Source organism: Meles meles, chromosome 13, assembly GCF_922984935.1.
Source record: "Meles meles chromosome 13, mMelMel3.1 paternal haplotype, whole genome shotgun sequence".
Classification (NCBI taxonomy): domain Eukaryota; kingdom Metazoa; phylum Chordata; class Mammalia; order Carnivora; family Mustelidae; genus Meles; species Meles meles.
The window spans coordinates 50,611,364-50,899,721 of record NC_060078.1 but is presented as its reverse complement, the minus strand read 5'-3'; the positions used below and the strand labels follow the sequence as shown (position 1 = coordinate 50,899,721).

Below are 288,358 nucleotides of genomic sequence, written 5' to 3'. Positions count from 1 at the left end.
TCTTGACCTCAGCTTTGCAAGCAGGTTAGTTTTAAAAACATTTTCTGATTGACAGAAACATTTTGCTGGAAAGTAATACAATTAAGGCATACCCTGGAAACCAATTTAAAGCTGATTCTGCCAAATTAACCTTTCTTGACAAGCTGACAGGTCACCCCAGGAAAATAACCAGTAAATCTGACTTTTTTTAAGCTGAATTCTCAAAGATGGAATTGGCTACCTCTTCTACCAAATTTCTTCCTTTGTTTTAATATCATATTAACTTACTGTCAATAAAAATGAAATACTTTATTTCCCAAATCCTCATCTTAAAATGGTTCCTCTTACACTCCAGTGGGTAACATTTCCAGTTTCTGAGACTTTTGAAGGGTTTACATGGCTCATATCATTTTGCTTGGGATTTTTGTTTTCTCTAGAATTGAAGGAGAAGTGAATTGGATTGACCAGTAAAAGATTAAGCATTTCTGGAATTTGATAAGTTTGCACACAGTATTTGCCATCTAATCTTGATAACCCAAATAATTTAGCTGTGAACATAAATATGTAAATACATCTGCCTACATGTATAAGCAACTAATCTTCCACCAAGAACTAAATATGGTACATGGGTATTCATGTATTCATTCACTCAAAAAACATTTCCTTGGGCATCAAATATGTACCCAGTGTTCCTTTTTATTTTAAAAACAAAAAGATGAAAAACAAGCAATGCTGTCCTCAAGGAGCTTACTGTCTAGAGCCAAAAGATGATCAAACAACAATCAGATCCAGTAGGTAGGAAACAGAAGAGCAACTTGTCCAGGCTTCACTGCAGTGCTCTTTGACTGCACATTAATTCAGAGTAGGGGGACAAGGGCACCGTTCATTCTAGACCAAAACACTAGCTCACAGTGTGAGACATCACACCCAGAGACACTACTTTTAGGTCTGACCTGTGGAAAAAAAATAGCTTTGATTATGTTTAGTCCTGTCTCAGTTTTTCCCTGTCTCCATTCCTAGTTCCCATACAAAACTAGCCCTCTATTCCCACGTGGCCTTAATTAGAAATACTAATAATAACTAAAATTTATTACTGTCTGGCAGGTACTGCACTATAGTCCTGACATCCGGTTGTGCCTTGCATCCTAAGGGCAACTACCAGATAGTGCTATGATCCTCAGGTCATATATAAGGAAAGAGGAAAGAGAAAAGCTAAATAATTTGCACGACGACTTTGGTCCCGGTAGTCTCCTCAGAGCCCAGTGACTCCCAACTCCTTATTTCCAGGAATCTGAAGTACTAAATCATTTCTCTGACTGAGCTGCTGGTTTATGGTATCTTACTCTCCCCCTCACCCCTATCCCCAAAATCAATTTTCATTCTAAAGAAGCACTTCAATCATTGTGTTGCAATATCAGGCATTGTGGAATGATACAAAAATTAGCTGGGGAAAGAGGAACAGATCCTGACACTGCCCCTCAAAAAACATCAAATAGTCATCTAACTTGAACCTTTTTCCAGTTGTATTGAGATATAGTTGACACACATCATGGTATAAGTTTAAGATAAAAATAAAAAATTTTTAAAAAATTCTTTATCATAACTCAGGATCTCCTCTCTTAACAAATTAGTTAATACACAAAAATATCATCCCTCAGTGTTGATCACACTCACCAGCTGTACATCACATCCCTAGTACTTATTCATAGGTGGAAGGTTGTACCTTTTGGCCACCTTCCTGCAATTCCCCTACCCCCAACCTGCATGACTGGTACTTTTTTTTTCATTCTAGTATAGTTAACATGCAGTGTTATATTAGTTTCAAGTGTACAGTATAGTGATTCAAAAATTCTATACGTTACTCAGTGCTCATCATGATAAATGTATTCTTTTTTAAAAAAAGATTCATTTATTTATTTGAGAGAGAGAGAACATGCAAGTAGGCAGAGGGGCAGAGGGAAAGGGAAAGAGAGAATCTCTAGCAGACTCCCCACTGAGCGTGGAGCCCAACACGGCAGTTGATCCCACAGCCCTGAGATCATGACCTGAGCCAAAATCAAGAGTCAGACACTTAAACAGATGAGCCACATAGATGCCCCTCATTGTGATAAGTGTACTCTTAACCCCCTTCGCCTATTTCACCCATCCTCCCACCACCTCCCCTCTGGTAGCCATCAGTTCTCTATAGTTAAGAATCTTGTATCTTGGAGGTTTTTTTCTTTGTTCATTTGTTTTGTTTCTTAAATTCCACAGATGGGAGACTTAGCTGGGAAGATGGCAGAGTAGGAGGACCCTAAGCTCACTTCATCCCATGGATATAACTAGCTATGCTCACATTGAGGTAAATAACCCAGAAAATGACCCAAATATTGGAAGAACAAACTTCACAGCTAAATGTAGAGAAGAGGCCACATCAAGAGGGTAGGAAGGGTAGAGATGTGGTGGAGAGCTAAAAAGGACTGAGGGACTGTCTGTGAGATGGAGGGACTCACAGGTGAGGAAAGGAGTAAGAAATAGACTATTATACCAGTAACCAAACAAGGAAGACCAATACCCATAACATTTGGCTTTGAAAATCAGAGGGACTGAATTTCAGATGGTTACTAGAGGAGTGGTGGGTGGGAAGATGACTGCAATAGGTAAAGGGAATTAAGAGTACACTTATCTTGATGAACACTAAGGAATATGTTGAATTGTTGAATCACTATATTGTACACCTGAAACTAAAATAACACTGTATGTTAACTACACTGAAATTAAAATTTTAAAATAATTTTTAAAATACCACATGAGTGAAATCAATTATAATTGTCTTTCTCTGACTGACTTATTTCACTTAGCATAATATTCTCTAGATCCATCCATGGTGTTGTATTTGGCAAGATTTCATTCTTTCTTGTGGCTGAATAATATTCCACTGTGTGTGTGTTTGTGTATGTGTATACATCACATCTTTATCCAGTCATCTATCAAGGGACACTTGGGCTGCTTCTATAATTTGGCTATTATAAATAATGCTAAATAAACATAGAGGTCCATATACATTTTTGAATTAGTGTTTTCAAATTCTTTAGGTAAATACCCAAATAGCAGAATTACTGAATCATATGGTAGTTCTATTTTTTAATTTTTTGAGGAACCTCCACACTGTCTTCCCCAGGACTATACCAGTTTGCATTCCCACCAATAATGCAAGAGGGTTCCTTTTTCTCCATATCCTTGCCAATACTTGCTTCTTGTGTGTTGATTTTAGCCATTGTGACACGTGTGAGGTGCTATCTTATTGTGATTTTGATTTGCAATCATGGTAAGAGATGTTGAGCATCTTTCTTGCGTCTGTTGGCCATCTGTATGTCCTCTGTGTAGAAGTGTCTGTTCATGTCTTCTGCCCATGTTAAATTGGATTATTTGCTTTTTTGGGTGTTGAGTCATGTAAGTTCTTTATGTATTTTGGATACTAACCCTTTATCAGATATGTCATTTGCAAATATCTTCTCCCATTCAGTAGGTGGCCTTTTAGTTTTATTTCCTTTGCTGTGCAGAAGCTTTTTATTTTGATGTTGTCCTAATAGTTTATTTTTGCTTTTATTTCCCTTGTCTCAGGAGGCATGTCTGAGAAAACATTGCTACAGCCAATGTCAGAGAAATTGCTGCCTGTCCTCTCTTCTAGAATTTTTATGGTTTCAGGGCTCAGAGTCAGGTTTTTAATCCATTTTGAGTTTATTTTTGTATATGGTGAAAGAAAATGGTTCAGTTTCTTTCCTTCCTTCCTTTCTTTTTTTTCCATGTAGCTGCCCAGTTTTCCCAACACCATTTGTTGAAGAGACTTTTTCACATTGTATATTCTTTCCTTCTTTGTCAAAGATTAATTGACCATATAATTGTGAGTTTATTTCTGGGTCTCTATTCTGTTCTATTGATCTATGTGTCCATTTTTGTGCAAATTACATACTGTTTTAATTACTACAGCTTTGTAGAATAACTTGAAATCTGGGATTGTGATACTTTCAAGTTTTTTCTTTTTCAAGATTGCTTTGGCTTTGTGGTGTCTTTTGTGGTTCCAAACAAATATCAGAATTGTTTGTTCAAGTTCTGTTGGTATTTTGATAGGGACTGCATTAAATCTTTAGATTGCTTTAGGTATTATCAACATTTTAATAATATGCTCTTCCAATGCATGAGCCTGGAATATCTTTCCATGGGGGGGGCATGACTGATATTTTTAAGAAGCAAGAAGCTGAGCAAATTTAGCCTTAGATCAATGTGCAAATGACTCACATCACAATCAACAAGAGATGCCAAAGTCTGTTCCTGACTCACTCCAAACTCTCTTGAGAGCTGTGTGGAAGGCTCCAGACACTCTAGCATAAACCTAATAATCTCAGCAATTACTGTGCACATGAGTAGCATGAGTCATCCTGGCTCATGCAAGATGAAAGGACTGAGGTAACAGCCACATTTTTAAGGCACTTTCAGCTCTTTTTTTCAAGCAAAATTTTTGTTTTTTATTGGTGGTGTTTTAGAGTTTGGTGGGAGGGGGTGTTTTGTTTTTACCATCATTGTATTTCTTTCCAGGTTAAAAGGGTAGTTATTACAAAATCCATCCCAAAGATGAAGAATCTCAGGACCAGCTAAACCTTACCCAGTATCATGTGATTATCAAATGCCAGAGCCTGTCTCTTGATAAGAACATCTCTCCCCTGGGGTGCCTGGATGGCTCAGTGGGTTAAGCCTCTGCCTTTGGCTCAGGTCATGATCTCAGGGTCTAGGATCAAGCCCCACATCAGGTGCTCTGCTCAGTAGGGAGCCTGCTTCCCCCTCTCTCTGCCTGCCTCTCTGCCTACTTGTGATCTCTCTGTGTGTGTCAAATAAATAAATAAAATCTTTTAAAAAAGAAAAAGAAAAAAAAAGAACATCTCTACCCTGTAAGGTGCTTTCCTCCTTGTGAACTGTTTCTGATCCTTCAAAACACAACTCAAATGAAATATCCTCTAAGAGCACCCTACCCCAGGAAGAAATAGTCACTCTCTTCTGTGTCCTCCCAAATCTGGAGAAATAGTGGCTCAGGTATAGTTGTTCTGGTAGGAGGGGCCTTTTATACACCCAAAGTGCTTAGTATAGTTTCTGTGTGTGTGAGTGTGTCTCTGTGTGTGTGTGTTGGCCTCATTTTATTAACTAATTCATTATTGATATGGTACTTTCATTATGCTTTTCTTTTTTATTCAGGTATACTTTATATACAAAGAAATTCATTGATCTTGAGTATAAAGAGCAATAAAATCTGATAAAAAAATTCATTCTATCAAGATATGGAATTTTTCCAACATCCTGGAAAGGTCCCTCTTGTTCCTTTCCACTCAATTTCATTCTCTATCCCCCCCAGCCAAGCGACAACTAATATTCTGAAATTTTACCTCCATAGATTAGTTTCACCTGCTATGAGCTTCATATGAATCAAATCATACAGTAAATGCTGTATGAAATACTGTATGTAAAAGCATACCAGCTTTTCTCCTAGACATGTTTTCAGAATTCATCCACTGGTGTGCTGTAACTGGCTTATATTGGTCCACAAGAGCTGACTGCCAAATTTTAAGAACTGGTTGGCTGTTAAAAACAACTATTATTAAAAACTAAATTGTATAAACTTACAATTAAGTAGATTATATTTAAAAACAAAGACAATAGTTAAAATGCATTATTCCCTAATCTTTTACTACATTTCTCTATTATCTATTCTCTCAAGGTTCTTGAGGTCCTCTCTGTGTAATGGTGTGCTGCTGTGCATTTCTTCCCAGTTCTGCGTTCAGTGTCATCACATTGGTAGCTTGAGATTGGCCATGGCAGGAATAATTACACCATGAAAATTGGCAAACACCGCAAATACAAACTTTTTTTGACTTGGAGAACCAATTAAGCACTTACAAGCACATCACTAGAAAAACCTATGTTGCTACAGGCATCAATAGTTCATTCCTCTTTATTGCTAAATAGTACTCTATTGTACATTTATGTCACAATCCATTTTTACTGTTGATGGATATTTGTATTGTTTCTACTTTTGTGCGAAGAAAGCAGCTTTGAACACCCTTGTCTAAGAATTTTTAATTAGCTTATTCCTATTTATTTTGCAGTTCCCATTTTATTTTGTTTTGTGTTTGCATTGCTTTGGAGATTTGAAGAGTAGGTGGTGTTTGACTTTATAAGTAACTGGCCATTCTGTTGCCAGAGAGGTTGTGCCATGTTTCAATTCCATCAACAATACACTAGAGTCTCAGGTGTTGCACATTCTTAGTTACATCAGTATTGTTTCTGCTATTCTGCTAGGTGTGTAATATATTCTACTGGGGTTTCAACATTCCCTGATGACTAATAATGTGGAGAAACATTTCATGTGTTTATTGGCCATTTGTGTATCTTTTATTGTGAGGCTTCTGATCAAGATTTTTGCTGCTTTTAAATTGAGTTTTGGATCTTATTAATATTGAGTAAGAGTTCTTTATACATTCTCCATAGAAGCCTTTTTTCCGATATATGTTTTGGGAATATTTTCTCCCCATCTTTGGCATGCCTAACTTATTATTCATGATGTCTTTTGATAAGCAGAATCTTTTAATTTTACTGAGTTCAATTTATCAATTTTCTTCTTTATGGATTCTGCTTTCTGTGACTTATCCAGGAAATCAATGCTTACTGGAAATTTATGAAGATTTTCTCCTCTGCTTACTTCTAGGAGTTTTATGGATTTTTCTTTTAGATGGTGTGTGATCCATCTTGAATTAATTTTTGTGTATGATGTGAGTGAGGTAGGGGACAAGATTCATTTTTTCCTTATAGATTTTTTTTCTAGCACTACTTTTCCCATTTAATTCCTTAGTATCTTTGTTAGAAATTATTTGATTATATTAATGTATGTCTACTTATGGTTTCTACCTATTCCTTCATCTATTTGCCCATCCTTACAACAATATTATTACACTGTCATTATTGCTGTATATTTTAAAGATTATTAATTGATTGGTTGGTTGGTTGAGAGAAGGGAGAGGGGCTGAAGAAGAGAGAGAGAAATTCTCAAGCACTGAACATGGAGCCCAACTCGGGGCTCAGTCTCACCACCCTGAGATCATGACCTGAGCTGAAATCAAGAGTTGAACACTTAACCAGCTGAACAACCCAGTATTTTATAGTGAGTTTTGAAATGACTTTTTTTTTTCTGTTTTCTGTTTTCAAGATTAGTTTGTTTATCCTAGGTCTTTTGCATTTCTGTATATTTTTTAGAATCAGCTTGTTAATTCTAAAACAAAAAGCCTGCTGAAATTTTAATTGAGATGGCATTGAATCTACAGATCAATTTGGAGAGAATTATCATCTTAACAATATTGTGTCTTGTGACGTGTAAACATATTATATCTCTCCTTTAATGAAAAAGGACTTCTTTAAAATCTGTCTGCAATCTTTTGTAGTTTTCAGCAGAAAATTCTACACAGTTTTTGCTAAATTTATTCCTAAATATTTTTATGCCATTGCAAATGTTGTGTGTGTTTTTAATTTCACTTTCCAATTGTTTACTGCCAGTATAAAGAAATACAGTTAATTATATAATAATTTTGTATTCTGTGACCTAGTTAAATTCATTTACTGATTCCAAATTTCTTTCTATGGGCATGATCATGTCAAATATGAATAAAGCAGTTTTACTTATTTTCCAGTCTGTATCCCCTCTATTCATTTACATGCCTCATTATACCAACAAGAACCTTCAGAACAGTATAGAAAAGACATGGTAGGAGTGGGTGTCCTTGCATTATCCCCAATCCTAAAGGGTACATATTCATTCATTAATAAGTATGAGGTTAGTTGTAGGCATTTAATAGATGCTTATTATCAGACTCAGGAAGTTTCCTTATATTTATATTTTGCTGAGAAGTTTTATCTTGAGTGGATATTGAGGATTACCAAATGTCTATTCCATTCGTATGTTGGTACAACCACTATGGAAACCATGTAGAGATTTCTCAAAAAATTTGAAAATATAACTGCCAAATGATCCAGCAATCCCTTGTCTGAGTATTTATCAGAAGGAAATGAGATCGCAATCTCAAAAAGTTATCTGCCTGCCTGTGTTCATTGCAGCATTATTCATAGTAGCAAGACAGGGAAACTGTGTAAGTGTCCATCTACAAATGAATGGATAAACTCCATTGTGTTTTTTCCTTTTTCTGGAACCCCAGTTATATTTATGTTACACAGCCTGATATTGGCTCATAGGCCACCAACACTTTTTCATTTTTTTTTTAAGATTTTATTTAGTTATTGAGAGAGAGCACCAACAGGAGGAGGGGAAGAAGGACAGGGACAGAGAGAAGCAGGCTCCCCTCTTAACAGGGAGCCCAATGTGGAGATTGACTCTAGGACCCCAGGATCATGACCTGAGCAGAAGGCAGACACTTAACCAGCTGAGCCACATAGGCACCCCACCTTTTTCATTTTTTAAGCCTTGCTCCCCTTGTCCGTGTTTATACCTTTTTTGTGGACCATTTGTGAAGTTCTCCAATCTTCTCTTTTTCAGTGTCTGACTAGACACTAGACTTCTGTTAAGTCATTCCAGGGACTTTTTCATTTTGCATACATTTTTCAAAATGAGATTTCTATTTCGTTCTTTTTTATAATTTTTATTTTTCTCTTGAGATTCCAGTCTACTTTTAATGTTCTTCTATTCCTTTAAGACTTTGCACATATTTATAACAGCCACTTGAGGGGTGCATGGGTGGCTCTGTTGGTTGAGTGTCCAACTCTTGGTTTTGACTCAGGTCATAATCTCAGGCTCCTGGGATCAAGTCCTACATCAGGCTCTGTGCTCAACGCAGTCTGCTTGTCCCTCTCCCTCATCTTCACCTCCTCCCCCTCCCTCATGCTCGCTCAAATAAATAAAATCTTAAAAAACAAAATAATAGCCACTTTAAATTCTTGGCTGCTAATTCCAGCATATCTTTCACTTCTGTTCTGTGTGTATTAGATGATCTTTTTCCTGATATTTTTCCTTGTGTTTCTGCCTTTCTACAGGTCTACTACTTTTTATCGTAAGGTATATATTGTGGGTGCTACTTTATTGAGGGTCAACACTTTGTTGTTCTCCCGTCAGTGGTCTTGAGTTTCATTCTGGCATGCAGTTAATTCACTGACTGGTCAGATTTACCTTATTGAGACTTACTTTAGGCTTTGCAAAGGAATACCCAAAACAGTCCTTTGTATGGCAAGAGTTGCCCTTTTCTTAAGATATGGCCTTCCTGGGTTCTTAGTGACATGTCTGGAATGCTTTGCAAGGCCTCCCACTCCAGCCTTCCAGAGCTCCAGTATCTCCCAGCACCATACAACCTCTGCAATTTCTAGTCAACTCGAAGACCTTTAGGAGCAACTTTTTGCCAGGTCTCATGGAGTCTTGCCTTGCATATGCACAGCTTAAAATTTTCCCAAAGGCTGAAGAGAACCTCTCACAGATTTTTGGACGTCCTTTTCTATTTCCTCTTTTCAAGCACCCCACCCAGCAAATTCCAGTCATCCACCAGCACCAGACTCAGATATGCTCCATTCAGGGACACTATAGAGCTCCTTATGGATTGGAAAGTGCCCCTCGGGAAAAAGCTGAGGTGAATGGGAAGCTTACCTCATACATTTCGCTATTCTCAAGAATCTACCCCTGTGGTGGTAAACTATTGGCTCATATTATTTTGATCATTTTATATTTTTTAATGACAGAAGGATAAATCTTCTACCTGTTATTCTGTCATGGCCAGAACAGGAAGTAGGTATCATCTGACCTTTTGAGAATCAGTTCAAGATTCTCCCTATCTCTATTCCCCTGATAAACTGTGGTTCCCACACTCTCTATTGTACATAATGGTTTATGTCACATTTATACATTATCTCTCCCTCTACCTCTTATACTGTGAGCCCCTGGTGAAAGTGGATATTGATTAGCATTTTATGGAAAAGAGTAAGCATTCAGTAATGTACTATGATAATTTTTAAAATAAATTGGATAAGTACTTTCTGCTTAAATTATGGCATCCCTACTTATGGAATTAACATAAGTGTTCTTACATGAAAATTCTTTGAACTGGCTGACAAAAATGATGGGGGAAAAGTCTGGAGACTGGACATCAAGGTTTACACAAAGGGCCACAGATACCGCCCTCAGTCTGAGGGTATAATGCCCAGGTAACAGCAAACTTGCTGTCAGGCAGGAAGGAGTTGAGGGAGGCTGGGCTCTGCTCTGGGACTCTGGTACTGAATGGCTGGAGGGAGAGGAAATTTGCTTTCATTTAAGGCAGAGGGAGCTTTCAAAGTTGCTCTGACCCAACCCGTGAGAACACTTTCACACTATTTATTGGAAATAATAGTGACACTGAAACAGCAAGTAAATCTGTCACATAAACTTCGGCACTAAAGACTCCTGAGTCAGACTTTGCCCAACTTCTAATACTTGTCTAGCACTTAGCACTTGCTAAGAAGGTTGTGGTTGAATAAATGAATGAGGGACTTAACAAAGAAATATTTAAACCTGGCTTCCAGAAATGAGGACCTCTGTTCAAGCAATAACCACCTCTTCCCTTCGAAGGCGATCTTAGAGTCCCCAGAGTGCTTTCCTGGGCAGGATCACCTGTTCTGCGGGGAGAACCAAGTGACCTGCCTCAGAACAATGAGAAACAACCTTTATTAGACAGCACTGTTCAATTCGGAATTGAACAAAATCTAGTGAACTCAGGGAGGATCCATAGGAGAGCAATTTAAAAAGGGTTTAAACAGACTTTCTGAGGAAAGGTTTTAAGAATAAAGATTATTTCAGCTAGAAGAATGAGAGGTGACTATAAATATTCAAACAATGAAAGAATATCCTATGAACAATGGTAGTTAGCCATGAGCTGGTTTCACCAAAGATAGAAAAAGAGAGAGCTGACAGCTTTTAAGAAGGAGATATTTCCATTAAACCTAAGGAAGAAATGGGAAGAACTGAGGTTTGGAACTAATAAGAATAATCTGGCGCATACCAACTTAAGGAATCTGTGTTTACATGATGTAGATGTTTTACAAAATGACGTAGATGTTTTAAGTCAGAAGAATTGTTGGTTATTTTTTAGAATGTTTTTCAGGTCCCAGTTGTACGTATGTGGAAATTTCTTCGCAATGTAAGGCAATATTTGGACATGAGACTTCCAAGGTTGAGGCTGTCATATAATGAAGTTGCATTTTCCTTGTGTACCAGAAGGTGACCACCCTCAGGAGACACTCGCCTTATTCTAATTTCCATTTTATCGTGCATAATAACACTGTGGCGATGTCAGTTGAGTCTCTCCCATGAAATTCATGAGCATCAGACTAGCGAGCCTCTAGCTGTCTGTGTATTTGTTGTGCTCGGAGAAAGATACAGTTATCTACCTTCCCACGAAAACATATTCTACTGAAAAGTGCCTCTCAAGTAGTTGCTAAGAAACAGATTTGACGGGGGCAATGAAAACAAGAACAAGTGATTTCACACTGGAGAGGGAGGCAGCACATTCCAATCAATGAAATCTAGGAAAAGGGTAACAGTTCAGACTGACTTAGCACTGGGCAGGCCGAACTTTGGAAAAGATTAGCCAAGTCTTTTACATCTCATCCAGATGTTCTGAAACACAAACATGTTGGCCAGTAATTTAAGAGCAGCTTAAAATAAAAAAGTCTGGGAGACAAAACACCTGCCAGGTTTTAACAAGGTTCCGAGTGCTCTGAAGGTTTAAATGAGGAAGTGATAGCAGAAAATTCTGTAAGGCCTGAGTGGTTAGGAGGCTTTGCCGCAGAGTCAGTGCATGGATACTCCCTGAGGAGTGCTGGCATGTTGTCAGGGTGTGAGCAAGGCTGGAGGCTTATAAGGATTTTCATCGTGATATAAGAATACCAAAGGCTTTATGTGGGGACCAGAGAGCTTTTCATGTGGCTGAATTCATGGTGCATGTAATTATTGGGAGCTACAGAGACAAATTGGAAGCAGACACAGGAAGCCTTCACTTGTCCCCTCTTCTCCCCATCTCCTCCACCCCTCCCCAAACTCATTTGCAGCTTCAGAAAACAGAACAATGGGGAATACAAAATACTCTTGGGAAAAATACAAATACAAAATACAAAATACTCTTGGACGTCCCACAAAAGAACTTCTATAAGGCCAGTTACCTGGATGTGGGAATCTCAAATGCCCACCTCCCTTGGGGCTGGTCCAAGCTGTGTGGGGAGCTTAACTGTCGGCTTAGAGTGCTGCTCCCGGGAATGGGAGAAGCTTGATGGGGTGGGGTGGTGGGCCCCAACACTTAATTACTTAGTGTGTGTCTACATATCAACACAAAAAATTGTGTTTATTTAAAATACATGCTGAACCTATACAGTATGCTCAATGCCATGCTGTGAAGTTGAAGCAGGAGGCGTCTGAGTTCAGGGACACCACTACCAGTGTAGTGGAAGAAATGGAAACACACGACTAAAATAGTTAACCCATTGCCACGCGAGAATTGTCTCCCCCTGTGCTCTGGGCACTCCTGGGTAGTCTTTTGGAGCAAGAAAGTCCAGAACTGTGGAAGGTAATTTGGAAATGAATGCTCAGCCCCTGAACTCAGAATCAGGTCTCAAGGTCCTCTTTAACAGTCACTGCCATAGAGGGGTGCCTGGGTGGCTCCATCCGTTAAGTGTCTGACTCTTGATCTCGGCTCAGGTCTTGATCTCAGGGTCATGAGTTCAAGCCCTGAGTTGGTCTCCAAGCAAGACATTGGAACCTACTTAACAAAAAAAAGTCATTGTCATAAAAACACCCTCAACATTCAAATATAGGGATCAGCATTTCATCTAAATGATGGAATATTGCAGTTTTTAAACACTTTAAGTTTCATCTATTTTTTACTCATCTATATTGTGTGTATATATATATGTATGTGTGCGTAGATACATTTTTAATGGACAGGAGAACTGTTCAAGAATATAAAGTAGGAAAAATTATAACAATAAAAATTATATATGTGTATATAACAGTTATTTGGAGTCCGTCTCAGCCTGTAGCTAGTGATGCCATCATGTGGAAATCCCTATGGGCACTCACCTGGGCCTATACTACTCTCTGGGAGCCCCACATAGCCAGTGATGGGCCCGGACCAGTCCTCTGGTTCTTATTTATGATTCCAAGTCAAGTTCAGCATTAACCATCAGAAAACTTTGAAAAACCAAGGTCTATTACTCACAAATTTTGAAGGGGGCACATGGCATGCCTAGGACCACCCATGAAGACCTCTCAGAAAGCATGGGGGGAAGCTGGGGTTCTGCCTTTATTGAGGTCCGTGATGTGGTGCCTCCAGAAGGGAAAGGCAAGCAGCTGGATCTTTTCCCTTTCCCAAATTTCTAGATATAGTTGACTCATTGTGTCGTTCTACCACAGCCAGTGGAGGTCCAGAAGGCCTGCCCAAGTTTTCAGTGGCTGCCAGTGGGCTTAGTTGCTCCGGGCCCCTGTGTTCCTGCTTCCCTCCACCCTCATATTTATGTTACTTGTTTTGGTCTAGAAATGAAATTAACGTCTGTTCACAACCCCCCACCAAAATATCCATTCACGCAATGCATCCAAAGCCTCCCTCCACATCCAGATTCCCCAGCATTTCTGAATCCCTTGTGTCAGAGGACAACAAACCCCCATAGCTCTGTCTCCTCCCTCCTTCCTGTATCAAGAGACAAGATGTTCTCCCATGCTGGATCCAGAAAATGTATCTGTTTATTTTTTTCTGTGGGGGGGAAAAACAGAAAAAGAAAAAAGAATTTCACCCCCAAGAGGAATTCTGATGCCAGCTGTTACTTTAATTTAAAAAAAAAAATTGAACATATTACACACTAAAATGCAAACAGAGGAATTCCGAGGTCCCCAGACTGCGGACAATTATTTTCTTTGTGATTGTCTGTATTTTCCAAATGTTCTGTATATATATATATATATTTTTTTTCAAATAAAAGACCCAAAAGAAAAATGGTGTTATTGTTGAAAGCACTCTCTTCTGAAGAGGATGTGGAGACCCCTATGGGGGAGGCAAGCCAGGGGGCCGCCTCAGGGGGTGCTCCTTGGGGGCCGGTGAGTCGGCCCAGCAGGCCCTCCCCACACACCCCCCTCCGTGGGATGCCCTATTAGCACTCTCAGCTCTCCAGGGTCTGTTAAAGCAGCCCCGGCAAAGGTCCCCCCTTGCACCCCTTGGAAAGAGGGTAAATGATCTTGACTCAGCCTCCTCCTTCCCTGCTCACCCCTGCTGACAGGAAAAGAGAGACTGTGGCATTCTGGGGTACAAGCCTCTGCCAGGAAGGAGGTCCTGGCTGCAGGGAGGGTGCAGAACAAGGGAGCCACTCCCTAACAGGCAGCTCGAACCTCCTGGATTCATTAACCTTAGTTCTAATGAGTGCAGCTCCAGCGTTTTGCTGCCGCTCGTCATCACAGCTGCTTAATTGCCTGAACAGAGCAGTTTGCCTATTTGGGGCTACAAATTAAAAGGTCGTTTCAGTTTGTGTGTTTCCTAAATTTTAATTTAATTTGCAGCATTAATCCTTTCCAAGATTCACTAGCACAGAGGCCCGCCGTTTGCCAAAGCAAGCAGCCCCACCTCGGGCCTCCCCACCGCTCTTGCTCTGCAGCCCAGAGGAGCCCCAAATCTGTTAGGAAGGGGGAGATACACTCTAGCAGAGCTGGGAGAAATCTCTTTCCTGGAGAGGCCTACTTTGGGGAGATATCTCCCACCCCATCACTCACACCCAACACCAGCCTCCATGAGGGCCTGCTGGTGCTGCTCTTGACCTCCCAAGGCTCATCTCTTCTCTTAGCTCTCCTCACTTGATCACGGCCTCCTAATACTGCTCTCTGCACATTCACTGTTTGCACCAAACCTCTGCTCCAACTGGGAAAGGAGTGGAGGTAACCCCGTTCCCTGAACACCCCCTGAACTTTACTAGCCTCTGAGACTTGGCTCTCCTTAGGCTCCGCCGTTACCTTGCAAGCAGCCACTGAAACGCCTCCTCCTTGGTCAGCCTGTCTCAAGCTCCAGCTCTTTAATAAAGATTGCCTCACTGTTCCAAGGCTGGTCACTGTCTGATGCCTTGATGACTCATCCAAGGCCATCTCACAGCTCATCTTCCTGATGGCACTGACTCTCAGCTCCCCCACTTTCAGATACCATTACAGTGAGGGTTAGGATTTCAATATAAGAATGAGGGGATGGGGGGGTGGGGGTTCAAACATTCAACCCTAGCAGTATCTAGGACTCAAAGGGTAGGATTGCTAAGCACTGGTTTGGTGCTCAACACTGTCTCCAGTGGAGGAAAATGTGCTGTCTCCTAATTATTACCACACATTTGTTGGCTTAAAAGAGAAATTTATTCTCTCAAAATTCTGGAGGCCATAAGTCCAAAATAAAGGCATCTACAAAGCCACCCTCCCTCTGGAGGCCTTGGGGAAGAATGCCCCCTGCCTCTTCCAGCTGCTGGCGGCTCCAGCGTTCCTTGTCCTGTGGCTGCCTCTCTTGAGTCTTGGCCTGTCTTCATGTGGCCTTCTTGCCTGTGTGTGTCTGACTCTTCTCATTCCCTGTCACTTTAGTGGACACTGTCGTTGGGTTTAGGACCACCCGAAATCCAGAATGATCTAATCTGAAGATTCCGTCAGTTTAATTGCATCCACAAAGACCCTATCTCCAAATAGTCACATTCATGGGCACTCAGGGTTAGGACCCAGATACATCTTTTAGGAGTCACATTTCCACCCCTGGCAGAATGGCCTCTCACCTGGCTGATCTTCTACTTTGAAGCAACACAGAGAAGATTGTGCAAAAGACATTAAATCCCCGATAACCCAAGAAAGAGGGTACCTCCTGCTCTGGAAGTGACCCTGGAAAACCCACACTACAGACAGAGCCTGGTTTGTTTTTCAGCTCCACCAGCACCCTGAGGCTCAGAGCAGGGAGCTAGAAAACGATGGCAGCATTTCCCTTGAATTCTCTGGAGTTAACAGAGATAAGAGGGAGAGAGATGAAGGTTGAGCAAACAGAGTGTAAAGATTTCTTCCCATTCACTCTCCCCTCTTCACTTCCGCCCCAACCACACAAACATCACCGGAACAGAGACCAAGGCAGAGTAACTGGTAGGTAAATATTTGACAGATGAATGCATAGATGAATTTGTAAACACGTTGATGGTTCTTTTAAAGCCATGAATTTCTCTAACATGTAATCAGATGCAAAAGAAGCAACAAGGCAGATAATTCAATTTAATTTGACCAGTATTTAGTAAATGCCTACTTTGTCTTCTGAAGTTAGGATTGAAGGGAGACACGACAAATATGAGAACTTAGTCCAGTGATGGTGGTGGAGCTGGTGATAACACCATCCGTTAGTATTCATTCATTAATTCATCCATCCATCCATTCATTTATTCATTCTTCACATGGGCCAGGCAATGTCCTTGATGCAGAGTTGTTATCAAAAACATTTTGACAAATGTGTGCATCTTTATTAATGCATTACAAAATAAGATCTAATAATTACCATGATTTCAAAGTAGCAGGAAGCATAAATGATACTTGGAGAAACATGCAGCAACTGTGATATAATATGACTACATCTATGGTGCAACTGTTGCTAAAAAAGCCACAGGTTCTGCTCCTCCTCGGTCTGTTGCTGCATTTGTAACTGCAGGAAATGCTGAATTTTAGTCAGAAGTTAACAGAAATAAAGAGGTAGTTTTCCCATCCAGGCTTACAAAGACTTGATTATTGTGAGCTCCTGAGTTTAAAGTCACAGGTACAACCACAACAGCAGAGACTGAACTCTGTCTGCTGCAGCTTGGGGCAGGTGCCCCCATTGGCCTGCCGGGGCCATCCCTATGACATTTTGAAGCGTTGTATCAACAAATGGAGGTGGAGGGGGCAGGCTGAAAGACAGATACCCTATGTCTATTACACTGGAAAATTGCTTACACTGAGCAAAGACTCGGTTGATCACACACGTGTAATTCATTCCATTACTGTTAACAACCTAAATGTGGCTTCAGGCTGGAATATAATAAGAAATCAGGATACATGGCAAAATGTGTTCATTCCCTCTTCTCAACTAAGTACAGGGACAAATGCATCTTAGAAACAATTAAAATCAGCAGGATGGAATGTGAGGATGAATTACTCAAATGCAATTAATAGTTATTAATAATTAATAACCATTCCACCCACACACTAGGATTCTACCTTTATTGTTAATAAGCTAAGGACTCAAGGGTTACATATTTCTCTGCATGAATTTGTTCATTTCTTCTCAAGCATTCAGAAATTAATCTCGAATTAGCCTTCCCTGTGATTGAGTCTCCAGGGGAGATGCTTATTCTCTCATAACATTTCCCAACATGATCCTAATACACCCCCAGAGTCATTTCCACCACTTCACCACACCCACTTACGTTCCAGAGAAGTAGAAGGTCTTGCCTTCTCCCAATTCGAGGGGATAGAGTTATGCTAAAAATTATTCATTGTTTACCTGAAGTTCTAATTTAATTGGGTATACTCTATTTTTATTTACAAAATATGGCAACACTACCCGGATCACAGTTCATACTTTCAAAGGTCCTTGTCCTTGTCACACTATCCTTATCCTTAGGATGCACTCCATTGTCCCCTTGGCAAATTCAATCTTCAAGAACCACCTCAAACACATTTTCTCTGTAAAACCTTCCCTATTTTCCTCAGGTAGATCATCCTGAGATATTTTCTTCTATCTATTAAAGACTTAAACAGTGAATGGGCTACCGGTCTCCCCCACTGACTGTAAGCTTTTTGAGGGCACCACTGGGTCTGCGTATCTTTGTATCTTCATGCCTTGTATGCAGTAGATACTTAATAAGTGTTGAAGGAATGAATTAATGAATTTCTTTGTAAAGGAACCACTGCTGTTTTGTTTTGTTTTGTTTTTTTGACAGCCTTCCTACTCCTATTTCCCCCTCGCCACACTGCTTCCTGTCCTTCAAAGAGTATTTTTCAAATCCCAGGCCATTCCTTAGTAAGAATAAAAATTAGAGGACAAAACCAGCATGAAATAGAATAGAGTGGAGGAGATTAAAGGGGGTGGTGTGTAGCACCCTATGGAAGCTAAACCTTGTTGAACTTGAGTTTCAGGTGTCTGTGTGAATGTGAGTATGTGTGTACTAGGTTTTGACATGAATGTATTTCTTACTGTAACTGATGGCCAAGATAGTAGGAGAGTCCTGTTGGGAACATCAGGATTAGCTGTGAGTCTCTGTTAACATTTCTTGTGATTTCTTGGCACTCCCTTCAAACATCTTTGATGGCTCCCCATCTCCTACATTGGAGACCTTCTATGATCTGGCTCAACCTCCTGCTTAGCATTCTTTTCCCACAACCAACTCCACAAACCATCCACTCCAGAGAAATGCCTATTGCACACCCATCCCACCCCTCTGAACGGACAAGATACACTCTTTCCTCCAAAGTCTGTTAACTTTCTTCCCCAGTGAGCTCACCCCTTACAACTGCCCCTCAGAACAATGTATTACTTAAAATATAACCCCCGGGAAATTTTACCAGTTACCAAGCACATTTAGATACAGCCTTAAGAAAAACAGATACTGGGGCGCCTGGGTGGCTCAGTGGGTCAAACCACTGCCTTTGGCTCAGGTCATGATCTCAGGGTCCTGGGATTGAGTCCCGCATCAGGCTCTCTGCCCAGCAGGGAGCCTGCTTTCCTCTCTCTCTCTCTCTCTCTCTCTCTCTCTGCCTGCCTCTCTGCCTACTTGTGATCTCTCTGTGTCAAATAAATAAATAAAATCTTTAAAAAAAAAGAAGAAAGAAAGAAAGAAGAAAAACAGATATTGCAACAGGCCTCTGGGGGAGAGGACAATATAAGACATTGAAGTTGAGCAGCTGGGGATGCCCGGCTCGCTCAGGGCGGAATGCCACCTGCTTCCTTTGCCTGCTTCCTTTTTCCGTTATCTCCCCTTGCCCCCCAGAGAGCACCTGTGGCTACAGGTGAGTGTGCTTGTTCAATTATAAACTTTATACTGCTTGTACAGACAGATTTTGCCCTCCTTCTTGTTTATCTACAAGGCATATGACTAACGTTTGACCTTCATCGGCTCTTCTGTGGGCTATTGTTTCTATCGAATAAAGCGAGACTGAGGAGTTGCTCGGCCTTTTCGACTGTCATCCCCTGCTCCCTTTCTCCTGCAGCTGACTTGTTTGTGCCTCATTCTTCTCCCGTTCACCGACTGGAAGCGGCAACCCCTGCCATCCCTTAATGGCCTCTCTTCACTGTTTTATTTTTCACAGAATTAGCCCTGCTTCCTTGGACTTCCAATCCAAAGCAAACTCCTGCCTTCCTTCAACCTTCTACAAAATCACCTAAAACAAACCAAATCCTCTAATACATCCTTTCTAATTCCCTCTTACTGAGAAGCCCCTCCATTCCTTATGGCGTGCCCACTCGGTTCCACTACTGACTGATGTGTTCCTGGTGGTCTTGGGCTAGACGCATTGCCAGTGACTCATACTGGTAAGTACAAACCTAATGTTTGCTGTAAAATACTCTTAGGATTTTTGTACCACCACGATTCTTAGCTTTTCATGTGGTGAAAATTATCTGAATTGTGTGGTGAATGTTGTTTGCACAGAGTAAGAAGTCAGTTGTGTACACAGGTTAGGTTACATAGGCCAGGTTGGCGTGAAGAGTGTCAGGCCAGCTGCAACATGAAAGTTCTTTTAATTGGCTAAGACTTGTTCTCACCCACACACCAATGACAAATAGCTCAAAATTCCGGCCCCATTACTCCATGACTAATGTCAATAAGCCACAGAAACCTGAAGCCACCAAATATACTTTTTCGTGTTCTTGGAAAACTACTTCAAAGCCTTTTGGAGAAGGATGCAGTGTATAAATATATTTCAAAATAAATAATGCTGCACAGTTGTGTTGCACCTCATAGATTCTGAAGTTCTCTGACATCAGTTTCTTTCTGGTGACATCCCATCCCACCAGTCATGACTAAAAGTGGCTTATGTAACATTTGTGCTCATCGCGAAATGAATGCACATGAGCCCAGGAAACAAATGTTTCCTTTTCCAAAAACTCCTACACATAATTCACAAATGCCAAAAATCAATTTATAAGCATATATGTAATCTGTTCAATCTACTCAAATAAATTCTAAATTTCTTTCAGTATCTCCCCTCCTCTCAATAGTCTAGTGCATAGTAGAGATTTAAGAAATAAATTGAGGGATGCCTGGGTGGCTCAGTCAGTTAAGTGTCTGCCTTTGGCTCAGGTCATGATCTCAGGGTCCTGGCATTGAGCCCTGAATCTGGCATCCTGCTCAGCAGGGCGTCTGCTTCTCTCTCTCTCTGTCCCTCCCTACCACTTGTTCTCTCAAATAGTAAAATCTTAGAAAAATTTAAAAATAAAAAAATAAATCGATACTTATTTAAAAATCAGGTGCTAAGTATCTACTACATACACATCCTTACTTGATTTTCAGAGCTGGGTGCCAACAAGTTTCATATGAGGAAATTAAAATTAAGCAACATTTCTGTAATATTCTGAATTGTGTGCCCCCAGTCCCAGATTCATATGTTGAAGTCCTAACATCCAGTGTGAGTAAATTTGGTAACTGGGCCTTTAAGAATGTGATTAGGGATGAATGAGGTCATAAGGGTGGATCCTGATCCTCCAAGACTAGTGTCTTTCTAAGAAGAGGAAGAGACACTAGATCTACTTCTCTCTCTCACACACCCTCTCTCTCTCTCTCCACACACAGAAGAAAGCCAGGTAAGGACACAGTGAGAAAGGAGCCATCTGCAAGCCAGGAAGAGAGGTCTCACCAGAAGCCAACCTTAATGGTACCCTAATCTTGGACTTCAAGCCTCCAGCACTCTGAGAAAATAGATCTCTGTTGTTTAAGCCACTAGTCATCGGTATTCTGGTCAGCAACCCAAAAAGACTCACACAAATTCCAAAATCAAACAGATAATAAACAGTGAAGATGGCATTCAAAATCAAATTTCTAGACACCAAATCTAGCGTTCTTTCTAATGCACCGTGCAAAAGTGTGTCCTAAATGTTTCAGATCTGACTTTAGACCAAGTTCTGAACTTCCTGGGAGCTCAGAGAGGTAAAATGAAACGTGTCTACTCGGTACATAGCTCAAGTACAGTGGTTAACTATTTTCCCTAGAAGTGACAAGGGGCTGGGGCTGTAGCTCAGACTGCTGAGTTCCAGCTGGCCTGGCCTCAGAGAGTTCCCCCAACACTTACTCTTACTTTCATTTTAACTTGACCATGTGGCAGCAGTTCTGAGGCCAGAGGCTGTAGCATGGACAAGCAGGGGTGCAAGATTTGTTCAGTGTCAGGATCTACCCCAGACTTTCTTCTGCTTTTCTTTTATACTTTCCTCATTGGGAAGGGACCTGAGTCTGGAGATAGACTTGACCAGCCAAAATCGACACTTGGTCATCAGGGTGAACCCCTCCTCTCCTTTACTTTTATTTTAGCTCTTATAAATAAGAACCAAAGAACTGGATATTCTGCTCTTCTCTTTTTACTTTGCATTTCCTTATGTAGCCAACGAGCTAATTCCCTAGAAGTTACATCCATCATTTCTAATTTCCATTGGTAACTTTTTAAGGTTTTATATTTATTTATGAGATAAGAGTGGGAGCAGGGGAAGGAGCAGAGGGAGAGGGACAAGCATACTCTGAGCTGATCTGGGAGCCTGACATGGGGCTCAATCTCACAGCTCTGAGATCATGGCCTGAGCCAAAACCAAGAGCCAGATGTTTAAGCAATGGATCCACCCAGGTGCCCCTCCATTGGTAACTTCAACTTCCTGTAACTGAAGAGAGCTGCCATTCTGTGATATGGATGACCATGCATGCCATCCAGAAATCAAAAGTCAAGATCCTTTGTCCTCCCAAACTACATGTTTCAGTAAGTTAAGATCATTCTACTGAATACCACTTCTCCTGACATTACTTGCTATTTGCCCAAATGGGAGGTTTGAGGGTACAGTTCTTCAAGAGTGCCAAGTCTCCCTCCAGCTTCTGACACCACCTGCAAAGATAGAGTCCAACTACAAAGTTAGAGGGCGTGATTTCCATGACTTTCCTCACTTCTGACACCGACTGCAAGTTCAGGAGGTTCCCAAAACCACCCTCAGTCTTGTTCATACATTCAAAGGACTCACAGAACTGACTGAAAGTTGTTATAGTCATGGTTATAGTTTTTTACTGAGAAAGAATACAGATGAAAATTAGCCAAAGAGACACATAGGGAAGAGTCTAGAAGGTTTCCAAACACAAAGCTTCCATTGCCCTATCCCCATCACCAGTGTGTAACTATACACATGGAGCATGGCCAGGGAAATTCACCTAGTCTTCAGTGTCTGGAGTTTTTATGGGGGCTTCCTATGAAGGTATTATTGATTGGCCATGGAGTTGAACTCAGCATTCAGCTCTTTCCCCTACCCCAGGGGTAGGGCTGACTAATATCAAGGGGCTCACCAGGAGTCACTGGCCATTATAAAAAAAAAAGACATCCCTGTCACTTGGAAAATTCCAAGAGTTTAGAGTTTGCCTCCCAGGAAACAGAGACCAAAGACACACCTCTCTTTGAGCAAGGCAAGTTCTTTACTACACATTTTTCACCTGCTTGTGCCTCACAGATATGCCTTACAAAGGTGGTTACAGTGAAAAGTAAAAACAGTAGTTACACTCAGAGTGTATTAACTGCCAATGTACACTTATTTTTGTCTAATTCTCAAAACCCAACAAAGTTGGTTTTAGTCCCATTTTACAAATAAGAAAATTGAGGCTAAGAAAAGTTGTCCCCAAAAATGAAAAGTTGCCCAAAGTTTTAGAGAGGGAAACTAACAGATTTGACTATGGTGACCCGCCATACCCTTTGGACTATTACAACCATGTTCCCAATTACCTTCACTCATTCATTCTATTAAACATGTACTTTCTGTCTGCTATGTACCAGGAACTGTTCTAGGTGCTGGAGATACAGCCAAGAACAAAACAGACAAAACTCACTGCCCAAATGGAGTAGATATTCTAATGGGAGGGAAATAGAAAATTAGCAAATAAGCAAAATAGATAGTACTTTGAATGGTGATACTACTATGGAAAAAATAAAGCAACATGTACACTTTGTTTTGATCTTTAAACATATCAACTATAACAAGACATCTCTGAGACACATGGGAAATTTGCATATAAATTGGTGTATGTGATACGATTAATTTAATCAGACTTAATGATGGCATGATGTCTGTTCCAAAAAATGGGTATTTTCTATTAAAAATATAAACTGATGTATTTATGGATAAGATTGCAAAAATGTTGATAATAATTGATGTTGGATGATAAATATGTGAAGGGCCTTTATACTAATATTTCTAATTTGGGGTATGCTTAAAAATTTGCCTAACACAGTTTAAAAAATAAAAAAGAAAGAAATTGATGGAAGGGAGTGGCAGATAGGTCTTGCTACACACCTTGCAAGACCAAATAGGTGTATCGGAGAAGACCCGAGAAGGTGACACTGAAACAAATGCTTGAAGGAGGGTGGGGAGGGGGCAATGTGGATCTCTAGGGAAAGAACATTCCAAGCAGAAATAGGGAGCTAGTGCAGAGCACTGATGTAGGTTTCAGGGTGCCTGGCAGGACATGTCCAAGGAAGAAGTCCAACTGCTGGAAAGCAATGAGTGATAAAAGTAGAAGGTGGCACCATATGGTTAACGGAGATGGGATGGGTGGAGAGGAAAGAAATGCTGGGCCATATCCAACAAAGAATTCATACCCAAAATATATAAAGAATACCTACAAACCCATAAAAAAAAAAAATGCAGGCAACCCAACAGAAAATGGGCAGAGGACTTGAACTAGCATTTCACAGAAAAGAAAATGGCCAGTGAGCATATGCAAAGGTGCTCTACTTCATTACTCATCAGGGAAATGCAAATTAAAACCACAATGCTACACCACCACGTACCCACAGAAAGGTTAAAATTAAAAGGCAGGCAACACTAGAAGTTAGTACTGATGCGCGTGTAAATTGGTACAAATCGCGGTGCGTACTGAAACTGAAGGTACGCATACCTTTTAGGCAATCAGTTCCATTTCTCAGTATTATCCAACAGAAAACCATGTAAATGTTCACCAAAGACTGGAATGAGAATGTTCAAAGCAGCACCATTCTTAACACCCGACAACTATGGACGACCCAAACGCCCAGGAACAGCAAAATGGAGAAACTAGGGGGTGACTCCATGGCATTTAGAATAACAAAGTCAACCACATAGATGAATCTCACAAAAACTGAGCAAAGGAAGCAGACACAAAGAATACTGTGATTCCCTTTATGTAAAGTTCGAAAACAGGCAAAACTAATCTATGCTGTCAGAAGACAGATCGTGGGTCACGACTGTGGAGAAAGTGACTGGAAAGGAGGATGGGGGTTAAGGATGGACTGGTGACGTCCTGTTTCCTAACCTGGATGCTAGTTAAGTATGCGTGTTCGATGTGTGGACAGCCACCAGGCCGCACACTGATGATGCGTGCACTTTTCTGTGTATTATGCTTCAGTAAAATGATTTTTAAAAATCACTCGGGGCATCTTGGTTCCCCCCTCCTCCTGGTGAGCCATGATAGGTCCTCCATGCAGACTCCCCTCTCCCCCATCCCACACTGAGTGAGAGCAACACCAAGCATGGGGATTGTTGCCTGAAAAAGAAAGAAGACATGCCTTCTCAGCTCACAGCTACAACCTCTATGGTTCTACACGCTGAAACTGGCATGGTGAGTTCTCTGGCTCCTGGGTGAGGATCTACTCCAAAGAAACAGGGCAAAACTGTAAATGAGAAATGAAAATATGAGGACAGTCTCTTCCCCTCAGCATCACGAATGTTGATGAGGAGACTTACTGTATTTTATCCAATAGAACATTCTTACAGAGGATCACGATGACAGTTAAGTTGTGGTGTCATTCTGAATCAGTTGTTCAGAGTTTTACAGAAAGAGAGATTGAATATTTTAAGTGTAGATGTTATGAACTCTTTAAAAGCCAAAAATTATTACAGCTTTTCAAACTAGACTTGAAAAGCCCACTGAGGCATCCTGCAGGTTTTAATTTCTAATATGGTAAATATTGATCTCTGTAACCTACATAAACAAAAAGTTCTTTGGGTTCTCAATTTTTTTTTTAAAAGAGTAAAGGATCTTGAGATCAAAAAAGGGAGAAAATCACTGTGGATGATCCTCTGTCACACTAGGTCCATTTATTCCTATGACCTCGTACTATTGTTCTAGAACTCCAACAACCAAAGGAATCTCTGGCTGTGCCTAGACTACCATTCTTCAACCTCGGGAAGCTGCTTTTCAGTGACCTGAAGGATTTTAACCAAGGTTAGCTTGTTTCCTCCATGGCACTTTGGTCTATTTTGGTTGTTGGGTTGTTTTTCCTCTATTCTTTTTCTCATTTTTATTTTTACTTTTATCATTTTTTATTGTTTTTCACTCAATTATATTTTAGTTTGTTGATACTTGCTTTTTGTCTAGCACAGTATTTTGATTCCATTACAAAGATCAGTTCCTCAGGTGAACTTTGAACTGATTTTCTTTTGAGGTGATTCGGACCAAGCCTCTCCCCAGCGTTTCCCAAATGTAAGCCGACCTTACATGTAAGCACAGCCGCGAGGCTACGAGACTGCGGGGTCTCTCAGCCACCTCTGCTGAGGGCAGACTCACTGGTTCTGACAATGGTCTCCCGGAGGCCACTGGCAAGCATGGCTCAGCTGTGGGGAGGCTGGCCCAGCACCTCCTGCCCGGGGAAGCGGTGGCCGTGAAGGTCACTGATGAGATGCCACAGAGCTCCTCCTGCCTCCAGTGACTTCCCACAAAGCAGGAATCATGAAGGCGCTGAAGGATGATCCCAACATAGGGAAATACTGGAGGAGCCGAGACTGAGGAAGCTCCTGGCCTCGTGAGGAAGGGTGCTGGCTGAGGGGGGGCTCCGAATACCTAGTGGCTCCCAGTGGCAGGAAAGGGAAGAGGCTGAGGCAAGTTCCATCAGACGGTGTCCTCTGTGCAAACCGTCAGCAGAGGCATGCTGTCCATCGAGACCTGAAGGCAGAAAACCTGCTCTTGGAAGCTGGCAGGAACATCACGATTGCAAACTCTGACTTCGGCGACAAATTCGCCTTTTCCAACAAGACTGACACTATCTGTGGCGGTGCCGCTGGGCTGCCCCCAGCTCTCCCAGGGGAGAACCGGAGGGGGGAGTCCACACTCTCCCTTTTGAGGGACAGACCTTCCAGGAGCTGTGGGGCTGGGTAACAAGCAGAATATAGCCTGTTAGGGTCCGTGATCAAAGGAACGAGACTGATAAAAAGCGAAGGTCAAGCAAAGCTTTATTTTGTGCCAAGCATCAAGAATCAAACCGACCCGTCTCTTACAAAGGGGCGACCCCTCCCAGCCTCACAGACTTAACTTTTATAGAAGTGGTTGAGCCTGGCTATACACAGGTGGTCAGTGAGATTACAATACACAGAGAAAACTGCACAGTCATGCTAGGTCAGCAACACAGAGAAAACTGCACAGTCATGCTAGGTCACACACGGGTGGCCAGTTGAATTTCAATTTACCCTAGTAGATATATGCATGCCCCACTGATTGGATGTCTCCACCTGGCCTGACCCGCCCTTGTATCTGGGCTTTGCAAGTAAGTTCCTCTGGGAGGAGCAGGGTCCATCTAAGTTCACCGCATAAACACAAAATGGCTCCCTCCGGCTAAGTAAGCCCTTACACAGCCCATTCCATTCTCGCCCATGGAACGTGGAAATCTGCGTGAGAAGCTGCTCATTCCCATCCCAGCAAGAGAGGCAGGTTGAGGATGCTGAGGCTCCATGGATTGCTGTGGGTCATGACCCCAAGAACCCGAAGGCCATCCTGGAGCCAGTCTGCGAATACAAGGACCTTGGGCAGACTGCATGGGGGGGGGGGGGGGGGGGCTCAAGTTACACATGTAAGGAGAGATCCAGGACTCACATGCCAGAAAGGCAATGAGGCATCGGCCACACACCTGCTCCTGGGTTTAAGAGACCCGAGGGCGCGGCACTCCCTGAAGCCTGGGCCTTCAGCTGACCCACCCCTGGCAGCTCCCCTCCCCGCCGACCCCTCTCCCCCAGGCGGCACCGTGTATCTGCCAACCGCAAGCCTCTCCCACCGGAACTGCTACTCCAGGGCGGCTTCCGAGGAGGCCCTGCTTAACGCCTGGGGGACCGCAGAGCCCCTGTGCTCGCCAGGCCCCTGCCGGCCTGAGGGGAAGGCCCTGCTGTCCCCGCTGCCATCACCAGCCTCTCCAGCTCCACAGATCCGGGTAGGAATCCCTCACTGTGGGGCAGAGCCAGCCTTGGCCAGGCCTCCAGGCATAAGGGCAAAGGCAGCCGGCGCTGGTGCACGGCCCCTGCTTCTGCCAGCGCCCCGGGGCCCCTGAACCAGTAACCCAACGCCGCTCAGGCCACTGGACTTGTGAGGAGCCATGACAGCCCAGAACAGCCCCCGACACCCACAGGGTCCCGGGGCCTCCCCCCTACCCACCCTGCGAGAGCGGTGGAGCCCTGCGTGTCCATCGGGAGCGCCCCCTGCCGGCAGCCTGCCAGAACCGGCAATTCCGCGCAGGGCGAGACCCGGCCTCTTCCTGCGGCGAGGGCGCGGCCCACAGCTTCCCCAGGAGCATCTTCGGGCAGTTCCAGTTCACAGCCACAGGCGGAATCTCTGTCCCACGGTCGCCGGGAGGAGCCTGCATGACCCTGAGGGCAAAGGCCGAGGGACGGCACCCGCGCTCCGGGGCCGCCGAGGGGAAGAACTGCCCGCGGACGCGCGGCAGGTGGAGGACGGAGGAGACAGCTCCGCGGATCCCCGCGCTGCTGCTGGAGGCGGCCGCCGCTCCACCCAACAGCGGCCCATGCCTCCGCGACTTTCCGGGGACGGGAGAGGACGGCCACACCGCCGCCGGCGACGCTGCTCCCGCCGGCCCTGTAGGGGGACAGACACAGTGCCAGGGAGAGCACACGAGGCGGCGCGAGCCTCACCTCACAGCGTTTGGCAGGGGCTCCAGCAGCCAGGGCGGGGGGAAGCTTCCCGCTGCGCAGGGAAGGGTCGCGGCTGCGGGCTGGAGGCTGTAGGGACCAGCAGCCACCTCTCCTCCCTGCTCCACCGCGAGCTGCGGGGCCTCCCCAGGCCCACTTCCACTCCTACCCTTTCTCTGCGTCTTTCCTCCCGGCAAACCAGAAGCCGGTCCTGCCCGGACCTCAGGCCCCTGGGCGGGTGGGCTGGTCCGGCTCTGGGGCGGCAGAGGTGTGGCTGGGGCGCTCTGGCCACCTTCCACCCCCAGCCCTCTGCCCCCCTCCTTCCCCAGAGCCGGACACTTCACCACAAGGTGCTGTGAGAGGGACCCCAGCCTGTGTCATCACCCCCCCCCCCCCCACAGCCCTCCAGGGCTTGAGTGCTGAGGGGACTGACTGCAGGGCTCCGCTGAGGTCCGTTGGACTGTCTCCCTCCTGACAGGAACACGGAGCATTCTCCACAATAGCTGAGACTTTGTCTGGAAGGATCCACTGCCCATCACCCTCTTTACCTTGGTTTGCTCTGATGTGGACGCTCTCTAGTACCACCACAGTGACCTCGTCTGGCCCCACCCTCCTACCTAATCAGTCTGTCTCCCTGGCTGTCCCTTCCTGACAACATGGTCCATCCTTGGGCTGGGGGACAAGCAGGGCAAAGTGGCTCCCTGTCTGCCGGCCTCACTGCTGGTGTAGGAATTGTTGGTTATGGGTGTTGGCTGGTGTTAGCTGCTGCATACCTCACTTTATTTCTCTGGGTTTCTGTTCTTGAGAAATAAGGCTCAGCTCTTGGGCTTCTCTTCCCTCTACTGACTGTTCCTGCCCTGTGGAACTGTCCAGATGCTCCAATGGGTCCAGGAGGGCATGGCATGGCTCCTGAAGGGGGTAGGGCCAGGGGCACCCCAACTAGCCCCAGACACCCACCCCTAGCATCCTGACTGCACTTAATTTCTCCTCAGGATCAAACACATAGTAAAAAGAATGTTTGGGTGGGGAGATGGGAAACTTTAAGCCTCTGTAAGACTTTGAATCTGAGAGGAATGGGGAGACATTGGAATTTTCACAGAGAATTGACATAAGCTGACTGATTTGTTGTTCGGTTGTTGTTTTTTTTTAAGGGGGCAGGGGAAAGGCAGAGGGAGAGAGAGACTTGTAAGCAGGCTCCAGGCCCAGTGCAGAGCCTGATGTGGGGCTCGATCTCACAACCCTGAGATCATAACCTGAGCTGAAATCAAGAGTTGTTCGCTTAACCGACCGAGCCACCCAGGTGCTCCAAGCTGACTGACGTCTTAACAGGATCCCTGTGTTGGGAAAGTATTTAGGGGACCAGGAGGGAAGTAGGGAAACACCAGGAAATACTGCCATCATCAAGGGGAGTGGTGACGGTGGACGGGACCAGGGTCATGTGGGGAAAGGTGAGGAGGAGGGCATCCCTGTGGCTGGCAGCTTGTACCTGTGGGATTAGCCGGCAGGGTGTGATTTCCAAGGGGCTTCCGGCCTGGCTCTCTCTGCCTCCCAGGCCCAGTGTGGCCTTGTGTCCTCTTCTATCTCTTCTCTCAGACCCCCTCTTCCAGCTAATTATCAGAAGATCCAAGTAGCAGAAGCCAAAAGAAGTCATCTAAAATGCATATTAAGAAGTATAGAGCGAAAGGAGAGGTAACACAGAGAAAGAGAAGGCCCTCAGTTCATGGTCTCTGCTGTAAGCAACAGACACCAACTCGAATTAATCTCAACAGGAAAGGAATTTATAATAATGATCTTGGGTAGATTGCCGCCTTGCCAATGTGCATGGAGAGCCAGGTTTCATGGAGCCCAGGGTCGGTGCCCATGACCAGCTGACCCAGCTCTTCGAGGGCGGGCAGCCCCACCTCCAGCAGCGAGCTAAAGACTCTACAGCTTGCCCCATCCAACTCTCCAGCCCTGCACCCTACATCCATCCCACCCCAGCCTGGCTGTCACCACTGCTCTAAGAACTCAATCCAAGTGGAGGCTCCCAGTCCCTACCTCTCTGGGTTATGGGCTCCTGCTTTCAGGTCTATGCGAATCACCTAACCATGGGATAGCTGCAAGGGAATCTGGGGCAGCAAGCGTTTGTCATGTCATCACCCCATGGGGGAGGCAGCCTCTGCATCCCACTATGACCAGTAAGGCGGGGGACATACCAAACATACAACGGGCTGCAGATACAAGCAGACTTCAAGGAAGACACACATAAATGTACATAAGAAAAAGGATATCAGATGGGGACCAGCAAATGTTCTAGGATTATAAATGCCAGACTTGGTTTCGTCCTGTGGCTCTAATCCACACTACCAGAAGGAAAATCCAAGAGCAAAATTATTAAAATGTTCCCATTCTTTTAGTAAGGGATTTAGCCTTCTGAAAAAATTACCTTAATTGATTACATTCATTTGGATATTTGTTTGAATATTATTGACATGATAAAATTTCTATTTTAAAAATGTTTGCATGAGGTGCCTTAGTCGATTGAGAGCAACCAGCTCTTGGTTTCAGCTCAGGTCATGATCTCAGGGTTGTGAAGTTGAGCCCTGGTCAGGCTCTGTGCTCAGGGTGGGGGGAGTCTGTCTGGGATTCTCCCCCTCTGCTCCTCCCCCGGCTCACACATTTTCTCTAAAACTACAAAAAAAAAAATTGCGTGATATAAATGTACCTATATATGCATACAGATACCTATATACATAGATAGAGGGCACAGGCACATCAGAACCCTGACAACACCTTTTAAATACCCACCTTAATCTAACTAGAACTGAAATGAATAAACTCTCAGAATTCCCAGGTATTCAAAAAAATTAATTACCTTTTGGGTTTCAGTTAGTTTGATATGAGTTTCTGTCACTTGTACCCAAGAGATTCTAGAATAAAAAATATATGTAATTACTATTGTAAGTAAATATTACTAATACTTAACTTTTGTTGATTCTATTTAGACTACAGACATAAAGGGACTTATATGAGAGCACTTTAAGTAAATGTAATAAAAACAGGTGATTATATATAGATTTTTATAAACCTCATATCTAGAGCTATGACAAATTTTTTATTTTAAAATTTCCCATTGTTCTTAAAGTCTCATTTTTCCTAATGCATGTAGGTGGGTCACAAGCTTGTTTAACAAAAAGAAGAAAGAGGTCCTGATGTATTTTGAAAAAAAGTATTTTTAAGTTCCAAGCAAGACAGATTCTATTATTCCTGGAAAGGAACTTGTTTTGACATAGATTTAATATCAGTGTGTGAAAGAACAGATGTAAAAACTTAAGCTATTTATAACATATGTGGGGAAAATGAGGAAGATTAGACTGGTGATTTAAATAAATACAGTCATGGCATAAAATTAAGACTCAGCTAAGTATCTGAGTCTAGCACTGCTGCCCTCTGATCCTCAACACACACACACACACACACACACACACAGCAAAATAGTGACTTTGCTTTAAGGGCTGTAGGACACTAGATGAAGCTTAAATAATGCATTAAAATGTAAGAATTTTGAGAGACTTTCCACAATCCAAAAAAATGAACAAGGACACCTACCTCCACTCCCTCTTAAAACTCCACTGAAATAAGAGTAAAGGGGTTGGATTAAAAGGTCAAGCCACAGGGTGCCTGGGTGGCTCAGTGGGTTAAGCTGCTGCCTTCGGCTCAGGTCATGATCTCGGGGTCCTGGGATCGAGTCCCGCATCGGGCTCTCTGCTCAGCAGGGAGCCTGCTTCCCTCTCTCTCTCTCTGCCTGCCTCTCTATCTACTTGTGATCTCTCTCTGTCAAATAAATAAAATCTTTAAAAAAAAAAAAAAAGGTCAAGCCACAAGGATAAATAGAAGTGGCAGAGAGACAAGAACAATGACATTGGGGAAGCAAGTCTGCAGATGTAGGTGGAGTGACTCCATAGCTAACATGAGCAAGCCAAAGCCCAAGCCTCTCCCCACCCGCCCACACCTGCTCTGGGGCAACAGAGCTCCTATGAGCAAACTCCTTCCTGCCCCAGGCCCCTCTCAAGGTCTGAACTGGAGGCATCAGGGACCCTGGGGGTGGGGGAATATAGCACACGGGTGAAAAGTTCAGGGCCGTCCCTGAAGTGTGAATACAGAGCTGTTAGAAGCTCCTTTCCACTCCCACTGGCAGAAGACTGGAGCTTTACTCTCTGGAGATGTTCATCTACAGAAACTCTGGATTTCAGGGCCTCAGGCCCCCCATGCAGGCAGTAAGCTGTGCTGAAAAACAGGGGATCAAGTGAGTGTCTGCCCACCGGACAGTGGGACCCCCTGGCTCCCTGGTCCACTGGGCTCCCTGAACCCTGCTGGCTAATTCAGGGTGCTGCATTCAGACTGCCTCAGACTTCCTTTACCTTCTTCTTTCTTATTATGTTTAATTCCTACAATGAGGTGATACATACACACACACACAAACACAATGGAGGAAACGAAATATTTCCAATCTATAATCCTATATCCAGCCAAACTATCAACCAATTATGAGGATAGATTGAAGGATGAACCCAACATGTAAATTTATCTCCTAGAGGAGCCTTCTGAAAGATGTATTCTATCAAAATGAAGGGAAAATATGGGGGAGGGGTGAGCCATGAGGTCTCAAAAAATAGAGGAGCCAATACATGAGAGAAATGAATAGAATTTTTAGGATGAAGGTAAAGGGAGATGTCAAGACCTAGAAAATAAGGAGACTGGAGAAAGTGAAACCAGGACTCCTGGAGTGATGGGCACCTCCAGCAGGACCAGCTTATCCATGAAGCATGACAGACACAGGACCATGATATGTTTAGGGATTTACAAAAATGTATTCTTTTCCGTTTCCTGAAAATCAAGAGAAAAATATAACTGTGGACATCCAACCTGGATTATATTCATCTTTATACCAATGCAGTATAAACTGTAATTTTTATTATTTTTTATGGAAGAAAATTATTTTTTATGGATTGCAATGGCAAAATTGCCTAAGACCTACAAAAGTCATCATGTGGCCCTGACCTCCCAGGAAAAGAAAAGAAACTGGATAGCTTTATTTGAACACGTGGCAAGGTGATTTAGGCAGAATGGGTTAGTGATAGGTAAACAGAAAAAACTAAGTGAAGAAAAATCAAGACAACACACAGTAAAGGGAAAACAAAGTCTATAAGAAAGGAGATGTAACTGTAATACATACAAGATCAACATGAATAATACATTGTCAAAAAAAACACTGAAAGCTGATGTAATAAAAAATATAGCTCTAGGTCAGGAAGACAGGAGGAGGTGAGGGCCCAGTGATAAGAGCGCCAATTCGTCATCTTCTCTAGTAGGAAGGAAATAGAAAATAAATGTTAAAATTAATAGTGTTAGAGACATATTTTAGAAATGCAAAGGTACATGATAGAAGAAACGGTTAAAAGAGGTGAAAGTCAGTGCCTTTGGAATGAGAATCAAGGGTGGTGAAGGTCAGAACTGGATGCTGACTTGCTTTATACCACTTACAGAACTCTGACTTTGTGAAGGAGAACGTGAGTTATTTTAATGAAATTTAAGATGAAAGGAACTATACCCATTGCTGTATGTTAATATTCTTACTTGAAATTTCTATTTGTCTAAGTATTTATGTATTAAATTTTTAAAGCTTAAGACATGCAAAAATGACTGAATTGAACATTCATTCGAATACTTAGAAGCCATAAAAGACATGCTCACGGGATATTACATATTCAAGTCTGTGAAGCCAAAGTGAAATTCTAATATGATTGAGATGAGCACAAATACTACAAATAGACAAGAATGCCTGATTATGAGGAAAAGTGAAAAAGGCTAAATCTAATCAAACAGAAATGCCAAAAACAGTCCATATGTTCGTAAGGCAGAATATAAGATAGGTTATAAATCTGAGGTCTCCATGATGAGGCACTGAGGTAGGGGCTAAACGAGAGAATACCGTAACATTTTATTAATAGCTATTATGATCTGCTAAAATGGCATGTTTAAAAAAAGCCTTGAAGATACTTGAATATCTATTCCTAAAAATTACCAGGCCCCCATTCAGAATGTTTTCCATGGATTTTTAAAATTCCTAACAACTTTCCAACAGCACATCCATAGCACAAGGCAGTGCTGTCTACTCCTCCATGGATGGTTGAGCTGTGTGGTTTTGAAAAAGGAAAAAAAGAGAAAATGGCAAAGATACTCTTAACCAAAACAAAATTAAAGAAAATGATTCTCTCAGACATGAATCAAAAACTTAGAAATGCATAAAATAGTGTTTTAAAAAGTCCATGTCAGCTCGGAGAAGTAGGAGGAAAACCTTATATAAGTAGGAGGTAGGAGTAGGAGGAAAGTAGGAGAAAAACCTTATAGAAGTAGGAGGAAAACCTTCTGCTGACCATAGCATACTGAAGACAACAAGCATCCAGGAGCAGCAGAGTCGTGATAAAGGCATCGGTGAGCAGTGAGGCCCAAGCTGACATGTTTCAGACCATGCGTCCTACAGCCCCTACAGCATGTGAGGCACTTTGGGACTTCCCAGGGACTGGCCTGAGCTTAGAGGTCTGGGACATCCTCAAATACTCCACAGAATATTTAAACATGGTCTTCCCTAATAAAATTTTTAAAGCTAGATTGTGAAAGCAAGTTGTTCATATACCTTCTCAGGCCACACCCTCTTCCTTGAGAATCTGAGGTTGGATAAATAATTGGTAGATCTATCATTTATTATGTGCTTATTAGGGACCTCTGAGGCTTAGAACTAAAGTGTTTCAATCGTTTTAACAGTTTAAACTGTTGTGAACTAAACAGACACTATGCCTACCTTCCCTGAGTTTCTGGTCTGTTAACTTATAGAATGAGAGCTTGCACAGAATGGAAGGAGATGGGGGGAAAAGTCCAGACTGAGAAGGGAGAGGAGGAGAAAAAAACCACTGTTCCGGCCTCTGGAAGTAGTCATGTGAAAGGAAAAGGAGAACTTGCAGAGAAATCACGGGAACAGCATCTCCGGCTTTAAGAATGGGACACAGGGGGTGCCTGGGTGGCTCAGTGGTTTAAGCCGCTGCCTTCAGCTCAGGTCATGATCCCAGAGTCCTGGGATCGAGTCCCGCATGGGGCTCTCTGCTCGGGCTCTCTGCTCGGGCTCTCTGCTCGGGCTCTCTGCTCGGCAGGGAGCCTGCTTCCCTCTCACTCTCTCTGCCTGCCTCTCTGCCTACTTGTGATCTCTGTCAAATAAATAAATAAAATCTTTAAAAAAAAAAAAAAGAATGGGACACAGGTGGGAGCTGGTGAAGAAGCCCATGGAAAGCTATTGTGTCTGCCACAGAGCCTGGGATTGAGCCTGGGGTTGCTGTTGGTCACCAGCGCAGGCAGGAGGAGAAAAGGGCTGGTGGCAAAACAGAGGAGGGCGAGGACAAGCTAGAACCCTAGACCAGCACACGCGCTGCCCCTTACTGCCTCTAGGCACTACTTGCGGGGAATAATGGCGGCTGCTTCACTTCCACATCCAGATCTGGCCCAGGTAGCTCTTTTGGCCAACTCTACCATGGAACCATAAAGGCAATGTAGCTCCAGCTTAAGCCAGTTTGACACAATACAAACCCAGCACTGTCCTATCCCTTCTCAAATTGGAATCCTACTCACCTCTTTTAATCATATTTAACTTTGAATACAAAGTCTGGCTTCCACCTAACATGGTGCAAACTATTCCAGGTACAACTGAAAACACCCTAACCCTCTCCCCAAAAGACAATATGAAGTTCCCATATGTCACTTTCTCTTTGGAGAATGCCCATTCGTTTCTTGCTAAATGACACTCCCCTTTTAATAGCCTGAGAGAAACTCTGAACTACTACTAACACACTCCATGGCCGCTAGTAGGAGACTGGGAAGGTTAAAAAGAGGAGGAGGAGGAGGAGCTCCAGGAGCAGTGGGAGATGTTGAAGCCCCAGGAAAGATTTCTACGCTACAACTCACAAGTTTTCTTTCAAGAACTTTAGCCTAATGAAATTACCATGAATGAGTAACTTATAGTGGTTTTTAAAAATGGAAATAACCCAAACACCCAACAGTAAGGGGGTTGGTTAAGTAAATTATTGTACTTCCAACTGATAAAATCATAATGCAACCACTAAAAATAATGTTTTTTAAAATACTGAATGGCAAAGAATTCCATTATTAAGTTGGAATAAAAACAGACACCTAAATTCTATTCACGGTATGAGCACATTTATGTAAAATTATGTACGCAAAGGAAAATGAGATTGAAAGTACTAACAGGTACCTATATTGAACTGACATAATCACAAGAAGTCACTGATAATAATTTACAGAAAGGAATTTACTGTGAGGAAAAAATAAACAAACTGAAGAAAATATTTGCAAAACATAACAGATAATCTTTTTAATATATATCCAATTTTTTCAAATCAATAAGGATTAACAAACCAATAGAAAAATGACATTTAGAAAAGGAAACAAAACATTTTTAAACATATAGTGTTCGATCCTACTCATAGTAAGAAAAAAACCAAATTGTGGGCTCCCTAAGTGGCTCAGTCCATTAAGCGGCTGCCTTCGGCTCAGGTCATGAGCCAGAGGTCCTGGGATCAAAGTCCTGCATTGGGTTCTAGGCTCAGTGGGGACCCTGCTTCTCCCTCTTCCTCTACACCTTTGCTCTTGCGTGCTCTCTCTCTCAAATAAAATTTTAAAAAAAGAAAGAAAAAAGAAAAAAAAAACAATTGAAACCAAATCCAAGTACCATTTTTCAATCTGTAGCCTTGGCAAAGAGCAGAAAGTTTAACACATTGAGTTGTCAAGAGTATAGGAAAACAGACACTCTGATACATTGCTGGTGGGAGTAAAAATTGCTAAAACCTCCCTGAAGGGAAATAAGCAACTCAAAATTTTGAATGCATGTGTCTTTGAATGCAACAATTTTACATAAAGGAATTTATCCCACAGTTATACTCAATCATGTGGCAGTGACATACATAGAAGGACATGTACTGTGGTATTTTTCATAATAGGTAAAAACCAGAAACAACTGAGCAACTGGTTAAACTATGGCACAGCCATAGGATAGAATACTCTGTGATGGTTAAAAATAGTAAGGTACCTCTTAACATGTTTACATGGAAAAATCGCCAAGACACATTACACGAAAAATTCAGTGTATGTAATGGTGTGATCGAACCCTACTATTTTGTAAAAATAAAAGATGTGTGTATGCATATGTGTATATGTGTATAATCTGTGTAAACTCCCACACGCCTGTGTGGGCATAGACCGTCTCTGGAATGATACAATAAAATAACTGATAAATTTCTTCCCTATAATGTTGAGGGCAGGGTAGAGAAGCTCCCAATAGCTAATTAATTCTTGTTCTTTACCTCCAACTGGCCCTTTCTTTCATTTCTTCACTTCCAAAAGGTACTACCACTTATCGCACTGATTATGTCCAAAAAAGTGGGTATCAGGTTTGTTTCTTCTCATCACCCACCCATCCCCATTAAATCACTCATCAAATATGGTTAATTTTATCTCCAAAACATATCTCAGTTTTGTCTACTCCTATGGCAGAAGATGCTGGTTGTCCCTAGTGTTTGTTGTTCCCTTTGTTCTTAGTCACAGAATCCTGGCTTTTCAACTGGTCCTGTAGTTGCTCAGAATAATTATCTTATGTCTCAAACTCTTCTTGCAACCATATGGGACCATGTGACTAAATTTTGTTAAAAGAGCTGTAACGAAAATTGTCATGTGTAAATCTAGAAATGCCCTCAAAGAGAAGGGATATACCCATTTCCTCCCTTCCTCATTCATGTTGGCTGGAATGAAAACATCACAGGAGTTAGAACAGCCATCTTGTACCAGGAGATGGAAGTCATATGTTGACAAACAAGATGAAGGGTTCTAGTGGCTGCTATTTGTGAAGCCACCAATCTAACTCTAGGCTATGTTCAGACTTTAATTATGTAAGAGAAACAAATGCATATCTTCCCAAGCCACCCTAATATGGGACTTTCAGTCACAGTTACTCCTAATCCCACATGACAAAAGGTCTCTTCATTTCAACCATAAACCCCTTGGTCCAAGCCCCATACATCTCACCTGAGCTACTACAATAGCATCCTGACCATTCCAGCTACATCCAGTCTTGACCTCTCTCTCCACTCAATTCTACACACTCCAACCAAAGCTGTCTTACAGAAATATACACATGATTAAATCACTCCTTTGTTTAGAGTGCTTTAATGAATTCCCATTGGTTTTAGGACAAGTTTGAAATTTCCAAGGGGACCTATTCCATCTTACATTGTCTGACCTATTAAACTTTTAGCTCATCCCTTGCCACTTTCCCTTCTCATTCTCTGGGCCTCAATCACATTAAAGTTGCACATATCCTGTACTCTCTACTGTTGTGTTCATCTTAAATCTTTTCTCCTGAGTCCCCACTGGCTAATCCCTAATAATCTTTCAGGTCATCAATAAAATATAACTTCCCCTGGAATTATAGTGAAAAGTCATTACTGTACTTCCTCATGATATCTTGTACTTTTCATTATAGCCCCAATCTCATTTCCACCTACATAAGTATTTGTGCAATTATTCATTTAATGTAGAGGTTTCAGATGGTGTGCCTACAATGTATTCCATGGCCTACAGCATTGTTGTGGTGTTTTTCATTAAATTTAAAGAACTTTAGTCAATATATTCTCTTTGGGTTTGCCACAGGTTCTACCAATTCATGTCATTTCATCAACTCGGGTCCCTTTCTTGTGGCTTCTAGGCTTTTGTACCTTAACCTATTTCCCTCACTAGATTGGAAACTCCATTAGGGTAAAGATGATGCCTATCTTGGGGAACCTGGGTGGCTCAGTTGTTAAGTGTCTGCCTTCAGCTCAGGTCATCATCACAGGATCCTGGGATGGAGCCCCACCTCAGGCTCCCTGCTCATCAGGAAGCCTGCATCTCCCCCTCCTACTCCCCCTGCTTGTCTTTCCTCTCTCGCTGTCTCTCTCTCTGTCAAATAAATAAATGAAATCTTTTTTTAAAAAAGATGATTCCTATCTCCCACAATATTCTATGCCCCCCCATCTTAATATGCTTGGGACATATTCAGGTGCTGTAGAAATCCTTGTCTAATAAATGAAAGTAATAAATGATATGTTCTTGCCACCATTATTAGGGGCTTTTTTCTTTAAGTTTTTTTAAAATCAGATACAATAGGGAGGCAAATAGGGAGAAGAACCCATTTGGTAATTATTGCAAGCCAAATTTTGAAAAATTTAGCACAAGATTCTGACCTATAAGGCAAACTTTCACCTTCTTTTCTACTATTAAACTAAACAGAAAGTAAAATTATCTGTTTACATTTTTGAAAGTTTTAAGATGAAGTTTTGAAACAAAAACATTTCATCTGGACCAATCTAAATTCTACTTTCAAAGAGTTAGCCACCTCACTGTCAGCGACCCTGATTCCCTGTTGGCTTTTTAAACGCAAGATGCTCCAAAGTGTATGTCTCTGTAGTCTGTCTTTACCAATGGCAACACCAAAAATAAATCCAGATCACACTGCTGAAAATTCTTATCATATCAAACATATAGTATATTAGTATAACTTAGGAATGTCTAATTTCTGTCAATAATTAAAAATAAAGATACAAAATAACCATCCCTGTTCTGTCCAGATGTTTAATTTTTATCTTATATTTCCTCATCCCTCAAAACGGCCCAAGTTTTCTCCTACATGAGGTTATGAAAGCCTTAAGACTCTTCTAAAGCCCTCGGCTGCTTATATTTTGAGACAGAGCATGGAGCTGATTCACTTCTAAAAATTAAATTCCAGGTTCCCTACCCCTAGTACATCATTATACATCATTATACACTTCACTGCTTTGAAAATTACTTCTTACATCTTCACACTCACACATTTTGTTTCACCTGATGAAGACTACAATCTTCTTAATGTGTCTATGCATTTCAGAGTTATCTAAACTCTAGATGAAAATACTAGAATCCTTTTTGAAATTTTACCTGTACCAAAGGAATAAAAAAGACAGAGAGAGAAAAAAATCAGCTAATCTTCAAATGTAATGTTCAAAATAGAAATTTAAAATAGAATATAGTTTCTTTAACAAAGATCTGGATGGAAAATGTTTCCATAAGCAAAATAAATTTCTGTTATTAAAACAAAGGGATGTTAATGAAAGCCAATCACACACTTGGCAAAACTGATGTCTTGAAGGTTTTTTTTAATCAGTATAATATCTCGCCAAGTATGAAAACCAAAACATCAGACCACTAATTTTGTTCTATGATTATTCAAGTAGCTAAATGGTTTGGTCCAACATTATATATTTTCCTATTTTTCTTCCTTGGCCTCCTACTTATTATTCTTAGTTGAATTGATTTGAAGACCAAAAGCAATCATCTTCTCTAACTTGAGCTCTCCATTTTAAAATATCTCTATTGGCCTTTTCCTTCAATTCATTGGAAAGACAAATCACATTGTCTCAAAGTTATGAATTGTGTGCTGCTGTGGCTATTTCTTTTTTGCTGAGAGCGATCTGTCCAATAACCCTGTGCCCTTCAAAAAATGAGTTTCCACAAATTCAAAGTTCTCTAAATTACCCTCACAACAGTTTGTTGTGATAAGTTTTCCATGTTTCCATTAAACGTCTCAGAAAATCCAAAATTATTTGACTCCATCATTGACACAGTCCCTGATAATAGTAATAACCACTAGTATGTGTTGAGCACTTATTCTCCTGCAGGTGCAGAGTTAAGCAGTTTATATGCATAATCTCATTTTATCTTCCAAATAACCCACTATTCGTCAAGATTTTTTTGGTTGCAAGTAGCAAAAATCCAACTCAAAAATGTTTACATGTAAGTAAAAAAAAGAATAAGCTTGTCTTGGAGTGTAGTTGGCTAAAGATGTGGCTGGATCCACATCCTCAGGACACTGTTCTCTCAGCTCTTTCACTCTAAATTGCTTTATTCTCAAACTATCCCTATGTTATCATGAGATGAATGCCATTATCCCCAAGCTTACATCCTATCAACAGAACAGCTTGCTATGATCTGGCTTGTGGACACACTCTCCCCTCCCACCCTGGCAAATTCATATGTTGAAGCCCTAACCCACAATGTGACTGTGTCTGGAGAGAAGACCTTCGAAGGTAACTAAGATTAAGTGAGGTCATCAGGGTAGAGCTCTAATCTGATGGAATTGGTGTCCTTAAAAGAAGAGATGCAAGAGAGGTCTTCTATCATGCGAGCAGGCAGAGAGAAGGCAGCCACCAACAAGCCAGGAAGAAAGGTCTCACCAAAAATGTACCATCCTGGTACCTTGATCTTGCACTTTCAGCCTCCAGATATATGAAAAATAAATTATAGAAGGGTTTTCCCCAAAACCTCAGCAAAGTCCCAGAACTGATTCTGATTGGTCTTCTTCAGGTCACATGTCCACCACTGAACCAATCACTCTGGACAGAGTTTTTATTATCTGGCCTTGATCCCCTGCAGACCCTTTGAGCTGGTATGTGAGATTAGTCTTACTTGAACTATTTGGGAAAGTTAAGGAGTGATTATTCCTGAAGAAAATTATTACCAAAAGAAGGAGAAAGTGATACAAAGAAAAACAAAATGGGAGCAGATAACTTCCAAACATTATGGAGAAGGTACTGTTTATCTCTCTCTTTTTCAAAGATTTTATTGACTTATTAAAAGTGAGAGAGCATGAGCAGGAGGCGGAGCAGAGGGAGAGGAACAGGCAGACTCCCCATGGAGCACAGAGCCCAACCTGGGGCTCAATCCCACAACCTGAGCCAAAATCAAGAGTCGGACACTTAACCGATAGAGCCAACCAGGGACCATGTATCTTATTTCTGTAAGAGTAAACAGGTTGAGCAAAGTCAAGTGCTGAAAGACTTGCTGAAAGGTCCATGGATGGACCTCGGGCTCTTAAAACTCTGAACTCTGAGTCACTGTATTATTTAACCTTGATGATGAAGACTTTAGGCTATGCTATTTCCACCCTCTTCATGACCAATGTGTCCCACTTCCCTTTATCATAGGGAAATTTGACGGAATGCTAAGTGAGTGATATGCCTCTTTCTCTGCAATTTTTATCATAACTTGAAAAAAAAAAAAACCTCCAGCTAAAATGAAAACAAGAAATGATAATTTTCTGGATTGGATCAATGGCCCACTCAGCCCAAGAGCATCTTCAGCAATACATTTGGAATGTGATTTGCCTCTGTTTACAGTCTTACTAGGAACATCATTTTCCAAGCACTTCAGTGTCCTTTGAATCATAACTCTTGTACCTATTTTTTTAAGATTTTATTTATTTATTTGACAGAGACAGAGAGATCACAAGTAGGCAGAGAGGCAGGCAGAGAGAGAGGGAAGCAGGCTCCCTGCTGAGCAGAGAGCCCAATGCAGGGCTCCATCCTAGACCCTGAATCAGGACCTGGGCTGAAGGCAGAGGTTTTAACCCACTGAGTCTCCTGGGCACCCCTATTTTTAATCTAATAATATTTCTCTTGGCTTACTCTCCATCACAGGAAGTAGTACTGCCCTTTATTTATCCTAAGCATGCTTCACTTAAACTGCAAAGAAGGTGGCTCTCTCTTGCGTTCAGGACTTGGTGAAACCAACTCTAATGATACCTAGACCAGACTGTTGACCTTAAAGATTTGCAAGAGTTGTACCTCCCCATGGACATCTCCTCTTTCCTAGGCTAGATCTTGGGCAGTTGAGTTTATCCTCAGGAAGCATACTTCCTGTGACATCTTTCCTGAAAAATTGCATTTGGCATTTGAATGTGGCTCCTAATTGATTAAAGGAGAAGAAGCCTCAAGTCAAGGCTTCAGTTGAGGTGAGGACGAGGCCATCTCAGTGTCTCCAGTCCAGATCATTAGGAACAGAAATCATTGAGGGGAGGAGGGAATGAAGAAGAAGCAGCGAAGTGGTTGGTAAGAGTAGATGGTTGAGGGGGTTCTCATCCATTGGATTCATCATAAAGCTAGAGTCCACAGCAACCATGCACGTCTAGAGCATGCATGAAAACCCTTCAGACTGTTTAGTTATGAACATTGTCAAGGTCTATTATAACCACAAGGGCAAAGGTCTCTAGTGAGGCCATCAGAAATGTACTCATTGTAGGAAAATGTTATGGAAGTACAAAAAGAAAAGAACGCTTGCTAAGAGTAACTAAATTGTTGAGTGTCAGTCGGCCCGGCAGATAGGTGACTGGTTTCCCAGAACAAGACTTTGTTCCATTAATGTTTACCAGAAAAATTACTTAAACATTTTATCAGGAATATTAGTTTCTTCCTTGAACAGAGGTTGCAAATGACTCCATGTAAAAAGGTTTCTTCCCACACCAAGTTTGAGGCAAGTTCTCTTTAATAGTAGTCAGAGTGTTTAAAAGTAATGACCATCGGATTCTACATGACAGTGTTAAAAACTGGAAGCTGTGTAGCAGATTGGCTCTGAATGTGGGTTTTGCCCATAGACCTGGGCATTCAACCTTAAACCTTAGTTTATTCGTGTAAAATGAGGGTGATCATAACTATCTTCTTGGGGAGGTAATATTTATAAATACTATTTCAATCTTGTCATTTTCTCTGAATTATTACAATTGATCACTTTTATATTAATCACTTTTATAGTTATAATAAATAATCATATTTATTATTATTATAAAATTTTCTTGGCAGCCAGGACCTATGTTCCACTTACCATGGCCCCTTTCAAGGCCCTGGGTAACTCCTAAAAATATGGGGAAAATTTAGGCAGCGAAATCTTCAGAAATACTGAACACTGAGTTCCCCAGACTATATGAAGGAGGCAATTCTGAATGAAGTTTTCACATGCAAAAGTGGGCAGAGGATTTGAACAGACATTTTTCCAAAGAAGACAGGGAGACAACCAACAGATGGAAATCAAAACCACAATGGAATCACCTCACAGTTGTTAGAGTGGCAGTTCTGAAAAAGACAAGAGAAGAGTGTTGGTGACGATGGGGAGAAAAGGGAACCTTGAGCACTGTTAGGAACGCAAGCTGGTGTAGCCACTATGGAAACAGTATGGTGGTTCCTCAAAAAATTAAAAATGGAATTACCCGACAATCTGGCAATCCCAATTCTGGATATGTATCTGAAGGAAATGAAATCACTATCTCACAGAGATATCTGCACCCTATGTTTATTGCAGCATTACTCTTAATAGCCAAGACGCAGAAGCAACTTAAGTCTCCACTGATGGATGAAATGAATGGATAAAAAAATGTGGAGTATATGCATAATGGAATATTATCCAGCCATAAAAAGAAGAAAATCCTGCCATTTGCAATAATATGGATAGACTTCGAAGGCATTATGCTAAGTGAAATAAGTCAGAGAAAAATATTGGATGTTTTCACTTACATGTGGAATCTAAAAAATTTCATTTATGTGTGGAACTCATAAAAACAGAGGGTAGAAGGGTACTTGGCAGGGGCTCCATTCAGGGAAAATGGGAAGATACTAGCCATTGGGTATAAACTACGTTCTAAGATGAATAAATTCCAGGTGATCTAATGTACAACTTGGCTGGCTATAGTTAACAATACTATATTATATACTTGAAATTTACTAAGAGTTCATCTCAAATTTTCTCACTATCAAAAAATGGTAATTATGGGAAGCGACAGAGATGTGAACTACTTTACTGTGGTTATCATTTCATAATACACATATGTATCAAATATCTCACTGTATGACTGTATGCCTTTAATTTACATACCGTGCAGCATCCCCTTCTGGCAAGTACAAGAACGGCCCCTGGGGAGGAGCACTGGAGCAGAGTTGGGGGGGGCTCCCTTCACCCAGGAAGTGCTCCCTTCACCCAGGAAGTACTATGATCCAGACTCCCAAAGCTGCCAAACAACAAACCCAGAAGAGCTTTGAAGTAGCCACTGACTGCCTTGCCAGGTGCTGAGCCTTGTGCCTGTAACTACAAAGGTTAAGTCTAGGGAAGTCACATCTAGGAGAGGAAAGTGGTACACTGGATATGCAGGCAGGTGTGCAAAATGGAATGCTCTAGATTTCTCTTAAGTTGAAGGGAAATTTTCAATAAGATTAAAATGTACAAAATGTTCACATTGTTCAAAACTTCAAAAGTGTTTCAAAACCATCTTTCCTTACTCCTTCACACATTTCCCTTCCCAACTCCCCTGCGGTGGCCACTTTGGTGGGGGCTCTTTCTCCACCTTCCCTTAGGTCCATTCACTGCTTCATTTTAAAAGTTGATTGAAATGGGAGGGTGACAGCAGAAGAATGAACCACTTCCCATGTGACTTCAGGTATTGGTGGCTTTCCTGCAATGGGAAAGTTTGGAATGGGAACTGTTCCCAGTACTCTCCAGCTTATGTTAGTTGACAAGCCTGTATCTACCTGCTTCCAGGCCTCAGACCCCTGGCAAAAGGATCTTAACCTGCCCATCAGCTTGGCTAACGCTTAGGCCTTCTGACTCGAGGCCCCTGACAATATTGGGGTCCATTATCAAAGGAATGAGACTGAGACAAAGTGAAAGTTATGCAAAGCTTTATTCTATGCCAAGCATTAGAAGTCAGACTGACTGGCCAGGGCCGCGTCCAAAGAGAGTGACCCCGTCCTGATCTCTCAGGCTGGTTTTATAGGGCATAACCGCAGACCCAAGGTACGTGGCTTCATTTATTTAGGCGTTTACTCCCAGAATCGATACCCAGAACTGATACCAGGAACTACTGGGGTGTTTATTCCCAGAATGAAGTCCGTGGATGTAAACAACAATATGGCTACCTAGGCAATATGGAGTTGCTCTGGCTAAGCAAGCCCTAATAGTTAAGCAGGTTTTAACATTAAATCGGCCCGAACAGACAAGCCTCCCTTTTCTTAGAGCATAAACATTGGAAAATTTGCAGTTGTAAATTCTTTCTCTGACTCTGAAATAAACATCTTCTACAACCCAGGAATCTTTCTCAAGGACCTGGAGCCAGCTCTTTGAAATGTAATCACCAAGAAAGATAGGGCCCCTATCTCCCAGGCTCTGTGAGTGGGTAGGAGCCTAACTTCAATAAGCATCAATTAGCAAATACAAATGGCTTAATCGCACTGACCAACCTCCCCCCAACCTCCTCCAGTATTTTCCCCCTTGCTCACCTCAGTGCTTAAAGTCCTGGCGTTTTTGTTTCAGGGAAGGAGAGTTCACCCTCTCCCCTGGTGTATACTGTTGACCCCTGTGCAATAGTCCTGAACAAAGTCTCCCTTGCCTGTGTAATTCCATCCAGAGCAATATTTCTTTGACAATCCCTTCTCTTTTAAATAGACTTCCTGTTCTTGAGGCTCTGGATACTGCCTCTTCTCAGAAGACCAACAGAAGTCTCACAGTGAAGTTTCTCAGCTACTCCTTCATAACTTAACAGCAACAGGCAGGGAGATGGGCTGGAGTTCCTTCTTTGTGAGCAGAGAATGTGCAGAACAGATTCTAAATTGCATTATGCCTGCAAGGATGCACTCTTCCTTTATTTCTGTCCATCCAAAATGTCCCAGTTACTGAAAGCGTTATTCTGTGTATGTGCAGGAATGAATTTCCTATGTTCTTGTATCCTATCAGCTGAAATCTTGCAAAGAGACAGCATGAAAGGGAGGAAGGCATACCTGGTTCTGGTCCTGAGTCTGACTCTAACTAGCTGGCTAGGTCTTAGGAAAACTCTCACCTTTCTCTGGATATTTTTTTCTTTATCAGAGTCATGAAGTAAAATGAGACCAAGGATTCTCCATCGTTTTGTTAACCTATGCCCCACTAATTCCAGGTCAAATAACCTCACTCCTCCCTCCCCCCATGAGAGGAACCAAAGCCAATATTCTCTGAGGATAGTTATACAGTCACAAGGAGGGCCCCCTGTTGCTGTATTTATCATCTTCTGTGTGTTTACACATTACAGCGGTAGAGCCGAGAATAAATTTAATTGCTATCATTTCTAAGCCCAAGAAAAACAGTAATTCCATTAGTGGTTGCAATTTGTAAGATTTCATTGGCATACATGTTATTGCTTCAGTAAATCTAAAACATAGGCATATTTTTAAATTATAGTAGCATCATGTGTAATAATGGGAAGGGAGTGATTAAGAGAAATAAGAGATGTGAAATGAATCCAGTGCCAGAGATCTCATACTTATCCATGAACCTAGAGTTTGAGTAAACTATCTAGCAGGGGTGTGAGTGGGGGATAAATGTTCACACTCTCTTCCCCTCCTCCAACAATTCCAACACTGGTCCTGCATTTCTCCCCAACTCCCCACCGACCTCCCACTTCTGTGCTTCATTATGCAGATGGTAAGAATGGTAAGAAATCAGCAGGAAAGCCTAGATTTCCATAAGAAAAGCAAAAGTTAATAATGAGAGAAAAGAAGAGTCAGAAGAGATGGAGAGAAATGAAACTTGTCCTGGAAGAGCATTTAGGGTTGGGAGTTGAGAGAAAGAGTTTTTGGAAGCAACATCTGTTCCTGAGGAACATATTTTCTTTAAGTAGGCTGTATGCCCAGCATGGAGCCCAACACAGGGCTTGAGCCCACAACCTTGAGATATAGACCTAAGCCAAGCCAAGATGGACCTTCCTAGACCTCTCAACCACATATGGAGACAAAGATTCTCTCCTTGACCAAACTATTTGGGCACCTCTGAGCTCTTTTTCTAACCTTGGGCATATCCTCAAGAGCCCAATTTTAGCAAGAATCTTGCTAAGTCCGATTTTGAGAACCTCCCACCCTCTACATTTGATCATTCTCAATATCGAATAAGATTCTTCATCCGCCACCATTTCCTTCTGGCCAGCCTTCACTAAGAATCCCACCAGGCTGATTTAGCCAGAACCACCCCCAACACTTGATGGTTGCTCTTAATTTTCCACCCACCAGGGCTCCAACCCCCCCCCCCCACAATACACACTGTTCCTTACCTATAAATTCCTACCTTTCCTTGTTGTATTAGAGGAGTTCAGCCCAATCTCTCCCTTTTACAGTGAAACCCTACTGCATTAGTGCCTATACCTACCTCAGTAGTCCTGAATAAGGTCTGCCTTACTGTTTTAACAAGTGTCATGGATAATTTTTTCCTGAACAATGGTCAGAGGATCTCAAAGATCAGATCTGGTCATTTTGAGGTCTGCTTGTGATTAAATGTGAATATGTACCAGGATATTTGGTCTGAAACTTGCTTCCATAATCTACTAGGAAGTTGCAATCAGGAGCATATAAACCTCACCAGTTTCGAATATTAAAAACTACAGACATTTGCCAGAAAGAACCCAATGGTTGTACTGAGGAAAGTAGTTTGGGTCCCTTCACAACATCCATCTCAGTGATGATGCAGACTGAGGGTCAAAATCTCAAAGATCTTTCCAGCTGCAGCTTTCCACAATTTTGCAGTTTACCTAAATTGGGCACAACATCCACTTCCCATGCCTAGAAGCAGGCATGATATATAATCATGAAAGTGCTCCAAATCTTTCAATCTTCATTTTGATATTGATCTTTTCCATCAAGAGCAGATGAAGAAACTGACTAGGTTTTTCCAAAGCCAGGAATCCCTATCTTCAAAGGTGCTACTAAGTAGTGAAGGGGTAACTGATGTTAGCAGTCACTGGGACTCAACAATACAGCCCCCAGGACACAGAAGTGGATTTGTTCGCTCACCTCCCTATCCAAAGAGGCTTCCCCCTGGAGTCCTGCCGCCTGAGTGGAAGTATTGTTTGAAGAATGAGGTTGGTCCGCTGCCTTCCTCCTTGCTTGTCTGGATTGAAAGCCTCTTGCTGATGCCTCATCCCGCTCTTTCAGTGAAGGGTCCTTTCTCCAGCAGCAGGAGTTCTGCCCCTGCTGGAGAAAACCAGCTGGTGACAAGGAAATGGGATTTTAAACTCTCTTTGGGACCTGGCACTGAGAGGTGGAGGTGTCTACATGAACCCTCAGTCATGTTTCCATGGAAACAAAGCAGTTTGGACCTGCAGTGTTAGCATTAACCAGCACTGCTCCACAGACAAGCTCCCTCCCTCTTTTAATTCAATTTAAACCAATATTTCATTGAACACCGACTATGGGCCAAGCACTGAGCTGCTGCAAGGACAAAAAAGAACATAACAGACATAGTCTTTGTTCTCATGAAACTCCAGTCTGGCAGCCTGGAGTGTGTTCCGAAAGTTCCAAGATACAATCAGAACATAAACGGAGCCAATTGAGCCATTCCTTGAGGCATATAATATGAAACTCAAAAGATGAGTAGGAGTAATAGAACTTTGTAAATATATGCATATACATATGTTGAAGATATATATTTTCAATTTTTTTCACTGCTGGGGTGAATGGTCAAAAACATTTGAAGAACATTGTCCCAGAGCAAATGATCCCCAAACCTCACTATGCATTAGAATTCCTCAAGGTGCTTACTAAAAGGACAGATTCCCTGTCCTTGCCTATAATATTTATGTTCAGTAGATTTGGAGTGAGGTCCAGGAAACTGTTTAGTAAACACTCCAGGTGATTTTGATGAATCCTGCTCTGCAGATCAGTCCCCTACAAAGCTGATTTATTTCCTCAGCCCTAAGTCCCAAAGGAGGCTTTTATCCATGGCTAGCCCACATTATAATTCAGGGTAAAGAGGGAATTTTTGGTTGGTTTGTTTCTGTGGGTTTGCAGCATTTGATTATTTTGCTTATCATTATACAAAGTGGCCTCAGTAACTGCTCCAATTTCTGGGTTTTCCCAATATTTAACTAGTTCTACTTTGTGTCTCTGGGGGCTTACTTTAAGCAGTTAACCACCGACCTGGACTTCCCTTACCCCTGACCTTAGCCTATAGCTCCACAGTCCATTGAAGCTGTCTCTTTCTCAGTGATTTGTCTTCGTCTTTTCCAGTAGGATGACCAGCTATCCCAGTTAGTCCAAGATAAAAAGGTTTACAGGAACTCAGATTTCCATTAATATATTTGAGAAAAGAATAGGTATGCCAGAATGAGCCAGTCATCCTAGCAGGAAGCTTGGCTTTCAATAAACAGGGTATTTGAAGAATCAGAATGGTGGGCCTAGTTCATGCTGCCTGGCAGGGATAGTCTCTTTAACCTAACCACTTCTAAGCCTTCTTTGTTTTCATCCATCTAATTTCCACCTAGATCCATGGAAACAGGAACAAGAACAAGGCTATCAACTAGAATTTAAAAACCACTTGTCAATGTTAGCTGCTGGCTGCCTGCAGAGACTTGAAAATGCCAAGTTTTACGGGAGCCTCACACTGTTTGGAAGGGAGAAGAACTACTCCACCAGTGTCCATGTTCCTCAGTGTTGCCAGTCAACCCCATCAGATGCATCTCTTTCTGGCTCTAGGTAACTAGGAGCAGTGTGTTTCCAGTCCCGTGGCTTGAAGGATTGTCGTGGACCCAAATGACTGGCCTCCTACAGAGTGACTCCATTCCTTGTAATCTGTGTTAAAGCAAGAGTTAGAAAGAGGGTTCTGTGTGAAATCCCTCTCCCTCCAAGTTGAGTCTAGCCCCTGCAGCCCCAGGCTTGCTAGATTACCTAGAAGGAGAGTATTACTTTCTGCTCAGAGAGGAAGAAATGAGCTAATCTACGATCCGTGTGTTAGGACCTGCCATAGCTATTTCAAAGCCTAATCTCCCTTCGTCCTGGACTCATCCCTAGGGAGAAGGCACCCGCAATCCTCTGTGAGAACGGAGGAACTCGATGCACAGAGACTTTGCATCGTCCCTGTTATGCAGCTAGAAGATACGGAGCAGAGAGCCAACCAGCGTTCTCTGAGCAGCGGCTTCTCCCACACCTGCCACTCTCTGCTTCCCCCCACCAGGTTCTCTGCTCCTTTCCCATGTTCAGTTTAATTACCATGGGGCAAGCAAGCAGGGAGCTTTTTAAAACCCAGATCTTGAGAATGGAAGCTCCCAGATCTCTTGCGTCTGAGCAGCACCTGGGTTCTTAGGCAGCTGGAAAACATGCAGCCACTCTCTCAGCTTTGCCTCCCAAGGAGCGACCCATTTGGGTCCTGTTTCCTGGCACTGGCGGGGACTCAACACTTCCTTTCTCAAGCGTGATCTTCCCCTTGCCGAATCCCAGTCTCCTCCCAGGCCTCCCAGCTGCTCTCCTAGCTGTTTCAGCTGCTGGATGTTTCCAGAGGGCTCTAAAATGTTCCTCTGTACCTGAGGTTATTCACATGAAGAGTCCCATCCATTGCGCCCCTGCTTTTGATAAGGCTTAAGAAAAACTGGTGTTTCTATTAGATTGACTGGTGTATGGAAAAGCTGGTTGGCCTATCTGTGGTCCACAAGCCATGCATTATTCACCAGGCCCTAGAGCTTAGTCAGGAATCAATCTATGCAACTCCACAAAATACGACACCCATAAGCTTTCCCTGCCTTTTCCATAAGGCAGAGCTTTGGTCCAACTCTGAAATGTAGGGTTCACCCTCTCTAAGGAGCTCATCCTCTTCCTGCCAGAGGCCAAACTCAGATACCAACTAGGAAACTTGGAAAAAGTCCCCATTTCCACCTCAGATGTTCCATCTTCCTCTTCCCCAAAAAGCGGAGACATAATGCCAATGGCATTTTCAGGAGGAGCTCCTGAGTATCTGGTTATTGCCCCAGTTAAGTAGGAAAATTTCACTTTACTCATAATTGCGGTTATAATAACATGCATGTCCAAGCTCTTTATTTCAACTGTCTCTTTTGTGTCTAGGTTAGGTGTTGGACTTTATAATGCGATGGACAGCAGAGACTTTTCAGATTCTTACACTGGGAGAACCATGTAGAAGAGAAACAAGAAAAATTCATACCGGCAAAATAGAAGAGAAACTACTACTTTGGATCTCTTTGTTTATGGACAGTACTCTCTGTGATGATATATTACACCTAATCTAACTTGTAATTCACACTGTTCAACACTCTAAAAAGCAACCTGGCCTCCCCTCCTCCAATACTGGGGGGCAAAGGGTGGGGGAATAATAGCGTCAAATTACAAATTCACTATAAATTATCTGTTGTTCTTTTTATCTTGGGTGTATTTTTATTCAAGCTGATTATGGTAGCAGAAGAAGTTTCAAAGAATATTCAAACAAAGATGTTTCAAAGAATTTTCAAAGAAAATATAAAAATATTTCAAAGAACATAATAGAGATTGCTTCCTCAGATCCATCATATCTCTCTTAAATAATGTCATTTCGGACAGCACCCAACCCAGAGCAAAGGTTCTCTTCGAACTGACCTAAAATCAGAAGATATTCACTATATATTGTTAAATAAAAAAGCGAGGTACAAAGCAGTATTATTTTCTTCTCTTTTGTTGAAGAAAAATATATAGACATAGAAGAACAGTCCAAAGGGTATCCTCAAACTTGCCCCCAGACCACCTACCACAAGACCAAAATCTGTAAGTCCATTCAAGGACCTCTTCTCTCCTGCCCCTGCAGTGTTTCTCTGTGGTCTTCATTCTCCCTCATTACAACTCAGTGAGTCCTATTCTGTTTGGCAACAGGTGTGTGGCCGGGGGCATTCTCCTGGGGGGTAGTGACAGAGTGGGCAAATGCAGTCCCAGACCACTCTGCGGCTCAATAACTAAATCCTTGAATAAATCACTCCCTTTTTCTGGACCTCCTTTCTCACCTGAAAAACCGAACAGCAGATGTGACTTAGGCAGTCATAATTAATCTATATGCAAGCATAAAATTCACTTTATTTTTATAAATTTTTCTTCCAGGCCATTCTCACAAATGACAATACTATAGATTTCAGCCAATCCAAAAAACTTGGCCCAATCTAGTAATTTTCTATCATTTTGAGTTTAAAATATCACTTAAGTAATGTCATCATTACCGTCAGTCACCACACACTGCTAAGGTCCTGAGTTACAGCAGCAGACTCCTAACAGTCTTACTTCCAGAGGCCCTCACACCTGACTCCTGCCCCATAGTCTCATCTCCTGGGGGACAATCTGATCATCTAAATGCATCGAGGTGATGAAGTCATTCATCAGATTCTTGTTATTCCTCTACTCATTTCCTCCCACCCAGTGAGGTGTCCCGGGTGGCTCTACAGAGACAGTCCTGTTTCCTCCCCAATCAAACCCTGTGAGTGGCCCTGGACTGACCTACTGACCACACAGGCCTAAGTGTTGATAAAAGTTGACAAAATGCTCCCTGCTTTCCACTCACTCCCCAGCTTGCTCAGGACCCACAGAGAGCCTCAAGTGCACCTGCCCTGCCATGCAGTGGGACTGGGCTGTCCTCTTCCCCTCTTCCCTCAGCTATGCTCCCACACGATTCCCCCCTACCCAGTCTGCATTCCTGGGGTTCACAACATGGAACAAGCACCAGCCCATAACCTCCAGAGGATTTTCTTGGACCACCCCTAACCCCCAGGCCCAGCGGCTGCCTCCTCCCAAAAAAGGAAGAAAAGAGACCAAGAACCTTGAGTGAAGACTTGACCTCTGCTTACTTCACAAAGCCGCTCCCTTCCTTCCAGCATCTTTCTATCTTCTTCTCTGGCAGGACAGAAAGACAAACCAGCTGAGGTCCCCACAATCATCTTTGCCTCTGTTCCCCACCTGGGATGTCCCTCGAGATTCCAAGGCAGAACCCTAGGGTCACAGAACCCGGCTTGAAAAACCTCCTCTGCTAACATTACAAAAGGAGCCCTGAGACTTCCTGAAGTGGCACTGTGTGTGCCCATCTTTTTTCTTCTGGCCGGAGACAGGAGCCAGCTCCACGGTCCCCGATCTGGACTCTCCTCTCTGCGGGAACATGGCTGGGGCCTCGGAGCTGAGGCGAGTGTCTGCATGGTGTGGTGAGAGCGTGAGCACATGTGTCCTGAGTTGCAGTGAGTGGAGAGCATTCCCTCACCACCATCTTATGTGAGGCTCTAGTTAGGGAAATTTGCCATCCTGCCATGCTCTCCAGCGAGAGATGGGAATGACAATAACAGTGGAAGGAGAAGGGAGTGGGTGGCTCTGTGTTACTTCCATCTGCAGAACTGAGAAAAATGAGTCGTGTGCATCAGGTGAGAGCTGCTGGCACAGCTGTGGCTTAACGGCGACAGAAGCCGTGGGACTGACAAGGAAGGGAAGTAAGTCTCACCTGGCCGGGAGGGAGAGAGCCAGAGACTAATCAGCTGCACAGTGATGAAGTTTGACCAAACCATAGAGTGCAAGCTGGCTGTACGAGTGGGCTCAGCATCAACATCTTCTCTTCGAACTGACCTAAAATCAGAAGATATTCACTATATATTGTTAAATAAAAAAGCGAGGTACAAAGCAGTATTATTTTCTTCTCTTTTGTTGAAGAAAAATATATAGACATAGAAGAACAGTCCAAAGGGTATCACAGATGTTCATTCCCCACCCACCCACCCCAGAAATAGATTTGATATTACATAATATATAATATAAATATGATTTTATGTATACTTTTCATTTACTTTTTTAAAACTTGCATATATTTAAACTTTCTGTACTAACAGAAATTACAAAACAAACCATGAATAAAAACATGTTTTTTAAAAACCAAAACCAAATAAATAACTGGCCTTTTAGAGCCAGGTCAAAGAGTTGGCATTTGTTTAAATATGCACCGGAGAGTTTTCAATAGCAGAGAGAAAAGGATGCAGTGGGCTCAAAGCCCTTGCTGGGAGCCTTAGGGTGGCAAAGAAGAACTTTTGCTAAGTTGTGCAAAATATTAGAGAAAAGGGAGGGAGAGACTTGGGAACAGAAAAGGGCAGTGAGGTAGACAAGGGACGAGCAGAGCTTAGTTGAGCCATTAGGCATGGCAGGGAAAGAAGGGAGAAAAGTCAGGGACTCCTGCAGAATAAGAAATGGCAAAATCTGCTAATAGCCTCAGCACGTGCTTGGGTGAAAATGAGACTAATGTCCAAAATGACCTACATCAGACAACAGCTGACCTGGGGACACATCGTGCTGTGGGAGGAAGCTGCATCTCAGGAACACCGTTCTGGGAAGAACACATGTTATGACTTCATCATCCGACACTCAGCAAAGGCAGAGGTTCTTATACATAGTAATGTCAGCTGAAAGGATTCAGAGATAAAAACAAATAGAGGAATTATGTTTTAGAGAATCCATTGAAAGGACATAAGTAGTGATGAAAGCAGATGGGAAGGAACAGGAATTGTGAGCTGGAGCGATACTCACTGAGGTCTTTTTTAAAGTCGGAAGCAGTAACATGCCTGTCACCTAGCAGATCCCAATAAACGCAGATGTGGTTCCTTGTACACACGGTTTATCTCTCTTACTCAGGAGGTCCTTCTATGGTTTCCTCTTATTCTCCCTCCAGAGTGTCTGCCAGGTACATTGCCTCATCAGTAGTAAGTGCTCAACAACGTCTGCCGGAGAAATAAACGGAGGGAGTTAATAATTCTATTTTGTACTTCTTAATGCCATCTTTATTGAAAATGATACTTGTTTCTCCTTATCTCTGCAGCCTCTGCCACTATAACTAGGGAAGGACAGGTGGGATCAGACACCAATGGGATCCTCACTCTCTGTGAAATGATTCGCTTGGACACCCAGACTGTCCCAGGTAGAAAGGATTTTAGAAATCAAGTCCTGCAGTTTGGAAGCTGTGCTCACTTCTACCACCTTGTGGTGGGGAGTGACCCACACTCCACTCCAATCAGCAACACAGCTTTTATCTGTTTTGTATCGTGGGCTTTCTAATAAAATTTCATTTGTGCAGTTTTTGAAACTAAGCAAAATCTGAAAACCACACACTCGGAAACCCTTTCATTTCACAGGGAGACAACAGCTGAAAGATGGAGAGCTGTGGGACACCTGGGTGGCTCAGTTGGTTAAGTGTCTGTCTCAGCTCAGATCATGATCCCAGAATCCTGGGATCAAGCCCTGCGTCTATTTAAAAGCCAAAAGATGTATCATATTGAATTTTTAAAAATGTACTTTTATATATTTTATTACTTTTAAACAACACCAAAAGGCTAAAATTAAGATGATTCAGGGGCACCTGGGTGGCTCAGTCTATAAAGCTTCTGACTCTTGGTTTCAGCTCAGGTTGTGAGCTAAGGATGGTGAGATCAAGTCCTGCACAGGGCTCCAAGCTCAGCTTAGAATCTGCTTAAGACTCTCTCTCCCTCTGCCCTTCCCCCTTGTTGTCTTTCTCACTGTCTCAAATAAATAAATCTTTTAAAAAATAAATGAACATTTTAAAATGATTCGGCTCCCTGCTCAGCAGTGAGTCTGTTTATCCCTCTCCCTCTGACTATTGCTCCCCCTGGTTGTGCTCCTTGCTCTCTAATAAATAAATAAAATCCTCAAAAAAAAAAAAAAAGATGTAGAGCTGTGGCTAGAAACCAGTTCTTTAGACACTTTGTCCAAAATTCTTCCTCGCACATCAAATAGCCCCTAACTTGGGGTATGTGTTTCAAGTCACTTCCACGTAGAGTTGCCAGATAAAACACCTGATGTCTATTAAATCTGAATATCAGATAAACAAAAAAATTGTTTCGTATGTCTCAAATACAGCTGCACTTGTCCAGTTGTCCAAACACCAGGCTCCATAAATGCTTCATCTTAGAAGCTGCTGCAGCACCTGGGCCCTCAGTGTTTTGCTATCAGGAGCCTATTACTTAACTCTCAGTTTGAAAGACAAAAACCCAGCCCATAAAGCATACTCTCCAAGAGCTATTCCAGATGGAGCCAGGATCCAGCAGCCATCACCACAATAGCCCTGGCCACTCATTGAGGTAAAACGAGGACCTTCCCACGGTAAGTGGAAGGTGTGACCTGTCAGGGTTACCCCAAAGACCACGCCCTGTTCCTGTTCACAGTTCAGTAGGTCAAGTGGCTGTGCCCATCTGGGCAGAGGAAAAGAATGTGTGCATGTAAGGGAGTTGTCACATCTGCACTGCTGACTTTTGAGGCCAGTTGATCAATCAAACCATAAATCATCAGTCGCTTTCTTGTCTCAGGGATCAAATCAGATTTCTTCCAAGGCAAACTAGTATTTCTTCATTTCTGGTTCCATCCCATTATAAGCTCCACTACAAACTGCTTTTGTCAAACATACTGCTGGACATGGAGGTGAGTGAAGGAAGCTCCCATCCTTGAGGGGCCCGCAGTCTAGAAAGGCAGGCAAGTGTGAAACATACTGTGTAGTATGTGAAGCGCTACAGTGAGGGGAAATAAGCGTGAACCACTATGAGTGCAGGAGGGCCATGGGAGAAAACCCGAAGTCAGACAAAGATGAAATGATGAGGTGGAGTCACAGGGATGGGACAGTAGGATCAAAGGCTCAGAGGCATGAAATGCCATAATAGTGTGTTCAAAAAACCATGAATAGGTTGGTGTTGCTTGAGGGCAAAATTTAAGATGATGAAAAAAAATTGATGAGGTTAGAAATCTAAGCTAACTCTATAACATAAAATAGAAAACTACTAGGAAAGCTTGAGGCAGAAAAGCAGCACAGTCCGAGGTTTTGGAGAAAGCTGACTGGAGGCCGGCTGGGAAGGGATGGCGGTGGAGTGCAGGGCAAGGGGGGCACTGAACAAAGTCTGGCATCGAAGAGTAATGCATGGACCACGTGGAAGATGGAGACAGTCTCACGAGGCTAACAAGGAAGGGAGAGGATCTGGACTTGAGAAATACTTACAAGGCCAAACAGGCTAGATGTGGCTGGTTGTGAATGAATGGTCAGAGGGAAAGGACAGAACAAAGCCCGGTTTTCTAGCCTGGGTGACCAAGTGGGTAAAATTTCTGTCAACAGAGACATAAAGTTCCCCTAATCTCAGATAACACCCTGTGTCCATCCCTTTGTCCTCACGGAATGAAATATGTCCTTATCGTGTGCGTCTTTGTCCCAGGGCAGCCTGTCCCTCTGAGAACGTAGGGGCAGAACCACATCAGGTGCCCCGGCCCTCACATCACTGGTGCTGGTGCCCAGTCAGCGCGCAATAAATATTTGTCAAGAAGAAAGACAAATACCAAATACTGCACAGTTTCACAAGTATGTAGAATGTTAAAAAATAAATAAATTTAAAAATTTTTAAACTTGATTTCCTAGAGAGGATAGAAAAGTGGTTGCCAGAGATGGGGGAAATGGGTGGAAATAGGGGGTTGGGGAGTAACTGGAAAAGGATACAGACCTTCGGATGGAGGATAAGCTAGGTCTGAGGGTCTAATGTACCTCATGGTGACCACATTACACACTGTAATGTATAACTGAAAGTTGCTAGGACAGTAGAACTTAAATGTTCTCACACACAAAAACAGGTAAGCATGTGAGGTGATAGGTGTGTACACAGACCAAATCATGTATACACAGACCAAATCATCATGTTGTACACCTTAAATAGCTTGCACCTTTGTCAATTATATGTTTAAAAAGCTGAATAAATAAATGCCAAAAATTACAATTGTGAAAGGGAATATACAAGAAAAAAAGACACAAATAAATTGCCTTCTGGACAGTGAGTCCGAAACGACTGTGCAAAAAGCCAGTGTGGATAACTGGGAAGCAGCAGAAACAAGTCTGAATCTTGGAGGCAGAATAGTCTAGAGATAAAATGTGAGAGATACCAGCTAGTGATAAAAGCATGAAAGTGAGAAGAGCATCAGGAGTGGACCCCAATGAAATTCAACTTTTTTTTTTCACTTTTTTTTTAAATTTTATTTTTTTTTATTTGTTTATTTACAGCATAACAGTGTTCATTGTTTTGGCATCACACCCAGTGCTCCATGCAGTACATGCCCTCCCTATTACCCACCACCTGGTTCCTCAACCTCCCACCCCCCCACCCCCGCCCCTTCAAAACCCTCTGGTTGTTTTTCAGAGTCCATAGTCTCTCATGGTTCATCTCCCCTTCCATTTTCCCTCAACTCCCTCTCCTCTCCATCTCCCCATGTCCTCCATGTTCTTTGTTATGCTCCACAAATAAGTGAAACCATATGATACTTGACTGTCTCTGCTTGACTTATTTCACTCAGCATAATGTCTTCCAGTCCCGTCCATGTTGCTACAAAAGTTGGGTGTTCATCCTTTCTGATGGAGGCATAATATTCCATTGTGTATATGTACCACATCTTCCTTATCCATTTGGCCGTTGAAGGGCATCTTGGTTCTTTCCACAGTTTGGCGACCGTGGCCATTGCTGCTATAAACATTGGGGTACAGATGGCCCTTCTTTTCACTACATCTGTACCTTGGGGTAAATACCCAGTAGTGCAATTGCAGGGTCATAGGGAAGCTCTATTCTTAATTTCTTCAGGAATCTCCACACTGTTCTCCAAAGTGGCTGCACTAACTTGCATTCCCACCAACAGTGTAAGAGGGTTCCCCTTTCTCCACATCCTCTCCAACACACGTTGTTTCCTGTCTTGCTAATTTTGGCCATTCTAACTGGTGTCAGGTGGTATCTCAATGTGGTTTTAATTTGAATCTCCCTGATGGCTAGTGTTGATGAACATTTTTTCATGTGTCTGATAGCCATTTGTATGTCTTCATTGGAGAAGTGTCTGTTCATATCTTCTGCCCATTTTTTGATATGATTATCTGTTTTGTGTGTGTTGAGTTTGAGAAGTTCTTTATAGATCCTGGATATCAACCTTTTGTCTGTACTGTCATTTGCAAATATCTTCTCCCATTCCATGGGTTGCCTTTTTGTTTTGTTGACTGTTTCCTTTGCTGTGCAGAAGCTTTTGATCTTGATGAAGTCCCAAAAGTTCATTTTCGCTTTTGTTTCCTTGGCCTTTGGAGACGTATCTTGAAAGAAGTTGCTGTGGCTGATATCGAAGCGGTTACTGCCTATGTTCTCCTCTAGGATTCTGATAGATTCCTGTCTCACGTTGAGGTCTTTTATCCATTTTGAGTTTATCTTTGTGTACGGTGTAAGAGAATGGTCGAGTTTCATTCTTCTACATATCGCTGTCCAGTTTTCCCAGCACCATTTATTGAAGAGACTGTCTTTTTTCCATTGTATATTTTTTCCTGTTTTGTCGAAGATTATTTCACCATAGAGTTGAGGATCCATATCTGGGCTCTCCACTCTGTTCCACTGGTCTATGTGTCTGTTTTTATGCCAGTACCACGCTGTCTTGGTGATCACAGCTTTGTAGTAAAGCTTGAAATCAGGTAACGTGATGCCTCCAGGTTTGTTTTTGTTTTTCAATATTTCCTTAGCAATTCGGGGTCTCTTTAAAGGGGTTTACTTCCTCCCACTTTGTAGTGAATTACCTTTGCCTTCTAGAAATGCACCAACTCCGCCCCCTCAGAGCTGACGTGTGACACAACTCAGGAACACGTTCCTAGGTTGTGACACAGGGAGGGTTCACCTATGCCTTTATGACCTTCCCAAGGCAACATCACATGCCTATTTTTCCAACTCTGTTCTCCTGGGTTCTTTAAACAGCCTCTGAATTCTGTGAAATTCTCCTCCATGAAATCCTCCTATGGACCACAGGTTAGCAACCATCTTCAATATTCTAGCCTGTGAATCTCAATCTGCCATTCTGCTTAATCAAAGTGTAGAACACTTAATGTTTTACCAGTTCTTTTTCCAAATATGTATCTTTGTCATCTACCTTAAAGATGAAATTAACTGTGTTGATGTAAACACCTGTTGTTTATTACTCATTGGTGTATTGTTTCTATCCTGTTGACTGTGTGTTCAGCCACAGCAGGATTCTGTGTGCTTTGACCTAGGGTGTACCCTGAGGAAACCACAGGCTATGTCGAGCAAGGTGAGGGGACATCATGGACGTTCCGGCATCAGTCTGTTGAAACCACCCTATAGCCACGTGATATGTCAAACTATGCATTTTGGCTTGGAAAATGTGGTTAGGGCAGGAGTGCTTTGTAGATTGTGTGGTATTTACAATCAGGCATTTGACATAAACTTTTTAGGAATAACCAAAAAAGGATGTTGAGCTTCTAAATTCTTAGCTTTGTCAAAAGCCTATGGAGTTTCTTTAGAAAGATTAGGAAGATAATAACTAGAAAGGAAAATGTCTAATGTCAATATGGTAAATATACATTTATGTCTATGGGCCAATATAATTTTCAGTGATGGATCACTTAAGAATAAATTCATCTGGGGTGCCTGGGTGGCTCAGTGGGTTAAGCCGCTGCCTTCGGCTCAGGTCATGATCTCAGGGTCCTGGGATCGAGTTCCCCATCGGGCTCTCTCTGCTCAGCAGGGAGCCTGCTTCCCTTTCTCTGCCTGCCTCTCTATCTACTTGTGATCTCTCTCTGTCAAATAAATAAATAAATCTTAAAAAAAAAGAATAAATTCATCTACAAATCACAAGAAGCCTCCCTTTCCCACATAAGTTCAGAGACAGGCAGTCCTTGTTAGCACAGGAGCTGCCCACTGTGACCCAGGTTCCTCCTGCCCATCCTCTCTGCCATCCTTAGTTTATACTCACTTGTCCTCACACTTGTCGTCTTAGGGATGGTGATTGCTGGTTGGTCCACCTCCAAGGTTCATGTCCCTAAGAAGACGGGGGAAATGGGTAGAGTCAAGGAAGAACAGGAACTTGTTTTAGTCAGGAAGAGAAGCCCTCCCCAGTGACTTTCACCTACCTTTCACTGACCAGCTCCGGCTACAAGAGGACAGAGATCAAGTTTGTAGCTTGTATAGCTTCCATGGCAGAACCTGGTCGGAGGTGGGAGAAATCAAAACTAGAAACTGTCAATCAGGTATTTCAGACAAAAAATTAAGTCTAAGTCACATTATTAGATCTACCTATTTCCTAAAATCTTGTGAGCATATCTTAATCTAATTTTCACGTGCCGATGTTGATTTCTATTTGCATAATCCTTAAGGTGATCTTACATCAAAATTTTCCATTCTATATAAGCAATATTACCCTCCTTTTTTATATGGTCTACTTTATCGAATGAGCTAGGAAAAGGATTAAAAATATTTCCAGATGCGCGAACCATAAGAGACTATGGACTCTGAAAAACAATGTGAGGGTTTTGAAGGGGTGGGGGTGGGAGGTTGGGGGAACCAGGTGATGGGTAATAGGGAGGGCACGTATTGCATGGAGCACTGGGTGTTGTGCAAAAACAATGAATACTGTTACGCTGAAAAAAATTAATTAATTGATTAAAAAAAAATATTTCCAGATGCTAGCTCAGGTAATTGGGCGAATAGGATATATTTTTACTTACATGTTATTTTTTAAATTGGTTCCTGGAATTTCCACCAGCGGTGCCAAGAATATCTGTGGTCAGAAAGCAACAGTATCATGGATAATTTTACCTATCTTGCCACATGTTTGCCCTGCTTGGTCCATGACATAAATTGGAATTGGTACAGATGTAAAGTCATAGAATGGGTTTTGTGTGTGTAGAGCCTTTTCCGCAGAGAAGTGCTTTGTCTCCATCTGGCGGACAACCTTGTCTTTGCAATGTCGGTGGTGGTTCTCAGGCCTGGCTGCACCTCAGGATCCCCAGTGATGCTTGTAAACAATCTGGATCCCCAGGACACTCTCCAGACCATTTCAATCAGATCTGGGAAAGGATACAGGCAGCAGCACTTCTGTTTTTCTAAGATGCATAATTCTAATATGCAATTAGGATGAAGATCCGCTGAGTTAGAAGCTGCTCTAAATTGGTGATGATACTAGAGAATCAGCCCTCCAGCAAGATTGCCACAAAGGAAAAAGGGCAATCTATGCAGGTAAATTCTAGAATGTTCCTGAGGCCTTTCTCCACGTTCAAGAGGGGAACTCAGCAAGTTGATGCTAAGAATATAAGAAAGCTAAATTTAAATTACTTCCTGCATGACTCCCTCTATGAGACAGTGTGCTAAGCAAATACATAATAAGACCTCTCCGTGGGCAAAACTCAGTCTCAATCTGATTTTAATTATTTAGGTGTTTACAAAAATTTTTTACACATTTTTCCCATTTAATTCTCTTAAGAACCTATGAAGGTAGGTAGTCCTTCTTCCTATGCGTGTTGGCACTCATCTAGCAACAGAAAGCCCTAGCACAATATCACTGATGAATATGGATGCTAAGATTCTCAACAAGATCCTAGCAAACAGGATCCAGCAGCACATTAAAAAGATTATCCACCATGACCAGGTGGGATTCATCCCTGGGTTGCAAGGATGGTTCAACATTCGCAAATCAATCAACGTGATAGAACAAATCAATAAGAGAAGAGAGAAGAACCACATGGTCCTCTCAATTGATGCAGAAAAAGCATTTGACAAAATCCAGAATCCGTTCCTGATTAAATCGCTTCAAAGTATAGGGATAGAGGGAACATTCCTGAACTTCATAAAATCTATCTATGAAAGACCCACAGAAAATATCATCCTCAATGGGAAAAAGCTTGCAGCCTTCCCGTTGAGATCAGGAACACGACAAAGATGCCCACTCTCACCACTCTTGTTCAACATAGTATTAGAAGTCCTAGCAACGGCAATCAGACAACAAAGAGAAATAAAAGGTATCCAAATTGGCAATGAAGAAGTCAAACTCTCTCTCTTCACAGATGACATGATTCTTTATATGGAAAACCCCAAAGACTCCACCCCCAAACCACTAGAGCTCATACAGCAATTCAGTAACGTGGCAGGATACAAAGTCAATGTACAGAAATCAGTGGCTTTCTTATACACTAACAATGAAAATACAGAAAGGGAAATTAGAGAATCGATTCCATTTACTATAGCACCAAGAACCATAAGATACCTGGGAATAAACCTAACCAAAGAGGTAAAGGACCTGTACTCGAGGAACTACAGAACACTCATGAAAGAAATTGAAGAAGACACAAAAAGATGGAAGACCGTCCCATGCTCTTGGATTGGAAGAATAAACATTGTTAAAATGTCTATACTGCCTAGAGCAATCTATACTTTTAATGCCATTCCGATCAAAATTCCACCGGTATTTTTCAAAGAGCTGGAGCAAATAATCCTAAAATTTGTATGGAATCAGAAGAGAACCCGAATTGCTAAGGAAATGTTGAAAACAAAAACAAACCTGGCGGCATCACGTTACCCGATTTCAAGTTTTACTACAAAGCTGTGATCATCAAGACAGCGTGGTACTGGCATAAAAACAGGCACATAGACCAGTGGAACAGAGTGGAGAGCCCAGATATGGACCCTCAACTCTATGGTCAAATAATCTTCGACAAAACAGGAAAAAATATTCAATGGAAAAAAGACAGTCTCTTCAATAAATGGTGCTGGGAAAACTGGACAGCGATATGTAGAAGAATGAAACTCGACCATTCTCTTACACCGTACACAAAGATAAACTCAAAATGGATAAAAGACCTCAACGTGAGACAGGAATCTATCAGAATCCTAGAGGAGAACATAGGCAGTAACCTCTTTGATATCAGCCACAGCAACTTCTTTCAAGATACGTCTCCAAAGGCCAAGGAAACAAAAGCGAAAATGAACTTTTGGGACTTCATCAAGATCAAAAGCTTCTGCACAGCAAAGGAAACAGTCAACAAAACAAAGAGGCAGCCCACGGAATGAGAGAAGATATTTGGAAAATGACAGTACAGACAAAAGGTTGATATTCAGGATCTATAAAGAACTTCTCAAACTCAACACACACAAAACAGATAATCACATCAAAAAATGGGCAGAAGATATGAAGACACTTCTCCAATGAAGACATACAAATGGCTATCAGACACATGAACAAATGCTCATCATCACTAGCCATCAGAGAGATTCAAATTAAAACCACATTGAGATACCACCTGACACCAGTTAGAATGGCCAAAATTAGCAAGACAGGAAACAACGTGTGTTGGAGAGGATGTGGAGAAAGGGGAACCCTCTTACACTGTTGATGGGAATGCAAATTGGTGCAGCCACTTTGGAGAACAGTGTGGAGATTCCTGAAGAAATTAAGAATAGAGCTTCCCTATGACCCTGCAATTGCACTACTGGGTATTTACCCCAAAGATACAGATGTAGTGAAAAGAAGGGCCATCTGTACCCCAATGTTTATAGCAGCAATGGCCACGGTCGCCAAACTGTGGAAAGAACCAAGATGCCCTTCAACGGCCAAATGGATAAGGAAGATGTGGTACATATACACGATGGAGTATTACGCCTCCATCAGAAAGGATGAATACCCAACTTTTGTAGCAACATGGACGGGACTGGAAGACATTATGCTGAGTGAAATAAGTCAAGCAGAGACAGTCAAGTATCATATGGTTTCACTTATTTGTGGAGCATAACAAAGAACATGGAGGACATGGGGAGATGGAGAGGAGAAGGGAGTTGTGGGAAATTGGAAGGGGAGATGAACCATGAGAGACTATGGACTCTGAAAAACAACCTGAGGGTTCTGAAGGGGCAGGGGGTGGGAGGTTGGGGAACCAGGTGGAGGGTAATAGAGAGGACACGTATTGCATGGAGCACTGGGTGTGGTGCAAAACAATGAGTACTGTTACGCTGAAAATAAATTAATTAATTAAAAAAAAAAAGAGGGGAGGAGTCAAGATGGCGGAGAAGTAGCAGCCTGAGACTACATCAGGTAGCAGGAGATCAGCTCGATAGCTTATCTAAACATTGCAAACACCTACAAATCCAACGGGAGAGCGAAGAGAAGAAGAACAGCAACTCTAGAAACAGAAAATCAACCACTTTCTGAAAGGTAGGACTGGCGGAGAAGTGAATCTAAAACGACGGGAAGATAGACCGCGGGGGGAGGGGCCGGCTCCCGGCAAGCGGCGGAGGAACGGAGCACAAAATCAGGACTTTTAAAAGTCTGTTCCACTGAGGGACATTGCTCCAGGGGCTAAACCGGGGTGAAGCCCACGCGGGGCCAGCGTGGCCCCAGGCCCCGCAGGGTCACAGAAGGATCGGGGGAGTCGGAGTGTCAGAGAGCTCGCAGGTATCAGAACGGAGAAGCCGGCTGCAGAGACAGAGCCGAGGACTGAACTCTCAGCTCGGGGTTACCTTGAACTGGTCGCGGGCTGCGTGAGCTCGGAGCGCGGCTAGAGGCTGGGGATACGGGAGTGATTGGGTGCTGTCCTCTGGGGGCGCACTGAGGAGTGGGGCCCCAGGCTCTCGGCTCCTCCGGGCCGGAGACTGGGAGGTCACCATTTTCATTCCCGTGTTCCGGAACTCTACGGAAAGCGTTCAGGGAACAGAAGCTCCCAAAAGTGAACCCGAGCAGATTACTTAGTCCGGCCACCGGTAAGGGCGGTGCAATCCCGCCTCGGGCAAAGACACTTGAGAGTCACTACAACAGGCCCCTCCCCCAGAAGATCAACAAAATATCCAGCCAGGACGAAGTTCATCTATCAAGGAGAAAGCAGATTCAATTCCTAAGACAGCAGAGCAATTCCAGAGGAGGAGAAAGCAAAGCACAGAACTCATGGCTTTCTCCCCATGATTCTTTAGTCTTGCGGCTACTTCAATTTTTTTTTCTTTTTTCAATTTTTTTTTCTTTTTTCAATTTTTTTTCTTTTTTCTTTTTTCTTCTTCTGCTAAATTTTTTAAAACTTTTACCCTTTTCTTTTTTAACATTTTTTGACTAGTTCATCTAAATATATATATTTTTTTTCTTTTTTATATTTTTTTATTTGTTTTATTTTTAAAATTTTTTTCTTTTGTTTTTTTTCAGAACCTGTTTTTATCCCCTTTCTCCCCCCCACAATTTGGGGTCTCTTCTGATTTGGTTACAGCGCATTTTTCCGGGGTCTTTGCCACCCTTTTAGTAGTTTATTTGCTCCTTCATGTCCTCTTATCTGGACAAAATGACAAGGTGGAAAAAATCACCACAAACAAAAGAACAAGAGACAGTACCGAAGGCTAGGGACCTAATCAACACAGACATGGGTAATATGTCAGATCAAGAGTTCAGAATGACGATTCTGAACATTCTAGCCGGGCTCGAAAAAGGCATGGAAGATATTAGAGAAACCCTCTCTGGAGATATTAAAGCCCTTTCTGGAGAAATTAAAGAACTAAAATCTAACCAAGTTGAAATCAAAAAAGCTATTAATGAGGTGCAATCAAAAATGGAGGCTCTCACTGCTAGGATAAATGAGGCAGAAGAAAGAATTAGTGATATAGAAGACCAAATGACAGAGAATAAGGAAGCCGAGCAAAAGAGGGACAAACAGCTACTGGACCATGAAGGGAGAATTCGAGAGATAAGTGACACCATAAGACGAAACAACATTAGAATAATTGGGATTCCAGAAGAAGAAGAAACAGAGAGGGGAGCAGAAGGTCTATTGGAGAGAATCATTGGAGAGAATTTCCCTAATATGGCAAAGGGAACAAACATCAAAATCCAGGAGATGCAGAGAACCCCCCTCAAAGTCAACAAGAATAGGTCCACACCCCGTCACCTAATAGTAAAATTGACAAGTCTTAGTGACAAAGAGAAAATCCTGAAAGCAGCCCGAGAAAAGAAGTCTGTAACATACAATGGTAAAAATATTAGATTGGCGGCAGACTTATCCACAGAGACCTGGCAGGCCAGAAAGAGCTGACATGATATATTCAGAGCACTCAACGAGAAAAACATGCAGCCAAGAATACTCTATCCAGCTAGGCTATCATTGAAAATAGAAGGAGAGATCAAAAGCTTCCAGGACAAACAAAAACTGAAAGAATTTGCAAACACCAAACCAGCTCTACAGGAAATATTGAAAGGGGTCCTCTAAGCAAAGAGAGAGCCTAAAAGTAGTAGATCAGAAAGGTACAGAGACAATATACAGTAACAGTCACCTTACAGGCTAATAATGGCACTAAATTCATATCTCTCAATAGTTACCCTGAATGTTAATGGGCTAAATGCCCCAATCAAAAGACACTAGGTATCAGAATGGATAAAAAAACAAAACCCATCAGTATGTTGCCTACAAGAAACTCATTTTAGACGCGAAGACACCTCCAGATTTAAAGTGAGGGGGTGGAAAACAATTTACCATGCTAATGGGCATCAGAAGAAAGCTGGGGTGGCAATCCTTATATCAGATCAATTAGATTTTAAGCCAAAGACTATAATAAGAGATGAGGAAGGACACTATATCCTACTCAAAGGGTCTGTCCAACAAGAAGATCTAACAATTTTAAATATCTATGCCCCTAACGTGGGAGCAGCCAACTATATCAACCAATTAATAACAAAATCAAAGAAACACATCAATAATAATACAATAATAGTAGGGAACTTGAACACTCCCCTCACTGAAATGGACAGATCATCCAAGCCAAAGATCAACAAGGAAATAAAGGCCTTAAATGACACACTGGACCAGATGGACATCACAGATCTATTCAGAACATTTCATCCCAAAGCAACAGAATACACATTCTTCTCTAGTGCACATGGAACCTTCTCCAGAATAGATCACATCCTGGGTCACAAATCAGGTCTCAACCGGTATCAAAAGATTAGGATTATTCCCTGCATATTTTCAGACCACAATGCTCTGAAGCTAGAACTCAATCACAAGAGGAAAGCTGGAAAGAACCCAAATACATGGAGACTAAACAGCATCCTTCTAAAGAATGAATGGGTTAACCAGGAAATTAAAGAAGAATTGAAAAAATTCATGGAAACAAATGATAATGAAAACACAACAGTTCAAAATCTGTGGGACACAGCAAAGGCAGTCCTGAGAGGAAAATATATAGCGGTACAAGCCTTTCTCAAGAAACAAGAAAGGTCTCAAGTACACAACCTAACCCTACGCGTAAAGGAGCTGGAGAAAGAACAAGAAAGAAACCCTAAACCCAGCAGGAGAAGAGAAATCATAAAGATCAGAGCAGAAATCAACGAAATAGAAACCAAAAAAACAATAGAAGAAATCAATGAAACTAGGAGCTGGTTCTTTGAAAGAATCAATAAGATTGATAAACCCCTGGCCAGACTCATCAAAAAGAAAAGAGAAAGGACCCAAATAAATAAAATCATGAATGAAAGAGGAGAGATCACAACTAACACCAAAGAAATACAGACAATTATAAGAACATACTATGAGCAACTCTACGCCAACAAATTGGACAATCTGGAAGAAATGGATGCATTCCTAGAGACATATAAACTACCACAACTGAACCAGGAAGAAATAGAAAACCTGAACAGGCCCATAACCAGTAAGGAGATTGAAACAGTCATCAAAAATCTCCAAACAAACAAAAGCCCAGGGCCAGACGGCTTCCCAGGGGAATTCTACCAAACATTTAAAGATGAACTAATTCCTATTCTCCTGAAACTGTTCCAAAAAATAGAAATGGAAGGAAAACTTCCAAACTCATTTTATGAGGCCAGCATCACCTTGATCCCAAAACCAGACAAGGATCCCACCAAAAAAGAGAACTACAGACCAATATCCTTGATGAACACAGACGCAAAAATTCTCGCCAAAATACTAGCCAATAGGATTCAACAGTACATTAAAAGGATTATTCACCACGATCAAGTGGGATTTATTCCAGGGCTGCAGGGTTGGTTCAACATCCGCAAATCAATCAATGTGATAGAACACATTAATAAAAGAAAGAACAAGAACCATATGATACTCTCAATAGATGCTGAAAAAGCATTTGATGCTGTACTTCAGCATCCCTTCCTGATCAAAACTCTTCAAAGTGTGGGGATAGAGGGCACATACCTCAATATTATCAAAGCCATCTATGAAAAACCCACCGCAAATATCATTCTCAATGGAGAAAAACTGAAAGCTTTTCTGTTAAGGTCAGGAACACGGCAGGGATGTCCATTATCACCACTGCTATTCAACATAGTACTAGAAGTCCTAGCCTCAGCAATCAGAAAACAAAAAGAAATTAAAGGCATCCAAATTGGTAAAGAAGAAGTCAAACTATCACTCTTCGCAGATGATATGATACTTACTATATGTGGAAAACCCAAAAGACTCCACTCCAAAACTGCTAGAACTTGTACAGGAATTCAGTAAAGTGTCAGGATATCAAATCAATGCACAGAAATCAGTTGCATTTCTGTACACCAACAACACGACTGAAGAAAGAGAAATTAAGGAGTCAATCCCATTTACAATGGTACCCAAAACTATAAGATACCTAGGAATAAACCTAACCAAAGAGACTAAGAATCTATACACAGAAAATTATAAAGTACTCATGAAAGAAATTGAGGAAGACACAAAAAAATGGAAAAATGTTCCATGCTCCTGGATTGGAAGAATAAATATTGTGAAAATGTCTATGCTACCTAAAGCAATCTACACATTTAATGCAATCCCTATCAAAATCCCATCCATTTTTTTCAAAGAAATGGAACAAATAATCCTAAAATTTATATGGAACCAGAAAAGACCTCGAATAGCCAAACGAATATTGAAAAAGAAAGCCAAAGTTGGTGGCATCACAATTCCGGACTTCAAGCTCTATTACAAAGCTGTCATCATCAAGACAGCATGGTACTGGCACAAAAACAGACACATAGATCAATGGAACAGAATAGAGAGCCCAGAAATAGATCCTCAACTCTATGGTCAATAATCTTCGACAAAGCAGGAAAGAATGTCCAATGGAAAAAAGACAGCCTCTTCAATAAATGGTGCTGGGAAAATTGGACAGCCACATGCAGAAAAATGAAATTGGACCACTTCCTTACACCACACACGAAAATAGACTCCAAATGGATGAAGGACCTCAATGTGAGAAAGGAATCCATCAAAATCCTTGAGGAAAATGCAGGCAAGAACCTCTTCGACCTCAGCCGTAGCAACATCTTCCTAGGAACAACGGCAAAGGCAAGGGAAGCAAGGGCAAAAATGAACTATTGGGATTTCATCAAGATCAAAAGCTTTTGCACAGCAAAGGAAACAGTTCACAAAACCAAAAGACAACTGACAGAATGGGAGAAGATATTTGCAAACGACATATCAGATAAAGGGCTAGTATCCAAAATCTATAAGGAACTTAGCAAACTCAACACCCAAAGAACAAACAATCCAATCAAGAAATGGGCAGAGGACATGAACAGACATTTCTGCAAAGAAGACATCCAGATGGCCAACAGACACATGAAAAAGTGCTCCACGTCACTCGGCATCAGGGAAATACAAATCAAAACCACAATGAGATATCACCTCACACCAGTCAGAATGGCTAAAATTAACAAGTCAGGAAATGACAGATGCTGGAGAGGATGCGGAGAAAGGGGAACCCTCCTCCACTGTTGGTGGGAATGCAAGCTGGTGCAACCACTCTGGAAAACAGCATGGAGGTTCCTCAAAATGTTGAAAATAGAACTACCCTATGACCCAGCAATTGCACTACTGGGTATTTACCCTAAAGATACAAACATAGTGATCCGAAGGGGCACGTGTACCCGAATGTTTACAGCAGCAATGTCTACAATAGCCAGACTATGGAATGTCCATCAACAGATGAATGGATAAAGAAGATGTGGTATATATACACAATGGAATACTATGCAGCCATCAAAAGAAATGAAATCTTGCCATTTGCGACGACGTGGATGGAACTAGAGCGTATCATGCTTAGTGAAATAAGTCAATCGGAGAAAGACAACTATCATATGATCTCCCTGATATGAGGACATGGAGAAGCAACATGGGGGGGGGGGGGGCGTAGGGGTATAGGAGAAGAATAAATGAAACAAGATGGGATTGGGAGGGAGACAAACCATAAATGACTCTTAATCTCACAAAACAAACTGGGGGTTGCTGGAGGGAGGTGGGATTGGGAGAGGGGGAGCGGGCTATGGACATTGGGGAGGGGAGGCGAACCATAAGAGACTATGGACTCTGAAAAACAACCTGAGGGTTTTGAAGGGTCAGGGGTGGGAGGTTGGGGGAACAGATGGTGGGTAATGGGGAGGGCACGTTTTGCATGGAGCACTGGGTGTTGTGCAAAAAGAATGAATACTGTTACGCTGAAAAAATAAATAAAATGGAAAAAAAAAAAAAAAACAAACAAAAAAAAAGAAAGCCCTAGCATATCCTAGGTGCCCACTCAAACCCTGCTTTTCCCTTCATCATCTCTCATTAAAACTTTAACTCAACTAAACACTGTATTGTATAATTGATATTTCCTACTAGAACTTAAATTTGCTAACCAAAAAAACGCGGGGGGTAAGTATGTGAGGTGATGGATATGTTAATTAACTTGATGGCTGGGCATCCTTTCACTATGTATACATATATCAAGTCATCACTTTGTACAGTTTAAATATCACAATTCTGTCAATTAGATCTCAGTAAAGCTGAAAAAAAATATCTGAGTAAAGACTAGGTAAGTATTCTGTGTAATATTCCTATTCATGCAAGTTTTCTGTAATCTTGAAATTTACAAATGCAAAGTTTTTTGAAAATATTTTTTAGAAACTGACTTTATAAGATCTTCCTCAGCTTCCTTTTTTTTTCAACTGATTAGATTTTACTTCATGTGCACTTGATGATCTTGAAAGGAAAATATATCAAAGGCACATATACACTTACAGTTCTTATTCAACATGTAGCATGGAAAAATACATCTTATTTATTGCTTTTTACACATTCCAGAAGATATCCAAATGAAGATAGTTTCAAACTGGTCACCCTCTTTAAGTGCTTCTCAAATTGATTCCCACTTACTCATCATGTCCTCTGATCCCATCTCCTGACCCCAGCCTCAAAGCAATCACTATAGTTTTTTTTTTCCACTTTTTAAAAATTTCTTTTCAGCGTAACAGTATTCATTGTTTTGCACTGCACCCGGTGCTCCATGCAATACGTACCCTATTACCCTCCACCTGGTTCCCCCAACCTCCCCCCCACCCCTTCAAAACCCTCAGGTTGTTTTTCAGAGTCCATAGTCTCTCATGGTTCATCTCCCCTTCCAATTTCCCACAACTCCCTTCTCTCCATCTCCCCATGTCCTCCATGTTCTTTGTTATGCTCCACAAATAAGTGAAACCATATGATACTTGACTGTCTCTGCTTGACTTATTTCACTCAGCATAATGTCTTCCAGTCCCGTCCATGTTGCTACAAAAGTTGGGTATTCATCCTTTCTGATGGAGGCGTAATACTCCATCGTGTATATGTACCACATCTTCCTTATCCATTTGGCCGTTGAAGGGCATCTTGGTTCTTTCCACAGTTTGGCGACCGTGGCCATTGCTGCTATAAACATTGGGGTACAGATGGCCCTTCTTTTCACTACATCTGTATCTTTGGGGTAAATACCCAGTAGTGCAATTGCAGGGTCATAGGGAAGCTCTATTCTTAATTTCTTCAGGAATCTCCACACTGTTCTCCAAAGTGGCTGCACCAATTTGCATTCCCATCAACAGTGTAAGAGGGTTCCCCTTTCTCCACATCCTCTCCAACACACGTTGTTTCCTGTCTTGCTAATTTTGGCCATTCTAACTGGTGTCAGGTGGTATCTCAATGTGGTTTTAATTTGAATCTCTCTGATGGCTAGTGATGATGAGCATTTGTTCATGTGTCTGATAGCCATTTGTATGTCTTCATTGGAGAAGTGTCTGTTCATATCTTCTGCCCATTTTTTGATGTGATTATCTGTTTTGTGTGTGCTGAGTTTGAGAAGTTCTTTATAGATCCTGAATATCAACCTTTTGTCTGTACTGTCATTTTCCAAATATCTTCTCCCATTCCGTGGGTTGCCTCTTTGTTTTGTTGACTGTTTCCTTTGCTGTGCAGAAGCTTTTGATCTTGATGAAGTCCCAAAAGTTCATTTTCGCTTTTGTTTCCTTGGCCTTTGGAGACGTATCTTGAAAGAAGTTGCTGTGGCTGATACCGAAGCGGTTACTGCCTATGTTCTCCTCTAGGATTCTGATAGATTCCTGTCTCACGTTGAGGTCTTTTATCCATTTTGAGTTTATCTTTGTGTACGGTGTAAGAGAATGGTCGAGTTTCATTCTTCTACATATCGCTGTCCAGTTTTCCCAGCACCATTTATTGAAGAGACTGTCTTTTGCAATCACTACAGTTTTGCCTCTACTTCCGTCTTTGTCTTTCCATGATAACCAATGTCGTCTTTTCGTATGTATATTGACCACTGCTTGTATCTTCTTTCGTCAAGAATCTGTTCAAGTCTTCTTTTACCAGACTTTTATTGGGCTGGTTGTGCTCACATTACATTTTTATACAATCTTGTATTTCTCCCTATCAGTGGCTCATGTACATTGTGTTGTCTTCCTCACAATTTTTAAGACTTGTGTTGATTTTTCTTTCAAAATTTTATTGTTGGTTTTCAGTAGTTTGACTATGATCTTCTGAGGTGTAGTCTTCTTTGGATTTCTTTATTGGGGTTTATATCTATCAAAGCCAGTGTTTCTTCATAAAACTTGTAAAATGACCATTTTTTGCAAGTATATTTTTCTGGCCTATTTTCATTTTTTATCCTTATGAATCTCCAATTACATGTCAATCCATTTGATATTGTTCTATAGGACCCTGAGGCTCTGTTCTTTCTTCAACCTCTTTTCTCCCAGTTTGGGCAATTTAAATTGATCTGTTTTTAAGTTCTCTGACACTTTCTTCTGACATTTCCGCTGCTAAATCTATCTAGTATCTCTCTCATTTCATTTATTTTACTTTTCTGTTGTAACAACTCCATTTTATTTTTTATACGTTCCATTTCTCTGCTGAGATTCCTTATGTCCATAGTCATTAAGATGACATTTCCTTCGAATCCCTGAACATACACTTAAGAGTTGCCTTAAAGTTTTTTGCAAAACTCAACATGTGCCATGTCAAGGTTTGTTTTGACTCTGTATCACACATTATAAGAGATACGTTATAGAGAATCTGTATTGTATCTTCCTTTGAAGGGTGTTGATTTTTGTTCCATGAGGCATTCTGATTACTGACTACTTTCAACTTTATGTAGGTTTGGTTTTATACTTCGTTAGCATGAATCTTTGGAAAGCACGAGCTATTTCTCAAGCCCTTCTAATTTGGTAAACTCTGCCTCCCTCACAAATCTCATTGAGGCTTGATTTCAGTCTATATTTAGGGATACTCATTTATACTCTGAGAGCTGAAACAAGAAGGCCATGTTACTTGTTCAACCTAGCTGGGAACATGTATGTTGGGCAACTCAAATTTTTTGCCACTCTGCACATGTCTGAGAATGACTACAAAAGTACCTACAGCACTGAGAATTACATTTTCCCAAGTAAGCAAATCTGCAAATGTAATCCATGAGTGAAGATCAACTGTGTATCTATTTTTAGCATAATGAAACTAGGTAACATAATAAAAACATATTAGTGCTTAAAAAGTTTTAATGAACTATTGTGATGGAAATTTTCCCTAAACATGGTGTGTCTTAAACAAGACACTAACGATAACTTGTTTCCGTGACTCAAGGTCATCATTATAATAAACAATAATAAAATCCAAAGAAACCTTTAAGGTTTTACACATATAAATGTATACTCTTAGATTTAAAAGCCCCAGTTGTCAATAATTCTTGAGGTTGCTGCTTTGGTTTTTGCCAGTTACTTTTTTCTTTTTTTTTTTTTTTTAAATCAAAGCTCAATAAACCTTAGCTGTATGATCTTATGAAAAGTAAATTTTATGGGTCTCAGTTTTCTTATCTATAATATTAAGAAGATGCATTTCTTAGGTCCCTCTAGATCTAAAATTCTATCTTTTCTAGCTAGCTGTGTCTTTTCAGCCTCTAGATGCTTCTTTTCTTTCTGATTCTGATCTTCTGTGTTCCCAAAAAATAGGAAAGCCAAACTCTATTTGCTCACTAACAAAAGACATTCTAATTAAAGACTTGAGATCTTTTCTAAATTATGTGCCCACAAATTCTGGCAACTAGGAGACCTGTACACACTTACTCCTGGATCTTAGCTATACTCCAAACAGACACATAAAATCGGTTGTATTTCCTAACAAATGAAGTCAAAACAATTCATAAGACACTGTTAAATAGAGTAATCCAAATATCTGACCTATGATATGTGTAAAAAAACAAAACAAAACAAAAAACAGCATCCTTCCTAGGATCTTCACTGATCCTATGCCTAGGATAAAAGGAAAATGAACAGAGTTTTTATATAGCATAATGTATAAACTTGTCAAATCACTAAGTTGTATACCTGAAACTAATGTAACATTGTGTGTCAACTAGACTTAAAAAAAGAGAAAGAAAAAGGAACTATTATAAAAAGTCTTAGAAAAGTAGACAAATGGTGCTGTTGGTTTATTGTCTTTATTGAATTAAAATTATACTATGTATAAAATAGCAATGTATACACAGGAATTAATCATCATAATATATACAATTATCTTTGAAAAGTCAGGACTCAAGTTACAATGATTATGAACATAAAACCTGCATTAAAACATTTTCCATAAATGATTTATTTAGCTGTTTTAGCTCGGAGTCGTCGTTTGAGAATCTGATGATCACTTTCCTTTACTTTATGGTCCATCAAAATCTGAAATTAACAATTTCATATTTTTATAAATAAAAGGTTATTTATAATTTAGTAAGATCTATTCATGTGCTTAATAATTGAAATAACAGGTACAATGTTTTTGTCCCTTTAGACTATAAGTATACTAATCTATTAAAAAGCATTATCTAAAGTAAGATTTTGTAATGATTCTTCCAACACTACCTAACATAGGATTAAAATAATCTACACCCTATACTGAATTCAGGACATTTATAACTTGAAGTAATTACTGAAATATTTGGAGGCAAGTGCCTCAAATATTTTTAAGAAAAAATCTTTCATAGCAACAAATACAAAAATTCCCCCTTATCTGTGGGGCCAATATTACGAGACCCCCAGTAGATGCCTAAAACCAAGGACAGTATGAAAACCTATGTTTATTGTTTTTTCCTATATATACATAACTATGATACAGTGTAACTTATGAGTTAGGCACATTATTATATTAACAACAATCACTAATAAAATAATTATAACAACATACTACAGTAGGTTATGTCAATGTTGTATGTCTCTTCTAAGTATTTTATCTACTGTACTCTCCCATCTTCTTATGATGATGAGAAATGAGAAAAATGCCTATGTGATGAGATGAAGTAAGGTGAATGACGTGGAGGCACTGTGACACAGCGCTCGGCTATTACTGACCTTCTGAAATATATCAGAAGGAGGATCCTCTGCTTTCAGACCATGAAGACCACAGGACACTGAAACCATGGAGTGCAAAACCAAGGATAAGAAGGGACTACTGTAGTGCTTGCTTCAGCAGCACATATACTAAGAAGGGACTACTGTATATAACTTAGAAGAGTAGAAAGAGCATTATATTGCAACTAAGAAAAGAAAGAACTTTGGTCAAGGGAAGAAATTATGCACTAATCAGACAGACAGTGAAAAGTGACCAAGAGAATAGTATTTCCTATTGACCCTAATTCTTCACCACCTGCCTTCCAGTGTCTGGTATCTGACATATACTGTTGCAGAAGTTCTCTGCCCTGATTTCTCTGAGCCACTTCCTGTTGAAGGCTTCTCCTTAAATTACTTTTCTACCATCCCTTTCATCCACTAGGCAAATGCAAGCATGATGGAAAATTAGAACTTTCCCTGTAATAGCACAGATTGTTCTGAGTGAAGAGAATGAGTCATCAAGTCAGGATGACAAACTACAGTCTTTTCTTAAAAAACCCGGAAGGCTTAGAGGAAAGGTGGGAGGAAATGACTGAATGTCAATTCTATATTTTTACCAGGCCCACTTAGGCCAGATTTGTACAACTCTTGTAATAAAGTTAACAAAAAAAAAATAGCTGTTAGACGCAAATAAATGACTGAAAAGTGCTAATTCTATTGATGGGATTAAAATTTCTCTGATTAATTTACAAATGTAAATAGGTGACACTTGTATACATTAATGAGCACTTATAATTATTATAAATTTAACACATCAAATAGCAAAAGTATAACATTTAAAGCATATTCCAAGAGATCTGATCTAAAGAATAAAAATTCAAACCATTATAAAATTCAGATTGTTATGAATACTCCCAATTAAAAAGAACATGAATAGTTTTATTTTTAAGAAAACCAAAAACAGTAGCTTACCACTTGCCCAGATATATCAATAGGAGATGAAATTTCATTTGTGTATAATTTCCGTTTGGCCCGTTTTGGTCGAGACATATTTCCTTTACTTACTTCTACATTTGAGAGCTTTGAAGAGCTCATTGTTTCAATTATCTTCTTTGCTGTGAAGGAAAAAATGAAACAAGATGGAATCGGGAGGGAGACAAACCATAAGAGACTCTTCATCTCATAAAACAAACTGAGGGTTGCTGGGGGGTGGGGTGGTTAGAGAGATACGTTGGCTGGGTTATGGACACTGGGGAGGGTATCTGCTATGGTGAATGCTGTGAAATGTGTAAGCCTGGTGATTCATAGACCTGTACCCCTGGGGCAAATAATACATTAAATGTTAATTTAAAAAAATAAAAAAATCTTGTTTGGATCAAAAAAAAATGTGTGTGTATACGTGTGTGTGTATGTGTGTGTGTGTATAATTTAAATCCTGAAACAAATAACTTTCTAACTGAAAAGGTATGATCCTTAATAAAGAAAAACATACCAAATTAAAGAGAAAAAGCACTGTGAAAGGACATGACTAGTCAACTCACAAAGAAAAAAATTAACTGTCTCATAAACACATGAATAATGATGAACAGCAAAAAGAAAAAAGCAAATAAAATCATTTGACTAATGTCAAAACAGGTCTGGTAAATTAAGAGTACAGCCAATAAAACTCAGGTGTTTTTAATTACTTGGAAAGGCTTATGCTGTTATGCAAAAAAGCCTGGACCATGCAGCAGTATGCATATGTAAAGATATCCACAATAAATATTAAGTGAAAGTAGTTTAGAATTGTGAGCCCTTTGCTTATCACTAATACACACATACACACACACATAGAGTAAATCAAATTCTTAATAGTTGATTACTTCTGGGAAGTGGAATAAAAATTTTCAATTCTTACTTTGTACATTTGTCTTTCAACAGGTACATATCAATTTTAAAAGAAAACATATTTCCGGGTGCCTGGGTGGCTCAGTGGGTTAAAGCCTCTGCCTCCAGCTCAGGTCATGGTCCCAGGGTCCTGGGATCGAGCCCTGCATCGGGCTCTCTGCTCAGCAGGGAGCCTGCTTCCTCCTCTCTCTGCCTGCCACTCTACCTACTTGTGATCTCTGTCTAATCAATAAATAAATCTTTAAAAAAAAGTAAACATATTTCCATCTGGGAAACCTCCTGGGTAGAAAATCCTTGTACATATAATATCAAGTATATTTTTTTTAATAGAAAAAACATTGAAGGAAATATGCTAAATTGAAAGTCTACTTGTAAAGTGTTAATTTGTCCTTGAAAGACCTGAGCTGCCCAATGTCAGAGAAGCCAATTAAGTCAATAAGCCACAATGAAAGTAACACTTAAACCTTTAACCACTTACTGCAATAATAGAATAAGCAAGAAGCAAAACATGAGAAAGTGCCAACTCCCACCCCCACCTTCCAGTCTTTCCCCACGTGTGGTCCAGGTCAGGAAGATCAGCACAGAACTGGGGGGGGGGGGGGGGGTCACCCCCTGCCGAGGGAGCACTGAACAAAAAGCTCCTGCACTGCTTTTAGGGATCTTGGGAGTGGAGGCCAGAGGAAGGGCTAAGAATGGAAAAGTAAAGTCAGAGGAGAAAGTGTCTTCAAGATTCCCTCCCCTTTCCTGGCATTATTTAGGTCTTAGGCATAAGTGCCTGAGGAATTTCTCTGCTGAAGGGCCCTGGTAAAGAGGCTCTCAATGAAGGCACCTTGGCTAGAACTACAGATATGGATCAGGGCATTGCTGGCCAGGGTCCTGAGTCCTTGACTCTAAGTCCTTTCAGAAACTGCTCTCCTTTGCTGTGGGGAGGGCAGTTTTCCCCATGAGGCCTAACAGGTAAAGCCTTTGTAACTGCCTATGGTCAGCCTAAAAAGATTTTGGCCAGCACCACCAAACTCCTCATTACAGTGTGCCAGCCCAATACTAAGAGCTGAGAATGGGAACCATACAGACTCACTGCACTCATGAAGCTTATACTGTAGTGCAAAAAGTAAGAAAACAAAAATCATAGCTTAACTAATTCAATTTGCACTTTGAAAAGATCACGGGCGGCCACGCACTGGATGGACAGGAGATAGGTAAGAGGAAAAAGTTGGAAAACCAGTGAATGAAGGAATGAAATAACGGTGATTATCAAGAACAGATTTTTAAAATTAATATGTTTTTTCCCCTACATTTCCAAGTGATCAACAACAGACACAGTGTAGTTATAATGCAAAATAGGGGTATCTTCTACTCCTAGAAACAATTTTTTAAAAATCCACACTAGGGGCACCTGGTTGGTCCAGTCAGAAAAGCATTTGACTCTAGATCTCCGGGTTGTGAGTTCAAGCCCCATGCTGGGTACAGAGATTAAATAAATAAACTTAACAAAAGAACAAACAAACAACAATAACAACAACAGCAAAAACAACAGGCGCCCCGGGTAGCTCAGTCCTTGTGTCTGCCTTCAGCTCAGGTCATGATCCCAGGATCCTGGGATTAAGCCCTGCATTGGGTTCCCTGCTAAACTGGAAGCCTGCTTCTCCCTCTCCCACTCCTCTCTTCTGTCTCTCTGTCAAATAAATAAATGAAATGAAAAAAAAAGACTCACACCAGGTATACAGGAAGGGAAGAGGTTATAGAGCTGAGTCAACCAAATAAGGAAGTCGATTACCGTATGGGTACTTTCCAGTCCTTGAAAACCTATTTTCTTTTACTGTGTAAGTGCTAATCAATATAATTTAAATAAAATACTTATGGATCTAAAATAACAAGTCCTGCCTCTCCACATTCAGACATTTAACAGTTTGCTGTTTGTCCCTTCTATGTTTATACTAATTACGCCTTTTTAAAAAGTACGTATTTTTTGAAAAATATATACAAATGGGGTCTGGTAAGTCTGAAGTTCCCAAGCTGTACTAAGACTAAAGCCAAGTCACAAGAGCATCTTGAAATATTTTAAATATTCAAAGAAAACAGTGACACACAATAGCTCAAGATAATTCATAGTTTCAAATGATAACATATTACATTCCTTTTAATGATGATGTATCTTTGCAACCCTGATTTTCAGAAGCTGAGTTTTCAGTGGTTGTTTGGCCTTAGCACTAATGGATAAAATATTAGGTGTTTCTCTGGGTATAGGGGAACAATGAAAACAAAAACAAAATCACTCACTGAGACATTAAGGGCACTGTGAATGAAGAAAGTTTAGGGACCTCTGTGTTAAGTTTTTACAGAAAGTGTTTTTATACTTCTACTATCCCCTGCTTTAGTTCCTTTCCTTCCCCATTCTCCTCACTTCTAGTCTCTAATTTATCCAAGTGCTACTACTGAGGCAATCTCCTGAAAATCTACTCTACCGCTTGCCCCTTTCCCCAATGCTCTCTCCACACTCTCTATGTCAGATGTGTACTGTTACCCCAAAATGCCTGCATATGCCCTACAATCTCCTGGTACTGTGCCTCTGTTAAAGCTGTTCCCCTCCAGCAGATGTGTGTAAATATACATGTATGTTTTTGTTTATGTATATGTGTACAGAAAAAGTATAGATCTTAGTATGTGTTTATACACAGGTAGTTAATATGGTTAATGTTATATTATAAAGAAAAAAGCATGAAGCAACTAAACCCAATAGATATTTACAAAAATACATATTTTTGATATATATGAATCGATAATGTTTGTCAATGCATAGAAAAAATACTATAAGAATATATACCATAATATAGTGGTTACCTCTAGAGAGTATAATCCTGCCAGGATTTCAATACCCAAGTTAATCCCATCTCTTCCAAAAATTAAAATTTTCCCTTAGCCTCTGAATCAAAATAGCTCTCTTCCCTCCAATACTACCACAACACTTTGTTTGAACCCTGTAAGTACATTAAGTAAGCTGCTTTGAATTAATTTAATCCTTGAACAACACAGAGCTTTGGGGTGCTGACCCCTGCATAATGTCAAAAATCTGAGTTCAACTTTCGACTCTCCAAAAACTTAACTACTCATAGCCTACTGTTGATCACAACTCTTACTGATTAACACACATTTTGTATGTATTATATATTGAATTCTAACAATAAACTAGAGAAAACAAAATGTTATTGAGAAAATCTTAAGTAAGAGAAAATACATTTACAGTGTACTTATCAAAAACATCCGTGGGGCACCTGTGTGACTCAGTCAGTTAGGCCTTTGAGAATTTTTTTTTTTTTTTTTTTTTTTTTTAAAGATTTTATTTATTTATTTGACAGCGAGAGAGAGATCACAAGTAGGCAGAGGGAGAGAGAGAGGGAAGCAGGCTCCCTGCTGAGCAGAGATCCCGATATGGGACTCGATCCCAGGACTCTGAGATCATGACCTGAGCCGAAGGCAGCGGCTTAACCCACTGAGCCACCCAGGCGCCCGGCCTTTGAGAATTTTGATTTTGGCTCAGGTCATGATTTCAGGGCTGAGAGATTAAGCCTTCTGTCGGGCTCCGTGCTGGACATGGAGCCTGCTTGGGAATTTCTTTCCCTCTCCTCTGCCCCCACCTCTAAAAACAAAAGAAAACAAAAACCATCCACATATATGTGGACCTGTGCTGTTCAAACCCCTGTTGTTCAAGACTCAACTGTACTCACATATTGTTCTTTCTCTTCCACTCCAGTGAACGTCTAAGCATCACATCCTCTCATACTCTCCCACAGTAATCGAAATAAGACAATGTCTATTCGAACTATGGTAATCACTGTTGTTGAGTTTACACACCAGATGGATATTAGAAAACATCTAACATAAAAGGTCATTTAGTTTTCTGCAAACCTTTTGATTGAAGAATTGTTGGAGAATGTTGTAAGAAGTCTCCAAATTTCTGTAATGTTCCTTCTTTTTTCTTAGGGGTCACATTTGTACTGACTGTGGATGCCTGACTCCGCAAAGAGTACGTTTTCTTGGATGACAGATGTGTGGAAACCTAAAAAAGCAAACATTTTTTGTTACTGTCAATGAGAAATGTTAGAAGGAAACAGTTGTAACCATAGCTGAATCAAAAGAGGCCACAAATTCGCAGGCAAGGAACTCAGGATTAAATATATGAGGAGAGGATAAAAGAACCAAAGCAGAGCAAGATGGGTGTGACAGGCTGACCCAGAAGTATTGAAGGGCCTGCTGCTGGCCCAATGCTAAAGGTTATATTCCAAGCCAAATTAGATGAATAAGAAATGGAATATAAATGAGTTATAACTGGACAAAAGTGGATTTCTGAGTAACTACTGATCAACTTTGACGTTTTTATTTTTATATTCTACTTTATAAATATAAGTTAAGAAAATGGTCAATTCTGAACACATTAAAAGACAAACCTTTTGTTCCTTTTTGACAGAAGAATTTCTACGCTCAGAAACAGGAGACTTCAGATTAGGTCTGGGTGTAGCATTCTTCTTATTTTCACATTTCACCAAGTCCTAAAATTCATGAATTTCAGCACTAGTTAATTCCTAACAATATTTTCTTTGTCTAGGCTTTAAAAAAGATGATTTTTTTTCTTTTAAAGATTTTATTTATTTGACAGAGAGAGAGAGATCCATAAGTAGGCAGAGCATCAGGCAGAGAGAGGGGGGAAGCAGGCTCCCGGCTGAGCAGAGAGCCAATGGGGGCTCAATCCCAGGAGCCTGAGATCATGACCTGAGCTGAAGGCAGAGGCTTAACCCAGTGAGCCACCCAGGTGTCCCAAGATGATGGTTTTTAACCAGGGGTGATTTTGACCCTAGGAGACACTAACAATGTCTGGAGATATTCTGGGTTGTCATTGCTGGGGTAGGAAGGTGTTTACTGGCAACTAGTAGTAGAGGCCACGAATGCTCCTAAATACCCTTATAAATGCATAGGAGAGCCTTCCAAAACAGAGGTGTATAAACCCAATATCAATCATGCTGAACTTGAGAAACCCTGACCGAAGGTATGACTTTTTCTCCCAACTTTATTGAGGTATTATTGACATATAACATAAGTAAGTTTAAGATGTACAATGTGAGGATTTAATATACACATATATGGGAACATGACTGAAGGTATGAATTTTTCACACACATCATAAATAATGAAATCACATAAGCTAAATAGGAAATAGTAGAAGGGATACCATCTTTTATTTGAACCCCATTTCTAAAATATAGCAATACCTCTACTCTTTCCCCAACTCCCACATCATGCAGAGTCTCTATGTTTAAGAACTCTTATTGAAATCTGGCAGCATAAAAAACAAAAGAGAACAAGAACAAGTAAAAATCTTCAGTATAAGCACAGGCAAAATGTTAAAATCAAGAAATATAATCTATCTTCCCTACTAAATAAGTATGACATATTACTTTTTTTCTCCCACATAACTTCTCTTAGGACAAAGTCTCTTGTAGTATATTAACTGAATCAAACTCACACAAATAGTTGTACCAAAGACTATAAACATAAAAGGGAAAAAAAAAAGGCAAGAAAAGAAACAAAGAAAAGCTTATGACTGAACCTCAGAATTCAAGTTACAAAGCAGAGTCATAAGGGTAATAAGAAGCAGACTTCCTGAAAGGGGAAAGACAGATGGCATCAATGGGAAACAAATGCACAGTAGTAATGCATCATACTTGCAGTGTGCAATGAAGAGGGCTCTAGAGTCTTCACTGGGTTAGAACATACACAGCACTACACAAGTGGTTGTCATGAGGACCTTACAACACTCAGTTTACTAGAGCAGTGAAGAGCTAGTAAAATCAGGAAAAACCTTAAGTTTCTACATGATTTATCTACACCAATCTGGATATCTATTCTGAAAAACACTTGGGGAGTATATATCAACAGTAAAATGAATAAAATAATGGGTTTTCAAATCCCTGCATACACAACCAATTTTTCCTTTTCCCTTGAAAAAAATGAATCAAGGAAAAGTCAAAATAGAACATAATGAAATTAAAATACTATTTTAATGTTATCTAAAATTTATTAAATATAAATTAAATAAATATTGAATAAAAGTTAAATAAGGCTCTGCTAAACAAGCACTGAAGTATTCTAGGTATAGCAAGAAAGATGCTAAATAAATTTCATTTGGGAAATTTATAACCTGACAGAGAGCCTCAGGAGTATGGTTAATATTATTTCTGCTCTTCCACCAGCTTGAAAATATACTACTCTTTAAAGAGGTAGGAAAAAAAAAAGTTGAAGAAAAAGTTATTGTGCTAGAGAGTTTATAATTAGTTTTAAATTTAAAACAAGTTACTTTTTAAAATAAATATTACCATTTATTATGAATCCACCACATGTGGAAAAAAAGCTAAGCGTTTTAAACATATTATCTCTAATCCTTTATTTCCAAAAGGAGTAAACTGAGAATGAGAAAGTTTATGTGACCAGCCAAACCTGCTTGACTAGGATACAGCAGAAGATCTGCTAACCCTACAATCAGAGAGCTACAGTACAAAGTAGTAAAGAGTTTGTATCCTACCACTAAACAGACACCCACATTTTAATATACCAGCTGAGAGAAAAAGTCTCTCTTCCAAAATCTACTATAACCATAGGGAATTAGATTTTAGTTAAATAACAAAGATTATACTCGAGCAATTTAGCCATTTGGTTTCTGTAATTTACCAACCCTTTTCTCTCTCACTGGAGGGAAAAGTCACTAAGTTTGAACAGGACTGGTATACTGAAATAGCTTTCCACTGAAATCCACCATCAATCAACCTATCACAGCTTCAATGAAACAAAGGTTAAGTTTTAATAACCCTAAGCTTTTTGTTTAAGGACTATTCAACTACAATAATAATCTTTTTTTTTTTTTTTTTCAAGATTTTATTTATTTGACACAGAGAGAGAGACAGCGAGAGAGGGAACACAAGCAGGGGGAGTGAGAGAGGGAGAGGCAAGCTTCCTACTGAGCAGGAAGCCCATTGCGGGGCTTGATCCCATGACCCTGGGATCATGACCTGAGCCGAAAGTAGCTGCTTAACGATGAAATCATCCAGGTGCCCCACAATAATATTCTTATGGAGTATAAAATATGCCACAAATTATTATTTTGGTCTCCAATAACAGTGCTTATGAACAAAAGGGCAGTATAAAAGTTTAATTATGTATAATAACTAAGCTTAAGTTTTGCTTGTTAAATTTACTCATTAGTTAAGTACTTACCTCCTCCATTTCATTACTCTTCCTCTTCCGGGCCTTGGGAATCTTAACAGTCACGGGTAAAGTGCAACCAGGGTGTTTCACTGCCACTTTGTTTGGCCGTAATGGTGTAAACTGAATCTCTAACTCAGGTTTTGGAAATCGAGTGGTTTGATTATTTTCTGTTGACACTTCACAAGAGTCAAGAACTACAGATCCATCCTACAACAGAATTAAAAAGAAAAACAAATCTTATTTGCAGAATATGAATTCATGAATCTCAAAGAATTAACTCTTTCAAATATCTATCAGAGACAATGAATTGGAAAAGATTAAAACAGTGCTGGGTCAAAATTAACCACAGCAAGGACAGAAAGATGAAGTTATGATCTACCCGCTCCAGGTTTATACATGATATGTTAAAATCCAAGGAAACAGATTAGTATCTCCCAAATTTATATGATCACAAGGAAAATTTAGACAATTTGTTTAAAAGATTCTTGGACCCTATCACAAACCTACTAAATCAGCAATCTCCTAGGAAAGAGTCTAGGATTTTTAATAAGCACCCTAGTTAAGGTAGATTAAATTGGCTTCTAATTCTTTGTTACTCTTCCCATTGAGAAATGGGAGTCTCATTCCCCTTCCTTGAATCTGAGCGGTTCTTAAAGACTTCCATGGCCAACAGGATGTGGTAGAAATAACATCATCGTTCTGAGGCTCAATCATAAGAAGCCTATAACTTCCATCCTGTCCTCTTTTTTCACTCCCTCTTCAAAATGCCTCATTCAGAATGCAGCCATTGTGCTGTGAGAAGCCCAAGCCACAGGGAGAGGCCATATATATCCAGCTGAACTCCCAGAATCAACTATTAGCTCTATGAATGAATCATTTTAGACTTTAAGCAAAACAGAGCATATTGATTTCATAAAGGCAAGAAAAATATACAAACCAGCATAACAAGACATTCCCTAGAATACACAATAACTTTTGGAATTCGTAGTAAGAATTGGAATCAGGAGGTTTAGGACATAAATTTATATATACATATATATAGTTGTATAAACATACATAAATTTATATATAAATTTATAAATAAATGTTCCATATATAACTGCCTTTGCAATCAAGATTAATCTTGTTTAGGAATTAACTTCAAACTTTTCTTCAAATGATAGGATCTTAGTCTCTAAGGCCAATGCTAATTATCTGAAATTCCACCAAAAACTATCAAAGAAAGGGCAAGAGAAAAGAAATCGCTCCTGCTATTTCTCCAGCTTAAGATACCCCTCTCTTCCTATTCATAGCTCGATAAAATCTATTCACCTCAAGACTGACTATGATGTTACCTTCTCAAATCCACATCCACAACCACTCAGGCAAAATTCATCATATCCTCCTCTCAGGCAAAGTTCCTTCTTAGCACTCTTCATGACTCTTAGCCCACAAGATAAAGTCAAACAAGCAGTCATTTAGGCATCTGTCTTACTAGATTCTTTACTCCTTGAGGATGGCAATCATGCCTTATGTTTGTACTCTCAATATTTAGCAATGTTTCCAACCAACACTGAAAACTTGCAAATGTGTTTAAAAAACAAATGCAAAAAAGGAATTTTGTCTTCAAAACTTTAAGTGACATAAAATTTTTATCTATTTCATATGTAATCTAAGACTCTATCTATTATCCAAAGTGATTCATAGAACCACTACAGATTAAGGAAAGTCACCGTGAATTACTGAGATATGGTGACAAAGTTATTAAATGGGTACAATTAAAAAAAAAAATACTGAATAGAATGCATATTAAAAGAACATCTTATGAGGACATAATCCATGTTTTATCTTTTGTAGGATTTTCTGACCACCAAGTTTGTTTATAATAACAGATCTGTTGTTTGCAATAAGTATCATTTTGAGAAGAGATTAATAAGTTTGGGGATCTAATCTTCCAAAAGAATTTCACTTCTCAAAAGGCTTTAGGTTTTCCTTCCCAAAGCCAAGAGCACATACACCTAACTGCACAGCAAGATACTTACAACAACTGATTAAACTTGCAAGTGTTATTTACTAATTAACAGTCATTGTAAAGAGGGTAAAAAGTGGACTGTGTTACCAAATGCCCACCTCTACCTCATTCCTAGAAACTTCAAAACTTGTTGATTGAGGTTCCATTTCAACTCTGTCAGGATCCATTGAACTCTTATGTGTAGGCTTGATATCGACAGTTTGTTCTTCCTAAGAAATATTAAAACAAGCCATTGTAACCAAATATGTATTAAAGCACTTCACCTAAAGAACAGAAAATCAAGATTTGGGTGGATTAAATCATGGAAGTAATGAAAGACTTCCTCCTCTCACTCTCAGAGACTTAGGAAAGGCTGGGAAACTTGCCAGCCTCTGGGCCTGATTGAAAGAGAAATCTAAAAGACAACTTTCAATTTTCAAAATTTTAAGTGTATTCTCTCATTTTACTTTCATCCAACTCTCTAAGCTACATTTGGCAAGAATCATCATTCCTACTTTCGAGATGAGGAAACCGAAACCTAGAGATGTAAAATCACATGGCCAAGGTCTGTATTAAGTTGGAAGTGCTGGAACCCCAGCAACCGCTTTGACACCATTCCAAAAAACTTGAGGAGTCTTGAGAATGCAACTACAGTATCAGAGTAGAAAAGACCATATTGATAACTAAACTTTTTCTTGCTGCACACCTCATCCCTTTTTCTCAGTCATAGGGTATGTTCTATTCCTATACTCTATTTAAGGGATCTATAAAGAAGTATCAGATTATATTTTTAAACTTGATAAATTCCACCATTCCACCTTGATAAACTTGATAAATTCCACAATTCCACCACTTGAAAAATTCTGCCTTCTCACAACTGCCATCAAAAGCAGAAGTCATTTATGTTCCTTATGTCACCTACCCAAATAAAAAAGGTTGTACCGAATCCACAATATGGAACAACTAGCACGTATTGACATTCACTGTGGTAAAAACTGTTGCTATTTTCCAAATGTTCTCAATTTTCACAACTCTATTAGGAAGACATTACTATCTCTGTTTAGAGAAGTTCAGATGTAATAAGTAATTTTCCCAAAGATCCTGAAACCACAGTGACAGCAACACACACCTAGTTTTTCTGTTTCTAGTCTGTGCTGTTTATACCACGTGCTACTACCTCTTTTTTTTTAGCAGTCTTCCCTCTTAGAATCATGAAGTCTTTTGTTGTGACAGACAGGCACATACATTTATCTTCCTATTGTCTGGAGGCAGCAGATTTTTAAGCATTGATCATGTATTTTGAAAAGACTAGCTTCAGATGTACCCTGATTTGATTATACCAGGAAGTAGCTATCTCTGAAATGCAATCCTCTCTCCATGCAGGGTTCCCAACCCTGATGTAATATTACAAAAGTAACTCCTGAATGACTCACCATCGTGAGTCACTATCAAAACAATTCATATCTTTATATAGTCAACTATATAGTTGTTAGGGTGGCCCAAATATTTAAATATTACCAAGGGTTCAGGTTGAATCACATTTCCACATTTGAGAGGTAGATGAGGGACTAAATCACAAATTGTTTATTTTCTAATTACACTACCTGAAAGATATGACCAAAATATTTGAGGAAGTACTATTTCTCAGTTGGTCACTGGCAAATCAATCATAATGATAAAACTCTGAAAAATGACATACATAATACTACCCAAATAACTTTTCCAACTCTGATTCCTCTGTGATCTATTGAAACTTATTTTTTTATCTCCTGAGAGTTAATCAATTAAATAATTGTGAAAAATTCCTGTGTTCAATTTAAAAAAAAGGCATTGAGAGATAAGGGTAAGATTCTACTCACTATTTCAGGAGGCTCCAACGTTATCTTTCTTAATTGTTCAATTTCATTATCTTTCTGGATATTACTGGAGATCAGTTCCTTCAGCTGTACTTCTAAAGCTGCAACCAGTTGATCCCGTTCTTCTCGCCACTTCTGAAGATTCTCATCTTTCTCTGCTAGTTGTGCTGTAAGTATTTCCTAACCAGAAAATAAAGAAAACATTATGAAAGTAAGAATTTTTTGAAATTTTTACTAGAAATAACACAACTATGAATAAGACATGTAACAAACTACATAGTTAAGGCTAGATAAAATATTTACTTGTAAAACAAAATACACGATGCCTTTACATATTGACTGCCCACATGCTGTATTTATCCTTATCCCACCCTCATTCCAAAAATCAGCTTATTGGTCACTTTTTCAAAAAGCAATTATGGTTTTTAAACTAATGCTAGCATTTCCCCCAGTATTTTGGAAATGAGAGGGTAAAATTACAGTCAAGCAAATGACAAAACTAATAGGAACAAACAACAGAGAAATGAAAATTTGAAATACCATTTTCAATGAGTTCTAAAACCATGAAATAGTGGGGAATTAAAGAAAATATGCATGAGAAGCCACAAAACACTGCTGAAAGAAAAATACATCAATAAATGGAGAGATAATTTGTGCTCAATGATCAAAAGACTCCATATTGTTAAGATGTCAGTTTTTCCTAAATAGATCTATAGAGTCAAAACAATCTCAGTCAAAATCCAGGCAGGCGAGAGTGCAAGTGTATGGAAATGGGAAGGCTCACCATAAAAGTTATATGAAAATGCAAACGATCTAGGATAGTCAAAATTATGTTGAAAATGAAGAACAAAGTAGGAACAAATACACTGTCATTTCAAGCCTACTATAATAATCAATTATAACAATCAAGACAATCCTACCAATACTGGTAGGAGCAGAGATCAGTGGAACAGAAAAGAAGGTCTACATGCTCATAGTCAATTGACATTCTACAGTAACACCAAAATAAGCCAGTGGAGGAAAGGACAGTCTTTTCAATAAAGAATGCTGGAACAAGAGCCAAATGAAAAAAAAAAAAAAGAACTCCAATCCCAATCTCATACCATATACAAAAAGTAATCCTTGGACAAAAGTGCCAGAGTAGTGGGAAAGGTTTTTTGTCAGTAAGTATTACCAGGAAAATTAGTAATCCACATTAAAAAATTAATCTTGATGCCTAACCCACTCCAACACAAAACTCAATAGTAGAATCAAAATACGAAAGGTAAAAACCTATACAAGAAAAGTATAAGAGAACACCTTCATTTCTTTGGGGTTAATAAGGAAAAGATCAGGAAAATGAACTAAAATATATTTAAGAACTCATATTCATAAAAAGGCATTAAGGGAATAAAAAGTAAACTAGAAACTGAAAAAAGGTACTTGCAACACATGACAAGAATAGGAGGGTTCCTATCCAGAAAGTATAAGAAACTCCTACATATCAACTAGAAAAAGCCAGATAGTCCAAGAGGAAAAAGGTACAGGGCCCTATAATCTTCAACCTCATTAATACTCAGGGAAAAGCATATTAAAACCATAAAAAATGACCAATAACACCACGTTTTTGAAAATATACAGCAACTCTAATACTAATTAGAGTATAAATGGGTATAACTACTCTGAAAACCAATCTGACATTCTACCAGAGTTCGACACACATATACCCTATCATCCAACATTTCTATTCTTAGCTAATTATGCAAGAGAAATGCACACACATGTGACTGAGAGAAATGTATAAAAATGTTTATAGGAGAATTTACACATAATATCTCAAAGCAGAAAATAATTCACATATCCTCAGTATTAAAATGAAGAGGCCAGGGGCGCCTGGGTGGCTCAGTGGGTTAAGCCTCTGCCTTTAGACCAGGTCATGATCTCAGGGTCCTGGGATCGAGCCCCGCATCGGGCTCCCAGCTCAGCAGGGAGCCTGCTTCTCCCCTCTCTCTCTGCCTGCCTCTCTGCCTACTTGTGATCTCTCTATCAAATAAATAAATAAAATCTTTAAAAAAAAAAAAAAAAGAAGAGGCCATGGTATATTCATACATTGCAATGTTCAGTAATGAAAATGGACTAATTCCAGCTATATGTGACATGAGTAATTCTCACAAACATAACGCTGGAAGAAGCCAGGTACAAACAAATGCATTCTGCATAATTCCATTTACATAAAAGTCAAAACTGGCCAAAACTAAAGTACAACCTTAAGACAGAATATTTATTACCATTGGGAAAGAAATAGAAGAGGAGCCCCCTGGGGGGGGCTGGTAATGTTCTATTTCTTGAAATGGGTGGTACTTAAGTAGACATTGACTTTACAACAGTTCACGGAATTATCATTAGTTTTATTTACTGTGATCTACTGCATTACATGTGACAATTTTATAAATTAACAATGTATACCTTAATATGGCAGGACATACATCCTAGGTATGACTGCAAAGAAATATATGGGAGAAAGAAGGAAGCTAGCTTTCTCTAGGATTAAAAACTGAAAGTAGGTTTTGGGGCACTTAGGGGCTCAGTCAGTTAAGCTTCCAACTCTTGATATTGGTTTGGGTCATGAGGCTACTCGTGGGGTGTAGAGCCTCCTTCAGATTCTCTTTCTCCCTCTTTGCCCATTCCTCCCTCCCTGCCCCTCAATCATGCTCTCTAGCTCTTAAAAAGAAAAACAAAACAACTTAATGTAGGTTTACTTGCTAGCACTGCTGCCAGAGGGATCATTGACTGGGAAAAGAAAATAGCTCTAATACTGGTTTAGTGCTGGAGTGACGGACAGTGCCAACAGTTCCTATTCCACTTCCTGCCTCTTACTATTGCCTAGGAAAGTATGATGGGCTGTGGGACAGGAGCAGAGAACTAGTAGCAACCTTTCCTGTTAAGACAAATGCAGCATCAGAGAATCATGCTCAACGCATTTTCTGAAGATATACTCAATCACATGGAATTGGGACATGAAATATATTGCCATTTCAGAGCTGTAGTAATGACAAGTTATTAGTCTTCTATGGTTTAGCTTATGACAAAAAGAGTTAAGACTCTAAGGAAATGACAACTAGGGATCACCTGGGTCGCTCAGTTAAGCATCTGACTTTGGCTTAGGTCATGGTCCTGGGGTCCTCGGATCGAGCCCCACATTGGGCTCTCTGTTCAGCGGGGATTCTGCTTCTCCCTCTCCTTCTGTCCCTCTCCCCAGCTAAAGCTCTCTTTCTCTTTAGCTCTCTCTCAAGTAAATAAATAAAATCTTAAAAAAACAAAAAACAAAAACAAAAACAAGACAACAAATGTAATGTAGTATTATAGATGAGACCCTGGACCCAGAAAAAGATAATAGTGGTAAAATCCATGAAATTCTAATATGGTCCACAATTTAGCGAACAGAAATACAATAATGTTAATTTGTTGATTTTGATCATTGTACTATTGTGATGTGAGGTGCTAACATCAGGAGAAGTTAGTGGTAAGCACACAGGAACTCTGAATTAGTTTGGCAACTTTTCTGTAAATAAAATGATTTCAAAATAAAAAGATAAAATTATTTTTAAAAATCAGGGGGAAAATCACCCTTAACTTAATGAAAATTAATATCTTGGTTTTAAAGGGAAACTCAGCTATTATCTGTAAAATTCTGTCATAAACAAACAAAAATAACCAGCAACGACAATGTGATACTGCCAAGTTACTACTGAAAGGAGAAAATCAGCTTTTCATCTAAAGATAGTGTCAATATGTTGCACAATAGCTTTCCTAAGACCAACAATACCTTTTAACTTCTTTTTTCTGTTGGCAACATATGGTGTCAAACAGACTAAGCAGTCAATTAAAACAGGAGAGGAAAAACAAGCTAAGAATTGCTATTAAGAGCTATAGCTACTCAAGATAAAAAATGAGGGGTATTTCTACCTATCGTCTTCAAGAAACTATTAAGTTGACTTTTTTTTTTTTTTTAGATTTATTTTAGGGGTGCCTGGGTGGCTCAGTGGATTGAGCCTCTGCCTTCGGCTCAGGTCATGATCCCAGCGTCCTGGGATCGAGCTCCGCACCGGGCTCCCTGCTCAGTGGAGAGCCTGCATCCCCCGTCTCTCTCTGCCTGCCTCTCTGCCTACTTGTGATCTCTTTCCATCAAATAAATAAATAAAAATCTTTAAAAAAAATTTTTTTTAATTTATTTTAGAAACAGAAAAGAGCACAAGCTGGGAGGGAGGGAGGGAGAGGGAGAGAGAATCTCAAGCAGACTCCATATTTACTGTGGACACTAACAAAGGGCTCAATCTCATGACCCCAAGACCATAATCTGAGCCAAAACCAAGGGTCAGATGCTCAACCAACTGAGCCATCCAGGCACCCATAATTGACTTTTTAATTAAAAGTCCTGATAAAATCAGCTTATGAGGCACCTGGGTGGTTCAGTGGGTTAAAGCCTCTGCCTTCAGCTCAGATCATGATCCCAGGGTCCTGGGATCGAGCCCCACATCGGGCTCTCTGCTCAGTAGTGAGCCTGCTTCCCCCTCTTTCTCCGCCTGCCTCTCTGCCTACTTGTGATCTCTATCTGTCAAATAAATAAATAAAATCTTTTTAAAAAAATCAGCTTATGAGATAACATACACCATATTAATAGAATCTACAGTTCACAATGCAAAATTTTATAAGAGTTCACCCTGTAGAAATCAAAAGAAAGAGATGTTTAAGCTCTGCATCTAGATACTAAGATGTAATTAGGCATTTTCCCAACTTCCTAATGGACTGAAGAAAGTTAAAATAAAAACGTAAGTGAACTTCAAAATTGGGACAGAAAAGTCATCTTACAAACAGACTGTCTTTTTTTTTTTTTTTAAGATTTTATTTATTTACTTGACAGACAGAGATCACAAGTAGGAAGAGAGGCAGGCAGAGAGAGAGGAGGAAGCAGGCTCCCCGCGGAGCAAAGAGCCCGATGTGGGGCTCGATCCCAGGACCCTGGGACCATGACCTGAGCCGAAGGCAGAGGCTTTAACCCACTGAGCCACCCAGGCGCCCCTCAAACAGACTATCTTTTAAAAGAGCGAGAATATCAGGCAACCATGTAAAGACTGGTAAAAATCTCAGGGATAAACTTAACAAATGAACGAAGCTGGAATTACATCAAAGATAAAGTATAATTGTTACCAACCACTTCATTTTTTTGTTTTAAATAACGCTCTCTGTCTTCAGCATATTTTTTCACCTCTTTGTTTCGAAGATTCTCAGCTTCTTTTGCCTGAGTGATAAGCATCACTTTTTCTTCTAGCCATTTCTTTCTATCGGCTTTATATTTATGTTCACATTCCTATGTATATAAAAATAATACAAGTAACTATCACATGCTTAAATAATACTTAAGCAACAGTCAACAAATTTATTTTTAAAACATATCCTGTAACATCACTTTTTTACCTTTTTGAAAATTAAAAATAAGTGTTTTTCCTTAAACAATGATAAGATCAGAGTTTATTTTGGATTATAAAATGAATACTGCTTGTTTCCTTTTCTCAATGGACTTTCTTTTATAAGCCATTTAAGGACTCTCCTTCATCAGTGACTTTAAGAACAAATAAACAACTTCTATTTCTGAAACAGTTATAAAGACCTAAGTCTTCTTAATGCCAGAAAAGAAAAAGCCCTGGTTTGTGATGGTCATTTCTAATTGTATGGTTTTAAAAATAATATATTTCTGGGTAGAAGGGATGCCAAGTAAAAAATAACTTGTGCAACAGGACATTCATGAATCTGAGGAACACTGGGAATGGCTAGAGGATATAGCTGATCAGTAATTTCCATTCCAGAATTACAAAGTTTATAATCTATGTGATTAATCATTTGAGAAGAACATAAAATAAACCAATGCTCCTTAATATGAACATTTCCAATATAGCTAATATTTTTTCATAAATAATGGAGTATTTACTTTGTTCTATCTGCTTTGGGATTTTCCCAATAGAAAGGGTAAATTCTAGAATATATAATTAATAGTTAACAAAAAAAGTATTTTTTTTGGTTCAGTATCTGATTACATATAGCATGAATTTAAGAAAATAATTTAGATGCAGCCAACTTTTTAAAATCACTATTATGCTTTCTTCAATTTCAAAACTAGTTCCTTTTAATAAAACATATAAAATTTTAAGTGGTATTTGGTAAACCCCATTAAAAAATATTTTCTCCAAATGTTGTATTCTACACAGTATTTAGAATTGAACATAGAAAAAATACAAATGCAAAACAGAATATCCTTTATATAATACAGTTTCAAGTATATTCCAGTGTCCAGATACACAACTATATTCTTTTCCAAATTTATACAAAATACTCTTCCTAACAGTCCTCTTTTCCATAGCAGAATTTGAAAACTAAGAAGTTTAAGGAGTAGAAAAATAGGTACAAACATATAAGAGGTAGTGATTCAAGAATTAAATACATAGAATATAAAAGAGAAGACCCAACCACTGTATTTTCATTGGTACTAATGGTGGTTTGTATCTTGGGAATTTCCAACCCCATGTCACAATGTATACTGAAAAATTATACCTATATGTTAACATTTCCCAGGTATTGTTTCCCCCATATTTAAATTAATTTTAAAATATTTGCTGAATTCTCCTCTCATAAGAAATACCATGGCTAGATAAATACATACATCAAATCGTACCTGTAACTCATCCTGAAGCTTACTGAGCTTTTCACTAAGTATATCTGTGTTATCCTCAAGTTCTTTGTTTGATCTTTGATTACTTTTGGCTTCCAGATCGTTGCACTTTTTCTTCCATTTTTCCAATTCTAATTTGAAAACATAAAATTATTTTTTAAAGCACATGCAAAAGTTATACCATATAGAGATACATACAGCATTAAGATACAGACAAGAATCAGTAGAGCCCAGAAGAAAAACATAAACACAGATAGAACTGAGACAATTCCAAGGGCTGCACTTTGAAGAGTTCTTATAAAATTCCCAGAGAAGAGTAAGTATGAAGACCTCTTAGGAGCTCACTGAACAGTGTTCAGAGTATACAGTATAAACACATCTCAATCTTCATTATATAGGAAAATTCAAATGGTTCTCAAAAATCAAAAAAACTGTGATGATATTCTGAAGGATGGAATCAGAGTATTTACCAAGATAAACATACAAGATGATACTAAGAAGCTGGACAGAGCTGAAACTCAGTTGAATATTCGTTTTTAATGTCTGGGAAACATTGTAAGTTACCATCTGGTTATTATGAAAGTATCCTTATTCTTTTTTTACTACATATGATTTTACTTAGATAAAACAATTTTCACCACACTGGAAAATAGCAAGTGATAGGACACTCCAAAAACACACCAATACTTTTTCACTATGAATTATTAAAAATACTAAACAACTTGAGCCACCTGGGTGGCTCAGTCATTAAGCATCTGCCTTCAGTTTAGGTCATGATCCCAGAGTCCTGGGATGGAGCCCCACATCAGGCTCCCTGGTGGGCGGAGAGCCTGCTTCTCCCTCTCCCACTCCTCCTGCTGTGTTCTCTCTCTCACTGTGTCTCTGTCAAATAAATAAATAAAATCTTAAAAAAAAAAATACTAAACAACTTTTGAAAAGGAAAGAAATCTAGGGAAATACAGAAAATGGCAAGTAGGTCTAGAGATATGTAAGCAGTCTTGTTTTACCTGTGGCCAGTCTTTCAGCTTCCTCTAACTTAGCCTCGAGCACTTGCTCCTGTTCCACCTGAGTTTGTTCCTGTTCTTGCAGGGTCATTCGCATGTCTTCAATTATTTTTTCTTTAACATTTAGATCTAAAAATTCAGGGAGAACATTTTAGAAGCTACTAACATCTATATCTAGATACCTGACTTTTCTTGAGTTCTTCTAAAATTAAAATACACTTTTATTAACCATAATAGAATCTGCGTCCCATGCAGACAGAAGCTTTGTCTTGTTCACTGTGGCACCTCAAAGGCTAGAACAGTACTGGCAGATATGAAGCACCAAACAAGTATGTGTTGTACAGAGAGATACCTGAATGATTGCAAGGATGGATGGATGGAGAAAAACAATCTCTTCAGATAACATTAACACTTTTTTTATAATATTAAACTTGTAATACTAATAAACACAAATATTGGGATTTAGAAAGAATGTTATTTGACAAAACATTTATTTTCAGTATTAATACTCTCAAACCAAAAGCAAAATGTTTACCTCCTAAAAACAAAAAGGGCTCAATCTCAATTTGACTTTTCTTTTTTAATCTCAAGTAATTATGTGTTCTACAAAAATTTCCAAAGCCAAAAATCTACTTCTAGTATTTTTAAAACCAGCTCTTCAGAAATGACTGTGCTACTAGCTTTACCAAAATTGTCTCTGGCCCTTAAAAATGACTACCATAATGACTTATAAGCAATTTCATTTTAATGCTGTCTACTAGAAAGAGGCAAAAAGGAAAGATTATTTTATTGCCTCTGGTGATGGCCAGGTTTATAGCAGAGCACATTTCAGACACCTAACCAAAACTATTACTGGTGTCAGTGGTAATAAATCTAAAAATGCATGTAATTCAACCTCAGGTCACTAAATATTAAAAATAACAAAAATCCCCAAAACTGCCTTCCTCAAGGTGTACATAAATAGCAAACTTAAGAAAATAATAAAGACAAATTGAATAAAGGAATAAGAAAAATTTATATGAGTTATTTTCATTATTTCTGTCCATTTATATAACCTACCAGGAATGCTAATAAAACAGAATTCCTCCTAGGATTAAAGGAGTCTTGGTTTTATTATCTAAACTTTCTTTCAAAAAGCATGATTACAAATATATTCAGATTATATAATTAATAGAAGTTTATTCAAAGAATCCCTTCCCTCTTCCAACCTATTTTTTTCTCTAAACTAGAAGGCTAGAAAGAAAAAGTTTAAATATCCAGTTATCAATTAGGAAAGTTCCACAACACCAATGTTAATATCACTAATGGCTATCCACCTATTATTTGAAAGGTAGGTGTAGTTAAAAACAAAACAAAAAGCAAAAGAGAACTATTTTTCACTCACTGCATCTAATAATTTACATTTCATTTCAGGAAATAATTCAACGAATAAAACAGAAATAAAGCGGGATGCCTGGCTGGCCAGTCAGTGGAGTGTGTGACTCTTGATCTCAGAGATATGAGCTAGAGTCCCATACTAACTGTAAAGATTAAATAAAAATAAAATCTTTACGGGACACTGGGGTGGCTCAGTGAGTTAGGCGGCTACCTTCGGCTCAGGTCATGATCCCGGGGACCTGGAATCGAGTCCTACACTGGGCTCCTTGCTCAGAAGGGAGCCTGCTTCTCCCTTTGCCTGCCACTCCCCCTGTTTGTTCTCTCCCTCTGATAGATAAATAAATAAATAAATAAATAAATAAATAAATAAATAAAATCTTTTTAAAAGGCAAGGGGGGTGCTTGGGTGGCTCGGTGGGTTAAGGCCTCTGCCTTCGCCTCGGGTTGTGGTCCTGGAGTCCTGGGATCGAGTCCCGTGTTGGGCTCTCTGCTCTGCGGGGAGCCTGCTTCCCTCCTCTCTCTCTGCCTGCCTTCTTCTCTGCCTACTTGTGATCTCTGTCTGTCAAATAAATAAATAAAATCTAAAAAAAAGGGGGGGGCCTGACTCTTGATTTTTGGCTCGGTCATGATCAGGATTATGGATTTGAGCCCTCCTCGGGCTCCATGCTTAGCATAGAGTCTGCTTGTCCCTCTTGCTCTGCTACCCCCACAAGCCCCCCTTCATGCCTCCTCACAATATCTTTCTCCAAAAATAAATAAATAAAATCTTCTAAAAAACAAAAATAATAAAAATAAAATAAAATCTTAAAAAAAAAAACAAAATAAAGCAACATAAAGACAGCCGAGACAAATCTCTTCACTACTATCTAAAGATAGCAAAATAAAATAAAATATAGCTATGAGCTACTACAGCAAAATAAATGTCAAATGAACCAGCAATCAAGTGCTTAACATTCAGGAGAGGATCACTGAGAGCTATCGTGTCCTAGTAAGATTTCAAGGAGGAACGTTTCAACATATAACATTTGGGAACAGGTAAGAAGTAGAAAAAAGGGACATCTCATGAGCTAGGGACAGAAATAAATATAAATGTCATGTAAACCACAGATGAGAAATACTCACTTAGTGAGGAGATTTATTTCAGAATATCACTGTACCAGTTGTATATGAAACAATGACAGAAGCCTGAAACCATGTGATACCATTTTCACATATCACAATGGCAACAAATCTGAAGTTTGGTAACACCTAATACTGACAAATACAGGGCAGAATGGGCATTTTATACTCTATTTAATGTGATATAAACTAGTACAACAATTTTAGGGAACAACTTAGCAATATTTATCAAAATTTCAAATATACATCATTTGGTCCAACAATTACACTGCTAGGAATTTCCCTGCAAATATATTTACATGTGTGCACAAAGACTTTCATACAAATTCATTCATGGTAATGTCTATAATAACAAAAAATGTCTAAAAACAACCAAAAGTATTTTTTTCACCAAAAAGGTCATATTTAGATGAATGGATAATGATGTGGTATAGGTATACAATGGAATACTACTCAGCCACCAGAAAAAAAAAAAATCTTGCCATTTGCAACGATGTGGATGAAACTAGAGAGTATTATGTATGCTAAGCGAAGTCAATCAGAGAAAATTATACGATCTCACTCATGTGGAATTTAAGAAACAAAACAGAGGACCATAGGGAAAGAGGAAAAAATAAAATAAGACAAAATCAGAGAGGGAGACAAATCATAAGAAACTCTTAATCACAGGAAACAAACTGAGGGTTGCTGGAAGGGAGTAGAATGAGAGAATGGGATAACTGGGAGGTGGACATTAAGGAGGGCATGTGATGTAATGAGCATTGGGTATTATATAAGACTAATGAATCACTGATCCCTACCTCTGAAACCAATAATACGTTATATATTAACTAACTGAATTTAAATTAAGATAATGATTAAAAAAAGAATTAAAAAAATAAATTTAAAGTAATTACTGATATAAAAAAAGAAGAAAAAAGAGGTCATATTACTGGAGAATAGATGATAAAATGTGTTAATTTTTCTTATCTCTAATGCTATATTTTATCATGTAAAGTAAGTATTTACCTAACAAATTTCATCTTACAGTATCTAAGTATAAAGTATCAACAATTGTCTGCAAGTATCTTTCAAGTCACTCAGTTCTATACATACATATTAGAGAAAGAGAGACAAAGAGACAGATGCAAATATGACAAAATATTTTAAAACAGTGAAACTAATAAAGGGTATTCAGGTGATTTTTATATTGACTTTCTGATTTATTCACAAATGTTTACTTCTTAATTAAAATTTGAGAAAAACAGGTAAATTGCAACCACCATTCTAACTTTATAAGCAATTGAAATTGTACATTAAATTAGCCTAGTATTCTCTCTACTGGACTTTGAAATTATGTTTCATTTAGGATCAATACCATGTCTTTAGCCAAATGAAGAACTGCATTTCCTGCAACAGTGTATTGGAATCAGTCTTATTTCCTCTATCCTAATCAATTTTGTTGCATTACTTAAGGCTTTCTCTTAAGGGAACAAAATTTTCCCATTTATAAAAAAGATCATATTAAATAAATGATGCTATATCAATAATAATAAATGATGATATATCAATAACAATAAAATAAATGATGATATATCAATAACAATAAAATGGAATACTATTTAGCCTTTAAAAAGAAAAGCTAAAAAGAAGGGGGAAGAAAGATAAAGTTTACCTGTGTGTGAATATATGGAAAAATTTCTCAAAATTTTCCAAATATGTAGAAATTGTTGTTTTAGTGATTGCTCCTAGGGTCTTTTTCTTGGTCTCTTATTTGCCTTCTTTATCACAGTAATAGAGGCAAAATAGAGCAGGTCACAACTAGGGAACAAAACAAATTAGTCTGGATAGAACAGAAAAGTTACATTAGGCTAGGAAAAGATACCCTAAACTCCCAAGCTAGATGGTGAAAGTTTATTAAGTAGGGTGTATGAAAGGACTGAAAACTTTTAATAGGAAAATGACACAATAAAAGAAGAGTTTTAGAAAAATTTGATCTAGCTGTGTTGTTATATAAGAGAGTAAATTTGCCATAAAGCCTGGCAATGAGATAGGACAAGTATGGGAAGCCACTAGTAAAAAGAAATAACAGAATTTAGGTACTACAACTGAGGGCAAGGGGAAATAATATTATTTAAAGTCTAAAACCAAGAGTAGGCACCATTTTCTGCAAAGGGTCAGACAGTAATTACTTTAAGTCCTATCACAACTATTTACCTCTGCCACTGTAATGTGAAAGCTGGCAGACAATACAAAAGAGAATGTGTTAGTATGTTCCAATAAAACTTTACTTACAAAATTAGGCAGTAAGCTGGATTTGGTCAAAGGCTGCCATTTGCTAACTCCTGATCTGAACAACAGAAATAATAGACATCAATAATAGAATGAGAGATCCAGAAAGTTAAGGCGTTTGAGCAGAAAGAAACATTTAAGTTCAAAATTTAATAAGACTTCAAAACCACTCACCATAAGAAAAGAAAATTATAGACCAATAATATCCTATATGAAAACAGCTGCAAAACCTCAAAAGAATACTAGCAAACCAAACCCAGCAACTTATAAAAACCATCATACACCATGACCAAGTGGGATTTATCCTAGGAATGAAAGTTTAATTCAACATATGAAAATCAGTCAATGCAATACATCTTATTAATGAAGAACAATACCACAAAATTATCCCAATGGATGCAAAAAGACATCTGACAAAACTCAACATGATTTAATGATAAAAACCATTCAACAAACTAGGAACAGAAAGGAATGAACTTCCTCAACCTAATAAAAGCATCTACAAAAACCCCACACCTAACATTATGCATAATGGTGAAAGAATGAAAACTTTCCCCCTAAGATCAAGAATAAGACAGGGCGCCTGGGTGGCTCAGTGAGTTAAAGCCTCTGCCTTCAGCTCAGGTCATGATCTCAGGGTCCTGGGATCGAGCCCTGCATCAGGCTCTCTGCTCCACAGGGAGCCTGCTTCCTCCTCTCTCTCTGCCTGCTTGTGATTTCTCTCTGTCAAATAAATAAAATATTAAAAAAAAAAAAAAGAATAAGACAAAAACATCCATTCTCACCACTTCTATTCAACACAGTTCTGGAGGTTTTAGCCAGAGCATTCAGATAAAAACAAGAAATAAAAGGCAAACAGAATGGAAAGGAAGAAGTAAAACCATCTTTATTTGCAGATGACATGATACTTTATACAAGAAAAAGAGAGAGAAAGAAGCCCTTATTAGAGTTCATAAAACAGATCAGCTAAGTTTACAAGATACAAGATAAATATAATTAAATCTACTGTATTTCTATATACTAGCACTTAACAATCCAAAAAAATGGTACTAAGGAAACAATTCCATTTTTAACAGTGTTACAAAGAATTAAGTACTTAGAAATTAATTAACAAAAGATGTACAAAATTGATACACTTAAGAAGTAAAAAATACCACTGAAAGAAATTTAAAAAGACTTAGCTAAATGAAAAGATATTCCATGCTTAATATTGTTTGTTGGCAATTTCCCCAAATAGATCCTCAGATTTAACACAATCTCCATTAAAATTCCAGCTGGCTTTTCTGCAGAAAATGACAAGCTGGTCCTAAAATTCAGGTGAAAATGCAATGAATCCAAAATAGCCAAAACAATCTTGCAAAAGAAAAACAAAAATGGGAAAATCCGCACTTCCCAATTTCAGAACTTACTATAAAACTAGAGTAACAATATAGTGTGGTACTGGCATTAAAAGTCCAGAAATAAACCTTTACATTTATGGTCAACTGATTTTCAACAAAAGTGCAAAGACAATGAATGCAGTAAGAGAAAGAACTGTCTCTTCAAAAAATGGTACTGGAACAACTGATTCTCCATATGTAAAATAATTAAGTTAGACACCTACCTCACACAATATACAAAATTACACTCAAGTGGATTAACTCCATATGAATCAAAGATCTAGATATAAGAGCTAAAATTTAAAAACTCTTAGAAGAAAACCTATATGACTTTGGATTAAGCAATAGTTTCTTAAGCATGACGCCTAAAATACAATCGATCAAAACAGATAAATTGGACTTCATCAAAATTAAAAACTTTTATGCATCAAAGGACAAAATCAAGGAAGTTGAAAACAACCCACAGAACGGGAGAAAACATTAACAAATCTATCTGATAAGTCATGTCCAGAATACATAAAGAACTCTTACAACTCCATAATAAAAAGAGAGATAACCCAACTGAAACATGAGCAAAGGACTTCGATTTCTCCAAAGATATATAAATGGCCTACAGCACAAGACAAGATGCTTAATATCATTAGTCATTAGGGAAATGCAAATCAAAACCACAATGACATACTACTTTACATGTATGTCTACCATAACTACCAGTATATCAGGTTAAATAGTGTCCTCCCAAATTTCATGTCCATCCACTATGAATAAGACCTTATTCAGAAATAGGGTACTTGCAGATATAATAAAGTTAAGAATAAGGTCACCTAAAAAAAAAAAAAAAAAAAAGAATAAGGTCACCTAGATTAGAGTGGGCCCTAAATCCAATATGACTGTCGCCTTATAAGAAGAGGGTAATTTGGACAGGGACCCATAGGGAGAAGAAACCAACACATACACACCCAAAAGAAAAAGGCCATGTTAACACAGACAGACTGGAGTTATGCTGCCATAAGCCAAAGAATACAAAAAGGATTGCCATCAACCTTTAGAAATTAAAAGAGACAAGAAAAGATTCTTCTGCAGAATCTTCAAAAGAAGCACAGCCCGCCCTATCAATGCCTTTATTTTGGATTTCTAGCTTTCAGCACTGTATGAGAATAGACTTCCATTGTCATAAGCACCGAGTCTGTGGTGCCTAGCAACCCTACGAAACTAACATAGATAGCTATAATTCTTTTAAAGAAAAATAACAAGAGTTGGCAACATGTGGAGACAGCAGAGCCTTCATCTACTGCTCATAAGAATGTAAAATGGTATAGCCACTGTCGGAAAATGTAACTGTTCCTCAAATAGTTAAACACAGAACTATCAGAGGACCCAGCAGTTCTATTCCTGATCCCCAAGAGTAATGAAAACAGATGTTCACCCAAAACTTTGTACACAAATAGTCATAAAAGCCAAAAGTAGAAACAATCCAAATATCTATCAACTAATACATAAAAATATGTAGTATATTCATTACAATGGAATATTATTCAGCCATAAAAAGGAATTTAGCACTGATACAAGCTACAATATAGATGAAACTTGAAAACATAATGCTAAGTGAAAGAAATAAGACACAAAAGGTCATATGTTGTATGCACCCACTTAGATGAAATGTCTGCATAGGCAAATCCAGAGACAGAAAGCAGATTAGTGGCTGACAGGGACTGAGTGACAGCTGATGGGTACAAGGTTTCTTTTTGGGGTAATGAAAATGTTCCGGAATTAGATAGAGGTAGTGACTGCACAATCTTGTGAATATACTAAAATGCACAAAACTGTAGACTTTTAAAAGGTAATTATTATGTATTATATCTCAATTTTTTAAAAAAAGAATTTTATACTAAGATATCTAAGTATATGGCATTCAGTGTTTAAATGGAAATAAAGAAGCTGAACTGAAAATGCACTTTTTTGTTTGTTGGGGAACGTCTCATACACAACTGAAATCATAGGAGTAAATGAACTCTCCAGTGAGAAAACAAAGAGAAAAAAGATGACGCCTTAATCAGGAAAGTTGCCAGAGTAGCTGTGGTTCATTCTGAGAGACAGGCAGTAACTGGTACAGAACAGATCACAACAGCTAAGACAAGTTTCAAAGGGGGGGGGGGGGGGGGGAAGCTACATATTTCCATTTCATTTAGAAAAAAATATACACTCACCCACAGTAAATACTACATAAAAAATGAAAATGAGGAAAAGGAGGGTGGACAATTATGTCAGAATAATGTAAAAAATAAAGGGAAGAAAGGATTGCTAAAAGCTAATCGATTTTAAAACATGTAGGTTATAAGTGACTTGGGAGCAAGTTTCAAGAGTGTGGAGAAGATGGAAGCCAGATTAAAGTGGTCAAAATGGGCCTGTACCACAGTTCTTAGTATTTGGCAAAGAGAGGAAAAATTAAAATATGTTAGAAACTCTATCCTGGTCCATGGGCCTGCTTTTTCAGAATAACTAAGATCTGTTCACATTTGCCAACAATGACAAAGAAGCCAAAGTAAAAAAACAAAAACAAACAAACAAAAAAACCTAAAAGGATTATGGAAATAGGAAATGTTAAGGGATAAAAGCCTAAAAGAAAGGCAAGAGAGGGGCACCTGAGTGACTGAGTCAGTTAAGTGTCTGCCCCAGACTCAGGTCATGATCCAGGGTCCTGGGATCAAGCCCCACATCAGGCTTCCTGCTCAGTGGGGAGATTGCTTTTCCGTCTGCCCTCTATCCCTCCCTGCTGCTTGGGTCTCTCTCTCTCAAATAAACAAATAAATCTTTAAAAGAAAAAAAAAGGGCAGGAGAAAATAGGACAGTGTGTAGAGATACACACACACACACACACTGAAATTATTGATCCAAGTAAATCCCACAAATGTCCAAATCACTTAAACAAGTAATAATCTGGTCACTCCACACCATTTTTTTTTTAGTTGGCTAAGTATAAACAGCACAAATTAGTGAAAAGAATCTGAAATTTAAGAGTGAAACAGACCTAGATTCAAATCCCAGCTCCACTATTCACACAACCAAGAGGTTAATGTGCGAGTGAGGGGGAAGAGAAGAATGTGCATATTATGAACAGAAAGACGTTATGTATCATCTACAAAGGTAATTTCCTATTTCAATTAAAAAATCAAAATCTGAGTAAAAAAACACAATTCAGCACCTAAGTTTGAAGCTAAAGTATTAAATGGTTTATAAAACATTTACAAATATTTTCATTTGAAAGATGTTTTACTTGACATATATTCCTATATGATTTTGTCTAAAAATCTATTCCATTCATTGTGACCAATGTAACTAATGACTTTGTTTTACACAAAATACTGGCCATTACTTAGAAATCAATATTCCTTAAACTGAGTATTTGTTTTTTTATTAACATATAATGTATTATTTGCCCCAGGGGTACAGGTCTGTGAATTATCAGGCTTCAGGCTTACACATTTCACAGCACTCACCATAGTACATTCCCTGCCCAGTGTCCATAACCCAGCCACCTATCCCCATGCCCACCCCAGCAACCCTGTTTGTTTTGCGAGATTAAGAGTCTCTTATGGCTTGTCTCCCTCCCGATCCCATCTTGTTTCATTTTTTCCCTCCCTACCCCCCACAAGCCCCTGCCTTGACTCTCAAATTCCTCATACCAGAGAGATCATATGATAATTGCTTTCTCTGATTGACTTATTTCACTTAGCATAATACCGTCTAATTCCATCCACGTCATTGCAAGTGGCAAGATTTCATTTCTTTTGACAGCTGCATAGTATTCCATTGTATGTTTCTTAATGTTTTATTTTTCTAAAAATAAACTTTTGGGTGGCCTGGGTGGCTGAGTCATTAAGTGTGTGCCTTCAGCTCAGGTCATGATCCCACGGTCCTGGGATCAAGCCCCACTGAGCAGGGCTCCCTGCTCAGCGGGAAGCCTGCTTCTCCCTCTCCCACTCCCCCTGCTTGTGTTCCCATCCTCGTTCTCTCTCTCTGTTAAATAAATAAATAAAATCTTTAAATAAATAAATAAATAAATAAATAAACTTCATGTTTACAAGTCACTCACTAAAATCAATGCTCTTCTCTTTTGATAAAGTTACATCTTTTGTTGACCTTACTTTACAATTTTCAAGGAAAATGTCAACTCAATTGTTACGGTGACTACCTATCCTGCAGTTATTTTAGTACTGGAAATAGAGGTTTGTTCCTGACCTTTGCACACACTCTCATACTGCTGCATAGCTTCTTCCACATTTTGATTACTTAACTGCTCCTGCAAGATGAAAAAGCACGAATTCAATGCAAATGCAACTAAAATGCACAGTGGTATTTAACAGTAGGACCTGAAAACAGGGTTCAGTGTTAGGTTTGAAATCTCTCTCCCACAAGGCTGACTACTAGTCTCATGTTTCCAAGTTTCTTTTGCCCTGGAGAAAAGGGCTGGGTGAAAAAACTTGACACCTTTAATCCACCACAAAGTTTACTGCCCAGTCATTTTATTTACTCAATTTTTTTAAGCTACCATGTTTTCCTACACACCAGAAAAAGGAGAAATGAAGAAATGGAGGTTCACTATGCGTTTAACATAGGAGGAATAAGGAAAGCCATTAAAAAAAAAAGTTTCGGGGCGCCTGGGTGGCTCAGTGTTAAAGCCTCTGCCTTCGGCTCAGGTCATGATCCCAGGGTCCTGGGATCGAGCCCCACGTCGGGCTCTCTGTTCCGCAGGGAGTCTGCTTCCTCCTTTCTCTCTGCCTGCCTCTCTGCCTAGTTGTGATTTAAAAAAAAAAAAAAAAAAAAAAAAAGTTTCTTATCAATAAACTTAAAGGGCAGAAAAATAGGGTCCTCCACCCCCTCTATGTAGGAAGTAGCTGGGGAATTTGAAAAAAATAACAGGAGCCACAAGAGGCAAGAGTAAATGATAGGCCCTGGAAATCCTCCAATTCTAGTTTTAATCTATCAGGTAATCCAACTTTCACTCCCTATCTCATTTAACATTAACACTATCTCCTTACATTTCAAGTCTTGGAATGAATCATTACAGAACCTGGAAATCTCAGAAACCTATTATGAAAGTACAGACTGCTTTATATTAGGATTAGATTCAGTTAAAAATTAAAATCATGAGTTTACACTTAAATAGTCATTAGTTTGCTTCATTCAAAAGCCAACATGCAAAGAATACAATAAATCCATTTTATAATTGTTGCCAAATCCATTTAATTGATGTCAAGCAAAATTTAACCACTTATAAAGGGATTTTGCTTTTTAAGTGTCCTTTTGAAAAATAACTTTTTGTAAGACATGAGTTTCATTTTCTTTTTGCTTTTTATTTTGAAACGGTTTTAGACTTACAGAAGAGTCACAAAGATAGCAAACATATCCTGTATAAGCTCCACTTAGCTTCCCCTAATGTTAACTCTTATATTACCACAGTACTTTTCTTTAAAAATCAAGAAACACTAGACCAAAATATGAACAGTTGAGTTTCTATGCTCTATTATTTAAAATATGGAAACAATCATCTTTGTATGAAAAAAAGAAATTAGCACTGCTATAATAATTTTAACAACATTGTAGACTGTATTGGATTTTACCAGTTTCTCCAGTGATATCGTTTTTTGCTCCTAGGATCTCATACAGGATATAAAACTGAATTTAGTAATAGTGTCCCCTTAATCTCCTCCAATTTGTGAGAAGTCCTTGGTAGTCCCTTTCTTTAATGGCCCTAACACTTTTTACTGGTTGGGTTTTGTGTACAAACGTCCTCAGTTTGGATTTGTTTGATGTTGTCTCATGATTAGACTGAGGTTATGGATTTGGGGGAAAAAAATACCACATAAGAGATGTGCCTGGTCACGCATGTCAAATCAGGAAGCACATGGTATCAATAGGATTTACTACTGGTGATGTCTTTCTTGAACACCTGGTTAAGGAGGTGTCTGCCAAGTTTCTCTACTGTGAAGTTACTAATTTTTCCTTTCCATACTCTATTCATTAGAAGCAAATCACTATGGCCTTATTTAAGTAATTAATTTTTAGATTCCAGAAATAGTCAAGAGAGAATCTGTTATAAAGAACTGATACACTGAGGTGCCTGCCTGGCTCTGTTGGTTAAATGTCTGACTCTCGATTTTGGCTCAGATCATGATCTCAGAATCAGGAGATCAGGGCCAGCATCGGGCTCCATGCTCAGTGAGGAGTCTGCTTGAGATGCTCTTTCTTTCTCTCCCTCTGGACCCTTTCCCCACTTGCACTCTCTCTCAAATAAATAAATAAATAAAATCTTTAAAAGAAAAAAAGAACACATACATTTAAGTAGTCACTAAAACATACCAACAAAATCTACTTAAACTATTTTTAAAAACAAGACTGCTACCTTGAGTTGCTGAATAGTTCGCTGTTTCATATCTATTTCCTGCAAACACTGGTTTTTCTTTTTCTCCAGTTCATTAATTTTAATCCGCAGTAATTTCTCCTCTTCACGCATTACAGATACCTAAAAAGTAATGTTTATAAAACAAATATTTTTTTAAATGCTAAGTTTTTGTTGTTGTTTAAAATTCATGGCCAGTGGTTCAAAGATTTGTATCTTTAAAACCCATTAGAGGGGTGCCCAGGTGGCTCAGTCAGTTAAACATCTGCCTTGGTTCAAGTCATGATCCCAGAGTCCTAGGACTGAGCCCCACTTTGGGGCTTCTTCCTCCCGTTCATATTCTCGCTCTTTCACTATCTCTCTTCCTGTCTCTCTCAGATAAATAAATAAAATCTTTAAAAACAAAAAAAAAAACTTCAGAAAAATTATAGATTATAACATACTATATGATATAGCTTCAAATTATCAGGAAATTTCTTAATACACTAAAGGAGAATGCATATGAAAAGATCATTTTCTTCTCACAATATTTTAAGAATCTCAAACTCTGTAAGTGCTCTCAAAAAAGAATCAACACAGCACCTTGCAACAGCAAAACCATTATCACAAAGAAATAAATAAAGATACTCTAAGAGGAAAATACTGGCTCAATTTTCCAACGGTTATTGAGTAATGTGATTCAGTAAAACAAGAAATACTTTAAAAGCTAAGAAAATGGAACAGTTATAAGTACAAAAGTTATTCATGTATGTGAAGGTCAATTGATCTTTTATGTTACTGGTAACCTAGTTCTACAAACTTGTTAGAGAAATCAAAAGCACTGTGAACTAGTATGTAAATCGTCAAACACACACACACACTAAAAAAAGATAATCTACAAACATCTTTACACCAATTTCATTTCCATCACATCAATTCTAGAGATTTCCTAAAATGAAGAAAATTAATTGAAACAAGTTCTCCTTCATAAAGAGCATGGAAATATATTTAATAATAGTAGCTCTGAGTGGTTTGGTTTCAGGGAATTTTTACATTCCTTTTTAGACTTTCTGAAAGTTCCAAATTTACTACAATACATATTTCCTTTATAATCATATTATTTGTTTATCTGCTTATTTTGTTTAAAAATGTGGGACTTGTAGTAACAAACACCAACCTTATCAATTTTACAGGTATAAACTGTCAGCCAATAATAAATAAAAATCAAGTGTTGCATCAATATGCACATGAGGACCACGTCAGTTTCCATCCCGGCTCTACCATTTACTAGCTAAGTGAACTTGAACAAGTTATACCTCACAATACATAATTAAAAACAGTGCCTACCCCTAATATTTGTCTGAGAACTAAATGAAATATTATGTATAAACTCAGCATAACTCACCCAGAGTAAGCTGTTATTATTATTAGTACTAGCATTAACATTACACATTATTTTGAAAAAGAGAAAATAATCTTTATAACTATTATTAGAATAACAGTAACATAACTTAAAAAGAGATACCCTTATAAAAAGTGGAATGAAAAAAATCTCAAAGTTAAAAAGCAATCTTTATATACAGGTGATCCCATATACAAAAATAAAAACATATAAGTATGTACAGTATTTACATATATTGTGCTTAACAATATATGTAAAATTGTAAAATATGTAAATAATGTAATGTAATGTAAAATATGTAAAATATATGCAAAAATTGTTGTGCAAACATATATTGTTAAGCACAATATATGTATCTAATTAGATAAATTAATCTAATATACTATGTTAAATACAACATAATACATGTATCTAAATAATTACTTTGTGTTTTCATGATCTAGAAGTGTGTTTTACGATGCCTGGGTGGCTCAGTCAGTTCAGTATCTGTCTTTGGCACAAGTCATGATCCTGGGGTCCTGGGATGGAGCCCCACATCAGGCTCCCTGCTTCTCCCTCTCCTTCTGCCCCTCCTCCCTCTCTCTCTCTCAAATAAATAAAATCCTTAAAAAAAATTTTTTAATTAAAAAAAAAGTGCGCTTTAGTGATCTAAAAGTGATCTAGAAGAACACTGACAAGAATTATTATATTTAAAAAGAAAAGAGAAACGTTTGGGAAGAAGGCTTTCATTTGAATCTACATTTGTTAAAAAATAATTCCAGGGGCGCCTGGGTGGCTCAGTGGATTAAGCCGCTGCCTTCGGCTCAGGTCATGATCTCAAGGTCCTGGGATCGAGCCCCGCATCGGGCTCTCCGCTCCGCGGGGAGCCTGCTTCCTCCTCTCTCTCTGCCTCTCTCTCTGCCTGCGTCTCTACCTACTTGTGATCTCTCTCTGTCAAATAAATAAATAAAATCTTTAAAAAAATAATAATAATAAAATAAAATAAAATAAAAAATAATTCCAGGGGCACCTGGGTGGTTCAGTCATTAAGTTCTGCCTTTGGCTCAGGTCATGAGCCCCTGAGGGTTCTGGGATTGAGCCCCACATCAGGCTCCCTGCTCAGTAGGAAGCCTGCTTCTCCCTCTCTCTCTGCTCCTCCCCGCTTGTGTTCCCTCTCTCACTCTGTCTCTGCCAAATAAATAAATAAAGTCCTTTAAAAAAATTTTTCCAAATAATATATACAATAAAAAGGTTTAATTAGAAAAAGAAGTTATTATTTAATTGGAAAAAAGAGCTATTATTTAAGTAATTGGTTCCACTTGGGTCAACGTCAATTATACCATGCCTGAAATGCTTACTGATAATCATGGTGCTCAGAAATAGTATCTTAAACCAGGAAGTTTACATGTCTAGAAAGTAAACAATCCAAATCTTTTGAGTGACAAACAAGTGCTTTCCCAAATTATGCCATATTGCTTTGAACTTACTGATTTGACCAAGAATTTTCCTACAACTAAGTATAGTTTAGGTCATCTTTACTGTCTTACATTTCTAATCTAATCTACTACTGAAATATTGTTCACATGACCTGGAAACCTTCTGTATATAATTACAAGAAACATCACAGTATTTTGCATTGTAAAACAGGGGTACCTGGGTGGCTCAGTGGGTTAAGCAAATGCCTTTGGCTCAGGTCATGATCCTGGGGTCCTAAGATTAAGCACCAAATCTGGCTCCCTGCTCAGTGGGGAGTCAGTTTCTCCCTCTCCCTCTCCCTCTCCCCGCCCCCCCCAACTTGTGTTCTCTCTTCCTGTGAAATAAATAAATAAAATCTTTAAAATAAAAATAAAGGACTGCACAATTAAAAGAAAATATGAGGGTGGTGGGGTTATGGACACTGGGGAAAGTATATGCTATGGGGAGTGATGTGAAGCATGTAAACCTGGTGATTCACAGACCTGTACCCCTGGCGCTAATAATATATGTTAATAAAAAAAGAAAAAAATTATTAAAAAAGAAAATATGGGGGCACCTGGGTGGATCAAATGGTTAAGCATCTGCCTCTGGCTCAGGTCACGATCTCTACGTTCTGGGATCAAGCCCCAAGTTGGGCTCCCAGCTCAGCAGGGTGTCTGTTTCTCCCTCTCCTTCTGTCTCTCCCCCTGCTTATGTTCTCTCTCTCTCTCTCTCTCTCTCAAATGAATAAAATCTTAAAAAAAAAGAAAGAAAATATCAACAAATGATTTCATAGAATAGAAACCAGAAGAGATAAATATCCAAGAAAAACATGAATAGATGCTGTACTTCATTAAGTAATCAGAGGAATGCCATTTCAAATGACAATGATATACCCCTTCATATCCTCTGATGAAACAATTCCACCCCCTGGAATATAAACTCTTGCACAAGTATACCCACAGGCATGTGTAAGAGAAGAATGCAGTTTCTAAGAGCGAAAAAAGAAGAAAAAAATCTGACTGGTCAACTGGCAAATGGATAAATAAATTGCAGAATGTCACACAAGGGTGGAAGTGGTTATTACAACCATACATAAATGAACCTCAGGAATATGTGAAAAATAAAGAGTCTCAGAAAAATACAATATACTGCTTTGAAATAAAAAATAGGTATGACTTAAATTATATTTTTAGGAGATAAAAGATAAACACAAAACATTCAATGTAATAACTTCTATGGAGGTAGGAAATCTATAGGGATGGGACCCACAAGCATTTGCTGTATCAATTTCTTCAGACCTTACACATTAAATATTCTTTTTGACTAACTCAAAGTAATAATATTATATAATTCTTTAAAATTCTCAGTTTTTTAAAAAAAGAAATAAATAAAAATAATAAAACTGCTTCAGCTTTTAGAAAAAGTCTAACTACAAGACAAAATCAAGGAGTCACAGTAGAAAAATTAATAAATTTAAATTCATGAAAATCAAAAATTTGATCTAAACAAAAAGAACCTTACCAAGGAAAACAGCAAAAAGGGAAGGGGTCTACAATTCATACTCTTAAAAATACTAATTTCCTGAATATGTTATAGGCTCCTATAAAGCAAAACTAATTTAAAAACAGAATAAAAATCAATAACCTAAATTTTAAAAGCCCAAGATATGAATACACAGCTCACAAACACACACATACAAACACACACATACACACACACACAAACACACACAAATGGCTTTTAAACAAAAAAATGCTCACTCATAATTAGAAAAATGCAAACTGGAATTACAGTGAGTTTTTTAGAACTAAAGTTTTTAAAATTAGAAACAGAATTATGCTTTTTTTTTCAAGATTTTATTTATTTGACAGAGAGGGAGAGCACAAGCAGTGGGAGCTGTAGTCAAAAGGAGAAGGAGAAGCAGGCCTCCCACAGAGCAGGAAGCCAACACAAGGCTCATACCCAGGACCCCACAATCATGACCCGAGCCAAAGGCTGATGTTTAACTGACTGAGCCACCTAGGCATCCCCAGATATATACTCTTTATCTGTCAAATATCAAAAAGTATGATAAAATACCACTTTGTGGATAAGGTTGAAAGAAATACTCTTGTTCTCATACATTACTTCTGGCTTATAAATTGGCATAACGAGCATAATAAATACCAAATTATAATGTACCAGCAAGTGACCCATAAATTCTACTTAAGAATGACTTGTAAATGTTCAAATGATTTTGCTGCATAAGCTCAATCAGAAGAAGATGAAATCATCTGAACTGTCTAACAATCCAGGACCAATTAACATTTGTCATAATTTTGTAATCATTTTGTAGTCACAAAATTTTGTAGTCATAAAATAACTATATTACCGTGATATGACAGCCAAGATGCACTATTAAGTGAAAAAACTAAGATTTACAACAGTGTTTACAGGATGCTTTGATTTTTTTTAAAGAAAGAGAAAAAAAGAAGGATAGAAAGAGGAAGTAAAGAAAAAGAAAGTAACTGGTGTCATTTGATGCCTTGAAGAGAAACTTGATCACTGGGACAGTTGGGAGGGAGTTTTCTCACTCAATGTACATTTGTATATTTTATATTTGGAATCAGTGATTGTATTTCCTATTTTCAAACTAAACTATGATAAAAACTTGTAACAACTATACTGCATACTCTCATGAATATTATCTGCAAACAGAAGTTTGCTTTTTACCTTTTGGGGGGAACTGAACTGGGCAGTCTTTAATAGAAAAAAAGATTCTAATACTACACGAGGCATATTTTTTTCACTTTTGAAATTTATTAAGTTTTTTTAATTACAGCAAAGCTAACAGAGTGTTATATTAGTTTCAGTGGTTCAACAATTCTATACATTACTCAGTGCTCATCACTGGTGATTAGTGTGCTCTTAATCCCCACCACCTCTTTTACCCTCCCCCAAGATCGCCCCCAGATATTTTTTCCTAATGTTGGACATTCTTCACGTTAAGCTTTCTTTTGTGAAATAAGTGTTCTCATTTAAAAAAAAAAATTGAGTTGATAAATGTTTTATTCTAAAATTAGTGTCTAAAAAATGTGCTCTATAAGGAAAACAATCTTTGTTATTTAAATTGGCCACACAACTTTTCAAATAACCTACCTCTTTCTGGACTTGCTCAATCTGTTTTTTGGCATCAGCGAGTTTCTCTTTCAGCTCAGCATAATCTTCTTCCTTCCTCTGAAGATCTGCTTTCAGAGTCTGTGTAAGGGCAGAGCTTGCGGATAGCTCCTCTTTCAACCTAAAGAACACAAATAATTTTTCAGTGACACACCACAAACCACATAGGATCATACATGTGAGCTAGCAACAACCTATAAAATTCTAAATTTTCAGAAACCCACACTGTCCAATCAATGACTGAATCCTTCATAGAAGATTTCATGTGATTTTATAAACAGATTTTTGCATATAACTTTTGGTTCCAAAGACTTAGTTGAACTAAGTTCAAGTTCTTTACTCTTCAAACACATTATGCTAGATTAAGTTATACCCACCTAAATAATTTAAAAGATAGAGGAAAACTAATAAAATAAACACTTTGTACATTTTTAAATATTTTAATAACATTATCTTACTTTTCTGCTTTTTGCCAGTTGGTTTCCTTTTCTTCTTCCTTTAACTGAAGTGAATGCTTTGCATCTTGCAAATTACCCGTTAATTGTGAGATTTCTTCTTTCAACTTGAGTTCCCTTTCACTTAAATCTCTGTTGTTTTTGATAGAATCCTGAAGATTTGCTTGAAATTCCTTTAGATTTCTTTCTAGCTTTAAGATGACAGATTCCTTTTCCAAAATTTCTTGTTTTAACTTGGCTGAATGATTGCATTCATCTTTTTGAGTTTCTAAGATTGCTTCAAGTTCTTTTATTTTCATCTTATAGCAAGTAACATCTTGTGTAAGTTCTGAAAGTGCTCTCTTCCCTTCAACTACATGTTGTACTTGAACATCAAGAGAAATATTTTTTTCTTGCAATTCTTGTTGCAACTGCTGTATAAGATTTTCTTTTTCTTTTAGTAGGTCACCTTGATTTTTATTCTCCTTCTCCTCTGTTTTTAATCTATTGTTTTCATCCATGCAACCTTTTAATTCTGCCTGTAACTTTTCAATTTGTTGTTCCAGTTCCTGGATCTGATGACTCTTTTTGGAAGAGACCTTTACAATTTCCTTACATTCTTCCCAAATGGCTTCAATACTAGAATGGAAAGAACTTTCCCTACTGAGTTCTTGAATATGATATTCTTTAACCTGCTTACTTACCAAATTTTCATTCTCTAAAAGGTGTAACTGTGTATTCGGCAAATTATCCTCTTGAGAACCACTTGACAGATCCCTGAGATTGAGTAAATCTATGTTTGAGATCTGAACTACTGAATCAAGCATTCGCAGTTCATCTATTTTTGCTTGCATTAATTTAATTTGGGAAACATTATTTGTGATGTTTTTCTTAGCGGTTTCTATCTCCTTTGACAATCTCACAATCTTTTCCTCTTGTTCTTGATTTATACCTCTCTGCACATGTAATTCAGAAATTGCATTATCATAATTTGACTGAATTTGTTGGACCTCTATACTTAAAGTAAAGCACTTTTTTTCAGAAAGAGAAAGTTCCTGCTGCAAACTAATAATCTTTTTATTTAATTCTGCTTTTTCTGCCTTTTCATTTTTAAGTTCATTTTCAGCGGAAAGTAAACATGTTTTCAGCTCTTCATTATTTTCTTGTAAAATTCTAATGCCTTCCCCATCTTCTGAAATGCTCTTTTGCATTTCTTCACTTTTCTTTTCATCTTTAGTGATAGTTGGACTAGCATGAATAGATCCTTTAAAAATAAGAAAATTGCTATTAATCGGGTAAATCTTAAGAAAATCAAAAAGTTACCATATAAGCCAATATTTAAACGTTAAAAAAAAAAAAAACATTGAAGCAAACTTCTAATGAAAAACAAAAGTAAGCCACTGAGTGGAAAAAAAAAAAAAAAAAAAACAGGTTGCAAAACACACCAATATAAGTCCATTAAAAACTACAGTTCCTTTAATTAATGCAGAAAGAGCAAAAGAAGTACACCAAACTACCCAATTTTTTTTATAACTTTCAATATTCTTTCAATTACCTACTATGAATATTTGTTATCATTATAATATGGGACGGAGGGAAGGAAATCACATGAGACAACCCAACACAGACATTCCAAATCCTAAAGAGAATTCAAAAGCACAACTGTATTACAAATCTACTAAATGAATGACTTGAAAACTGAGTACCTTATATTTTCATAGCTAAAATTAGGGGGGAAATGGTTGAAATTCTGGGAACTCTCATGCAGCCTTACCCCTCACTAGCTGTATAACTGTCAAACTCCTTAACCCTATGACCACTTCCTCAAAGGAAAACAAAAAAAAAATCATCTATCTCAGTTTTCATAGTATTTATGCAAAAACAAGCTTTATTAGTTCAGTTTTCATTCTTCGAATACAATCCACATTAGTTTCCTTCACCCAACCATCTAGATGCTACTGTACAGCCGTAACTGTGCAATCCCATTATGCAACCCCAAGATCTCTTTTCTTTAATATGGACTAATTTTAAAACCCAGTGAATAAGGATTTATTATCTATAACTTACATTGTTATAGATAATAAAATTACATTGTCTCCTCTGCCTCAAAGAGTATAGGGAAAACATGGCATTACCTTTGTGGTAGAGCGTCACTTTCATCAAAGCTTGATGAGTGTATTTCTGAAGCTTTTCTTATGTTTGTAGTTACATTTTCCTAATTTACTGCCTTGAGATTCATGATTTATTCTAAGGATTCCAGCTACTCTGAAATCTTAAAGATTTACACTATTTTTATAACAAACTTGCCCACTTACTCTTACAGATTTTTTCTTTTTTTAATAATATTCAGCCAATATATCCTTCTTCCATCAGATTGTCTCCTACCATCTTATAGTTATGGCAAGTCATCCCAAAGTGGAATGACCCCATCTTCTCCACTGGTTCAGACTTCTATTCTACTTTCCATTTAATGTAATTCTCTACTTTTGATGTTATTTTTATACCTTTGACTTCATCAGTGGAAATGACTAATTAGGAAAACTAAATGAGGATGGATTTTCTTTTTCATAACTTAGGAATTTTTTTTAAGAAAACCATGCTCTTTAAAAAAAAAACAAGTTATAAAGCTATCTGAACCATTCAGATAGGAGAGGATCTAAGCAAGTTTAAAGTGACAACAATCAGAAATTCAGAACCATTCAGATAGGAGAGGATCTAAGCAAGTTTAAAGTGACAACAATCAGAAATTCAGAACTCACAAATAGATCCTATCTATCCTGAGTCAAGAGATTTGAGTCATGCATACCATATAGATTCATACAGTCCTTAAACCCTAGAGTGCATACAGAAAGCTCAGTGAAACTTTTGTGATCAAGTAATGTTCTTCTTTTAATTTTACCATATTTCAAGAACTAGGATAATTACATAAGGTAAACCAAACTAATTTGTTCTGTACCTAATTTTTTTTTTTTTTTCAGATAATCGCACTATTCTTTCAGAAAACTTTAAATGGGTCTACGGCCATACCACCCTGAATGCGCCCGATCTCGTCTGATCTCAGAAGCTAAGCAGGGTCGGGCCTGGTTAGTACTTGGATGGGAGAAAACTTTAAATGTTTTATATCCAAAGATTTATAGAACATATTCAGAACAGCCTTCTTGGGAAAAATTTAAAGTATTAGTCCAGCAATAGAGATGGGATAACTCTTAAGTATCTGTTGTTAACTTATAAAAACTAAACACAAACAACAAGAATGCAGTTGACACTTTAATTCAGTATTTACACTATATTCAACCTATACTTCTCCTGCTTGTATTCTGTTACAACAATTACAGTTTGATCGAAAAATCACAAGTAAGCAGACTATATCATGTCTCCGGTTTGTCTCTTTTATTGCTATCTGAAGCCTTATTTCTTGGACTGTTCACATGGCTACCAGCTTTCCCAAACTACAGATACAATGACCTCAAACAAGCACATTCACTTCCACGGGGAAATGGCTTTGCATTTCCTTTTAAGAAGAGAACATAAGCATCCCATGAAACTATCAACCCCCTGATCTTATCCTAGAGGTTACAGGAGTCACGGATTTTATTCTAGACATTTTTTAGTATGAGGTAAAGGGGAGAAAGATGGTTACAGCTACTATTTTCATAGGACACCTTATGTAATCCCTGTAGTCTCTAATAACACAAATAATTGAGAAATAGTCAAAGTGGTTGTGACTTTAAGGAGAAAAAAAGTCTTTTGTCGTGTTACCTAAACTTTTTAAATCTACCTGCATCAAAATTATTTATAGCTAACAACTATAGTTCTTAAATATGCTTCTTCATGAATGGGTTACCTTTAGGATTAGTCTCACTGTGTGTTTCACTTGTTCCTGGCCACTTCTACCTCTTAGTGACCTACAGATCCTACATTCTCAGCTATTCTATGGCACTGACCAAAGTGAAAGCAGGAAAGGAGGAAAAAATCATAGCAAACTTGTCTTCCCAGTAGCAATGGATAACAGAAGGCATATGCATATTGGTCTCAATCTATTAGCTCACACAGCACTATACATCCCATAAACCATATATCTAATATTATCCTCTAAGTCATCTACTTTTGAAAACATTCATTTTACTGTGGCTCTATAAGGTGTTTATTAAGTTGGTATGCTACCCCACTGTTTTCATCGTTGACAACCCAGTAGGCAGATGGTACTTATTTTACTTTACTAATAACAAAACTAAGACTTAACTTACCCATTTTTCTCAGAATGAAGCAGCTAGGAAGCTTTCTAAAGCTATGTTTCTAAACCTCTTAGAAAGCCCTTACTCCCTGTATCATATCACAACAGTTTTCTAAAAGAGATAACAGGGGTGCCTGGGTTGCCCAGTCAGTTATGCGGCCGCCTTCAGCTCAGGTCATGATCCCAGGGCCCTGGGATCGAGCCCCACATCAGGCTTCCTGCTCAGTGGAGAGCCTGCTTCTCCCTCTCCCTCTGCCTGCTGCTCTGCCTACTTGTGCTCTCTCTCTGTCAAATAAATAAATCTTTAAAAAAAAAAGTAAATTAAAAAAAGAGAGGTAACAAATAGCTTAGAGAGAACTTTAAAATTGATCCATCTTCCACAAAAATAGGCACATGTACTATACAGTAAGCATGTACCTACTTTTTTAGTAATTCCCTAGTAAATACAATAACTTGAGCACAAAGTCTTTCATAATGCTCAGCCTGAAGTCTTACTGGCAAATGTCTTTTCATAGACGGAATAAAGACTGTGGGGAGATTTGGGCATAAGAAGATACTATAATTATGAAAATAGAAGTGATGTTTTAATTACCATAGACACAGAAGTAAAAAGAATCATACATATGCAAAATGTGATAAAAACACAGTATCTAAAAATATTTTATTAAAATAAAGGACAGCTATAAATACATAGACCCATCTTCCAGGCAGTCTATTACATGTTGGCAAAAAATCAGTGACATATACATTTTCTCGGGGTTTTTTTAGATAAAAATTTCCTTCTATTTGCAACTTTTCCCATTACCAGTTTAGGAACTAACTTTCTTAAAGTCCTCCTAATGGCAAGTTAAGTAGTACCTTTCTTTGCTGGTGGCTCTTCTAGTTGAAGTTCATTTTTATTTATTCTTTTTCTTCCCAAATCAGTTTTGGTTTTGTTGTCCTCAGGCACTTCAGTGGTTTCATTAGAAGCCAATTTATTGTTTATTATTAAAGAAAATGTACCATCCTTATGCTAAAATAAAATAAAGATTAGTTGGCATATACAAAACTATAAGAAACAAAAGCTATAGGAATTATGTTTCAGTAGTATATCATAAAAATTTTAATTTTCAAATTTGTTGAAACATTTTCTAAATTATTTCTTAAGCCTCACCCTAAATAACTGACGGCTCTGGCAAGAGAGTAATATTAACTAACTTACACATTCATTAAGGAAAACAAAAACACTTACCTTAAAGTCAGTTAAGCATATAGTTTTATCCTGATACCTACAAGCAAATTCATTGTTAATGGGCTACATATTATTCTGGGGATAACTGGACAACCCTAAAATACTTACCCCCAGTCACATTCAAAATGTGTTTTGAAAAGAAAAATACAAAACACTATGACAAAATTGTTTCTCATATATACTTGAACTTAAAATCTTGAGGTTCCACTCTAGAAACTCAACAACTGTTTTGTTACCAAAGCCTCTGAAAGATAGACAGCATTTTTTTTATACTTTAACAACTCCCAGAAAAATAATTTTGGCCTTAGCTTTAAATATATAGCCTACATATATTTAAAGATATACAGTCTACAGACAGCCTTAAAACTGAGCTGCTTATTTATCTAAACAATAAAAATCACTTAGACTTCTATTTTTTTAAAGCAAATATTATGCCTCCCTAAAAGGCTAGCAGAAAAAGATACTATATACTGTTATCTGGAAAAAGAGAAAGGGTGAAACTCAGCAGTTAAGGACAAGTCTATAAAATACTCAAAGGTATAGTAAAGCCAGGGATTTTTTTTTTTAAATGCAAAGAGTATTTAAATCCCTTCTGCTGGTAGCAAACCATTTTTAGGGGTAAAAAAAAAAAAGTGCATAAAAAACAAAAAGTCATTTTCCATCATAAAATCAAACATTTTATTCAGGAGATTAGATGCCTTTTTTAAATTATAAAGTAATGAGGTTTTTTAAAGCAGTTTTTTTAGATAAGAGGATCTCATGATGAAAAACCGCTGCTCTCACAATTAGTCCCCTGGTAGCACTGAGAAGTAACAAAATCCTGGAATAGAAAGATCACACCTGTGACACAGCCTAAGAGTTTTCAAACACTGCATGACAGGTTCAAGTTGTCTCTCCCTCACTCTTGGGAAATGATCTGATCATTTTTTCCCTCCTTCAAGTTACACAACTTCTCAAAAAAAAAAATCTATCCTCCACAACTGTTTTTTTTTTTAAATTTTTTATTTACAAAGAATACCACAACAGAGGTAGACAGAGAGGTAGGCAAAGAGAGAGAGGAGGAAGCAGGCTCCCCGCTGAGCAGAGAGCCCAATGCGGGACCCAGGGTCCTGGGATCATGACCCAAGCTGAAGCGAGAGGTTTTAACCTACTGAGTCACCCAGGTGCCCCTACACAACTGTTATTGAAAGGAGTCTTTTCTGCCCCTAGAGTATGTGTGGGTGTTAAATGATCAAGAACTACCATTCAAAATAAAGTTTATCATTAGGAAGAGTCTGCTTTCAAGACAAGCTTTGGAACAGTGACCTAGATCAACAATTAAATAGCACATCAGGTTAAGTTCCAAATCACATCACATTTGTTTATGTATTTACGTGAAAAATTTCACATACTATTTAAACCTAGCTGGTAACAGAATCTACAACCAATCTAAAAAGTCTATTTATAGGCAAGGACTATTAAAATAGGTACATTGCTATGTTATTTTTTTTTTAAGATTTTATTTATTTATTTGACAGCGAAAGACACAGTGAGAGAGGGAACACAAGAAGGGTAGGGGGAGAGAGAGAAGAAGGCTTCCCGTGGAGCAGGAAGCCCGATGTGGGACTTGATCCCAGAACTCTGGGATCATGACCTGAGCCAAAGGCAGACACCCAATGACTGAGCCATCCAGGTGCCCAAACATTGCTATTTTAAATTGTTTTTTTACTATTACTTAAACATGACTAACACACTGTGGTATATAAACATTCTATAGAAATAAATAGAATTCCAACTTAAATTTCCAATAATTTTCTTCGAAGACGTAGTTGCCAGAGTGATCTCTGGCTTTTTTTTCTTCTTTTTATTTTCCTTCACCAAACCAAACAAGACTTACAATCCAAATCAAGTGATCAGAGCAAAACCATTTGCTGAACAGCCAAACAAAAGTGCTAAGAGTCCAAAGGCCCAGCAGTTCATACTATAAAAAGTCAAGCCCCCAGTCCCAAAAGGTCTTATCTCCCCTTATTTCACAAGTCAATATCCTCTTCTTAATTTCTACCGCCACCATCCAACTACCCTTAATCAGAGGCCCCATCAACTATCACCTGACTCTTCCAAAGAGGCTTTTCTGGTCTCTATGCCTCCAGTCTAACTCCATCTCAATCCCATCCTCCAAATTTCCAAATACATAAAATTCAAAATAAAAAATCAACTTTACTACTCCTCTCCCTAAAATTAATGATTTCTCATTGCCCATGGAATAAAACTCAAACTCTTCAACGCAGAATTTAAGAACTTCAACCACCTTACCCCAACCCACTGCTTCCTGCCTCACTTCTCACCTCTCCTTGCTTCAAACTTTTTCTTTTCCTACACTGACTGAAAGATTTCTCATTTCCAGGACTTTGAGCATTCTGAATCCTACACCTGGAAGGCCAGCCTATTTTCTTGTCCCTCCCAGGTATGGACTGCCCCTTCCCCATACTTTCAACTGACTGAATTTTAATCATCCTTCATGGCTCAACTTAATCATTTTCATCTCCAGAAAGTATTCCCTAGACCTCCACCTATTCTCAGCTTTCTGTATATACTGACTACCACTGTACATTTCATTATAATTCTGTTTATGTGGTTTCTCTCTTACTGAGGAGTCATTAAGGGGACTAGTTTTTAGTCATCTATATAATTCTCAAAATCTAACACAGTACCCGGGACACAGTAGACATTCAACAAGTGTTTTTGTTGTTGTTTTTTTGTTTTGTTTTTTTTTGACTGAAATAAATCATTTTATGCTTCTCATCCTTGCTCTTCCCCTTACTACAAGGGTGTCTCTCCCAGTTCAGGTACCAAAAAAAAAAAAGTCAGACAGACTGAATAATGCTTCTAAAGAATACCACAACAGAGGTCTGCTACCAGAGATTAGACCGAAGGAAAGCTATTCTAAAATGCTTCTTATTTACTCCTATAGTATCAAAAGCCCACCTAATGCTCAGATGATTCTGAGAATACTGGTGAATACTGGACGCTGACTTTAAAGAGAGAAAGGATAGTCAACAGCACTTTTTACAAGATGTCAATCTTGCCTCATCTGGTCAGAGAAAAGACATAAAAAAGTACCACCAAACAAAGCAGAGAGGTTTGGCTATTAGTTTACTCAGCCTATTATGTTATGTCTATATATTCTGTCTTCTTTAATTCAAACAATAATATAAAGGAGTTTACAATAAAAAAACATAAAGGAAAACCAAAACAATTGTTTAAAAAAAAAAAAGGATTAAAAGGCAGGCTGATTATCCTAAACTAACTAAATAGGAAATTACCTAAACTTGTACTTCTAAAACCCTTAAACACTTTACATGGCATAGTACATGATGCAATTTTTAAAGTAAAATATCCTTGCCATTAAGCATATGAACATTAGCAAAAAATGCATTTAATAAAAATAAGCCTCTAACCAAAAAAAAAAAACCCTAACTCCATTGAATTTCATTAATAGTTCTATATAAAGACATAGAAATACAGATAGATACAGTGATAAAAACAAAGAGAGACAGAAATCTTTATGACCTCCAGTTATCTGAGCACATTAAGTTCCTTTTGCCCAGAGCTCCCCTTCCAACTAGCTAAGGCTTAGACTTCTTTTCTTTCACATATGTAAAGCACTGCCAGCATAGTTTGTGGGATATTATGTTCAAAGAGGTCAAATGCCCTTTTGCATGTTCTCAAAAACTCAAATTTGCACAATGGTAAGCTAAATTCAACACCAAAACAAACAATTCAACATTCTCAGTAAATTAATCTTAGCTATATAAGTTATTTTAAATTACTTTATTTTGAACCAAAACATAGACTTTTTAATGTAATTTGTAAGGCAGACAAAGTTAAATTCTTATACTGCTTGCAAATGTGTTTTCTGTATGAAATTTTACATTTTGAAATTTGTTGCTTGTATCCTCTTTTTGATCAATTATATCTACCAACTCCTGAATTCTTTGATTCTGCATAAGTATTTTCTTTGGAAAGAAGAAAAATAGCAATGTTTAATAAATATATTTTAGGATAGATAAAATGCAAGTCTGATACAATTTTAGAATTCCTTCAAATTTTAAGACTAGGTAAAAATATCTGTATGCATAGTATGACCTTATTTTTGTTTAAAAAATAACATATATTTATTTAAATAAAGGAAAGAAAAGCAATATAACATATTGGGTAAGAGGAATCTGGAATCAGACTATCCAGGCATGAATCCTAAACTTTTCTACCTTCTAGCTATATGGCCTGGGCAACTTATTTTATGTCTCTGTAAAAATAAAAAATAATAACAGTATCTACATCATAAAGTTGTTCTGAGATCTAAATGAGTTAATATACGTAGAGCATTTTAGAGGATACATAGTTAAGTGTTCTATAAAAATAAATACATATGGGGTGCCTGGATGGCTCAGTCAGTTAAGCATCCGATTCCTCATTTCAGCTCAGGTCATGATCTCAGGTCTTGGAATCAAGCCCTGTGGCAGGTTCTGCATTCAGTGGGGAGTTTGCTTGAGATTCTCTCTCTCGCTCTCCCTCTGCCCCTCACCCCTGCTCCAACACACTCTATCTCTTAAGTAAATAAATAAAATCTTTCGAATAAATAAATAAGGTAAACATCTAAAAACAAGCTATCAACCAACTTGGTTTCTCTCTTATTTTCATTCAGGAGGAAGATTATGGGGGCTTTCTTATCTTCTATTTTACACAGAAAAAAGATGCGTGTATATGTTCTCTATATATAAATAAAATATCTTCTGGAAAGACTGAAGAAGCTTTCCAAGGGCTATCATTGGAAACTTATAATTTTCAATCTTCTATCAACTATTACTTTTTCTTTAATTATTTTTAAAATAAAGGTACCTTGTCATAATTCATGTTCCTTTAATTACTTAATTATTAAGTTCCTTGTCAAGACAAAATAAAACTGGAAGTATTACCTTATTAGATTTCTCAAGCTCTTGAACCAATGAATTTAAATTAATTTCTGATTCTGAAAAAATAAGAATATTGAAAATAAGTAAGCATCTAAAAAATATATCACTGAATAATCACGAAACATGTATTACATTTGGGAAAAATGATTTTGAAAGCCCTAGAAGCACACAGCGTTCAGCTACTATTACTAATTCTACCTCCAGAGGGCAAAGTTTCTGAAAAAGCCACATTCAACATCCCTGCAGGGTAAAAATGAATGACATACACTAAATTGTAAAAAATTTCTGGTATAATTTCAGAGAAGAGAGAAAAACAGTACCTTTCTAGTCCACTTAATTATGTAGAAACACCACTTACCTGCTATTTTCTAACCATTTTGTTTCACAAAGAAAAGGGCAGAATATTTCATCTAACACTTAAAAACCAGATATGACATTATAAATATATATATGTAAATTTAAAAAATATATATATATACACACACATACACATATATAGCTCAGAGGCTGGCATGGAGCACCGACAAACTTAAGAGCACTCCAGAGGAGTCACTTTATCCCAAACTTACAAGCCCAGAGCAGAATCTACTACACTATGACAATTCATAAAAAATACAGAATAAAATTCACAGCATTACAATTTCCTGTAAGATTTCTTTATTTGCTCATAAAACTAATGCTTAGTTTGCTGGTTGTTGTTCTTTGGTTTTGTTTTGCTTTTTTTGAGAAGTCCATTTCCTACTAATATTAGTCTGAAAATAAATAAAGGCAAAAAAAACTTTAAATAGTAAAGTACTATGAAGCCACTAAAATGTTAAACTTTAAATGTTACCTAAATCAAAGAATCTTCTAGTCACCATAGTGAATAAGCTACATAAATCTCTTATACTCACCAACTATCTTTGTATGCATTTGTAACATCTAATATGGATAAGATACATCTACTTACCATTTTCTCTCTTTTTTAACTCTTCCTGGGTTTTGATTAATTCTTCCTTGGTTTTAGTTAATTCAGCCTTAACTTGATTAAATTTTATTTCTAAACAAGCAATAGCTTCCTGGGGGTCAGCAAGAGATGCAATAAATAAGTGAGCAATTTCAGCCTGTTTCTTAATCTCAGTGACATCATCTTGAAGAGAATCAATAATATCTTCAATTCCTACATGATTATGTGCTTCCTAAAAATAGCAAAAACCACATGCCTATTGTTAACAGTGGCTTTCACTCTTAGAATGTGGCACTATCTGACTTAGACAGTTTTAACACGTAGCAAAAAATTCACAACTTAAAATGTTTTTCAATAAAGTATATTAAAGTATCTCCAATTATGAAAAAGCTGTGTTCCATTACGCATTTTCTGTTTTATGGAATGGGAGATATAGTTCCACTCTTTTAAAAAATGTCATAAGTTAGAAGTCATTATAGAACAATTATGACACCAGTTCAGGTATACTTTCACTTATAAGTCTCCTAAGTCTCTGTTGGGACAGCTGAGGAAACAAACCTCCATTATCACAACTCAGTCCAAGAGCCAAATCATGTCTGGGACATATAAAGATGATTTGACAGCAAGAGCCAGGACATAACCATCCCAGGCCCCTAAACTGAGAAATTTAAAAAAAAAAAAAAAAAAAAATCAAACAACACCCAAAAGACATCAATTTCAGTGGAAGCAACAGAAAAAGATAATGTTTCCTCAACAGCAGGGAATGGTCAGTCAGCAAGGGCAATCCTTTTTACATATAACGCTTTTGCTTTCATCACAGCAAAATATTCTGAAAATTCCGAAGTATTTTAATGTTTTTTCATTATTGATGTGGTACACTACATGCTGGCACCAAAAACATCACTGGACTTAACATTTCAGTTAACATACTTCGGTTTCAACTTTCATGGCACAATCTTGATTTGCTGGTTCTTCTTGAGTGTCACATTTACCAACCAAATCCTTGAAGATAGCCAAACGACATTCAGCATTTTCTTCAAGTATCTCTCGTTCCTGAAGAAGAGTTTCCCTTCATAACACAAATTAATCCCATTAAGATAAGTCAATCGGAGAAAGACAACTATCATATGATCTCCCTGATATAAGGACATGGAGAAGCAACATGGGGGGGTAGGGGGATAGGAGAAGAATAAATGAAACAAGATGGGATTGGGAGGGAGACAAACCATAAATGACTCTTAATCTCACAAAACAAACTGGGGGTTCCTGGGGGGAGGTGGGATTGGGAGAGGGGGAGCGGGCTATGGACATTGGGGAAGGGAGGCGAACCATAAGAGACTATGGACTCTGAAAAACAACCTGAGGGTTTTGAAGGGTCAGGGGTGGGAGGTTGGGGGAACAGGTGGTGGGTAATAGGGAGGGCACGTTTTGCATGGAGCACTGGGTGTTGTGCAAAAAGAATGAATACTGTTACGCTGAAAAAATAAATAAAATGGGGAAAAAAAAAAAAAGAAAAAGCAACACTTTGTGTTTTTTTAAATTTCCAAGATTAAGGACACATGCACCCCTATGTTTACTGCAGCATTATTTACAAAAGCCAAACTATAGAAGCAGCCCAAGTGTCTATCAATAGACAAATGCATAAAAATGTGGGGTGTGTGTATATATATATACACACACACACATATATATGTGTATATATACACATACATATATGTATACACACACACACACACACACACACACACACATATCACAATGGAATATTATTTAGCCATAAAAAGGAATGAAATACTGCCATTTACAACAAAATGGATGGAGTTAGAGATTTTAAACTAAGCAAAACAAGTCTAAGAAAGACAAATACTATATGATCTCATTAATATATGAAATTTAAGAAACAAAACAAACAAAGGGAAAAAAGAGAGACAAACCAAGAAACAGACTCTTAACCACAGAGAACAAACTTAAGGTTATAAGGTAAGTGTGGTAGGGGGATGGGTCATATGGGTGATGGGGATTAAAGAGCACACTTATCATGATGAAAAAATAAATAAAATAATAAAAATAAATCCTAAGATTAAGTACATTATAAACTAAAAGCAAATTCTAAATCATTTATGTACAACTCTGAAACACTGTGAAGATTAACAAGTTACTTTCAAGCCCACAGAAAGGTCAGAATTCAGAAGTCACTTACTATAAGTAAATAATTTTTTTAAAATCCTGAACAAATAGAATTCTCAATTTTTACTAGGACATAAAGAAATAACTTACTTAAAGTCAGCTTCCCGTTGAGCTAAATATTGAGTAAACTCCTGTGTAACTTCATCACGAATTTTAAATTCCAGTGTTAACTTTTCTTTTCTTTCATTTATCAGTTTTTTTTTCAAGTCTTCTATTAAATCTAACAGTTTCTAAAATATAAATATTAAATCCTAAGAATAAATATATCCCAAAAGAAATACTATAGTCTGAGCATTCAAAAATAACTCTTCATTTAGTGACTATAATTATGCATTCTTTCAATAATGGTAAAATTCTCACTGAAAATTACATATTGCAGAAATTCATTAATCTGAAATACAGGTGGACCTCTCTGTATTTTAAAAATACACTTTCAGTAACTCAAATGTATTACCATGAGGCTACACAAAGAAAGGAAAAAAAAAGAAAAAAATCTAAAAATCTATTATCTACCAGGAACTACTCTGGAGAGTTCATATTTGATGCTTTTCAATCCACACAATCTCTGTGAGGTTGGTAGCAGCATCCATACTTCAAAGATGAAGAAAATAAAGATCAGGTCTGTGGAAAATGCTGAAGGTTGGATTTTAAATTAGTCAAGTTCTAAAGCCTAAGTGTTACATAGAGAAGTTACTAAGAATCCCAAAACACTTTCCAAAATGGAAAAAGAGATGTTACATAAACTTATCTTATTTGGCTTTTATAACTATCCAAATGTGAACAACTCCAAGACTTTGGAAAATGCATACATAATCATGTAATATGGACAATGGATAAATAAAGCAATTAACACTTGACATGGCCAATATAGATCTATGGCAAAATAAATTAGAGCATCAGATAATAGCCTCATATTCCTTAAGATTTCTACTTAAAGTTTCTCAATAATAAATCAATAAATTCTCTCAAAGCTACAGATCTCTCAATGTCTCAATTTTATATCTGAAAATATTTTCTATAGATATTTTGACTTTGAAATTCTCCTATGAAACGATATTGAGTAAATACTTATAGAACAGGACCCAGTGTTTTGGTTGTAAAAATTGTTATCAGAGTATTGTTTTGTGGTAGTGATTATATTTAATTAAGGAAAAGTGAAACCTAATTCAAAAGTCAAACATAAAAGATTGGTTCAATTATGGTACAATCACACAGTAACTTACTGTAATGAACAATGATGACATTAATTATTCATACTTTGCACAATTTTGCAGAATTTGCACTTTCAAGTGAAGAAAATCAGGATACAAAAGTGTAATGTACAGTAAAAACCCATTAACATGACTGGTATGTAAAGAGATTTTTATATTTGTTTCCCTCTTTTTCTTTTTCCAGACTCCACCATAATTAAATAATACTTTTATAATTTCAAACAACCACATTTTCCCACTGTTTAAAACAATAAGCTGTAATGAGACCTGAGCTGAGATAAAGAGTAAGAAGCTTAACTGAGTGAGCCACCTAGGTGTCCCTATTTTTTAGCAGCAATATCTATAAGAGCCAAACTATAGAAAGAACCCAGATGGCCATCAACAGAGAATGGATAAAGAAGATTTGGTGTGTGTGTATACACACACACACACACACAAGGGAATACTGCTCAGCCATCAAAAAAATGAAATCTTGCCATCTGCAACAATGTGGATAAAACTACAGGGTATTATGCTAAGTGAAATAAGTCAGAGAAAGACAATCATCATATCATCTCACTTATATGTGGAATTTAAGAAACAAAAAGGTATCATAGGGGAAGGGAAGAAAAAATAAAACAAGATGAAATCAGAGAGGGAGACAAACCATAAGAGACTCTTCAACATAGGAAACAAACTGAAGGTTGCTGGAAGGGGGGTGGTGGATTGCGTGATGGACATTAAGGAAGGCATGTGATGTAATGAACACTGGGTATTCTGTCTCTGAAACTAATAATACACTGTATGTTTAATTAATTGAATTTAAATTTTAAAAATATATAATAAAACAATAAACGATAATGATTAAAGAAGAAATGTAGGAGACCTACAGAAACATGGATGAATGTGGGAATAGCTTGGGAAATCGCCTTATTTTAATAATTCTCAACAATTCATGCTTTATCATTGTTAGCGCATGATAAAGTTTTTGCTAAAAAAATCTGGTCTTTCTAGCTAAATGAACCATAAGTATTAATATGCCAATATCAATGTATCTCATAATGATTTTAATGCCAATTAAAATGCTAATAATACAAAGCAAACAGTCTAATCAGTTTCATTTTTTAAAGTTAAATATTATAATACGCTTTGATGAAATTTTTATTTTATCAATGCTATATGGAGATATGCACTTATACGATATAATCAATTATAAACTGTAGCATGAGTTTCCTCTGGTAAATTCAGAAATTTTACTAACATTTCAACTTTAATTAACATCAGATGTAAACTTCAGCTTTGAGAAAATTAATATAAACTATACTAGGCCTACTGATAGCTCCTTTTATCACTGAGGTAAAGTATTACATGACAGAGGTCCGTGGTAAACAAGATCCCATCACATAGTGACCAGATAGCTTGGGACTAGCATCTGAAGCTTTCATTCTCATTTCCAAACAACACAGGTGCAATAATGGTCTTCAGGGACAATGAACTAAATTATTAAAAGGAGAATATTTAAACCAATATATCATCCATCTACTTGGACTTCACAGTCCAAGGTTACTAGGATGTGAGATTTGTCAACACTTTTATTTTTTTTTAAGATTTTGTTTATTTATTTGACAGACACAGATCACAAATAGGCAGAGAAGCAGGCAGAGAGAAAGGAGGAGGCAGGCTCCCTGCTGAGCAGAGAGCCCGATGCGGGGCTCGATTCCAGGACCCTGGGATCATGACCTGAGCCAAAGGCAGAGGCTTTAACCCACTGAGCCATGCAGGCGCCCCTTGTCAACACTTTTAAAGCACGCCCATGAACATAAGGTTATCAGAGATCCTAGGACAATGGTTAAGAAGACTCTATACATATAGATATAGTTATGGCCAATTAATGAGGGGAACCAGTAATATGAACATGAGCTAAATCTCAGGATTAATACAATGTAAATAAATGTGTGAACTGTATCTGAACAGAGGCTAAAATTACCACCGTTCAATCTTATTTATTTACCATAAATATATAGACGACCAACCAATTCCTGTTTTTGAAGAAAGACTAATTGGTACTGGGTGGCCATTTTGAGGGCTTGTACTTAAGACTGCAAACTTAAGTTTGCATACTCCACCAAACTTCAGTACTTAAGTTTGGTGGAGTATGCCAGAATCATTGTGTGAAAGGATACTGCAGAAGAAGGCATGAACATGGTCTCAAAAGTATCATCACACAGGTGATACAATTTCACAATGAAAAGAGATCTGAAACACAATACCTTAACCAAATGAGCAAAACCTAGCATCACCAAGAATGAGGAAATCAGGTATCATGTGTCTCCATATAAGAAGCAATATGAAATTCAAAACTTGACCTAGATAATAGTATAATACCTGAATCATGAAGAAAAATCAAAGATATAGATAGGGTAAATCAAAGATTGGGGGGTATTCTACAAGACAACTAGCCTTAACTTCTCAAAAATATCTTTGTTAGATTACAAATAACTAAAGAAACATAAGAAAAAGCACAGTCAAAAGCAATTTTTTAACTTCGGTTGTAATCAAAAACAAAGTGCCCGGGGCGCCTGGGTGGTTCAGTGGGTTAAGCCGCTGCCTTCGGCTCAGGTCATGATCTTGGGGTCCTGGGATCGAGTCCCGCATCGGGCTCTCTGCTCAGCAGGGAGCCTGCTTCCCTCTCTCTCTCTCTCTCTCTCTCTGCCTCTCTATCTACTTGTGATCTCTCTCTGTCAAATAAATAAATAAAATCTTAAAAAAAAAAAAAAATCAAAGTGCCCATAAAGGACATAGTGGGATAACTGAAGAAATCTCAATATGGACAGTATAACAGATTATATTATTCTATCAATATTAAATTGCTTAGGTGTGAAAATGGTCTTGTAATCATAAGGACTATGTCCACAGTATTAGGAAACATGCTGAAGTAGTTGTAAGGTACATTCATTATGTCTATACCTTATTTTCAAATGGTACGGGCAAAAAATGTGTATTCACAAACATATAAAGAGTTGAACATGGTAAAATGTTAACTAACAAATCCAATGGGTTTTCACTGTACTAGTCTTTCTGTGGGTTTAAAATTTTTCAAATTATAGGAGCACCTGGCTGGCTCAGTCAGTACAGTGTGCAACTCTTGATCATGGAGTTGTGAGTTCAAGCCCCATGTTGAAAAGATTACTTAAAAATAAAATCTTTAAAAAATTATTTTCTTTCAAAATATAAAGCTGAGATATATAAAAAATTTAACATATTGTTGAAAAAAATTAGAAGACAGGGAGGCCTAAGTATTGCTAAATCTAACTTCACAATAATCATAAGCCAAGCTTAGAAGTACAAGTTCTTAATACATACTCTCTTCTCCTCGTAGCTAATGAAAGCCTTATCTTCCTCCAGTGTTTTATCTAGATCTTCATCAGTAAGTTCAGTTTCCACACTTTGGTTTTCTTCACCTTTTTCTAGATCCTCAATTAGATCTTCATCTTCCACCACATCTTCTAGACCACTTTCCCATGAAATTGTGGCTCTTTTTACATTTAATATTTTATTAACTGAATTATTAATGTCTAGTAATACATCTTGAGACTTGACAGGTCCAAATGATTTCTCTTGCGAAGAATTTAAAATGTCTGGAACACAAACCTGTTAAAATATCCAATGTGACTTTTAAACAGAAAAGGAAAAACTGTCAACTAAAAAATAATTTCGTAAATTTAAGTCAAATGACAATTCTAGCATTTAAAAAAGACCTATGCAAACAAACATACAAGAAGGGCTCCTAGCAGAAGGGCTTCCTGATTAGCCACTTAGTGAACTAGATGGGTGGTGGAGCAGTCAATCCATTACAAGAATACTCATAATGGGGGCGCCTGGGTGGCTCAGTGGATTAAGCCGCTGCCTTCGGCTCGGGTCATGGTCTCGGGGTCCTGGGATCGAGCCCCGCATGGGCTCTCTTCTCTGCAGTGAGCCTGCTTCCTCCTCTCTCTCTGCCTGCCTCTCTGCCTACTTGTGATCTCTCTCTCTGTCAAATAAATAAATAAAATCTTTAAAAAAAAAAAAAAAGAATACTCATAATGTGGGGGTTCCTGGGTGGCTCCATTGGCTGAGCATCCAACTCCCAGTTTCAGCTCAGGTCATGATCTTGGGGTTGTGGGATCGAGCCCCATGTTGGGCTCGACGTTCAGCTCAGACTCAGTTTGAGTTTCTCTCTGTCTCTCTGCTCCTCTCCCTCCCATGCTTGCTTTCTCTCTCTCCCCTCTGTCATTTTCTAAAATAAATAAATAAATCTTTAAGAAAAAGTAATAACACAAGGGTTAACTTTCAATCTTGTCACATGTCCTCTTACTTGGTCAAACATTTACATTTTTAATCTTCAATTATTTCCTAGGTTTACAGTTGTAAGTGCAAAATGTATTAGCTATGCTGAGAAAAAATCGTTCATATTCTAATAAATATGACAATAAATTCTGCAGAAATTTGAATATATTTACTTTTTGTGCAATGGCTGAGAATTTCAACACATTGAGTGTTTCATCATAGGCAAAATAACATTGGCTGATGTTGACAATCATGCATATTTTCCCTTTACCATTAAAAAAACTTTGAAAATAGTGGGTCAGTTTGCTTTCCCGGAAAGGTACATGCTGTTGAAACCTATGGAAAAAATTTTCAAAAAACTCTAAGTTAAAACAAATCTCATGAAGTCAGAATGCTAATAAATTTTACAAAGAAATAACTGATCTAGCTATCATGGACCTCTAGGTTAGTGATTAGCATATAAAACAGAAAAGTCATTTCCTGTTTATTCCTACTAATTTCTTTAAATACTGCTGATAATAATACTAACAATAACAATAACAATAACTCACTAGACAAAATGTTAAGAAAATCAAATTGAAGTGGGTTGTGTTTTCTAATGTTAAGAAATTTTACAATATATGCCATGAAACACCTTTACTAAAAATGATAAAGGTTAATTACAACTTATTCAGCTTAAAATGCTAATTAACGTAGAAATATATCACATCTAGAAGAACAAAATGATTAGTAAGAATAAAGTGGTTAGAGATGCTAAGCCAGGATCATGAGAAGCTTATTATCTCTAGTGTCTATTGACATATACTTGCGATGGAAAATATTGTGTTTACTTGATGAGTCAATGGCATTGACTGACATTGTTTTTCAATTCTAGTTTTTTTAATCCAAGAACTCTAAGTATTTCTTTCAGATTTCATGTATAGCCATTACATAAAAGCAGGTTAAAAACAAAAAAGAACTTTCTAAAATAAGATTTGAAAGTTTAAATATTATTAATACTTAATACACCCATAGCACTTCCAGCAACTTACTTTGACTTTTCACTGTTTTTCAAAACATTGATACACTTTCCCAGAGTCAATAAAGAAGTGTTGATATTCCCAGTCTCTCTTAACCTTTCCCCTTCATTCTGTGTCTTCATGCTTCTTTCTGAACCAGCAAGATCACATAAACACAATCTGAATTAACAAAAAAAAAAAAAAAAAACTATAAAAAGTTCTTCAAAACAAAACATTTCAAAATAATTACAATTTTTTTTTTTTTTTTAAGTGAGAGAGAGAGAGAGAGAGCCTTAGTGGGGGTTGAGGAGGAGAGGGAGAGAGAGAATCTTGAGCAGGCTCCATGCTTAGTGAAGAGTCTAATACGGGACTCAGTCTCACAATCCTAAAATCATGACCTGAGCCAAAATCAAGAGTCAGGCACTGAACCAAGTGAGCCACCCAGGCGTCCCCAAAATAATCACAATTTAAAGAATGCTCAACTTACTCACTGACTCGTATTACACGAGGCATTTCAGAATCTTCAATCTGTAATATTCTAATAGTGAATATGCTATGACTAAAAGAAATATAGAAAATCAAATGTTATCTTTCATTTTTAATTTCTGTATTCTAAATAGGCAACGTAAGCATCTAAATCAACATTTATATCCTAATACTAGGCATACCTCCAGCACTGCACTTTTCAACTAGTTGCCAGATATTTCAATCCAGTGTTCCACTGCCACCTACATACCTAATTCCCTAAAACCAAATATCTTATCTTTCATTAAGCCTCAAATTCTTTGAACCCTCTCCTTAACAATCAAACTTCTATTAGTTAAATCATTTATAATAAAATCTCAATTTACTTGCAAAGATTATACTATTAGTTAAAATGGTATATATACCAATTTTCTTTTAACATACACTTAAAGTAAAGCATATATTAGGCCGAAATACAGGCTTATCTGGATCATATACTATCTTCATGCCATACTGAGTATGGGGGACAGGGCTCTTTCCCCCTTAAGAGACAACCTGTTTTAAATATTTCACTGCTTAAAACTTATTTCCTTTTGTCTCTCAAGCCTCATCCCTTCCTTCAAAAACATCATTCCTTAACCCCTTGAGATGCATACTGTAGGCAACTCTTAAAATACTGAGCTTAGATATTCACATAAAGAATAAAAATACCTAAAAAAAATAAATAAAAAATAAAAAAGAATAAAAATACCAAGAGACTTCATGCAAATTAGTAAATTTTGTTAGAACAATAAATAGTCCTGATAATCTTTTGTGTTCATTGCTCTTAATAAAATATTTTTTATGCCCATGAATTCATTTAACATATCAGAGAACCTACTGCCCTCTTTAATCTTAGTTGTATTTATAATAGCACAGAATACCCTGGGTACTTCAAGCTCACACAGCAGGGCTTCCTCTTTACCTTCTACTAGAAGCATTGTTCAGTTTGGTGAAGGCAACACTCTGGTGTTTTATTCCTAGTTTTAAGAGTCTATACGCTTCTTTGGAATCAGATACTTGAATCCATTGCAGATCTTTGAAAAATAAAGAGGACACATATCACTTTATAAAAACAGCATTTGTTATACAATGTAATCTCTTTAGAGATTTGTAACCTCTTTTCCCAAAGACATAAAATGAAATCTTTTAATAACAAGGCCTAGGTAGAACCCACTCAGACATTCTGTATTCCACTAGAAGAGATACACATGAGGAGGATACTATAATTATTTTCCAATATTTAAGTTATATAAACACAGATGTTTTTCAACAGTAGGCCAAAGTGAAAACTGAAAATAGAAGAAACTCCTTAAAATTAAACATCCAGGGAAAAAAAAAAAAAAAGACAACAAAGCATATTATAGATTAAACCTACGAAATTACCTAGATGTGAGACACTGCAGATTGCAATTCATTAGTGAATCATGAAGTCAAATTTAGAGTGATAAACAGCATTTTATAAAAATGAAACAGAATACAGAAAAATATCAAAGTGTATTCCTTGTACTAAGGGTAAGTATAATTAATGAAACTTCTGAGTTGTAAATACATATGCATATATATACACATGCAAATACTAGATAATGTTATTAATATATGTATGTACTTTCTACTTTGAGTAGTGATTTTATAAAGTTGGAAAAACACCACTGTGGAAGAGCAGATAGATTCCCATAGCTTCATAGCTGCTACAAAGCAGCAGAACAATGTGAATACCAACACACACAGCTTTTCCCACCTCCCAAAATCCTACCAATGATACTCAAGCAAAACAGTATCAACCCTGTCCCCTTTACACTCAGGTTTAATTATCATACCAAAACATACCTCCAAAGCACAAACTTCTCTTACTATGTTGATGTTAATGATTAATATAAAAATTTTCTATCTCCAGCTTGCTGTAACAAAGCCTAGAAAGAAACTTCAGAGCAGTAAAATAAAAAGCATTCATTACTATACCTTTTATAAAAGAATAGCCCTTTACATCTTGCGAAAGGCGTAGCATCTTTCTCTTTTGGAACTTAGATAATACAGGAACAAACAAGTCATAAATACATTCATTGTAAATCTCAAAGAAAGAAACCCACACAGAAAATTTTATATTATTATCCATATTCAAGCTAGCTTGTTCACAGTCTTTCATGGATTCTTCAAACTCTGGGATATTCAAAGAGTTGGTTAAACTTCCTACAAAAAAATAAAAAAGGATAATCACAAAATTAAAAAACTGGCTAAAACTGAGATAAGACAGATCAAGAACCTGAAAAACTAAGTAACCTTAATCTTTCAGCAAGGTTAAATACTTTTTGGACCAAAACAGATGTTAAAAAAAAATCTGTATTAACTAAAGCTTGGCTGCTTTTTATCTTTCTTTTCTTTTTGAAAGAATTCCAATGAATTAAATTGAAATTACCTGTAAAGGACAAAGAAAAAATAGTATCTCTCTTGAATTCTACATGAAAGTTACAAGTGAAAGGGACTCCTTGTGATATTAAATCCAAATAAAACTTGACAGTGACTGATATTTCATATAGTATGTACCATTTTCTTAGAATTACTGTTATTAAAAAAATTAAGTCACTAGGAGTGATTCAAAAATTAAAAGTCCTTCAAATGTATTTCATATAATCAACATTTAAAAAGTGAGAAAGGAAACCTTACCATGAAGAGTATCGTAACTATCATTCTGCATCACAACCTAAAAAAGAACAATTTTTTTAAGTTAAAGCCATTTTTAGTTAAGGTTAAATACCCAGTACATTGATTATCTATCTGAATAAGTCACCATCCAAATCACAACCTTTCATCTACTCAATTTCAGTGACCACTATTAATTCTTTCCCCTAGTTAAATAAGAGTCTCAAAATAAGAAATCTGGGAGAAATGCCTGGGTGGCTCAGTAGGTTAAAGCCTCTGCCTTCCACCCAGGTCATGATCCCAGGGTCCTGGGATCAAGCCACACATCAGGCTCTCTGCTCAGCAGGGAACCTGCTTCCTCCTCTCTCTCTCTGCCTCTCTGCCTACTTGTGATCTCGGTCTGTCAAATAAATAAATAAAATATTTTAAAGAAAAAAAATCTGGGAAACCACAAAAGAATATTAAAAAGAATATCAGGGGTGCCCGGGTGGCTCAGTTGGTTAAGCGGATGTCTTCGGCTCAGGTCATGATCCCAGGGTCCTGGGATCGAGCCCTGCATCAGGCTCCCTCCTTAGCAGACAGCCTGCTTCTCTCCCTCTGCCTGCTGCTCCACTTACTTGTGCTATCTCTCTGTCAAATAAATAAATAAAATCTTTTAAAAAAAAAAAAGAATATCATCATATATGATCCCTGCCACTCACAATTACTAGTAATATTTCAATATATTCCTTTGTATTCTATTCTCCACACTTATTACACTGACAGTTTTTACTTTTATTTACTATGTTTAAAAATTATTAATAAACAAGTAATGGTGGCTGTGTAACTGAAAAGATGTGAAATACATTAATTATTCCCCTATTATTAACCATTTAGATCATCTACAAAGTTATGTCAGTAAAAACAATACTAAAATAAATATCTTTATTTATCATTTTTTTCTTCTGCACTCTAATTAGTTCCTTAGGATATATCCCTAAATGTGAATTAGTGGATGAAAAGATATGAAAAAATTTTAAGTTCTCACTCACAGTACTGCCAAACCATTTTCTAAAAACACATTTTACAACCAATATATGAAAGCGTGATTTCATTTTTCTAATACTTTAATAACTTCATAGATAATATGCTTTAACTGGATAACTTGTGAGGGAAATTTTTTTCATTATTAATGACTTCCATTTCCTCTAAGAATTTTTCTCGCTATTACCTACTAATTTCCATAATTTTTATTTATACTCACTATTTTACTTTCAGAGATCTTAATTATGGACTCTAAATTCTGAACTCACTGAGCAAAAATATTTTATTACCTTGAATCCCTGATTTCTAAATGTCTTAAATGATTTCTAAATGTCTTAAAAAAGAAAAAGAACCCCATCAATATTATGCAACTATCTATAAAAACTGTTATTAGTCTTAACAATCTTGAATAGGATAAATGTCTGAAAACGTTACATAAAATGCATAAGAAACAGGAATAAACAAATATTCCTTTACAAAAACTTTCTGTGTGGGGCGCCTGAGTGGCTCAGTGGGTTAAAGCCTCTGCCTTCAGCTCGGGTCACGATCCCAGGATCCTGGGATGGAGCCCCACGTCTCTGCAGAGCAGAGAGCTTGCTTCCTCCTCTCTCTCTCTGCCTGCCTCTCTGCCTACTTGTGATCTCTGTCTGTCAAATAAATAAATAAAATCTTAAAAAAAAAAAAAAACTTTCTGTGAAAAACTGATTGAGGAAAGAAAGAGGCCAATATAACCTAACAGATAAATGTTATAAGAAATTTTCACTTTTTATTTCTCACATTCCCTTGATTAGATTTTGTATGTACAAATTACTTCTACAATTAAAAAATTTTTATCATTACATATAGTAGTCCCTACAACAACCAAAAAAAATTTCAGAACCATTCACATTTGTACTGTTTAAACACTTCTGTTATTAGTACAATATAAAGCAAGAAGAGAGGTATTCAAAACAAGTTTATACTTTTCTCAAAAAGAAAAGACAATGATCACCACCACCACCACAAAATATTCTAATATAAGGTGAGACAAAGAGCTTATAGAAGATCATAATGTATATATTTTTCACATACTAGACTACTCCCATACCTCTTTAATTTGCCGAAGCAATGCACTTTTGCTAGCAACCTCTTCTTTCTCTTGATGTGGTGATAACCGTAAATATTCTCTAGATCTATGTGGTTTAAGGTTCATCTTTGTGTACAGCCGTTCCTGAAGACTATCAAATAATACATTCAAAGTTCGTGGCAGAATACCAATATTTTCTTCTGTGCCTGTGAGAAAGAATTTTTGTTTTACACTCTTAGCGTATTAGGAAAGTGGAGAACATTCCTGGATTACCAAGGCTCCTTTTATACCACCAATAGGCAAGAGTAAACAGCTATGAACAAAGCAAGAGAAGTTGAAGGATTACTCAGTTTTCCATCACTTTGCTCTTCATTGTATAATGGGACATTTTATCAACTATTCTACTGGTGCAAAATCTGAAAATGTCCATTCAGATCAGCCATAACATTTGCAATCACCCATAAACACAAAGTATAAAAGTAAACAAAATGCTTCCTTGGTTATCCATGCTTAACTCACTATGTCACATAAATCCTTTTTCTGAATTTTTATCATCTCATTCTCTATCATATGGGTAAAGCAATTTCACAAACGAATTAAATCAATCTGAATCAAAACCCACCAGCAATACACACTCAAAATGCTATTAGTATTAAAAATGGAGCAAATGTACTAGGTAATGGAAACATAACTACATGCGAGTATTATGAGAATGAGGGTATATTAGTGCTTTAATCCCTTCCAGCAAAAATAATGTTACCTTGAAATGTATATGTTTTTCCTGAATTGGTTAGCCCGTAAGTAAAAATCAGCCGACTCTGTCCTTTCAAGAGGTCTTTTACTGGCTGCATAATGCAACCCTGGAAGAATTCCTTCTGTGTAGTTTCTGGGCCAAAAACCTAATAAGCATTTTTTAAAATAAGACTTTTTAGAAAATTCAAGTAAATTTCTACAATCATTTCTAGCCCCATAACTCATGTTTTAAAAATTTATTTTTTAAGCTTATTTATTTAAGTAATCTCTACAGCCAACATGGGACTCAAATTCATGACCCTGATACCAAGAGTTGTGGGCTCCCCTGACTGAGCCTGCCAGGCACCCCTCATGCTTCAAAAACTTAAAAGATCTCTTTTACAAGATTCATATACTTAGGATAGGTGCCATATCCCCAACTCTCACAAATAAACATGATATTTTAACTACTGTCAGAAAGTTTTCAGGATAGAAATCTGACCTAGTCAATCAAGTTTTCATCTAAATTTTGAAATGAACATTTCTTAAAACAAAAAAAGGGTTTAAAAACTATAATCTATTCACTTCCAATTATATATTTATAAACCTGAAATTTGAGTCCTACTCTTGAGAAAAAAATACCAGTGCCTAACACCTAAGTTCCATAAGCACATGATGTGTATAGTTCATTATATACAATTATGTAGCTATTTAACCTACGTCAAATTGCTTCTACTTAAAAGAAAAATCTTCCGTTTCACATAGGTACTTACCTTGGAAAAACTGAATTTCTGTGCCATCTGTCCAGAGCTTTTCTCACTTAACCGACCAAGGATGCTTTGAGGATCTTTCAGCAGAATGGTCTGTGAGTCCAGCATATACACACAGCCCTAAAACACATAAATAAACATAAATAATCCCACAATAAGTAAAAAAAAAAAAAAAAAATGGCATTTTGTCCATTTAATGAAAGTAAAACCCAATTAAAGTCACCACAAACCTCAGACTCATGTTCTTTTTCTGACTGTGTAAATGGTCTTATTCGAAGACAAACCTGGAGATAATCTTTGGATTCCAAACTATTTGCCTTAAAAAAGAAGAACAAAATATTGTATTTTAAAAATGCAAAATATGGCTTTTCAGAAATCACCTTTCATTAAGTGGCTATTACTATAACTAACTGAGACTACAGAGAACCCCTAAACAAACCGTGATTCTTCTGTTTGTAATCGCTTTATATATATCTAAAGGGAAACAAATCTACTTAAAAAAAAAAACACCACAAAAGACTGTTCCTCTACCTTCTATATTTATACTTGAAGCTTACAATATGCCTCTTTTCCATAAAATCCTTACCTTTATAACAATAAAAATAACAGGGCTCTAAGTCACTAAAACACAGTACTCTGAATAAATTATATGCCACAGAACAGTCTATTAACTGAAATGTTCTATTCCATCTAAAATATTTTTTGCTATACAGCATTCTCTTTACTCCTTCCTTTGGGGAAGAAATAAGTTTAGTTCATTTCTTAAAATAATTATAAAGAAATGTGGTTTTTTTTTTAAGTAAAAAGGAAATAATTACTTAAACACACCTTACTAAAAAAAAAAGCACCCAGAAACTAGAAAATCTGAACAGTTCTATATCTATTAAAGAAATTCATCTTATATTGAAATAAAATAATCCCACAAAAAACTCCAGTCCCTGGTAATTTATTAGTCAATTCTCTCAAACACTTTAGGATATAATCATACCAATCATAGAGAAGCCTTTAAGAAAATAAAAAGAACACTTTTCAACTAATTTTGAGTATGACATAATCCTGGTACCACAATATGACAAAGATACCCTCAGAAGAAATTACAGAGCAATATCCCTAATTAAAATAGATGGAAAATTTCCCGAATAAAGTATTAGCCAATATATAAAATAAGATAATACATCCTGACCAAAACTGTTTATCTCAGGAATGCAAGATCAATTTAGCATTGAAAAATCAATGTGGGTAAATAACCACATTAAAAGAATAAAGTAATGTTTATCTCTAGGGACACCTGGGTGGCTCAGTCGGTTAAGCAACTGCCTTCAGCTCAGGTAATGATCCCAGAGTCCTGGGATGAAGCCCCAGGTAGAGTTCCCTGATCAGCAGGGAGTCTACTTGTCCCTCTCCCTCAGCCTCATACCTGCTCGTGCTTTCTCTCTCTCTCTCTAATAAATAATAAAAAAAAGCATTTGAATGACATGAAATTGACATAAGTATTCAACATCCATTCATAATAATTCTCAGCAAAGTGGAATAGACAGGAACTTCCTTCACCTGACAAAGGACATTTACAAATACCTACAGCTAACATCATATTTAATGGTGAAAGACTGAATCTAAGATGAATAGCAAAATAAGTAACAATACGAGGATTTCTGCTTTCACCATTTTTATCCAACTCTGTACCAGAGGATCCAGTAAATGTAATTAGGAAAAAGAAAAGAAAGGAAATGGAAAAGGAAAGGAGGCATCCCGAAAAGAAAAGAAGGGCATCGAGACTGGGAAAAAATAAGATTGTCTTCACTCACTGACAACAGTAATATCTACATACAAAAATCAAACAAAATCTACCAAAATGTTACTAGAACTATTAAATGAGTTTAGCAATGTAACAGGATATAAGATCAATATGCAAAATCAATTATTCTTTTATATACTGGGGGAAAAGTCAGAAATTGATTTTAAAAAGCAATACCATTTGGAATTGCATCAAAAATCATGAAATACTGAAGAGATAAATCTGACAAAAGATGCGAAAGGGCTATGCCTTGGAAACCACAAAACAATGTTCAGAGAAATAAAGGAAATCAAAAGAAATTGAGATACACCTTGCTCATCGTTTTGTAAACTCAATATTGTTAAGATATCAATTCTTCCAAGACTGATCTATAGATTAAATACGATGGCAATCAAAATCCTAAGAGCCTTTTGTTGTGGCAACTGACAAGCTCATTTTAAAATTCACATAGAGGGGTGCCTGGGTGGCTCAGTGGGTTAAGCTTCTGCCTTCAGCTCAGGTCATGATCTCAGGGTCCTGGGATGGAGCCCCGCATAGGGCTCTCTGCTCAGCAGGAAGCCTGCTTCTCCCTCACCGCCAGCCCCCCCCCCCCCCGCCCGCGGCTTGCCTCTCTGACGACTTGTGATCTCTGTCAAATAAATAAATAAAATCTTTAAAAAAAAAAAAAAAAAAGAAAGAAATGCAAAATACCTAGAATAGTCAAAACAACTATGAAAAAAATTTGGCGGGCTAATAGAACAACACTACCTGATTTCAGCACTACAATGATCAAAACAGTGGGGTACTGGCAGAAAGACAGATAAATGAAACAATATTCAGAAATAAGCCCCTACACAGGACATCTGATTGATGATAAAGGTGGAAAGGAAATAGAGTACAGAAAGCACAGCTTTTTCAACAAATCAGGCTAGAACAATTGGATACCTATACATTAAAAAAATAATAATAATAATCTGGATACATAGTTCACATTGTATATAAAAATTAATTCAAAATGGATCATATCCTAAATGTAAAACTAAACCTGTAAAACTTCTAAAAAGAACATTTGTGGACTTGAGTTAGGCAAAAATTTCTTTTCTTTTCTTTTTTTGTAAAGACTTTATCTACTTATTTGACAGAGAGAGAACACAAGCAGGGGGAGCAGCATGCAGAGGGAGAAGGAGAGAGAGAAGCAGGCTTCCCTGCTGAGCAAGAAGCCCAACATGGGACTCAATCCCAGGACCCTGAAATCATGACCTAAGCTGAAGGCAGACGCTTAACCAACTGAGCCACCCAGGTGCCCCTAGGCAAAGATTTCTTAAATATGACACCAAAAGGACCATCCATAATAGAAAAAAAATTTGATAAAATTAAAAAGTTCTGTTCTTCAAATAAACACTAGTAAGGGATAACAGGCAATCCATAAACTGGGAAAAAATATTTATAAAGTATATACCTGACAAACTAATGCAACTGAAAAATATAAATACTTAAAATTAAATAATAATATAAAACAAACCCAATTTTTTTAAATGGGCAAAGATTTAAATTGACACTTCACCAAAAATACACTAATAAAAAATAATCACATGAAAACATGTTCAATATCTTTAGTTATTAAGCTAAATGTAAATACCAATGTGATACCATTATATCTATTAGAATGGCTAAAAATAAAGACTGCCCAGAAAAGCCAATATAAAATTGAAGGAGTAGATCAAAGTTGAAGGACTGACAGTATACAACTTCAAGACATACTATAAAGTTACAGTACTCAAGACAGCAAAAGAACTGGCAAAAGAACAGAATCCATCAATGGAACAGAACATAGAGCCCAGAAATAGATGCCCATGAATACAGTCTACTCATCTTTAACAAAGAAGCAAAGGCAATACGATGGAGCAAAAACAAGTCTTTTCAACAAGTGGTGCTGCAACAACCAAACATCCACACGCAGTAAACTTAATTTAGGAAAAGTAATCTTATACCCTTCACAAAAACGAATTCAAAATGGATACAACCCTAAATGTAAAACACAAAACTATTAAAGTCCTAGAAAGTCCAAACCTTGGGTTTGGCTATGACTTTTTAGATTCAACACAAAAGGCATTCTTAGCTTGTGAGCAATACAAAAACAGTCCATTGCTTATATCCCCTGTGTTAAGTGAAAGAAGGCAGACATAAAAGACTACATGATGCATGGTTCCACGTAAATACCAAGAGGCACTTATCCCTTCCTCCCTTTTTACCTTCTTTCTTTATTTTTTTTTAAGATTTATTTATTTATTTATTTTAGAGAGAGAAAAAGAGAATGCAAGAGGTGGGGAGGGGCAGAAAGAGGGAGAGAGCGAATCCCAAGTGGGCTCCCCACTGAGTGCAGAGCCCAGACATGAGGCTTCATCCCATGACCCTGAGATTATGACTTGAGCTGAAGTTAAGAATTGGATGCTCAACCAACTGAGACACCCAGGCACCCCTCTTTCTTGATTTATGATTAAATAAGCTCAAGTAAAAAACCCTGGCATATGATGGATATTTAATAAGTATTATTTTTTTAATTAATGTTCCCCTTCCCCTTCCATCATTCTCTAAAATAGTCCATCTCTCTAAGGCATCAAAATTAACTATAGAAAATATAACAAAGAGGATATAAATGGACTGAAAAGTAAATGTGTAAGAAATAAACTCTAGGGGCAGCTGGGTGGTTCAGTCGGTGAAATGGCTGACTCTTGGGATTTTGGTTCAGATCAGGATCTCGGGGTCCTAGAATGGAGCCTGCATCAGGCTGCAGGTTCAGTGGGGGAGTCTACAGCTCCCCCTGCTGGAGCTCTCTCTCTCTCCTCCTTTCTCCCTCTATCTCTTAAATAACAAATAAATAAATCTTTTTTTTAAAAAAAGGAATAACGTCTACAAAGTCACACAACAAACAGTAGTAATAGGTAGGGTGGTAGAAAGAAGGACTTTTACTTTTTAAACACTATTGAGTTATTTTAATTTAACTAAGGCCTGCAATTCCTAGGGGCATAGTGGAATATTTTACATTTTTGAGGGAATCACAGGCATAGTTCAACATACTTGATATATGTTGAACACCATGAATGATTAGCTTCAAGTAGCTCACGGTTTCAATGTTAGATCATACTATTACTTTTGTTGTCATATCTCAGTGAAACTGGATTTTCAGTAGTTGCTGTGATTAAAAAAAATAAAATAACAAGTACTACCCTGAAACAAAGAAGAACAGGAAATAAAGTTGGCAATAACTAATCTGATTCCAAATCTTGAAAAGTTATGAAGTAGCCAGAAGGTATTTTTTTTTTTTAAAGATTTTATTTATTTATTTGACAGAGAGAGAAGGCGAGAGCAGGAACACAAGCACGGGGAATAGGAGAGGGAGAAGCAGGCTTCCCACAGAACAGGAAGTCTGATGCAGGGCTTACTCTCAGGACCCTACAACCATGACCTGATCCGAAGGCAGATACTTAACCAACTGAGCCACCCAGGTGCCCTTGCAAGGTTATTACCTTTACATTAAATAACTGTGGTAATTCTTAAAGAAAGTAATTTTTTTAATTTACATTAATTTTTTTCAAATGGCTCTTGGTTAAGTATAGATAGTTATAGATTAAGTAGGTTGGACCTACTACTTAGAAGAACTGATATATTTAGGGTGTCACGAAAAAATTACTGAGATAGAAGGTTGCCTCAAACCCATAAAGTCTAGAAAGCTCTGGTAATACCTGTCGGCAAGTGTCACATATATTTCCACTCAATTACGATAATCAACATAATACTTTTCTTGTACTTACCTCAGTGCTTGAAGCAACTAAGGAAAATTCACGAGAGAGATTAAGCTTAATGCCATCAAAATTTATTTCCGAAGGCCTTGCAATTGGGTCAGCACTAACAACATAAGATGGTCTAGACACTCCATCTTGATTTAAATTTGATTCCATTCTGCAAAAATAACAGTAACTTCAGATAATCTTAATAAATTAGCATCTAAGCCACCCATGATTTAAGAATTGAGTCCAGCATAACAGTATTCATTGTTTTTGCACAACACCCAGTGCTCCATGCAAAACGTGCCCTCCTTATTACCCACCACCTGTTCCCCCAACCTCCCACCCCTGACCCTTCAAAACCCTCAGGTTGTTTTTCAGAGTCCATACAGACTCAAATTTTTATGCATCAATTTGCTTTTAATATAGCTCAAATTACTTTTTTTAAAAAAGTCATTTAGAGTCTAACTAGTTTGCACATCCCAGAAACTGTACCCATCTGCTAGTCACAAACAAATTCAGGACCAAAAGACCAAAACCACTAATGCCTTTTGGAGTTCTCTGACCCGGGGACTCCCCACTGCGCTGCAGAGAAAAATCACTTAAGACCATAAGCCCCCAATTCTAATTCTTCCTCTCCTTCCCCTCCCAACCCCCTAGTTCCCTTGCCTTTTTACCCTTCTAGTGGTCCTTCACTCTAGTTTCTGGAAGGTCTCATGCTGTGGGGGACTTCCCTTGCATACAATCCCAGTAAAGCTCCTTGTGTGTGATACCATACCGTGGTCATAGCTTTCTCCTTGATCAGCCCTGAAACCCACAAACTCAATACAAGAGGGTTGTGTTTTTGTTTTTCCTAAATCTCCAAAAGACAAAGGAAATTATTTACTGTGCACAAAGCCCAGCAAAGTATAAGATCAACCAACCATACACTTAAATAAGTTTAGTACCTTGGCTGCTTTTGTCTTTATTGTATTAAATCAGTGACATAATAAAAATGGGATAATTACTTAAACATAGTTTGATAGAGTATTTCAAACATGCAATGTATGGGTGAAAATTAAGAAAAGGGATATGTGATAGAGTAAAAATAACCACTGATCTACAACATAGAGGAAAAGTTTGCAAAAACATTAAAGCACTGGCTTGACATCACATAAATAAAATTTTATGGAAACGCCCATGAATTTGGAAGATAAATTTCACTTTGTCTTCAATTAATTTCTGGTTTAAAAAAACAGGTAAATTTTTTTATTAAATTATTGAATTAAAAAGAATAACTAGGGGTGCCTGGGTGGCTCAGTGGGTTAAGCCTCTGCCTTCAGCTCAGGCCGTGATCCCAGGGTCCTGGGATCGAACCCCATATCAGGCTCTCTGCTCAGTAGGGAGTCTGCTTCCCCCTCTCTCTCTGCCTGCCTCTCTGCCTACTTGTGATCTCTGTCAAATAAATAAATAAAATCTTTTTTTAAAAAAAGAATATATCTCTTTTAAAAAGTAAGGTTACAGTATTTGCACTTGTTCATATGTTCAGTTTCAATAAACTGCCTCTTAACATTTATAAAATTGAGATGTACTGTCACATCTTGTACTTTTGGTTAACTTCTACTTGCGTGTGAGAAGTTAACTTCTCCCTAACTAGACTAAAGATCTCTTGACAGCAAGAACTTTCTTTGTCTTATACTACTCTGTATCCCCGACAACAAATTCAGAGATGCATGAGTGATAAAAACTCCCTGTCTGATGACTTAAATAGTAATAATAAAATCCTCTAAACCAAAATATAAAAATTGGTACTACTCTTTCAGTGATAATTATCTTTAGCAGCACCAGGGTTCAAGACTTCATTTCTCATTTCAAAAGGCTATTCCCATGACTGAAAAACTGCATCTTTTATCTTCTCTCCAGTGAGAGCCCATGGTTGAACACTGGTGAAAAATAACAAATCTGCTACTGAATGAGGTTTCTGAATGTCATCCACAAAATGCAGTCTCAAATATCTATCATCTAATTGATGAATCCTTTATATGATTTTTCAAATTGAAGTCTTGGGTCTTGGACATCTAATTTTATATATATATATATAGCTATCGCTGCTTCTGGGTAAACATGCTACTTGGTTTTAAAACCAACAAAAGCAAGCTTGAATCTGGTCACTTTAAGCAAGGATTGCTTAAGGTACGAACTTGTATCAACTAATCATTCAGCAAAGAATATTAGAGGGTGTGTCATGCAGGAATCACTGAAGCAGGTAGTGGAACGACATGGAGGGAAACATTCTAAAAAGAGGGGGATGAGAGCAGTCATTGAATTCGCCACACACACTCCCTTCCACTTGGTACTGCAAAGCCTAAGAGGGCAAGCCCCAGGCACCTGCGGCAGCCTGGAAATTAACACACAGATGGCTGCAACAGGGCTCTCTGCAAAAAGAGGTCATAGCACCTGCCAAGCAAACTGCTCACCTCGGGGATTCAGAAAACTAGGCTTGGCAATGGAGACCTGCGCCTCAACAGCAGCAAAGCAATAGTGAAAACATTAATGACTGCAAACACCTGGTGCCTAATATATACTAGCACTGTTTCTAACAACTTCCCATACTGTATTATCTTCACAAGGACCGAGAAAAGTAAGTACTATTATTAGCCCTTTTAACAGATGACCCAGAGAGATTAAATATGTTGCCTTGCCTCCCTCAGCGAATATGCGATGGAGACAAGATTTAAGCTCCAATCCAAGTAGTATGGCTCAACCCTACGGTGCGCAGGCGGCGCCCACTGTCCCCAGGAGCACCCATCGCCCTATAACCCAGTTCCTGAGAGTGACCTCACGGGCATCGCGATCCCCGTCGGAAGGCACTCACACCGCCAGCTCGTTTCCCAGCCTCAGGCCTCGTATATGCGCAGTCACCCCACCTCCTTCCTCGCACCCTCACCTGGACACACCGCTTCACCTGCAAAAATTGGGCCGCCCAACCTGCGCGCAGCACCGCGGTGTTTTCGTTTTCAAATTCAAACAATGGCGGCGAAGTTGGCGCACGGAACGCTGGGAGTGGGCGGAGCTTCCGGAAAGAAGCCAGGGAGTGCCGAGACTCGCGCGGTGGGTTTCCCACCCGCTCCCGGAAGAAGCTTTCAAATCTGGGGCGGATCTCAGGACGCGGGTCGTCACTAGGCGTAGGGGCTCGTGGGCCGCGGGCGGGAGGAGGCTTGGGGTTACACGCAGAGTCAGGTGTGCAGCGCGGCTTGGGGCGCTGCATGGTTCCTCCGGCGGGTACCATCTCTGTTGGCATGGACCCCAGTCTCGGATACCGTCCTGGAGATGAGACGTAGCAAAGGCCTGGAGGTGAGGCCGCTGCCACCGCACTTGGCCCCGTGACTCCCTCAGAGACGGGCGGAGGAACGGAGAGTTAGCCTCTGCCCTGACGCGTCCCTGCAGGCGGGAACAGGCCTCGCCTCCCGAGAGTCGCTTAGAACTAGGGCAGTCTGCACCCAGAGGGAGACTTCTCTCGCTGCCTGACCTCACCTGTCATCCCCAGCGACCCTCCTGGACGGACGAAATAAGTTTCTCCCAGAATAGACGTTTATAGGCATTTTCTTTTTTCTTCTTTTTTAATCTTTCTTGCCATTCCGAAAATATAAAGCACCTACCGCTGCCAGGCGCTGTGCTGTGACAGTCTAAATCCTATGCGTAGGCAAGGTCTTTGCTCAAAACGTTTAAGTGCCGGTAAGCTGTATCTGCTTCTTTTAAAGTGATCCTCTTCTTTCGTGTGTTGCTATAATATTCACGACAAGCATTTATTACTTAGGCCGCCTCTCCCTGCTGTGCTTGATTTTAAAGAAAAATGACCTAAGGTTAATTGAAATTTTACTTTATGGCAGCCTTGGTATTACGCATATAAAGTGGATCCTCTTACTAATCCTGAGAACAGCCCTTTGAGGTAGGTACTGTTATTATCCCCATTTTATCGATTCCGAGGAAACGGTGTTCATATGGTTACGTAATTTGCTAAAAAACAAACAAACAAACAAACAAAAAACCTATGGCTATTAAGGGAGGAGTTGGGAATTTAAGTCAGCGGAATGATTTCATAGACCCACCCTCTTACATAGGGTCTTATTTTTTACTATTTTGCTTGATTAGGAGCAGTTTTAGAATACCTACTTTGATGACCTTCAAGTCTTCCTTCTTTATCATTCTATGCATCTCCTTCCATTTACCCCTTCTCTAACTTCCCACTGTCTCCTCATTCAGTTCGTCTTCTTTCCCCACAAGATAATCATTTAAAGTGAGCCATTTTGGAGTAGAGGAGAGGATGAAAGGCCAAGAGTTAAAATGAACAGAGAAAATCAATGTAAAGGGGAAGACACGAGGGAAGATAAAATAAAAGCTATGTCCTCCTCTCCAGGCTGGGACGAAAGTCTTTGGTGAACTCAGTGTCAAAGTCTCCTTTGCTCTTTCAGGCAGGTCTACCCCTAAATCTGTGTTTCTTGTCATACCTCACAACACCTTTATTGCTTTTATTTTAAGATTTATTTATTTATTTATTTATGTAAGAGAGAGAGAGAGAGAGAGAGCGAATGCACAATGGGGGGGGGGGGGTGAGGGGCAGAGGGAGAGGGAGAAGCAAACTCCCCTGCTGAGCACAGAGCCCAACCCATGACCCGGAAATCATTACCAGAGCCAGAGGGGAAGGCAGATGCTATGCAACTAAGCTACCCAGGCACCCCTGCCTTTATTTCTTTTACCAGCTGTTACTGAGTACCCCCTCCTGAACCCTCCAGGGGCTCTATTTATTATTTGACAAATACTTATTGAAAACCTGCTTGCTGTGTGCCAAACGCTAGGCTGGAAGTTAGGGAAACGGTGGAGGAGAGTGAGCAAAATAGACACTAACCCTCAAGGAGCTTACTTTCTAATGGGAGAAACAATCAAGTTTAAAAATACAAATAACTGAGAAATTACAACTGTACTGAGTGGTTTCAAGGAAAATATTCTGAGAGCTGTAAGACTATGTCACAGGGAATCTGAGCAAATAATGTTTGATCTGCATCTGCAGGGCTCATTAGGAAATTAACCAGGTTTTAAAAAGAGAGAAAGGAGTAAGCATTCCAGACATAGGAAAAATAATACCAGATACAGGGGAAGCAAAAAAAAAAAATCCAGTGGATTCTCTTGTTTTTATCTTGCTCCCAGAAGCAGCCACACAGTTAAATGCTTGAGCCTTGCCACCCTCATTTGGCTTCTGGGTCAGCAAAAAGTCATTTTGTCCTTGTTTACTCCCAACCTTACTAACCACCTGTCTTAATCTCCTTTTCTATCTCTTCTCTCTAACCTCTAAATTATGGGCATCCTCAGAGCTTGGTCCTGAACCCACCTTTTCCTCTCCTCTATAGTCGTCCTCTTGGCAACCTCATCAACTCCCATGGTTTTAAGTGTCTTTATCCTTACTGGTGACTTCCAAATTCCTCGTCCTTTCCAGACCTCTCCTCTGAACGCCAACCAGATGCAAATATCTGAGTACCCACTTAACATCTCTACTATATTCAATATGGGACGGTGATTTTTCACTCCAAACCCCAACTTCTCTCCTCCCCAGTCTCCATCTCAGTGAATGACACCACCATGTCCCTGCCCAGTTACTCAAGACAAATAAAAGAATCATCCTTGGGTCCTCCTTTTCCCTCAGCAGTTTCACTCAGTTCATAAACAAATGTATCTGTTGTGCTTTTGTGTTATAAGTAAAATAAACACCTATTTCCCTTTTCATTGCCCAGACCACCATAGCCTTCCAACTTGTCTCCCTGCTTAAGATCCTGCTCTCCTCCACAACATTCTTCATAGAGCAACCAAACTAATCTCAAGGGGGTAATGATCAAGTGACTCCCTGTCTTAAAGCTCTTCAGTGATTTCAGAAAAAATTCATATTTATATTTTTAAGGGAAGAAAACAGATACAAAAGAACTTACAAAGTACACTACATTTTGTGTAAGAAAGAAGAAATGAAAGTGTTCATACATACATACTACACACATGTTGGACCTGTTTTTTAAGAAATAAATTCAAAAACTGTAAATCACAAAATTAGCTGAAAATAGTTCCCTGTGGCAGGTGGGAATGTTTTGCAGGGACTAGTGATGGCAGTGTGGCTTCTCTGAATAACCTATATAAATATTGTATATATACCTGTGTGTATACACACACACACACACACACACACACATATATATATATAAATAATTTTTTTTTGCCTTTTCAAAACATTAATCTAGGGGCATCTGGGTGGCTTGGTGGGTTAAGCCTCTGCTTCCCCCTTCTCTGCCTGCTTCTCTGCCTACTTGTGATCTCTCTGTCAAATAAATAAATAAATAATCTTTTTTAAAAAAACCATTGAAAAGAAAAACATTAAATCTAAAACCCTAGAAGTAAAAGCAAGACCTAAAATTTAATACAAAGAAAGAAATGAACATACTTGAATATCAAATTGCCAGCATAACTATACAGAGAAAAGGCATTCAGTTAATTAATTGAGCACAGTACTCTATCAACTGGAAGTAGGAGTTGTTGGGTACAACGTACAGTGCAAAGAAATCAATAACATCACCTAGTAGGTTTGATGTTGAAAGGGGTATTGGTGTAGCAATTTTGAAAGTACTATGCATGAGTTATAGGACAAAGCAAATGAGGAAATATATTCATGTGACTTAGAACCGAGGTTCTCTCGGTAGGAGAAGAAGATAACAAATACAGAATGATAGAGGCTAAGAAAGAATCCCACAGTGCTGGATTTGAATTGGTGGTAGTAAAATAAAGTTATGATTTTTTTTTTCTCAGTTGGTCCATTAACAGGGCCTAGAGGCATAGAAACCCTGACACCCCAGTGAGAATAAGCACGCCTAGCATCAAGCCACCCACACAGTTGCTAAACACCATTCATCCACTAAAAGGAAATCAGTGCTCCTTGGAGAGAAGGCTAATTCACACCTGGAGCAAAGAAATTGCAAAATGAGTCTGGAACATTCTTCTCAGAAACCAAAGAAGTCCTTAGAGATTAAGAGGGACATTTCAAAGGATATTGGACCTGGATTAACAGAGCTACTATTGACCACACTTGAAACAATTTGAGCATTGAAAAGAGTATTAATGATGGTGAGAAACCAAAACAGATTTAATTTTTTTTAAGTTGTCTCCACAAAAGGGAGAGATGAAATAAAAATGAAAAGTTCTTCTTTACACAGGAATGCCAGTTAATGAATACAAATGAAACAATAAATAGAAAATCCCCATTTTGCACTTTCCCATATAAAAATTAATATGAACCACACCTGGGTGGTTCAGGTGTTTAAGCATCAGTCTTCAGCTCAGGTCATGATCCCTGGGTCCTGGGACTGAGTCCTGCTTTTCCCTCTGCCTGCTGCTCCCCATGCGTGTGTGCTCACTCATTTTCTCTCTCTCTCTGTCTCCCCCTCTAGCAAATAAATAAAATCTTATCAATACATGCTGAAACAGTGGATGAAATGAAATGAAATGCTAAAATCATTGGCTGAAAGGTTGTTGGGGAACAGCACATTAACACTCTCTCAAAGAGCATCCTAGAGATTATTTCACAATTACAAAGGGAAAGGGTAATATTACAACACAGAGATTTATTTATTAGATATACCTTAGCCAAATGAGGAAACAGCATCACCAACAATGGAGCAATTTATCACCTGATGATATCTGTGCCAGAAATGTTTAACTTAAATCTAATTATGAGGAAACAAAACAAAACAAAAAGAATATAGAACACTGTAAAAGACAACAGGCCTAGGTTCTTTAAAAAATGTCAGGGGAAATAGTGTCAGGGTCAAGGGAAAAAAAGAAAAACTAGGTAGAGGATTGCATTAATCAGGAGACAAATATTACAAACGAAATTCACAAATCTTGGTTCATAATTGTTTTATTTTTGTAAGAAGTAACTACAGAAAAACATTTTGTGGAAAGTTGGAGAAATTTAAATATGGTCTATAAGATGATACTGGACCAATATTAAATGTTTTGGCATGTGATAATTTGTGACTATGTAGAAGATTGTTTTGGGAAGTTAACTTGCTTCACTATTCAGCAACTTACCTTCAAAAGATTTGGCTGAAAAATGAAACAAAAACAAAACAGAAGTGAAAGGGAATAAGAAAATAGAACAGGGAAAATAGGAACAAAAAAGCAAATGTGGTTAAAAGGTAATAACTGGTGGATCTAGGTGGATCATTGTCTCTACATGAAACAGTGTACATTGTACCACACTTCTAATTTTTAATTAGAAGTTTTTTAATTAGAAGTTGTTTAATTAACAACTTTTGAGATTTTCTAAAGTAAAAAGGAAAAAAAATTTTAATTCTTTACCATGACTTATCAGGCCTTGTAGTATCACCCACTGGCCAACCTCACTTCCCTCTTCCCTTTATGCAATGACGATGTCTGCTCTGGGTACTTGACCAGGTTCTCTCTCGCATATATGAACCTTTGCATTGGTTGTTCCCTCCTCCCCATTCATCATGTGGCTCACTGCTCTTTCCCCTTTAGATCTCTCTATAATAGTAACTTCTTTTTTTTTTAAGATTTTATTTGACAGAGAGAGAAAGATCACAAGTAGGCAGAGCAGCAGGCAGAGAGTGGGGGGAAAACGGGCTCCCCACTGAGCAGAGAGCCCGATGTAGGGCTCAATCCCAGGACCCTGGGATCATGACCTGAGCCAAAGGCAGAGAGACTCAATCCACTGAGCCACCCAGGTGCCCCTATAATCCCTATAATAGTAACTTCTAAGAGAAGACTTCCTGTCTACCTTATCCCAATGGGCCTTTTTTTTTTTAATTTGTGAGCTAAATTCTATTTTCATAATTATATACCACCATCAGTTATTATATTCATCTGATTTTTGTTGTATTTGTTGTTCCCCTACCTCCTCAAATATAAGTTCTTTGAGTACAAGAACTGTGTTTCTCCTGGTCACTGTGACTATATAAATCCATGGTGATCAAATAAATATTTGTTGAACAATGAATGAAGGAAGATGAGGCTGGGGTGAAGACTGTGGGGAGGGATGGCCTGAACCAAGTTTGCAGGGACAGGCCAAGACTGGATCCTACAAGACTCAGTCAACTAAGCACTAATTTACGTCCTTAATGTAAGGACAATGAGAAACCAGTGGACTGTTTTAAGCATGAGCACAATACACTCTAATTTTCCTCTGTGTTTTGAAAAGGTTAATCTCCTGGAGCAGAGAATGAAGGCAGCCAAAGAGGAGTTACTGAACCAGTTAGGAGACTACAGCAGCCATCCCAGCAAAAGATGGTAACGTGGATTCTCAGATACAGAAAAGTGGACAGATTTCAGAGGTACTTTTTCCCTATTTTTTCCATTTCAGCACCAGCCACTGGGTTTTCCCTTAGAAACAGAGCCAACTTGACAGAGATGGATGCTTCAAATATCGTCCCCATTCCAAATAATTCCATCTGTCCCCTTGAAGTGAGCATTAGCATAAGATGAAGAAATTGTTAAATTACATTAAGCTGATTTCCTTCTCTCCTCACGGCCTCTACTGGTACTCTACCAGTCAGAGCTAACTTGCCATATGCCAGAGATAAAGCACTTCATACTCACTTAATCTTAATGGTAAACCCTGTGAGGTGTTTTGTTGTTATTATCCCCCTTGAACAGAAAAGAAAACTGAGGGGGCCCCTGGGTGGCTCAGTGGGTTAAAGCCTCTGTCTTCAGCTTGGGTCATGATCCCAGGATCCTGGGATCGAGCCCCGCATCGGGCTCTCTGCTCAGTGGGGAGTTTGCTTCTCCCTCTCTCTCTGCCTGCCTTTCTGCCCACTTGTGATCTCCGTCAAATAAATAAATAAAATATTTTAGAAAAGAAAACTGAGGCATAGAGCTAGTAAAGAGTGGTAAAGTTACCACAGAGATTAACATGGAAGTGTTAAGAAGTTTCATTCAGGTAATATTTGTAAAGTACTCATGAAAGTGCCTGACGCATGTTTCATAGTCATCTCTTAAATGTGTGTGCATAGTAAACAATGGAATTGGAATCTGGGTAATCTGGCTCCATAGGCTGTACAGTTAACCACTGCATTCTACGGCGTCTCAAAGGTTAAACCAACACCCCTGTAATTCTATTAAAAGAAGACCGAGTGCCTACCTTCTGTGCAAAGCCACCTCCAAAAGTGGGACTGACATAGTTTTTCAGCCCTGAAACTGAGTATATATTGATTACAAAGGTTTAAATGGCAGATTCAACAAAAATTTGTCAAGCACCCAATATGCATCAAATGTTTCTACCCTTAAGAAGCCTTCAGTCTAAAGCAAGCCCTTCTCAGAGTGAGATTTCAAGAAAGAATTAATCTCTAATTTCTGAAGGTACCCAATATGTTTAATGCATTCATTTCTCTCCTGTACACCTAGAGTGGTACTACTTCTGTACCATCTGAGAATATTGAGAAAATAATCAACACAAATAATTTTGTATGCCTTGTGGTTTATATGGGGAGCCCCAAGTACAATTTCAAAACAATTTGGCTAATGTTATGGTAGAAGTGTACAAGGAATAATAGGGGCAAAGTGAGTATAGCTTAAGAGTAAGAGCTCTGAAGTCAGACAGACTTGAATTTGAATATAAGCTCATTATAGGGAGTGACCTCAGGAAGAATATTTTAGTTTTTCAAGTCTCATGAAGTTGTAAAGATTAAAATAGCACATGTGAGTCATTTAATACAGTCCTGACACATAGTGGATTTTATGATTATTTTTATTAGATCTACTTCTTAAGTCACTAGAATGTGAGCTCATGAGTCTGTGTCTTGGGCCACAAGAGCCCTACACCTGAAACAGTGCCTTGCATGAAACAGCCGCTCAGTAAACATTTTTCAATTTCATAAATGTCATGAACCAGGAAAGATTTCTTAAAGTGCCATGTGGGCTAAAATGAATAAGTGGCAGGGAACTGCCAAGGGAGGCAGTTTCAGGCAATGAAAACAAGACAAGAGCATGCCAGTTTTTCCAAAACCATGTACTACTGTGAGTACGTAGTTCACTGTGACTGTGAATATTGCTAACATGGACGATGACAGGAAATGAAAAAAGTAGGCTGGGCCTAGACCCTAAAGGGCCTAGTATGACATGCTAAAGAGAGTGGGAATTACATTCTATAAGCCAAAGGAGGCTGCAGAGACGTGGAGGAAGAGAAGCAATGGGGAGAACTGGGTCTATAACATGTCAATCTTACAATATAGGAGCCAAGAGACAAAGGATCAGGATGTCAAAGTTTATTTTGTAGAGGTGCAGAGATACCCAGTAGAGGAAGAAAATATAACCATAAGGCTCTTTAGCTAAATGCTTGTCATTATAGGAAGTAAATAGGTGATATCTATAATTGATATGAGAAGAAATAAGCCTAGGAGCATGCTATTCAAAGATATGCCAAAAGAACTAAAATTGTAAGAGTGGTTTCCTCTTCCTGGAAGCAGGACTAGAGGTGTGGAATAGGAGAGGGTATTTAAGCTCTTCTTACATTTGTAGTAAACATTTTTTAAAGTAATTCATCAAAGGAAAGAAGGAAAGATACCATTCTTTTATTAAACACTCATTGTATGTTAAGCCGTAAAGATCCCTTCACCTCCTTACTGAATGAGGCTCCCCGCTCCTTTGAGCCTGCAAAGACTGTACCATTGACTACCTTTCTAGAGCCTTTCTAGAACACACTACACTAGTACTTGTACACTAGTACTTGTCTGAGAGCTCCTGTGCTTTCCATTCCATCTCTGCTTTCCAAGTGTCTTGGTGTTATTAACTCCTTATTATTCAGTGTTCATTTCAAACACCTACCCCAATGGGGCTATCTTGCCCACACTACCTGAACTTGTTCCCTTCACCCCCCAACCAGTTACTTTCTATCACATTGGCCTATTTTACCTTCTTCATAGCACTTATAACAACTGAAATTACCTGATTTGTTTATGCTATATCTTCCCCACCACAATGTAAGCTTATAAGACTAGGATCTCATCCATCTTGTTCACCACTATATCCCTAGTATTCATAACAGTGCCTGGTAAATAGTAGATGCTCAATAAATATTTGTTCAGTGAATGAAGTCTTGCAGGTGTGCTATGGACTTCTAACATCCAAGGATAATGTCCTTGAAGACTATGATGGTGTAGCCTTTTTTTTTATTTTATTTATTTATTTATTTTTTTTTTTTTTGGTGTTCCTAGTACCTAGGCATAGGTCCTGGTTCAGAATAGGAGCTATTATAAGTTTTCATTAGGTATTCAATAAAAGTTTATTATTTGAATGTATAAATGAATTAATGCTGTATACTTTCTTATATGCTATTTCATTATCCTTAACACCTTAGTATTTCCTAATAAAAATACATACACATTTAACCTGGAATGGGTTTCCCACTGTCTAGACCCTTCCAAGTGCCAAAGCTTGGGCTTCTGATTCTAATCCATCTTCAGTTTTCTCTGGTGGTGAAGGAACTCAGACTGTTCTGAAAATTGTGTCCCGTTGACAAGGGTGAAATCCATAGAGAGCAGGTCAAGTGGGAGCCTAGCAAAGTCTTAGGGCACAGGTGGACATCCCTCACCTGGTTGGTGCAAGAAGCCAAGTGTGGGTGCTATCAGGTCCTCCTGGTGATGACAACAGCATGTATGGCTTCTCTACACAGAGTGGCATGCTCATTCAAATGTTGGGGGTGGTCTGTAGTCACTGGCCAGCAACCATTGCTTCTCATGGGCTCTCTCTCTGTATGCCCTTTTTTGGAAGTCAGTCAATTGGATATTAACTGTTTCTTTCTCTTTGTATCCCTAATCTAACAATCTCAGTTCTCCACAAATCTACACAGAAAGATCTAACTCCATGGAAGTGTTGGGCAAGAAAGAAAAGCTCAACACTAACATTTCAAGACCTTTTGTCACTGCTCACAACATAGCAAATAAGAAAAACAACAACATTCCATTGCCAAAATGGAACTACTTAATATCAAAATGGTCCTATTTATGGATCATATCTTGCATTGCTTTCAAAATACATAGGGCAGTGCTAGTGGACCTCACATACATATTCAACAACAATTATAGACTTTCTGCTGCATTTATCTATTCCAAAGAGTTCTATTTCTGATGACCTATTTTAAGATTCTAGCTTCCTCAAAAAGAGGAAGTAGGATTGTGCCAACATGATCTTTTTATTGTAGAAAATATTGTGCTTTTTGGATTTCAATTACTAGGGAATATAATGATGTCATGAAGAGCATGACCATTTTTCGTTAAAGAAAGCCATTGAATTACTGTGATTAATTGATAAATAGTAAGATTAGTTTCAATAAATCCCTCAAAAAATGCAATCTTTGCTGTATGCCAATAGGGCCTTTGTCATTAGGAGGAAGGGAGGGAAGAAGGGAAGAGGGGAAATGAGGAAGAAGAAAAAAAAATGCATATTTACATACTTCTCATTTTCAGTTATCTAAAAGAATATATTTGAGTCTTTGGTCACAGAGGTGTAGAATATTAGGGACATATAATGGACCTGACAGTCTGGTTCAACTTTTTTATTTTATAGGGGGGGAATAAAACAAGTTCTGAAAAATTAAGTGACATGCCCAAGCATAACCAATTTCTTAAAAAACAGATACACAAGAAAAAAATACCAAGGCCTGAATAATTAGTATAGTATGATCTCATATTAGCAATTTTGAGAATGACACACATTTTTAAAAACTGCATGAACAAGCTCCTCCCTAACAGCCAGAAAACTAGCATTGGTTTTATTTCCCAAATTCCTTTCATCCCAACTCTCCCAGAATTTTACCCTAATATAAATTTTTTACCCTAATGAAGTATTTTTGTCAAATAGGCTTTTATTAATCGCCTTATCATGCCTCTCAAACAAAAACCTTTATATAGATTTTATTTTTTATTCCAAGTTAAAAGCACAGTTCTGTAGTTATCATGACAATTATTATTTTACTAGAAGTTAAAACAATATAAATATATTAAAGATTTTTTATAATTACTAACATTTAAGTAGAAATTTTCAGAAACATACCATTTATTGAGATTAATGGGGATTTATATTTCCATTAGTTCATGTGCTTATGGAAGAATATTATAACTAAAATGGGACAGATTATCATTTCTATTGCTGTTTTTCATTTTTATATATGTAAGCATATAGTTGCCTAATAGGGGTCCCTGGATGGCTCAGTCGGTTAGGCTGAGCCAAAGACCATGACCAGAGCCAAAGGCAGACACATATTGGAATCAAGCCCCACATCAAGACCCACCTCAGGCTCCCTGCTCAGTGGGGAGCTTCTCCCTCTCCTTCTGCTGCTCCCCCTGCTTGTGTTTCCCTCATTCTCCCACTCTCTGTCAAATAAATAAAATCTAAAAATAAATAAGTAAAGTTGGCTTATACAGAAAATAATGTAGGAATAGCAAGACTTTATGACAACATCACCCAATTCTTTAAGCAGCTTTCAAATTTGATGCCAAAAACAAGAGTGACTTATTATCTGAAATTATTTTTAAATACTTATCACCCAACAGTTCAATTAGGTCTTCTTTAATTTTCTTGAAAGCTATAAATTAGAAAGAGTTTTATTACACAGACATTAGAGTCTCAAACTCTTAAACTACACCAAAAAGGATTTATTAAAAATCAACAAGCAGGGCACCTGGGTGGCTCAGTGGGTTAAGCCTCTGCCTTCAGCTCAGGTCATGATCTCACAGTCCTGGGATCAAGTCCCACATCATGCTCTCCCCTTAGCAGAGAGCCTGCTCCCCCCCCCCCCCACCGCCTCTCTGCCTACTTGTGATTTCTCTCTCTGTGTGTCAAATAAATAAATAAAATCTTTTTTTAAAAAATCAACAAGTAACTATCAATTATACCTTTTACTCTTTTACACAGTGGCACTTCATTTAAACCAATATTCTCAGTAAAAATTGGAAGTACTGGTTTCAGTATCTGTGCAAATGCAATATTTTCTATAAAATTTCTTTCATTATGTATTTGAAATGTATTTCTGTCAAAATCTTACAGGTTTCATTTATTGAATATATGGAAAAATGTCATATAACCTAATTGAAAAAGCCAGTCCTCACTGTCAGACTAATCAGTTTGTTAACACACAGTGTAAGACTTATTTTCAGTTAGAAAAAGTCTCATTTTATTCTTCAGTTTAAATAAATGTGTTAATGTCTGTTTTAAGGAATAATATCAAAAACACTGAGTTTTAGAATCTGTGTTGTACAATATATTTCCAAAAGCAGTCAAGATTAAAATGATACAGGAGCACCTGCGTGGCTCAGTTGGTTAAGTGGCTGACTCAATTTCAGCTCAGGTCATTATCACAGGGTTGTGAGATTGAACCCCAAGTCCAACTCTGTGCTCAGCGGGGAGTCTGCTTGAGGATTCTTTCTTTCCCTCTGCCCCTCCCCCCACTCGTGCTCATTCTCTCTTTCTCTGTCTCTCTAAAATAAATAAATAAATCTTTTTTAAAAAGATTAAAATGATACAGATATAATATTAATTATTTTACATTAGTTAATTAAAACAAAGTAATACATTTTTTATTGCTTAACTAGCGGTAATGCAAAGTGGTATTCAGCTAAAACTAGAAGTTACTGATGTAGCAAGACCTATGAGAGTAGGTATTATATTCTTTAAGAAATGTACATATGCATAATTTGAATTCTGATGTTAAATTTCTTAACATAATAGAAAACATGCTTAAAAATTGGAGATAAAGTCATTAATTGCATTAGAGATCACAACCAAACTTTTCTTCTGTGTTTAATGAAGGATAAAGGTATATACTAATTAGACTATTTAAAGCCAGCTGCTGTAAAAAACAACTCCACACTGTTTTGTTTCTCATTCATTTCTGATATACTACCATTGTGAATACTACTCTGGGCAACTGCCTTCAAAATACTGCCCTGAATCCTTTCAGTTGGTGATCTGCTGTATTGACCTCCATGGACTTAGCAGAGGGGAAACAGAACTTGAATAAGGGTGCCAGAAGTATTTCTTACTAGGTCTGGAAGTAATGTATGTTACTGCTGCTCATATTCCGTTGGAAGGAACCCAATCTGACTGCAGGGAAGAGTGGGAAATGTGGTTTTCCTACATAATCAGGAAGAGGAAACCCAGTTGATGAGCATATGGCCAATCTCTCTCACAAAGCTGTTAACTAATTTGTCCAGCAGCTAGCGAATTCATGTGTTGTTATTGGGAGATAGTAAAATTAAATAATTCAGAAGATGAAATAAAATGGGAATTGACTATAATCAGAATAAATATCCCATGATCTGCTTTGATAAAATAGGTTTAATTACTTTATTGGATGGTGTATAACTAATCTGTGAGAAATCTTATAAAAATTTGTTCTTTGAGTATTAACCAATGTCTCTTATAAAAGTTGGTATTTCTTTTTTTTTTTTCTTTTCAGCATAACAGAATCCATTGTTTTTGCACCACACCCAGTGCTCCATGCAGTACGTGCCCTCCCTATTACCCACCACCTGGTTCCTCAACCTCCCACCCCCCCCCCACCCCCCTGCCGCCCCTTCATAACCCTCTGGTTGTTTTTCAGAGTCCATAGTCTCTCATGGTTCATCTCCCCTTCCAGTTTCCCTCAACTCCCTCTCCTCTCCATCTCCCCATGTCCTCCATGTTATTTGTTATGCTCCACAAATAAGTGAGACCATATGATACTTGACTCTCTCTGCTTGACTTATTTCGCTCAGCATAATTTCTTCCAGTCCCGTCCATGTTGCTACAAAAGTTGGGTATTCGTCCTTTCTGATGGAGGCATAATACTCCATTGTGTATATGGACCACATCTTCCTTATCCATTCATCCGTTGAAGGGCATCTTGGTTCTTTCCACAGCTTGGCGACCGTAGCCATTGCTGCAATAAACATTGGGGTACCAATGGCCCTTCTTTTCACTACATCTGTATCTTTGGGGTAAATACCCATTAGTGCAATTGCAGGGTCATAGAGAAGCTCTATTTTTAATTTCTTCAGGAATCTCCACACTGTTTTCCAAAGTGGCTGCACCAACTTGCATTCCCACCAACAGTGTAAGAGGGTTCCCCTTTCTCCACATCCTCTCCAACACACGTTCTTTCCTGCCTTGCTAATTTTGGCCATTCTAACTGATGTAAGGTGGTATCTCAATGTGGTTTTAATTTGAATCTCCTGATGGCTAGTGATGATGAACATTTTTTCATGTCTCTGATAGCCGTTTTACGTCTTCATTGGAGAAGTGTCTGTTCATATCTTCTGCCCATTTTTTGATATGATTATCTGTTTTGTGTGTGTTGAGTTTGAGAAGTTCTTTATAGATCCTGAATATCAACCTTTTGTCTGTACTGTCATTTGCAAATATCTTCTCCCATTCCGTGGGTTGCCTCTTTGTTTTGTTGACTGTTTCCTTTGCTGTGCAGAAGCTTTTGATCTTGATGAAGTCCCAAAAGTTCATTTTTGCTTTTGTTTCCTTGGCCTTTGGAGACATATCTTGAAAGAAGTTGCTGTGGCTGATATCAAAGAGGTTATTGCCTATGTTCTCCTCTAGGATTCTGATGGATTCCTGTCTCACATTGAAGTCTTTTATCCATTTCGAGTTTATCTTTGTGTGCGGTGTAAGAGAATGGTCAAGTTTCATTCTTCTACATATAGCTGTCCAGTTTTCCCAGCACCATTTATTGAAGAGACTCTCTTTTTTCCACTGTATATTTTTTCCTCCTTTGTCGAAGATTATTTGACCATAGAGTTGAGGGTCTATATCTGAGCTCTCTCCTCTGTTCCATTGGTCTGTGTGTCTGTTTTTATGCCAGTACAATGCTGTCTTGGTGATCACAGCTTTGTAGTAAAGCTTGAAATCAGGTAACATGATGCCGCCAGTTTTATTTTTGTTTTTCAACATTTCCTTAGCAATTCGGGGTCTCTTCTGATTCCATACAAATTTTAGGATTATTTGCTCCAGCTCTTTGAAAAATACCAGTGGAATTTTGATCGGAATGGCATTAAAAGTATAGATTGCTCTAGGCAGTATAGACATTTTAACAATGTTTGTTCTTCCAATCCAAGAGCATGGAATGGTCTTCCATCTTTTTGTGTCTTCTTCAATTTCTTTCATGAGTGTTCTGTAGTTCTTCGAGTACAGATCCTTTACCTCTTTGGTTAGGTTTATTCCCAGGTATCTTATGTTTCTTGGTGCTATAGTAAATGGAATCGATTCTCTAATTTCCCTTTCTGTATTTTCATTGTTAGTGTATAAGAAAGCCACTGATTTCTGTACATTGACTTTGTATCCTGCTACATTACTGAATTGCTATTTTGCTATATAATTGCTATATTGCTATTGCTATGAGTTCTAGTAGTTTGGGGGTGGAGTCTTTGGGGTTTTCCATATAAAGAATCATGTCATCTGCGAAGAGAGAGAGTTTGACTTTTTCATTGCCAATTTGGATACCTTTTATTTCTCTTTGTTGTCTGATTGCCGTTGCTAGGACTTCTAATACTATGTTGAACAAGAGTGGTGAGAGTGGGCATCCTTGTCGTGTTCCTGATCTCAACGGGAAGGCTGCAAGCTTTTTCCCATTGAGGATGATATTTTCTGTGGGTCTTTCATAGATAGATTTTATGAAGTTCAGGAATGTTCCCTCTATCCCTATACTTTGAAGCGATTTAATCAGGAACGGATGCTGGATTTTGTCAAATGCTTTTTCTGCATCAATTGAGAGGACCATGTGGTTCTTCTCTCTTCTCTTATTGATTTGTTGTATCACATTGATTGATTTGCGAATGTTGAACCATCCTTGCAACCCAGGGATGAATCCCACCTGGTCATGGTGGATAATCTTTTTAATGTGCTGCTGGATCCTGTTTGCTAGGATCTTGTTGAGAATCTTAGCATCCGTATTCATCAGTGATATTGGTCTGAAATTCTCTTTTTTGGTGTGGTCTTTGCCTGGTTTGGGGATCAGGGTAATGCTGGCTTCATGAAAAGAGTCTGGAAGTTTTCCTTCTGCTTCAATTTTTTGAAACAGCTTCAGGAGAATAGGCATTATTTCCTCTTTGAAAGTTTGGTAGAATTTCCCAGGGAATCCGTCATGTCCTGGGCTCTTGTTTTTTGGGAGGTTTTTGATCACTGCTTCAATATCGTTACTAGATATCGGTCTATTCATGTTGTCAATTTCTTCCTGGTTCAGTTTTGGGAGTTTATAGTTTTTCAGGAATGCATCCATTTCATCTAGGTTGCTTAGCTTATTGGCATATAACTGTTGGTAATAATTTCTGATGATTGTTTCTACTTCCTTGGTGTTAGTTGTGATCTCTCCCTTTTCATTCATAATTTTATTAATTTGAGCTTTCTCTCTTTTCTTTTGGATTAGTGTGGCTAATGGTTTATCGATCTTATTGATTCTTTCAAAAAACCAGCTTCTAGTTTCATTGATACGTTCTACTGTATCTCTAGTTTCTACCTCATTGATCTCTGCTCTAATCTTGATTATTTCCCTTCTTATGTGTGGAGTTGGTTTAATTTGTTGTTGATTCTCCAGTTCTTTAAGGTGTAGAGACATTGTATTCTGGATTTTTCAATTTTTTTGAGGGAGGTTTGGATGGCTATGTATTTCCCCCTTAGGACTGCCTTTGCTGTATCCCATAGGTTTTTGGACCGAAGTGTCTTCATTCTCATAGGTTTCCATGAATTGTTTAAGTTCTTCTTTGATCTTCTGGTTGATCCAAGCATTCTTAAGCAAGGTGGTCTTTAGCTTCCAGGTGTTTGAGTTCCTTCCAAACTTTTCTTTGTGATTGAGCTCCAGCTTCAAAGCATTGTGATCTGAGAATATGCAGGGAATAATCTCAGTCTTTTGGTATCAGTTGAGTCCTAATTTGTGACCCAGTATGTGGTCTATTCTGGAGAAGGTTCCATGTGCGCTTGAGAAGAATGAGTACTCTGTTGCTTTAGGGTGGAATGTCCTGTATATATCTGTGAGGCCCATCTGGTCCAATGTGTCATTCAATTCTCTTGTTTCTTTATGGATTTTCTACTTGGATGATCTGTCTATTACTGAGAGAGGCATGTTAAGATCTCCTACTATTAATGTATTCATATCAATATGACTCTTTATCTTGATTAATAGTTTTCTTATGTAATTGGCTGCTCCCATATTGGGGGCATAGATATTTACAATTGTTAGATCATCTTGGTGGATAGTCCCTTTAAGAATGATGTAGTGTCCTTCTGTATCTCTGACTACAGTCTTTAGTTTAAAATCTGATTTATTTGATATGAGAATCGCTACCCCCGGCCTTCTTTTGAGGCCCATCGGCATGAAAGATGCTTCTCTATCCCTTCACTTTCAGTCTGGGTGTATCCCTAGGTTCAAAATGGGTCTCTTGTAGACAACATATGGATGGGTCCTGTCGTTTTATCCAATCTGCAACCCTGTGTCATTTTATGGGCACATTTAGGCCATTCACATTGAGAGTGATAATTGATAGATACCTTTTTATTGATATCGTGTTACCTTTGAAGTCTTTCTTTCTGTAGATTGTCTCTATATTTCTGTTCAATGATAGTCTTAGGATTTTCCCTCTTTTATAGAACCCCCCTTAATATTTCCTGCAGTGTCGGGTTGGTGTTTGCATACTCTTTTAAGCCTTGCCGGTCTTGGAAACTCTTGATCTCTCCATCTATTTTGAATGTCAGTCTTGCTGGATAAAGCATTCTTGGCTGCATGTTCTTCTCATTTAGTGCCCTGAATATATCTTGCTGGCCCTTTCTGGCTTGCCAGGTTTCAGTGGACAGGTCTGACGTTATTCTTTTTTTTTTTTTTTTTTAAGATTTTATTTATTTATTTGTCAGAGAGAGAGACAGAGAGAGAAAGATCACAAGTAGGCAGAGAGGTAGGCAGAGGCAGAGGGAGAAGCAGGCTCCCTGCCAAGCAAGGAGCCCGATATGGGACTCGATCCCAGATGCTAGGGTCATGACCTGAGCCGAAGGCAGCGGCTTAACCCACTGAGCCACCCAGGCGCCCCTCTGACGTTATTCTGTTGGGCTTTCCTCTGTAAGGAGCCTCTTTGTCCTAGCGGCTTTCAAGAGATTGTATCTATAATTATGATTTCTCAATTGTACTATCAGGTGCCTTGATGTTTTTTTAGAATCTATAATCTTGGGGGGAGACCGTTCTGCCTCTAGTACATGAATGCTGGTTCCATTTGCGAGATTGGGAAAATTTTCATGGAGAACTTGTTCCACTATATCTTCTAGACTTCTTTCTTTCTCCTCCCCTTCAGGGATTCCAATAATTCTGATGTTGGAACATTTCATGGCATCATTTATTTTCCTGATTCTGTTTTTGTGGCTTCTAAGTTGTTTGTTCCAGGCTTCCTCCTGATCCTTGCTCTCTATCTGTTTGTCCTCCAGATCACTAATTCTATCTTCTGTCTCAGTTACCCTAGGTTGTAGAGAATTTAGATTAGATTGGAACTCATTGAGAGCATTGTGAACATCATCCCTGGTGGCTTTCAGTTCTGCCCTAATCAATTCCATTTGGTCATCCATGGCTTTCTCCAACCTAGCTATTGCCTGGATAATTGTTAGCCTGAATTCCTTTTCCGACATATTGTCTATGTTGATACCATTAGCTCTGTTGCAGAAGGCCCATCCTCTGAATTTTTCTTCTGTTGGGCATTCCTCCTCCTAGTCATTTCGGTGAGAGATGGCTGAATGGATGTAGCTGGATATATCGACCGTGGTGCAGTCAAGGTGCACCCTGGTATGCTTCTGAGCAATCAGGAGTCCCTACACAAATGAAAGTTGGTATTTCTGAAAAAAACATTCAGTTACACTAAGAAATAGCATTGCTACCACTACTATTCAGGCTGTTTGGAGGTGCTTTTCTTTCCAGCTAAAGACAAGTGCCAAGATGTGTATTTTTTTTTAATAGCTGGAAAGAATTGCTTACATTTAAAAAGGTTTTTTTTTAAAAAGCTCTTTTCTTTGCTAACATAGAACTCTCTCTCAAGAGAATTGCATTCTTTGATAGTAGTCCAAAAAGAGCCAGAGACATAGTCACCCCACTGCTCATTCTAATTTAATTCAGAGCATCCCAACGCTGGCCAAAATACTCTGGTTCCAAAGCAACACCTTGCTCTTAGAAGAACTATGTCTAAGAAGGACAAGCATCAAGCAGGTTTCTCTGTGCTTTGATTAATTGTTCAAGGAGATTTCCCCCAAACCAGCCATTAGAATTGTTCTTTTGTTGGGCAACGAGGAGATTTCTACTCCTTGGAACAACACACCATAAAGTAAATTAGACTATAGTGAAGGGAGAGGCAAGAATGCAGACTGTATGCTCAGGAAAAAGGAAAGAGTATGTTGAAGGAAAAAAATAGGGCGTTAGAGTCAAAGAGGTAGATCCCAGGCTCTGTGAGTTAGAAGTCTGTGATACTAGGCAAGGTCAACAGACCTTTCTGAATCTGATGCTTCTTAAATAACAGCTTCTCTGTGTGCCAGCCTGGCACGCAGAAGATACCCAGTAAATGGTACTTATTAGTACAGTCAAACAGGAGAGACCAGTGCTGAAAAGTAATGTGAGAGCAATACCTGACAGATACGATCTCTTCCTCTCCTAAGGGAGAGAATCCTCATTGGATTTTATTCATTTCTCATATTTACTTACTAAATTTTAAACTTTTCTGTGATTACAGCACCTGTGCTCTACTCGTTTTATAAACCCCTCAGCTCTTAGACTGCTTTTGCACCTTCTGCGAAAAGGGAAAAGGACTTGGGACTGAATCAACAGTCTTCAGTCTTCTACAATACAGGCACCCCCCACTTCTTGAAAGTTCACATTTTTTTAAAAAGATTTTATTTATTTATTTGAGAGAAAGAGAGAGAGAACACACAAGCAAGAGGGAGGGACATAGGGAAAGGAAGAAGCGGACTCCCCACTGAGCAGGGAGTCAGATTCTGAAGCTGGGGGGACTCCATCCCAGGACCTCAGGGATGGTGACCTGAGCCAAAGGCAGATACTGAGCCACCCAGATGCCCCTGAAAGTTCACATTTTTCTGCTTCACTTTTACAAAAGAGCTCTATTAGCACCTGTTTTTGCTAACCAAAAGAAATCCAACGAGGGGTTTTGCTGTCATGAGAAAACACAAAAACAGAGTTCAGCATGTGTTTCAGAGCTAGTCCTTACAGGAGCAGCATGGGGCCCAGCGATGAGGTTGGTGCCACGAAGCTCCTTTTCCAGGAACTACACTCGGTGTCTCAGGATCCAGTTGCCATGGCTCCAGTTGACATGGCTCATGTCCCTGAGCATCTGCACTCCATCTATATTTATTTTGTACATTTGTTAGCTGTGTCCCAGGTATTAGAAAAGCCTAGAAGAGGTTACTTTTTGGGTCTGAGCACCCTCCAAAAATTTTCCATGCGAATTAATGGTAATCATACCTGTCCTTTGTGCCATTTGGCTTAGGAGAGTTTTCATAGGAACACTCTACTTTCATAGAGCCAGGGGAAACCTATAGGTCCTGTTAGATGTTTGATGAAGATCTAAACAAATATGGGGGTGATGAGAATGAGTAAGAAAAACTGGCTCTCCAAAAAGAACTCATAAAATAACACATGAAATAGGGACCAAACCACAGATGTCATTCAAAATTCTCATGAATTCTAAGTTGAAAGAAATTTATTAGTAGAGTGTCTAAAATGTGTTTTAATTCTGAGCTTGATTAACAATAACTCTGAGTCCCACTTGGGATATACAATTTGTGGAACAGTTAAAAAAAACAAACCAAAAACCTTTCAAATGAGTGGATATTTAAGGGAAATTTGTGGGAGTGTTTGGGACATAATCGGAAATGAGAGGTTTTCTTTCAGTTTTCCTGATTGCTCATTGTGGGACAAATAAATAACTAGGCAGATAAGAACCAAACAGATAATTTGGTACAAAAAGAAACCTCTATATTCAATGACTATAAATTTAGCATCTCCAGCCACTTCTTGCCAAGACATCTTCACATTATCCAGCTTGGGGTCCAGCTTCTGACTATGCCAGTCAAACAGCCAAGAGTATCAGGTTCCTTTGCTAAAAATATTTCAACTCAAATCATCTTGGCATACAATGATACCAAAATAAGAAGTCTTTGTTCAGCAAAGTGACCAAATTCGAGGAGGTTGAACAGAGGCAGAAAAAGACAAATAGTATCTTCATTACCTTGGACAAGTTACTAATTGAGCCTCAGTCTTTTCATCATAAAAATGATAATACAAGTCCATAATCTCTACTACGTAGTTCCAAAATAGGATAAAAAACAAAAAAGCAAAAACTCTCTGAAACCCGCAACTATCTTTTTAAGTCTGGCCCAGGATGATTTGGCAGCAAAGCCCTCTGCGGACAAATACGATTAGCACTTATTTATGTCTTAGCACTCCTGTTCCCTGTTCATCACACACACCCTCTGCTGTTTGCTGACACTTTGTGACTTGGGGATTAACTTTACTGTGCAAATGCCCAAAAGACTTAAAGACATGCCTGTGGGTAACAGTGAGAAGAAGAAAAGGAAACATAGGTCTTTATGCATAGCTCAGAAAGTGGAGTTATTACAGAAGATAACGGTAGTGTGTCTGTGAGACATCTCACTGAAGACTGCTCTGGAAACAACCACCATCTGTGACGTCAAGAGACAGAAAGATGAGCTGTTGAACTTGGGTAGTGACAGTCATAACCAAGAACTGATGAAAAACAGAGAAACATTGCACAAGGCCAAACACAAAGATCTTGACCATGTGTTGATTGAACAAATTCGACAACAAAGAAGTAAAGATATGCCAATGACTAGTTTATTGGTCATGAAACAACCTAGAATATGGCATGAAGAACTGAGTGTTGAAAGTGAATATTCAGAATGCTGGCTGCAGAAATGTAAAAAGTGTCATCGTATCAAGTATCTTAAAATCTGTGAAAAAGCTCCTACTGATTATAAAACCACTGATAAATTTGCTAAGATAATACTTGACTAAAACCTTAGCCCAGAACGAATTGACAATGCTGATGAAACAGCTCTGTCCTGGTGCTATTTTCCTAGAAAATCTTAACAATGGCTGACAAAAGAGCACCAAAGGATTTCAAGGATGCCAAACAGTTTGACTATTGGGTGTGCTAACGCTGCAGGCATACACAAAACGAAATCAGCAATCACTGGGAAAACCTATATCCAAGGTGTTTATTTTTTTTTTTAAGATTTTATTTATTTATTTGTCAGAGAGAGAACACCAGCAGGGGAAGTAGCAGGCAGAGGGAGAAACAGGCTCCCTGCTCTGCAAGGAGCCCAATGCAGGACTTGATCCCAGGACCTGGGATCGTGACCCAAGAGCCAAGACAGACCCTTAACCCACTGAGCCACCCAGGCATCCCAGTATCCAAGGTATTTAAAAGGTATGTGCAGGGGCACCTGGCTGGCTCAGTCAGTTAAGCATCTGCTTTTGACTCAGGCCATGATCCCAGGGTCCTGGGATCCAGCCCCACCTTAGGCTCCTTGCTCAGCGGGGAGCCTGCTTCTCTCTCTGCCTGCTGCTCCCCTTGCTTGTACTCTCTTTAACAAATGAATAAATAAAATCTTTAAAAAAAAAAAAAGGTGTGTGCACTTTACCTGTGCATTTTATGTAAACAGGAAGACATTGGTAACAAGAGGAATCTTTTCTCATTGGTTCCATAAGCACCTTGTGCGAGCCTCACAGGCTCACTATAAGCAAGCTAGACTGCAAGACAGATGCAAATTATTATTATTCCTGTTCTTCACATCCCCCTCCTGAAATTCTTGTGAAAAATAATGTTTTCAGCATTTGCTTTCCCCTCAGTGTGACTTCCAAAATACAGCCTTGTGACCCAGGAATTCTATACTCTATGAAGAGCAAGTATAGGGCCCCCGGTGGCTCAGTTGGTTAAGCATCTGCCTTCAGCTCAGGCCAGGGTCCTGGGATAGAACCCCATGTTGGGCTCCTTGCTCAGAGGGGAGCCTGCTTCTCCCTCTACCCTCCCCTATGGCTCGTGATCTTTCTTTCTCTCTTTCCCCCGCAACTTTCCCTCCCCCCTTCTCAAATAAATAAATCTTTAAAAAAAAATTTATGAAGAGCAACCATAAACACTTATTTTTCCTAAACACCATGTTTGTGTCAGTTAACAGATGTTTGAAAATCCAAGACTTTCTTTGTAAAAATTTAGTCTTAAGAATGCCATCAATGCAGTTGCTAATGCTTGGAATGGTATTGATAAGTCAACATTAATTAATGTTTGGCACTGCACTGGGCTCCAATGATGTTTGAAAATGACCTCACTGGGGCGCCTGGGTGGCTCAGTGGTTTGAGCCGCTGCCTTCGGCTCGGGTCATGATCTCAGGGTCCTGGGATCGAGTCCCGCGTCGGGCTCTCTGCTCAGCGGCGAGCCTGCTTCCCTCTCTCTCTCTCTGCCTGCCTCTCTGTCTGCTTGTGATCTCTCTCTGTCAAATAAATAAATAAAAAAAAAAAAAAAAAAAAAAAAAAAAAAAAGAAAATGACCTCACTGGTGAAGATTTTTAAAGATTCAGAGATTGCAATGAGAAGATATTACCAAAACTCATTACTGGAGTCCCTGGATGGCTCAGTCAGTTAAGTGTCTGCCTTTGGCTCAGGTCCTGGGATCGAGCCCCATGTCGGGAATCCATGCTAAGTGCGGAGCCTGCTTCTCCCTCTGCCTGCTGCTCCCCCTGCTTGTGCGTGTGCTCTCTCTCTGTCAAATAAATAAATAAAATCTTTTTTTTAAAAAAGGTCATTACTTATGCCAAAAGTCTTATCAGCCCAAAGTAAGTTGGGAGAAGTTGGAAGTTCCAATAAATTGGAAGAAGCTGACATTGAAGAAATGCTGAACACTGATAATGATGTACCCATCATGCGTTCTTTCAGTGATGGGGAAATTGCTGAGATGGTGTTAAGTACAGAGCAGTATGAAGATAGTAGTAATAATGATAATGATGACATGAGCACAGCTTTAAAAAGTCTCTATAGAGCATATGGTGAAAATGTGTGACTGAATAATTGCTAGCCTTGAACAATGTGCATCTATCAGTGAGCAAGACATCATGGCAGTTTATTCAATTAGAGAGAAACTGCTTAGACCAAAACCTATGCTAAGGAGACCAGTAACACCAGGGAAAGTCTGTAGAAGGGCCCCTTGTGGTGATGCCTCTTTGTCCCTTGAGAATCCCATTTGTGGCTCATCGTCAGATGTCCAGCTTCAACCTGGTTTCACAGACAATGCTAACCCCTGGTTCAAGATTCTCAAACAACCAAAAGTGTGATGACTATTTCTTGCATGTGTTTAGGTTAGTTTTTCATCAATATAAATTTAAAATTTCACTAAAAAATATTTATCATAATCAAGAAAAGAAATAAGTTTAAGTCCTTATGGCCTGTATTTATATATCCTATATAGATATCATATAGATAGATAGATAGATAGATAGATATCATATATATATATCCTATATCCTAGTAAAATTTATTTACCAACAAATTTCATTTGCCAATAAGTTTATTTATGTAAATAAATTGTAACATTATTTATGGACTTTATTCCACTTAGTGCAAATTTTCATACATTTCTCTGTAGAAATATTGTGTTCCATAACCATTTGGAATGTTACAAAGTTACTAGTATTTGCACCATATACCAAATTGCTTTTTAAATTCCAAAAAAATTCACATTTCCAAAACACATCTGGTTCCCAGGGTTTTGGATAAGAGAATGTGGGCCTGTAATACCTACCTTAGAGATTTGTTGTGACGACCCAATAAGATAATTAATGTAAAATGCCTGGCACAGAGTAAATGCTCATCAAACAGAGTAATTGCTGTTATTACTATTCCATTGCCCTACTCTTAAGAGGAAAACGTAGGACAATGTCTTTTTGAAATTAATAAGTTGACCTTGTGTAGGTAATAATAAGTGTGACTCAAAATTTACCACCCTAAGTTATCCTTTGGCCGTATGCTGCTGATGTGGACTAGAGTATCTCTTAAATCTTCAGCCAAGAGGTGGAAGCATTTCCCAATTATAGAATAGAAAAGCGTTCTGCTACAACAAGCTACACTGTGCTTTATAAAATACACCTACCTCCAGTTAGCCTTTATTTTCTGCAACAAAGAAACATAATTTCTTATCTGCCTGCTAACCATTTCGTCAGCTCCCTCTGCCACAAGCACCCCATAAACAATGATTTAATCTTCCTTGTGAGCAAGGATTTATTCTTTTTTTTTTTTTTTTTGCAAGGATTTATTCTTAATCCTCTGTGTATACCCTCAGCTGCTATTGCCAAACCTGAACGGAGCTGAATAAATAAAATTGGCATTTTGTTTTTAAGTAAAATTTGCTTTGTAAATTTGTAGTGTCTATAAGATTTATTGCTTTCATTATAAAAGACATATAATAACTATGCAGAATATATGGAAAATATTACTTATACTTTATAAAAAGAAAATAAACTCACCTGTAATCTTACAACCAGTGACAATCACTCTTAATGTTTGTTTCCTTTCAAAGTTATCTGTTGTCCTAAATCGTGAACCTTGTGAGGGTAGGAACCATGTGCATTCATGATTAAAAGTCTGCCCTATTGACATAGAAGCCACCAGAAACCATTAAGCTTTGTATTGTGAGCCAGACCTTAGGAACTAAGCTTATGTGATTAAATTTGTGGACCCTCTTGCTATATCAGGCTTTTCCTGTCATTTTTACAATATTCTAATGAAAGATAGTATTCTCCTTCCTCTCCCAAATAATATGCTTCACATTAGCTGTTAATTTATCTAGGGATGGTAAGTAAAAATATCATCTATCCTTTGTTTTCTAAAATGTTACCATCAAATGTCTAGGTGCGATCTGAGGTTTTTTTGTTTTTCTGTTCATTCTAAGCAGGCCCTTTCATTGGAAGTTTCATGTCTTTCATTGACATTGAGATATTTCATCCTTCTGTTTTTCTTTAATATATCCTCTCCTCCCTTCCCTCTATTCTCTCCTTCTGAACTCCTCTTTGCTTTTCTTCAAATGTTTGGTGATTCTTGGTTGTGTCATGTTTGCATTTTCAATTGCCTCTTAGCCTGCCTACATGTCTGAGTACTTACCTGTTTATTACTTTCTGCTTCCTGTTGTTCTAGGGAAGAGGTAGGACACACTACCAGATTGGGTAAGTCATTAGAATTTTCTCTGGACCTGGGAACTCCCATTTTCTTTTGGGGTATACACACCTCTTGGATACTACCCTGCTGGTAATGTCCAAGTGGTCCTTTTCACAGGAATCGTCTTTGCTGTTTGCTGCATCACACAGGTGGAAGGAGGAAACAGATTGTTCCTTCCAGTGTAATGTTACACAGATCACACTAAAGGTTAGTGTGATCTAACTAACTGTTAGTCGGGACTGCCCTCCTGCTCCCTGTATCCACTTACCCCAAGCTTGTAGCAGTACTGAAGCCTCTCTCATGATTTATAGATGTCCTCTTCATTAAGGTCAGACAATGGTTCCCTCCCGTGTTATCCCAGTTCTACTTTCTGTCCTTCAGCAGTTCCCCCAGAATATTTGGTTCATTTAGAGTAATTCATCTTGTAAGTCAGCATCATCTTCAGATATCTGTATATATATATGGACATATATACTTTAGGTTAGTTTTAGGGTTTAGACCAGGAGAGATAGTCTAAAGAACATGTGTTTGTTTTTACTGCCACCTGGACCCAACTTCATTGTGGAAGTTCTCAAACATGTTTAACAAACATACAACATTTCAAACAAAATCATTTGTAGAGGATCAGTCTATTAAGCAGGTAAAAGCAAAACTGATCTAGTTGAAGTAGAGAAAGCGACCGTGAATATGAACTCACTGGTCTCCCTTTTGCTCTCCACTGCAGTTCCCGAACCTTCCAGGGACTCTTACAATTCTGCAGAACAGGTTAAAAACCACTGATGTGATTTATGGTCCAAGGGTATCTGACCTATAATAGGTTCTTAATAAATGGTAGCCATCATTATTACTACTATTAAAAACCTTACCTCTTGACCTTCCCTCACCCCAGGCCTTCCAGAAGTCCTGGTACCAACTTCTGCCATTTGTACTAGCAGTACACACAATACCAAACGTGTATGAAATGTCCATTTATTTTATTTTTTTCAGTTTAATGCAGACCAACTCCTAGTAAGATTCCACTGTGAGGGCAGGAGATGATATCTAAACTGTTCAGGGGCTTTCCTTGCAGAATTCTGGATCTTGCCCTGTGTGCCAAAGCATGGAGAGGGCCTATCTTCTCATGCCTCTTTGATGGGCACAAGAATCTGCTAGATACCTGTTTTCTGTACCAGAAGAGTTTCCTCTAGTTTGGGACATACCATGGCTCTCTGCAATATAGGATGTCGAGGATGTCTGAGAGGTTGGGGTGCCAGTCCCTACGATTCATATTTCAAGATACGCCTCAGTACACAGCCATCCTCTCTGAGCACTGCCTTCCTCCTCTGGCCTCTGCACTGAGCACATGCAGATCCCTCTTGGGGGAGACCTCTTTCCCCCAGACACCCCTTTTCTAGTGACACAGCGGTATTTGTCTCTTCCTTCCTATTGCCTTCAAAGAATCTCCCTTTCTCCTCTCCTCCAAGGGACACCTGGCAGAATCTAGCAGAATGTGAACTTTTATAAAAGAAAAGCTGCTCTGTGGCAACGTCTACTTTCCTGGTACAAAACAACTCTGAGGTAAAAAAATACCAAGAGTTCTTAGCAAGGGAATGGTGAGCACAGGATACGGAGAATATGAAAAATTGATTCTCAGTGAATTTTCCTGCCACAAAAATTGGATAGCTGAATGATCCAAAGCCCACAGCAGTAAGAGGCAGAGCTAGGATTCACATCCAGTTAAATAGAACACCTAAACAGAACACGTCCGCACTCGAGTTGCTACAAGGCAGGCGCCCCAGGGCAGGGGAGCATGGCGTCTGCAGAATTCAGCCCAGAGTGGTCCCCTGGCTAGTCTGATGGAGGGGGCAGTGGATGAGATCCTGCAACTTGAGTCTTAGCAGAGATGGGTTTGCAATCCAAACCCACCTATCTCACCTACAGAGAGACCTTCCGTCATCTTACACTGATAAACACAGTGTGTACCAAGGATAGAATCCAAATTATTCTAATCTTGGAATTTCCATATGGTTTAGGCTTACGTAAAGCTGGGCTTGCCAGAAACACAGTGACAGCACTGTCAAAGAGCATTTAAATGGAACAAACCCAGGCAGCTTCTCAAACTGTAATACGTGCATTATGTAAGGGAAAAGCAAACAAAATGATTTTTTACACATGGATGTGCTTTCAGGAGATTCTGGAATTATATTCCTTTGAACAATAATTTCATATTTCCAGACAGAAGACTTATTTTCATCCTGTTTGAATCAAGAATTTTATTTTGTTCTAAATTAATTTACTTGCAATTTTTATTGTTACTCAGAGATCAATTTTTTTAAAGATTTCATTTATTTATGAGAGAGAGAGCATGAGAAATCAATTTTTTAATGGCTAAGGAGTTAAATCACTGAGAAAACAGCCCCTGAATTTAGGATCTATCTTTATTTTTATGTTTACAGTAGTATTTTTATATTGGCCTAACTATCAAAAACACATTAAAAATAAAAAGCAAGGATGGGGGAGGTGGCATGAGCCCCTGGAACAGCCAAAACAGGGTTTCTAACGTTCAGGTTTTTGTAACTGAGACCCTTGGACCCACAATCTTTGTGTTTACCACAGTTCTATACATCACAGACCAAACATCTTAAATATGTCATAAAAATTATGGAAAAAATTCCAGAAGACTAAAAGTACAAAGAAAAACTCTCTTGAAGATCTATCACCCAAAGAATACCACTGTTCAGTGTTTTCATCTCTTTCTTTTGGGGTATTGTCTACATATGTTTTCACACTTCCACCATCATTACTTAAAAGAATTTATTCATTTATTTGCCAGAGAGAGAGAGAGCGATCACAGGGGAAGCGGCAGGCAGAAGAACGAGAAGCAGGCTCCCCACTGAGCAGGGAGCCTGACGTGGGGCTCATCCCAGGACCCCGGGATCATGACCTGAGCTGAAGGCAGATGCTTGACCAACTTTCTTTCTCAGTCATGGGCTACTTTTGCATTCTCTTTTTTCCTTACCATTTTTTTAAAAAGATTTTATTTATTTGAGAGAGCAAGCACAGGTGGGGTGAAGGGCAAAGGGACAAGAAGACTCCCTGCTGAGCAGGGAGCCTGACACGGGCTCTATCCCAGGACCCTGAGATCATGACCTGAGTTGAAGACAGATGCTTAACCAACTGAGCTACCCAGGCACCCCTGCTTCCTTTTTCTAAAAGATTTATTCATTTATTTTAGAGCGAGAGTGAGTGTGTGTGTGTACAAGTGGGGAGAGGGGCCAGAGGGAGAGAATCCAAGGAGAGTACCCTTGAACGTGGATCCCCCTGCAAGGCCTAGGTGATCACAACCTAAGCTGAAGTCAGGAGTCAGGCACTTAACCACTCGCTTTCTTTTTCTATAAATTTGACTATAAATTTTCTATAAATTTATACAAATTTGACATATTAATAGAATTCTACAATATTTGTCTTTTTGTGGCTGGCTTATATCACTTAGTTTGGTGTCCTCAGGTTCCATCTATGCTGTAGCTTGTGACAAGGATCCCTTCCTTTTTTCTTTTTTTTTAAATTTTATGTTATTTTTTTGACAGATAGAGATCACAAGTAGGGAGAGAGGTAGGCAGAGAGAGAGAGAGGAGGAAGCAGGCTCCCCGCCAAGCAGAGAGCCCGATGCGGGGCTCGATCCCAGGACCCTGGGATCATGACCTGAGCGAAAGGCAGAGGCTTTAACCCACTGAGCCACCCAGGCACCCCAAGGATCCCTTCCTTTTAAAGGCTGAATAATATTCCTTTTTATATAGATACTAAATTTTGTTTATTCATTCATCCATTGGTGGACATTTGGGTTACTTCTACCTCTTGGTTATTGGGAGTAGTGAACATGGATGTGCAAATATCTCTTTGAGATCCTGCTTTCAATTCCTTTGGATATATACCCAGCAGCAGGATTGTGGGGTCATGTGATGGTTCTAATTTTAATTTTTTGAGACGCCTCCTTACTATGTTCCACAGTGGTATAACCCAATTTTTTAGAAAAAAAAATGGCAAAGAAATATTCTATTTGTAAAGGGTCATGATGGACCAACACCCTAGATTCACAAGAGGGTGGGAATTCACTTCCCCAGTTTCCATGGTCTCCATTCCTTTTCCTGACAAAGCCCTGATTTGGGTCAGGTATTTACTCCCTTCAGAAGATTTAATGGAGGGATGCCTGTGTGGCTCAGTTGGTTAAGCCGCTGCCTTCGGCTCAGGTCATGACCCTAGCATCCGGGATCGAGTCCCATATCGGGCTCCTTGCTTGGCAGGGAGCCTGCTTCTCCCTCTGCCTCTGCCTACCTCTCTGCCTACTTGTGATCTTTCTCTCTCTGTCTCTCTCTCTCTCTCTGACAAATAAATAAATAAAATCTTTAAAAAAAAAAAAAAGAAGAAGAAGATTTAATGGAATTTGACCTTATCTCAGCTTTGGAAATGTATCTTGCTTACTCTAAACCCCTCTCAATAATCCCACTACCTTGCCATTGAATAGTTTAGGAATTCAGACTTCAGTCCTGCACAGTACAGCTTTCCCTCAAGGAGTGTTGTTGGTAGCGTGACCTAAGTTGGATCAGAGGTTTCTGGAGTATGATTGGGTTTTCTTTTTCTTCTGTAGACTATGAACAAAGAAACATATGTCCCCGTTGGCTCCTTTAAGCCATTTATTAGCAGTGAGGGCCCTAGTCTTGAGGCAAAACTGATACACAAAGGAAGACAAAACCAAGAGAATATGAAATAAATGGCTTTGGGCCTGGAACCCTTCTGAGCTCTGGACTGCCGGAGCTAAAACTCTGTCAGTGTTTAAGCTAGTTTGAACTGGATTTTTCTGTACCTGGCAGCCCACAGCCTTCTACCTGGTATAATGGCTTCTGCTATTCAGCAACCTTTGGAGAAAATTTTGAGAATCAATTATCTCATAGCTCTGAGGTCCAACAACTGCTCCTGTTGCAGTTCCTCTTTACACATTGGCTGGTCCCACAACCAACCTGGGGACATCATGCCTGAGAACATTTCAAAAATCTGACGGGTTTCCATTGTGTGGCTAAGGGTTAGGTGAGGAAAGGGGTTATCCTCCGGCCAGGAGATGGCCTGTGACAAGATCTAACGAGAAATTTTTCCCTGGTGGTAGCTTTGGAGTGCCTGTGGTATACTGCTGGTCCGTCATATTCTTCAGTGTGAATCGGGGGGAAATGCCCTTCCCAAGACACTTTACTTCCATATGACGGTAAACTGTCATAATACAGTGACTTTGTTAGCACAAAACATTTTTCTTTCATTTGCCAGAAAATTGTCATAATGAATATACAAGTGTATGCTGCCCAGGGTGTAAATAGCTCTCTCTTAGATCTGGCACCATTGAGCCTGGCACCATCTGGACAAAGGAACGTGACAGCCTATTAGAGACAGAACACAGAATGCAGAACAGATGAGAAAGCTGGTGGAGACGTACTTACAGTCCATTTACTTTTAGTTCAGACAGGATTTCAATGGGTAAACAACTTTTAACAAGTAAACTGGCGAGATAAGGCTTTTTTAAAACTTTTTATTTTAACATAATTTCAGGCTTACAGAAAAGGTGCCAAAGGAGTGGGGGAGGGAAACAAAAACAAAACAAAAAACAAACCAACAACTCATCACCACAAAGTAAAAATCAGTTCTCATGTATCCTTCACCCAGCTTCACAACTTACATAAAGATAGTATAATTAAAGGGGCACCTGGGTGGCTCAATCAGTTAAGCATCTGCCTTCAGCTCAGGTCATGATCCCTGGGTCCTGGGATGGAGCCCCATGTCAGGCTCCCTGCTCAGTGGGGAGCCCTGCTTTTCCTTCTTCTTCTGCCTGCCACTTCCCCTGCTTGTGATCGCTCCCTCGTGCTCTTTCTCTCTCTCTCTCTGGCAAATAAATAAATAAATACCTTTAAAAAAAGATAGTACAATTATGAAAATCAGAAAATTAACTTTGATGCCATACTATTAACTAATAAACATCTTATTCAAATGTTACTAATTGTCACACTAATGTTTTTTGTTTTTTTTTATGGTCCTGGATCCAATCCAGAATCACACATTGCATTTAGTTCTCTTATTTTCTTATATTCTTATATATTCTCATATTTCTTTTCTCTTTTCTCATATTTTATTCAGTCTAATGTAGTTCCTTGGTGTCTCTTTGTCTTTTATGAGATTGACACTTTTGGAGAGTACTGGCCAGTTATTTTGTAGAATTACCTTCAAGTTGAGTATACTTAATGTCCTCTATGATTAAATTCAGGTTATACATTTTTGACAAGAATACCACAGAAGTAATGCTGTGCCCTTCTCCGTGCATCATTTCAGGAGTCCCGTGACGATAATATGTTAACTTTCATTACATGCTTACAGTGCATTGTGCCTGGTTTCTCCACTATAAAGTTACACCTACTCTCTTTATAATTAATAAATATCTTGTGTTGACGTACTTTGAAAATATGCATATACCCTATTTCTTTTTTGTTTTTTAAAGATTTTATTTATTTATTTGACACAGAGAGAGAGAAATCACAAGCAGGCAGAGAAGCAGGCAGAGAGAGAGGAGGAAGCAGGCTCCCCACCGAGCAGAGAGCCTGACGCAGGGCTGGATACCAGGACCCCGAGACCATGACCCGAGCCAGAAGCAGAGGCTTAACCCACTGAGCCACCCAGGTGCCCCTATATCCTAATTCTTTTCAAACTTTGTCCCACTAATTTTACCACCTGTTGGTGATTCCTACCTACAGCAATTATTAGTATGGTATTGGCCAAATTGTGAGATCAAAATTTGAGCTTTAGAATTAAGTTTGGAAACTCTCCCCAGAAGTAGGTGAGAAACATCTTGCAATCTGAGAGTATAATCTACTGCCTAAGAGCAGGAGTTTCGAAGTCAGACAGACCCAAACTCAAATAATGGCTCCACTGGCTATTAGTTATGTGATTCTAAGCAAATTAACTTCTCTAAGCATCAGTTCCCTTATTGGTAAAATAAAGATCATGGAGTCTGCTTTATAGAGTTTTTATAGTGAATATAATAAATATAAAATTTATCATGTCTGTCCCACGATAAATGCTCAGTAAAATTTAGCTATCATTATAATGATAATGATTGTTGTTATTGTAATGAAGAGTCTCAGAACAAATCTTCCCCAAAATGCCACTTTAGCATGCAGACAGTTTTGAGCTGAAGGCAGTCAAGATCTTGTGGGCTCAGGGCACCTGAGTGGCTCAGTCAGTTAAGCATCTGCCTTCAGCTCAGGTCATAATTCCCAAGTCCCAGGATCCCAGGATTGAGCCCCACAACAGACTCCCTGCTAAGCAGGGAGTCTGCTTCCTTCCCCCATCTTGTGCTCTCTCTCTCTCTCTCAAATAAATAAATAAAATCTTAAAAAAAAAAAAAAAAGACCTTTGGGCTCAAGAGAAACTCTTTCTCCTCTTTTAACCATATAGAAGAATCTAAATTAGGAATCTTTCCCATAATAAAAATTCTTAGCAGAGACAGATTTTTTTTTATAAATGTTTTAATTGGCTTATCCATAGCCATCTTATTTTCCATAGCAGAGACAGATTTTATTTGAAGGTGCCATCTATGTGGCAAGGCAAACATCTTACTATGGATGAAATCATCCCTGTCATAGAGGAGAAACAGAGTACAATCAATAACATTTCACGATGCTTCCTGATCAGGGAAAAGAATGCCTGCTTTACAGCTTTGGACCAGCGTTGACTTTATATCTTTCATTTTTTTTCCCTTTCTAACTGGGACACTGAGGTTATTTCTTTCTGTTTGCTACTGTATTTTTGAGGATGAGAAAAGAGCAGAGGACAGATAGCTCTTCTTCTTAGCTTAACCAAAAAGAACCACATGTGTACAAGCTGGAGATGCCTGAACATCTCCCAAGGCTTTTACTGGATTCAGTGACTTTGGATAACATTCTTGGGGTAGAGGAGGAATTTATTCTGTATATGGGAGGAAAGTGCAAGGGAAATTTATTGGCCAAAGGGCAGATTGTTACAGACTGACCATGTATTTTCCAAGCTCATTTCTTTTTCCTCCTAGGCACTGAGTTAAACTACATTTCTCAGCCTCTCATACAATTAGATGAGGGCCACCCTGCTTGAGTTCTGGCCAATGAGATGTGGGCAAAGTTGCAATATGATACTCCTGGGCCTACTCCATAAAACATCCCCCACAATCCTATTCTGTGCTCTTTCTGTCCCTCATCTGCAAGCCTGATGACAACATCTAGGGCAATACTAGGTTCCTAAAGGACTGCACAGAGCAAAACCCCCAGCTGACCACATTGAATTCTTTGTGAGCAACAAATAAGTGTTTACTGTATGAAGTCACTGAGATTTATTTATTGTATTAAGTAACTGAGATTTTGAAATTATTTATTGCAGAAACTAGTGTTAATTATGCTAATTTAACGTGCTGTTATACAGCAAATGGGCAGCTAAGTGTTTATTCAGAGATTCCAAACCTATTAAATGCATTATTTCAGATGAGTATAGACCAGTCAATTTGATAAATAAATTTTAATTTTCTAAAGGTTGCCTTTTGGACACAATATACCCACCCATAATGAAGTAATGGATGTCATGTGTGAATGTGCCTGAGGGGCAGGCTGGAAAGGGATGTCAAAAAAAGTGGGGTCAGCTGTAAAGTGAGTAAAGTCTAGGTCCAATCCTGAGTGCAAGATCACAGATGGCCTATCATCCAAAGTCCAAACAGGGGAAGAGAAACCATCCTGGGTGTTCAGAAGAGAGACCCCGGGGTAAGGAAAAGAGGAAGAAGCAGAGAAACCAATTAGAGGACAGTGAGGCATTGCAAACATTAGCAACAGCATGAAGCCACCACTAGCCTTTGACTGTAAAACACAGGCAGACAGGGGTTTAATTGGAGCCCAGGGGTTAAGATCACCAGTAGAAGAGACAGTCAAGGCAGACATCCCCATAGGTGCTGGAAGAATGGCAGCAGCTTTGGAGAGCCGCCCATGGAAAGGAGAGGGAGATTCTACCGTACCATCACCAGTGCCTCCCACTGACTGATGCCAGCTGGAAGGCAAGTGACCCAAGGGCCTGAGAAAGACGGTCTTACAGGAGCCAGTCCTCCTGCCTTACTGAGCAGGGTAGGTGGACCACAGGCAAAGGATCTGAACACACCAAAGCCTAGGACATCCGGAAACTCAGAAAAACAAGAAGATATGTAGAACACTCTATTCTCAATAAAATCAAAGCTCAAGGGTTAGAGCAACTTAAAAGAGCATTGTAATCAAAGGTGGGACATTTTTAAATGTTCTTGCTTCTCAGAGGTTCTATTCTTGTTGCTGTGATTTAAGTTACCACTTTTTCATTTTTATTCTAGGTTATGGAAGAGCCAGCATGGCCGGGGCGGGGACTTTATTCTTATGTCCACATATGAAATCTAGTCAGATGCAGCTTCTTTGTCCATTCTTGTAAGCAAATTTGATTAAGCCTCAGCAAACTGCAGAAGTGGAAGGTGGAACAAAGTCTGCCTCTGCTACTTAGCAGCTCTGTGAGAATGAGCAGACCATTTCACTGACTCCTGCTGGTCTGTTTTCCTCATCTGTCAAGTGGACACAATAATACATTCTTATCTCATTGGCTTATTGGAATAGTCATAGCTTCTGTTCATTTAGGTTGATTGGTTGGTTGGTTGGTTGGTTTTAATGAGACAATATATGTGAACAGTGGTATACAGAAAGGCATTATATAATGTTGGAATGTTATACATATCAGTATGGCTCCAAATCTATCTCCCCACCATTCCATCCTTTCTTTTGAGGGTTAGCTTTACTGAGATGTAAAATAAATATAATCAATTTCAGCAAGTAAGCATACAATTCAATGAGTTTTGACAAATGTATATAGGTATGTAACCACGACCACAATCATGATACAGAATATATCCATTGCCCCAAAAGTCATCCCTAGTGCCCCTTTGCACTTTTGTACTTTGAGTCAATACGTACGCAAGAGAAATGAAAATATACATCTACACAAAAACTTGTACGTAAATGTCCATAGTAGCATTATTCATAATAGCCCCAAAGTGGAAACAACCCAATAGACCCAAATGTCTATTAGCTAACAAATGGGTAAGTAAAATACGCCATATCCATGCAGTGGAATGTGTTCAGCCACAAAAAGAAATGGACTGATGCATGCTATGAAATGGATGAACCTTGAAAAAATTATGTTAAGAAGAGAAAACAGTCACAGAGACCACATATTACATGATTTCATTTATGTGAAATGTCCAGAATAGGCAAATCTATAGAGATAGAAAGTAGATTAGTGTTTGAGTAGGACCAGGGGTTAAGGGGAAATGGAGAGTATTTGCGAATAGGTATGGATTTCTTTGGGGGGTGGTAAAAATGCTCTAAAATTGATTTTGGATGCACATTTCTGTGACTATATTACTGTATGGAATGTGAATTATATCTCCATTAAGTTCTTAACCAAAAAACTAATCCAGGAATTAAAGGAAATCCAAAACAAAGGCAAAATTTCAACCACACTATTTCATTATAACTTTTGTATACTACTTTTCCTTCAAAGATACAAGAGCATTTCTATAAATTAAAACAGAAAGATACCATCTGCAATCCTAATATACTAAGAAAGCAAACTATTTATTTCTTGTCCCTTCCTTACCTCATCTTTGAGTATGTTTGCTTGGTTTACAGTCATCAGTGGTACACACATAATTAGTAGGTTGCTTTCATCAGTTAATGTTACATGATGAACATTTTCCCATCTTGCTACATAGTCTTCCTTGTGATCATTTTGAAGAATATATGACATTCCACCTGACAGACCACATTCCTCCATCCACTCAGACACCCATGCCAGAAACCTAAGCTACACCTATGTTGTTCCTGCCACTGCTGTAGTGCAGAACAGCAAACTCTCTTGCCTAAATTACTGCAGAGGTTTTCTAACTGGTGCTTGGCTCTTTGGTGGTCCTCTCACAATCCATTCTCCACGCAGTAGCCAGGCCTAAGACTAGTGTCTTCAAGGACTCCCAACCAACTACGTAATAGAGGCCAAACTACTCCAATGGTTCACAAAGCCCTTCAGGTTTGGGCTGTTGTCTGCATTTTCAGCCTCATTACCCACGCCCTCCTATTGCTTTCCCCAGTCCATATTCCCCGTGTTCACTGAAATGCACACAGCATAGTGTTTGAGGTTTACTCTTCCCAGAATAGTTCACCCGCCACTCTTTCCCTCTCTACTCTGCAAACTCCTACTTATCCTGAAAGTCTTAGCATAAACATTGCTTCCTCTGAGGAGCATCTCCTATTTTCCCCAGATGGTGGGAGGTGCTTCCACTTCCATACTCCTAGATACCTTTGTACATATCTCCATTTCATATTGTACCTCCATGTGTGCTCCATGCTTACCTATCTTCCCGGTGTAGGAATTATGCTCTTTTCAGCTTGTTACTTCCAGCATTCCAACATCTGGCACATTGTACATCCCAGGAAATATTATTTCAATAATGTAAAGGTTATTACTGTGCTAATTCATCACTTCCAGGCAGTATTCAAATCACTTTTCACATATTATTTAATTCTGTAAATAACCTTACAAGGTTAAGTGCTATTGTTACTACCATTTTAAAGATGAGAAAACTGAAGAGGTTAAATACCTTGCCCCAAATCATTACACAGCTAGTAAGTGGCAGGATCAGGATTTGAACTTAGGCAGTGTGATTCCATGCTCCTGATCACTTCACTGTACTACCCCTTGAACAAATCAAGTAAACCATTCCTTCATTGTCATATGTTTAGGTTACTTGTAATCTATCTATCCCTCCCTCCCTCCCTCCATCTCTCTCTCTCTGATATAGATGGCCCTGTAACAGAAAATGGTATATATAGCTTATTTTCCTTTTTTGAATTTGGCTCAAGATAAATCTCTATGAGTAGAATTTAAAGACACATTACAAGATGAGGACATTTAGGGCACCTGGGTGGCTCAGATGGTTAAGTGGCTGGCTGACTTTTGATTTCAGCTTAGGTCATAATCTCAGGGTCCTGTGATCCAGCCCTGCACTGGGCTCTGTACTCAGTGGGGAGTCTGCTTCAAGATTCTCTCTCTCCCTCTATCCCTTCCCACCACTCGCTCATGCTCTCTCAATCGCTCTCAAATAAATAAGTACTTAAAAAAAAGAAAGAAAGAAATAGGGTGCCTGGGTGGCTCAGTGGGTTAAGCTGCTACCTGCGGCTCAGGTCATGATCTCAGGGTCCTGGGATTGAGTCCCATATCAGGCTCTCTGCTCAGCAGGGAGCCCTCTTCCTCTCTCTCTCTGCCTGCCTCTCTGCCTACTTGTGATCTCTCTCTGTCAAATAAATAAATAAATCTTAAAAAAAAAAAGAAATATACTTGATCTTTTTTTGCAAAGATTTATCTATTTGAGAGAAAGAGAGAGCTCAAGCAGGGGTAGTGGCAGGCAGAGGGACTCTGCCAATGGCAGACACTTAACCAACTGAGCCACCCAGGTCTCTCTATAGTTGATCTTTAAAAAAAAAAAAAAAAGAGAGATGGTGACATTTTTTTTTGGATCTTCTTGTGTCCAATAACAACTTCACTTAGCATGATATAGCTTCTGCTAAAGAGGTAGAAGCTTCAAAGCCATCGGCCATCCAGCTGATACAGGATCAACTAGATGGGATCAAGTACTCTGACGACTGAAGATGGCTGCAAGACAAGTTCAAGAAGGGGCAGCCTGGTGGGAATCAGCCTTGGCTGGCACCTGGCCTAACTTCACTGTACAACCTCGATCTAATTTTAGGGTGAAAGAATGGAAATCACTTCTATGTTGCTTCTTCTCAAAAATGTAGACATGAAGGACTTGGCCAAACTACAGCATCAGTCTTCTCAATGGCATTCTTTCATGCCACAAAATAAGTTAATCTAGGCAGTATGAATTTACATTTCTGAAGCCTGCCACCACATAAGTCTGCCCATCTGAGACTCTGTGTTGAGAGGCAGCCCAAGCTAGCCCAGCAGAGATACCCTGTGGAGAGAGAGGGATGGCCGGCCAGCAGGTCCAAGCTGCTCCAGCCATTCCAACCTAGGTGCCAGACGTGGAAATGAAGGAGCTACCTTGGATATTTCACCTCCAGCAGACATGGTGTGGAGAAAGAGGGAAGAAACAAACTACAACCAGAATTCAGGCCTCAGATCTATGGCTCCAGTTAAACCATCCCACCACCTATAACCATTTGAGCTACGCCAGCCACCCAGCCTTCATGAAATAGATAAGCTATTTCCCCCGAATTCCAGATCCACAAAATCAGGAGCATAACAAATGCTGTTTAATACCACTAAATAAACCAACAAACCATTTTTATCCACCACGGAATTTGAAGAAGATACTTGAATGAGAAACACTGGCTGAAAATAAGTGCTATTCCTACCCTAGCTGCTGACTTGGCTCCTGTGTAAAAGGTGGTTGCTCACTGTTGCCACTGATTTGATCCAAAGTCACATGTGTGACCTCTTCAAAGCAGCAGGGATTGCTGGCCGAGTTCTCTTCTTCTGCTTTAACCCCAGAGGACCCGGGGTGATCCGATCTGGAGCTAGTGCTCCTCTGGACTGCCAGAGGGCGCTCTAGCCACGGTGCTGCCTGATAGGGGGACGCTACCTCAGCCTCCCTGAGAACAACAGGGAAAACTCCCGTTTTAAAGGTAACCAGATCAGGGATCAAATCCCAGCTCCACCACCTAAACTAGTTGTACAAGTCTCAGCCACTTAATGAACTTAGAGGCACTGGATTTTCTCCTCTTTGAAATGAGGACAATAACACCTAACTTAGTAAGTGTGTTGTTAGGGTTTGGTGAGCCTTACCCATCGGGCATTTCATCATAATGATAGCTAATGTTTACTGAAACATCAAAAATGACTTAAAATTCCTTATCACCATCCTTAGGTGGTTGCCCAACACTGCCTGGCAATTTCAGAAACACTGCCTAGCAATTTCAGAATAAATTGAATATTATGCTATTTCGCCTTCACACCCTCCTCTCTCGAACCTCCCCCAGACCACACTCTTCTCACTCAAAGCTGACCTCACCTCGGGTTTCACTGATAAAAGAAAAAGAAACTACCCCACTTTCAGTTACCAAATCTAGACTTCTCCCTGCGTCTGCATTCCCTTCTCCTTTCCTCTTTTCCCTCCTCCTATTAAAGACCTGTCCTTCCATTTGTGTTCTAGATCCCATCATTCCCCCTCTCCACTGATCTTCCCTTGGCTTCACGTAGGCTCCACCACCTCTCATCTTTGGAAACCTTCCTTTGACCCCTGACCTTCCCCAAGGTACTGCCCTGTGTCTTGGCTCCCTTTCTGGCTGACTCTCAAAAGAGTTTCTACAGACGCCTCTCTTGCTCCATTACCTCTTCACCTGCCCCCTCACCCAGATCTGGATTCCAGTTCTACCACTCCTCTGATTTTTTTGTCAGGGTCACCTTGACTTTCTTCTTGTCAACAGCAATGTCCACTCGACTCTTTTCCTCTCCACTCTCAGCAGCAGCAGGCTCACTTGGACTTCTTGAAATACCCTCCTCTCTTAATTTCAGCAAAACCATAACCTCCTGGCTTTCCTCTCTTTTTTGTGAGGGTCTCTATTCTCTATCTCCTTTCCTTTTTCAATACCATGTGTAAATGTTGGTGTTTCTCAAGATTTGATCCTGGTTCCTGTTTTCTTCTGCTCTGACATATTCCCCTAGATGATCTCATCCACCACCAACTTTAAATGCAATATTATGCTGATGATTTCAAGAGTAAATCTATAGTTCAGGCCTGTCTTATTACCTCCAGACTCACATATCTGCCAGCCTAGCTCATGTGACTACTTTGAAGCTTTTCTCTTACAATTCCACTCTCTTGCTACAGTCAGAAAACCAGGTGTTATCCTAGACCTTTTCCTAATTTTCTCTGGTAACTTAATTTCTGTCTCTTTTACTTCCAAAGTAGGTCTCAAAACTGTCCTCTTCTGTCTGTCTCTGTAGCCAACCTCCCATCCCCTCTCATCTGAACGGCTGCCTCTTCTTTGGTCTCTTAGTGCCTTCCCTCCTGCTCCTGCCCCTGTCCCTTCCCAATGTAACAGCCAGAGTTCTCTTCCTCAACCTTAATATATCAGTTACTGTGACTTACCTACTTCAAAACTGTCAGTGGTTTCCCGTTATGCTTAGACTGCTTGCCATGGGCTGCGGGACATCTGGCCTCCAAGCCCCTGTCTACACCTTCAACATTATCTTAACACCACCCTTCTCCTTCATGATGCTCCAGCCACACTGGCCTTCTGGAAGGCCTATCCCACAGCCTTTGGACTGTGGTGCCCTCTGCCTTGCTCTTCACCTAGATTGTACCTTCTCATGTTCTGGATTTTAACTGTATCAGTTATAAATAGTCTTGCCCGAAAATGAAAGAAACCTCATCTCAGAGAGGCTTAAACACATGGATGTTTATCTCTTATAACAAAATTTCCAGAAGTCAGTGTGGCAGGACTGGCACAGCAGCTCCATGAAGAACTTGGCCTCCTTCAAGATTTTGGCCCCAGCATTCTTCATATATCAACCTTCTATGTCTGGCCTCATGGTCAAAAGATGCCTCCCACACCTTAAAGCCTTAACTCCTTATCCCTGGCAGAAGAGGGGAGGTAGGAAGCCAAGTCCCATTTCTATTGAACTTCCTGTTATGTAGAATTTCAAACATAAAAAATAGAGTACATATAATTCTCTCTATATAATTCTATATAATAGTATAACAACCCCTCATGGAACACTCATACAGCCACAATAATTATCAACCTGCAGCCGATCTCATTTCACCTATACCCTCCCCACGCACCTTTCCCTCTCCACTTAGTTTTTTTTTTTTTTTTTCCGAAGGTCAAGCAAAGCTTTATTTCGCACCAAGCATCAGGAATCAAACTGGCAGGCCAGGGCTGCACCTCTTTCAGAGAGGGCGACCCCTCCCTGCTTTCCAGACTAACTTTTTTTTTTTTCCTCTAAATTTTATTTTATTTTATTTTTTAAAAATTTTATTGTGTTATGTTGGTCGCCATACTATACATCATTAGTTTTTTTTTTTGTTGTTTGTTTGTTTTTTTAATTTTTATTTGTTTATTTACAGCATAACAGTGTTCATTGTTTTGGCATCACACCCAGTGCTCCATGCAGTACGTGCCCTCCCTATTACCCACCACCTGGTTCCTCAACCTCCCACCCCCCCCCACCCCCCCTGCCGCCCCTTCATAACCCTCTGGTTGTTTTTCAGAGTCCATAGTCTCTCATGGTTCATCTCCCCTTCCAGTTTCCCTCAACTCCCTCTCCTCTCCATCTCCCCATGTCCTCCATGTTATTTGTTATGCTCCACAAATAAGTGAGACCATATGATACTTGACTCTCTCTGCTTGACTTATTTCGCTCAGCATAATCTCTTCCAGTCCCGTCCATGTTGCTACAAAAGTTGGGTATTCGTCCTTTCTGATGGAGGCATAATACTCCATTGTGTATATGGACCACATCTTCCTTATCCATTCATCCGTTGAAGGGCATCTTGGTTCTTTCCACAGCTTGGTGACCGTAGCCATTGCTGCAATAAACATTGGGGTACAAATGGCCCTTCTTTTCACTACATCTGTATCTTTGGGGTAAATACCCAGCAGTGCAATTGCAGGATCATAGGGAAGCTCTATTCTTAATTTCTTCAGGAATCTCCACACTGTTCTCCAAAGTGGCTGCACTAACTTGCATTCCCACCAACAGTGTAAGAGGGTTCCCCTTTCTCCACATCCTCTCCAACACACGTTGTTTCCTGTCTTGCTAATTTTGGCCATTCTAACTGGTGTTAGGTGGTATCTCAATGTTGTTTTAATTTGAATCTCCCTGATGGCTAGTGATGATGAACATTTTTTCATGTGTCTGATAGCCATTTGTATGTCTTCGTTGGAGAAGTGTCTGTTCATATCTTCTGCCCATTTTTTGATATGATTATCTGTTTTGTGTTCCACTTAGTATTTTGAAGCAAGCCCCAGACATTGTATTTTTTCCCAAAGTGTTTCATTATGTATCTCTAAAAGAGAAAGCTCTTCCTTTTAAAATATAACCACAATACTATTACCACACCAGAAAATGAACAATTCCTGAATATCATCAAATAGCCAGTGTTCAAATTTCCAATCATCCCAGAAAGGTAATATTTTTTGTAGTTTGAAGTATGCAGATTGGACCAATACTTGCAATTGATATGTCCTTGACATCCCTTTTAGTCTATAGGATCTCCCTTCACCTTGTTTTCCTCTCCATTTATTTTTGAGAAATCAGATCACTTATCTCCAATTGGCTAAAATCTGGATTTTTCTGATTTCATCCTAATGATGTCCACTGTCTTCTGTATCTTGTGAACTAATAGTTGGATCTAAAGGTTTAATTAAACTCAGGCTTATTTTTTTATTTTATTTTATTTTTTTTGTTATTGGAGCTTTTGTTTGCTTGTTTGCATGTTAGTTTGTCTATTTTGGCAAGACCTCTTTGTAGGAGGTGGTGTACTCTGCTCTCTGGAGTTGCCTAATGTCTGATTGTCTCTTTGTGGTATTAGCAGCTTTTGAGCTGAAGGCAGAGGCTTTAACCCACTGAGCCACCCAGGTGCCCCTATTAGCAGCTTTTGATGATTAATGTCTAAACCTACTAATTCATTAGGTTATAAAGTGTTCTTATTTTAATTCCATCATTCTTTTGTCATGTATTTGTTGAAACACTTTTATAAAGAGAAACTTCCTCTATTATTATGTTCCACAATGGATACAGATAAATAAATAATAAAAAATAATAAATAAAGGAAAAGTAAATACTCGATTCTATCTGGATACAGATAAATAAATAAATAATAATAATAAATAAATAAATAAAGGAAAAGCAAATACTTGATTCTTTTCTTTAGTTTGCTAGTTTGCAAAATAATGAATTGATTCATTGGCATCCTCCAGTGGTGGCCACTAAGGGATCCTTATTTAAAAAATTGTCTTTATGAACTTATAGATTTAAATATATTTGATGTCATTTTACTACATTGCAGTTATTCTCCTTATTGATGCTCAGATTGGGCCATCCCTTGGCCTTTGAGAGTGTCCTCACATTGGTTCACCATTTCCTTTTCTATCAGAAAGACTATAGCTTTCTTGAAACATCACTTGGCCAGTTTCGACTTCTGTCTCACTGGCCAGAGTTATGTCACATGGCCACCCTGAGCTGGATGATGATGGTAGATGACATTTGAGTCATTTGCCATCTCTTCAAAGAGGCTTCTCCTGGTGCCCCATCTAAAGTCTGTCTGTACCCCCTTTTATTCTGCAGAATTTTATCCTGTTCGCTTCCTTTACGCTACTAACTGTAAACTCTAGTTATTTTATTTCTTCACTTGTTATAAGGGTCTGCCTTACTAGATTGTAAGCCTCATGACATTTTCCCTAGCACGATACCTGCAGATGTTCATGGAAGATACTCAGTAAATATTTGTTGAATAAATAAATAAATGAGGTAGACACAACTATTATCTCCACTGTATGCAGTGCTGTCCCATATAGTAGCTGCTAGCCACATGTTGCTATTTCAATTTAATGTAGAACAGCTACTATGGAAAACCACATTAAGGTTCTTCAAAAAGTTAAAAATAGAACTACCATATGACCCAACAGCCCCACTTCTGGGTATGTATCCAAAGGAATCAGGATCAGGATCTTAAAGAGCTATCTGCACCCCCATACTCACTGCAGTACTCTTCACAGTTGCCAAGACATTAAAACAAATGAAACATCCATCGACAGACAGAAGAATTTAAGAATGTTATATATAGGGGCACCTGGATGGCTCAGTCGTTAAGCATCTGCCTTTGGCTTAGGTCATGATCCCAGGGTACTGGGATCAAGCCCCACATTGGGCTTCATGTTCAGCAGGAATCCTGCCTCTCCATCTCCCACTCCCCCTGCTTGTGTTCCCTCTCTCGCTGTGTCTCTCTCTGTCAAGTAAATAAATCTTTAAAAAAATTTTTAAATGTTATATATAAATACAATGAATGCTATTCAGCCTTATAAAAAAGGAAATCCTGCCATTTGCAACAACATGGATGAACCTCAAAGACATCATACTAAGGGAAATTAACCAAACACAGAAGGACAAATAATACATGCTACCACTTGTATGAGGAATCTAAAATAGTCAAACTCATATAAGCAGAGAATAGAATGGTGATTGCCAGGGGCCAGGAGGAGAGGGAAATAGGGAGGTATTAATCAAAGGGTACAAAGTTTCAGTTATGGAAGGTAAGTCTTAGAGATCTATGATATAGACAGGATGGTTCCTATAGTGAATAGTACTGTATTGTGTGCTTACAAATTTGCTAATAATAACAATGAAGTAATAATAAAATAAAGAGGGCAGAAGGAAACTTCTGCAGGTGATGGATAAGTTTATGGAAGATTATGGTAATAGTTTCATGGGTATATACTTATCTCTATACTGATCAATATATGTACATGAGGGGCGCCTGGGTGGCTCAGTGGTTTAAGCCGCTGCCTTCGGCTCAGGTCATGATCTCGGGGTCCTGGGATCGAGTCCCGCATCGGGCTCTCTGCTCGGCAGGGAGCCTGCTTCCCTCTCACTCTCTCTGCCTGCCTCTCTGCCTACTTGTATCTCTCTCTGTCAAATAAATAAATAAATAAATAAATAAAAAGCTTTAAAAAAAATATATGTACATGAAATATGTACAGTTTTCTGTATGTCAATCACTCCTCAGTGAAGTGATTTAAAAAATAAGTAAACAAAAATGCAAATTTAATTTAATTTAACTTAATTTAAAATCCAGTTTCTTAGATTAATCACATACTAAGTACTCGAAAACCACATGTGACTGGTGACTACCACCATGTAGAGAGAGTGCATTTACCTCATCACAGAATTCTACTGGAAGGTGCTGGATAGAAGAAGAAACTGGCTGAGAGGTAAATTAGCCAAGGTCACACAGCTATAAGAGGAGGAGATGGGATTCTAACCTGTGTCTGAGTGACATCAGAGGTGGAATTCAACACCATAATATAGTCATCACTGTTGTTACTACTTGCTTAGTCCTGCTTTCAATATCAGTCTCTCTAAAGGAATTTACAGGGAGCTTCAAACCTGGCTACCTCACAGGGTGACCAACTGTCCTAATTTGCCTGGTCTGGCAATATTCCCAGGATGCAGAAAAGTTCTGAGCAAATCATTGTTTAAAAAACAAAATTCAGGGGTGCCTGGGTGGCTCAGTGGTTTAAGCCGCTGCCTTTGGCTCAGGTCATGATCTCAGGGTCCTGGGATCGAGTCCCGCATCGGGCTCTCTGCTCGGCAGGGAGCCTGCTTCCCTCTCACTCTCTCTGCCTGCCTCTCTGCCTACTTGTATCTCTCTCTGTCAAATAAATAAATAAAATCTTTAAAAAAAAAAAAAAAAAACAAAATTCAGCCAAGTAAATTTGAAGATCCACTTGGCTTTATTAAGCAATTCATGATTTGGGCAGCATCCCCTCTAGTAAACAGAAAGGGAGTTCTGTGGAATATACAAAATGGAAAGCTTTTATAGGAAAAAGGGTTGGGGTAAGAAGTTGTTAGCAAAAAGAAAAGGTCACCTTCCCTTAGGAGGAAGGCCAGAGGGTCTTATTATGCTGACTACCTCATCTTTTTTTTTTTTTTTTTTTTTAATTACCTCATCTTTCTGTGGAGAAGAATGAGGGTCCATGTGACAGATTACTTCATTGATGCTGACCAGAAAATTCCTGACTGACTGGTTAAGACTACAGTTCCAGGTTGAGGTTGAAAATGCAGTTAGGTTAGGTATGAAGCCCTGATTTGGTGACTTGGTCTAGCATAAGTGACTCCATTTAGGGTCTGTAGTTCTGTTTTCTTCCTTCCTTCCTTTTCTTTTAAAGTAGGCTCTATGCCCAACATGAGGCTTGACCTCACAACCCTGAGATCAAGATGCACACTGAGGTTTTCTTTGAACACCATACTATCATTTATAAAATGGGTTCATGGCAGGTAAATAGATGGGCTCACTCAACTCTATTTCAACCCCGCGTAATATGCCACAGTGCATGCTAGAGGTGTGACAATTGAAGACTTCGTTTCCCAGACTCCCTTAGACCTTGGATCTAATATATAGTCTAGCTCCGGCCTAACAGATGTACTTGGGCAACATCTGGAAGGCCAACTTGAAAAGAAAGCTACATTTCTGCTGTTTTATCTGCTGGATGGTGCAGTGGCAGCAGAGGTCCCCTCGTCTCCTTTTGGATGTCAGGGACTCATGCATTCATGTCAGGTGTAGATCTCGCCTGAGCCAGTCAGTCCTAGTCCCAGTAGTAGAAGCAACGGCTTTCTTGCTTTCTGATTTCTTGGTTTACCGTTGTACTAGAAGTAGCAGCTTCCATATCCCAGTTCCCTGAGTAAGCTGATACTGTGGTGGAATTCTGGGAGGTCATTACTGGGAACTCAGCCTGGAGGCTGCTTGTTCAGCCTTTCCCAGGATTCTTATCCACCCAGTTCACTGTATTCATTTTATGCTGAAAAGAGTTCAAGTGACTTTTATTTTTTGCAGATGAAGAATCTTCACAACTTAACAGGGATTTCCTCTGGAAAATAGGGAGGCTGTATAACAAATCTGAGTGTCCTGAACACTGGGACCCTAACAGAAAACTCAACCTACCACTGCTAGCATTCTCAAAGGAAGATGCATATACCCGAATCACCAGCATCTCCCAAATACTGGAAATTTGGTTGTGGTGAAATGTCTACACACACAGACACACACACACAGACACACACACACACACACACACACACACATTTTTCTTCTATATGCTGAATATTCTTCCAGATCTCTTTACATGACCATTCCCATCTTAATCTCTCAACCTCCAGGTACCAGCATCAATTGTGGCTTCCTCAACTTCACCATCTAAACTGTTCCTCTCCTCCAGTTGTTGTCTGGAAGAGAGGAACATTTTGTTTAATTTTTACGTTACTTAGCACAAACTGTATTTATTTATTTGTTTGTTTATTTTCTGTATTCCCCTGTCCCCATCTTCTCTCCCCACCCTCCATCCAGGTGTGCTCCATGATGGAAGGGAATTTTTTTTGCATTATTCATCACTGTAACTTCATTACTTGGCACAGTGGCTTGCACATGGTAGCATCATTTATTTTTTCTTAAGATTTTATTTATTTATTTGACACACAGAGATCACAGGTAGGCAGAGAGAGAGGAAGGGAATCAGGCTCCCCGCCGAGCAGAGAGCCCGATGTGGGGCTTGATCCCAGGACCCTGAGATCATGACCCGAGCTAAAGGTAGAGGCTTTAACCCACTGAGCCACCCAGGCACCCCAATGGTAGCATCATTTAAAAATATATCTTGAATAAATACAAAATAGAGATTGTTATAGCTAGGAAAATTTTTAAAAGAGAAAAAGCCTCTTTTGTAAACAAGATTAATCCAAACTGCAAAGAAATAATGAGAAATAAAGGGACCCAACAATTGTGATGAAAGGCAACACAGTGCAGGTAGTGGAGTATGACAGCAGACATTTGCAACCATGGCATAAACTCTAGGCAATGAGAGACACACTGCCTTTTGGGATTGAGTTATGAAGTGTTCAGGTTGGGGCACCTGGGTGGCTCAGTGGGTTAAGCCTCTGCCTTCAGCTCAGGTCATGATCTCAGGGTCCTGGGATTGAGCCCCACATTGGACTCTCTGCTCAGCAGGGAGCCTGCTTCCTCCTCTCTCTCTGCCTGCCTCTCTGCCTACTTGTGATTTCTCAAATAAATAAAATAATAAATTAAATAATAAATAAAATCTTTAAAAAATAATAAAATGAAGTGTTCAGGTTCTAGAGCCACCTCAGTGTGATTTTAAATGTCAGTTCTACATTTCTGCTATGTGATTTGGGGTAAGTTAATGAGCTTCTCTCAATTTTGTTCCCTCATCTGGAATATGAGGAGAATAACAGTACCCAACTCACATGCCAACTGTGCTAATTAAAAGAAAAGATGACATTTACATGCTTAGTACAGTGTATGGCCTGTGAGGACTCAATAAATGTTAGATAATAAAACCATTATAATTCTGTGAAACCCAGCTCCGTTCCTGAAATCATGCCCAGTCCTTGGAGTCACTCTGATTATAGCCTATTACATTTCTAGCCACCACACCCTATCCCTCTTCACCAAATCATAATTAGTAGGTACTTAAAAAATATTAGTGACTGACAGGAAATTTGTTCACGGGGGGTGTGTTCCATTCCTGCCATTCCTGTATACACAGTTATTATTGGTGGTGCTGATGCTATATTTTTCCATCTCTGTTGACCAAAAACAAAACAAAACAAAAAAGAACCTTAAACAGGCAACAAGAGTATTGGGTGGAAGGGCGCCTGGGTGGCTCAGTCGGTTAAGCATCTGCCTTCCACTCAGGTCATGATCCCAGGGTCCTGGGATCCAGCCTGACACTGGACTCCCTGCTCAGCGAGTGGGAAACCTGCTTCTCCCTCTCCCTCTGCCTGCTGCTCCCCCTGCATGTGCTCTATCAAATAAATGAAATCTTTGAAAGTAAGTAAGTAAGTATTGGGTGGAAAACACTCCCATCATTGGAGAGAAGAGCAACCAACATGAAAAAACAGTAAATAGAGAAGGATTGACCTAAACCTTTCCAGTGATGCATTTCAGTGAGTAATTTTCCTTACATTTGATTTGTCCAATTGAGAGGGACAGGGTCAAATCATTCATTCATTCAGCAAGTATTTATGAAGTGTCTACCAAATTTATGATGTAGAAAGAATAGGCTAGGAATACCTCCTCTGCATTCACCCCAACCCAGTTAACTTCTATTCAGTATTTAGAATTCAGCACAGGGGCACCTGCCTAGCTCAATCAGCCAAGCGAACTGACTCTTGATCTCAGGGTCATGAGTTCAAGCCGCATGATGGGCATAGAGCCGACATGAAAAAAAAAAAAAAGTAGAATTCAGCTCAAATACCATTTCCTCTGCTAAAACTTAAGACTAGGGGCACCTGGGTGGCTCAGTGGGTTTGTTCATGCCTTTGGCTCAGGTCATGATCCCAGGGTCCGGGATTGAGCCCCGCATTGGACTCTGTGCTCAGCAGGGAGCCTGCTTACCCCTCTCTCTCTCTGCCTGCCTCTCTGCCTACTTGTGATCTCTCTCTGTCAAATAAATAAATCTTAAAAAAAAAAAAAAGACTAGGTTAGGTCACCGTGGTAGGTGTCCTCATGGCACTGGCAGTCTTACTTTTCCCCACTTGTCTGAATGTACTTATGCCTTTGCTTTTGGGGTGATTTATGTGCTTTACTGCAATGTCCCAAGGGCTGGGACTTTGGTTTTGGTCAAGAATGTATCCCTGATACTTAGCTTCGTGTCTACTCTGTAGTAGTTGCTCAATTCTGAAGAAAGGAAAAAATCGAGACTCTGATGAAGGGGTCCATCAGAACCTCACGCTAACACTATTAATTCACCAGGACAGGTTTTGTGTTTTGTTTTGTTTTTTAAGTTTCAGAAGGAGAGAGAGAGAGCATGAGGGGAGAGGGTTGGAGGGACAAGCAGACTCATTGCTAAGTGGGGCTCCCAGGACCCTGAGATCATGACCTGAGCCAAAGTCAGATGGTTAACTAATTGAGCCACCCAGGCACCCTGACACCAGGACAGTTTTGTCTTGTTTCTGGTGGCCTCTGACTCCTCAAGGCAGCTCTGCTCTCTGGGGCCCTGAAAAAGCAATATGAAAATCATTGAAAATAGTGCTATACTCCAAAATTGTCTCTTGTATCACTTGTATGAAATGGCCTCATGGTGAATCTCTAAGCAAGGCACCAGTACCTATAACAAAAGCAAAAATGAAATAAAGAAGTTCATCTTGGCTCAATATTATTCTGGCAGCTAAAGTTCTAATAATTCTTTTAAAAGATTTTTAAAATCTTTTTAAAGATTTTTTTTTTTTTTTTTTTTAATAATCTCTGCACCCAGCATGGGGCTTGAACTCACAACCTCAGGATCAAGAGTCACATGCTCCAATGACTGAGCCAGCCAGCCACCCCTAGTAATTCTTTTTACACTAAGTCTTGAAGTGTACCTTATTTCCATGCTCATACTGTAGCATCAGTATAACTCCCCGGATGAGAACTTGAGCATGTTTGACTTTATCTCTATTTTGGCAAATAACTACAATTTCTGCAGTGATAACATATAACGATGGCATAGCAAGCAGGTTTTATGTTTGTCTTCAGAAAATAACCAGTTGTACTTAAAATAACTAAACACTAGGTTATAAGTCCACATTGCTGACCTCCCTCTTTTTCTGGAAGGAAACCTTTCCTCAAGTCCCCCAGACAGACCTTCCCTGTGTTTCATCGGCTACTCCAAAGTCATGGAGTCACAGACATGGGCCAATCAGGATTGCTCTCTTGAATCTCAGCGCACCTCCTGGGGGAGGCCTGTGGCCCCTGCTCACCCATACTGGGCACCTCTCCTCTCCTTCCACTCCGAGGCCTCAGCATCTTTCCCTGTACCATGAGGGAACTACACCCTCCAATGATTCCACACACATATTTTCAGCTCACATTTGTGCTTGGCACTGTCTTGAGTCCTGGGAATTCACAGATAGGAGCCCCTACAATTGGGCTGGGAGGCTGAGAGCTGTCCGAAGTCCTTTAAGGACCAGGTAGATAACACACAGGTGTAAATGCAGCCTACTTCCTTTCTTGGGCTTTTGTTGTTTGTTGTTGTTGTTGTACAACACAATGATTTAATATTTGTATATATTGCAAAATGATCACAAGTCTAATTAACAGGGCTTCCTGGGTGGCTCAGTCAGTCAAGCATCTGCCTTCTGCTTGGGTCATGATCCCAGGGTCCTGGGAGCCCCTTATTCAGCAGGGAGCCTGCTTCTGCCTCTGCCTGCCGCTCCCCCTGCTTGTGCTCTCTCTCTCTCTGACAAACAAAATCTTTAAAGGAAAGTAAAATTTAATTAACACCCATCATCACACATAGTTAAAATTTTTTTTCTTGTGACAAGAACTTTTAAGATCCCCTCTGCTAGCAACTTTTAAGTATACAACACAGCACTATTAACTATAGTGACCATGTTGTACATTACACCCCCATGACTTATTTACTTTATAACTGGAAGTTTGTATATCTTGACCACCCTCACCCATTCTGCACTACCTCCAGTCACCAATCTGTTCTCTGTTTCTGTTTTTTAGATTGGACATAGAAGTGGGATCCTAAAGTATTGTCTTGTCTATATGACTTATTTTACTTAGCATTATGCCCTCAAAGTCTATCCCAAGTTTTCTCAAATGGCAAGATGTCTTTCTTTTTGACGGCTGGATAATATTCCACTGTATATATGTACCATATAGCCTACTTGTTTTCTAATCCAAACCTTCAATTTACAACCCCCAGGTGGTCAAAAAGAACACATCTTCGATGGGATGGGGATTTTTTGTTTGTTTTTAAGATTTCATTTATTTATTTGAGAAAGTGAGCGAGAGAGAGCAGAAAGGGGGAAAGGGAATAGGGAGAGCCAGACTTCCTGCTGAGCAGGGAGCCTGATGTAGGGCTGGATCCCAATCATGACCTGAGCCAAAGGCAGATGCTTAACCCGACTGAGCCACCAGGTGTCCCGGGTTTTGGTTTCTTGTTTGCCCATCCTTGAGGGGACCAAAAAAACTTATTTTACAATGAAATGTGATAAGTGTGAATCAGACTGTGATAAGTAGAGAGTGATATGGCTTACACCACAGTCCCCCCCCCCCCAATTCTGGGGGGATCTGCTGAGAAGGCCTTTGGGGAACTGTACCTGTGATCTCATCAGAGCGCCGGGTGTAAGTGTGAGTGGCAGGAGATAAAGGCTGAGGCAGGCAGAGTATGAAGGACCGGGATGAGCCCATCAAAGAGTTTAGAATGTTAGGAATTGTTGAGCATCCATGAAGGACTTTAGGTACAAATACGTCAGGGCCAGATCTGTATTTTTTTTTTATTTTTTTTAAAAGATTTTACTTATTTATTAGAGAGAGAGAGAGAGAGAGCGCGAGCGAGCACAGGCAGGCAGAGGGCAAAGCAAGCTCCCTGCCAAGCAAGGAGCCTGATGTGGGACTTGATCCCAGGATGCTGGGATCATGACCTAAGCCGAAGGCTTAACCAACTGACCCACCCAGGCATCCCCCAGATCTGTATTTTTAAAGTGTAAAATCCAGAGAGAATAGAGTTACATCTTTCTCCTTTTCTGCCTATTTTATCATGCGTGTTGAAACCACCACTTTGCCAGTTGCCCAAACTGGAAACAGAAATCATCCTAGCCTTACCTCTCCCTCACCTTCCAAATGGCCATCAAGTCCTATGGATTCTACCCTTAAAAATTCCTGAATCTACCAATGTTCTCATTCCCACTGCCATGTCCTTTACTCAGACCCTTACCACCAGTTATATGAACTTTTCCAATAGCGTTTTTCATGATCTCCCTACATAAGGACCTCCTCCACGAATCTGTTCTCTAGGCAGCTACCAGAGATCCTTCCAGAATGCAAATCTTGTAGTTTTTCTATAGCTAAGTCTTTTTCATGGTTTCCCCAGGTCCCGAGGAAGAAGTTCAAAAAAGCCATCTGCGATGCGGACCCCTGCAACAGACTCAGCTGCAAGTACTCTCCTCCTCCCTTGCTAAGCAGTCCTTCAGCCTCGTTGAATTCGTGGCAGATTCCCAAACAGACCAGAAGGTTTCAAACCCACCCACGGAGTCTCCATTTCCCTCCTTCCGAGTGGATTTTCTTCAACCTTCCCTAAAGAAATCCCATTATTATTCAAAATTCAGTTTAAGGGTTATTTCCTCTGGGAAGCCCACGTTAACCTCCATCTTAGCTACCCTCCCTTCTGTCCCCGCCCTGAGCCCCCTCTCCGGAGTTTTCACGAGCTACTTGCCTGGCAGAGGTGACGCTTGGCTTTGTTCACTCTTTGTCCAGTCCAGGACCACCTACATCATAATCTTGTTTTTTAAAAAAAGTTTGTTTGCTAAGAAACAAAACCAGTTTTTTGCTACGGTTTTGCTTCCTTAATTTAAAAAAATAATTATCATAGGGCGACTCCGGTGGCTCTGTTGGTTGGGCAACCGACTCTTTATTTCAGCTCAGGCTGTGATCTTGGGGTCATGGGATCGCCCAGAGGGGGCTCCATGATTAGCAGGGAGTCTGCTTGAGATTGTTTCCCTCTACTCCTATCCCCTCCTCTCTGTTCCTCCCTTCCCTCCCCCTCAAATAAACAAACAAATCTTTTTAAAAAATAAAATAAAATACATTAAAAAATACCTACAATCATCACCATGTAGACTCCCATGCTCCAAACCAGTGCATGGACCTGGGCCCAGAATCTGCTCTTGAAAACTCTCCTAGATGACTGGTAATGTTTGTTTCTTGATCAGGTGCCAATTATACAGAGTGTTTATTTGTGCAAAATTTACTGAGCTTTATCCTTAGGTTATGCATACATTTCTGTACGCATGTTATTTTCAATGAAGAGTTAAAAAGTAGAAAGTCCCTAGGTTGTTTTTGTGGACACTGATGGAGAACCATCGACTTATCTCTCTTGCTATGAACTGTGAAGTTCATAGCAAACAGGGAAACAAACAAACAGGGAAGTGAAGTTTTGTCTCTATATTCCCACCGTCTTTTTTAGTGCCTACAACATAGTACAGACTGAATGAATGACTGCTAAATCAATGAATGAATGAATGAATAAGTGAGTGAATGAATGAATAAAGGGAGAGAAATGGCTTGTGGGTTCCTTCCCCTCTCACTCTTTTCCAAACATTTGTTCCCTGCCCCCGCTGGAGCCCATGAGAGCTCATACCTCAGAGTTACATTTCTGAGGTACACCTCCCCTGAATACTCCTGTAAGTATTCTGATCCGTAAGATCCCACCTGACTTCCTCTCTCCCGCGTGCCCGGTGTGACGGATCCAGGCACCAGCCTGATGAGGACAGGAGCAAGTAAGCAGGTGGAGGACGTTCTGTCCCAGTACCAGTACTTCTGCCCTGCCTGGGTCGGAGCCACCTGGCTCCGGCCTTCCTCACCATGCCTGGGAATCAAGCTGGAGAGAGTATGTCCTTGGAGGTACTGAACGACTAAAGCTTCTACTTGTATCTTGGATATAAACTGCTTCCCAACTACTCAGATGAAGTTATGTGAGAATTTGAAAACTCTATCTTTAAATACTTAGGAATAGCAATGGAGATTTTTTTTTTTTTTAAGCTAATTTACAGTAGAAAGTGAGAGACATCCTGGGTAAAATATCACGCAAGTCATTTATTCAGTCACAGTGGATTACCAAAAGTTTCCTAAGGATATAACGAGGAACAAGAGTCATCTGCCTTAATGGAGATCACAGTGAGAGTGTACATGTGTGTGTTTTGGGGGTAGAGGTCTAGACAGACAGTCAAATGGTAATATTGAAGAGGACCTCAGCTCCCTCTATTTTGACCTCAAACTTTCTTACTGAATAAGTTCATCTTTCCAGCTTATCTCTTAAAGTCAGGCAAAAGACCATGTGGACAAAGCATCCCCTGATGGGAACCAGAACTACTCAAGCAGTAAGGACTGCCCCAGCAAGGCCTGGGTGATTGACCCCAAGACAACCTGACCAACCTGACCTTGACTACCCAGCTGCATTTACCCACTGACCTTTGTCCCACATTTTCCTTATATAAACCTGGAAGTATTTTTAGCACTTTGGAAACAATCTTTGAGACATTAGTCCAAGGTCTTCCCAGCGTTGGCCTCACTGAAATAAATCCCTTTCTTGGTTCACCACCACTCGTCTCTCTCTCTCTGAATTTTTGTCAGTGGCAAGGGCCAGACCTGGTCTGTTTGGGACCCCCTGAGCCAGGGGCTCTTGCACCCCTGAGTCCCCATTACAATATGTAGCTTTTTCACAGCAGTTATGATGTGCTGGGCACTTTGCATATGTTAATTCATTTCATCATTGTAACAGTTCAGTGATGCCCTATTATTATCCCCATTGACAAATAAGGGAACAGATGCATTAGAGTTACAGACTGATGGAGTCATGAAGATACAGTGTAGGGAGTAGGAACACCTGATCTAGTCCTAAGGGTCAGGGAAGATTTCTCCAAATATAAGAGGTTGAAGCAGAGGTCTGATGATTGAGTCAGAATCTAGTGGACAAAGAGGTCTCGAGGAAGAGCATTTCAGGCAATGGAAATGAAAGGTGCAAAGGGATAATAATTTGAGGAACTGGCAAGCCGCCTTATAGCAGGACCACAGGGAGCCGGAGATGAGGCAGGAGAGGTAGACAGGAGCCATAGCGTCCGAGTTTGTTTGTTTGTTTGTTTTTCCTCTATGTCTCAAATAGTATGTTAAGGTCAGGAATAGAAGATTTAGGGTTTAGCCCTAGTTTTGCTCTTAATAACCTCAGCCATCTCTCTGTGGCTGTTTCCTTATCTGGAAAATGAGTGGATAGACCAGAGTTCTCAAGTCGCCCCTGATGCAAGAAACAAAGGCAGAAGGAAATGTAGATAAAATTGAATGTCCTTATTGAAAAATACTTGAGGCAGGCAGAGTTTAGCCTTCCTCTAGGAATCTCCCAATGGTCTTAAATTGAATGCCTTGCTAGAGGGAAAAACAACCTTGGTTTGATTACAGCAAGGCCTCCAGTATCTGCTGAGTCTTCTTTAGCATATGAAAGTCCTTTTGAAACTTCCCTTATCTTTACTTCTCCCCACCCAAAGGATATAATCAGCTGCCCCCTCGCTATCCCAGGGCAGCAGGCAGCAACAGCTCTTTCTGTCCTTGTGTCCTGTACCTGTCCTGTAGTAAAAACCCACAAGCTTTGCACTGAAGACACCTCGAGAATCCTTTCTTGGCTTTTGGCTCCAGACCCCACCAAACCTCACCTATATTCAAAAACATCAGCCCCTATGGTTCCAAAACTGTGGCTCTGGGTAGGGCTCTCCAGGAAGCAATTGCCCATCCGGCGTACAGGCCCCGTCTGCTGCCGAATGCACTGAGGCCCAGGGTTTGGCAACCCAGTGACTCAGCCCATACTTGCCGGCCTCTCCTTTGCAGATTCAGTCCATACAAATGATGGAGAACATCACACATAACTAATCACACAGAAAATATGGTTGTGAGCATGGTTTGCTTCCTTCACTTGAAGGGTGAACTGCTAATAACAATGTCATTAAAATAACTGCTGCTTTGGAGAATTTACTGTGTGCCAGGATTGTAGCAGCTACTTTAGGTAGATTTCTCACAACAGGACCTGGTTAAATTCAAAAGATGAGGCCTCAAGGGATTACATAACTTTGGTAAGGTCCTCACCACCCAAATTTGTTCTGCCTACTGAGCATGTCCAGCCCTGTTTCTGATTGCCAGGTGTGGTAACTCCAGCAATTTCCCATGGCTTTGCTAGTGGCTGAGTTGGAATTTGAACCCAGCTCTGACGCCAAAGCTTATGGTGTTGACCACCCTGCCATGCTGCCTTCCCTTCTTAAAACACAGGCAACTCCTTCCTCTATAAATGGAATGACATTGTCTCTTGAAGTCCTTTCTGGGTGAGGAAAGCGCTTTTTATAGCTTGGGACTGCTTCTGTTTACTTCGTCTCTTCCAGCACCGGTTAATCCCGTGTGCAGCTGTGTCCTTCACTGTCCTTACACTGTATTCCTAGGTTTCCTCCCTGCAAAGACAACTCCAGGGAAGCACATGGTGTCCGCATGTGTGCCAGTAAAGAAATTTCACTCCCTTCGCTTCCCAAATCGGCCTACCTTTCTATAAATAATCGTTCTCCTCCCTCCACTCGGGCCTGTGAGTAGTTTGGTCACTTAACCAAACAGGCACACTCACAAAGCAAGGAGAGGAGGGGTGTTGGAGGGGACAACGTGAATGACCTTGCAAAGGTGTTTAGCCCACTGCGGGCAGGATTAGCAAACCTGAAACCTCTACAAATATTTGTGTTCCTCCGTAATTCTTTCCCCAGACAGCCGGCTCCTCCAGCGCCAGCCTCGCCCAGTCCCCTCTCGGCTGCTCCGAGATACAAAGCCCAACCCGCCCATCTCTTTGCAAACCCAGAGAACTTCAGTCCCCATGTTGAAACTCGTCGGTGGCGGTGGCGGGCAGCACTGGGCATGCTCAGTAGCGGGGACAGGTCTGGGAGGCAAGGAAGCCGCGTTTAAAGTCGCGCGGCCCGGGGATCAGAGGGAGGCGGGTTGTGGGGACCCCGGCTGGGGGTCCACGGGGATCCCGGATTCCGCGCCGGGAGCCGGCATGCTCCCGGCGGGCGCGGCGGGTCGGGCGCGCGGGGGGCAGAGCGCGGAGGAGCGGGGGGAGCCGGTGGGAGAAGGGGAGGAGCGCCGGGCTCGCCATCCCCCGGCGCCGGCTCTGCGGCTGCTGAATCGGAAACCGCAGGGAGGATCCGGGGAAATAAAGACGCCCGAGAATGACCTCCAGCGAGGCCGCCTGAACCGGGGCCCGCGCGCCGCCGCACCAGCCCCCGGCATGGGCGACCGGGGCGGGCGGCCGGAGCACTCGGCCACGCACGCCCCGGGGGCCCCCGCCGACACCGGCGCTGCCGCCGTGAACGGGCTGCTGCACAACGGCTTCCACCCGCCGCCAGTCCAGCCGCCGCGTCTCTGCAACCGGGGCCCCGCGGGCGGTGGCGAGGCGGCGCCCCCGCGCCTCCCGCTCTTGCCGGAGCTCCAGCCGCAGCCACCGCCCCCTCAGCACGACTCCCCCGCCAAGAAATGCCGGCTGCGGAGGAGGATGGACTCTGGGAGAAAGAACAGGCCGCGTAAGTCCCTCGCGAGGGGAGCGCCGGCACGAGGCAGGCGCATCCCGCGGGCCCGGCACCCGGGAGCCGCGGGACAGGCTCCACTGCGCGCCCGGTGCGCCTCAGCGCCGGCTGTCGGGGGAGTGTACGGAGGGGGCTCCCGGGACTGATTCTTTCCCCAGGGGCTCCAGGCACTAAAGATAGCCGCCTGAGCCTCACGCTTGCTTGCTTCCGTCTGTAGAATGGGCCGATAGAATGCGGACCCTGCGCTGCTCCCCGGTCACGACTCTAAAAAAGGCTAGCGCACTGCCAGCCTTTCTAATTTGCTGATGGGAAAATGCACGTGTGAGAACATTTCTCGGGTCCGGGAGTAGGCGTTGAGCTGGAGAAACAGCTGGAGCCGCCCTCTCCCCTCTCCTTGCCCCTTTTCCTTGTCAGAGTTCGTTTTTTCTGGGGTTGGCGCTCAGGCAGCCACCTTGTCCTTTGAATCGCAGAGCAGCCGCCAGTACCTCGGGTCTATTGGCAAGCGCCAGGCCTGGAGGCGTGGAGTTTGACAACCTCCCAAATCACAGCCTATTAAATGCTTTTTCTTCGCAGCCAATGAGAGGACCTGTTGGCAGCGACACACCCACTGATACCATGTGGGCCGGAACTATGTGGACCAATGAGAATTGGAGGTGGATTTTTTTTTTTTTTTTTTCGGGAACCAGGGATGTAGAGTTGAGGGTTTCTAATAGTAATGTGCGGCGTGAAAAGCTGAAATGCGTTATTTCACAATCTAAAGCTTGTATATGATGTTAGTCTATAAGAGTACCTTCCCTGCAGGACATTGTGAGATGTAAATTTGTAGATCAAGTTTACAGCTGGTTTCTCCTATCTGAGCCGAACCTCATTCAACTGGTTACCTCTTTTCTGGGTGTCTTTAATGAAGCTTATAAATGGCAAAAAGCAAAGTAAGTAGAATGCATTGCTAATTAATGATTGCATTCAACATCATTTGCATATGTCTGATACTGAGAAATTGCTAGTATAGGTTTTGGATTTATCTGTAAAAACTTGATATTTGGCAAACTTTTTTGTTTCTCGGTTTAGACTCTCAGACTTTGGGAAATATCGGTGTGGGACGTGACTCTGATACTTGTATTTTGTAGATCTGAAATGTTTAGATTGAAAGTTAAAAGTCTTGTCTGGAACTTTGAAGTCACGCAGTGGATTTGGCAATGGTTTTAAGGAGGACATTACTTAGCACTTGAATTTGTATTTATTTTTGTTATGGAGACTTGTTGGAAAACTACTTTCTTTATGGGCTTAATATTGATTACTTCCGGTTTATTAACCCGTTCTACTTCTTTCGAAACCACATTTTAGTTATCTCTCTGATCCACACGCACAAATTGTATGACAGTTTGCAATGTAAATTGCTAAAATATATTGAAAGAGAACTACATTGAATTTTTGTGTATTACAGCTAGCTTAAATCGTCTATGAGAGCATAACACCGTTTGAAGTACTTTTTTAAAAAAGATTTTATTTATTTGACAGAGAGAGAGAGACAGCGAGAGAGGGAATATAAGCAGGGGTAGTGGTCGAGGGAGAAGCAAGCCTCCACCTGAGCAGGGAGCGCGACGTAGAGGCTCGATACCAGAATCCTGGGATCATTACCTGAGCCGAAGGCTGAGGCTTAAGGACTGAGCCACCCAAACACCTCTGAAGTACTTTTTGAGGAATTTAAAGTACACTTTTTTTTTTTTTTTTTTTTTTTTTTTTTGACACTGAGAGAGACCACAAGTAAGCAGAGAGGCAGGCAGAGAGATGGGGGAAACAGGCTCCCCGCCGAGCAGAGAGCCCGATGCGGGGCTCGACCCTAAGACCCTGAGATCATGACCCAAGTGGAACGCAGAGGCTCAACCCATTGAGCCACCCAGGCGCCCCTAAAGTACACTCTTAATAATAGATTGGAAGCATAGAAGAAAATAATTTTGAGCCTTAATTTGAGCTGGCAAACCCACAGGGATTATTATCTTAGAATACAAAAAAATACAACTTTATGCCTGTATGTTTGGTGTCAGAAATTAAAGTGGTTTATATTTTTTTACAAAAATAAAAACCTTAGTTACTGAAATTCAGTGACCAGGACTCTTACTTATAAACCTTTAAAAGGATTCATCAAAATCAACTTTTCATTATCCTCCCATGTTTTCTTTTCTCAAATTTGAACTAACATTTTTGAAATAAATTTTATATGTCCTGAGTAACATCTGTTGTGTTCACTACCAAACTTTCCCAGTGAAAACTAGGTTTAATAACTTTACACCTAGCCTAGGTATCTTTCGGGTATCCTTTTTTTTTTTTTTTTTTAAGATTTTATTTATTTGTTTGACAGACAGAGATCACAAGTAGGCAGAGAGGCAGGCAGAGAGAGAGGAGGAAGCAGGCTCCCTGTGGGGCAGAGAGCCCAATGTGGGGCTTGATCCCAGGACCCTGAGATCATGACCTGAGCCAAAGGCAGAGGCTTTTAACCCACTGAGCCACCCAGGCACCCTTGGGTATCTTTTAAACATTTCGGTATCTTTTTATAAAAAAAGATAGTGCTCAATCAGTTCATATTTAGGTTCTCTAAACCACTTAGAGTTAAGCATATCCCTATTTTCTAACGACTGATAGATTTTATGTGAGCAACTATAACAGATTATTAGATGCTTTAAATAACATATAAGAGTATGTTGGGGTGGAGGCATTGAAGCTAGACAAATAATTCCTACTTACCAGTTTACAACATCAGACACCTGAGTCTACTACCTAAACCAGAGGTGTGTTGAAGACAGCCAGACCTCACTTCTCTCAGATAAGCATCTGGAATGCTGGTGTGAGTAGGTGTGTTTCTGTTTGGTAATATCGAGGTTAAAGTGCGGTTCATAAAATGCTTCATGTTTAAAAACAATGAATGGAATGAAACAAACAATTCAGTAGTTTCTAATTGTTTTAAAAATGTAAATCTCAGTGTAGATACTCTTCACAAGCTTGTAATCTAAACACCAGACCCGCGGCAGGTTGATTTTACTGAAGCGGGAGCCTGGAACGTTGTCCACTGTTTCCATCAAAAATAGTGTCACCTCACTACTTATCCTTGGAAGGCTTTTCTTCTCTTTTTCTTTTTCTTTTAATTTTCGTGATTTTATTTCAGCATTACTGCTATGTAATTGTCAAGTTACTAGCTCTCATCTTGAGATGCTGGAGTTGGCTAGGTGATCTTCAGGTGTGGCTTCTTGTACCTTTCAAATTCTGACACTTCAGAGCTGATAGTTCTTTCTGTGTGACTCCTACATGGGTTGTCTACTCTGCCACATGGTTAAGATTTAATTATGGTTTGGTCTGGTTTGGTTTGGGGTTTGGGTTTTTTTGCCTTGTGCTGATTGTTTCATGAGTGTTAGCTGTCTTATCTCTTCAATTAAGTTGGAAGTCTGATTATAGCTGATCCAGTTTTTTCTCTTATGCCTTGCACCTTGGGGACATGAACATTTGATTGAGGTCACGGAGAAAAGGTACAAGTGACATTTTCTTCACCTCATTGAGGTAGCCGTGTCCATCCACAAAATAGATGTTGGCAAAAGTCCTTCAGTGGAATTTCCATAAAGTATCAACTGGGAGATTCCTTCAGCCTGCTCCTTGGTGCTTTGATTCTTTGAAGCACACATAAGTAGCACCCTAGAGAGTCAACTCATTTCCCAGATATTTTGAAAGTAATAATAGTCCTTATAATGCTGAGAGGACCTAATGTATTGTTAATGGTATAGCCATTCATACTCAGGAGGGCTTCAGTTTGAAATGAAGCTGAACGATCTCAGGTTGGTTATTTTACCTTTCTACTTCAGTTCTGTATGATGAGATGGAGATAATCATACTAGCTTGTGGGTTGATGTGAGGATTAAATGAGATAGTATATATTAAGAACGTAGATTCCTGCTTGGGACATAGCAGTTATTCAACAAATGCCAGCTGTCATCATCCACATACAGAATCCAGTCCACTGTTAATCCATAGAACAGGACAACTCAGCTGTCAGAGACAACCTCAGCCTGACTTAGTTTTAAAAAAAAATACAGGGTCAGAATAAGAAAAGCCAAAACATTTTATCTGATTAGCTCTGACACTCTCAGTCCTTCAGTGATTTTTTTTTTACCCTTCCCCAGTAAAAATAGTGGATAATACAAAAATGTAGGAGAAAAGCAGTTAAAAAGTACTCACAGCCCCATCACTCAGAGAAAACACATGTTTAAAATGTACCATATTTTAGGGGCGCCTGGGTGGCTCAGTGGCTTAAAGCCTCTGCCTTCAGCTCAGGTCATGATCCCAGGGTCCTGGGATCGAGCCCCACATCGGGCTCTCTGCTCAGCGGGGAGCCTGCTTCCCCCTCTCTCTCTGCCTGCCTCTCTGCCTACTTGTGTTTTCTCTCTCTCTCTATCAAATAAATAAATAAAATCTTTAAAATATACCATATATTTTTTTAAAATTTTATTTACTTATTTGACAGACAGAGATCACAAGTAGGGCCCCGTAGCATAATGTACCATATGTTATAGGTAATTTTGGATCATACTAAGATAAGATTTTGATAACTTTTACTTAAAAATAAAATTTTAGCATAAGCATTTTCTTATGGCATTAAGACATCATTTTTTCGCATTGTGTTATATTCCCAATATTCCGTTATGTGGATATACCAAAATTTATTTAATCTTTCTCTCATAGCTTTAGGCTGTAGCAGGGGTCTCTATATCATAAACATCACTACAGCAACAACTTTGTACATAACTCTTTCTTAAGTCGTTTTTTGCATTTTTTTTGTTTTGCTTGAAGATTTTATTTATTTATTTATTTATTTGAGAGAGCAGGGGGAGCGGCAAAGGGAGAGGGAGAGGGAGAAGCAGGCTCCCCCAGGAGCAGGGAGCCCGATGTGGGGCTCAATCCCAGGACCCTGGGATCATGACCTGAGCAGAAAACAAAAGCCAACAGACTGAAACACCCAGGCGCCCCTTTCCTCATTTGTTGTTTTTTTTTTAAATTTATTTAGTAATTGGAGAGAGAGAGAGAGTGAGAGCGCACACACATGCATGAGTGTGGGGAGGGGACAGCGAAGAGAGGGAGAGAGAGAATCTCAAGTTGACTCTCTACTGAGCACGAGCCCAGCTTGGGGCTTGATCACACTACCCGAGATCATGACCTGAGAGGAAAACAAGAGTCCAGTGCTCAACTGACTGAGCCACCTTGGTGCCTCTTAAGTTATTTTTGTTGAGATTGGTGAATACATTCTTTTTGGAGGAGGAACAGAAAAGGCACCAAGTAGTATTCAGATGTTGGCTTGAAATGCTGGGTGTTTTAGACCACAAGGACACTGTTAGATGAGCCACCCTAGTGGAGGGAGGAAAACATGCCAAGAGGATTGTTGGGGTCACTGAACACTATGCTGAAGAAAGGCAAATATTTGGGCATCATCAGAAGGCTGGGGCATGAGTGCTGCCCTCTCCATTCCCTCTTCTGTTGTGTGGCAACAGGAAAGAATAAGGACTGGATCAGTGCCAGCAGCCTCCTGTGGGGTGGGGGTGGGGAGCACTGGCTTCTCATATCCTCTAGATAGAACACTATTAGCAGGAAATGGGTGAGAGTTCCGTATACACAGAACATAATCATGGGTACAAACTGAAGAAACCTAGGTCTGTTACCAGTTTCAGCTAGCCACCATCGTGAAAGTAAGAGGTGTCAGTTTTCTAAATATTGGAGTATTCAGCTGTGGTATTTGGGTTTTCCACTACCACTGAATCGGGCTAATTATAAAAACCAGGATAAAAAGATAACAGGTAGAATTTTCTGGTTGGATCTGCATAGAGTGTAGATATATGTGCTTTTTTTTTTTTTAACCATATTCAGTGCTTCTAGATGGACGGGAAGCATTGCAAATTCAACAAAAGGCAAATGGAAAGCAAGGGCACACTATAGTATTGCTACTTCTGGGACATGGTCAGATACCCAGATTTGTCAATGAAGTTATGAGTTGTGCAATGCACCTTTGAACTGAAGACTTAAGAATTTAAGGCCCAAGTGTCCAACATCTAAGTGGTTTAGCCAGGTATTAGGATATGTTAGACAGGTGAACACTTTTCCTCAAAAGATCAGTAAGCAAATTTCAGTATTAATCCAAAGCATATTTGTTTGGCACAATAACCAAAGATGGAAAGAGTGCTGCAAATTTTTAGCATGTGGGACATGTAACAAGTGAGTACAACAAAAATCCATCGTGGTTTTGGAAACAGAATTAGTAGGGAAATAAAGGAGTCCTGGTTTTAATTGACAGGTTTCAGGGGTTTGTTTTGTTTTGTTTTTGGGGTTGCCTGGCTTGTATATGTATATGTCATTTTAAAACAAACCAAATGCCATGAGAGTAAAAATAAATCAAAGTTCAACTGCTATGATACTTAATTCCATGTGCTTTAGCTTTAATACATAGGTCAGGATTCACCTTGGGATGGCAGTATTCTGATTCAGGTATGGAAACTGTTCAGTGTACCAAACGTACTGCACAGAATTTCTAAGTAGACCTTTTCTCCAGATAGTGCAGCTGTCAAGCTTGGTATCTCATTCCTTAATTCATGCCATCTCTTAGATGCTTAGAGCTGGCTAATCACACGTGAGCGTGTTCATATTCTCCGTCAATTCGAAGGAGTGAGGTAATGTTATTTTTAGAGCCAGTTGCATCAAAATAATGGTCTGGATCTCTAGCAGATTTCCTCTATAGTTGGGAAAGAGGACAGGAAAAAGTCATGACATAGTGAGTACTTACAGTAGTCACTTTGAGTAGTCAGAGTAGCTGTTGTTCCGCAGCATCTGTACGCCTAGGTTCTTGTGCAAGTATACAAATTACCAGCCCTACTTTCCATTTCACAGATGGGGAAAGAGAGACTCAGAGGGGTGAAGGATCCTGCTGCAAGACCTGTAGTGAGTGAATGGGCAGGGCCCAAATTCAGACCAAGGTCTAAGTCCATTGACAGCTAGACAGCTCTCTTTTCTGCCACAATAAATCTACTCTTTATGTCAGGGAAAGAAGTGTGTTCTGTAAAATTTTCAGAAGAGGTAAGTGTCTGCAGTCTGTGCCCCTCTGGCAGAAAGCTGATCTGAGGGTCTGTGGAAGTAACAGTGGCCAGGCACTGGCCAGGCACAGGCACTTAACTACGTGCAGACCCCCGAGCTAAACGCTTTACGTGGATTATCTGAACAAAGACTCCTAGCACCCTGTGAGATGGGTACGGCTATGGACTGAATGCTTGTGTGCCCCCCAGAACTTATATTTTGACCTTGTAACCCCCAAGGTGACTGTATTAGGAGGTGGGGCCTTTGGGAGGTGATTAGGTTGTGAGGGCAGAGCCATTGGGATTAGCGTCCTTATAAGAGACCTCAGAAAGCCAGCTGCCGCCCCCGCTTCATCCCTGCTCCTGTCATGTGAGGTTATAGCCAAAAGCCAGCCATCTAGAAGGAAAGCTCTCACCAGACACCGAATCCACCAGCACCTTGATCTTGAACTCCAGAATTGTGAGAAACAAATTTCTGCTGTTTATAAGACACTCAGACTATGGTAAGACAGATCCTATCATGATCTTCCTTCTTCAGGTGGAGAAACTGAGGGAGGGCCCAGGGGCTCAGGGTAAAACCATCTGAGTTCAGATTTTGACTCTGCTGGGCTAGACTCAAGACCCTAGAGGGCTCTCGGAAGTGTGAGTAGTGTTCTGTAATGGAAAGAGCTTCAGAGTCACCAGACCTAAATTTAGAGCCTCACTGCACTATGTGGGGTTTTTTGTTGTTGTTTTGTTTTTGGTATTTTTTTGTTTTTGTTTTTATAAAAGATTTATTTATTTTAGATAGAGAAAGAGTGGGGGAGGTAGGGGCAGAGAGTTTTAAGCAGACTCTGCACTGAGCGTGGACCCTGACATAGGGCTTCATTTCAGGACCTTGAGATCATGCCCTGAGCCAAAACCAAGAGTTGGGCACTCAACTTACTGTGCTCCCGAGGTGGACCAGCACTGTTTAATAATGGTATAGCCTTAAGGTGAGATCCTCAACTTCTGGGGCTACGTCTTTTTTTTTTTTTCTTTTTTTTTTTAGAGATTTTATGTTATTTATTTATTTGACAGAGAGAGCACAAGTAGGCAGTGTCAGACAGAGGGAGAGGAAGAAGCAGGCTCCCTGCCAAGCAGAGAGCCCCATGTGGGGCTCCATCCCAGGACCCTGGCTGGGATCATGACCTGAGCCAAAGGCAGCCACTTAACTGCCTGAGCCACCCAGGTAGCCCTGTGGGACTACTTCTTGAATAGAGATAATGGGTAGGGCCTATCTTTTTTTTTTTTTTTAAGATTTTATTTATTTATTTGACAGATCACAAGTAGGCAGAGAGGCAGACAGAGAGGGGGCCCGGGAAGCAGGCTCCCTGCTGAGCAGAGAGCCTGATGCGGGGCTTGACCCCAGGACCCGGGGATCATGACCTGAGCTGAAGGCAGAGGCTTTAACCCACTGAGCCACTCAGGCACCGCTATCTTTTTTTTTTTAATTAACATGTAATGTATTACTTGTTTCAGGGGTACAGTCTGTGAATCATCAGTCTTAAACAATTCACAGCACTCACCATAGCACATACCCTCCCCAATGTCCATCACCCAGGCACCCCATCCCTTTCTCCCCCTACCCCCCAGCAATCCTCAGTTTGTTTCCTGAGATTAAGAGTCTCTTATGGCTTGTCTCCCTTCCTGGTCCCATCTTGTTTCATTTTCCCCTCCCTTCTCCACATGACCCCCTGCCCTACCTCTCAAAATTCCTCATATCAGAGAGATCATATGATAATTGTTTTTCTCTGATTAACTTATTTTGCTTAGCATAATACCCTCTAGTTCCATCCACATCATTGCAAATGGCAAGATTTCGGGGGTTTTGATGGCTGCATAACATATATATATGATGGAATACTATGCAGTGTGTGTGTATATATATATATCTATATATATATCTATATATATATATCTCACATCTTCTTTATCTATTCATCTGTTGATGGACATCTAGGCTCTTTCGTGGACTATCGTGGACATTGCTGCTATAAACATTGGGGTGCCCATGCCCCTTCGGATCACTGCATTTGTATCTTTAGGGTAAATACCCAGTAGTATGATTGCTGGGTCATAGGGTAGCTCTATTTTCAACTTTTTGAAGAACCTCCGTGCTGTTTTCCAAAGTGGCTGCACCAGCTTGCATTCCCACCAACGGTGTAGGAGGGTTCCCCTTTCTCCGCATCCTCGCCAACACTTGCTGTTTCCTGACTGGTTAATTGTAGCCATTCTGACTGGTGTGAGGTGGTATCTCACTATGGTTTTGATTTGTATTTCCCTGATGCCGAGTGATGTTGAACACTTTTTTGTGTCTCTTGGCCATTTGGATGTCTTCTTTGGAGAAATGTCTGTTCATGTCTTCTGCCTAATGGAGCCCATTTTATTTGTTGTGAGGACCAAATGTGGAAAATGTAGTAACTGTAGAATAGAATGACTGGACCCTGGTGTGTGCACAGTAAAAGACATTTTGCTATTAACACTAGCGACTGTTAATAAAGGGCATTTAATTTAATATTATTGGTGTTATTTCATCATAGAGGCTTTCAAAACTTTGTGAAATCTCAGGATTTGCATGAACTCATCTTGCCCGGACTGAGACTGGGCCTGGGTTTCAGGGTATCTTCCAAACTGACCTAATATCACATCCAGAGTGGAACTTCCTCTGATGTCTCTAGAAGCGGGATATGTGGCCTGTGTCAAAGTTCAATGACCTCATTGTCACTTTCAGAAGTTGCCCCATTGCAGCTCCTGAAATGGAGTACAGTGTGCCCTGTCCCTGTCTGAGGGTGATGTTGGCAACTTTGTGACTAAGAAGACTGTCATTTTTTTTTTACTGCTAATCTAGTGCCCGGACGAAGTTAACTTCTTAAAAAAGCAAGTTTCTTTCTTTGATCTTCAGATTTTGATACCTCAGCCCTTGAGTGAAGCAGATAAGGCGCAAAAGAGATGAGAAGGATTAGGAAAGTGAGCGCTTCGCCTTTGTAAAGGCTGCGTGAATCAGACAAGGTTTCAGAATTCAGAACAGCTGCATGGAGTTCTTCGGCCTTTTTTTTTTTTTTTTTTGGTTAAGATTTTATTTATTATTTGACGGAGAGAGAGAGAGCACAAGTAGGCAGAGGGGGGGGGGAAGCAGGCTCCCCGCTGAGCAGAGAGCCCGATGTGGGGCTCGATCCCAGGACCCTGAGACTATGACCCGAGCCGAAGGCAGAGGCTTAACCCACTGAGTCACCCAGGTGACACTTTCAGCCTTCTTTTTAACCCACAGCATAGCAAACTTTGTTCTGGTAGATGAGGACATGGATATTTCTGGGCACTTGTTGTCTTCAAGACTAGCACATGAATCTTCTGGTGCACCTGGCCTTGGCTCTATGCTGAATCTGGGCCACAGGACCTTTAGCTTGTGCCTCTGGACTGTGTGACCCTACATGAACCTCTGTGAGCTGGGGCCAGCCTGGGCAGTGTCGGTTACTAGGAATCCTCTGGGGCTTCTGGACACACAACTCCTTTACAGCCTGAGGTATGCGGTCCAGGAGTGAGAGAGACAGGGGTGGACTTGTGTGACTTCGAGCTTGATATGGGTCAGCAGTGTGATGAGGCTTGCAGCAGAATGTAAGCACTCAAATGTTAGCTATTACGGGTGGTGCTGTAGATGCCCTTCCCTACAGGAAGTCGGATCAGACTCTCATAACGTCTACCTTGGCCACACATTGTGTCCAATCTCTCTTCTACATGACTGCTCATGACTGCTCACTAGATATTTAAAGACAGCTATTTTATCTTGACTTTTCCTTGTGGTCCTACCCTCTGAAAAACCAAGACCTACACACTCCCCTGCCAGACTCCATCATCCATGTGAGTCAGTACTGATTGGGTTGCCAACAGTATTAAAGCTTAGATGGGAGGATGGCCTCTTGGAGTTGTCATAAAGGGGATTAGGTAAATACTGACCTGGGTGACCTTGAACACTAAGATTTAATAAGCCTATGGGTTCCACAGGAGCTAACTAGTTTTTATCCCTGGTCTACACTCTGCATGTGATACTTGGCTTCACGTGATCCCAATCTGGAGTGTGGTCTGAAGCCAGTTGCCTGGCTTGATTTTACTTAAATACTATATGGCACTAAACTGTGTGTATGAATCAGAGAACTTGTTGAGGCTGTCTGTTTACTATTCATACTTTAACAACTACCAGCGTTTGATGAAAAACATCTAAAGACATGCTGTGTATTTAGGGGAAGGAAGGTAATATCTGTTTGGTCAAGGAGATACCTACCACACTTTTATGGAAGGTTTTTCCTATGAGGAAGTGGCCCAAGTGTGATTTATTCTTTGGAGTGACTGCATAATAGATCATCAACACTTTTCCCCCCACAAAGATTTTATTTATTTATTTGAGAGAGAGAGAGAGAGAGAGCATGCATGGGGGGAGGAGCATTGGGAGAGTGAGAAGCAAACCCCCTCCAGGGATCCCGATGTAGGCTCGATCCCAGGCCCCGAGATCATGACCTAAGCCAAAGGCAGACACTTAGTCAACTGAGTCACCCAGATGTCCCTATCATCAACACTTTAAAGAGTGGTGAGGGGTATCATGAATAATTATACCAGGACCACAGGCATAAACTGGGATTATCCGAGGCCAGCCGGGATGAGTTCCCATGACGTGCTGTGCCGGCTCCTACAGGCTCCGAGAGCTGGCTGTACCCATTACTTCTTAACTCTGCATTCAATGTCCTTGTGTGTTGCTTGAAATTGGCTACAGTGGGTGTGTTTACGCTGTGGAAATTGGTGAACAGTGAAAATCAAGGCTTTATTTTTAGAGAGCCAGTTGCTAAACATTTACCAGTACACCTCTGACTAGAAAACAGGTCATGGGTCATGCAGAGTAAAGTCCCAGAGACCATCAGTAATAAAAGTTGACTTATTAAAGCATTTGAGTCAGAAGGGGAGGAAAAAGTCAACATGTCCTCTACTAAGTGGGACAAAGCCAGAAGATGAGGAGTTAGACAAAGAAGCTTCATTCTCAGGAAAGCAAGTATTCTACGAATATTTGAGGGCCCACTATGGTGTAAGGGTAGAATTTAGAATCACGTTGTTATCTGTCTCCTTTCTCCCTCTTAAATTCCTTCCCCAAATACAGTTGGGTTCCATGCTGGATAACGCAGTAGGTCGAACAAGCAGGTGTTAACTGTACTAGCAGTACAGCAGGAGAACTAAGGAAAGGAGAAGAAAATACTATACATGACTTAATGTATACAGATACATATCCATACATGCACCAAAGTGTTAATCACAGGGAAATCACAACTTTGGGCTTCTTTCTACTCATTTTATGATTCACTCTTGTTTTTTATTTCTAATGACTTGAATTGTCTTGAGCTATATGTTCATTATATATGGATTGGGAAACACCAACATTTCTTTAAATAGGTGCTAAGTCTGTCCCAATGAGCCTTGCACCTTTCTAGGGTGATTTAAAGTTAATTTACTGTTGGTGAAAGGGCAGGGTGGAGTTGGCAGAGTATCTTTGTTTCATGTTTCTGGTTAGGGCAGACAGGTTGAAATTTGTCCCAGCCAAGAGGGAAAGTAGCTTGACATGTTTGTTTCTACCAACAGCATCTGTGAGGCAAAAAAAGGGACTTCTCATTTCGTTCCCATTTGAATTTTACTCCAAAGGTGACTCATGTTCCACTGTCCTCTCATTGTTTTGTAGAAATGTTTGGAGAGTGTTGGGATTTTAAAGAAATCTTTTTATCTAGGAAGATTTCAAACATTATACAAAACCAAAGTGTATATCCAAGAAGTGCTAATCATCATTTGGCTTCTCTGTCCATTGATGTCCTATCCTATCTGTTACATTCAAACCTCCCCTTTTAAACTAATGATTTACAATGAATCTCAGATACATCATTTCAGTGGGAAATGCTTTCATATGTATTTCTGAAAGGTAAGAACTCTTTTTAAAAACATAACCCTAATCTGTTATTTGCTGTAAAAAGTTAACAATGTGTTATTTCCACTTGAACTATAATATTTTATGATGCCCAGTTAGAGGACTACATTTAGTTATCTAACTATGGATAAAATAGTTGCATCCTGTTTGTCGATAGGTAGATGAAAATTTGACATTGTGTGTCCTGGAAGGATTCAGTTTGTGGGGGTGGGAGGGGATTGTTGTTTGTTTTGCCAGTCCCTGTTATCGTTTGTTTATGATTAATTTTTAACCATTTCTTCATGGTCTGAGACTTCAAACTTCATTCTTGTAATGCAATAATCCTGTGCCCAAAAGGTGCTTGGGGATCACCGCAGGCTCACTGGCTGAGAAGTGACTTGTATCTCCTATGTAGTTTTCATCTTGAGATTGAGAGTTTGGGAACAGCATTAAAAGAATTCCAGCCTTCTTCCGTCTGCAGCCACTAGGGTGAGAGCAGGTGAGCTAGCACTCAGCCTGAAGACTCAGGAAGTAGGACTAGGCTCAGGCTGGAGGTCTGGAGATGCTGCCTTCAAGGTTGAACCTGGGCTTTACAAGAGGTTCCCTGGAGGGGTATTGCTGAAATTCGTGTGGTTTGCCATTCCAGACAATCTTCAGCACAAAAAAAAAAAAAAAAAAAAAAAAAAAAACAAACAACAAAAAACAAAGAAAAAGATCCTGAATCTATTTACTATCACTCTTGCTTGTCAAGCATTCCTGGGGATCAAACCAGTTAAACATCAGTGAGTTCTTATCTGTGTAACTGCCAGGACTGGCTTACTCTTGTCAGTCTCAGGAAGTTTTCAGTTTTTATGAAAAACATGCTTCGGGCGCCTTGGTGGCTCAGTGGCTTAAGCCTCTACCTTCAGCTCAGGTCATGATCCCAGGGTCCTGGGAAAGAGTCCCGAATTGGGCTCTATGCTCAGCCGGGAGCCTACTTCCCTGCCCCCCGCCCCATTCTCTTGTCTGTCTCTCTGCCTACTTATGATCTCTCTCTCTGTCGAATAAATAAATAAAATCTTTAAGAAAAAAAAAAAAGCTGACATACCATTTAAAAAAAGAAAAAGAAAACCATGCTTCAGATGCATTCTCTACATTTGTGTCTTCTTTGCAGAATACTGAGGATCATGTGATATTTTCTAATAATTTAGTGGCATTACTATACCTGTTTTTATACTAGGTTGTATAAGTACTGGTGTATAAATGGTTGCTCTCTTGTTGCTCAACAGAGGATATTTGCTATGTACAGGGTGGAACTTTTTGAAAAGGGTCCAAATATTTCATTCAAAGTTCTGCTTTAAAAATATTTTTGTCTATTTAAAAGCTGTATTAAAAAGCATGTCGGAAACCACCTAATGTTTGGGTGAGTTCCTTCACTTCTCATCCTCAGTTCTGTCATCTGTAAAGTGGGTGTAATAAGAAGGCCTACCACATTGGGTTATGAGAATTAAATCAGATATTGTACATAAAGCTCCTAGCACAGATCCTGCCACGTAGAAGGCCCTTAATGTTAGTTGGTACAGAGTTGCTGCTGGGTTAACCCATTTATTTGTAGACCTTGGAATTAGCTTCTCCTGAATTCTTACAAACAGACCGTTGATTGGCCAGTTGGTGGCTCTGAAGTCTTTTAAAAATTTTGGCCTGTGTGCATATGTCCACATAAAATTGCATAAAATTGCACAGGCTAACATACCGCTTTAGTACAAGTATACCACACTCAAATCTTAGGCAAGGCTTAGTTTTTGCATGGCAAATGCTCTCACCCTGGCATAGGTCAGTTATACAACAAGTAAATGAATAACCTGTCCAGTTTAGAGTTCTAGCACTTACTATAAGGTTTAGATGCTTTTCATCTGATTTTTGTGTTTGTTACACGCAAGCCGAGAAGTTGTTAGTTTTTTTCAGTGTTCAGCTATTTGTGAACCATTTTCAGGAGATCCTTCCAAGTTACTGACTCAGTTTTGATAACAGAAATCCCCGGATTGCAAGGAAAGCTGTTCAAAAAATAGTGAGGATTTGCACCTACTCTCTGTGAGTCAAACTTTTCTCCATATTGTGTAATCCCAACATAGAACAAAAATAAATTGGATGCTGAAGTTTATGAGAGTACCGCTATCATCTATAAGTGATAACTGTCCAGCCTTCACATTCATCAAAACAGCGTTGTTCTCATAGATGAACTTTACATTAAATGTGTAATGTGTTTTATAAAGTTAACCAATGTAAAGATGTTGCTTTTATCTCTTTCATATGTGAGATCTAGAGTTCAGATGTAATAATTTCCAGTGCTAAGTTGTTTGAAAAAATCTCACCTTAATGATGAAGAAGGGCACTCTGTCCCCAAACTAAATGGCACCAGATAAATAAAATATTTTCAATACTCATATTTATAGTTTTAGAGTTGAAACCTATTTTTCCACCTACCTATTACATTTAGCTGTGCCTTTGATAAAAATTGTTAGAGTAAAAGAATACATTTATTACTAATGACAGTGATTGTTACTTCTGGAATCATGCCAGCAATAAGCCAGAAGGTGGCTGAGAACCTGGAAGGAAGCACACACTTATGAGCCAGCCACCCAAATCAGTGTTGGAAAGTAGATAAAATTGGAGATGCTTTTGCATTTTGCATTCAGAGTACTTCCTGTGCTCTGAGTCCATTTACTCTTACCAAAGGCACAGTTTTTAACAGACTTGATTTTCTGGTTTCTCCGCATTCATATGCAGTGTGTTTGGGATAGAAACACTGCAGTAACATTGATAGCAGCAAGAAATTAACAACATCAGCCCAAAAGCAAGACAGAGAAAGCTATAATAGAGACAAAGAATACTCAGGTCTTAGAAGCCTGGGAAGCACAGGTTCTTGTGGTTCCTGAGGGCATCAGTTTATAGTGGACACAAAAATTGATTCTTATATGCCCATCAGTCATCAGGAAGAGCTAAAATTTTTTACTATTTATTTTCTTTAAAAATGTGGGAAAGTTGGTCATGCATTTTAGATTTTCTTCAGAAGCAATTATAATTTAACATTTATTTTAGTTTATTTTTTAAAAAGATTTTATTTATTTATGTATTTATTTGAGAGAGCGAGGGAGAGAAAGAGCACAGAAGGGAGGAGCAGAGAGAGAGGAAGAAGCAGACTTCCCTTCGATCAGGGAGCTGGTGTGGGGCTTGATCTCAGGACCCCAGGATCATGACCTGAGCCAAAGGCAGGTGTTCAACTGACTGGAGTCACCCAGGCACCCCAGTTTGGCATTTATATTTTAAAAGTTACCTGTGAAAATGAAGGGATTAGGCCAGAGTTTCATTTATGCATAAGATCTGCTTTATTAAGATATAATCCAGGAATGTCTGGGTGGCTCAGTTAGTTAGGCGTCTGCCTTAGGCTCAGGTCATGATCCCAAGGTCCTGGGATCGAGTCTTGCATCGGGCTCCTTGCTCAGCAGGAAGCCTGCTTCTCTCTCTCCCTCTGCCTTCCACTCTCCCTGCCTGTGCTCTCTCCCTCTCTCTCTGACAAGTAAATAAAATCTTTAAAAAACAAAAAAAGAAGAAAAAAGATAATTCACATGCAATTCACCCATTTAAAGTGCACAATTAGGGGCGCCTGGGTGGCTCAGTGGGTTAAAGCCTCTGCCTTCGGCTCAGGTCATGATCCCAGGGTCCTGGGATCGAGCCCCGCATCGGGCTCTCTGCTCAGCAGGGAGCCTGCTTCCTCCTCTCTCTCTCTGCCTACTTGTAATTTCTGTCTTTCAAATAAATGAATAAAATCTTTAAAAAAAAAAAAAACCAAACCACATCATCATTTCTCTCCTTAAACAATGATTAATTAACAGTGAGTCCTTAACATCATCAAATTATTGGGTCAGTGTTTGCATTTCTAACTGTCTTACAGGAGACAAAAAAAAAAAAATAAAGTGCACAATTAGGTGTTTTGTAGTGTATTCACAGAGTGCAACCATTACCACAGTCAATTTTAAAACACTCCATTGCTCCCCGCCCTGGAAAACTTACTGGCAGTCACTCCTTTTTGCCCCCACAACTCCCAAGGCCAGGCAGCCACTAATTTTTCTGCCTCTTACAGATGTCACATATTGGAGTAATATAGTAGGTGGTCTCTTGTGATTGGTTCCTTTCACTTAGCATGGTGTTTTCAACATTCATCTATGTCTCAATGCATATTAGCACTTCATTCCGTTTTATTGCCTAATAGTACTTCACTGCATGGAGATAACATAAGTTATTGATCCTTTCATCAGTTGGGGACATTTGGGTTGTTTCCACTTTCTGGCTGTTATGAGTAATGCTGCTATGAACATTCGCGTGCAACTTTTTCTGTGGACATGTTTCCATCTCTCTTTGGTACCTGAGAGCAGACTCGCTAAATCATATACTAGCTTACGTTTAACCTCCTGCAGAACTGTCAGGCTTTTTCCAAAGTGCAGTATTTTATATCCCCACCAACAGCGTGTGAGGGCTTGTTTCTCCACATCCTCACCAACACTTGGTATTTTCCATTTTTTAAATTATAGCCGCTCCAGTGGGTTCGAAGCAGTATCTCATTGTGATTTTAATATGCATGTCTCTCAAAGAGCTCTGATGTCCCTCCAACACTCACATCCTGTGGTTTTAAACTTGTCTGTAGGTTTGAGTATCATCTCAGGTTTAATGATAAGGTTCTTGAATGGCGAGGAAGTCTCGAGCTTAACTTTTTGATGATTATTGTGCCTAAGAGGGAACCCTGCTTGGAGCTGCCATTCATAAATGCTAAAGGATTGTTTTAAATGGTGTCTGGTCCTAGGACAGTGTGGATTTCACTCATAGCAGAGTTTTCACTCTTTCCTGATCTTGATCAACGGTCAGTCCTTGCAGACCTGAACGTAAGCGCTAAGGGGCAGGTTCATGGCCATATCCCGGCTCTGTGCACTGTGCCTCTCACTGTCATAAGTACATGTTCATCAATCAGTGGCTCCATCAGCATGTACTTGCTCTCAGATTATTTGAAGAGGGGCTTGTGATCTCTTCTGTTCAGCTTGCAGTGCCATGCGAGCAGTTTGCACATCTTTCCTCAGTCCCCACTCAGCTCGACTTTAAAGATTCGCCAGACTTTCACAGTCAAGCTAAAGTGCACGAACAAAGCCCATTACTGGTAGACCTATTGTTCCGCCGGGTGGGGCCACCTAGCACTGGGGTTCTCCCGGAAGCCTCCGGTAACCACTCCCTCGTATTAAATTGTCAGTAGCATCCCTGGAGTAAGTACGTATGCTCTGGTGGCTTACCAAGACAGAAAGCTAAACCTCTTGGTGGTTTAAACTGGGATTTGTTTAAGCAGGTAATGAGATTGCCATCTTGAGCTTCAGCGCAGGGCGTTAGGTAGCAGGAGGAACCATTCCTGGGTGGACGCGCTATTTAGTTCTGGGCGCTGCAATGATCACATTGGAGATAATCACATAGGGCCACTGTACCTTGTCCCTCAGCACATCTCTGCAGGATTTTCTTTTTAGTCCAAGGGACTGTATTTCTGATGACGAAAGTGGCATTATTAAAGCCGAGGACCACATGGAAGGTTGATACTCACCTTCTGCTGCCTCTCTGTAGGGCAGGACTGACAACTTCTTGGTGAGAAATAGGGTCAACGTCCTTAACTGTCTGTAACTGTCCCCCTCCTCCCCGCCCCTTTCCTCAGCTTGACAGTGTTACTGAGGACTGGGACACAGTTTTCATTTCCTATTTCACTGCCTATCATTTCTCCTCAGGACCTAGGATAGAAATCCAGGGCTTGGCTGTGGGGATGATAGAAACAGAGTGAGCTCTGTGGTCACTAGAGTGACAGCCCTCCTCCTGCTCTGATTTTCTCTTGTAGGGGTGGCAGGGCAAGGCTCCAGGACCTTGGGAAAGAAACCGCACGTCACTGAGTTGCTCGGGTTCTTGAGAAGGACACTCAAGGAAAAATTTCTTCCACCTCATGGGTTTGACATTTTGGATCCCCTCATCCGTAGCTTCATCTTTCCCCTGCTTCCTGCTGGCCCAGGTTCAAGCTAAGAATACATTTATGGATAAAACCAGAATGGCGTTCTTTTTTCCTTCTTTCTCTCAAATCTTAACCTAAAAAAAAAAAGTAACACAGCTTTGATGTTGGTGTTTCTGTTTGTTGTTCAGATTTCATGTGGTCGTCTGTGTCAAGGTCGGCCCCATGGGTTGTGAATCAAAGAACATCTGCCTGCCTGCTCTGAATACACCAGTATTGTGTCGTGAGCTGCCTTCTTTATGGAGGAAGGCATGGTCACCTTTAACCTGGGAGTCACTGGCAGAGAGGAGCACACTGACAACACTTAATCACATGTGGAACGTTTCAAAACCCATGACCGTGGGTTTAGTCGTGGGTGGATGATACCTGGAAATTCAAAAGCTGTATTTAAAATTTAAAAATCGCCTGTGGGCCTCATGGTATAAATTGCCCATTAGTAATTTCATTAACGAGCAATTAGATGTGTTCAGGTCCCTTTGGGGAATGGGAGTGTCTGCCAGATCTGTGCTAGCTAGGCACCACACGGGCTTCAGAGCTCCCTCCCAGTTAAAAGCAAGAGTAGCCCATTCAGATTCTGATTTCTCACTTTTAAGTTGTGGTCTAGCTTCTTACAGCATTCATTTTGATTCAGCTAGAACAGTGGTTTTGAACTTGACCGGTGAGAATTACAAACCCCACCCCACCCCACCACAAAGGATTTTCTCCAGTTCTGCTGCATCCCAGTCTCCAGGCTGTGGCCTGGGAGTCCATATTTTTAACACGTGCCTTTGGCAGTTTTTTATAATGAGGCAAAGTTGAGAAAGCATGTGGCTGAATATAGCCTGTCCTTTTTAAAAAATAAATGTCATTAAAATTTTGACTTTAAATTTAGTTGCACTAAATACTAAAATTGAAGTTGCTTTAAGGAAATAAAATTGCAAACAAACCAGTTCCCCAGTTCAAATTGCAGATGCAAAGCAGACTCTGGTCTGGCATCTTGTCAGTTCTAACCTGTAACTGGATGTTAAATTGTGGCCTGAAAATGCCCACCCAGTCAGAGGAAGAGAAGTTATCGCCCAGCCCAACTACAGAGGACCCCCGTGTTAGGAGTCACATGTCTCGCCAGGCCATGCAGGGGATGCCAGTCCGAAACACGGGGAACCCAAAGTCTGCAGTGAAGACTCGCCAAGCTTTCTTCCTTCACACTACGTATTTCACAAAATTTGCTCATCAGGTCTGCAAAAATACCCTCCGGCTGCGGCAGGCAGCAAGACAGACGTTTGTTCCTATTAATTATGCTGCCAATAGGGCAGAATGTAAGATGCTTTTAAATTCTTAACCTTATGTGTTGTGCTTCTGACCATTTTCTCTCCTTGCCTATCTCTCTTTTTTTTGTTTGTTTTTTTGTTGTTTTTGTTTTTGTTGGCAATAAACATAAGTTCTTGTGTAAAAAAAAAAAAAAAGTACAGAATGTAAACTGAGGCTAACTTCCATGGACCCCCCCAACCCCCTCCCCAAGGAGCAGTTGGTCTTCATGTGCTCCTTCCTCCATATGAAATTCAAAGTTAATAGTCTTTAACTCTTGGTATAAAGACAATTGTGTTAATATGACATATTACAACTTTTTTTTTTTGCCTTGAAAATTTGTATGTTTTCTTCTGATTTTTAAAGAAATTATAATATTTTCATGAGTGCCCAAAAAGGAGGCACTGAGTGTGTTGTGTGTAGCAGAGCAGACTTGGTGAAATCTGGGCCTTCGTTCTGGTGGCTGATGGGGTGATGCTTCTGCTGTCCTCAGGCGTTCTGAAGGGAATCCTTGCTCTTCTCTTTCACTCTCGTATATGAGAATATGATCAGGCTTTTTTTTTTTTTTTTTTTTTAATCAGCTAAAGTTGATGGGAATTGGAGGCTATGCCAGTGGCAGGAGGGTTATTGTCACACAGGGATATGTGGCCTTTCCCACGGTGATCCCTTCCAGCAAACATATCTCTGCCATCGAGTACGTTTACAGTGGCCAGGTTTAACCTACAGGTTTTGCCCTGACGGTAGTGCAGACTCCTCGTACCCTAAATTTCCACCTGTCAAGGATCTAACTGTGAAACAGTTTGTTCTTGGGGCCTGGTGTTCCTGGTCACTGGTAGCTTGTGCCTAGTGGATTTCAATAAGAGGCTTGATCCCGGGAGGGTATGTCCTGAGCAGGGAAAGGGCTGTGGGGCTGGGGAAAGGCACATGGGTTCCTGGGGGCAGGACCACAGATCTGCTGTCAGCTCCCTGAAACAAAAGGAAAATAATTTCTTTTTCTTTTGCATCGTTACAGTGAAGTTTTTGATTCAGAATTCTAAAATAACTCTGATTATTGGGCATCTGGGTGGCCCAGTCAATTAGGTGTCTGACCAGCTCAGGTCATGATCTCAGGGTCCTGGGATTGAGCCCTGTGTCCAGCTCCCTGCTCAGTGGGGAGTCTGCTTCTTGCCCTTTCCCCCTACCTCCTGCTCGTGCTCTCTCTCTCTCTCTTAAATAAAGAAATAAAATCTTTATCCATAAATAAATAAATAAAATGACTTTGATTATTAAGATTAAATTAAATGTATTATTAAGATTAAGTGTGTTATTATAAGCAATTGAAAAGCATCATCAGAAAAGCCAGAAGGAGAAAAAAAATCACCCTAATCCATGACCCAGAGATAACAGCTGTTAACATTTCCACCTGAAGTTTCTGGTCTTGTTGTCTGTGCACAAATTGCCATTTGATTTTTTTTTTTAAAGATTTTATTTATTTATTTGACAAACAGAGATCACAAGCAGGCAGAGAGGCAGGCAGAGGGTGGGGGCAGGGGGGGAAGCAGGCTCACCACCAAGCAGAGAGCCCGATGTGGGGCTCAATCCCAGAACACTGGGATCATGACCTGAGCCAAAGGCAGAAGCTTTAATCCACTGAGCCACCCAGGTGCCCTGCTACTTGATTTTTATACAAAATTGTAATCTTGTACACTGTACCACTGCATCACCTTCCCTTTTCACCTAACAACATATAATGAACATTCTTCTCACATCATTAAATGCCATCCTACAAAATTGTTTTAATGTGGTGTTTTGTTCCTTTGTGTTAATGGGTAATCATTTATTTAGTTTATTTAAGCCATTCTGTATGTTTAGACAATAATTAATTTTCTCACTCTCAGTAGTGAAATTTCAATGATCTTTTTAAGATAAATTTTTGAATACATGCATAATTATTTCTTTAGAGTACAGTGGAACTGATACATTAAAGAATATAGGCGGAATCTGGAGCTTTTTAAATAGGTATTTCCAAAAAGCCCATGTTTCCATTCCACCAGTGCCCTCTAAGTGCTTGGGTCCTTGTCCCCTTGCCAACACTGGGATTGCCATGTGACTCAAATTCAAATGAAGGGAACCTGGTGTGTGTTCATTTGAAAGAGAGCATGACTCAAGTTTCTTCACATAGAATATTTCATGTTTAGCTGATTGCTCTGTGTGCGATAATTATGGGTTCCTTCTACAGTGTTACCGAAACCCTTTTATTAAATTTTATATTTACCACTTTCTTCAAAGTCCTTAACTAGCTGTTAGGTTTTCAGCTCTTATGTTTTACACAGTTAAAACTATGGTTTTACAAGACTCTGTGTGTGTGTGTGTGTGTGTGTTGAGGATGATGGGATGTGAGAAGTGAACAGAACCTTGGTGATCGGTGAGCCCACTTCCAACTTAGGCTTAGTCAGTGGCTCAAGGAAGGAGCTTGCCCACGACCATCCTGTCTGTCTGCATGCTGTCACTGCAAGTGTTAAGCTGCTCAACTCAGACAAGTCTTGCAAAATGGGGAGCTTACTGGCTCATGAAACTGAAAATGGGTCCAAACTACTGGGACTGACCTTGGATAATCCTTGATCTTTCTGAGCCATAATTTTTCTTATCTGCAAACAGGATGTTGGACTCAACCTAAGGTCCCTTTCACCTCCTAAAGTTAAATGTTTCTGTGAATATATTAGCAAAGACTACATTATACTACCAGCTAAATTTAGACATGGTGAAGGGAAGGCTAGGTCTCAGAGAACTAATTTTTTAAGAAATTCAGTTCTGTTAACACCCTCAAATCTAAGTTAACGAAGTTGTTTTTTGTTTTTGTTTTTGTTTTTTAACCATGCAGAGGTCCTTAGGCAACTTGAACATGATTAGTATTCATGTAGCGTAAAAATATCAGTGCTTTATTTTTTTTTTTGTTTAAGATTTTATTTATTTGAGAGAGAGAGAGAGAGCACGCACGAGCAGGAGGAAGGGCAGAGGAAGAAGCAGGCTCCCCGCTCAGTGGGGAGCCCAACTTGGGACTTGATCCCAGGACCCTAGGATCATGACCAGAGCTGAATGCAGATGTTTAACCAACTGAGCCACCCAGGGCCCCCCAAAATCAGTGCTTTAAAAGTCTTTTTTTTCCCCCTGTTGCTTATCCAAACCTCAAATACCTTTTCTACCCGTTAGTTAGCTCAACAGATCTATTTGAAGGGCTTCTGGGTGGCTTAATCCATTAAGTGTCTGACTCTTGATTTCGGCTCAGGGTCCTGAGATCCTGTGTTTGGATCCACGCCAAACACAGAGTCTGCTTGTCCCTCTTCTCATGCGCCCCAACCCTTCCACTTGCACAGTCTCTCAAATAAATAAATCAAGTGTTTTAAAAAATCTATTCTCAAGTAGTGGGAAAAGAAATTCAATTACACCGTTCCCTATTCACAATTATTTCACCAAATTCCAACTTGGTGGAACCTCGAGAGATGTGTTAAACTGTGCAGGACAGCGACTGGTTGCTGAGTCAGACCTGTGCCCAGACGTGCTAACCTTCTGCACAGGAAGAAATATTGGTGGATTAGTGAAATTTGCCTCACCAGGAACACCTTAAATCTCTGGCCCGTTGTTCAAGAGGAGATCAGGCTCCCTTGGCCCTTAAAATTGTTCCTTTGACTGGTAGGAAACTTTTTCTGTGTTGTGCTTGTTGGGGTTTTTTTGTTTGTTTGTTTGTTTGTTTGGTCTTTGCTCATTGATGCTATTTGGAGTTCACTGTGTAACCCTTGAAATTTACTGCGGGAAGCATGGGTGCCTCTCAGAGACTATTCCAGTGTTTCAAAAAGGTCTTTAAGAAACAGGCTTTGTTTTAAAGCCACCGACTACCAATAAAACTTCTAAATATCTTTGCCACAGTATTTGGAATACAGGTTTTAAGTTACTACCAGATTGCCAATCCTGGTTTGTGTTTGGAGAAATTTTCATTTTTATTTTATTTTTTTTAAAGATTTTATTTATTCATTTGACACAGAGAGAGAGAGAGAGATCACAAGTAGGCAGAGAGGCAGGCAGAGAGAGGGGGAAGCAGGCTCCCCACCTCAGGATCCCAGGACCCTGAGATCATGACCCCAGCCGAAGGCAGAGGCCCAACCCACTGAGCCACTCAGGTGCCCCTAATTTGTTTATCCTGACTAATATGTCCTCCATCAAAATCTGGCTATTGGGCACCTGGGTGGGGCTCAGTCATTAAGCATCTGCCTTTTGCTCGGGTCCTGGGATTGAGTCCCGCCTGGGGCTCCCTGCTCAAGGGGAAGCCTGCTTCTCTCTCCCTCTGCCCCCCCCCCCACTCATACTCATCCTCTCTTTCTCTCTCAAAAATAAATAAGTAAAATCTTAAAAAACAAAAAAATATGGCTTATTTCCCTGGAACCCTCCCTCTCCTGCAGAACCAGATCCAGGGACTGTCAGTCTCACTGATAAACATGTGGTTGCTGAGCGTTAATAAAAAGGTATGTAGGAAAAAAAAAAAAAGGTATGTAGGTCCTATTGCATTTATTTCTGTCTAAAAATTTCTCCATGGGGCGCCTGGGTCCCATGGATCCTGGGATCGAGCCCCACATCAGGCTCTCTACTTAGTGGGGAGCCTGCTTCCCCCTCTCTCTGCCTGCTTCTCTGCCTACTTGTTAACTCTCTCTGTCAAATAAATAAATAAAATATAAAAAAAAAAACAAAAACTACCCAGGATAGACAAATCATCTGTGTAACAACCTTCAGGTCTCAGTTCCTTAGAACAATAAAGATTTATTTCTCATTCACACTATCAGCCCATTGAGGGGGTGGCTGGGGCTCCATTCTGGCTCATCCTCACTCTGACCCAGATGAGACAACAGTCATTATCTCGGGTTTGGCTGGTCCTGGTCACAGAGAAGATGTTCTGAAGGGTCTCACCGCAGCAGTGAGTGCTCTTGTCAGCAAGTGACAGACATGCGTCCAAGCACAACTCACCGACTGGAGTAGGCGCGTTGCTTAGCTCAATTATAAAATGGCCAGGAGCTGCAGTCGGACCCCATGGGCCTGGCAGGAAGAGAAGCAGAAATATTTGGGCAGCCGCACTAGTGACCACCACAATTTACTCTTCGGATTACCAGATAATTGCCTTGCAGGCGAAATACAGGCATTCCTGTCCCAAAGTAGACAGCCCCAAAGCCTCCCCCAGTCATGGCATCCGGGTGATGGGCAGGGGGATCCAAATTGGGGGGAGGGTTATACAAAGTGATTTCGACATCAACTCTGGATGTCTGTCCTCTTGAGCCAGAGACTTCTGAACTGGGAGAGGCCACCTGCTGTGCCCCCTCCCCCACATCATTTATTAATAAATAATGGTGAGAGGCGCCTGGGTGGCTCAGTGGGTTAAAGCCCCTGCCTTCGGCTCAGGTCATGATCCCAGGGTCCTGGGATCGAGCCCGCATCAGGCTCTGCTCAGCAGGGGGCCTGCTTCCTCCTCTCTCTGCCTGCTTCTCTGCCTACTTGTGATCTCTGTCAAATAAATAAAAATTTAAAAAAATAAAATCTTAAAAAAAAAATAAGTAATGGTGAAAGAAAGATGGGAAAACCCAGTATATATTCCTATTCAGAAAGGAGGTGGATGGGAGACTTCCATTCATTGGTCCTCTGTCGTCCTAAAATGCTGAAGCAGTTCTGAAATCTGTCTGGGCTCCCTGACTTGTAGGTAGAGGATGTCCCTTTGGGTCTTGATTGTTCTCTCGGAAAGGGGCTCCCCAATCCATTGTTCTCTTCAACCCTTGGCTTTTTCCAATAACTTCCTGGATCACAACTAAGGTGAGACTGAAGAATATGCCCTTTGTGGGAGCTGAGCCTCTTTCTCAGCTGACTTTGGGGGTTTGGGGGCTCGGGCGTTCTCTGGCAGTAAAACTCTTTTCAAAAGGAAGTAAGTTTCCTATATGTTTAACTCTAGTTTATTTCCATATGCCAAGCCCTCAGTCCTTGGCATACTTACGTTCCCTGGATGCCTTTGTAGTTTTGCTTCCAGCATTTCTTTATTGACTTAATTGGTGATACTTTGAACCTGTCAGCCTTTGGTGGGGAAGCCACACCTCTGGTCTCTCTCTCTCTCTCTTTTTTTTTAAAGATTTTATTTTATTTATTTATTTATTTATTTATTTATTTATTTATTTGACAGAGAGAGAGAGATCACAAGTAGGCAGAGGCAGGCAGAGAGAGAGAGGGAAGCAGCTTCCCGCCGAGCAGAGAGCCCAATGCTGGGCTCAGTCCCAGGACCCCGAGATCATGGCCCAAGCCCAAGGCAGACGCTTAATCACTGAGCCATCCAGGCGCCCCTGGTCTCTTTTTCCCTGAGGTATTCTAATTGAAAGAATTAACTAAAAACCCATGATCTTAACTGAATCTCTGCTTGGAGACATTGTAACCCTCTCACAGTGTTAAGAGTGAGTGTGAGAGCCTATTCTCTTCCTTTGAACCTCACCCCACAGCTAAGTGCTAATTGTCCTCTCTTATGCAGAACCTTTCTCATTTCTGGGTTTCATTGTTTATCTGTTGGGGAAGAGAAGCAGCTGCTTTTCCCCAACCCTCCAACTCTTAACTTGATGGACCCTCTGTTTGTTTGTAAGCCAGCCAGTACTTTCTATGTGCACTGTTTTTTTTTAATGATAAATTCCTATTATTTTTTTAACTTAAATTCAGTTAGTTAACATAGAGTGTATTGTTAATTTCAGAGGTAGAGTTCAGTGATTCATCAGTTGCATGTAACACCCAGTGCTCATTACATCACATGCCCTCCTTAATGCCCATCACCTAGTTACCCCAACACCCCCGACCCTTGTCCCCTCCAGCAACCCTCAGCTTGTTTCTGGGCGCACCTTTTAAAAATGCAGCCAACAGGGGTGCCTGGATGACGCAGTCAGTAGCTCATGCAGCCCTTGATCTCAGTGTTGTGAGTTCAAGCCCCAAGGCAAGTGTGGAGCCTACTTTTACAAAAATAAATAAATAAATTTTTAAAAAATAAAATGCAGCCAACAGTAGCCAACACATGCTACTAACATTTGACTTTCAGTCTCTTCCACAATATCTACTAATTCTTTAGGTATAATATCTGCCTTTCAAGTTATCACACATGATGGTTTTATCAGATGTTTTGCCAGCCTCCAAAATCCGTTTCCTCCCTCCCTGCTGCCTGACTTTTTTTGTTGCTGTTGAAGTCACTCCGTTTCAAGCAGCAGTCAGGTCAGGGTCCATTGCAGTAACAGACGATACCCAAGTCTGGTGGTTTAAAGAACAAAGGTTCATTTCATGCTCATGCTTTATGTGCATTGAAGACCGGCTCTGTCTTCACTCCAGGACCTAAGCTGACAGATCAGCCAACATCTGGAATGCTTCCTGTCACTGTGGGAAAGCGCTGGAGGGTCTCATGCCTCCAATTAAATGTTCTGGCCTGGGAGTGACTGATCTATATGTCATGGGCTCACCATTAAAGCAATGTTCCTTCAGCATTGTTTTTGGGCTCTGTCTTGACACATACTACTCTAGTTCCTTCTCATAGCTATATAGTGTTCCATCATAGAAGTATATTACATTTCATTTACATACTGATGGATGTCTACAGTGTTAACAGTTTTTCATTACTAAAAATTGCTGCAGTGAACATCTTTGTGTATGTCTCCTGGTGCACCCATGCAAGAATTTCTTTTGGAAATAGTTCCTTTTATTCTTTACTATTATGATGATTCTTTATAATATGCTGAGAGAAGGTGGACCTAAAGTCCACTGCTTATCTGTCGCCCTTGTTTAATGAATGTTGGCTTCTCATTTATGCACAACTCACTGTGGTAGGAACCATCTAGAGTGAGTAAATCAGTTGTGAAAGTCTTCTTGTACCCTTTAAGCCTGTGTCTTCTGCTGAACATCTTTGATGAATATTCTAGAAATTCTTAAAAAATGACATCTGGTTGAAGGAGTAGAGGGTGAATGCAGACATTCTGTATCAAGAACCAGCATCACTCCGGGCAAACACAGAACAGAGTCTTATCAGTGGTTCAGCTGAATTTATCAAAGCATTTGGATATTCTGGATTAAAGAACACATGAGTCATGGATGATAGCTGCACTGGGATGTTCTTCCTTCCCCTTGTCTTTTATCTCCATTCAGGGCTTATGGTTGGGAAGTGTAAGATTTAGGTAGCCAGCCCTTAATATCAGGGAGATGAATAAAACTGTGCATTCAGAAATCTGACAGTTTCTATAAAAGCATTGAAATGTGAATAGAAGAGCATTTTTTTTCATGAAGGTAAGAAGTGAACACAGGTAAGAGAAAGCCGTTTCTATTGTAATTTAAACTAAAGCAGTGTTCCGATCTTTATTCCCTTTTACCTTAAGCAAAACTGCTAATATAACTGAATTTTCAGAACTGTACACATTTTCCCACTGTTTTTTGGGTTGCCAACAAAAGCTTTGAAATGAGGAGGTGAAGCAGGAAAGACAGCAGGATTCTAAATAACTTATGAAATGTTTAGGTGTCCCCTGTCACGTTTTTAAAAGTGAGACCTCTTTGCAGTTGCTTGTACTTACCACTAGACAACCAAATAAAAAGCCATGAAGGGACTCTTCATTTCCGAGGGCTGGTGACAGCTGTGGCTGAGTGAATACCGGGTTCCGACTACAGAGTTAGATTATTTCCTGGGTTTCACACAGCTTGTTCTGTTGATTCTGTGCTGGGACGTCGCCTGTTTTCCATTGTCACTGAACTCTTCTTTCTTTCATTTTTACTTCTGCATGTACTGAATGATCTGAGTGTAGAACTTTCTTCATCCCCTCCCCTAATCTCTAGCCTCCACCCATACAGCCTGCCCATCCTGCCCCCTGCTAAAGATATTAACAGCCTGGAGGGATAGCCTTCTCTATCTTTCAGCAGGCTTGTATCATCTTAAATATAGGAGTCTCCTTTCCACCTATTTCCCTGCCTTCCAGTCGTCCTCCCCCAGCCCCCAGACCGCACAGGGTAAATAAATGATTTGTACTTCTGGGCATCTTTTACTTCTCTCATTAACAGACGCTTAGGGATAGCAGGCAGCTGGTATAGAGCTCACTCATTCTTTTCAGCCGCTGCCCAATATTCCGTGGTTTGGAAATAATAAATTTATTGAACAGTTTTCCTGTTACAGGGCATGCACTTTGTTTTCAGGTTTTTGTTTTTATGTTTTTTTTTTTCTTTTTGAAGTTTTTATTCACGTAAGTAATCTCTACTCCGAGTGTGGGGCTGGAACTCATGAATCAAGAGTCACATGCTCTTCTGCCTAAGCCAGCCGGGTGCTCCTGTTTTGGTATATGTGCTGCCGAAGCAAGCACAGGTGCCCTTGTTTTGTTCTTTTTTAATCTGGCCACTGTAAAGGGTGCTGCAGTGAACATTCTCCCCCTCCCCTTTTTTTAAATTTAAAATCAGTTTAGTTAACATATGGTGTATTATTAGTTCCAGGGGTCGAATTCAGTGATCCATCAGTTGCATATAACACCCAGGGCTCATTACATCAAGTGCCCTTCGTAATATCCGTCATCCAATTATCCCATCCCCCCCCCACCTCCCTCCAGCAGCCCTCAGTTTGTTTCCTAGGGTTAAGAGTCTCTTGTGGTTTGCCTCCCTCTCTGTCTTTGTCTTATTTTATTTTTCCTTCCCTTCCCCTACGTTCATCTCTTTCGTTTCTTAAGTTCCATGTATGAGGAGATCCTGGTATTTGTCTTTCTCTCACTGACTTATTTTGCTTACCTTAATACCCTGTAGTTCCATTCATCTGTTGGTGGACATCTGGGCTCATTCCATACTTTGGCTGTTATGAAATTGCTGCTATAAACATTGGGGCGCATGTGGTCATTCGAATCACTGTGTTTGTATCCTTTGGATAAATACCAGTAGTGCAATTGCTGGGTCGTATGCAATGAACATTCTTTTTTTTTTTTAAGATTTTATTTATTTATTTATTTGACAGACAGAGATCACAAGCAGGCAGAGAGAGAGAGAGAGGAGGAAGCGGGCTCCCCGCGGCGCAGAGAGCCCGATGCGGGGCTCGATCCCAGGACCCTGGGATCATGACCTGAGCCGAAGGCAGAGGCTTTTAACCCACTGAGCCACCCAGGCGCCCCTGCAATGAACATTCTTATACTTACCCTCAAATACTAGTGCTTTTTAAGTATGGTCCAGGAGAGGGATTAGCTGGCTTAAAAATGTATGTGTACTTTTGATTTTAATAGGTGCTGCTAGAGTTCTTCCAAATGATTAGCCTAGCAATATTCCAGAAACTTCCCCCATCCTGTCCAGTAGTAGGTGTCTTTCTTAATATGGTAAGAATGGATTATACCTGCAACACTGATTGCATAACCCAGGCACCTATTGACATGCCAATAAAGTTTTTCAGTGGAGATTAAAACTGGGGTTCTGGCCAGCCTACATGATTGGGTGTGGTTGTGATTTATACACATATACATATATATATTTCTGGAAGAATCCATAGGAAGTTTAGAGTAGGGAGAGAACTGGAGACCATTCTGCTGCAATTCATTTCTTTTTTTTTTTTTTTTTTTTGCTGCAATTCATTTCTTTCACAGTAGGGCACTTGAGACCCAGGGAGGTGGAGGGAGTGACAATGAGCTGGTTACTGACTGCTGTTTATTGGAAGCAGTTGTGAATCCTGATTTGAGGTTTGACCTTTTAGCTACACTCTGGGCCATGCTGACCGTGAGTTTTAGAGAAGGGACCAAGAAATGTCATCTGTGAGTTGAACTGACTGGTAGGTGTGAACTGCTTCCAGTTTTCCATTATCTCCTGCTAGGACAAGCAAGCTTCCCAACCTGCACTGTGGGATTTGTTTCACAAACTTCCGCAATTACAGTAGGACATTGGCGACCTTGGTCTTGTCTGTAGAATCTGCTGCTCTTAATCTTTTGGGGAGTTTGGGGTTTTAGTTTGCTATACTTGTTAAGAGTTACTGCTTCCAAGGGTGGAGCTCCTGTCTTGGATTACAGCTCAGATGACCGCAGGGAAGTACTGGAGAAAAACACTGCATGTACAGGGATGACTCCTTACTATGAACCTCTCCCCCCACCGTCCCCAACTGACTGATGAAGAGGGCTAAGAAAAAAGAACTGCTGGAAGTCTCCCTCGTGTTCCTGGCCATATTCTCTGTGTTGGACAATACACAACTTGACTAGGGCTCGGATGGATGTTCTCCAGGGCTGAATAAAATAAACTCCTGAAAGAAGTCATTTGAGCTCCCTGTATCTTTAAACTCAGCTTTAATATCCCAGTTTCACATTTAGCCCATGGCGTCTGCTGAGGGAAATGAAAAGGGAGACCCCGGATTTTGCAGTCTCATTCAGGTTTGCTCTGTGTTCATCGCAGAGCATCTGACAGCACAGTATTAACTTTCTAGGTCGCCTCTAAATGAAGTTGGGGTTCAGGGAGCTCAGTCTGTTCTTTTAATAACAAAAAAAATTATTATGATGGAAATTAATTCTGTTATAGATAAGCATCTCGAGCAGATTTGCTACATATATTTGTATATATATACATGTAATGTACATGCACGCACACACACACAAACTCAAATGCGCACACCGTCGTCTCCAAAAGTATACCTTTGTGTTGCAGACCTGGTCGGGTGCCATGCTTATTGCTGGTCTTGTCTGTCAGAGGCCATGGTTCTTCTGGTTTAATAGTTCCCAAGCCTGCAGAATGGAACCACGAGGGAACTTTCAGAAAATACTCATGCCCAGGTTGCAGCCCTGAATTAAATCAGAACAAGTGGTAGAGGAGATGAGAATCGGGATGCTAAAGGTGATTTCTAGCCCACAGCTGAGTGGAGGACTCCTTAGCAGGCCATTTTGAGGCGAAGAGAGTGTCTCTGCTTCATGAAGAAAGAAATGAGCTATGACAGGAGCTGTTCTCTTTAGAGTTAGGCCGCTGTAGAGTCATCATCTCTCGTAACCCACTCACTTCCTCCTTCTTGCCTCTTCTGTAGGTTAAAGCAGTAGACTCATGTCTTGCAGAATGAGCTTGTGAAGGCAAAAATTGAATGCTGTAACAGTTGTCATTGAAAAGTGCCCTAAGAGTGTGCCAAGTGGGTTAGAGACCAGCATACCCCGTGGTACACCTAGCACAGCCAGTTTTTACCCCAGTGTTGGAACAGATCGCTGTTTCTTTGGCCGAGATGCTGATGAAATCGTTAGCATTTGGGAACCATGGTGTATGCAGATCTAGATCTTTAAGAATTGGAATTGTACTCTGCTTGGGAAGGCACTCAAGCCCTGAGAAGCCCTGGGAATTGAGATGGGCCTAACGGCCCAGTCCTGTTTTTCATCTCAGGCTCAGAGGCAGACTCTGAACAGAGAATGGGCACAATCATGGGCGCCATGTAAATGGTGGATGTCTCCTTCCTTGCGTGTTTCTTCTTTTAGGCACATAGAGTTGATGGTAGGGGCATCGGATGTTCAGGGCACATACAGATGTGACACCACTGCATTTCGTGATCGGATATGCAGAAATTAAGCATCTTGTTAAATGCATAGAATTCAACAGTACTCTCCTTCTGTCCTCTAGCATTCCCCTGGTTCGGCATGGATATCGGTGGAACACTGGTTAAATTGGTCTACTTTGAGCCAAAGGATATTACAGCCGAAGAGGAACAAGAGGAGGTGGAGAACCTGAAGAGCATCCGGAAGTATCTGACCTCTAACACGGCTTACGGGAAGACGGGGATCCGAGACGTCCACCTAGAACTGAAAAATCTGACCATGTGTGGGCGCAAAGGGAACCTGCATTTCATCCGCTTCCCCAGCTGTGCAATGCACAGGTTCATCCAGATGGGCAGCGAGAAGAACTTCTCCAGCCTTCACACCACTCTCTGCGCCACGGGAGGCGGGGCGTTCAAGTTCGAAAAGGACTTCAGAATGGTAGGGCAGCTCTGTGCTCCTTAAACAACAAAACCGCCTCTCAGAGAAGGAAAGGAAGCCTCTTCCGTGTCCATAATCACGGCTTCTCGTGTGGAAGAGCTAGACTGGAGCCTTGGGGCTCCGGACTGGTTCACGTCTCCTCTCCGTGCCTCAGTTCCCTCCCGTGTCTGGATAGTTCGTACCTCACAGGGGGGTTCCATGCAGGATTAAATGAGGAAATAGGTACTTGGCACTTAGTAAATGCTCACGAATATTAGCTTTCGTCATCATTTTTGTTACAGTTACTGCTGCATGATATGCTAAAGATAAGATGATATCTGTCCCTTTCTGGAGTATTTGAGAGTTTTCCGCTGATTTTTACTATAGTGCGGTGGAAAGCGTAGTCATCATTCGGGTTCTGTAACCCCCTCCGGAGAGGCTTCCTATAAATCCTATGAAAAATGACAACTGCTGCCTACCTGTTGTTGGCTCTAAGCGTCTTTTTTGTTTTGTGACTGTCCTTCAGAAGTTTTGCTCGAAACAAAAAGGAAACATTTGGTTATTATTCGTAGGTGGCTTCCTTTATTAGTAAGGAAGGTTTTAGGAGTATGATTTAGGTGTTTAGAATAATGCTGTCTTCTGAGTGGCCGTCCATACAGCTCTGCACTGCTCGTGTACGTTTCACAGATCTGGCTATGTGGAAGACATGGATGAATAAGATAGCTCCTGTTTCTCTTTATTTAGCCATCTTTTAACAGCCGTGTGTTTCAGTTTCCCCATCTCTGCAGTCAAGATAATCCCTGTACTGTCCAGCCTCACTCACAGGGAATAAGTATCAGAATAAAGTGAAATAAAAGATACAGAAAATAAAGAAAAAAGAAGGTTAACTAGGTCCAACAAAAGTGTCTGAGTGTTCGAGAAGAAAGGGTTGGAAGATTTGGGGGTGAGTCTTGCCAGAAAGTTGTAAATCTAGTGAGTTAAGTGGTAAAATACATTTTTTCAAAGCCTGGAGTGCCAGTTGGTGCATTCTGTCATGGCCTAGTGTAATCCAGTCTTGCCATAAAGTCTACCATTAATGAAGAAGTTAATGAAACAAACTAAGTAGCTTCCAGGAGAGCTGGCGGTAGAGTCCTTGCACAGTGTCCTGGGTGAGACTGATGATAAGCAGGTTTTGGGTTTTTCTTCTGGGTCCCCTTTCCCAGCCTATCTGTGGAATTTTTTTTTTTTTAAAGATTTTATTTATTTATTTGACACACAGAGAGAGATCATAAGTAGGCAGAGGCAGGCAGAGAGAGAGAGGAGGAAGCAGGCTTCCTGCTGAGCAGAGAGCCCGATGCGGGGCTCGATCCCAGGACCCTGAGATCATGACCTGAGCCGAAGGCAGCGGCTTAACCCACTGAGCCACCCAGGCGCCCCTATCTGTGGAATTTGATGCTGCCTCTCACCTGAGTGGTCTGTGGCATCTTTTTCCCTCCAAAGGGGCTCAATGACCAAAGAGTTTTGAAACTGAAGAGGCTGAGATCCAGGGGCATGAAGATTAAATTTGAGTTCATAGTTGGAAGAGCATTGAATCTGAATTGTAGTGTTACCTCTGTTTTACTAGCCGGATGACTTTGGGTGAGGCAGATCCCTTCTGGGGCCCACGGTATTACCATCTGCAAAATGGTGGCAGTAAAGTAGAGAAGAGGGAGGAGTTCTAGGACATTAGAATACAAGGTCACCTTTGGAGACCAGGAAGTACAGCTTTCTTGTGCTACATGGATAAAGAAATTAAAGCTAAGGAGGGATTAAGGGACTCTAATAGTGCCTCCTCGTAAGAGCTGGGGTGTCAGCTCAATTCTGACTCAGAAGAGTAGGCTGACCCAGCCCTAGTGCAGAGAACTCTCCAGGTAACCCTATCTGGACATCTCCACAAGGGAGCCTGAAGAAACCAGGTGACCCGGGGCATTTATGCAACAATCTTCAATGCCTCCGTTCCTCCTCAGGGTAATGTACGTTCTGGGAAAATGTTACTCAATGGATGTTGGCTGTGAGCAAGTGTATTTCTCAAGGTTCTGAGCTGAGAAAGGTCATATTTTATAATAACCAAGATAAGGAAGCTTCTGCTTCTTCAGGCAGGCTGCTGGAGCCTAGTGAGTAGACTGGAGCCGGGAGCAAGTCCGGAGGATTTGCCCAACAGCCTGGCCAGCCAGGGGCACACATCCGTAAAAGAAAGGAAAAGGGCTGCCTTCTGTTTCCGTGCTCAGTGTCAGCCAAAGTGAAGACAGAACGGATCTCTTCCTGTAGCCTGTCGGTCAGTTCACTAAGTGATGTGCCCTTATCCTTCCAAAGTGTGGCAGGATGGATAGGTCTTCTCATCCTCTTTCCTAGGATTTCCTAGGGTTCACTCACCCAATAAGTGTTCATGTGCACAGAAGGATCTGTGCGTCAAGTACTGTTACGAACCGAACAAAGCCCCTGCCCTCCCGGAGCTTATATTCTAGTGTGGGGAGGTGGTCAGTAATTAAGCAAATGAATATGGAGATACAGAATATACCACTATATCTCATATCTGTATACCTGATATATGTTATGGAAGGAGGGGGAAGCAAGGCAAGGAGGATAGGGAGGGTTGGGAGCGTTTTAGTGTGATGAGGTGACATTGGAGCAGGAACCGGAAGTAATGAAACAAAGCAGACCAGTATCCCAGGAAGGGTGTTTTAGGCAGAGGGAACAGTAATGCTAAAACCCTTAGGTGTGCTAAATCCAAGCTCTTTCCCCTTCCTCTTTCCAGAATAGAAAAATAAAACCTGGTTGTAAATGATCAATATTTACTATCGATATATTAAGCAATCTGACAAAATAAAGCAGTGCATGTTTTACATATATATAAAATGATGTATATTATATATTATATTATATATAATTATATATTATATTATATATAATTATATATTATATTATATATAGTATAATATATATTATAAAGTCCTGTCATCGTTATTATATAAAATCGTTTTTAACATAATACAGCTTTACAGACGTGTGTTTTAAAAACCTAAGTAATAGGTGCCTCGTTAGCGCAGTAGGTAGCGCGTCAGTCTCATAAAAACCTAAGTAATTAGAGCTAACTAAAAGATATTCAGCAGACCCTGAATAGTTTGTAATTGTTATATATATGACTATATCCTTTTCATTTGTAGTAAATATACTTAAATCCTCAGATAATGTCAACTAGTCATCATCCAATTTTGAATGTATAAGAGAGAGCTATAAACCGCGAGACAAGCATTAAGTTAGACCCTCATGTAGAAGACTTTCAACTGAACAAAGCTACATTTCTTGTTTCCTTTTCTTTCTCTTTCTTCCTTCCTTCCTTCTTTCTTCCCTCTCTTTCTCTTTCTTTCTGTCTCTCTCCCTTCCTTCCTTCCTTCCTTGTTTCCGCTCTGCTTCTTTTAACATTTTAGGATCACTGTCACAAATAAACTTTGACTGGCAAAAATGAGCCTTCTAAATTAATGATACACCAAAATGGACACAAAAGAAAAGCTTAGTCTAACTACAAATGGCCTAAGAAAGTGATAAGACAATGAGGAATCCCACCATTGAAGAAGGTGATCCTCAGGCTATCCCCTGTCTCTATTTCTGTGAGTTTTGTTTTGAAGAACCCACCAAAAATATTTTATGTACCAAATCTAATATTTTTTCCACAACTACACTTCCTAACTTCAACAAGAGTATTCTTTAAAATGCAAAGTATTCTAACAATGGAGAATGTATAGGGGAAAAAAATCATCCTTTTTATCCACCTAGCTCTTCATTATAATAGATACTTTGAGAGTTTCGTTTGGTCTAAGACTAACTTTAATTAGAAGCTAGAAGTGACTCTTCCAGTTACTTTTCAAAAAAGACCTATCCTCTAACAAACAGGATGTAACAATAATCATATTTGGTTGACATGAGACTTAGGAACAGGAAAGGATCTTCTGGTAGCTTTATGATACTTTTCTCAAGGTGTGAGCACTTAAGGCTTGGCCTTTCTTAAGCCAGAAATCTCTAAGGAAACAATCTAGAAAAGTTAAGAATAGTGGAAAAATTATCAGGAGGAGGGAGGATAGGTGAAATTCTAAATCTAAGGTGGACCATTCAAGAACATTTATTAGCTTGGCTCCTATTATGAATCCAGGGACCGATTCATGGCATTGAGGCAGGGTGAGGTTTGGTAGACAATGTCATTCTCCGCTTGGGTCTGGCTTGACCCTTGACTGCTGGTCTGTGGCCACTTTATTATTGGGCACAGGGAGGAAGAAGCCATCTTTGAGGTTTTGTCCTATTTCTCACTCACAGATTGTGTTTGAAATTCATCTCTCTCAGGTCTTCTAGGTCTCCTTGGGGAAGAGAAAAGAGCCCTGAGTGAAATTTGTAATTCAGAATCAACTATTTTATATGCAAATTATTCTCAGTTTAGTAAGATAACCTTTTGTGCTACTTCCAATGATTCGTGGAGCCAGTGTCCTCAAAAGCACCTTGGGAAGTGTAAGGTATCATACAGATGTGTATTTTATTAATTTCTGAAATATGATGTGGTGACTTACTTCTCAGTTACAGGGGAGCAGTATAACTGGTTTGGGGGCAGGTCCATAGAATAGCCTCATAGGAGTAACTATGGAATCTCTTGGGATGGCTTTTTATTGTTTTACCAGATTTATCTATTTAACTCTTTATTTAGTATTTTTGACAGACTGAGCTGAAGCACATACAGACAACATTTTACAGTTGTATCCTGAATATGCCTTGTGTTTAGGATCCATATTTTTTCCCTAATACTAATAAACTGGAATCACTGAATTCCCTCCATGAATTAGAGTCTTCAGTGTTTTGACTAGCGGACTAGTGCATTTCAACTTGAGATAAGACCCAAATTATTTTACTCCTCATGTAATTAAAACCCATATGTATAGTTCTTTTTTTTTTTAAGATTTTATTTATTTATTTGACAGACAGATCACAAGTGGGGGGTGGGGGGAAGGGCATGTAGAAGAAGCAGGCTCCCCGCTGAGCAGAGAGCCCAGATGTGGGACTCAATCCCAGGACCCTGAGATAATGACCTGAGCGGAAGGCAGAGGCTTGACCCACTGAACCACCCAGGCACCGCCCCCCCCCCCATATGTATAGTTCTTTACAGTATCCAAAACATTTTTACAGAGGCATCTCATTTGATTCTTTTTTTTTTTTTTTTTTTTTTTTTTAAAGATTATTTATTTATTTATTTGACAGAGAGAGATCACAAGTAGACAGAGAGGCAGGCAGAGAGAGAGAGAGAGGGAAGCAGGCTCCCTGCTAAGCAGAGAGCCCGATGCGGGACTCGATCCCAGGACCCTGAGATCATGACCTGAGCCGAAAGCAGCGGCTTAACCCACTGAGCCACCCAGGCGCCCCTCATTTGATTCTTGAAGGTAGCCCTGTGATTAGCTAGGGCAGGTGCTGTTAGGGACAGTATGTGATCTTACCCAGTGTCTGTTCTCACTGGGGTCACAGACTCATCCCAGTTCTTCAACTCCTACTACTGTGTGGTCCAAGGCCCAGCAGCATCAGCATCACCTGAGATCCTATTAGAAATGCAGTCAGAAACTCTGGGAGTGGAGCCCAGTGATCTGTTTCAACAAACCTGAGTGATTCTGATGGCCCCTATAATTGGAGAATTCCACTGCACCCACACACTTGCTTGAGTGACTTTAGTACTAGGCACAATCACGTTAGTTCATCGTATTTGTAGTTTGAAAGTTTTTTCTACTCTGCTTCTTGGGATCCATACTAGGTCACTCAACCCACTGACCCCCAGTGATATATTTCATCCGCAAAATGGGTCCTAGTAATAATAGCTTCCTTGCCTGAAGTCCTGTAGATGAGATCCATGTAGTTTTTTATTAGTTTCCATTGTTTACAGAGAGTTTATTTGCGTCTTAAGGCAAGCTGAGGTTTGTTGCTTTTATATTTGGGGAGTGGTTTAAGCTTAATGATTTAGGAAGTAGCAGAACCCACATTTTCTGAAAGTGCTTAGGAGACTTATAAGCAGTGGGGTGCTGGGGCCAGTTCCTACTGGCTTAAGAGAGCCCATAATGTGCATGTCTTCCCATCTCTGTGTTTAGTGACATCATGCTGGTACCTTGAAATTAGCCATTGTGGGGGCACTTATAGCACAGAAATTGGTGAATGCTATAAACCAGGGTTTTGCTCCCAGAGAGCTGGTTGTTAAACATTTACCAGCATGCCTTGGTTACAAGGTTATTTTCACATGAGCTATAAACTTCATCTCCATGTTTGCTGAATCTGATATTCCAGATCTGTCATCACTTAGGACCCATCATAGAGATCAGCATTTGAATGCATATAAAATTAATAGGAAGAAAGTCAGCATCAACCTACAGGTATGTTTGGTTGGCCTGCAATATTTACCAAAAAAAAATTTTAAATAGCTGTCAGCTAATTAATTACGCTGAGCTCCCATTATGACGTGGCGACAATGGGCTGCAGGTGAATTGTAAATCTGCGTGTATTGTCCTCTGTGTGTTCTATTACTTGACATCTAGCCCAGGGCTTTACTTTTCTGTGGTTGTAGGCATTTGCTTTTGCTACTCCTGATAGAAAGAAAACTAAGCCCAGAGAGTGTTTCTCCATAGCTAGGATCTGAACATGCTAAATGTTGCAGAGTCCGCTCAGTCGTATTTACCAACTACAGAGTGTGAGAAGTACTTCCCATCTTGTTCTGAATTTCTCATGGCCTGTGTGAATATCCCAGTAATGATTTGATTCACAGCTTACATTTGGGAGCCTGGACTTTTCTCTGGATGGTGAAGATGTTTAAGGAAGGTCTCTGTAGGTCTCAGTGAAAGAGATGAATGTTCCCGTTTCCCAGTTTGGGAATGCAAGACCCAGGCTTCAGAAATATCTATACTTCAGTAAAACATATAGCAGAGGTGTCTGTTCACTGCTGACACTGTATTTGGAACTGAATTTGATGAGCAAGATGAGATAACAGTGTTTCCTTTCAGATCAAAGTTGTGTGTGCTTAGTGTATTTACCTGGAGAGCTTTTTCTTTTTCCAAGGTATAGGCTCAGGATGTCCAGCCGGACACAATGTGTCTCTGGCTGTGTTTGTGATGTTGGCCCTGGGCATGGGCGGTCAATATTGTTGACAGATCTCTGATTTAATTTTTAAGCAGGTTAACCCACGGTCCCATGACTGGTTGACGAAATTGCTACTTTTCAGTTTGGTTTGATCCAAGAAGTGATAACTTTCCCTGTCCCACTGAACAACTGTTTATTAAGCAATTATTATGGGGTGGGCTTTGAGCATGGTGCTCAGGGGCACCTGATGAACCAGAAAACCAGACAGAATGTGATTAGTGCTGTAAGTGGAAGAGGTTAATAGGGCCGGGGAATGGAGAGGACAAAGACAGCGTTGATGCTGCTGTGTCTCACTACCATCTTTCAGGTCTCCAGGTAGTTCTGTACCCAAAGTATTACCCCCTTAAAACGTGTGTAATTATTTGCATCTCACCCAAAATTTTCACTTGGTAAAAAATGAAATGTTTGGAATCATTTATGAGATAGATTTACTTTATCAGCTAGTGTCATTTAGGATGATGATTTCTGGGGACCTCCTTTCTACTTGCTAGATGGTATGCTGTCTAATTCATGAATCACTGAATAGAGCCAATTAGATTTTTAAATTAAAAAACAAAACAAAAACAAAAACAAACCCCAGAATGATTGTTTCTTTGTATCAAGAAAATTGCACCACCTTGCTGGTAACCTAATTCTGCTCTATGGGCACGGATTTATTGGCGTTTGTTGAATGGGAAATTCAGATGAGTGATGTGAAGTCAAGAGTGTTCTTCTAGCTCTTAACTTTTGTAATGAAGATGATGCCTTTTGGGCAAATTTTCTAAGTATAGTACTTGTTTAGGTGTTTTCAGATCCCAGAAGCAGTATGCATTATGAAAACAAGAGAAGAATAAGGAGCCCCTGGGAGTTTTTTGCTAGGTGTTTCATTAAGGGAAAGTTATTTAAGCTCTGCGAGTCTTAACCATAAAGTGAAGATAAAACATCTACTTAGAGGATTTTGTGAGAATTAAGTGGTCTAGTTTTTCATGTATAATAAATAATAAATACTAACTATTATTTTCTTAAAGATATTTCTTTAAGAATTTGAGTTAGAGGGCACCTGGGTAGCTCAGTGGGTTAAAGCCTCTGCTTTCGGCTCAGGTCATGATCCCAGGGTCCTGGGATGGAGCCCCACGTCAGGTTCTCTGCTCAGCAGGGAGCCTGCTTCCCCCTCTCTCTCTCTGCCTGCCTCTCTGACTACTTGTGATCTCTGTCTGTCAAATAAATAAATGAAATCTTTAAAAAAAAAAAAAGAATTTGAGTTAGATCTCCATCGGTTCGGTGTCATGTTGGTGATGATTAGATTTATTATTAATATTTTGTTGTTGTTGTTACTGTTCATGGGAAATGGTCATCAACCCAGACATCTGGATCAGCAGTGATACTACTTTTGGGGACTGTGAATTAAACTTTGAAGGATACAAGGTAGCCATTCTCCCCTAAGGCTGTCCATACCCAACTCAACCCCATTTACTTTTTTTCTCCCTATATCTGGGAGTTTTTGTCTCATAGGAGCATGAAAGGACACTTTGGGACCACTCCCGCTATTCATAAAGCAGCCAACATGTTTTGAGCCCTTTGTGCATATATTATTATTATGAAATCTTTACAACAACACTGTACGGTGGATAATATCCCCATTTTACAGAAAGGCAACTGAGATCTCTCAAGTTAAATAACTTGCCCCGTGCCCCTCTGTTAAGTGCTAGAGCTAGAATTCAAAGCCAGGTCTATCTAACTGCAAAGCCCAAACCTGGGAAGAGGAGATTTGGGTTTTGTGGGCTCAAGGTCATTGCCCGCAGGTCCTGGCTCACCATGCCTTGCTCATGACATGTGTGGGCAGGTGTGGGGTTTTTCCTGCTTTCAGAACATTCTCACTCTTCTCCCCCTGTGGGAGAGCCCTGGTCTTAGTGATACCCTGTATTGGTTTCCTGTGGCAGCCCTAACCAGTTACCGTGATAACAGAAACATAGTCAGCCATAGTTCTAGAGGTGACCAAATCAAGGTGTTGGCAGGACCATACCTCCTTCTGCAGCTCTTGAGCAGATTTGATTTGCTTCTTCCAGCAGCTTCTGGTGGCTGTGGGTATTCCTGGGCCTGTGGCGGTGTATGCCAGTCTCTGCTTTCCTCTTCACAGGGCCTTTTCACTCTGTCCATCAGATCTTTCCCATGTGTCTCATAAGGAAGCTTGCCACTGGATTTAGGGTCCATGCAGATAATCCAAGATGTACTCTTCATCTCAGGATCCTTAACTCAAATCACATCTGCAAAGAGCATTTTTGAGAATCAGGTAACATTCACGGGTCCTAAAAAGGAAGACCTGGACATAGCTTTAGGGCCACCAGTTCAGCCTATTACACACACTCCTGGAGGCTTTTCCAGCAACCAGGTGACTTCCTGTCCTTACCTTCCCACTGTGGGCAGACATAAGGTCCAGCAAAGGCTGCTTTTGTGTCAGAGCGATTAAGGACCCTCAGGGTTTCGCAACTTGGAGTTTGAAAGATGTTTCCGTGCTTTTGTGGCAAATGACACGTGTTTAGTCCAGCTGAAAGCCACTGGGGCTTCCCCTGAGGTGGTTGTAGCATCTCTCACGAGGTTTTGTTCTCTTTCAGATTGCTGACCTGCAGCTCCATAAACTGGACGAACTGGACTGTCTCATTCAGGGCCTGCTTTACGTCGACTCCGTTGGCTTCAACGGCAAACCAGAATGTTACTATTTTGAAAACCCCACAAATCCTGAATTGTGTCAGAAAAAGCCGTACTGCCTTGACAACCCATACCCTATGTTGCTGGTGAACATGGGCTCAGGGGTCAGCATTCTCGCAGTGTACTCCAAGGACAACTATAAAAGAGTCACAGGGACCAGGTAAACATGGTTTCTACTAGGAGAACCTTTCTGTATCCAAACCCAGGCCTCTTCCTTGAAGACCGGTTGATACAAAGATTATTTGTATCCAACACAGTTTTCCAAGAAAGATCTTACCTTCTCAGCCAACCGGAAAAGATTCATTGCATGATATGTTAAAATAGTAAGAGGGTAGTATATGGAAAGGGTCATAAAACCTAGTCCTTAGCTTGCTGGAAACTGGTCAGGTTGAGGGAAGAAGGATTGCACACACCACAGCAAAAGGCAACATATGGTTGAGTGCCACATGGATGGCGGGAACAGGAAGAAAATAGAATCCAGAAGAAAGGATGCTTGGGATGGTCTGAGAGGGCCTCAGAAGAAACCTTTTGGAATTTCCTTGGTGCCTAGCACAGGATGAATTGCTTGACATAACCTGGCATTCCAACCAGTGAACCAAACTGGGTTTACCAAAAAATGTTTTTTTACTCTCAGTTAGGTGTTCCACCTGAATGCTGGAATAGTTGGCATGCCTCACCAGGAATTTCGGAGTGCTCTGGACAGGAAAAGAGCCTGTGAGGAAAGCTGGGTGGAGGCCATGTTCTTCAGCCCACAGGCCCCAAGGGCAGATGTGCTCCGCTTCCTGTTAGTAGCAATTCGGCATTGGGCAAAGAATCTAGGATCAGAAATCGTTGAGAAATCCTAGTTTGAACGTAATTTTCAAGTTTTTCTTACTTCCAAGTAAAGGCTTTGGTCTGAGACCCGAGAAGCCATTTTTGGAGGAGTAACTTAAAGAACAAGGGCTATGGAGCATGTGCTTTGGGCATGATATCGAAACCATTGTTTTTAAAAAGGTGAAGATATCATGTAACTCCTCTGGGCCTCAGTGTCCTTGTTTGTGCCTTTAAGGGGGTTATTTCTTAGCTGGGTTCTTTGGGCGTTTCCAGCACTGAAATTCTGCAGCACTGCTTGCCGTTTAGAAGGAGAGCACTGTTTTTCTCCTGTCTGTCCGTGACCGGTGATGGGCGTGCTTTAGTCAGTGACTCACCACCAGGGAAGGGAAGGTTGAACCCCCCAGGGGATTTTGGCAATGTCTGGAGATGGGTTTTTGGCCCTCACAATTGGAGATGGGGTACGGCTGGAATCTAGTGGCTAGAGGTCAGGGGTACAGCTAAATATTCTACAATGCACAGGGCAGCCCCCTCACAGCAAAAGTACTGACCCTCAGAAGTCAAGAGAGTGTAGCTGATGAGAAACCCCGGCACTTGCGCACACAGGCGTGCACCCCCACACACACCCACACACATATTGGCACAATCCTGCCTGTGTTCAGAATAAAGGAAGCTAATTGCCCCCAGGCATCCCTTTTCTCACTGAGCGTACAGACTCAGCTTCCTTGCTCGCAGAAGAGTCACAGCTGACCCATGGCTTTATGAGGACTGTCATGAGCATCAAAGACAAATGAATATTTCACCCGAGCTGCTTTTACCTTAGAGGGCCATCTCCTCATAAAAGTACCATTTTGAAGAAACCTCAGGCTTCCTCCTAGAAGGAGTCATTGAATTGAGAGAGCGAGTCCCGAGGCTAACAGGCTAACCACTGTCCTCGGTGAGAGGTATTTATCATCTCGTTGATTAACACTTAGCAAATTCATTGATCACCATCACAATTCTAGTTTCTCAAACTTGGAAGTTCTAGGAATCCGGATCGTCTTCTTTAACAGCAGCTGTGGTCTTCGTCTTCTATTACATGTGTAATCATGCTCCTGAATTCCAGTTATTGGTAAATGCCCATGAATGACCAGTGTTTTGCAATCCTCAACAAATCCTGTCTGGAAGTCCAAGTTCCCCTGCGAGTGCTTTTCAACCAGTAGTTTTGGAACTGTGCTGCAGCAGACAGAAGGTTAATGAGGAGCCCTGATGGGGGCCGCCACAGGCAGGGAAAGGGAAGGAAGCGTCAATTTGGTGGGCTGCCGCTCCTCCTGTCCAACCAGAGCTGTCCTGCCAAAGGCGTCTTTTGATCTAAGTTACAAAACTGCGGATAGAAACTATGACGGTGAGCAGCAGACATGAGTGTGCGGAACACACTTTGGGAATCACTGATCTAAGCAAATGGCTTCAGCTTCAAGTTTGCTACTCTTACTGTGAACTGAGAGGTGTAACTCCAAGGTGTTTGTTATTGGGCTATATGCCCTAGTTTCTCCTGGAATGTTTTTATTTTTAGGGAGCCGCATCATCATGGGAGATCGGTTCTCCTTTAAACATATGATTTTAAATGGTTTGTTTCGTGTTATGTGTGATTTTATTGCATCTTAAATTAGGGAGCAACGCTTGCTTTTTTTTTTTTTTTGTCCCCTACTGACGCTACTCCAAATGTATTGTGGAAGCCGAGGGAAAAAGAGGACTCTGCACCGGACATTGCTGTTGCAATGTGCAGATGATTAAAAGAGGAATGTAAAGAATTTTGAGTCTTCAGTGAAAGGAGTAGCGCAGCACATCTCATTGTTTTGGAATCTATTTTAAGAGCACAAGCACTCAGTAATGGAAGTTTTCTTCTACTTTCCCCTAAAATCCCTCACTACGAGGTTGTTGGGCTTTCCGAACAATAATGATGCTTTTCAACCGCCGTCTCTGGCCATATGTTTTTGTCTCCGATTTGCTGAGGCTCTTAACTGTGTGTGCTGCAACAAACAGAAGTAGCTATCTGATCGTGAGCGAGGGCACCACACTGATAGCGGGTTGAGTTAGCGGGTTGAGGATAGGACTAAGATGCTCTCCTGCAACTGTGACTTCTTCCCTCGTGCCTGCAGTGTGCATGCTCGCTTTCCCCACGCAGCCCCGATGCCTTGTCCGCAGTCACCGCTCATCCTCCAGTCACACAAAGCGCTTCGTTCTCACTCATACCAACACATCAGCTGATGAATTGCCTTCTTTCTAAGTCGGCCAATGTCTCCCGTTGCCTATGCTTGGAGTAGGCTATTGAATGCCTTGATGGATACGAATACCTGATGTTCAGAGAGACCTTATCAGTGTGGATGAAAGCAACTAGAAGGGTGACAAAAGACTTAAAAATATACAGAGACAAATCCTGAGGGCATGCAGACCAAAAATTGTTCCTATTAAAAAACACGAGCTTTGTAGGGCAGCCTGAACCCAACAACGTGCATGACATGCCGTGTTAAATGATAATAAAGATAAGCTTTCGTGGAGGAAATTCAAAATCTCGACCATGACTGAGCTGTCAAGGCAGTGATGTCCGGGAGGCTCTTGATCTCCTGGTACCTGGCGGTGGGTTCGGGTAGCTGCTGCCAGTGGTGCCCAGCCACCGAATTCCCCACAAGGAGCTCTCCTTTCCATCGAGTGTGTATTTTTGTGACAATCACTACTTAGGAACTATGACAGTTTCACTTTAGATGTAATTTAGAGAACTGTGCCTGTCTGCAGTCTGGCACCTTTTTGGCTAATGGTTGTTCACAGTAAATACAATCTCCCCTAAGTTTGTTTTTTTCAAATTCACATTCAAAATAACCTCCACCTTGACTTGGATTTTCCTCTCAGAGGGGAAAGCCAAGGGCTAGCAGCTTTGGGGATTGAGAACAAACTGATGTGAGCAACTGACTGTTCTGCGTACACTCGTCTGCACCTGCTCGCGGTAAACAGAGAGACGCCCACGTCGGCGGCCATGCTGCCAGGAGGTCACTGGTGATAGCTTTACTCTCAGTCTCCTTTCCTTTCCGTCACATCCCTGTGATACTCATACGCAACAGAATTCACTCTCACGTACTGTAATTAGTTTCTAATTTTGTCTGGAAAGACGATTTTAGAGGAATTTTCCCCAAAGCGACTGAAAGCTTTTAAAACATAGTTGAGCATTGAGTTACTATTTTTAACTGTTGAGTAGTGCGTAAAATATTAATAACCTTCACCATAGTCTACCAGAAAAAAAAATCCAGCGTGTGAGCAATCAGTGGTTTCCTTTTAGAAATTTCTGAGGAGGTTCAATGAGATTATGTCTACTAGAGATTATGTAAGAGATACAGCCTCTGGACTGTCTGTTCCTAGCAGCCCTAGGTCAGTCTGGCTCTGCATTATGAACTTCACATACACATGGTTTCTTTCTCCAGGTATTTGTATTTGGCTACATTTTTTTTTCTTACAGCAGTCATTTCTCTGGTTATTTGCTGCTTTCAGACCACCAAATAAGATCTTGATTTGGCCCTATTTTATAGATGAGGAGACTGAATGAGGTACTTAGGTTAGCAGCTAGCTGAAGGTCTCACAACGGAAATCAGTGAGAGTCTTTCTCTGGTTTGTTCTTAAATTCAGGGGAAAGTTTTCTTTAATGTTCCCTTTTGGCCTCTGCCCTTTTTTTTAAAAAGCCAATCTACCCTAAGACTGTGTTGCACCCTACACTTTGATTCAAGTGCCCCTTTGTTTTTCTTCTGCTTTTATGAACCCATATTAGTGATCTTGATGTAGTTGGGGACTTGGATGGGCATATCATAAAGTAAAATTTAAAAATAAACCTTATTGTTCCTTCAGTCTTGGAGGTGGAACATTCCTAGGCCTATGTTGCTTGCTGACTGGTTGTGAGACCTTTGAAGAAGCTCTGGAAATGGCAGCTAAAGGCGACAGCACCAATGTTGATAAGCTGGTGAAGGACATTTACGGAGGAGACTATGAACGATTTGGCCTTCAAGGATCCGCTGTAGCATCAAGGTAGAGACAAAGTAGCTAGGAGCAGTAGTGTGTGAACAAGGCAACCTCTCCACCCTGGCCATTCACTTAGTTATTTTTAAAATGTCAACCCACCAGCCTGGTGCAAGTATCTATGATTACTAGAGCTCAGACTTGATCTCCCACCCTTGACAAAGCATTGAAATGTTTAGCCCCTGATGCTTATGCATCAAGCAAAATAGGGCAGCTTTGAAAGAAGGTTCTGGAAAACTGCAACAGTTTCCCCTGTTCCATTCTTGTCAATATATCTAGAGAGCATTAAAAAAAAATTTTTGTTCCCATTAATAGCCGTGCTAAGTTGCCCCTATTAAAAAAAAAGGGCAGCCAACCATCCATATCGTAATCCTGTCTGCTTGTGATACATGGTAGCCAAATCAGGTCATTTAAATTTTACGAGTTATTCATAAAGCTTTCCACAGTACTTTGGTGGAAGCCTGGGCCTGCCTGAGGATCATTTTGAATACTCTCGCTAATATTTCCAACATAGCTTTGGCAACATGATGAGTAAGGAAAAGCGAGATTCCATCAGCAAGGAAGACCTCGCCCGAGCCACACTGGTCACCATCACCAACAACATTGGCTCCATTGCTCGGATGTGTGCATTGAATGAGGTAAGGCCTTAATCCAGAGGAAGCCTTGTGTCATTCATACACATCTTTAGCAGTGCAAAACTGTTGACTCTTACAAAATGATAGATCCTTGGGAAACCTAACCTTTGTCCTAGTCACATCTTGTGGAACATGAGGGGTGTATTTTGGGGAATGGAGAGGAATATGCATCTTATTTTTAAGGAGGCACTCGATAAATGATAAGTCATTCGACCCAGGGTCCAGGTAAAATCACAACCCGTACCATAACCTCTCTGACTGTCGTTATTACCACCCACCTACCGAAGTGTGAGGAAGAGTTTGGTGCACCTTTTCAAATAATTGCAGGTAAGACGTTCCGCTCGCAATATTCGATATTCTCTCTGCTTTCAGCTTCTTTACAGTGTTGCCTTGTGGCATGGAGTTCAAGCAGCATTGTACAGGGCTATCAAAGCATGGAGAGCTTGCTACAGCTGAGGCCACCCAGAACCCCAGGCACAAGAAGGGGTGGAGCTGGGGACAAGCAAAGCTTTGGGAACAGGTTTTGAAACACTGCAAAGTTCCTCTGGGAAGCTAGAACTCTTCTGTAACCCAAGACATGTAAAGTACAACAGCTGTCACTTGAGTTGTGTTAGGAAGACAAGAAAGGGGTTGGGACAGGCAACGGGTAACAGAAGGATTAAAGAATCATAGTCACCACAGCAATAGTTTTTAAAAATGTAATTTTAATAGAAGCACAGAAGACAGTCAAATCCCAAGTGTGTAAACAACTTGGATTTTCACACACACGTCTATATAGCCACCACTCAGTCAAGAGATAAAACATTACAGGTACTGCAGAAACCACCTCCTGGCCCCTCCTGGTCGAGCAGTCAGGGTTTAAACAGCAAGAGGTGATCTTGATGCTGGGCGGTGCCAGTCCTGCCTTGGAGCCCTGGGGTTCTGAGAGAAATGTGCTCCTTTACAACATCGAGAAGAATATGTCTCTGATCTGTGGCTCAGGGTCACAGCTCTGTTATGTCCCGGTGTGAGATGGAGTTCAAATGCAAGGCCGAAATGCAAAGGAAGAATGTATCCCAGACTTGTGCCTTTCAAAGTCCACTTCGGTCCCAGGACTCATTTCAACAAAAGAGTTTATTTTTTGACGTTAACCTTTAAAGGGAGTTTTTCCAAGTAGCCAAACAAGGCCTGACCAGTATGTGCGTTGTGGGCTGTCCTTATGCCCTCTCAAAGGTCAATGAGCCTGAACGTCCCCTGCCCCACAAAGTGGTAGATGCCCTTACCCTGCTTTCCACAGATCTTGAGTGAGCCAGCAGGAGGCCTTTTTACAATAATTGTATTCACTTTGGGGGGAGAGTGACAGATTTTATTTTTCATTTTTGATTTCAATTTCAATACCATTTGTTGTTGGAGTATAGCAAAAATGGCAGCTTGAAAGTATGGCCAGTGAGAGGAGTCACATATCACCCTGGGCGAGGGCTTCACTGGTGGGCAACCCGCCGCGCGGGCTCCCTGTGGGCGCATCCGGAAATGGCGGCCGTGTTTCCTGTGAGAGTCAAAAGGCAAGCTTCAGCCATTGCTGAGGGCACTGTACTTATCAGTGCCTTGACTCAGCTGTTTTATAGAGGGACACCATATTTACCGACTCTGCTGTGATTATCGGAATCCTGTAAAGTGCTTCTCTACCAACACTGAATTTTTTATTCACATTTTTTAGTAGAAAATACAAACAGGTAATACAGAGTTCTAAAGACACCAGAAGGATGTACAGGGAAGTGGGTAACTGTCTGTACCCATCCTGCAATGTTAGCCTTACTCGAGGTAGCCATTGTTTTTCACTTATGGTGTCTTAACTCTCTATTGTCTGCCAAAGCAGACACAGCCTTCCAAAGGCAGCAAATTCTATATGTATCACATTCTTGCCTTTTTAACAATAATATTAGGAGATACAGTCACATGTAATACAATTTACCTTCTTCATACTATTTTATGTGTTGCTTTGGTTGTGTATCAACCTTTTATTATGAAAATTGGTAAACATACATAAAGGAGCAGAATGGCATAAAGAAAACCTCCTTATAGCCATTACCAACTCAATAGTTAGCAAAACTGTGCCACACATGCTTTCTCTGTTTCCTTCTTCCTTCTCCCTCTGTTCCTCTCCCGTCCTCCTCCTCTTCCTCTCTCTTTTACAACATAATTTGGAATCAAATCCAGAGGTTATATCAGTCTACCTTATGTACTTCAATATGTACTTAGAAACATTACCTCATGCTTTTTTACATGATAATATATGTGAGTGTTAAAACTTCCCTACTTTGATGTTATTTTTAAAAAAGAATTCTCCTGTGGTTTCTTCTAGTCTGTCTGTCTTTTTATTCTTTTTTTCTCCCCCCTCACCCCACAGTCATATATTCATATATTTGACCCACCTGGAATTTATTTGAAATAAGGAATGTTCATCAGCTTTTATTGCTATTCTATTCCTTCTGGCTATTGCCATTCTATTCCTTCTGGCTCATTACCAGAGTAATGCAGGACTGGGGCTTTGAGCAAGTCCTACTCTGGACTAACTTGTTTTAGGGGAAAAGAGAGAACTCCTTAATTTAATTAAATCTGTCTTTAATCTGAGTTATTTACTCAGAGTCTTTCTTGTCACAGTTGAGCCTGGGCAGTTTGTAGCTACTCTTATTTGTGGAAACTTACTAAAACCACCTCCCACCCCTCTTCCCATAAAAGATATTCATAATAGTTAATGAGCTCATCAATTTATACTGTCAAAACTTGAGACAGTTAAAATGCTATTATTTCCTAGATCCCTATGACCCTTGATAGACTGTACAGAATAGAATGCCGTCTTCTGGGACTCTCTTCCCTTTGCCATAAGTGACCATAGCAACTGGCTGTGTGAGTGGGTGGCTGGTGACAGCCCCTGCATGGTAGACAGGATGAGCTCAGTGTTAAGTGTGTATGCAGAATGCAAGTCCATTTCTATGTCAACAAAAGTATAGATGTATTTTTCATTATGATATTTCAACCCACAAGTTGACCAAACAGGATGGCCCACCATATATCCCAAGGATAGAGACTGGGAACTGTTTCTTTTTGTATTCTGATATTTGGCATAGAGCAAATTGAGCAAACTGGTTAGATTAATACCACATGCCATGGCCATTTTATTTATGGGTTGGTAATAATAGTATTTTATAGTTGAAACTTTGGGGGAATTGAAAGGAATGCAAAGGCAAATTTAGCTGAACTTGAACTCCAGTTACAGTTTTATATTATGTGTGTTAGTAGCTGAATTTATCAGGCCTAAGTCAGTCTGATGTAACAACTGCAAGTAAGCCCAGTAGAAGTCTCTAGCTCGCCCAGTGGAAGTCTCTAGCTCGCCCAACCAGAATCTCACCCTTTTGTTCTCGTGGAATGCACTCTGAACTTTGTTTGACTTCATACTGGAAATGCTGAAATAATTTCACTTAACAAGTTGACTCTGCAAAGTCCTGGGAATACAGTGAAATATGGAACATTGAGTCTTTACTAAATACTATTTTTATACCATTATTTAGTTGTTCTTTAATGTTTTTTTTCCAGAATATTGACAGAGTTGTGTTTGTTGGGAACTTTCTCAGAATCAATATGGTCTCCATGAAGCTGCTAGCATATGCAATGGATTTTTGGTCCAAAGGACAGCTAAAAGCTCTGTTTTTGGAACATGAGGTAGGTCAAGTTTGCATGGACTTAGTTGTCCTACGTGGAGTGTATTTGGCGTCATCTAACTTTCGAGTGAGTCCCTCAGTTTTAAAATTGGTCAAGTAGAAAGAGTTGCCATTTATACTTTGCATTTATACAAAAGATAAAGAAAAACTATATATAAAATGGAAGCTTTCTTCTCCAGCAATTAGGAATGGTAGCTGGTTAATTAAAAAAAAAAAAAAATCAACTGAAATGGGTAGTCATTAAAAAAACTCTCTACTTAAACCATTTTATTTTAACATAAAACATATAAATGTTCATTTACTCACCAATTTCTTTGATGTAGGACTAAGGCCTATTTTTGACCAGGGGTTCTGCTGTTACCCTTTTTTTCAAAATCCACAAGTATTATATGCCTCCTTTGATTTCTCATTTATTTCTTTAAAATGGATCAAGAAGTTAAGGTACCTATGAAGGTACCTATGAAGCACTGTAGTTACATAATCCTAGATTTTCCCCTTAACCTTTCATTTGTGGTATCCACCTAAGTAAAGAGCAATGGTTTGTGACTGTCTTTTTCAATCTTTTTTGAAAATTTAACTGGATTTTCAAAGACGTGACCGATTTATTTTGTACTCTTTTTACTGGTTTAGGTGATATATAATTAACTTAGATTATGACATTAACGTAAAACTGTCATAAACAAATCTGAGGATAAACACAGCTGACTCTTGACAAGCAGATGAGTCCACTGGTGAGAACAGAAGTGCTGGGACTGCTAAGAGCAGCCAGGTGGCCCAGAGAGCTGGTGTCCTTAGACATTGGCAGTCTCTCAGCAGAGGATATGAACATCAGTTACTTGAGAGAGCCCCTTCTATTGAGTTTCTACAATCCTATAAATCAGATTTCCAGGAGTAAGTGAGGACCTTCCTCTCTTCCCTGCCTCCTCTGCCACCTTCTTTAAAATCAGTACTGTAGAGAGCAACTGTTTGTTTATCTCGGATGGAGGGGGAGGGTTGGTATGTAATCCCTGGCGTATATTGTAGTAGAAAGAACTATGAGAGAACAAATATCACAAACTTGTAATGAATAACTACTCTGGCATTTTTCTCATCTACAAACCAAATTATATATCTGAAAAGCTGCCCATGTATTTTTAAGTTATTTAGAGTTTCCTAAGCCCATATTTTGTCTTCTTAAAGCAGATATAACAGTAGGAACTTAAAAACTAAATAGTTAAGTCCCAGTGATAGAACTTAATACTTAAACATAATACTAAAGAAAGCCTGATTTTTTTTTTTTTTTTTAAGCAGACTTAAAGCATGGAGTGATAGAACTTTTGGGGGGGTGAGGGGAATGGAGTCCCAGAATTTTCAACCCCTCCCCCAATCAGAGCACCTCCCTTTTTATCTACTTATTTATCATTTCCATATAAGATTTTGTTTAAAAAAGGAAAAAGCACCTCAGCTTTAAAGAAGCAATTAAAATGAAAAAAGAAAACCACTGTTCCAGTTCAGCTAGAGTTGCCATATTTAGTGATTTAAAAATACAGGACACAGTTATTTTATCTGGCATTTATCTATATTTTATCTGGCAACCCCAAGTCCAGATTCTCTTCAACTAAGGCAGAAAACAAACTCAGGGATCCATCAGGAATTAAAAGCCATCCACAAGGTCACATGGGGAGTTGGTGGTAAAATAGGGAGTGAGATCCCACATTTTGGGGAAACTGACTTTTGTAGGTGAAAACACAGTCAAGTTAGCTCGTACAAACCTAGGCACTGTGGACTGTGGCTTGACTTTGCGCGTAACTCAGTCTTTATGGCCAATGAAAGTGGAGCATTTTTTTTTAAAGATTTTATTTATTTATTTGACAGAGAGAGAGATCACAAGTAGGCAGAGAGGCAGGCAGAGAGAGAGGAGGAAGCAGGCTCCCTGCGGAGCAGAGAGCCCGATGCGGGGCTCGATCCCAGGACCCTGAGATCATGACCTGAGCCGAAGGCAGCGGCTTAATCCACTGAGCCACCCAGGCACCCCGAAAGTGGAGCATTTTTATAGCCCCTTGTAAAGATCTCTCAGAAGAGGCTCTGCGTTTTTAAATTCACTCTGCTGTAGGCAGGCCTTCCCGGAGGATACCGTGAACAGAGAACTTTTTGGAAGGCGCTGGGGCGGTGGTTTTCCTGCCCTGCCTCAGGAGTCCTCACTCCCAGCGTCTCATTCATTCAACTAACAGAATGGAGAAGTCGTCAGCCAAGCAGATAAGACAGCGTCTCTTGACTGACAAGGAGTCCTTAGACAATGACTCTACCTCTCCATCTTTGTTTTAGCCTTCGTGACGTGATAATAATATTTGTCTCATAAGGTTATTGTGCAAATTAAATAAGTAAATTCATGTAAAGTGCTTAGAACAATTGTTGGGATCTAATGAGGCCTCAATAAATGTTAGTTGGCAGCAGCCAAAGCAGAGAGATCCTGTCACATAACTGCCGGTCCTGGCACGCCGCCACCCATTTGGGTTGGTGACCCTGAGTCAGGCAACAGGAGTGGAGTCTCAGACCTTTCGGAAACGAAGTTCTCCCCAAAAATTTTATTTTTCGGTTCCTTTCACTTCCAGAGAAATATGGGCTCTTATTTTACAGACGAGCATAGGGCAGCCCTGGTTGATTAAGTTGCCTTTCCAAGCTCTGCTGAGGGGGGCTTAAGAGTTCTCACCTGTGACATACAACTTTGAAGTCCAGCGGATTCGGGGTTGAGCCCTGGCACAAGTGTGTGATCCAGAAAGGGAAATTCACTTTATTACCTTCCATTTCTCATCAGTAAAATGGGAGTCATAGTATGAATTTTGCCCTGGCACAGGTTAAAATGCAGTCATTGTAATTCTAACAGCAGCAGCCCTTGTGTAGTCCGACTGGGTGCCAGATGTTTCCCTTAGCGCTTTATTTACATCGGTTAACGTAATTAAGATAGAAAAACAGGTGTATCTAATAAATATTAATGACTATTATTCTACGGTGCATGGTCGAGTTCAGGTTTTAAGTTTTTCTTACTTAGGGGGCAGCATTCCTAGAAGTATTCAACACAGTAGGCATTTGGCTGTTTAGAGATCATCGCGGGCACATTTTCCCATTGCTCTTGTAGGGTTATTTCGGAGCTGTTGGGGCGCTGCTGGAACTGTTCAAGATGACTGATGACCAGTAGTGATGACCGGTGGGTGGAAGAGCCTTCTGGGAGAACAGAGAACTCAGAGCTGCTGCCGGAGGAGGGAGATGCCGCTGTGGGACGGAAGCCAAGCCATTACGGCAGACGAACCTGCTGGATTTGTAAATAATTTAAAATCCTTCTAGCTGATCTTTTACTCTTGGGTTTTGAGCTGATGATTCAAAATGGGGAATACAAGAGTTTTTTTCTGTATACGGTATTTAAAAAAAAAAAAAATCATTTGTGCAGCGAGGCCAAACCTACGAATTTTATGCATTAACCTTGGAAAGTTGAATGATGTATAAGAAGGACCCGAAATGTAAGTGCTGTTTATTTTTCTTCTGGGGTTTACTGATCAGTGTGGTAATTTTAACTTCATTTAGTAATGACTCTAGGAGATTCTACCTTTACTTATATTCTTCATGACGTTTCATGATCTGCTGTTGGTTTCAAATGAAACTACAAATCTGGCATGTTTTACTGTGAACACGATTTTGTTTGTTTGTTTATATACCCTTTCTCGTCTTGTTTTTTTTTTTTTTCTGTTGGAATGTCTTATGGAGAAAGAAAGTCCTTCCCCCTGTTTCTGTCCTCAGATGACTCCCTCCCCTCCTCAATACCTTTCTTTAACCCAGTTGTTCATATCAATCAAGGTGCTGACCAACTAACTCCATACGAAGTTAAGCACGAGATCAAAAGCTCTCAAAAGTGCCCTTGATGAGAAAACTCTGAAAGTGTTCACGAATTTTATGAGTCAGGCAAAAGTTGAAAATGACACGCAATTTTGTCTTAACCCTTACAAATATGCAATGTTTTGTTGGATTTATGTTCTGTTAGGTTATATTAAATTGAAATGTTTCTCTGATGAAATGTCCTCGGTCATGCCCAGCCTATGAGTGGCAGCAAATCCTTATGCAGGACTTTGGAACTTCCCAGGTAAAGTCTCCCAGTAGATTAACTGTTCACATTGGGAGATGGGGGAGAAGTCACGGGTTGAGGTGTCAGGTAATAATACCTATTTGTTTTGTACACGTATGTACATAGGAGCTTTGTAACAAGGCATCTTAAATAATAACATTTTTTCATTTGAAATATTTCAAACTGAAAACTGTATTTCAATCCCAGTTTCTAATATTTAAAAAAAAATCATGATACTGATCTATCTATACATATCTTTTTTTTCTTTTTTGAGAGATGTCATTGGAACTGATGGGTAACTTTCAAATGAGAGTCTTGTACAAATACTGAAACGCATGAAGTCTAATGATTTAGAACTGATTAATCTTTTAAATTGAGCATATTGTTGAAAGGGATTTTTGAAGGCAGTGCAATTCCTCCATGATGAATCTTTCCTTTTCTGCCTCCTGAGCACCATCTTTAATTGCCATATCTTCAAGTCCTGAAGAACTTGATGTTAATTGAAGTTTTCACTTGTCGGTTGAAATAAAGCCTGTTTCTGTTGTGATGTTTTTAGTGTATATGTTATTTTCATTTCTTAATCTTCATGTCCATATTATCTGCTTTTGTACCATAAAATGAATGTGTTGTATTTTTGCTACACTACATTTCATAATTTGAGGCTTTCACATAAGGGTGTCTTCAGTTGAAGCTGTAACTCTATGCAGAGATTTTTTTTTCAATAGCTTTATTGTTCTTATACAGCTGACTCATTGCCAGTATGTCATTACTATATTTGCTAATTCAAAAAACTTTTCAAAATTTGGTCATCACAAATACATTTTATTAACTTCCACCTGGCTTAAGAAAATTCAACCAGCTAAGATGTTCTTGAAAAAAGATAAGTGTAAAAATGTACATATGATCGACATTAGTGCCTTTTTTGAGTGTTCCCGTCTATCAGTCCTACACTCCTCTGTCAGGGAATAGTAGACCTTGGATATGGTTCTGCAAAAGGAATCAGGGCAAGTTAATGTAATTATATAATATTTTAATTATCTGGAACCACTTGATCTTTCATTGCAAATGTGTAAGACATTGGTTTAGCTGAGAAAATAAATTCTTCCACTACACAAATATCAGTAAATGTTGGCTATATACAGCCAGCCTTTTTTTTTTTTTTTATAATGAGAAACATGTAGCCTGAGGAATTTTACATTCACTTGAATCATAGAGACTTTGCTTTGACTCAACATTAAGAAGGAACATGATGAGACTAAAGAATTTTTATATTGCACTGTGTAAATTCAAGATGGTCAGGTAGTCCAGAGTATGGCTTTTAATTGTGAGACAGTTTCAGTATGGCTCTTGCTCAGCCCTTGCCTAGCTGTGTGGACAACACATTAACCCTCTCTCTAAACCTTAGCTTCCTTATTCATAAAAGAGGACAAACGGTTTTCACCTCCATAGTTAAAGAGCCTAGCACAAAGGCTGACAAAGAGTAAATGGTACCTACCGGGAAAAGAAGAACAGATGTTTTAAACTAACATGTGAAATCAGTGGTATCTAACCTTCTAGAATGTAGGAACCTATTTCAGCACAGATACAGATCTTGCTGTGCCAGTACATGTCCACAGCCCTGTGTGCACAATTCCCAAATTCCAAACTCTTAAAATGTATCCTGACCGTCACTTGACAGAAAAAGCTGACTTGAGCATTATTTATCAAACTCTGTAGGACTCTTAGCATGTTTTGGTGCAAAGCTTCTAATGTGTTTGATTACAGGGTACTGCCCCAGGCTCTACTGAGGGCTCTACCATGGGGTGGGCAATTCTGAAGTTTGAAAGACATCTGGTCCCAAGAATTTTAGATAAAGGGAATTGTGGAGGTACGGTTGTATTCTACAGTTCAGGTAGTATATGTGGGTTCAGAGTCCCTTTGTTGGAAACTCTTGTTACAGGTAATTTATGCTTGACATCATCTGGTCATACAAGGAATAAGAAGTTCCTTTGTGCCAGGAAGGAGCTGAGGAATTTCCAAGAGGAATTGGCTGTAACCCCTGCCGTTCAGCAAGGAAGACAGGTCTCAAACCAGTTCACATTGTAAAATATCACAGGTGTCATTCGTTCATTCACCAATATGTACAGCAGTGAACGAAACAAAGACCCATCCTCACAGAGCTTACATTCTAGAAGGAAGACATATAATCACTAAGTAGATAATCTTAGATCAGTACTACAAGGAAAAAATGAGGTAAGGTAAGGAGCTGGAAAGGAGGTAGTTGTATTTAGAAAGTGGAAGGGAAGAGATTCTTCTTTGTAGAGTGGTGAAAGACAACTTCTACAAGGGGAGATGTTCGAGCAGTCAGATGAAGTTGGGAACATACCGTAGGAATACCTGGGAGATCATTTTTTACTCCTGGAAAATGAGAATGAAGGTTTTGAAGAACTGCAAGGATTCCAGTGTGTGTGGAGTAAATAATGGGAAGAGCAACAGAAAATGTAGTTTTGGGAGCCACTGTGGGCCAGGCCCAATATGAGGGCTGTACGTGAGAGTAGAAGCTGCTCCTGAAGGAGGAATTGGTTACTTCTCCTGGAAGAGAGGGCTCAAGGAGTTTCCACAGAGTCTTAACTAATGAGTAGAGACCATTGAGTGGGCCTGGAGAGGAGGGCTTCACAAGCAGAGAGAGCAGGGTGAGAGGGCCAATGAGAGATGAAACAGTGGTCAGATTATTCAGGGAATTAGAAGCTGTTTGCTTCCCCTGGAGCCGTGGCTAGGGAAAGAGAAACCAGATACTGGGAGAGAGGAAACCAGCCAGATTATGGAAGGACTCATATTCCATGCTAAAGATTCTGGTGTTTTCTGTAGTCCTGCAGAGCCATCAAAGGGTTTCAAGTAAAGTGAAACGAGAATTAATCTGGCCTCAAAGGGATAATAGAACAAAATGTCCTACTGAGTTAAACAAGTAAACCAGTTATTGTGCTTTTGAATACATAACACCATTTTTATTATCATGTTTCCTTTGGTTTCTCTATTATGCCCAACCTCATGCAGTAGCTGCTTAGTGAACCACATTTCTGTGTAACTAACAGGGTTATATAAGGTCTTGAGAATTTTCCCACAGGACCAAGGCTGCTAATAGCTACAACCCTGCTATGATTCTGTTTAGTGACTAGGGAGATTTCAACATCCGTCATTACCATTAACTCTATTCCTTGCAAGAATTGTTTGGAGAGAAGGCTCTTTTTCTCCCTGTGATCAGATGACCCCAAATTTGTGAGGAAAATTGAATTAACTAATCTACTGGGTCTACCAGATGCTTATGATTCACTCTTCATGGATTTAATATTGACTGAATGCCTGTGATCTGGGAGGCACTGATGGGGTAACTTTCTGGAGACATTCAGTTGTAAGACACCAAGGTCCCTCCTTTCATCAGGCTTCCAGTCTCATGAGGGAGGTAGACTTTAAGCATGCGAGCCAACAAATAAACAGGAAAATAGGGGTTAGTGGTCAATGCCATGAAGGGAAGAAAAACAGGGTGATGTGGCAGAGAGGAAGGCAAAGGACTTCTTTAGTGAGCTGGGCATGAGATACAAATATGAAATCATGGCCTCAGCATTTGAGGAATGACCCTCAGGTGTTTCTTGCTTTCATTTATTACTACCTCCTCAATGAAAATGAAAGATGTTACTGGGAAACAGTTTGAGAGCTAATTCATTTTATTTTACTTAGAATATTTAATTTAGTTCCCATATGAATTTAAAACCGTATGTTACATGAAACAATAGATTAATAATGCCCTCTTTGTACTACTCACTCATTTCATGAAACAATATTGTTTAGGCTGTTCACTTGAATCTTTATTGTCAATGCCTTTGTCATGGCCAGAGTCATTTCGTGGTTTCCAGAGCACACCAAGTCTGACACACAGCACTTTTTGAATCTACTTATGATATTGACGCTAGACTTTTTTTTTAACCAAGCCAGAAGCACCTATTCTCACAATGACCTCACTTATTTGTTTCTATTTTCCAAAAGGTGTTATATTGGTGATGCCACAGTGTAACCATTTATGTAGTGCCTTTTATGGTCAACTTTAAAAAGGTTAGTTTATAAGTATTCATCACTTGCAATACAAAAATAAAAGAAAATTTGTATTAAAACTCTTTGCCTCTTTTTATGCTCACTCCATCAGGTAAACACCAAACATTCCAAATTGGAATTAATTGAGGTGATTTCAGCTAATGTTGTCACCAAATAATTCTCAGTCTACAGTTAGAATTCATCTTCTTACATTTAAGTATTTTTTTAATTTTAGTAAGTTTTATATGCATATAGTCTAAAAAGTTTAAAAGTTCCAGAAGACTATGAAAAGACTGCAGTACCCATGTTTTCTTTTTTCTTTTTATTTTTCCCCTCTTTCTCTTTATACTTTATTTGACAAATGGTGCTTTCTCAGGTGTAAAGGCAAAGCCAAGGGCAGGAAAAGGGTATACTTGGACATGTCAGACCACCAAGGTTGTAGCTAAGACTCATAGCCACAGAGACTGTCCTGGTTGGAGGATTTTGGAGAGGGGTATGCTCAGCATTCCAACCGGTGATGCCTGGTTGTATTTTTTATCAGGAACTCATTTTTTCAACATTGGCTGCTGGTCTTTCTTGTTTTATTTCACTATTCTAAGCATAGCAGCTTCCCAGAGAAAGGGTGGGGTGATGAAGGGAAAGATTTGAGTAGCTGTATGTCTAAAAATATTTTTATTCTATGCTCATGCTCAATTGACAGTTTGGCAAAATATAGAATTTTAGGTTAGATATTTTCCTTCAGGATTTTTGAAGGCATATCCCTATTATTGCCAAGCATCGAGCATTGCTGTGAGAAACACTGATGTCATTTTGGCTCCTGATCTTCCTATGTGACTATTTTTCCTCTTTTCTAGAAGCTTTTAGAAATTTTTCAACTCTGGTTGCAACCCTAACATGTAAAGAGCTTATAATTCATCACTCCCATCCTTATAAGAAAAAAGCTGGGGTACCTGGGTGGCTTAGTTGGTTAAGCATCTGCCTTAGGCTTAGGTTGTGTTTCTGGGGTCCTGGGGTCAAGCCCTGCATCAGGCTCCCTGCTCAGCGGGAAGCCTGCTTCTCCTTCTCCCTCTGCCCCTCCTCCCTGCTCATGGCTTTCTCTCTTCCTCTGACAAATAAATTAATAAAATCTTGGGGGAAAAAAGGAAAAAAACTAAACAAAGTGAAAATCAATAACTTTTCTTGGACCTGTCAGAGAATCAAGGACATAGAGCAAACTGCCACATTGAAATTTGAAGAGACAAAAAATACAGAAAATCACAGCTGAAATCAATTTACCTACCACCCAGAAACTGGTAGGACACTTAAATGGCAATTTTGACAAACGTGGAGGCTGACTAACGTAAGAGAAATTCCTGGGTACTCACGGTCTTAGGGAGGGTCTCCACACTTTCAGGGGTTGTACCTCTAAGAACCCCCACCCAGTTCTTGTGGTGGAGAGCCAAGAAAAATTCTCCTGTGTCTCTGGCAGGGAGGAAAGTAAAAGAAACCATTTTGAAATACATCTAGAGTGCTCTGCATGAAAAAGGGCTGTTTTCCAGGAGATAGGAGTTTATCAGAGACTTATCTCACCCCAGGGCAGAAGGAAGTTACCTAAACCCGTCAGCCTCCTGCTGCATCCCTACCTCAACCAAGGCTAGAGGAGGGGTTGCTGGGGAAGAGGAGGGAGAAACATATTTCTGAGGAAACAGGAATGCTAGGAAACACTTGAGACCACAGCCCAGGGATACAGGCCCACTGAAAGGAAGACTGAGATTTCATCTTCAGGTTATGGATGCTTCCCCTCATATCCTACCACCACATCACCACAGCTTCAGTATAATAATAGTGGATTGCAGCTGAAAGAGAGCTGTAAGGTGCAGATTCTATTTAATAAGAACTTATTAGGGAAACTCAAAGACAATGGAGAGTTAAAAATAAGGCCACAAGAGGAATTTGAAGCTTCCAGAACCTACAGCTACAGCAAACATTAAATGCAGCCCAACTCCTACCCAGAGTCACATAAACCTCACACCAAAAAGCATCTTATCTTAGTTTCTATTACATAATGCATCCCATGTAGCTTTCAGTAAAAGATTATATGACATGCTAAGAGGCAAGAAAAAAACAGTCTGAAGAGAACAACCAAGCATCAGGCCAATAGGACATAAATTTTGGAATTCCCAATCAAGGAATTTAACATAAATATGATTAATATGTTATGGACTTTAATGAAAAAAAGAACAATAACTGATTGGCGATGTAAACAGAGAGATGGAAAAAATCTAATGAGGAATCAAAAGGAAATCCTAGAAATTAAAAATGTTGCAACAGAAATGAAAGATGCCTTTGATAGGCTCATTAGCAGACCAAACATGGTCTAAGGAAAGAATTAGTGAGCTTGAAGATATGTCAATAAAAACTTCTAAATGGAAAATCAAACAGAAAACAGAATGAGAAAGCACAGAATACCTAAGACCTGTGGCACATTTCAAACAGTATAACATACACATACTTAGAATGCCAGAAGAGAAGAGAGAATGGAGCCAAAGAAATAAAGAAACAGTTGAGAATTTTCCAAAATTAATGACAGATACCAAACCACAGATCCAGGAAGCTTGATAATCTAAGCAGGATAAATACCAAAAATCTATACCTGGGTAAATCCTTTCAAACTGCTGAAAATCAAAGACAAAGAGAAAACTTTGAAAGAAGGGAGGACTTGGGGGGACTGTACATGTTGGGGAACAATGCTAGGGCCTACAGTGGACTTCTCCTCAAAGACCACACAATTGGTAAGAGAATAGGTTAAAAATATTTAAACTACTGAAAGAAACTTCACTATATCGCCAGTATTCTGAAAATCTGTAATGATATGCCTTAGTGTGAATGTATTTTCATTTACTCAGCTGGTTCCATAACGGATTCCTTCAAACTAGAAATTTGTACCCTTCGCCCCTGAAAAATGTTTTAATATTATTTCATTTGTAATTCCATCCTCTTTCTGATCTCTCTTTCAGGAACTACTCCTGTTTGGATGTTGGACTTCCTATACTGGTTGTCTAGTTTTTCTATTGTTTTTCTTCTATTTTTCATCTTAATCTTTTTGCTTCATTTCAACTTTATTTTCCAGCTCTTCTATGGACAAGAGCTACTATTTCTACCATCAGGCTGGAATTCGCAAGAGCTCTTTTCATACTCTGGCCATTTTGTAGCCTGTATTTTATTTCTCAAAACATAACATTGTCTTTTAAGTTTTTACATCTTTGAATAATCACTCCTCCAAGTTGCTTTTTCCTGTGTTTTAGTCTCTGTCTTTCATTTCAGAGACTTTCCCTAGATGTCTTGTGATCCTCCACTGTGTGACCAGAAGTTGATTGAGACTTTTTTTTTTTTTTTGGAAGATTTTATTTATTTATTTGACAGACAGAGATCACAAGTAGTCAGACAGGCAGGCAGAGACAGGAGGAAGCGGGCTCCCTGCTGAGCAGAGAGCCCAATGCAGGACTCGATCCCAGGACCCTGAGATCATGACCTGAGCTGAAGGCAGAGGCTTCAACCCTCTGAGCCACCCAGGCACCCAAAACTTTAAGTAAGGGGTAGAACTTGTTGATTGGACTTTACTGTAAGGTGATCTGGCTCAGTCATTTCTTTAGAGAGCCTCCCTATCAGTATCTTTGGATCTTTTCTCTGGGATTGGTGATATCCTCCAGAGAAGTTGCTTCCCAGGTTCTCGCCGGTGGAGAGACTGCAGCATTCTGGGAATGGGGCGGAGGGAGGGAATGGGGCGAATGGTCAGAATCAGAGGCAATGGAGCCACCTGCTGTATGCGTTTAGGCAATCTAACTTCTCTGATTCACTTTCCTCAACTGTTAAATGCAAACAAAACTTGTTAGGAGGGTTAAACCTGTTAATATATGTAAAATGTTGTAGTGAGCTTGAAGATATGTCAATAAAATCCCCATCAGGGGATGGACCCTTAAAAATAGTTGTCATCTCAGAGTCTCTTACAAGACTTCCTGAAAATTACCTCATAAGAATTTAGGCAAAGAAATATTACCAAGTGAGAAAAAGTTTTATAATTAAAAATAAAATAACATAGCCCCAAATTATATGAGGCAAAAATGGGTAGAACTGAAGAGAGGAATAGAAAATTCAACAACAGGTGGAGATTTCAATATCCCTCCTCACAAAGCACATAGAACAATTAGTCAGAAGATCAAGAAAATGTAAGACCCGAACAACACTATATACCAAACAGACTTAACAGACATCTATAAAACACTAGCGTAACACAGGAAGACCCTATAACACAGTGGCAGAATGCACCTTCTCCTTCAGAGCATGTGGAGCCATCTCTGGGATGGACCACATGCTTAGGACATTCAACCAGCCTCATCAAGCTTGAAAAGTTTGAAGTCATTCTAGTTATGTTCTCTGATGACAATGGAATTCAATTAGATGTCAATAACAAAAGAAATTTGGGGAATTCATAAATACATGAAAATTAATATACACCTAGATAATCAATGGGTCAAAGAAAAAATTACAAAGGAACTCAGAAAGTGCTTTGAGATCAATGACAATGACAATACATGTCAAAACTGTATTGGATGCAGTTGAAGTTGTGCTTAGGGGGAGATTATGGCTGTAAATATTATTTGTCTGTAAAAAGGAATGACATACGGATGCCTATGACAGCATGGACAAACTCTGAAAATATTATGCGGAGTGAAAGAAGCCAGTCACAAAAGACCATGTATTGTATGAGTCCATTTATATAAAAATGTCCAAAATAGGCAAATCTATACAGATAGAAAGTAGATTAGTGGTTTCCTTAGTGGTTTGGGAGAAATAAAGAGTTGCTGCTAACAAAAAAGAGCGTTCTTTTTTTGGGTGATGAAAAATTGATTGAGGTGGTGGTTATACAACTCAACTAGAAATCTTTGAGTTACACACTTTATTTTTTTAAAAAGATTTATTTATTTGTTGGGGAGAGAGAAAGAGAATGAGTGAGCACACTTGGGGGTGGGGGCAGGACAGAGGGAGAGGGAGAATCTCAAGCAGACATCCCATGGAGCATGGAGCCTGATGTGGGGCTCGATCCCACAACTCATGAGATCATGACCTGAGCCAAAACCAAGACTGGGACGCTCAACCGACTGAGCCATCCAGGTGTCCAAAGTTATATACTTTAAATGGGCATACAGATTTTATTCCAGTAAATGGGCATATGAATTATATTTCAGTAAAGTCATTTTTCAAAAGCAAGTTAAATTCAAAAATTGAAAAAATCCTTTGAATATTGCACAAAAGTGAAAATATGTATGTTAATAATTGGATGTTCTTTTTTAACCTGACATCATTTTAAATTTTGTTACATAGTCTACTTGTTATTTTGCTTTTCCACCTTCTTTTCCTTGTACATTTCTTGAATGATCACATTTTTAGACACAACCACCAAGTGCATTTAGTAAAATTTGTGTGGCCCAAAGCTGATGTGGTGACAGAAGGGACACTGTGATATAAAGGCAAAAAGCCTCAGCCCCAGTTGTGTAAATTACTGGGTGTTTTTTTGTTTTTGTTTTTGTTTTCTAAACAAATCGATTTCCTTTTTGCAGTTGCAGCTTGAGGAGAGTTTTAAATTTTCCCTTAGGTCATAAAGCAACATGAAAAAACTGGACCTTTTTTAATATATTGCACTTTCTCTTCTCTCTTCTCTTCCTCCCTTCACTCAGTTCAGTGAGATTTACTGTTGCTATTTTAGCCAAGTTTGGCATCTGAAGAATTTATGCCATTTGGCCACCATGACACAGCTGAAGAATTGTGTCTATTTTAGCAAATGCCGTATGCAAGACAGGTGGACCTTGTGTGTCTTTAAGAGATACCTAAATTTTACTTTTAAAGAAAACTACAAATTCTAAAATAATTGTTTTCCATTAACTAATCAGGTTTATTTACCCTGACATAGTAAGTATGTTTTCTATTCTGTTCTCAGACTGTATTTTCTAGGCTGTTTTCTAGCATTTATGGTGTGTGTGTGTGTGTGTGTGTGTGTGTGTTGTATATGTGGTGTAGGGGGAAAGAGACCCCAAGTTAATTGTGCAAGTAATGAATCTGGAGTTTATATCAAAACTGTAATTTTGGCAGAGTATATTTTTAAATTAGATATTTGAATAGTTTGGCAAGTGACACGTTATTTTAAATATAGACCAAAAGTGTTTTTTGTACTGAGCTCCAGAAGTGTGTGGGTTGAAATTAGGCAAGTTAAATGCGATTGTGAATTTTAAACAGGAACAGTTTTAAGCATTCTCCTTTGGAGTTTGATTATGAGTTATGTCGGATTGATAAATTTTGAAATGAGCAATCATTCCTGTCTATCTGTGTGTGTGCCAATATCAACATTGAATTTATCAAGTAATTATTTCACAATGTTTAGACAGGCAACCCGGAGGGGAGAAGGGAGGCGATTATCTATAGATCCTACCCACACAATTTATAGCAACTTTTCGTTGTCCAGGAAAATTTGAGTTTTGTTGGCTCTGCCCTGAACACTTACTTGATTACACAACTCTTCCCATCATTTAGCCAGCGTCCTACGGTCCACGTCCGACCTCCTCTGGCTGTGGCGGTCACAGTGATGATGGTGAATTGAAGCGTGAGGTGTGTGGGGCAAAATGAGGCTGTCAGGATCTCTGTCCATTATAAATCTTGTTCTCGGAGAACCCTAAGGACAGTTTCATCTGTGGCATAATCTGTTTGGGTGGCCATCGAGAAAGATCCTACCAAGACGTAAACTCACTTGGATATAAGAAAATAACCTTTTTTAAAGGGTAGATGGCATTAAGATTGGTTTAAAAAGGAAACACCAAACTGCCTAGTTTAGGGATGCTGAGCAAATTCGAAATACTGTGACATGCAAACTCCAAGACCTAGGGATTTATAAATTCATTACATAATGTTCATTACTGATTAATTACTGCTCCTGTTCGAAGGTCAGCTTGTATTCATTGGTTCAGTGCCACAAGAGAACTTAGGTGGAAGCAGTAAGTCTTGCCGTTCATTCACCTCAGAAGTTAGCTTTGATCACTCAAGTGGTAAATTGCAAAACTATGCTAAAGGCCTTGCCCCAAGCCAGGCCAAGTATGAGAAGTGGAAATTGGGCTTTCCACTGTCATTCTAATTTTAAAATTCCCAAATAAATGCTAAACAATTGTTTAAAAAATATCCCCTAGGAAGGTGCCAGATCTTAAGCCTTCTTTGAACTCCCTTAAACTCTCACAAGGTTGTGACCTGGCACTGAAGAAAGAGGGAGGGCTTGGAACAGAGATGATCTTTAACACCCTCCAAACCTGCGCTTCTACGAGGGGCTCCGGGCCTGCCCTTTCAAAGCTACCACATGGGAATAAAAGGTGTTGACACGGAAAGGAGTTCCTAACAATTACAGCGCTGACAGATGAAGCCCCCATGTGCTTGGCTCTCCTGCAACCGCCTTAAGTCCACTCAGACAACGAAGGAGGTGGGGGTTCCTAGCTTCACTGGCCAGGAGAAAAGACTGAGGCTCCAAGAGGGAAAGGAACACTCCCCTGATCTTTTGCCAATAATCCAGAATCCTGAAACGGCCTTCTGGGGAAACTCAAGGCTTCTTTGGGTCCAAATGATCCAGATGTTTGCTTCCATTCTCCAGAAGAGTTTGTGTATGGAGGTAAAGCCTGGCTGTGCAACGACCACGCCTACAGTTCCTCTCACCGAAATTTCTTCACAAGTTCACATTGGCTGGTCTGAGGTCCTGGCTCAGGTGCCTTTCTTCCTTGTCATTCAGTTAATATGAACATTCTTCCATCTGGCCTTCTTTCTTTGTTTCTTCTTCAGACTTCCATCACATTCTACACCAACCCTGATGCAGACCGGTACAACTGGAGTCCTTATAAAACAGGGACGCCTGAGAGGCTCAGTCGGTTAAGCATCTGCCTTCAGCTCAGGTCATGATCCCGGGGTCCTGGGATGGAGCCCCACATCCCAAGATGTGGCTCCCTGCTCAGTGGGGAGTCTGCTTCTCCCTCTGCCTGCCACTGCCCCTGCCTATATGTGCTCTCTCTCTGACAAATAGATAAAATTTTCAAAACAAAACAAAACACAACAAAATGTATTGACTAAACTTCTATGTGGTTAAAATATGTATTTCACCTTGTCCAGGAAAAAATACTTGACTCTACAAAATACTGACTTGTCATTGTGAAGACCCATGCCAAAATTACTTTTGTTAATTTCTGTGTCAATTTTCTCTCTTATGAATTGAAATAGATGTTTTCGTTTTATTCAATAACTTGCATTTCTTAACTCTAATTTTACTTTTGAATATTTATGTTTTCCATAAAATACAGTTCATCTTGATGTGATTTCTTTTTTTTTTTAACTAACCTTTCAATTATAAATTTTGGGAGAGAGGTATATAGAAATAATGGTATTTGGTTTTTAGTATTTCTCACTAGATTTAAATTTTTGAGTGGTGATGCAATTTTTAGTTTCAATAGCTATTTTTTTAAAATGACCTATCATTTTGTCATGATTAAAATTTATATTATAAAGACCTTGTCTTCTAAATCTATTCCCATCCTTAAAAATAGTTTTTAAAAGAATTTTTTACTGAATTATGTTTGTTCCTGTTCAGTTGGGGGGTGGCGGTCCCTAGGAATGATGTGAGCCAAAGACAGTTTTCTTTTCTTTTTTTAAAAAATATTTTATTTATTTATTTGACAGACAGAGATCACAAGTAGGTGGAGAGGCAGGCAGAGAGAGAGGAGGAAGCAGGCTCCCCGCTGAGCAGAGAGCCCGATGTGGAACTCGATCCCAGGACCCTGAGATCATGACCCGAGCCGAAGGCAGAGGCTTAACCCACTGAGCCACCCAGGTGCCCCTAAAGACAGTTTTCTTTTTGCAAATTGAATTCTTTGTTCTCAAACTTAGCCCAGCACAATTACTTTAGTGGCATTTCAGATGTCAGATGGCTTTTATTGAAGAAAATGCTTATAATACTGAGTATCTTAAAGTGTGGTATAAGCCAACAGGTCTTATAAAAAATCTGGACAGTTTGCTTAAAGGGGAGACTTCTTCCAAGACCTTCTAAATCCAAAACTCTGGGACTGAGGTCCCAGAATGCGCCTTTTTAATTTTTTAAAATATTTTATTTATTTATTTGAGAGAGAGAGCAGGCAGAGGAGGGGAAGAGGGAGAGGGAGAAGCAGACTCCCCACTGAGCAGGAAGCCCAACTCTGCCAAATCTCCGGAGAGGGGATCATGACCTGAGCTGAAGGCAGTCACTTAACCGACTGAGCCAGCCAGGCGTCCCCAGAATGCATTTTAAAAATCTTCCCAGATGACCCTTAAATACTTAAAATTTGAGAATCCCTGTACTAATGGTTATATTGCTACAAGCATTAAAAATGATCTGCAGACTTCGCCCAAACCTTCCTAATTCTCTGGCAGGTCACCCCAAGTGTGAACACAGTGTCCCTTCTTGTCAGTTCACACAGAAAAACTAACACTGGAGGCCATATCGCCCACGGGCACCTCAGTGCAGGCCAAGGAACACACAGGCCTAGGCTCACGGGATTGCTTAGCATTCAAGGCAGTGTGTAAGACAAACAGTTCATCGGCCCTGCCCTAAAGATATAATCACCAGATGTAAAATAAAGATATTTTTCAAATTCCAAGCATTTGGGGATGAAACAGGCCTCCAGGAAACCAGACAAAGTGGGATCAGAAGTTGTTAAGTAGGGGCGCCTGGATGGCTCAGTGGGTTAAGCCTCTGCCTTCAGCTCAGGTCATAGTCCCAGGGTCCTGGGATGGAGCCCTGCATCGGGCTCTCTGCTCAGCGGGGAGCCTGCTTCCTCTTCTCTCTCTGCCTGCCTCTCTGCCTACTTGTGATCTCTCTCTCTGTCAAATAAATAAATAAAATCTTAAAAAAAAAAAAAAAGAAGTTGTTAAGTAACATCCACTCACATGACCTCGTGGGCCTCCCATCAACAGGGCCGCCTGCTCAGGAGATCCCTGCCTCCAATTTTACCCTTAAAAACCCTCACCAGCAAGCCATCAAGGAGTTCAGGACTTACAAGCATTAGCTCCCCATTCTCCTGAGTGGTGCCACACCAGTGAACAGCCTGTCTTTCTTCACTTCAAGAGCTCAGTGTCCATTTTTAGCGGCTTGCTGCACGTTGGGTGGGTGAACTCCCCCTTTGGTTCAGTTATAATGGCAGGAAAGCAGCCTTGTTGAGTGGCCAACGGCTGATCAAACACACCCAGCAGCTGTCTCAGTGTTCAGAAGGATGGCATCACCTCAGTCAGCCGAGGCTACTGGGTGATGACTGTCACTCCCTAAAACAATACACAAACATGTCCCCCACACAATGTGGAAACAGATTTTGCCAGCGCCGTTGGGACACTGTTTTATCCCCTCCTGTCCCACTCCCACACTTCTCCAATACCTCCTTTGGCCTCAGAACATTCTCAGTTGAGTTTTTAAGGGAGAAGGAATCTCTTAGCTCGGTAGTTACCCTGCTTCAGAAGGAAGTTCCCCATTGGGGAGCCACGATCCTCTCTCCATTGGCAGTGACAAAAGACATCTCCACAAGGTCAGCCTGCCCTTGACTGTTGCTGTCATCTCTGATTACTCAAACACTTTGCATGTTCAAAGCCTTCCCCAAACACACTGGAAATTTTAAGGACGAGTGGCACAGAAGCTTAGAGATTCCATTTTTTCCAAAAGGACGATTGTCCTGAATAGCAGAGGCAGGGCCGAGTCTACTTATTTTAGACTGTGGGAAACCAGCAATCATTCCTTGCAATCACGTAGTCCTTCACCTAGAGAGCCTCCCAGTTTTCTCCAACAACAGCAAGAAAAATGATGACCAAAACCTCCGTTTTCTAACAGAGAGCATGTTTATAAAGGTTTCCATGACAGACGTTGAGCTAATCCCAGTTTGTTAATCACCAGGCCGCAAAAGGACTATCGGATTCAATGTGTTTATTAATTTCTTCTTGTGAGACAGGTGTTACATTTAGTCTCAAAGCTCATCTCCGGTTTGACACAATCCAGAACCTGACAAATATCTTTCCAATTCCTCCAAATTTAAACATAAAAGTCATCAAAATTCATTACTTCTTTTTTTTTTTTTTTTGGAATAATTAAGCCACTATGGAAGACAGCATGAAGGTTCCTTAAAAAAATTATGACTAGAAGTACCATATGAACCAGTAATTCCACTACTGGGTATTTACCCTAATATGAAAACACTAATTCAAAAGGACACATGGGCACACACCCCCATGTTTATTGAAGGCTTATTTAAAGAGCCAAATTATGGAAGCTGCCCAAGGGTCCATCAACAGATGAACAGATAAAAAAGGTGTATTATATCTATACAATAGGATATATTTCAGTCATAAAAAAAGAATGAATTCTTGCCAATTGCAATAACATGGAGGGTGCTAGAGAGAATAATACGAAGCAAAATAAGTCAGAGAAAGACAAATGCCACAGGATTTCACTCTTATATGGAATTTAAGAAACAAAACGAACAAAGTTGACAACAACAAGACAAAGAGACAAAGCACAAAAAACAAAAACAAAAAACCAGACTATAGAGAACAAACTGATGGTTACCAGAGGGAGGTGAGTTGGGGGATGGATGAAACGGGGAAGGGCTTTAAGAGGACACCTAGGCTGATGAGCACTGAGTAATGTACAGAAATACCGAGTCACTATATTGAATACCTGACACAAAGAGAACACTGTTAACTGCCCTGGGATTAAAACAAAATTAAGAATTGAAAATAAGTAGTGCTCTCCATGAACTGAGACAAGAAGAGGGGTTGTTTTAAACTCGCTGGGCACTGAAATGCCAAAATTCCCAAGTGATTGCAAATCACTTATTCATGTGGTATTTAGGTATCTTTACCAAACTCTTAATTTTTAGGACATCCTGAAACCATGTTACTTTGAAAAAACCTGTACCCTATTAAATTAAAGATTACTCAAACATGTAATTGCTAAAATTTTTCTCCCCAGGGTCGTTTAATTTATCTAGAACTAGAGACATGTGGTCTTTTTTCTCACTTAATGAGGTGATAATGAAGTGAAAATATCAAGAAAAAAAAAACCTACTTTTTGTTCTTAGTCTGTAAATTTATGCTATATTATTCTGAAAGCGTAAGTTCCATCATTTTGAAAGCTTAAGCTGTCTGAAAGCATTTCACGGCAGAGATATAGACATGTATCTACATTTAGGTCGACGCCGTTTCATGGACTTACGGTGTGAGTTTATGGATTGCTATTATATCTTATCACTAATAAACACTTCTATTATATTAAAAACCCTATTCAAAGTGAACTTCCTTTAATTGTTAAATTTCATGCAAATACGACCTCCTAAAACTTCCTTGTTGCACTTCAGTCCAGAGTAATGAGGTATACAAAATCCCAAATGATTTTGACACTTGATCCAAATACAGCGCTGAAGCCAAGCCTCATTGTTCTTTTTTTTTTTTTTTTATTTAGTTGACAGAGAGAGAGATCACAAGTAGACAGAGAGACAGGCAGAGAGAGAGGGAAGCAGGCTCCCTGCTGAGCAGAGAGCCCGATGCGGGACTCGATCCCAGGACTCTGGGATCATGACCTGAGCCGAAGGCAGAGGCTTAACCCACTGAGCCACCCAGGCGCCCCCAAGCCTCATTGTTCTTTAAAGTGGCAGCTGGCTGTGTGGATGGCGGACAACCCCCCTCCCCCGCCCCTGCGCTAAGAACAGGCATTTGCTCAACCTTTTGAGGCACATATTCTGCTTCCCAAGTCAACACTACCTCGTGATTATTTCTCTCTCCCTCTCTCTCACTAGCTTTTTTGTTTGTTTGCTTCTTCTCTCTCCCCTCCATTTCTTTATTTCCAACAATACTCTCCTGAAGGTACTGAGACCGAGAATGGGGTATAAGACAGAGACTACTGCTTTCAAGAAAGGGGGGCACCTGGGTGGCTCAGTGGATTAAGCCACTGCCTTCGGCTCAGGTCATGATCTCAGGTTACTGGGATTGAGCCCCGCATCGGGCTCTCTGCTCCGCAGGGAGCCTGCTTCCTCCTCTCTCTCTGCCTGCCTCTCTGCCTACTTGTAATCTCTCTCTGTCAAATGAATAAATAAAATCTTTAAAAAAAAAAAAAGGTTCAGGTTGGTATTTGAATCAATTAAAGGCAGAGACTATAAAGAATATTCTAATCACAGGACTACACCACATTTTGCTGTTTCAGTCAAATCGGGGTTACGCTGGTGATTAATAACACACATTGATGAGAAAAGTCAACTGGCGTGATTACCAAAGATAAACTTTTCTTAACTTTAGTGAAGAAACAGAATAAGCATAAAATTGACATTTATGTTCCATTCTACTGGAAAAGGCTTTCCAGCCTTTCATAAAAAAAATCTTTATACTTTGCTACACATCAAATTTGGAAGCGTATGCTTTAAAAATATGCTATTAGCAAAAATTCGTCTTGGCAGCTGGTTCACATATCTATTGACGAATATGGAGCCCTTGTGTTGCTCATGATTGGAAACAGATGGCAGCCAGACGCAGGCCCCGTGCATCAATCACCAAAGTGGTCTGTTTGGATTTCCTTAACATTTTGCTGCTTTGAAGTTTGAGGGGACATCATTTACCCTCTTTTACTGTGTCCTTGAAAGAGCAAAGAAGGTTTGGAACGTCAACTCGGAAATGATGACTCTGAAGATACGCCCAGCTGCTCAGGGGAGTGAGCCAAAGTGGCCCAAACTCTCAGGACTCTTGCCCCCCTCCCCCTCCGGCTCACTCACTCTGTCCTCCGGTGGGGACACTGTCTTCAGCTTCTGGGTCTTTGGAGATTTAGTGCTAAGTCAAAACACAGAGAGAATTCATTTTCTTCATCAGAAAAGAGTAAGAAAATGAGAGAGGACTGTATAAAGGCAAAATACATGTTGCCGCCATTTCTCTCCCCACTTCAGCCATGAAAACCCAAGAAGTCCAAATTTTGGTAGACCCTTAATGACTCTAGGGTTTGGCACTGGGTCTGGCTCACAGTAAGCACTCAGGAAATCTTGCACAAGTGAGGGTTTCCTCCACTTAGACTTTCCTCCGCTTTTTCGGGCTCACTGGTAATTTGTTTTTAATTTGTTCAGTGTCTTCTCCATCCGTTCAACCAAAAGATATTTCCCAAGAGCCACCTAAAGTGACTGTGACAATGCAAGGAATTTGACAAGTATTTTGCCTAGACATTTGATTTCTACCCACAAAGTTTTATTATAAAAATACACATCATTCAATTTCTCTCTCTTTTTAAGATTTTATTTACTTATTTGTCAGAGAGAGTGAGCACAAGCAGGCGGAGAAGCAGGTAGAGGGAGAAGCAGGCTCCCCACTGAGCAGGAAGCTGGATGCAAGGCTTCATCCCAGGACCCAGAGATCACGACCTGAGCAGAAGGCAGATGCTTAACCGACAGCGCCACCCAGGCATCCCAACATCATTCGATTTTTCAAGCATTTTTTTTTTTCTGTTTAATATTGAGTCGTTTTCTACAATACAAGATGCTTGTTTTGCTAACGAGGCCAAGAATCATCTAGATGTTTCAGTCAAGTGTTAAACGTCTGCTTAAATGTTTGGTCTGTGATAAAGCCATTAATGAGCTTAGGAATCTCTAGTGAGACTTGTTAGAATGCAGATTCCTTGGCCCTATCTGCACAGATATCGATTAACTTGTCAGAAAAGGGATTGGGTCGTCAGTATTGTTTAACTCTCCCTAAATGAGTCTAAATGTGAAATCAGGGTTGAGAGCCATTGGATTCAAGGCAGCAAAGAATACTGAAAGTGAGTACTCATAATATCTTATCATCAATAAACATTAGTGAGAACTGCTGGGTGTAAGACACTGTCCGGTGAAGGCAACTAGTGAAAGCTTTTCTGAGCAGAAAAATGATGTGGTCTAAAGCATGTTTCTTTTGAGATCCTTGGGTGGCTCTGTTGGTTAAGCATCTGATTTAATCTCCCTTGATTTCAGCTCAGGTCATGATCTCAGGGTTGTGAAATTGAGCCCCGTGTTGGGCTCTGAGCTGGTTGTGTAGCCTGCTTAAGATTCTCTTACTCCTTCTCCCTTGTCCCTTCCCCCTGCTCTCTCTCCTTCTCTAAAAAATAATAATAAAGGGGCGCCTGGGTGGCTCAGTTGTTAAGCGACTGCCTTCGGCTCAGATCATGATCCCAGCATCCTGGGACTGAGCCCCGCATCAGGCTCTCTGCTAGGCAGGAAGCCTGCTTCTCCCTCTCCCCTTCCCCCTACTTGTGTTCCCTCTCTTGCCATCTCTCTCTGTCAAATTAATAAATAAAATCTTTAACAACAATAAGGACTACAATTTCATAAGCAAATAAATCATGGCTCTTTTTGTTGTTGTTTTGTAAATTTAAAAATTATAAAAGCAGGGGTCCCAGCTGGCTCTGTCAGTTGAGCATGCAACTCTTGATCTCAGGGTTGTGAGTTCAAGTCCAGGGTTGGGTATAGAGATTATTTTTAAAAAATAGATAATTTTTTAAAAATTATAAAAGTAACATAACCTTCTTGTGATAATTCAGTAACATATCAAATGAGAGTCCTGCCTTACCCCTGTTCACCCTCCATGTCCCCAGAAGGAAACACTCATGGCAATTTGGGCTATTATGTTTCCAATTGTTTTTCTGTTCATTTGCATGCCTAGGTACTCATGGAAATATGTGATCTTAATCATACAGATTGGTTATGGATATATACTTCATATTAGAAATAAAAAAAATGCATGGGGGCACCTGGGTGGCTCGGTGGGTTAAGCATCTGCCTTTGGTTCAGGTCATGATCCCAGGGTCCTGGAATCAAGCCTCACCTCCAGCTCCCTGCTCAGCGAAGGGTCTGTTTCTCCCTCTGCCCCTCACCCCTCTCATACTCTCCCTCTCACTCTTTGTCCCTCTCAAGTAAATAAATAAAATTGTGCAAAAAAAAATAATAATAACATGCATGGGACTAATAAGCATGAAGTTCAAGATAAGGTTATGAAGGGAGAAAGGCATAGATGAACATGAGGTGGTTTCATATGTTGAGAAGTAAGCTCGGTTTGGAGGGGAGTAGCTTTATGTTATTGTCTATACTTCTCTAAATGCATGAAATATAATATAAATCCATGCTTTTATTGTGTGTTGAAATACATGTTTAAACGTATTTTGATTTTAGAACAGCTTTTTTTTTTAAGATTTTATTTATTTATTTGCAAGAGAGAGAACAGGAGCAGGGGGAAGAGGGAGAAGCAG

General features: G+C 39.9%; 2 protein-coding genes and 1 long non-coding RNA gene across 8 annotated transcripts; 2 read left to right on the top strand and 1 right to left on the bottom strand.

Moving 5' to 3' along the window:
• Window positions 1–76,417: 76,417 nt before the first annotated feature.
• Window positions 76,418–152,322, bottom strand: KIF20B (kinesin family member 20B). Of its 4 annotated transcripts, none has more exons than XM_046027858.1 (32): window positions 152,231–152,322; window positions 149,332–149,479; window positions 143,976–144,062; window positions 143,749–143,865; window positions 143,004–143,142; window positions 142,265–142,449; window positions 140,179–140,215; window positions 139,477–139,704; window positions 138,440–138,551; window positions 137,498–137,569; window positions 137,044–137,190; window positions 136,186–136,348; window positions 135,050–135,337; window positions 130,587–130,726; window positions 129,240–129,378; window positions 128,313–128,541; window positions 127,367–127,419; window positions 122,039–122,192; window positions 116,971–118,210; window positions 116,495–116,633; window positions 110,542–110,661; window positions 108,378–108,438; window positions 97,997–98,122; window positions 96,993–97,120; window positions 95,478–95,633; window positions 90,290–90,466; window positions 88,550–88,660; window positions 86,450–86,647; window positions 83,632–83,733; window positions 83,093–83,243; window positions 78,272–78,414; window positions 76,418–76,651 (listed from the first exon to the last, which is right to left on the bottom strand). In XM_046027858.1, exons 2-32 carry the CDS (start codon window positions 149,476–149,478, stop codon window positions 76,574–76,576), a joined length of 5,367 nt encoding a protein of 1,788 aa, XP_045883814.1. In that variant the 5' UTR covers window position 149,479; window positions 152,231–152,322; the 3' UTR covers window positions 76,418–76,573. The 4 variants fall into 4 exon arrangements, with proteins under 4 accessions (XP_045883814.1, XP_045883816.1, XP_045883817.1 ...); XM_046027860.1 differs by having other exon boundaries at window positions 88,556–88,660; XM_046027861.1 differs by having other exon boundaries at window positions 128,313–128,421.
• A 134-nt stretch (window positions 152,323–152,456) lies between these two features.
• On the top strand, window positions 152,457–206,764 carry LOC123955472. Its single transcript, XR_006821285.1, has 3 exons — window positions 152,457–152,637; window positions 158,537–158,669; window positions 206,287–206,764. It is a non-coding gene; the product is annotated as an uncharacterized LOC123955472 (long non-coding RNA).
• Window positions 206,765–210,707: 3,943 nt separating this feature from the next.
• Window positions 210,708–268,519, top strand: PANK1 (pantothenate kinase 1). Of its 3 annotated transcripts, none has more exons than XM_046027124.1 (7): window positions 210,708–211,507; window positions 244,515–244,867; window positions 254,605–254,858; window positions 259,379–259,555; window positions 260,061–260,184; window positions 263,755–263,880; window positions 266,995–268,519. In XM_046027124.1, exons 1-7 carry the CDS (start codon window positions 210,805–210,807, stop codon window positions 267,052–267,054), a joined length of 1,797 nt encoding a protein of 598 aa, XP_045883080.1. In that variant the 5' UTR covers window positions 210,708–210,804; the 3' UTR covers window positions 267,055–268,519. The 3 variants fall into 3 exon arrangements, with proteins under 3 accessions (XP_045883080.1, XP_045883079.1, XP_045883081.1); XM_046027125.1 differs by lacking the exon at window positions 210,708–211,507 and adding an exon at window positions 212,216–212,439; XM_046027123.1 differs by lacking the exon at window positions 259,379–259,555 and having other exon boundaries at window positions 210,721–211,507.
• Window positions 268,520–288,358: the final 19,839 nt, after the last annotated feature.

Excerpts from the sequence above, each read along its gene's own strand:
- KIF20B (XM_046027858.1), bottom strand. The coding sequence starts at position 149,478 with ATGGAATCAAATTTAAATCAAGATGGAGTGTCTAGACCATCTTATGTT. Across the intron at positions 144,063-149,331 it reads TAGTTGCTTCAAGCACTGAG|GCAAATAGTTTGGAATCCAA; the intron begins GTAAGTACAAGA and ends TTCTTTTTTAAG. Across the intron at positions 130,727-135,049 it reads TTAGCTACGAGGAGAAGAGA|AAACTGTTAGATTTAATAGA; the intron begins GTATGTATTAAG and ends TTTATATTTTAG.
- PANK1 (XM_046027124.1), top strand. The coding sequence starts at position 210,805 with ATGTTGAAACTCGTCGGTGGCGGTGGCGGGCAGCACTGGGCATGCTCA. Across the intron at positions 254,859-259,378 it reads AAAAGAGTCACAGGGACCAG|TCTTGGAGGTGGAACATTCC; the intron begins GTAAACATGGTT and ends TTGTTCCTTCAG. Across the intron at positions 263,881-266,994 it reads CTCTGTTTTTGGAACATGAG|GGTTATTTCGGAGCTGTTGG; the intron begins GTAGGTCAAGTT and ends TTGCTCTTGTAG.